The following is a 288,358-nucleotide window of genomic DNA, read 5'->3' as shown; positions in this document are numbered from 1 at the left end:
GGAGGCTGCATTCCTCACAGTACCCTGCCCTCAGGGTCAGATGAGGAGACACAGGATATGGGGAGGGCCAGACAGAGTGGGGCACACAGGTCTGCTGAGGGGGGGTCACATAGCCTGGGGTTCAGAAGGGCTAGTGGGAGGGAAGATTGGACAGGGGCTGAATGGGAGTGGGGGTCCAGGGCTATATGGGGACAGCGGGTGCGTGGGGGTGGGAGCTTTACTGAGTGGGCATGCAAGAACACATTAGGATGGGGGTGCACGTGGGCGGGGGGCTGGCTGAATGTGGGCGCAGGGACACCTGGGGAGGAGGGGTAGCTGAATGGGGTTCAGGGACACATGGGGACGGCATAGCTGCACCTGACAATGGGAAAGGCTAGGGCTCAGCCAGGGTTTGCAAGGGGAAGGCTCCCCAACTCCCTAACAATCCCCCCAAAAATAACCTGTCCCATACTTCTCCCATCCACAACCCTAAGTTCACACCCAGGCTCCTTCCCAGCAATTACTTCCTTCTTCCTTAGCTCCTCCATTACCCCTGACTCCCACAAGCCTTTGCACTTCTTCTAAGGGGTACAGGAAATACTTTTCTGTATTGTAGTTTAAATGAATCATTACTCAAAGTTCTGTATTAATATGCCTAGTAAGGAATCTATTTGTCAAAAAAAATTTCCTGAATGTTTTTGTTGTCTGTATTGTTACAGACATACTTGTTGACAGGTATTTTGAAATAAATTACCAAAATAATTGAAACTGGCATGATTATAGTGTGTTATTTTGACAAACAATATATGCAGAATTTTAAAATATTGTACCCAGAATTTTTAATATTTTGGCACAGAATTTCCCCAGGAGTATCCATCAAAGCCTGTAACTCACACACATCTTTGCGGACATAATAGCTACCAGGAAAGTAGTTTTCCGACACAAGAGGGGCAATGGACAAGATGCTAAGGGCTCGAATAGGAGGACCCATTAGAGTCACCAGAAGTGTGTTTAGGTCCCACACAGGAACCAGAGTATGTACCCAGAGAAGCCCTTTTGGGAATCTCATCACCATTGCATTATAGAAGATGATTTTACCTGACCAGGGGGCTGAAATGTCAAAATTGCTGCCAGATGCTCTCTCAATGAACTAAGCACAAGCCTAAACATCTGAAGGTGTAGCAGGTGCTCCAAGATATCTGTGTCACTTGGATCCCACGGGCCAATGACCACACTGAAAACCTCTTCCATTTCACCATATAGGCCATTCTGGTAGAGGATTTTCTACTGCTGAGCAGGACTTATTGGACACCCACCAAACACTGCTCTTCCTTTTTATTCACCCATGCAGCAGCCACACGATGAGATGCAAGATGCAACCATGATTCTGAGGGAGCAGGCTGGAATTGAGAGGAAGCAATATGGGAGGCTAATTTGACAGCATGAGAAGGTTGGAGAACCAGCAATGTCTTGGTGATATCAGGGCAATCTGGACAAATGAGAATGAGCTTGCCACAATCCACGTTGAGCTTGAGGATGACCTGTGGGATGATTGGGACAGGAAGAAAGGCATAGAGGAGAGTGCGACATTCCCCTCTAGTGTTATTTGGACTGGTGATCTGCTAGGTTACTCCAATCCTTAACTCTGGAGCCAGTCTTACCCTGCTCTGCTGTGAGAACCCCCACTCCTGAGCTGTTCACGCACAGCCTCTGGCATGTAAGCTGCTCCCAGCTACTTGCAAGTTAATCATTCTAGCCAATATCTCCGGTCCCTGACACAACCCTAGGAACCACCATCTTGCAGTGACCAGTTATGCCCACTGGACGCTGTAAGATTATATGAGTTCATCAATTTAACAAAGAAATTGGTATGGACCAGACTTGTTACCCCAAGGTGTCTCTGACATGCTTTAAACCAAACATACTGTTTCAGGTAGAACAAACAAACAAATGTATTAACTACGAAGATAGATTTTAAGTGATTATAAGTCAAGGCATAACAAGTCAGATTTGGTCAAACGAAATAAAAGAAAAACGCATTCTAAGCTGATCTCAACACTTACAATGCCCTTACAAACTTAGATGCTTCTCATCACAGGCTGGCTGGCTGCTCTTCAGCCAGGCGCTCCCCTTTTATCAGCACTTCAGTAGCTTGGTGTGGTGTCTGTAGATGTAGGTGGAAGAGAGAGGAAGAGCCTGGCAAATGTCTCTTCCCTTTTATCATGTCCTTTCTTCCCTCTTGGTTTTGCCCCCCATCCTTCAGAGTCAGGTGAGCATTACCTCATTACATGACCAAAGGAAGCAGGGGGTGACTCACTCGAAAGTCTAACAGATCCTTTTGTTGTTGCCTCGCCAGCGTCCTTTGTTCCTGTGAGGCTCGGCTGGGTTTGTCCCATACATGCCCTGATGAGGTATGAACTTCCTCTCTGTTCTTAGAGAGTTTTTGCCTGGGCTTGCTTTAAGCCATGAGGATACATTTTCAGCCTCATAACTATATACATAAAATTATAACCTATAACGTTACTGTAACAATTACTATAACATCATTATAACAACCATGCTAAGTGCATCATGAACCTTCCAACATGACAAACTTTGCATTGGATACCACACAATCATTTTATAAAGACAGAGGTGGGTGTGTAGGGTGTTCCCCCAAGGTACAGAGCATCACAGAGAGTCAACTGTCAACTGTGATGAAACACATTGGAGAGGGAGCCAGACTGAGGCCACCTTGAGAGCAGAACAGGCAACATTTCCTGTTCTCCCTTGTAACAAACAGGTCGATCATGAGAATGTCCAATGCTGTGAAGATGATCCGGAGGACACTTGTCTTCAGGAACCACTCATGACTTAGGAAAAAATACCTGCTGAGATGATCCACGAGATGATTCTGAACTCTGGGCAAGTGAACAGCTATTGAAGTAATGTTCTCATTGATGCAGAGCTGCCACAGTCTGATCGCCTGTAGGCAGAGCAACCTGGAGCGTGCTCCCCCTTGTTTGTACACATAGTACCTTGTTGTGGTATTTATTAGTAAGTATGTGAACCACTGAGTCTCTGATATGGACCTTTAAGGTGCAACATGCGTTATAGATGGCCCAAAGCTCCAGCACATTGATATGGATTGAAGCCTCCTGCTCCAACCACAGTCCTTGTATCTTCAGCGACCTCAGGTGTACCCCCACCCCAACCCATCAGGGAGGTATTGGTAACAATTGACTTGGTTGGTGAATGCCATGCACTCTGGAAAACATTCTGTAGACACATCCACCATTGCAAGAAGTCAAACTGTACTAGTAACTCACTGCAAGAATTCAAACTGTACCATAGAATCTCTATGGATATAAATCCCATGCTTGAATATTTAGAATATAGTATCGATCACCTGATCAGGATGGTGACAGTGATTGTGCAATGTTCAGGGAGATTTAGGAGACTATAAAGGCAGTAAATGCAACAATAATGGGGGATTTAAACTATCCTCTTATTTATTGGGTAAATGTCACCTCAGGAAGGGATGTAGAGATGAAAATTTCTAGACACACAGGTAGCTGGACCATGAAATCTCAGCTCTCAGAAGGGAGTACTAGACAGAGGCTCTGTGCCCCAATGACTGCCTAGAGTCCCCAAGCCAGAGGCAGTGGCTAGACTCTATTCAGACTCTGGATGCTTACAATACATGAGGATTCAGCAGATAGATCTCCTCACAGAAGTCTGGTGAGTGTCTGACAGGGAGTGCTCAAGTAGAGCTGTCATAGCTTTCACCAGTACTTCACCTGTTCAAATTCAGCCCACATCAGTAGTAGCTAAACAGCTGTTTAGTTACCACTGTAAAAATGATTTTGGTGGTCTGGGTTTTGTTCCCAATGACTAAGCAGTTTCCGTAAACTCTTGAAGTCAGTTTTCACAGTGATCAAAGGTCTGAATAGGTCTAAAGACCGAGCTATCCTCTCACCCCTGGGAGAGGATCCCTCCTAGTAAGAGTTGAAGCATACTGAGCTGCATTGGCAAGACCGTGTGGGGAAGCTAACGCTGTTTGTGGCTGTTGGGTTGACAGAGGACTTTATTCTCCAATTCCATCAAGCTGGTACCTTTAAAGTCTTTAAACCACGATTTGAGTTCTTCCATAGCTCAGACATAGATGAGAGGTTTTTCGCAGAAGGGAGTGGGTAAGATTTTGTGGCCTGCTTTGTGCAGGAGGTTGGGCTAGATGATCATAATGGTCTCTTCTGACCTTAGTATCTATGAATCAAAAAAACAAAAAATAGGATTTCTGTTTGGAAAACTGAAATGCAGCTTGTCTCATTATTTATATCTTTGCACAGCGAATGCAAAGTAGGTGTAAAATACTATGAGTCTGATTCTTATTTACCCTAAGGCCACTGTACACCACTCTGGTCAAGTAAAGGGACCTTAAAGCAGATTAAATATAATATTATCCCACTTTACGGGCTCTTTAAATGGGCAGAGTGGTGTAATGAAGACAGTGAAAATAAGAATCAGGCCCTACCATTCTGATTTGTTACCATTTTTATACACACTTTGCTCTTACTTTGCAAAGGGGTAAATGAAGTGCAAGACAGTGAGGAAAGAGGACGAAAGTTCTAGATATGGTGAGGGATTATGCAGAGGCTAAAATTTATTCATATTTTCTGACATTTAGTGAACTTTTACTTAGGAAACTATAGAGAAGGGAAATTATTAGCAACTTTTGCTAGCATGATTGAATCAGTGAGGGTTCTTATAATGTACTTTGAGCCTAATGTTGAGTAACAAATAAGCCACCCATGTAGTTTCCATTTTCAACTGCTAGTTTTCTGGGATGTGTGAAATAAACTACAGCTGATGGTGAAGGGTACAGGCTGTGATGGCTACTTTCCAGTGAGTATTTTCCTGGACACTGGCTGCTCTAAATCGTGACAATCTGCAAGTAAGAAGAAACAGTTGTGCAGTATAACTGAAGCTACATTTGAAGGAATGTACATAATGGATTCATTACCAAAATGGCAACAACTCAATCTAGAATTTATTTTTTCCACTCTCCTGCTACAACAGTGAGACAGGCACACATGGGGTCAGTCTTGCAACTATTGCAAACTCAATAAAACTCCCAATGCCACAGCTGTTGCAGGATCAGGTCTTTGAATGGGAAACATAATGGAAATGACCTATACCTTCCATGGACTGGTATCCATGAGCTTTATTAATGGATTTGTTTCTATTTTTATGAAACAGAGAAAATACTAAATTTAAAAAAGTGAAATTTGGCTGAAGCAAATATCCACATGGCCACTACTGTTCACATTTTAGATATGGGCCTGATTCTCTGCTCCTTTATGTCATTTTATGCCTGATTCTAATGGAGTTACACCAGAATAAAACTGGTGCGATAGAATGGAGAACAAGAATGTAATCCTTAATGCCCATGTCAAACAAGACTTTTCTAGAAACCTCAGAGGGCCTTTTGAAGGGGACTTGCAATCAGACAGGACTAGATTCTGAATGCAAGTGTCAATGAAGCAATGTAGGCATGTAGGAAGATATGCCTAGCCACTGAGATCTCTGAACATGAGAAAAGAGCTATATAAAAGCCTATTTGAAGACTTGATCCTTAAAGATGCTGAGCACTCACATTTCACAGTGTACCTTATGGGAGCTTCAGGTGCTGAGCACCTCTCAGAGCTGAATAATTTTGAACTGGCCAGTAGTGATAAATGGCTCATGAATCACTATGTTTAGCAAACTCTTAAAATATGGACCAAATTCTGTTCTAATCTACCTGCCCTCTCCACTCCACTGACTGCCCTGAGATTGAATGGAGTGTCAATCAGGGCATAATTTGGGTCAGTATATGCAGTGGGTGAATTCCACGCCCCTTTGTGGAATGAGACATATTGTGTTATGAATGAATAAGGAACACGATAAGCCTTTACAAAATGTGATTGGTATTTGCATTGCTTATGGCTATCTTGCACTCTTTTGGCATTCTTGTAAAAACAGAATGGACCAAAAAGTCACCCCCAGTGTAAATGAACTGACTTTCATGTCTTTATTAGCATGAGAAAAACAAGCAGAATTTGGGCCAGAGTGTGCAAATGTCAGAACTATATTGGTATTATTTATACAGTACAAATCTGAACTCTTCTACCAACAATTGAAAGCATCTGCTGAAGTCAATGGGAGAATAAGATGAACAGGATTTGGCCCTAAGTGGTCAATAATTTAAAATTATAATATAGAGAGATATGCAAATAAAAAGTTAGTTACACCAACTGAGCAAGATGCATTTGAACAAAGATGTGTCTTTAAGTTTAATTCCTAATTAAACTTCCATTCCAATTTCCTGCCCATCCCAATTTACCACACCTCTACCTTCTTGACATTCAAATTCCCTTTAAAGCCCTACATCATTAAGAAGTTATTTGTATAAAGAAAAGAAAGGAGGGAAAACAACGAGTTCTCCTCAGCCCTGTCTTTACCAGTAAGATCCGCCTTCCCTGTGTTTTTATTTTAAATTGTAAGCTTTTGGGGATAGTACTTATTTTTATGCACTGCACAGTGCAGATCACATTGACATTAAATAGTAACCATGACCACTCTGTCAAGATGTAGTCAGACCCAGTGCTCAGTTTATTTTGATAGCTAGGTTTCTAAGGGATTGAACCAGTGAGCCATCTCCTAATATGAATTTAACTTTGAGTGGTTAATATGATTCTTTTTAAATTCTTTCTACTCACATCTATTCACCATGGTTTTTGTCTCCAAGCACAAGAAACAAACAGAGGGTTTAGATGTGCTTTGCATACAACAAATATTGCTCTGTGTTATGATTTGCAAAACAGAATTGTGAAAGACTTTCCTCTCCTGCCCACCCTCTGCCTCCAACATTTTGCCTCTATACATTTTTAATATAGTTGTAATTTAAATACAAACTGAGGTTACCTAATCTAATGAGATCTGATGTGACACTGCACCCCATATTCTTCACAGTGATATCATGATGATATGATTATGGCATAATTATGACGCATTTTATACAAGACAGGTCATATGAGTGTCAATGGAAAAGTTATGATTTGCTGAATATGATTATCCTTTTTGTACGCATGTAACATTTTTGTATCTAAAAGTTAGGAATATTGACTGAGTATCTGTATTTAAATCATGCTTACTCTGGGTGACACCCACAACTAGCCTTTCTGGTACAAAAATGAAGAAGCCAGAAAATGCTGATGGCCCATCAGCAAAGACAATGGACCTTGGAAGAACTTAACCTTCCAGTGAATGTTACAAATGGTCTAAGTAATGGCTGCTATGACTCAGCAAGGTATGCAAGGGCATGAAATCAGGCCACATGACTCTAGACTCCAATTTAGGATGTCAGTGTTTTTCCACAAACTGAGTTTGCGACAAAGGGTTCCCACCCTATGCTAAAGCTATATAAAGCAGGGAGTGACATCATTGGTGGTTCTTCACTCCCCACACAAGAGGGCTCCTGAAAACATCTGAGGAACAAAGACTGAATTGGGGAAAGTGCTGGATCCAGGCTAAAGAGATTTCTAGCCTGTGTATGAAAAACCTGGGGATTCCAAGCTGCAAAGCAAGTATAGCCTGTGCCTTAAGAATCTGTAGCCTGCTTGTATCATCAGGCAGGGTGAGAATTTGCCAAATTCATATCCTATCTTCCTAGTATTTTAGGCTTAGTTTGCATTTTTGTTTATTTACTAGGTAATCTGATTTGATCTGTTTGCTATCACTTATAAATCACTTAAAATCCATCTTTTGTAGTTAGTAAACTTGTTTTTGCTTTATCTAAACCAGTGGGTTTGAGTGGAATGCATGGGAAATCGTAGCTCAGGGGGCAAAGTCTGTTGCATATTCCTCTCCACATTATGGGGGGGGGCAAACTCTATGAGTTTACACTGTACAAATCTCTGTGCAGTGCAACATGGTATAACTCTGGGTTTATACTCCAGCAGTGGGGAATCCTAGGCTGGGAAACTGGTGGTTATTTTGGATGTAGCCTCTCTGTTGTTGTTTCATGCAATGGCTGGTCATAGAGCTTGCATGTAACTGCAGCTGAATGAATGGTGGAGGAAGTGTAGGACTAGGAGCAGGTCTGTAGCTTGGCACAACAGCACAGTGTGAAAGGGAGCCCAGGCTGGTGAGTCAGCATGCTCAGTGGTACCCCAGTTCCAGGTGGCATTCTGGGGGGAACCCATCACACTGACTACATATGAACAATATTTGAGATGGTGCCCTGTGGTAGGACATTCACCACTTCCCTATGTATATAATGTTCCACCTACATTTATGTTTACACTGACTGAATTGCAATGCATGTCCCAGAATTTCATTATCATGAGATGAAGTTGTTTTTTCTGATGTTAATACCGCTAGTATAGCTATGTGATGGAGAATTTTAAATATATATTTTCCTCATTCCACTTTAGGGACTTGCACTATGTTAAGAAGCAGAGAAAGAAGACGAGAAAAGATTTTAGAACATGTATTAGGTGCTTTGTTCCCTGTAAGTGTCTGTGCATGATCTTTTATTAGATAAGAGGACAAGCTTAGATAATACATACAATGTTAGTTTAGAAAATTATTCAATAGCTAGAGAAAAACAGACATTTTTCCACTCTACCTCACTGTCTGGAGTGTTCTGCCTCATGGCAGAAGCTATCTTCTAGTTCAGAAGGACTTGATGAGACAGATTTATTTCTGTCATTCATAGGTGCTGGAACTAGGGGTGCTGCTGCATCCTCTGGCTTGATGTAGTTTCAATCATATCCAGGGTTTACAGTTTGGTTCAATGTCTCTCAGCCTCCCCACTATACAAATTGTTCCAGCACCCTGTTTCAAGGCCCATAAACACTCCCTAAACAAGTCAGAAGGGAGACACTGGTTCTTGCTACCTCTAGGAACAAGTAAACAGCTTGTTTATTCTTCCTAGTCTCAGCAGACCCAGGAAACCAGAAAGCAAGGCTGTGAGTTAAACAGCAAATTAAATTCTTCATTTATTTTCCCATTAAACTAACAATATTACCTCAGCATACATTTAATACTATGAGAGCCTGTTATCACTGTACCTACAATGTGAGATATGCCTGTACAAAGGCTACTGGCTAAAGCCCTATGTATAAAGCCCTGGTACATCAGAGCACTTAAGCAGATACTTAAGTTCCAATTGACTTAAATGGGATTTAAACACATGATAAAGGTCCTAATATAGTAAAGTACTTAAGTATGTGCTTAATTTTAACCATTTGTCAAAATTATCTCTATTTATCATAGTACTTAATCATGAACATGGACAGGATTATTCATGTGCTTAAAAGTTCAGTGTGTGCCTAAGTGCTTTGGTGAATTGTGGCTCTAGTGGTTAGTTCTGGGTAAATAAAAGGTTACTTCAGTTGTTTCAGCTGAAGAGGCAGTTGAGAGTTGAGGATAAATGGTTTAGCACATGTGGTTACAGTTGAATTTGCTTCAGGGAAAGATGTGTATTTTCTAGGCTCTATTTCTGCAGAAAGAAAACTTGATATATTGTTTAGGATTGCTGGGGCTATTATTAGCAATTGAAGAGTGCCTACAAGTAGAATTATGGTAGACTACTACCAGAGACTGTGGTTTTTAATGTTGATAGTAAGGAAAAAGACACACAAATTAATACTAAAACCCTCTGGAAATAATTACAACTGAGCAAATAATTCAGAATATCATTTATTGGAGGATTTTTGCCTCTTTCTGTTCAAATACTGTCTAGATAGATCAGTTTTTGCTGATGTTTTCATTAGTTGGCCATTTTGCTCCAAGTTTCATTCAGTCTGTGGTCTGATATCTGAAATTCAAAAACTGAAATTTTGTTCTGTTGCTTAGCTGTGATTGGATATATTAGTCCCATGGTATTATTTTTGTCCCTGATTTCATGAGTAACTCATCAGGTTTCTAATATAAATACTTACAGAAAAAAAATGTATAAAACTTGCTATCCTTCACTGATTTTAAAATTTGTTTTGTGAACATTAACCTAGGTTAAACTCACTTGCATAAATGTTTGCAGAAAGCAAACACTGCTAAAGTCAACTGGCTTAAAGTTGCAAATGAAATATTTACAGAAAATTTTTTACATTTCTTGCTAGTTCCAGAACAAAATATTTCTTGATATAGTTAATAAGTTGGAAGATGTTATCTAAAAAGATGGTAAAAAATAAACATCTGATGAGAAGAGATATAAATCTGAAGACTAAATTCCAACTGTTAAATATTTACATTTGGTAGGTGTTAAATTACAGCTGTGAAACACAGACATTTCAATCCATAAAGAAACTCTAGTTATGGTGTTATCTGATATTTTCAGAATTCTATATATCATGCACCCATTAAAAAGTTTTGGAGATAATTGGAACTCAGCAAGTGCTAGTCAGAGATCTTATGAAAAGAAATATTTGATTTTCAGGGCACATTTAAGGGAATCAGCAAGTTCACAGGCACTGGAAGAGAAAGTTGATGGCAGAAGAACACAAGGCAGAAAAAGATGATGATCTTGAATGGACGAAGTGATATTCTGGGAGGATCAAAAGAACTATTTATCCACCAAAAGATTAGCAGAGGATTGTATAGAATGGGCTATTATGGTTGCGAATCTCCAGTGCTGGAGATGCCACATATGAAGAAGGAGTAAAAAAATATGTAGATATTCACAGTTGAATTATACTAGCATTTGAATTATGTTATAAAATAGGTCTGATAAGCTTCCTCCTAACAGTTATGATCTATAGACTAAGCCTACGTAATTTATTATGTCTCACCAAATTAGTTGTGTTAAATTTTGTTTGATAGTTCATAATGTTAAACAATGCCAGAGGAGACTACTTGTGCCAAGAGACTCTCTGAGTCCAGAGTGGCCCAAGGACTGGGCACAAAGGTGACTTAAAGACAGTGGCTTTGCACAGTCACCTTTCCTCAGAAGCCCTTAGTATTAGTCTGCCGTACTCCGGAATCTGGTCATTTGGGTTCATGCCTACACAGACACTGAGTAAGCATAGGTTCCTATTTTGAAAAAATTGGTCATATAAAATATGCTTACTGGTACATTTTCAAATGGATCTCATTCTGACCTTCATTTGTGCATGAGAAGTTTATGGTGTTATGTCTAACTGTTCCATTGTTTACAGAGTACAATTTACCCATATGTATATGCAGGGAGTTTAAAAACAGAGCCACACTATGAAATCCCCAATCAGGTTTTGCCTGAATAAAGATTGCTTGAAAACAGAGGGAAAAAAATCAAGTAAGGATCTCAAGGCTTGGTACATAAGAACTGCATGTGCAAAACTGCAGGCACAAATTTGGAGACCAGAGTGAAATTCTTTTAAACCACAAAGTAGTTTAATTTAGGAAAGGTTAGGTAACACAGCTGCAACCCATCCAAAATACTTTTTATTTACCATTACTAGCTACTTATTATTATAGGATGGTTCATGGGAAATAAATGAAGACATAGTTCCTGGCCCAAGGAATTTACAGTAGGTCAGATTCGGTGACCATTACTTGCATTACTAGTACTCATGAGTTAGGCTGGCAGAATCTGTCCCACTATAAATAATCTCAGGTTACTTCTGTTTTGTTAAAGAGGATATTTTTGAATGAAAAATAAGGATTAATTATCCATGATCATTTTGCAAACCCATAGTAAATAATTTCCACCCCAACCTGAATTTCCAAGTATATGGAAGGATGGGAAATAGGGACTGTCAGAAACCGAGGGCAAACTCAGACAATAGAAGATGAATAAAGCAATGCAAGAAGAAAGAAAGAATTTCTAGTGATCAATCAATATAATCTAATTAGAGCCATAATCTTATATCTAGTTCCCCTACCTAAGAACCATTAGCCATAACAACATATAAAGATCAGTGAGATGGTGGGAAAGTAAAGATCAATGGAAAGTTCCATATTGTGTTCCTGTAGCACTGATTTTCCTGGGATGCTCAAAAATGAATGGCTCACATGTATTTTTACCACAGATATGTCCCTGAAGAGAACTGTATTTAAATCAAGGATGTCTATGCTAAATGACTTGACAGTAAAATTGTTTGGAAATTATAGTCCATGTTAAATAAAAAAACTACTAAAGTACTTTTGGACACCCCCTGATTAACATAGCCAATTTTTGAGTTGTCTGCCTAATGTATAATCCCTATAGTTCCTGATGCCAGTGAACCTATTATTCTGAAGTTAAATCTTTATTGGGTCTGTTTTTCATTTAAAAAAAGGAGGAAACTATTTTTCTGGAACTGGTTTCTTGGAGGGAAAAAAAGAGAGTTCATTACATTGCTAAAAGTGAAGTGTCTAGATCATTTTAGGTATTGTATCTCCAAATTGTCCTGCCCAATATCACCACACTTGTCTGACCTTGTTACTTGGCAATGAACATGCTTTATTTAATGGCAAATGAGAAAGTATACTAGTAAAGTGGTACATAGCTATTAAGCCTCCAATACACATGATACTGCTGGTACTTAATTCACATATAACTGATCCTTTTAAAATCTTTCTAGTTGCTGTAATTATTTTTTATTAAGTTCCTATTGAATATCAAACTTTTTTTTGAGATTTAACAGACACAGTACTGAGAAGGTACTGATAAACAGGACTTGATTCTGATATACATACCTTTATACCACTCTGCCAGTTTAAATGGGCCTTAAAGTCAGTGTAAATGTCTGAGAATGAAGGTCTTCAATGTTCAGTGGCTATCACCCTGATCCAGCAAACTCTTACACATGATTTTTTTTGACTAATGCATAAAGTTAAAAATAATTTTTTTAATTATCACTATACAAAACTGAGAGGTTACTTACCTATGCAGTAGCTGGAATTCTTCAAGATGTTTTGTCCCTCTGGGGGCTCCACTTTAGCTGTGTGAGCCCATACACCTTTGATTGGAGACTTTGTCAGAAGTGTCAGTAGGCGCCTGCACATCACTCCACCTTGTGCTCTGGACTGAGGATATATGGGGAGAGGGTAGACCCATTGCCACTTCAGTTCCATCTCAACCATGATGTTGAAAGACAAGGGCTCTGAAACAGAGAGGAAAGAAAGGCAGGCAGTAGAGTACCCATAGGGACAAAACAGCTCAAAGAGCTCCAATTACTGTACAGAAAAGTAACCTCTCCAACTTAGAATGCATATGGGTGCTCCACTTTAGGGGACTCTTGAGTAGTATGGAGGAGGGTGCTGAGGAGGAGAGAGGTTCAGAACAGTTTGAAGAATAGCCTTGCCAAAGCATGAAGAATAGCACAGTGCCTGGAAAAGGGGTGCATAGATGATCAGGTTGCAGCTTTGCAAATGTCTGCAATTGGTATGTTCTTAAGTAAGACTATAGAGGTGGATTGAGCCCTGGTGGATGGGCCACTACCCTAGGTGGAGGGTGCACCTCAGAAGCTTCACAACATGCTAAGATGTCTCCTGAAACCCATTTAGATAACCTTGTAGTGGAAAGAGGAGCTCTCTTCCTTCTCTCTGCAATAGAGACAGAGTATAGGGGAGGTTCTGAAAGGTTTAATCCTGTTGAGATAAAGGCAAGGATTCTTCACACACCTAGACAGATGGTGACCCCGAATAGTAGTACATGCAAAGAGTAGCTCTTGTGGCCAAGAAGGTCCAACCACTTAAATTCTTTATCATGTGGAGTAGATCGCAGTGTTGGCTGTTTCTTTCATTAACTGTGTTGACCACCAGGAAGTTAGGGGTCAGATGATAAAGGTATTCTAAACCCTTGGCCTGCAACTAATACTTTGTCGGCCCTATTGCACATAGGTGAGACGGTAGTACATGTCTGCCATATGGTAAAAGCAGATGTCAAGAAGGCATCATTAATAGGCAAGGCTAGCTTTCCTGGAGACATAGCATGCAGAATATCAACCAAAGAGCACTGTGGTTCCTGTATCTCTTCTAGGGGAATTTGTAAAGTCTTAACCATCCTTCCATTTCTTGGAAAACCTTGAAATAATCCACGCAAGATGACAGAGGGGGCGTAACTTCCTCATCTGGGAAGGGAGAGGATTTATTGGAAGGAGATTCTGCCTCCTCAGGTCTTAGGCCTTGATCCTTCACAAGATCTTCCTGGGGAAGAGGCTCCTTCTGTAATGGGTGGCTGCTCCTTTTGATGGGTTCTTTTTCATGAGGGCTCAAGGGTTCAAGAAATCCCAGTGTGGTGGAGTGTACAGAAAAGAAGATGGATTCCCCAAGGCATCCTACCAGGGTTGGTGGGTTATGTGTTAACTAGTTCCTGGGGTCTCATCCTCAGGATACACTACTGGGGAAGGAAACTCTAATGAGAAGGTGGTTGAATCTCAGATGGAGACATCTGATTCCAAGCATATATCATCTCATGAGTTGAAAGCTAGGGTGTCAGTACCAGTAGCTGAGTTGCTACCAGCAGTTAAGTAAACACCGACATCCAGATCAGAACAGGCAACCAGGTTTTTGTGGGAGGGTGCAGCAGCAATGGTTGGTAAGTTGGTTCAGGTGGGTACCAGCAGGAACACTCTCTGTAGGTCTCAATACAGGGGATTCAGGCACTATCACTCGGAGAGCCTCGAGAGAGGAATGTGGTCTGTTCTGGTGATCCAGAGCAGTACTCATGTTGAGGTGAATCACGCAGTACCAGGAGACAGTACAGATGTGTGGTCTTGTTTTACAATTGGGCCTACAGATTTACCCAAATTGTGAGCTCAACTGTAAAAAGTATGTAAACGTTCATAAGACTTTACAACAACCTATAACAAATGTTGATGGGTAAAAAACAAAAAGAACTGACCGACAGAATAGACAGAGGCTAGTGGAGCAAGCTTTACTGTCATGGCTGCCACACACTCCCTCCTCCCAACCATTTCCTGGGATCCTGATCCTTAATCATCCAGATCCTGACTAGAGCGGGCTAGAGAAAGGGATTCAGATGACATTGCCACCCCCACCATCTCCAGCTGAATCCCAGATGCCACCTGGGATGACAGTTATTACCATCTTTGATACAATCTAAGAGACTGTCAAACAGCAGTGGGATTTTCCTTCTAAAAATTGTCTACAGCTAGAGAGAAAAGGAACAAGGGATGTGATTAAAATGACAGCCTTATTTAATGCTTTACATTTCAAATGCTTTAACTGTTTTTCCTTCTTTTCTGCATCTTTAATAAAAGGGTAAAAGATGTTTAATGACTTCTTTGCCATAATGCTAAGCAAGCTGAGCTCTCTGTATACCAAGCCCCAGACTTTAACACTGTTGAATATTCAACAGTCACTGAGCTACGTTAATACCTTTAGCCCATTTGTTTCATCTAAATAAATACAACAGTCCACGTGCTCCTCATATCTGTGGCCCTCTGGGGGTGCCAGAGTTGGGACCGATGGCGGTTTCTTTGAGAAGTCCCTATGCCTAGAGGGCTGAGAAGATACTTAGTTGGTCCCAAATAGGGTTGCTTGGAAGTCTTTTTGGTGGTACTGAGCCCTTGGTACTGGAGGAGCCTCAGCTGTGGGATGTGATGTCTCCTTAGTCCCTGGGCTTTAGAACAACTTTTCCTTATGTTTAGACTCTTGGCCAGGGGATTAAGGTTTTCACCTTTAATGGATAGAGGCCTCAATACATTCAGTGTTTACTCAATGGAACTGAAGCTGAATTAGTTGGAGAGTTTTGAGAGGCTGAGGCTGATGAAGAGAGGGGGAAGAGAGTCTGATCCTGCAGGTCTCAGGGAACTCTCCAGAAGGTGCAGCTTCAGCTTGTCCTCCCTCAGCTTCCTGGATCTGTTCTTAAAGCCAGATCAGACCCTGCACTTCGACAGAAGGTGGGACTCTTTGAAGCAGCTGGAATGACCTTACTGAGGGGGAAGACTTGGCAGGGTTTGAAACCCAGGGTTTGAGGCATAAACTTCAGGAGGGAGCTCACAAGTGAGGAAAGACCAAGGGTAGAGGAGACCCAAATCCCAGCAAACAAAAAAAAGCAGGTGGCCCCTCTCCAAAGGCACCAATTTGTACAGAGGAAAAAACCAATAAGGGCTTGACCCTTTAAAGCTCTTACTCAGAAGTGATCTCATTCTTTGGACCAAAGCTCTGGCCTGCTATGGTCACTCCTCAGTCACGCATCTCATTTAAAAAACAAACAAAAAAACAAACAAACAAACCCCACAAGTTCTTTCAGTCTCACAGCTGATAACACTTTCTCTGCCTTCTTCTTACAGCAGACAGTAAGGCAAATGTTCTTAAATGAAATTTATTCAATAGATCCTGCCTCTTCCAAAACTATAAAATATTTCCCATCTCCAGCTAAACAGGTCATCAAGAAAATTCATAGTGAACATTTTATTACTAGTCTTTTGGGTCTTAAATCGAAAGTCTACCCAGGCATATATCCTTAGTAGTTTCTCAGAATTATCTGCCTGGGTGAAATCCTGGCCCCTTTGAAGTAAATGACAAAACTACCACCGACTTCAATGGGGCCAGGATTTCACTGCTCGATTTTATACCATGGATTATATTTTCAAAGCATACATTTCAACAGTATACTATGTCCTGGAAGCCCCATGCCAGCATTACCAGCACAGCATGCAGCAGGTCATTTTTGCACTGGCTCGAACAACCATGTTACCTCCCTTCCTGTGTGGTTTTTCTTTTTCCAAATATGTATTTATATTGTAACTTCTGGCAGAGGTATATAAACAAAATTCCTATCTGTAAAGCACAGACAACATTGCTGATACAATACAAACACATTAAGAAAAAAACACTAATATTATGCCTGTCCTGTGTTCTTTACAGTACCTCTCTATAAAATTCTGGACTGATTTTAAGTTTTCCTTGTTGGTTTTTAAAGCCCTCTATCTAGTGTGAGTCATCATTATATTTGATGCCTCCTGCGGGTTATTTCTGCTCTGGTACTGGTTGTCTGTCTGAAGAGCTTACCATTGTTTCTCAGCTGTCGGTATGACCATACTTTTGCTGTGGAGAGCACTAGCATATGAAACCTGTTTTCCCAGTTCTGTCAATGGTTTTTTTGTACCGGCCCCCTTATTTGTGTTAATCTAAATTAATTTTAAAAGGAGCTCACTTGTGCTTTTATTGTATTTGAATTAATGTAAGCTGCTATGCAGTAAAATCAAACGGATGGGATATTGAAAGGAGCAAGTTTAAAAAAATACAATTTTAATATTATAACTACAAATAATTATCCAGCCATTAAAAAAATATGCTACTGTATTTAAGTCTATAATTTCCATGAGTGGGCAACTCAGATCTTTTCCTAAATGTAATGTTTTTGTGCATAGTTTTACTGCATGATTTCTGATTACAGAACAGCAGAGAAATATAAACCATACTTGTTTTCACTGACTGTCCTATACCATATCTCCTTAACCAAACAGCATTTAAACACTCACACAATAGTGTTTCATTAGAACATAGATTGAATATCACCGCACACACATATAGTAAATATCTTCTTCCTCTACATATTCAGAAACATATCTGCTGATTTTATTGACAAAAATAAGTTTTTACTGCATCTTACTTCTGTTAGATGCAATAGAATCAAGTGCTTGTGAGCTGGATTCTATTCCTTCTTGTGCACAATCGATAGAATTGTTTACTAAGCTTTACTCAGCTAAACTTTGCAAACCCATTGAAGAAAATACAGAGTTGCACAGGCACACTAAAGGCCTAACTTGCATTGTAGTTTCTTTATAACTGTGATAAAATATAAGGAAAGAACCCAGTTTCATTGTTCATTCTCAGAGAGAGTTTTGCTGGGCTGGCACTCAGGACACATTTTTTCCCTCTTATAAATTGTGTTTTTTATTCTGGAATTGCTGAGACACAGCAAATGTGAAACCTCATTTTACCATTTTTAGTCATTTTTCAGATGAGCTACACTCTAAACGTTCTTGAAAAGGGTAAATCCTTCCAAACTCCATTGTTTATAAAGCACAAGCACTCACAGCCTCTTTTACACCTGACCTACTATTGTTTCCTGCCCTACCGTCACAGCTCAAAGAGAAGAACAGAAGATAAGCACCGATACAGTAGAGTGGCTAGGGGCTATTAAAAGCTACATTAAATAAATGACCTATTGTTAGCTATCAGTTGAATCGAGGCCAACCAGCTAAATTAATCACTTTGAAAACCTAAACAAAAAGGGGTTTAATTTGACATGGCTATTTGACTTTCCACTTTTTTGTACTTTGGCTGATATGGTATGCCTGATTTACATACCATACCAGCCAAAGTACAAGCACAACACATCTGTTTTTTTGCCAGCCCCTCGCTAATGTATCAAACCTTTCCATTTTTCACTTATATTATTTGCTATTAGAAATGTGAAGCATGGTTCTATAAATCTATAAAAAAGCCCCTTGATAACTCATAAATAAAACTTCTCCATCCTCTTAAAACATTTGGCTGTTTTTCTTTGCTCTTTGTGCAGTAAAAAAGCCCAGAGGGATATTGAACAAAGATTGCTAAATGAACTGAAATAATTTATCTGTTTGTGTGTTCCCTACAATCTCCTGGAAAAAAGTGAAGGGCCAGGGAAGTAGGGTTGTGGTAGTAAAATAGTGAATTTGGCTTAACTATATAAGATGTTAATGCAGGAGTAAATCATTAGTCAGGCAAGTAAAGCTGGTAGGAGGGCAGCTGCCTGACCATTTACAATTTTGCATTTCTCCACTTCAGCAGGTTTTCCCTTTTTAAACTGATACTTATAATAAACACTCTAGGCCAAATTTTCCACTCAGTTACAGCATGCAACCACATTGGTATCAGTGACTGACCTGGTGTAACTGAAAGTAGAATTTGGCCCTTTACATTTATACCACATCTTTCATGTAAGGATCTCAAAGAACTAAAGACTGATTCAAACCAAATACCCAGATCTAAACGCTCCCAAATTTTGAGAAGGTTCAGATCCAGCTTTGCAGCCCAGCCCCGTCCCAGATACACATCAGACACATCTTCCAAGAATCAAGAGGTGCAGATTTTTGCAAGTATATTTTCCCAGTCTGATTATGTATATAGAAGGGGAACAAAAAGGAGAAGATTCAAAAATACTGCAAATTGTCTTGGGTTTGCTTCAAAATCAAAGTCTGATTTACAATAGTCATATAATTGTGGCTTTAGAGTGTAAGAACCCAAACAGTTCTGAATATTCATTTAGTTTTCTACTCTATGAAAACCCAGTTGCATCATTAGTTTTTCCTGGGAAAAAAGGTTCTCAGGAACTTAATATCTCAGTTAAAACTGCAGTTCTAGCAAGATTAAAATAAAATATTACTGTGATACCTGTTATTTAACCAGTTTACTACTTTACTACTATTCTAATTACTACTAAACAATAGAATATCTTTTGTTTTTTAAATTGATACATCATTCAATTTATATCAAGAGACATATTTCTTGCAATATTTGAGAGAAACTAAAATTGTCCATAAATAAGGCAATGGGGACTAATTAAAAGTTTAGAAAAAAACTTAGGAATGGTTATTTTCATGTAGAAAGATATAGAAAGACAAAGTGACTTACATCATAGCAGTTTCCTCACAGAAGATTCCCCATCCCCTCAAAGTCAGAGTAAAGATGCCATAGTGGAAGACAGAATTTACTTTCTAACAGCATCGGTGTAACACAGATGCTCTGAAACTACTGTTCCAGATTGACTCTTGGGCTGAAACAGCAGCGATAGCTGCTCCCGACAAAGGAATTAGATTTGTGTCAGTGAAGTTTAGTAAGACTTCGTTGGTGAGTGGGCATTTACCTAAAACCACAATTTTCTGTTACCATTAATAGTAGGGCTGCTGATTAATCACAGTTTTAATCACATTTAATAAAAATATCTTGCGACACCGGCTACAACAGTACCATGAGAACACCCGTTCTCACTTTCAGATGACATTGTAAACAAGAAGCGGGCAGCATTATCTCCTGCAAATGTAAACAAACTTGTTTGTCTGAGTGATTGGCTGAACAAGAAATAGGACTGTGTGGACTTGAAGGCTCTAAAGTTTTACATTGTTTTGTTTTTGAATGCAGTTATTTTTCGTATATAATTCTAAGTTTGTAAGTTCAATTTTCATGATAAAGAGATTGAACTACAGTACGGGTATTAGGTGAATTGAAAAATATTTCTTTTGTTTTTTACAGTGCAAATATTTGTAATAAAAAATATAAAGTGAGCACTGTACACTTTGTTTTCTAGGTTATAATTGAAATCAATGTATTTGAAAATGTAGAAAATATCCAAAAATATTTAAATAAATGGTATTCTATTATTGTTTAACAGTGCAATTAATTTCAATTAAATTTTTTAATCGGTTGACACCCTAATTAATAGCATTGACTAGAAAAACAGGAAGCTTCTCAAACTGTGGGTCGGGACTCCAAAGTGGGTCACAATCCTGTTTTAATGGGGTCGCCAGGGCTGGCTTAGATTTGCTGGAGCCAGGGGCTGAAGCTGAAGCCTGAGTCCCACCATCTGGGGCTGAAGCCTTCAGGTTTCGGCCCTGGGCAGCAGGGCTCAGGTTACAGGCCCCCTGCCTGGGGCTGAAGCCCTGAGACTTCAGCTTTGCTCCCTACCCCCAACCCTCTACCCAGGGCACTGGGATTCAGGCTTTGGCTTTAGCCCCCCACCCAGAGCGGCAGGACTTTTGTGGGCTCAGGCTTCGGTGCCCCTTCCTGGGGTTGTGTAGCAATTTTTGTTTTCAGAAGGGGGTCACGGTGCAATGAAGTTTGAGAACCCCTGTTATAGGGTCTGGAATGGTTGAGGAGAAGCAAGTCCTGAACTGATTCACTGCCTTTAGTTTTCCTTTCTGACATTCCAGAATGATTAGGGGGAAGGAAAAAAAGTGCAATTATAGGGTTAAGAAGTTGAAATTCTCCCTTTTTACCACAGAGTGTCATACTCATCCCACACAGCACTGAGCTGCAATGCACTTCTACAAGGTAGGAAAACAACACTTCTAAAGGAATCAGTCTCTAAGGGCTTGTCTATATGGAGACTTAGTGCACAGCAAGCCATGGTGTAAATCTACAGTGCACTAGCTTGATGCACACTAACTGGCCACATTGACCCTACTACTGCATACTAAAAGTTCCTTAGCATGACTCTTTCTTTTCAGTTAACTTAGTGCCCACATATATACGCCAAAAACAAGTCAGGGATTTGGATATACTGATTTTAGATTATAATAGGCAATTAGGTTGCAGAAACCTAAAGTAATACATATTAAAATTGATTTCTTCTAGTTTTGGCTTACAAGGATTATAAGGACAACACTTAAAAACACACCTCTAAAACTAACCTTATTTAGTTTTGTATGGGCTCTCCAAAAAACTAACTTTGGAGAAGGCAGAAGAGCATGGGTGGTGCGTGAATAGTCCGCTAGCCCCCGGCCCCACCTCTCGCCCACCCTTGTATAAACGGAAACCAAATCTTTTGCCCAATATGAAACTCAGCTCTATCGGACTAGCAGTAAATAATGAAGGAAACGAGTGATAATATAGCATTTTAATAAATGTACATTATAATGGGTTGCTGTCTTGTTAAAAATGGTGAGAAGCTATATTGCAGTTGCAAATGCATCCTAGAAGGAACAATTTATCCAACTTCATAAACTGAGTTTGGATTATGCATTTAAGGAAACTAAACATAATGCATTGAAAGTACGTTCTTTTGTTCGTCCTTTTTCCATGAACAGCCTTGTTCAGAGGCTCGTTCACCTGCGCATCTACCAATGTGATATATGCCATCATGTGCCAGCAATGCCCCTCTGCCATGTACATTGGCCAAACTGGACAGTCTCTACGTAAAAGAATGAATGGACACAAATCAGACGTCAAGAATTATAACATTCAAAAACCAGTTGGAGAACACTTCAATCTCTCTGGTCACTCGATCACAGACCTAAGAGTGGCTATCCTTCAACAAAAAAGCTTCAAAAACAGACTCCAACGAGAGACTGCTGAATTGGAATTAATTTGCAAACTGGATACAATTAACTTAGGCTTGAATAGAGACTGGGAATGGATGAGTCATTACACAAAGTAAAACTATTTCCCCATGGTATTTCTCCCTCCCACCCCACCCCCCACTGTTCCTCTGATATTCTTGTTAACTGCTGGAATTAGCCTACCTTGCTTGTCACCATGAAAGGTTTTCCTCCTTTCCCCCCCCCCCCCCGCTGCTGGTGATGGCTTATCTTAAGTGATCACTCTCCTTACAGTGTGTATGATAAACCCATTGTTTCATGTTCTCTGTGTGTGTGTGTATATAAATCTCTCCTCTGTTTTTTCCACCAAATGCATCCGATGAAGTGAGCTGTAGCTCACGAAAGCTTATGCTCTAATAAATTTGTTAGTCTCTAAGGTGCCACAAGTACTCCTTTTCTTTCATTTTTAGAGGTGCTTATCACCCCCCCTACCCCCAAAAAATCAGGCCAGTAATCACCACACCTCACTTTGTGCATAGCCCTGCCTTTGGGGTGAGATGGATTTGCACTGCCCCAGAAGGAACTCAGATTAGGATTGTATCTCAAGAGGCACAATTCCTCCCCAAGCTTCCTAGTGGAAGCTTCCTGTTCCTAGAACAGTTGAAAGCCATCTTTTAGCAGCCTGCTCCCTCTTGATGCACTCAGCACTCTTCACAAACCAGTGTGATTTTGGGGGCAGCTATACTCCTACCTCCTCTCTGCCTTCTTTGTGAAGAGGTGTGCTCCCAGGAGTGCACAGAAGGAACGGTCCCATAATTGCCCCAGATGCAAAGAGTGTGATTGTGGCATGCCTGTTTATGTGGTGCACAATGAGGGAGGGAAGAGTTCTTTGCATACTCCCACACAGTACTCTAAATTCTTATGTACACAAGCAGTGCTTACCCAAGGGCACAGTCCCTTCCCACTGACAACTCAGGCTTGGGGTAGAGATAATTGTATTTCATCTATTATGCAGAATTTCCTATGGCATAGGGTGACCAGACAGCAAATGTGAAAAATTGGGATGGGGGTGGGGGGGTAATAGGAGCCTATATAAGAAAAAGACCCAAAAATCAGGACCATCCCTATAAAATCAGGACATCTGGTTGCCCTACTATGGCACCAATAATGTTCTGCCAGCATATCTAGAGCTGTATAAAGTCCTTATGTAGAACCATGCTTTAGATCAGTGGTCCCCAAACTTTTGAAGGTCACGCCCCCCTTACCCCTGTTCGTACCCTGCCCAGAACCAGGGCTCAGAGCAGGGATGCGGCCGGGGGGGGAGAGGGAGGAACACAGATGCGGTAAGGGGGCCATAGCTGGGGGTGCATATGGGGCCAGGAGCTGCAGCAGGGGCAGAGCTGCAGCTGGGCTGTGATGGGGGCCAGCGGCCAGGTGCTGCTCCACTCCCAGCCTCATCCCTGCCCCCAGCCTCAGCCTTGGCCTTAGACAGGGAACAGAGTTATGGGTAAGGACCAGCAGAGAGTGGAGCTGCAGTCGGGCCATGGTGGGCTGGCAGCCAAACCGCTGGCCAAGTTTGGAGCCACGCCAAGGCTGCAGACTGGGCCAGGTGCAGGGCCGAGAGCTGGGGCCATGGCTGGGGATGGAGCAGGAACAGAGCTGTGGGCAGGTTGGAGCTGGGTGGTGCTCCCTCTCCCTGGGGGCTGGCTCAGGCCTGCTGCACCCTCCCCCCAATTGTTCCCCCATACCTCCCCTAGTGGGGCACGCTCCACAGTTTGGGGACCTCTGCTTTAGAGCTATGAAATACTGCCGATTTGGTGTATTGCTCTATCCCAGTGAACATCTGTCTATATCACAAAAACCAGCAAGTTCTGGAGTATTTCAGCAAAATTGATAATCTTTGCTCAGTAGCAATCCAGAAAGCAAACAGCAGGCTTGTTGCACGTTAGGAGTGAGATGCATTGACAGAGATATGTTGGAATGAGAGCATAATGGCTCCCCACACTTCTTGCTCATTCCATCAGATCATTAATGAGATGAAGTCCAAAAATTTAAGAAAGACAAATATTTAAGGATGAAAAAATCTCATGAATCTCTGGGATAAAAAAAATGTTTATTTACGTTGTGTGTGGAGTTAGGAGACCTTTTATAAAACCTCTTGTTTGGCCCTCAATGATTCTGAGGTATTTTTGTTGGGCACAAAACTCTATAAACCAGCCACTACTAACAGTTTCCTTCTGTGAGGGGCTCGGTTTCAGACTGTAGCACAGTTCCTTGTGCAAGTCCAAAATAAATAGTCCCAATAAAAGAAAATTGAAAAATAGCTCCCCTGTAACCACATAATTAGTGGTACAACTTGTTAACCACTTCTGGGAAAGCAATTTAATAATGTTCACCATTCACATTGTCTAACACATCATTGAGCCAACTGCCTGAAAACTAAGTATTGGTTAAATTAAATCTGATCTGTACTCTAGTTACTGACATTAGGGAAATCCTGCCTTCTCTCTGCAGACATAGGAGCCTCCAGAGGTACCATAGGGAATATACATCTTCAGCAGGCTGGCTCAATTTGCCATAAGAATGTTTGGAGGATGGGGCAGTGGTATGGCATAGATCCAAGGCCCTCTGGGTACAAAGTTAACCAACCAGCCCACCCATGAACTGATCTGCACTGATTGGGGGGAAAACTACCCCACTGGGAGGAAGTAAGGGCCATTGAGATGGGTCTGGGAGAGGAAGTGTCCTTCCATAACTCCTAAACACAGCTCATTTACTCAAGATGCATGCAGGATTCAAGATCTACCCCATAATTAGCTGATCAGACAAGTGGAATTCTGTAAGAGTGTAAAGCAGTGGAAAGATACTGAATACATTGTGCTGCCATAATTTGCATTCAGTCAGGATGAAATTCACAGCAGCAAGGCTAGATGTCCAGGACACAGTCTGTTCCAGAGTTCTACCATAGAACCACCACTGTGTGACCCTGAGCAAGTCACAGATGAGTCTCTCTGTGCCACAGTTTCCCCATCTGTAAAATGGGGATAGTAATACATATCTACCCAACAAAGGTGTTGCATTCATTAATGTAGGCACGGTGCTCAAATATAATTGTCTTAGTATAGAAATATTTCTAAATAAATACAAAATTATAAAACTGGATTCTGTTTGCAAACCAAAGTCATTAAGGACATCTGTTTAGTTAGCTAATCTCCCCCATAACAAAAAAAAACCCCACACTGTCTTTGGAATTACAAGTCTAATTAAATGAAATCTATCAAACAGGAAGACTTCCACTCACTCTACAATTGCCAGCCTTATTTAACTGTGGAAAGAAGAGTCTTCTGGGGTGCTGATTGCCACCTGCATGTAATCTTTTCTCCCATGAATCATGGAAATATAACCAGAAGGGACCATTCATCCCCCTGTAATGAGATACCAACATCCCACTTTGTCATAATTTAAAAACATAATGAAAAATAGATTAAAAATGCAGAAAATCTAAAGCATTTAGTGAAAAAATGTTCATGTTTAGTAGAATCAATAATTTATACAGGACAACTTGTGCTACAGTAGAATTATTCAGTTCACAAAGGCCTTCACACTGGAAAGGATCTTTAGGTTTACTAAGGTCTGGGGCTCTATCTTGAATTATTAGGCACCTATTATTAGGCACCTTCAGCACTGGTCTGCACAACAGCTGCACAATCTGAAGTATTTATATCCACATCAAAAGGACCAGCATCAAAACGAATAGCCTTTGCAGGAAAAGAGCTTTCCACCGTTTCCCCTGCGTCACTGTTACTGTAAGACTGTGTTTCCAAATGTGTGGGACATCCCCTGTGGGGCAGGGAGGCATGAAGGATGGACCTCTCAATACAAACTTTTTTTTTTAAAATAATGAAAGCTAAGAAAGTCCTAGATTTTATGGCTCTGAAGAAAGCCTTCAGAGCATGAAATGGGCATAAGGGCTTGTCTACACTACAGAGCTGTTGCTGGTATTGTGATGTCTGCAAAGTCCCCCAGCAGTGTAAACCAACAGGAGTTATTTTGCTGGCATAGCTTTACCAGCTACTGAACATTAGGTCATTCAACAGAAACACTCTGCTGTTGCCATAGTTGTGTCTACACTGGAGCTTTTGCTGGCATACCTACGTTTGCTAGAGGGGTTGATTTTTTACACTCCTAGCCAACATGGCTGGCAAAACTTTGTACTGTAGACTAAGCCCAGCTGAGGGAGAGATGTCTGAGTTTGCAAAAAGCCAGAAACTATAGCTCTAAGGTGCGAGCTTAACTACTTCACTGCTCAAAACATGTAAGAAAGGAGTAGTAAGATTTATACCAGCATTTCATAAAGTGGAGGGTGAGGGGGAAGTGTGATGGACTAGCTGGAGGAAGGTGGAGAAGATGTACTGTATAAACATAAAATATAAACACATACCAGGGCTGAAAGGTGGAAAAAAGGGGTGGTATTTATTGGTTTCATTTTCCTGAAGGGGACTCAGATTTCAGAAGTTTGGAAAATGCTATAGTAGGAAGATGTAATGATCAGTGGCCACAGAGACTTCAGTCACTAGCTACTACCCACAAAATAGCTGCCTGGTAGTAAAGCAGGTATGATACACATGTCCATCAGGTCTATAAACCCAGTCCTTTGCCGATTGGAGTAAAAGAAGAATCTTTATTAGTAATTGGAGCTCAAATAGTATGTTGTACTTATGTCATGCCTTCTATCCAAGTAATGCAACATGAACTAATTAACCTTAAATAGCTGGACCTTAACCAAGGGGCTCACTCCTGCAAGAGATAAGAATAATCACAGCATCACCACTTTCAGAACTAAATCCAAAACTCATTTCCTTTGACCTAGCTTTCCCTCTTATGCTCTTTTCGCAGACACGTAACACCACACACACACACACACACACACACACACTAAATAAAGCTACTTCTTCTACATTCTGGGAAGAAAGAAAGAGAAAGATATATTGTTATTGCTATTTCTGGGAAGATACTTGGGAAGCTCTCAGATATTTTAGTGATGGGGCCATATAAATTCCTAGATAGATTGTACAAGTAACTGTGCAAAAAAATCATATTCAGAGAAATGGCTACAGGGATTGAGATCTACATGAAATAGCATTCTGGCTCACACAGCCCTTATGATAGGTTTGGAGACAGTGAAATCAATTTCAAGCAAATGGCAAGCCAAACATATTAAATAATAAATACATCTCACTGAGGCCAGTCATTCAGTCTCCATTAGTTTAAGTGTTCTTCCATCTTGAAATGGCTTTAATCTACCTTGGAACCCAAATCAAATTGAACAATATAATCTGGCTTCAGTGATTAACATGAAAATAAATACAGCATCTAAAAGAGCTAATGGAAATACATGATGTAGGGTGAGTATTACCATATGTTGTTTGTGGAGGAAGGTAACAGGAATGGAATGGACAACGCATATACCCTCCCCAGAAATACATCATTCAACAAAATAGTTTTGAAGCAATAGGAGTCAAGGGAGGTCAGAGTTTAGACTAAAATTCTTCCTCTAGAGGAGTTACTTTCAAAACTCTCTGCCTATTAATTAAGAATAGCTCTACTTCTACAACTGCCTACTACTAAGAATAATCACTGTATAGGACCTGATTGTCAGCTGATGGCTCTCCCTATAGATTTTCCAATAGGAACATCAGTATTAGAGTCACTAAAAGTGCTGCTGAGCACAGACCTGAAGCAGAATCAAAGGCAAAACCAATGAATGAGCTCGTTGGTCACATTTCCAGGTGACGTTTCTCCCACACTATTGCTCCCTCCCTGGCTTGTACATACCTGTGCTTGTAATTGACTTTCCTGCCAGTATAGTTGTTTTTAACTTGTAGCTTCTTTTAGAAAAGTGAAATCGGAACCTATTAAATGCTCCTATTTTACTATTTGTAAGTGAAACTAAAAGTTAAATAAATCCTTCTATGAGAGTGGCTTAGCAGAGAAGAGAAGAAATCCCTGGGTGCAGGGGAGGCCAATAGGTTTCCTCTCATTTGTTACTACATGTAAACTCCAGTTATCACATTCAAGTAATCTGAATTTTAAGCTGTACCCCAAATTGAAATATGTACAGAAACAAATTTCATTTATCCAAAACTCTATCACAAGGTTTCAGATGACTCTGTGGCATTTGAATAATTGGGGCTTACTTGTATATACGAGGTAAAATATTATTTTAAGTAGTGAAAAGATGGACACGATGTGTTTTTCACTCTCTCTTTATAAGACAAATCTCATGGCATAAATTAGATGATCTGGGGACTTCATACCCTTACTTCTTTGGAGTTGTAAACAAATACATGACAACAATAAAACCCATCTAGAGCCTGGTTTGGGATAGCAAGGGTAAAAATTTTCAAAAATTAGAGGATGTGCTTCACAAAAGCGAATTTTGCATGTAAGTGAGAACATGTATGCACAAGCTCCTATTAACCAATTTGTCTATAGAAACCAGGAGAATGTGTGGAACAATGGGCAAGCATGCACCTACCTACTTCTGAGCTTCCAACTCGTGGAAATTTGGCCCTTAATGTTCAAATCATGCTAGAATGGAGGATTCAAAACATGCAGGAAGAGAGAAAGCAACAAGATTTGCTCTTCCGTTAGAAATCTGTCCTCTGAGAAAATAAAAGCACAAACTTAGCCAAAAGCATGAAGCATGAGGTTCTATGATTTAATACTTGAGGCCTCCCATCCATTTACCAGCTAATAGACACAAGTGTCTATGGAAAAGGAGAGCACTAGTCCATCTAGTACAAAAATGGTAGGGCCATTGCACCTTGGAAAATGATCAGTAAAGATTTACACTTATATTTTTGTTCGTTATTTTATCTGATTTGGCAACGTACTCGCATTTTCTTTGAATCATCAGTGGATTTAGGAAAGGCTTTCCAAGGTGCTTAATACATCACAATTTCAAAACTTTTTCAAAATGTGAATTTTTTTTAAAACCCAAGAACCTTTCCTGTGAAGTACTGGTTTCTACAAATCAGCATTTTCCAGTAAAATACGTAATTCAAAAAATTCCACATCAGCTCTATTCACAGCACCTGGAGGGATTCATTGCAATTACTTTCAAATTGATATTGGATAAATGTTCTCCTTTGTTTGAGTATAACTTGTAATGTAGTGCTAAAAAGTCATAGGATGTTGAAATGTGAAAAAAAAAAAGGTTATTTAAAATGAGATTGAAAATAAGCTGTAGAATTCTAGTATTTCCCGATATCTAGTTTTTATAGGAATATAATTATATATGATTATATTAATATCACACATGTATCATATAGATATCAGTCTTCAGAGTTTAATTTTAGGGAGATTTTAAATGCATCTGACCTCTGGTTTTTGACAATCCTTTAATTTATAAAAGTTCACCAAGAGAATTAAAAAGGCATATAAGGAAATGAAACATGTTCAGTTTGAGGTTTGCAGAGAACACTTCAAGCATTTTATATTTTACAAATATTGTAAAATCCCATCTGGTGTTTGAGAAGTATTTTACTATCTCCTGCTGGGCCAGGCAGACATTGGTTTGCCTGTCTGCATGTTCCCAAACTATTAGAAAAAAAAAATCTGATGGATGTGGACCAAGCATAGCAAAATGATATAAATACCACAGTTCCATTATTCTGTGTTCAGAAATGAAGACAAATGTCCCCAGCTTCAGAAAAGTTTTACTTAATGGGACTTTGTGTGGAAAATGTGAGGAGTAATATTTCTCCAAGTAGTACAATATTCAACATCTTGAGCAAGATAGATGGTTATGAGCAATAAATAATTTCTGATTCAGTTATACATTTTGTTTTCTAGAAAATTCATTCAGAAAATGTAAAATAAAAGATATTCCATTTTGATGTACACACTTTTTCTTCTTTGTGCAGCTCACTTTGCCTATTAATCACATGTAAGCCCCTGCCTCCCAATATTCTTCTAGACTTTGGAGCCTGCTTTATGTGCATTATATCCAATTTCCTCTGAAGTAAATAAGAAGAAACCCACTTCTGATCTCATTTTCACTGGGTATACACTCCATTCAAATAATTAGAGTTTATTACACTAACGGAAGTAAGAGGAGAATCAGGCCCAAATGTGTGATGGTTACATTTGATAGATATCTGAATTAGCTGCTGTGTATCACTGTTTAATAAAGAGAGCCAGCTGTTCAAACCTATGTGACAGTAATACTGCAGCTAATAACTTAAGAAATGATTTGATAACATTCAACATTTTTAAGCCAAAAAATTCTAGTGTTTTGGCTCAGAATAATTTTTTTTAATTACTGCCCTCATTTTTTATAAAATTGAAAGGGTCAAAAATCAAAACTAAATGTTCCAAAGTTACTGAAACAAAATATTTTGATTGACCCAATTTTTTTTCCGAGATTGTTGGTTCACAAAATTGAGATTTTCACTTTTCATTCTGATTTGGAATGAGGAAAATTTCTGAAATCTCAAAATTTTTTCTGGAATGGAAAAACTGTTTCCAGTCCAGCTCTAGCTATGAATTCAATTTAAACAAATTGTCTCTCTGGAAGGGAGCCTTGTCTACATAAAAAGACAGTGTCCTTATAACAAACTCATTGTATTTGATTTATCTAGATATTTTAAAATATTCAGTATGTTTGGACTAGTCATCTTATTTCTTTTACCAAACATTTCTGCTTTAAGGCAGCAATTCATTTCTGAATGCTTTATGAAAGATTCATTAAATTATATGCAATTGATGTTAGTCTACTTTTGTCAGCGAAAAAAAAAATTATTCTGTGTGGAAAAATAAAGACTCAGGATCAATTCTGCAGCTAATATTAATTGGCATAAATATAGTAGGTGAAATCCAGAGCTCACTGGAGTGGGGAGCTTTCCCACTGAGTTCAGAGGAGCTAGGACTTTACCCATTGACTTCAATGAAGCTACACTTATTTATACCAGCCAAGAATCTGGCTCAAGCAATGTTTATGTGAGCAAAATAAAACAGAATTCATACATAAAGGTTTAATTCAGTTTACAGAAGTGGTATGATCATTAGACTTGCCATCTGAAGATGTTCAGTGGAGAGCCAAAGTCTACATATTTATGTTATAGGTTGACCAGAGTGTCTATTGGGATTCATTTTCAAGATGGATGCAAAGAATTATGAGCACTGCAATCCACTTTTTAATCATGACTTTTGTATAACTGTATGCTCAAAAGTGCAGAATGCAGTAAAGTCACAAATGAATTGCATAGTCATCTTTCAATCACAAAGATAAAAAATGCCTTTCATTGCTCCTCTCTTTCTCTGCATTGTTCGCCATATTTACAAAAGGTGAACGCTGATATCCACACATATTTTACAAGTCTAACTTGTACACCAGCAGGTACACCATCAAATTAGGTGTTTCTTAAAACACATACAACACAGAAGATGGGTATTTATATGATGATGGGCTTACAAAAGTGGGTGTCAATGAGAGCCTCTCTCTTGGCTTCAATGGACTTTATACATTTCTATTTACATAAAAAAAAATGAGCAATTTCTGTATGCAGTTGCAGAAAACAAACTAGCAACAGTACAAAGACAAGGGTATCTGGATCTTTGACCTCATTTTATGAAAATCTGGTCCCATATTTAGGCTATAATAAGGAGGCTGTAAAGTGGCTTGTTTTATTAATTTAGCTGTTATTATAGCTGTTGAAATAATATGATTTAATTGTTTTATTCCCCACTTCTGTGATGTACAAGTAAAGTTCATGATGTTTTCGTGTGATCTGCAGATTGTGCTTTTTGCTTAAATATTTTTAGGACAGTATTACCATCAGGATAAAGATAAGCCAAAATAAATTCTGCTTGTGAAACTTTACTTTGGTTAAGTAAAGTATATGCATCACCTACCCATTTGACTGCATCCATTTACAGACAAAATCTGCCTTCCTAGAAATTTATGTGCAAAAACAAGGGACTAAGTTTAAGAGCTGGATAACTTTAGTAGAGATTTTTTAATGAGCGTCTTATCATTTGAGTTCATCAGTTCCACATGTGGCACTCCTTTGACCTTAATGGGAGATTTAAGTGCAGCTTGACCGAAGAATCAGTCCTGAAATGTTCCCTAATGAGAAAGAGGCTTAGCAAGATACAAGCAGATGGTGTCCTGAGGGAACACATGGAGTAGGATGTACCTTGTAGGGCAGTTATATTCAAAAGACAACTCCATAAAATTGTGAGAGAAAAGGTGGACCGACTTCTGTTGGTGGAAGAAACAAGCTTTCAAGCTTCACAGATCTCTTCAAGTCTAGAAAAAAGAATTAGTGTCACAGCTAAATTCAGGGTGGGGCAGATTATTAAAATAAGGGGTTGACATATATTGCAGGAAACCACTTAAAATGAAACAGGCAATTAACACCTCTGTAGCCATAGGACAAAGGAGGGTTACCAATTGTTATGAGCCTTAAAACCAGTATCTCTGCTGAGTGATTTTTTTAGCATCTAATAGAATTATGAATTTAATTTCCCAGATTTCTCTTTTGAAGGTGTAGTGCAGGGTTTTTTTGAGGATGAGAACTAAGAGGTCAAATATAGAGTGATCGGCTTGGGAAAAAAAAAGTTTGCTTATGCGTGATAGGGTTTTGTCTCGTCACACCACCTACTATAAAGAACTCAAAAAAAAAAAAAACCACCCTACACCACAAATTCACACAGGAATTTAAGGATATCATCAAATTCTTCCCCAAACAAGTCCAAGAGAAACTAACTGCATTCCCGATGAACCCACCCCAGGGACCTTCTACATGCTTCCCAAGATACACAAACAAGGGAACCCAGGCAGACCACGCCATGGAACTCTTACTGAAGTAATATCAAAAAGAAAAGGAGTACTTGTGGCACCTTAGAGACTAACAAATTTATTAGAGCATAAGCTTTCGTGAGCTACAGCTCACGAAAGCTTATGCTCTAATAAATTTGTTAGTCTCTAAGGTGCCACAAGTACTCCTTTTCTTTTTGCGAATACAGACTAACACGGCTGCTACTCTGAAACCTGAAGTAATATCAGGACTCATCAAAACCATCCTCAAACTACTCACTGTACAAAGGGACAATTTCTTTCAGGACACAGCTAACTTCCTCCAGAAACTCCACAACATTAACAACCTCCATCAGAACACCATTTCTGCCACTACAGATGTCATCTCCCTGTACACCAACATGCCTTGCCTCACCATTCATGACAGCATTACTGTCTGCCTCAAATATCTAAACAATGGACACACGTCAGATATCCATTTCAAACATATCAAACTCATCCATTTCATCATCACACATCACTTTACATTTAACAGCCATAGGTATTAGGATGGCTCCCCGATCTACTAACCTCTTCAGGGGCCACCTCAATGAAAAGTTTCTGGAAAAATTCACCATGAAACCAACAATATACATTGATGATATTTTCATACTCCAGACAGCTGATTTCAACCACAACCTCAGTAACCACCACCCTTCCATCAAACTCTCTCTAGAACACTCCCATACCAGCATCAATAATGGACACTCCAATCAGCTTCACCAATGAAACTCTACAGACACGTATATACAAGAAACCCCTGGATCAGCACATTGATCTCCACAAATCCAATAACCACCCCATATACCCCAAGAAACCGGTTATCCACAGCCAGGCACTCAAAAAAATCACAGAATATGCTTTGATACACACCTTAACACACTTAAAATCATCTTCACCAAACAAAGACACTCCACTAGGGAAGTAGTTTGCATCATGGAATGGACCAAGAACCTGCTTCAGTATGAAAAAGAAAAAACAAAGCACTCACCAACTGACTGAACCTGCTTGCACCTATATGGGGTATCAAACAATTACAAACCATACTTGATGGGGACCATGTCCTGAAACAAATCTTTCCTGAACCCCCTTTTCTGGCCTTCAAACAACTCCCAACCTCACAAAGTTCATCATCAGAAGCAAGCTCCTCACAGACCAGAGCCCGCAATTCAAAGTTGCTCCAGATCTGCAAAATCTGTAGACATATCTCCACAGCTACAATGATAAGTACCCCCCACAACAGACCTTTCAAGATCGATCTGTCACACATGCCTATTGGAACATGTGGTGTACCTCATCCAGTACATCAAGAGACCTCACTGCAGGGCAGTTGTAGATTGAAAGTGAAGTTATTTTGGGAATTTCATCCTTATCTCTAATTGGGACTACATGGCCTGAATCTGCTCCAACTGAAGTCAATGGGAGCTTGCTATTTACTTTAATGGGACCAAGATTATGTCCATATTTTATGAAGTGCATAAAATAACTGCCCTATTTGGCATAGTTGGGTTTTTTTTCCAGGAAAGATCCTTTTTTAATCATACTGTCCAAGTCCAAATGCTATTACTTTCAGTTAGCACTTTTGTCAATCATCCTACTCATGCTTCATGTGTTGGCACTATAACCATCTGTTATAGACTCTGACTCCAACCCCATCTGCACTGTCCCAATCTTTCTTTCTCCTCATCAGAGTGAAAACTAAGAGCCTCAATAAGTCTTAAATTATCTCCTCATTAATGGCCCTAAATGCTTGCTGCCATTTGCATTTCATAACTTACATATGGAAAGAATGATACAGTCACTTTACCAATAAGTAACTTTATCCACACTGCTACAGTGTAAGATTTTCTTTTTCTTCCTATTTAAATAATTTGACCAAGAGGTCTCAGATATTGGTTGCCTGCCCTTGGTCTCAGCTAACATAAAATGTACCCTTTCAAGCTCCAAAACCAATCCTTCAGTCTTTTTTTTTTTCCTTCAAAAGATCTCTTAGAAGTTACCCAAGAAAGCCAGAGATGCTAGTCCACCTGCTGGATTCCAGATTGACAAATTGGAATATCTTCATCAGAATACTCAGACCTTACTGGTTCAGGAGCCAAATTAGCAATCAACATTACTCAAAAGAGCCACAGTAATGTGAATTCATTGTTTCATTTACTATATAATTATTCTCACAGCAAAATGACTAACCAAGTATTATTATATCAACTACAATTGGTTAACAACATAGTTAAAGTATCCTGATTGGTTAATAACTTAGAATGGTTAATAATTAAATCAAACCATGTTGTAAAATCATGTGCTGCAAAGAGCTGCAGGAGACATGTTAAAGAGCCACTTGCGGCTCTCAAGCCTCAGTCTGAGTATCACTGATCTACACGATGAGTGTAAGGGCACAAGTCACAAGACTTCAGGTGCAATATCTTTACACAGACATTCTCCCACAATATTTAATATGACAAACCTGTTTCCAAAAATATTAGAATTTGTATAAAACAGAGCGACACTGAAAAGAAAAATTACAAATTTTAACTTTCAGAAAATACACATAGATGTTTAATAAATATATGACTCCCACCAGATTTTCTCAGGAAGTACATAGAAGATTAAAAAGGAAAACACTTTAATGTTATTTACAGCATGAGAGGATCGAATGGGCAAATACTCAGACAGCATTGGAAATCCTCTGCATATTTTTATACGCACTTTTTAAAAATTCAGACACTCAGATTAGCAGAATAATCTGCTCTGCAACAGATTGTAGCTGTGCAAAGAAATAAAACATGTACAGATGTAGAACCCAGTCTTCTGTTCCTTACTCAGGTCCTAATCCAGCAAACCATCCATATTCAGCAAAGCATTTAAGCACATGCTTAAGTGCTTTGCCAGATTGGGGCTTCAATCCTTAGTCAGTCAAAACTCCCAATGATTTCAAATGTTGAATGAATAAGGTCAGAATAAGAACTAGAAGATCAAGCATTATAGTAATGGTGTTAAGTCTTTCTGTCATACATAATAAAAAGTGCCTCATCCTACAGTGAGTTCCACCCAGGCAGATCCTGTGCCCTCATGGAAATCCATCTGAACTCAATTCAAGTTAGTGGAGTTTTAGAGCAGCAGAGAAACTGGCTCCCTGTTTCTAGCCCTGCAGGGTCATGAGACATTACACCTTAAATTTGAGTATTATCCATCCTGCCCCTCAAAGCTGTATAAAGGGCTGAGGGAGAAGAAAATTCCAAATTTGAGCATGGGATACAAACATTTATCTGGTGAGCTGTTTGCTCCGTTTGCACTTTAGATTTGAAGCTGCTCAGAGTTAAAAGCCATTCAGCTGGCAATGCCTTTAGAGCAGTAGTCGTCAAACTGTGGGGCATGGAGGAACGTTCCAGCGGGGGGGAAGGGACAGCGCACAGTGGGACCTGGGCCGATCCCCACTGGGGGTGGACAGGGAGTACTATCCAGCCCTGCTCCACCTTCAGTCCAAGCTCCTCTGCTGAGGAAACTTAGGCTGTGCAGTAATGGAGGGGGACATGGACAGAATCCATTATGTAAGAAGGTGTGCGACGGGAAAAGTTTGGGCACTATTGTTTCAGAGGGAAGAGTACAGGTGAGTTGAGCAAAGGTATGTGATAATTCACTTTATAACAGAGGTTGTGTCTTTTGCTTTTTATACAAAATGTGTAATATGAAGGAACCCCCTGGACACAATAGTGGCCAAATAACAATGTTTATTAACATGTATCACACGAAACATCTAGCTATGTATGAACACGGCTGCTCTGGCAGGGTTCTAGTGGCTTTTGAAATACAGAAGACAGTATGGGGCACTAGTCTCTTACTAAGACTTTTTCTCCCTTGAAAACTGTGCAGTAAAGAACGACTGACTATTTGTGGTCATTTGATTGCACTGTTTCTTAAGAAAATCTGTCAAATATATAGGGAAGGGTAACAACCTTCCTGTATACAGTACTATAAAATCCCTCCTGGCAAGAGGTACAATATCCTTTTACCTATAAAGGGTTAAGAAGCTCAGGTAACCTGGATGGCACCTGACCAAAAGGACCAATAAGGGGACAAGATACTTTCAAATCTGGGGCGACGGAGGATGGAGGCTTTTGTCTGTCTGATCTGTGTGCTTGCTGGAGAAAGATCAAAAAAGCAAGCAATCCAACTCCATTAGAATTAGCAAGGAAGTGCATTAGATTATCTTTATTTTGGCTTGTGTTTTTCTCCGTGGGGAGAGGGAAGGTGTATTCCTGGTTTACTTTTTTGTAACTTTAAAGTTTCACCCAGAGGGAAATCTTCTGTGTTCTTGAATCTGAGTACCCTGTAAAGTATTTTCCATCCTGATTTTACAGAGATGATTTTTACCTTTTTTTTTAAAAAAAAATCCTTCTTTTAAGAACCTGACTGATTTTTCCATTGTTCCAAGACCCAGGGGTTTGGGTCTTTGATCATTTTGTAACCAACTGGTTGGATAGTATTCTCAAGCCTCCCCAGGAAAGGGCATGGATGGACTTGGGGGGATTTTGGTGGGGAAGAGGAACTCCAAGTGGTCCTTTTCCCTGATTCTTTGTCTAAAATCACTTGGTGGTGGCAGCATACTGTTCAAGGACAAGGTGGAATTTGTGCCTTGGGAAATTTTTACCAGCTTAGGTTAAAAACTAAGCTTGGGGGTCTTGCATGTGGGTCCCCACATCTGTACCCCAGAGTTCAGAGTGGGGAGGAAAGCCCATTGAAGTCCCTCTGTAGATCGAGCTTTAACACAGCCAGATTTGATGTTAAATTACATCCCATAAACAACATCACTTATGTCTGATTTGTAGTAACATGTACAGCCAAAAGAAAAATTGCTACCTTCTGCTGTGAGCTACTATAGCTCAAATCACTTGCTTGAATGTCTGGATAAGCCTTTCCATTAATCCATTTGTGGCAAGATGATGAATGTTATGGACCAGGATGCAGGCAGTCTGGTCTAGCAGTCAGAGCAGGAGTCAGGTCTAGTGGGTGGAGCAGGCATCCAGCTTAGGGAACAAATCCAAGGGTCAGCACCAGAGTCAACTGCCAGCTACCAGAGCCATGAGTCAAGCCAGAGCCAGGAATTGAAGCTGAGATTCAGAGCCGAGGTCAGAGTCAGATACCAAACGCCAGAGCCAAGGCTCAAGCCAGAGTCAGAAGTTGGGGTCAGAGCCAGGACTGGTAACTGAGGATCAGAGGCAAGGCATAAGGGCAGGGACTGGAGGAAAAGCAAGGAGTAAGCCTGGAGGAAGAGCACAGTGGGAACAGGAGCAAAGGCCAGATGAAGCAGGAGCAGAACCAGAATCAGGAACAGCGTTGCATCCAGGCATGAGCACAATTCAATTTAGCCACAACAGGAAATCACCTTGTTCAGACAAACTTCCTGTGCCGCCTTCTGGCTTAAATAGCATAGCTGGACTAATCAGTGGAGCCAGGTGAACCTTCAATCAGGGCTCCTGTGGGTTGTGGCTTGGCTGAGGCTATAGTCCTAGTAGCTTCTCAGCCCCCCAGGTTTCGGTAGATGTTGGATGGAGGCCATGATACAGCAACTCTCTGGGGACTCCCAGGCCTGGGTTCAAGACCCAGAACATCACAGTGAGGAGCTGATGTGATATGTTTTATACCATTTCTTTTCACTAATCACTGAAGCTCTTCAGATGTGAATTGAGTTTCAGTGTCACCCAGAATCTGTTCAGGAACAGAGAGTCACACTTCATTCCTAGTTCCCCCTTCTCGGGGTGGGGGGTTTAGGGAGGAGATGAGGGTGAGGAAAAAAGCCATATCAACCTTTAGCCTGGTACAGCTTACTTCCCCTTTCATACCTACTTAGCTGTGCTAGAAAATGTCTTTGGGGGCCTGGGGATGGAATCACGCCTCCACTCATGCCCTGCCTCTGCCCAACATTCCCCTCTCACCTGCATGGGAGGGAAAGTAGTGGCCTCTGGTAACCATGACGTGCAATGTGGGAACAAGTATGGTGCTTTACACATACACACACTTTTCTTCATTCTGTAGGCATGTAAGGCATTGCCAGATGATTCCCGAGTGCTGAGGGGGACATAGCACTCTTTACTCTTGCTTTTGAAATGAGTGTGTGGGGTTTCCTCAAGCATCTGCTGCTAGACATTAGCAGGTGCAATAGACTAGGCCTTTGGCTGTTTCCCCTGGGGCCATGAAGCTAGTTAGCCCACAGCCTCACATTTTAGTCTGTCCTATGCTTTTCTCCATGCAAAGGTTTGCTGGGTGTGAAGAAGGAAGAAAAGGATCGATGCATCCACCATTTTACCCTTGGACATCAACAGTATAAATGGGACTAGATGCTGAATTAAAGTGAATTCTTATTTGTATGCACAAGTTGAAACTAACCACCACATTGGGGTCTTGAAGGAAAATTTTTCCTAGAGCATTTTCCCCAGAGATCTTGGAGGTGGCCAGAATGGGGGATTCACTTTTCTTTTGAGATTTAAGCAAGAATCGTAGACTTGGAAGGGACCTCGAGAGGTCATCTAGTCCAGTTCCCTGCACTCATGGCAGGACTAAATATTATCTAGACCATTCCTGACAGGTGTTTGTCTAACCTGCTCTTAAAAATCTCCAATGATGGAGGTTCCACAACCTCCCTAGGCAATTTATTCTAGTGCTTAACCACCCTGATAGTTAGGAAGTTTTTCCTAATGTCCAATCTAAACCTCACTTACTGCAATTTAAGACCATTGCTTCTTGTCCCATCCTCAGAGGTTAAGAAAAACATTTTTTCTTCCTCCTCCTTGTAACAACCTTTTACATATTTGAAAACTGTTGTCATGTCCCTCCTCAGTCTTCTCTTTTCCAGACTAAGCAAACCTAATTTTTTCAATCATCCTTCAGAGGTCATGTTTTTATCTCTCTTTTCTGGACTCTCTCCAATTTGTCCACATCCTTCCTGAAATGTAGCACCCAGAACTGGACACATTACTCCAGTTGAGGCCTAGTCAGTGCGGAGTAGAGTGGAAGAATTACTTCTCATGTACAGTATTACTTACAACACTCCTGCCAATACATCCCAGAAGGATGTTCACTTTCTTTGCAACAGCGTTGCACTGTTGACTCATATTTAGCTTGTGATCCACTATGACCCCCAGATCCCTTTATGCAGTACTCCTTCCTAGGCAATCATTTCCCATTTTGTATGTGTTCAACTGATTGTTCCTTCCTAAATGGAGTACTTTGCATTTGTCCTTATTGAATTTCATCCTATTTACTTCAGACCATTTCTCCAGTTTGTCCAGATCATTTTGAATTTTAATCCTATCCTCATGCATCATGTATTAGGATCAAGTGATGGTATCACTTTCCTTAAATTGCAGAGGGTGATGAACATTGATGGAAACTTGGTCCTGCCTAGCATCTTCCTTCCGTGTATGATTATTCTGCTGCAACACTCATGTAAGATGGTACTACATCATCATCTCCACTATTTCAAGAGCAAATCGATACATAGCAAGAATATTTTAAAAAGTAAGATTAAACCTATTTTCAACACCCACATTACATTGTCCCATGATATTACTCTTAAAAGCAGGCTGCAGCCCTGTCTTTTCAATCTTAATATTGTTTGGAGTCCCTGCTAATTCAGACAGAGGGACTCAAAGCAACACTAGCAGCCAGCAGAGGGAGCCCATGCTTTTAGCTTTACCTCCTTTTCTTCCTTATTCAGATCAGTAAGATGAAGATGGAAAAGGTAAGGTAAAAAATTAGTGCTAAAAAAACCCTCAATCAGCTTCTGTATTTACATATGCAAGTACAAATTCCCAACATATATTTAACACTTTACATCTCTCTCAGGAGCTTTTGGCAATACAATAAGCAAAATGCATACCCACCACTGATAACCAGTGAAAGTGATTTGGGAATTAGTCTAACTTCTCTGATGGAGACCACCTTCTAAATACAACCAGAACGCTTTAAACAACAAGGGAAAATCCCCACTTCATCACAAATATAAAGAGAAATATATAGATTGTACCATTCATTGGAAAAGCAGGAGGTGATCAATTTCAGAAGTATTGACTGTATAATTTGTATATTTTTAATATCTATTGCAAATGATATTTAATGGTTCTGAAATAATTAAAACCAGTAACTATTCATTGGACACAAATATGAAATGTACTAAGTGCTTGATATTTTAAAAAGTGTTTTTGATACGGTATTTACAAAATTTTCTCTGGATGTTTACAATTCCAAACTTGCTAGTTACTAGTCCTGCCAGACACCAGAAACAAATATTCATTAATGGTCTAATATATCAAATGTAATGAAACCAAGACAACAGTCCCTACTCCTTGAGTAACAAATCTTCTGCTATAAGTTGTCAGATAGCAATATTAGAGCTGGAAGAACTTGGAAAAGACCATCAGATTGAGTAGCTCTTTAAGATAAAAATCACCCCAACTTCTGGATCTAAAAAGAATGTAGTGAAAACTGAACACACTTGATTCTACCTACCAGATGCATACTCAAGAAATAACCATAGAGAATTCTTATTTCAATAGGAGCCTTTCTGAAGAAACTCATTGGAAAAAAAGTGAATCTCTGCTCTCTGCAACATACTGCTAGGCAGCTGTAAAACTGAAGTGAAACCTAAGCATTAAAGATTAGATTAGGTATATCTTACTCCTTTTTATGAAACATCCAATCACCATGATAATACAGTATTATGGCCAAAGTTTTCAAACATGGTTACTTATTTTGGGTGTGCATCTTGAAATATCTTAAACATGTCTCAAATTGGGATCTCAAAAACTAGGGTGTCTAGGATCAATGGCTATTTTGAAAATTTGGCTGCAAATTAGTGCAAATATCTAGTTTTGAGGCTTTCTGGGTAAAATTAACTTTAATACAGAGGAAACTTTGCTTTAATATACTGAATTAAACTCAGCCCTGAGTGGGATTTTCATTAAGTGAAAGGAAAAGGAGTACTTGTGGCACCTTAGAGACTAACAAATTTATTAGAGCATAAGCTTTCGTGAGCTACAGCTCACTTCATCGGATGCATTTGGTTGCCTCTGTTTTTTCCACCAAATGCATCCGATGAAGTGAGCTGTAGCTCACGAAAGCTTATGCTCTAATAAATTTGTTAGTCTCTAAGGTGCCACAAGTACTCCTTTTCTTTTTGCGAATACAGACTAACACGGCTGCTACTCTGAATTAAGTGAAAGGGTGAGTATAGTTCACCACCTTAACATCCAGTATAAATGTCTAAGACAACATTACCCAGAGAGGGGCAGATTACACTCTGAGTCACAAAAGTGAATTGAAGTGCAGCTCAATGAGGAGCCAAAACATGAAGCCCCTTGAACATCTGAATTCCATATTGCAAGCCACATGTTCAGTGACAACAGCCAAAAAAAATACTCTTCTATAGCTAAAATCAATCTTAGCTGTGCTGAATTACCTATCCAAATGAGAGACACTTTTATGATTAATATTCCAATATTCTCCTGATCTGAGAAACCCAAAACTTCTAATCTCTTTCCACAATAACATGAATTATGAAAATGTATAGGATTATTATTTATTATAGTACCTTAAGTACACATGGCACTTTACTATACAGATAGAGATGAATTCCTTGCAAAGAAGAGTTTACAATCTATAGTAAGCTGAAAATAAACAGGAAGAGCCTGCTGTTCACTCAGGGGCAAGTTCTCTGCTTAGTGCCCCACCCAAGTATCTGAAACTACCATGACTTTAGCTATTTTCCTAATAAACAAAAACATCACTTTCTTTTGCCACCTTTCTCTTTCCAACATATTCTAACACTCAGCTGTTATTAGCCTAAATCACAAATATTTCATAGAAAAATTCAGCCTAACCAAGTGATTATTCCAATATTATGATTGCTTCTTCTGACAGATTCCAAGTGGCACTAAACCAGTGATGATTTCCTGGTGATTTCCTCTTTTTCATCTTGCTCAAGAACTCATATAAAACTCATCTTTAAGCAAGATGAGCCACATGCAGACCCCATATGTAAACAGAGAAATAAACCTATGGTTTTCAGATTAGTCCTTGTTTGCCTTGTAGCTTTCAAAGAGTAGCTCTAATCAAACAGTAGTGCAAAGTATTATACTTGATATCCGATAGTTATTTTATGTGGTGAGCTAATTCATGTAGCTATAGTAGATACATATTATTTATTAAAGAAATGTAGCAACTTCTCAGAGGACCAAATTCTTAAGTGGTATAAATTAGTGTAGCTCCATTGGCTTCCATGGAGCTATTCTGATGTACACCAATTGAGAATCAGGCCTTCTGATCTGTTAAATGTAAATATATATTAATCTACTCTGGATTTACAGCTGTTTAACTAAGATTAGAATCTGGCCTATAAACTAAAAACCTTCATATCGCTTTGATTTTGTTTTTAAAAACAGGTTCTATCAGCTACATCTTTGGAAATACATTAGTGCTAATGAATGGTCTTCTCTCAAGCAAGCAAACATTATGAGTTATAAAAATATTATTATATGTTCAAAGCACTCTACTGTGGTTTATCATTACAAAACTTTGTAATGAATTGCTGGCATTTGAGGCAGATACTCCCTAGAATAGTTCTGCCAGCTCTCCAACACTGGAGGGGAATGAAATATGTGATGCCACTGAAATGTTTCATGGAGTTAGCATAACCTAATTAATCTAGGCACTATTTTAAGAGCCTGCTTCATATATCAGAGCTGAAGGTGTGTGCTATTTTGTATCTTTCAAAAGCATTTCATACAAATGTTGATTCTTACATATCAGTTTATTTCATATCAATATCAAGCCCAAAGGGTGCAGTATTTGTGCATGGTAGAGCATGTACAATATCAGATGGCAGTTTTAAAGCCATGGGGTGAAACCCAGTGAAGTCAATTGGAAACTTCTCATTGATTTCAATAGTGCCAGGATTTCACCCAGGTTGTACTTGATTGTTAAGTACAAATTCAGTTATCTTACATAACAAGTTGTCTGAGAAGAATACTGTTAATACTGCACAGTGCAGTACATTGCTGGATTTTGAAAATATGCTTGTAGGTGAACTGAAAGGGGAGAAAGTTAAAGCCAAAGGGCTGCATTATCCCCAGTTGCACAAAAAAGTGCACAATAGTAAACACCACATGAAAAGGATATAGAAGAGGGGGAGGAGGGTGCCATACCCTTTGAAAGCATGCAAATCCAGTACAGCTCAATGGCATCATTAAAGCATAGTCCCACACAAGGGGTAATGTGTATCTCCACTGTTCCAAGGAAGCATCAGAAGAGAATTTCCTCCTGGATTTCTCCAGCATGCAAGAGAAATATATGTGCTTCTGCATCCATTCAGAGGTTTCTGTGCATTCCTACTGTGCCCCAGGTCAGCTCCAATGACCAGTATGCATGTGTGTGTGTGTGTTAAAATCCATGGCCATGCCTTTTCCTCCCCATCCACTTGGGATGTCTTGCAGAAGTAGATGTGGATTTGATTCTACAGGCATTCAGATGAACAGCAGCAACAGTAAAGGGTGTTTACTGAAAGCACAGTGCAACAGCACACCCTGAGGACAACGTATGGGTTACCAGTCCTAGTAGATGAGCCACAGGGACAGAAGACACTGCACCAGATTCTGAGAGACAATAGTTAGGTAGCTAACTATAAGCTAAATTGATCACACTTACCCAGTATGGCTATCCCAAAACCCCCAAATAAACTTCCAAAGTCCGTCACCATACACACTAGGTTCAGTGTAAAACCTACTCTGTCACCATGAGGCATTCTCTTCTTTGATTGTTCTAACATCCTGGTCAAGAAGAGCAAAAGCACTCATAATAGAAGAATAATATCCCTACTATGTTAGAGATGTTAGCAAGTTTTTAGGGCCCAATTCAACCAAGAAATGCTCTTGACTTCCATACTTTTAAGACAACAGAATTTTTTTTTTTTTGGTGCTAGAACAACAGAAATTTTGTTATATATAACAGGGTTTAAAGGAAAACTGATGTTACATTATTTAAACTATGATGCCTGTCAATTATTTTCTTTTCTTCTGATAGCTTATGATACACCTCTTCCTCTCATACACTAACTGATTCCAAAATTGCTAAAACAAAATTTTCTCCCATTACATCTGCACTACAAAGATAGTCACTACTAAGCCCCCTCAGAACCGCCTCAGTACTACAGCACATGCTTCAAGCAATTATAAAAGGCCATGCAAACACACCACAAAGTGCAGTTAGCCCAATGTGTTTGTCACAGGGAAAAAGGATGAGAAGGAAGGAAGGAAGTAATAAGATAGAATTCCTAAAAGGCTGCTAAAAGTAATAGTGTTTTTATTCATACCCTATCCTATGTCCCAATTCCTCTCCCCATCTCAGAAACGGTGAAATTCATCATAACACAGAGGGCACACACGAGACCCCTCTATTCTTCTCAAGACCTTAATTATGAAGGCTTAAAAGGGGATATGCAATATATAAGCCTTGTGAGGGCTCTGGAGCAATTTCAATCACAGAAGTGGACGGCTCTGCTAGCACTCCTGCAGCATGAGGTGAACGATGTTTTGAGAGCCTCTATGGGGTCATGCCCCCTATACACCACAGAACTCAGCATCATGGAGGTTCCAACATGCAGTTTTAAGAACAAGGCTCATTCATCTGCAACTACACAGAACTATTGCCCATTAATACCTGTAAGGAAGAACAATACACAGACTGTATAGGTGTAAAGAGCTGGGGAGTAGAATACAAGTCTGCTGAGCCTTAGACTGCTGGTATTCCCACAGTGCCACTGGGAGGCCACACAGGGACATAGCCAGAGTGCACTGTGAAGAGAAGGTGCCAGAGGACCTATCGACCGAGAAACCCAGAGTGATGGTACCCTGAAGCCCTCTGGTTGGTCAAGCACCCTATATAACCCTAAGATTTGCCAGAGGAAGGTGTCTGGGCAATCACAACAGACTTTGGCCTGCTGCAATGCCAGACTTTACTTGATCTTTGACTCCAGGCTGACTCTGACCTTGACTCTTGCTTACAGAACCTGGCTTTGCAATTCCTCCAACTCCTGCCCAGCAACTACTGTCCCTGGTGGGCAACCTCAGCCTCGCTGTGATTGCTAGGCCAGACTACCTGTGCCCCAGTTCCATACGGCAAGTCCTGAAATGGCCCAAGTGCTTCACTTCTGTACAGACCGCCAAAATTCAGACCCTTCTTAGATCCAGTCACCTCTAAGCAGAATTTGAACCAAGTAACAATTGAGTTCAAGAAAACTATCAAACCAAAGATTTGGGGGTCATGATGGATAATTGTCTGCACATGAGCTCCCAGTCAATGCTATGGCCAAAAGAGCTAATGAAGGCCTGAATTACAGGTCACTCTAGATGAGCATGATGATTCTTTCTGGCCTTGAAATCTATGAATCCAGGATGTTTATGTATATTTCCAAACTAGCAAAATTAACTCACCCAGCCCTAATTTTGTCACTGTCATTCTGCGTTTCATAGATTCATAGATATTAAGGTCATAAGGCACCATTATGATCATCTAGTCTGACCTCCTGCACAATGCAGGCCACAGAATCTCACCCATCCACTCCTGCAATAAACCTCTCACCTATGTCTGAGCTATTGAAGTCCTCAAATTATGGTTTAAAGACTTCAAGGTGCAGAGAATCCTCCAGCAAGTGACCCGGGCCCCATGCTACAGAGGAAGGCAAAAAACCTCCAGGGCCTCTTCCAATCTGCCCTGGGGGAAAATTCCTTCCCGACCCCAAATATGGCGATCAGCTGAACCCTGAGCATGTGGGCAAGATTCACCAGCCAGATACCCAGGAAAGAATTGTCTGTAGTAACTCAGATCCCACCCCATCTAACATCCCATCACAGGCCATTGGGCCTATTTATCATAAATAGTCAAAGATCAATTAATTGCCAAAATCATGTTATCCCATCATACCATCTCCTCCATAAACTTATCGAGTTTAATCTTGAAGCCAGATAGGTCTTTTGCCCCCACTGCTTCCCTTGGAAGGCTGTTCCAGAACTTCACTCCTCTGATGGTTAGAAACCTTCATCTAATTTCAAGTCTAAACTTCCCAATGGCCAGTTTATATCCATTTGTTCTTGTGTCCACATTGCTACTGAGCTTAAATAATTCCTTTCCCTCCCCGGTATTTATCCCTCTGATATATTTATAGAGAGCAATCATATCTCCTCTCAGCCTTCTTTTGGTTAGGCTAAACAAGCCAAGCTCTTCGAGTCTCCTTTCATAAGACAGGTTTTCCATTCCTCGGATCATCCTAGTAGCCCTTCTCTGTACCTTTTCCAGTTTGAATTCATCCTTCTTAAACATGGGAGACCAGAACTGCACATAGTAGTCCAGATGAGGTCTCACCAGTGCCTTGTATAACGGTAGTAACACCTCCTTATCTCTACTGGAAATACCTCACCTGATGCATCCCAAGACCACATTAGCTTTTTTCACAGCCATATCACATTGGCAGCTCATAGTCATCCTGTGGTCAACCAATACTCCAAGGTTCTTCTCCTCCTCTGTTACTTCTAATTGATGAGTCCCCGGCTTATAACTAAAATTCTTGTTATTAATCCCTAAATGCATGACCTTGCACTTCTCACTATTAAATTTCATCCTATTACTATTACTCCAATTTACAAGGTCATCCAGATCCTCCTGTAGGATATCCCGGTCCTTCTCTAAATTGGCAATACCTCCCAGCTTTGTATCATCTGCAAACTTTATTAGTACACTCCCACTTTTTGCACCAAGGTCAGTAATAAAAAGATTAAATAAGATTGGTCCCAAAACCGATCCCTGAGGAACTCCACTGGTAATCTCCCTCCAGCCTGACAGTTCACTTTTCAGTATGACCCATTGTAGTCTCCTCTTTAACCAATTCCTTATCCACCTTTCAATTTTCATATTGATCCCCATCTTTTCCAATTTAACTAATAATTCCCCATGTGGCAACATATCAAACACCTTACTGAAATCTAGGTAAATTAGATCCACTGTGTTTCCTTTGTCTAAAATAATCTGTTACTTTCTCCAAGAAGATCAGTTTGGTTTGGCACGGCACGATCTACCTTTTGTAAAACCATGTTGTATTTTATCCCATTTACCATTGACCTCAATGCCCTTAACTACTTTCTCTTTCAAAATTTTTTCCAAGACCTTGCATACTACAGATGTTAAAGTAAAGGCCTGTAGTTGCGTGGATCACTTTTTTTTTTCCCCTTTCTTAAAAATAGGAACTATGTTAGCAATTCTCCAGGCATATGGTACAACTCCTGAGTTTACAGATTCATTAAGAATTCTTGCTAATGGGCTTGCAATTTCATGTACCAATTCCTTTAATATTCTTGGATGAAGATTATCTTGGTCCCCCGATTTAGTCCCATTAAGCTGTTCGAGTTTCACTTCTACCTCAGATGTGGTAATATCTACCTCCATATCCTCATTCCCATTTGTCATGCTACCATTATCCCTAAAATGCAATGAAAAACAACATAAATTCCTAGACAAAAACATTCAGATAGTGTGAAAGGAAAGCATTTTGATCTACCTCAGTGTACCTCATTGTACACCTTTGCCACTGCTTCCCTATCCACATTCTTGTTCTTGCCCCTGGTCCTTTGTGCATTAGAGCACATGATGATGGGTGTATAGATCTAAGATGAATCAGAGAATAGTAAGAGCTAAAAGATAGAAAAAAGACTAATTAAAATGCATAGTTAATCTCTATGCTAGTCCAAGGCATATTGTACATTTACTAGAGCTTTGTCTAGTCTTGTTTTAAATATCCTAAATGATGTCACTTTCACTGCAATTTACTACAGTAAAAGCTGTGTTATCTGGAACTTTATCAGCTGTAAAGCTCTATTAACCAGCATTTCTGATTTCTCCCAATACAAATCTTCAATCTAGTAACTGGGACTAATATACTGCCTAGGAAGTTATGCAATTGCACATTCTGCACTCTACTTTTATGCAAAAGAGGCAGAAGACAAGTAATCAAGCTGATATCAGGGATTTATTCAGAAAAGCAGCTTCCAGGGTGTGTCATAGGGTCATTACAGATTCAGCCCAATCTCCTACACCTTCTACGTCTACAATGATAATTGATTTTAATAACGATGACCCTGAGGCAATGCAAGATCCCAAAGTGCCTTCAGAATGATCCAACATGCTGGATAACATGCCAGACAATAAAGCTTTTACTGTATTAGGAAGTTCTTCTGAAAAGCTTGTTTCTACATCTTCATGCTTAAATAGACTGTATTCATTCTAATACAGTGTCTCTATTAGAAACAGACCAACTGTTGTGGAGATTAGCTTCTCCACATACATTCTCTCACAGGACCTACCTTCTCTCACAAATAAATAATATGCAGTAAAACCGTATTTTATATATTTTGAATTTTCCTGGCTCCCCCTCCCTTCCTCCTGCTCTCCCCTCACTAACAATTAGAACAGACATGTGTACACCTGATTTTTTTCCACCAAATCTCTCATCCACTTCTACTATGTGCTTTTTATGTTGGAGTCAACATCAGTGTAAGGACATAATTTTTTGCAGGAGAAATGATGACGAAAAATCAATAGTTTTTTTGAAATTGATTTAAAACAAGGACACTTGTCCTTCATTTGGTCTTGCTTACATATATAAACCACTTGCTGGCTGCTGATCATTCCAGGTAAATACAGGAAAACTCACTTCTCAAATGCTCCAGCTGTGTCCTATCACACTGATTATAAGAGAAGGGTCAGGGAAGACAGCAGCTAAGTGGTGATGTGACACCATGCTGATCTCAAGCATGTTTCTTGTGGCCCTGCAGGTGCATTGCCCTCAGCACCCACTCAGACTCTGTCAGAGAAATACTCCCTTCATAAGGTCTGCTTTATTAACTCTTTTTACCAATTACAAACTATTTCCATTCTCTCTATTTCACACCCACTCTGAGTCCATATAAGAATCCAGCTAGATTTCCTTTTCCCTACATTTAGGAGTCCCCAGACCGCTTCCTAGTGTTGGGTTATACTTCAGAGAGTTGCTTTCTCTCTCCTTAAGGAAGGAGCCCCACAGCTCTCCTTGTGGAGTTGAGATGTATTTTCCATCATTAATGCTCTCTTTAAGAAAGGAGTCCCAAGTCCTCCTCCTAGAGCTGGTTGTAATTCAGGCCAGCTGCAGAGCCTCAGCCAGCTTGTCCTCGATCTAGGCCTTCCCCCCTCATTTCCATCAGCCTTTAGCTTGGAAGGCTCAGCAAGTAAACCCCCTGCTATGAGGGAGGAGACAGTATTTATGCTGGTCCATTTCCCAAACCAACTGGCTGAGAGAGAAGGGAACCTTGCCCTGCCCACTCTGCCATGCTCCTAGTCCCATGCCCTTAAATAAATAGTAACAGTTTCCCCTCCACACACACACACACACTTATTCCCTGGGACGGCTTCCTCTCTTCCAATATCTTCTATTTCCTAGATTCTTGCACACACCAGACCTCCCAGAATCTTAAAGGGCCATGCCAGATGCATGGGCTGATCCCTAGACCTGACTATCCTTAAAGGGACAGAATACCCTATCACAGACGGTGAACCAGGACTAAAGGAATTAATATAAAAAAAATAATATATGAGAAAAGTGGATAGCTACTTAAACAGCATACAGTTTCAATGGGAGTTAGGTGCCTAAATAACTTTGAAGATTTGGACCTGGATCACATAATGTGTGTGTAACGCTTCTGCCAGGCGCTGATGGCAGCAAAACAGCCAGGCTCAATTTTCTAAGGGTTTCCTTAAAGATATAAATAACACCAGCCCAAACCCCACCCAGAAACCTGGGACCCTGGGCACTCCTTCTGGGCAATTCTTCCCCACTCACAAACACTGAGTCCAGGAGTTACAACAAAGAAAACTTTACTAGGGGGAAGAGGGGAAGAAGACAACAGCATGAATTTGGGAAGACCAGAAATTAACAAAGTCTATGATGTCTGACTCTCTTCCCCCACAATGTCCCAACCTTAGTCCTACTTTGGCTGTTGTGAGTGGCTAATGTATTCTGGCCACTTCCCTCCTCCCCAGTTCCCCACTCATGGATAGCTGTCCTGGGCTGGAAAGTTCCAAGGATTCTAGCAGGTTGGTGCCACCTATGCTGCTTTGGGGACTCTCCTACCTAACCTAGCTAGAGTGATTTCAGCTTTAATTGCTTTAATTGCTGGGTAAGCAGGCCTGTACCAGAATGCCTTGGTTAGGCTGCCACTGTCTCCATGGCTTCAGCTCAAGCTGCCTTGATCTGCTACCATTCTGTGCTGTCCATCATCTTCAAAGTGCCACCACCACTGTGCCATCCGTAATTAGGGTGACCAGACAACAAATGTGAAAAATTGGGACAGGGAGTGGGAGGGCGGGGGGTTAATAGGAGCCTATATAAGAAAAAGACCCCAAAATCAGGACTGTCCCTATAAAATCAGGTCATCTGGTCACCCTATCCATAATTGTAGAGAAGCTGCAGCTGTTATAGCCCCCACTCTGTGCCATCCATCACCTTGAAGCTGCTGCTTTTCTGTACCATCTGCCACCACTCTGTACTGCTCCCGTTCAGCAATCTCAGCTCAGTTTTGGAAAGAGATCAGTAGTATCTAGCACCCTTGATATTCCTCACCCCCTCCCAGAAAAATACATTGTCTGCAATAAACAGAAGAATTCTCCCCCCCCCCATCTTTTTCCCTTTTCTAGCTTGATCCAAGCTCCTTTACCCAACTGATGGCAGTCTCAGTCAAGGGGACCCCAAGCACATTCAATGTTGATGTCTTGTCCTTGTATCCCTCAGCAAGGTCAATTGCACTTAATGGACCCCAAACTTGTATTTTAACCCAAATGCCCCAAGCCATCATGTAACTAAAATGTAAATATGTCCAACCCATTCAGTTAACTCTCCTTGCTCCCCAACAAATGCCAGCAGAGAGCTCCCTCGCCACTGGAACTCCACTCATGTGCAGCTCTGGGCTGCTCCTCTCTCATTTCACCAACAGGAGACAGCCCTGAGCTCTCTTCTCTCTCAGACTTCAGGCAACAGGGTTTACATGTAATCTGTTACTTACTTATGTAATCCATTATGTCATAGGTGAGTTGTGTAGCTAAATAAATTGATGTTTGTACAATGGTTTGAGATCCTGGGATGAAAATACTATATAGAGCCAGTGAGTGGAGAGCAAGAGATTTGTGTAATACATATTTGACTTTTTCAGGTATAGACAAAACTCCTAAATCAAGATAAAAATAAAAGGCAAATACTGTTGCTGAGGTCACCTCAGAGAGCTCTGGCAGGTTAAAGATGTTCTGCAGGGATCAGAAGGAAAGAAATCTTCCTCCTCGGGTCACAGGATTGTAGCAATACTGCTCTGTATTACTCTGCTCAAGTATTAATGGAACTGCACAGTCTCATTGACTCCTCTCTCTGATTAAACCATGTGATGACTTGGAAGAATCATGCAGAGCTCAGCTCCACAGTGGGCAAAGGATTCAGGACCCCTGCAGTTTAACCACACAGTTTTGTTGTATTCAGGGTGCTCAATATGTCTGGATGAGGAGGGAAGAAGTGAAGTTCTCTTAATATAGTTAAACTGCACACTAGGCTTGCCAGTTCTGATTGGATGAATTCCTGGAGGTTTCATCACATGACATTCTTTAATTAAAGGTTAATCTTTAATTCCTGGAGACTCCAGGACAATCCTGGAGGGTTGGCAAACCTACTGCACACCCAGCATCTGAAATTCCACCTCCTCCCTTGCTATCATATTTTTTTAGTTTATCACTGAATTGAAAAAAATCTTTAATATTTAAACAGTGGCTGCTATACTCTGTTGACACTTCTGTTTTAAACCCTATTTTGGCTGTGGCAGCTGTTGTGAGATGGTGGTGTTAGAATTTTATACGGCTGAAATTTATATTCTCATTCTGGAAGATGTTTTTAGCCATAATTTTTAAAAAATTGTTTCAATCATTCTAAGCTGTAGAAGAGAAATATTAGAAGTTTGGTGCTCCCCAACGTTCTTTTATACTCCTGTATTTTAAAAAGCAGATTCTATGTAAACCTCTAATTTTGCAGGCTGTTAATCCATGATATGTCTGAAATATCCAGATTTAATAAATTACTTAAATGTATACATTAAGAATTTTTATATTTGTGTGTGTGCACTGATAACATGTATATAATATTGCATTTAATACTGTAAATACACAAAATTCCATCAACATGGTGTACTGTACCAATAAACCATAAATACAGGTACATTATTTTATGTATCATTTTTAAATGAACTGAAAGTCTTTTATACTTGCAGATCACATTAAAGACTCCCCAGTGTAGTAAAATACCTTACAGATAATGCAGCTTAAACAATTATCAGCTGTGTTTATCAGCTATGGAACAAGGGTCCATTTCTGGCTCCACTGGAGTCAATAGGAACTTTGCCATTGATATCAATGGGGCCAGGATTATAGTGACAGTAGAATATGCTTAGATGTTAGAAACATATTTGATCTGAAGGATCATTCCCAAAGAAATTGTAATCTCCTCTGAGGAACTGTGAGCGTACCACTTATATCCTTTTGGACCAATAACAGCAACTCATGCATAGGGCCCTACCAAATTAATTTTGGTCAATTTCATGGTCATGGGGTTTTAAAAATCATAAATTTCATGATTTCAGGTACTTAAATCTGAAATTTCACAGTGTTGTAATTGTAGGAGTCCTGACACAAAATGAAGCTGGGGAGGAGGGGGTCCCATAGTAGCAACGCTACCTTCAGAGTTGGGCAGATGGAGAGCAGCAGCTGCTAGCTGAGAGCCCAGCTCTGAAGGCAGAGCTGCTGCCTGCAGAGCTGGGCCCTCAGTCAGCAGCTGCTAGTTTCCAGCTACCCAGCACTGAATGCAGCAGCACAGATGTAAGGGTGGTATGGTATGGTATTACCACCCTTATATCGGTGCCGCTTTTGGCAGGGCATTGCCTTCAGAGCTTGGCACCCAGCCATCAGCCACCACTATCCAGCGGCCCAGTTCTAAAGGCAGTGCAGAAGTAACCTTGCAACTCTTTTGGATCAAGACCCCTAATTTAAGAAACGCTAGTCTCCTCTGTGAAATCTGAATAGTATGGGCAGGAAAGCATAAAAAAAGACGAGATTTCAAGGTCTGTGATGCGTTTTTCATGGCCATGAATTTGGTAGAGCCCTACTCATGCATTATCTCAAATGACAAATTTTGTTTTTCTTTCTTCCTTATGGGGAAACAAGGGACTTTACATATAAGAAATACTAAAACAAAATAACTCTGTATGACTGAATTTAAGTCAGACCATTAGTGCCCCCGTACCACCACATCCTGCTTTGAATGAGTTTTTTTAAAACAGTCCTCTTTTAAAAGTTAATGTTTATATTAGGTAAAATTAAATAAAGGTACGTTTTATTTTTTAATATTTCAAAGTCATGTATTAGCTGAACAAAAGTATTCATGCAAAATAAATAATACCTAAATTAAATATATTGTTAAACCTTTCTCTGCCCATCCTAGTTAATTAAACTATGTTTATCTGAAGGAAGTAGATATCCAGCATACTACTGATTATATCCTCAACATGAAATGAGCAGGGTAAACAATGGACTCTACCTTTTAGAACAAATAATATATGTCTATAATATCCCACCAAGTTGTGTAAATATGATTTCACTGTACTTATGAAGAAATATTTACTTATTAACTAAAGTTATTCTGGCATCTTTTGGCAAAGTATATTAAACATTCTAGTGGCATGCAATGCACGTTTTTGAAATTGCCATTTTGACATAGATGAATAAAGTATTCGGATATCTGTCTTTTAACAAGCCCACAAGCATGAACCTATTCAATGGTATTCAGTGAGGAATTACTCTGAAATCAGATAATTCAGAAACAAAGGTATTTATCCTGCACAGTAGTAAGCAACACTCAAAGCGGTCAAATAGGGAAACTGCTCTCTGAGGCAGGTGCCAAGGTGTCTCAGTGGTTGCACAGAGTAAACACTGTATCCTGCACAGTTTTTCTCCCCATTCATTCATGCCTTACATGTCCCTTGTACTTCCAGACATTGTTATCATGAGCACATGAAAGGGTGTTTGGAAAGGAGAGTCAGTGCTCTGGTGGATATGGATTTACATGACAGGAAAATAGAAGCTATTTTTATTTATTTTAAATAAAGCATTTCTGCTCCAGCGTAAGGCCACCAATGCAGCTCATATTACATCAAACGATGGTACAGTGAGGAACAAGAATTACAAACTAGATATATTCATTTATATGCTATCTTCCTGGACTCCTCATTAGGCCATTATTTTGGACTATCCTCTGGATTCATCAGGGCCATAACCCTTTCATGAATGTTCTCCAATACCCAGGTAGTCTGATCTACCAGTTAGTCACAAATAGCACAATCCTATTCCCATTGTAGTGAATGCAGTTTTGCTACTGACTTCAGTGGGGACAGGAGTGGGGCTTGGATTAGTAAACTGGTAACCAGACACAAATCTGGGGCTCGTGACTGGTGCAAAATACATTTTGATACATGAGGGATCTGATGGATCATCTGTCTTACAAGGTTGCCTATATGCTTCCCACAGCCAAAATCCATCTTTTGTTCCATCTAAGGTGCAGAAAACGGCTGGGGATTGCTACCATGGGCAAGGTTCTCCTTGTTCATGACAGGAATCCCTGACCATCAATCAAAATTTAGGATTGGCCCCATAAAACTGAAAATGTAACTTTGACTAACTTTATGCCAATAGATATGGCCTAATGTACCATAAAGACACATTTACTACCTAAACTCATGTCTAACTGGGTTGGAGAAATAAAAGTCTCCCCCCTACAGAGCTATTAAGATGAACACAAATTTAGGAACAGATTCACAGCTGGTATAAATTGGCACCATCTTACTGAAGTCAATGGAACTACACCAATTTACACCCGCTGCAAATCCAACCCTTATTAACTTAAGGAGAGATTTCTAAAGGTGCACATGGGAGTTACGCACCCAGCTCTCATAGAAAAAGACAATAGAAGTTTGCCCCAATTTAGCTTTCAGCTTTTGAAATGTATTTTAAAAGGATGATCATTTTTATATTGCTCTAACCCTAAATAAATAAAATAAATACTGTATAGCTGAGCGATCAATACAAAATCACTATGCATATCATGTTAGAGCTTGTTTTTCAAAATGCGAAAGCAGCAAATGTTACAGGAATTTTCTACTCTTGCAAAGAATGAGCTTTGGTTTTGCATTTTACTAGAGTAAAGGTGATGCTAGTTTACAGACTGGTGCAACAAGCTTTCCTGTCCTATGACAAATGGTAAATGGACACCCCTCAAAGCCTGTAGCCACTCAAATTAATCAGATACTAAAGTGCCCTAGACAACTGCCTGTTCTGTCTGTAAGTATAGTGTTACTTCAGCTGGTCTGATCAGGCCACTAAACTGTCCCCCAGAATGAGGAATGTCTTTCATTTCAAGCCCAATATGTGCCACACTTCTACACAGCCGGGACCCTATATCATTTTTATGTTTGAAAATTACTTATCTCTGCAGTGCTAACCCATGAAGCAGAGGTATCAGTCAATAATAATAACACCACCACATACAGGCCGCTCTTCCCCAGTTTTGCGGGATTGTCTGACTTCTGGGGAGGAGGGTCCCATGTGCTGTCAGAAGCTGGAGCCACGTAGTGGCATTTGACTTGAAATCATTTCAAAGGCCAGTCACACTGTCCTCAAAATGTGCTTTTTACTGCAAGGCCAACTACATGTGAAATTTAACTCCCCAGGAAGCCTCCCTTGTGCGATCTCATCTAAATACGGGATAAGACCTAAGGGTAAAGACTTCGAAGGAGCCAAAAAAGGCTTAGTCACTTCGGGAACGTGGTCTCCCAATACTACCCCTTTGCTCTCAGTCAGTGCCTCCCAGCTGAGGCTGGGGGAGCTCGCCGCACAGGCGGCACGCGGCACCCAGGAGGAACCTGGCGGCACTGCCTGCTTTGCCAGCAGCTCCCTGCCCTCCTCCTTTTTCTCGCCTTTGGGCTGAGCCGGCAGGGGCTGCCCCGCACCCCTTGGCGCTCCAAGCCCCAGCCCGCCACCGCCGCTCCCCAGGGCCGGCCCTGCTCTGTGCCCCGCCTGCCGCGCGCCACAGGCAGCCCGCGCGGCAGGTAGAGGCCAAGAACCCTCCCCCGCCCCCTCCTGGAACTCCCCCAGGCGCTGGCAGGACCCAGGAGCGCGGCCGCGGGCAAAGCTTGGGCGGCGTCAGTGGGCGCGCGGGGCAGGCTGCGGCTCTTTAAAACAGCCTGTAAGCTGAGATGCTGCTCCAGAGCGCGGCGCGCCGGCGGCAGCTCGGGCTCCAGCAGCTCGCGCTCCAGGCCAGGCTCCGGCTGCAAGAGGAGCAGCAGCGGCTCCCCGCGCCCGGGCAGGCGGCTTGCGGGTGGCAGCAGCAGCAGCCGGGGCTGCGGTAGCTTCTTTCCCAGGCTCCGGCTGAGCCGCGGGGGGGGGTGAAAACAGCGCCCTACAGGACAGCGGCGCAGAGCCCAGCGGCGACCAGCGCCCGCTGGCACCATGGACACCTCCTGCCCGCCCAGCGCGCTGCTCCTGCTCTGCTTGCTCGGGCTGCCTGGGGCTAGCAGCGGGGGGTTGGCGAGCCCCGCCGGGAGGCGGCAGAGGCGCTGCCCGGCCCTGTGCCAGTGTGAGCCGGACGGGATGCTCCTCAGGGCGGACTGCTCCGACCGGGGGCTCACAGCGGTGCCCGCCAACCTCAGCCTCTTCACCTCCTACCTGTAAGTGGCCGCCCCCGCTATGGGGCCGCGGGCGGGGGCGGGGGGGGGGGAGGAACCGGCAGCTGGTGCTAGGCCCCTGGCTGCGAGGGTCGGGAGCGAGGCACCCCCGGCGAGTTGCCTGCGAGGTGGGCGCTCAGCCTCGCGGCGGCCGATCGTGCACCTGGAGAGGCTCCGCTCCAGCTGCTCCCGCCGGAGAGCGCTGAGAAAGCCCGGCTGCGCCGGCTCCCCCTGCGCCAACCCGAGCCTGGCGGCAGCCGCCGCCTCCACAGGAAATGCTGCCGATCGCTATCTTGCTCAAGGGCTGAATAGTCGGAATCCATTTCCACAGCCACCGCTTCAGTTCGTTCCTAATCGCCTTTCAATCAAGAAATGGCTTATAAAGCGTTTCGAGACGGCGGTCTGCCCTCGCGTTACCCAAAGCAGACGGGCTGATTTCCTTACGGGATTGCTATATGATGTGCCATTTATTGGGCAATTAAAAGGGAGGCAGCAGCAAAACCTGGATTAGAGCTCCATGGACGTTATCTTTACCTTTGCCTTCCCGGGACAAAGTGCTGCTGATTTAATCCTTAACGGATCTGTCGAGGGTTTTGAAAGGTAATGAAATAAAGCAGCGAGAGCGGGTAAAATGCAGCGCGAACATTCAAATACAGCGCTGCTGTTTTCTGTCATTCAGAACAAGTAAATCCGTCACCCAGAACCTGCGGAGGAAACAGTAGTTTCAACATGTTCCTGATCATACGAGCCCTGTGCTGAAACAGGTGGTTGGCAGTACAAGAGCTGTTCAGATGTCAGATAATTATTACTTTATGTCAGACCCTCTACCCCTGGTCTTTATGACAAGAGATAGTCGCGTGATTTGAACAGTTCAACTGAGTCTCTATTTAACTGCTTGCAGATAAATCGCAGACTGTACACTTGCTGTTGTATGTGTTGAGTTGTGTTGGGCTTGAGGATAGGAGTTGGTACAACGAAAAAATCGTGATTTTTTTTATTTTTATTTATTTATGTTTGGTCACTGATTTGCTTGTCTTGATTTTTGTGTTTTGAAACGATTAGTACAAGGCACTAATTTTACTGACTATAAATTGTCTTCATTTCTGAGTATGTACTTTTACAGAGGAGTCCAAGTTCTCTGCATCTGGATACAGTATATCTGATGCTGAATGTGTTTATCCATACTTTTTTTTTTCCTGTTGACATATTTGTTACCATAAAGATGCTTTGATGGTATTACCAATCCAAATTTCAAGTGTGTGGGGGCGGGGGGGAGAGAAGGAACCTTTCTGAATTAATTTTCCCCTTCACCTATGGGCGTGAAACTTGGTAACGCAAACAAGGTAAGAGATGCTGTGTGGATAATAAACAAACATATATTGAGAGGGAGCTAAATTGAATGAAAATAGCTTTGGTAAAAGAAACAAAATGGTTTGTTTGAAAAGAGGAATATGCATATTAAATGTATGTTGTGCAGAGCTCTGGCTATAGTTTAAATTTGGTGATATAGTCTCAAGTAATGGTAAAACAGATTTTGTTCAATTATTGTGATTCCGAAATTTAACTTGACAGGAATACACAATTTTTAAAATTGCTCTGACATTGAAATAATTTAAAAATGTGAAGACTACTATTTTCTACCAGCTGAAGCTTGTTAGCCTGCTAGAGTGTTGTTCACTACATCAGTTAAGTTGCCACATATTAAGATTCTTATTTATTAAGATCATTACTTATTATGACCATTTCATTTTAGTTTATTATACTACTTAGAGTAAATTTAGACTTTTCAGAGTGAATTACCATATTTTAAGAAGCAAGGATAGTTGTTAATGAATGACAGTTTATACTCTATAATAAAACAGAACTTTTCATATACACAATAAAATATTGAATAAGGGTATAGTCTTGAAGCCAAATGGAATTTTGCCATTGACTTCAAAAGGAGCAGGCTGGGGCTCAAAGTACAAGAGAGAAACAGCTTTTGATGCTTACTGTGTGCTTTGAAGAGTCGTAATTGGAGTAACTATTCTGAATGTAGTAAAGACAGAAATAAAATATTTAGCTTGATGGGATAAATGCTAAAACTGGGAAGTGTCCCATTTCTTGAGGGCCTATTTCTTAACTAATTTGTGAAAAAGGAAAGCATAGCTGAGCATGATGATAATGCTGGTACCGTGGACTGCTGTGTTGTTTTTTTTTTAAATAATCCTTTTACTGATCTGTTTCTTGAAGAATGGTGCTACCCCTCTAAAATTCCTCATATCTTGCAGGAAGGGTCTCTTAGGGTTTTTTCATTAATTCACTCTAATTTAATGGAATACGTCCTGAAGGGTAGAAAATACAGTGCAGGAAAGGAGGAATTTTTAAAGGATCAAGACAATCTATATGCATTATTCCAGTAGTCCTATAGAAAGTCATTAATGAGACTGTTTAAAAAAGTATGACACTATTCCTTACCACTTGTTCAGGACTATCATCATTTGATTGATAAAACATTGCCTAATTATGCAGTGAAGTACCTCCGGCCCTGTGTAAACAAAGAACTGTCATGTCTCATTTTCTTTAGGTGGATAAGCAATGACAAACATTAAAACATGCATATTTGCTACAAAAGTGTTTTTTTTCATTTGGTAGTTGCCAACCAGATTTTATGTTTCATAGTTCTTTTGATGAAAAACAGAGATGTTTACTCTCACTAATTACAATAATTCTTCCCCCAAAACAGGCTGATTGCTTGAGTCCAAACCCTTACACTAACTCTCCTCCTATGAAACCTGTGTTATTATTAGACCCTTTCCTGTACATATTTGACCTGGTAATAGACATAATCAGGAGTACTATCTATTGGAAGTTTTTATTTTGTCATATTTCCACCCTCTTATCTTATCTGAATAGTTTGCCTGGGGAAGGAAAAGAGATAGTGACTTCCGGATGAGACTCAGAAATTGGAAAATGGAAATTTAAAAATGGACAGAAAGAGGTTGTTCAGGTATCCTGAACTTTGTATTTTGAGATACAGGAGTTGAGTTTGTTGTAGTGACTGAAATCCGTGCACACTGTGCTATTGCTGTATAGCTAATGAAGTCAACAGAAGGACCCACCTACAGAATTCAGCATTTCCCACTTGCATAGCAATTCTCCCCTCCCTTATAAAAAGAATCTTTTTGATGTTGTTCAAAGTTGTATATTTGTTATCACATGCTATTTGATTTTTTTTAAGTTCAACTTATATTTTTCATACTTAAACCCACATAATCTGCTAAATGCATGTACACAATTCCTATTGATGTTAATGTGAATTCCATGTGTTGATAAGAGGGCAGCATAGGGACTTCATTTGCAAGTTAAGAATGTCACTTTATCAATGTACTACAGTGAACACTAAAGCAAACACACTACAGCGAACACTGTAGTATACTGTATTCCAGCGAACACTAAGAGCCAGGATCTGTAAGTCCTTCACACGTGGAACTCCCATTAAGCCTCAGACCAATACTGTGAACTAGTGAAGTATTATCCCAAATTTTTACAATGAAAAGAAAAACCCAGGCAGAAAGTGGTTTGCCCAGTGTCACAATGAAAGTTTGTGAAAGAACCAAGAACTGAAGCCAGAACTCCAGATTCCCAATTCTATGTTTTAATCATACAAGCACACCATCTCCAAAATAACTGATAATCTAAAAAATCTGGCCAACTTCAAAGTTTAAGAATTGGTTTATTAACACACTAACTGAAGAGCTGCTTTTTAAACTTGTGATACAATTTTAAATTATAACTATAAGAAGTTAGATTACCAAGAACATGTATCTCCACAGCGGGAAAGGTAAAATTATTACAAATGGCAATTCTACCCAAGGAGCACAAATCCTGCATTTCTTGCACACCTAAACTGTCAGTTAATTCAGTGGAGAAGTGTGAGTGCAAGAGAAATGCAGGCACAGGCCTCTTACTGTTTTCATAATCTTGTATTTTAGATATAGATAGTATGATGATTTGTTTTTGTTCCTTTATGAATTGCTTCATAAATTCATTTAAGTTTTATTTGCATCAAATTAAGATTTAACTGAGTAAATTATAAATTTGTCTAGGCATATGTCAATTAGAAGTTTGATTTGCATAGTGTTTCACAGAAGTGCCGTCTGATAAGGCAAACTAGTTTGGAAATTAAGAAGATAAAATGTATTTGTGCTGGTAAAATATATGAAAAAAATCAAAAAATCTTTTCAGTGATTACAATATTCTCATTTAAACAAATTCTGATATCCTTCTTTCATTTCCCACAACCATATATTCAATATGTGCTGTTAAGCACATGGAAAATTTCCAAGGACTGAATTTGGAATATTTTGAAGTTAAAAATATTGAAATCTTTTAAAAGTAGTAGAACCATATTCCCAGAAACAAACTGAACTGCTGAGACATTTACAAGAAAAGGGCTATGGTAATATTTATTACAAGAACACACAAAACCTAAAACCCCTTCTTCCCACTACGATCCTTGAATAAGCTTACACATTTTTCCGTTTATCTTTTTTCCCCACCCTATGATACAAACTCAGTCCTGTATGCCTCATGGTCTGAGATAAACTGAAATCACTTCCAGGATATCAAGGAGATCAAATAGCAGAGTAGCGTCTCAGGCAAGAGCAAGCCTTTATAAGTCTTCTTGCAACCTCCAGATCAATTGACAATGTGCAGGTGTGGTGTGGCTAGTAAAATACCTGCCTTATCTTTAGGAAATACTTGTTTACAGATTTCAAACATGCTAAACAATTCTTGCTGCCTCGAGCTAAAATAAAATAAATGGCTACTATGTGATTTAAACTGACAATTGGAAAGTTGGCCCAGAAAGGTGGCTAATTTCACTATTTCAATAGACTGAGGACCAGATTTTAGAGTTACTCTGGATTTACAGCAGTGAAATCAGGATTAGAATCTAGCCTTAAATACCTACTCTGAAAAGAAAATTGTTCAAATTCTTTTCCCCTATGTAAATTTTGCTCATGACATGTATAACTAGAAGTGTGTACAAACTGGAATTTTTCACAGTGTATTTTTAAATCAAATGTTTTATATTTCTTAATAGGAATTTTTTTAGTATTAAAATTATAAACAGGTAGATCATAATTGCATTCATGTTTACAGAAGGATGAGCATGAAAATCAATGAAATACAAATTAAAGCTTCTTTTAAAAAGTGACTCACTCTTACTGGCTGGGAACACAGTACTAAAGAATGAGTCTTTACACTGCTTTCTAAAGAGCCTTGTGCTACTCTGAGAGGAGAAGAAGAAAAAAAAGGCACTCACACACACAACCTCCCTTCTTTGTAGCATAAGGAAATTATACACAAGTTGACAGGAAAAAGGAAACTCTCTTTAAACTGCTAGAATATAAGGAGCTGGCAGGGTGAAGGCACCTTCAGTTTGGTTTGGTATCTGAAGTGCAGAGGACAATTGGGCTGGCAGAGGGAGCCCGACTCCAGCTGAGAACGCGTGTACTGAGCTGACCTTCCTAGTCAGCATGCCAGCTAAGATTAGACTTTCTTCAAGTGTTCCCTTGTTAACCCAGTCTTTTCTCTGTCATTTGTCTTTCAAATGCTTAAAACCGCTACCCAATTTTGCAGCCAAAATACTTTCTTTTTTACTTGTCTATTTGCCAAAGACTTCTTCATTCACATGCACTGCTTTCTGAATTCTTTACAGATCATTTACATACAATTTAAGGTTGTTTGTTTCTTTCCAGTGGGTCAGATTCTTCTCAGTTACATTACTGCAAATATGGAGTTGCTCCTTTGGCTCTGACTAATGTAACTGAGAGCAGAATTTGGTGCAATGTTTTTGGCATATTAAATTGATTAATCAGTCTTCAACTATAGAAGAAATACTCTAGCTCCTTCAAAATGAAGGGACATCTTCAAAACATTCTTATCCCCTCTTAGAGGATTATCATTAAAATGTTCTGTACAGTTTACATACAAGGCAGGAATAACCTCTGTGCAATTCCACTAGGCAGGCGGTAGGAGGATAAGGCCCATAGGGTTTAGAACAGAAATAAATGCACCCTTTGTCAAAGGGGCCTAACATTATTTATTTATGAATTGGGATGATCACCACAGACAAGACACCTATCCTAATCTCTTTTTCCTTGACAATTATTTTTAAACTCAACCAAAGAAAGACAAAACCAGCAGCAACTTCCACATATGTGACAGTAGCTAATTAGATCTCCCAGCAAAGGAAAAAAAATAAGGAAAAATACCCAACCTTCCTTAAATACCACTCTCAAGCAACATCTCCCTTCCCAAAAGCCCAATAAAAAGAAGGGCAACAAACCTGGACTATTTTGGACCAGAGAGCAGGGAACAATTTCCAAAGCAATGGGCCTCTCATGGAAAATGCCCTGCCACAATCCCCTTTCCTTTTATATTAAGAAAGCTTCAGCTTGAGCACATCCACTGATTGCAGCAGTGACCGTCTGCACAGAGAGAGGGGCAATCTCTCAAGCAGTCAGGTCCTAGGCCAGCTAGAGCTTTGTAGATCAAAACTAACACCTGGAACTCCACGCAGAGATGAACAGGCAGCCAATACAGATCACAGAGTATTGGTATAATATGCACACAGTTAGATTTGGCACCTTCTGCATCAGCTTTCAAATGAATTTAAGAAGAAGCCCCAGATATAGTATGTTATGGTAATCTAATTGTGAGATGACAAAGGCAAATATCACAGCACTGTGTTCCATATTGTAAAGAACATTTTCAATCTCCTGGCTACACACCACTTGAAAATAAAAGGGTCTCACCGCTCTTAAATTGCAACTCTGAGTAACAAATGGCTGGCAAACACTCTGTATCAGAAGGTGGGTATAATTGCCTCCAAATCTCCCAATTGCTTTCCCTCACCACCTTGCACGCTCGCTCGCTCTCTCTCTCACCCTCCTGCCATGTTTGCCTAGGAGGACCACTCTTAGTTCTGCTGTCAACCAAGAGATCCTTTCTTGGCCTGCATGACCCCTCTGAAATCCCCCTTGGCTGATTGTCAGAGAGGAACACTGGCACTGGACTGGAGGAGAAAGCAATAAGGGCACACTGAGCATTTGTAACATTTCTCTGAATGTCACCCCTAGGGCCTGACTTCCACTTACATCCATTATAAAGCCACCTCAGAAGGGGACCTTCTGCATCAGGATTTGTATAACTTCTGCAAGCAAGTGGGCCAGGAAACTCCTGATGGTTCTGCATTATGGAGGAATCAGGATCTAAACTTTGGCCCCTTAATTTAATCCCTTAATGAGTATTGGAGCAGTCTGAGGCACCACCTGTCTCTGCTCCCTTTGTGCTGTTCAGGCACTGCAAAAGAGTTTGAAACCACCCTCAAGTAGGCAGTGGATTTAGAATCTGCATAGCTAGCTCTTACACCTCCCTCCCTGCAGTCCCTGGCACAGGGAGCATTTCGGAAGTCGGAGGGGTGTGGAGATAGGTCCTGCTGGGTGGTACTTCTGGCCTGAGTGGCAGAATCTGATAACCTGATTGGCCAATACCAGTACTTAAACCAGGAAGCCATGAAGGAGAGCTGTCTGAGCAATAACCTGGCCTGCCTTCCTCTGCTTCAGATCCTACTTGTGAGAGATCCTAGACTCTGGCTTCCGACCCTGGTTTATCCTTGACTTTGCTATTCAATTGCTTTCTGTAACCTGGTGCACAACTCTCATTTCCTGGTAACCTGATTGACACCTGACTCTTGGTTCACCCTCTGACCTACCTGAGACTCAGCCTGACTCCCAACTCCTGCTCTGACCACTAGGTCTGACCACCTTCGTCCTGGTTGTGACACCACACCCCTCGTGCATCATGGAGGCACCTATTGCACTGGCTCTGAAACAGTTGCAGCAGAAGGAGGATATGGGAGCAGAAGAATGGAGGGGTGCAGAGCCAGTGGCTGGGAATGCCTTTGTAGGGGGTACTGAGGGATGTGGCCTCAGTTCCAGCATTAAGACCAAGAAACTTGTGAATTCTGACCCCCTGGAGAATACCCCACATACCGCCCAATTACTCTGAATTTCACCTAGAATAAGCATTTGTGGTTACACAAAGGTCAACAGAGAAATCAAAAGTGTGGTTATGGGGAGAGAAAAGATGTGTCTTGGAAGCAGGACTATATGGTGCTGCACTGGAGTAAATTGGCTTGCAGGGGGGTAGCTTACCCTGGCTTCAGACTCTTAGGGTAAGCAGAGGTGCAAATCATAGTTTACATTAGTTCTGTGTGTCTACAGTGGGTGGTGTTGGCATACAGTTACGTTGATGTAGCCTCAACAGTAACATCAGTATAGCTCCCTCGCTGGCTGGTAGGCCCCAGTGTAGACAAGGCCTGCATTTTGTGGAAGAGGGAAGAGTGGACATTTGCAGTATTGCTGTTGGTGGTTTATAAATGAGGCAGGAAGGATTATGAAAAGGGAAATTTTGATCAATACACTGGGCTCAAATTGTGTCATTTTAGGCCCAGCCCTGAATAGAGGCTAATGCAAAACTACATCACCCCAAGAGTAGTATGTGAAGGGATTGTGAGCACCTCAGGGTGCATGGCCTTACCTCATCTGAGCCCTTTTTGGAATAATATGCATCCCTGAATGCAAGGATTTCTGTTGTCTCTGGCCAGTGCATGGGATATACTTGCACCCTCCATCCTGGGCACAAGCCAAGGGAAAAACTGGACCCTAACTGAATAAATTCTTGAAGAAACATAAAACAGTTCTGGTAAAGAAGAACAGGGGCAGGCATAGTAATTTTTAGGACAAAATTAAAACTTGTTTGAATTCAAAAGTTGAGTAAAGAATTTTTAATTGGCTAGAGAATACTAATATGAGGACTAAGTTTGTGTTTAAAATTTTGTAACTGGAAAAATTTAATAGTTTATGTCAGAGTTCCTTCCCCACTCTGAACTCTAGGGTACAGATGTGGGGACCCGCATGAAAGACCCCCTAAGCTTATTCTTACCAGCTTAGGTTAAAAACTTCCCCAAGGTACAAACTTTGCCTTGTCCTTGAACAGTATGCTGCCACCACCAAGCATTTTAAACAAAGAACAGGAAAAGAGACCACTTGGAGACGTCTTTCCCCTAAATATCCCCCCAAGCCCTACATCCCTTTTCCTGGGGAAGGCTTGATAATAATCCTCATCAATTTGTACAGGCAAACACAGACCCAAACCCTTGGCTCTTAAGAACAATGAAAAATCAATCGGGTTCTTAAAAGAAGAATTTTAATTAAAGAAATGGTAAAAGAATCACCTCTGTAAAATCAGGATGGAAAATACTTTACAGGGTATTCAGATTCAAAACACAGAGGATCCCCCTCTGGGCAAAACCTTAAAGTTACAGAACAGGAATAAACCTCCCTCTTAATACAGGGGAAATTCACATAAAGCAAAAGATAAACTAAGCCGCCTTGCCTGGCTTACCTGTACCGGTTGCAATATTGGAGACTTGGATTAGGATGAGCTGGAGAAGATAGATTTCTGTCTGGACTCTCTCAGTCCCAAGAGAGATCAAACACGTAAACAAGAGCACAAACAAAAGCCTTTTCCCACCCCCGCAAGATTTGAAAGTATCTTGTTGCCTTACTGGTCCTTTAGGTCAGGTGCCAGCCAGGTTAGCTGAGCTTCTTAACCCTTTACAGGTAACAGGATGTTGTCTCTGGCCAGGAGGGATTTTATAGCACTTTATACAGAAAGGTGGTTACCCTTCCCTTTATATTTATGACAGTTTATTTGGATGAAATATTTAAAGTAAATCTTTAGAGGGAGTGGACAAAAAAGACATCATATCTTAGAAATGTAAAGCTGAAAGGGACCTCGAGAAGTCATCAAGTCCAGCCCTCTTCACTGTGGCAGGACAAAATAAACCTAGATGATCCCAGATAGGTGTTTGTCTAGCCTGTTCTTAAAAACCTCCAGTGATGGGGATACCACAACCTCCCTTGGAAGCCAATTCCAGAGCTTAACTACCCTTATAGTTAGAAAGTTTTACCTAATATCTAACCTAAATCTCCTCTGCTGCAGATTAAGCCCATTACTTCTTGTTCTACCTTCAGTGGACATGGAGAACAATTGATCACAATCCTCTCTTTAACAGCCACTTAACATATCTGAAGACATATCTGGTCCCCTCTCAATCTTATTTTCTCAAGACTAAACATGCCCAGAGTTTTTAACCTTTCCTTATAAGTCATATTTTCTAAACCTTTTATAATTTTTTTGCTTTCCTCGGGATAGTATCCCGTTTGTCCACATCTTTCCTAAAATGTGGTGCCCAGAATTGGATACAGAACTCCATCTGAGGCTTCACCAGTGCCGAGTAGAATGGGACAATTACCCCCACCCCATGTCTTACATACAACACTCTTGTCACTACACCCCTGAATGAGGTTAGCCTTTTGACAAATCCATGCTGACTCTTCCTTACAACCCCATTATCCACTGCATGCTTACATATTATTATGTTCCTTATCTTTCCAGGAATCAAAGTTAAGCTGACTGGTCTATAATTCCCTACGTCTTATTTGTTCCCCTTTTTAAAGATAAATGGCACGTTTGCCCTTCTCCTGTCATCTGGAACCTCACCCATCCTCCAAGAGTTCTCAAAGGTAATTGGTTTCAGAGTAGCAGCCGTGTTAGTCTGTATTCGCAAAAAGAAAAGGAGTACTTGTGGCGTCTTAGAGACTAACAAATTTATTTGAGCATAAGCTTTCATGAGCTACAGCTCACTTCATTGGAAGATAATTGCTAACAGTTCCAAGATTGCTTCAGCTTGTTCCTTAAGTACCCTAGGATGAATTTCATCAGGCCCTGCCAACTTGAATACATGTAACTTGTCTAAATATTGTTTAACTTGTACTTTCCCTATTTTGGTTTGCATTCCTTCGCCCTTCTTGTTAATATTGACTGTGCTGCATATCTGGCTGGCATTAACCTTTTTAGTAAAAAGTGAAGTAAAATAGGCATTAAACACCTCAGCTTTCTTGATATTTAGTTATTAGCTTTTGTCCCCTGCTAAGTAGAGGACCTACACTTTTCTTCATCTTTCTTTTGTTCCTAATGCATTTAAAGAACCTCTTCTTATCGCCTTTTATTTTCCTCGCTAGGTGTAACTGATTTTGCGCCTTAGTCTGTCTGATTTTGTTCCTAATGCTTATGCTATTCTTTTGTGCTCCATACTTCCATTTTTTGTAGGATTCCTTTTTGATTTTCAGGTTATTAAAGAGCTCTCAGTGGAGCCATATTTGCCTCTTACTATTATTCCTACCTTTCCTAGAGCCAGATTCATTCCTGTGCGTAATTCCATGGAATTCAGTGGAGTTACATCAGGTCAGACTTTTTTTCTTTGTTCTATGCTTCTACTAAAGGAACTAACTTTGTGTGCAAAATTGGTATTGCTAAAAAATACAGACAAAAAGGCTCACAACAATAAGTACAGTCTATGTACAGCCCTGGAATATTGAATGACAGAAAAGCTTTAAAACAAGATAAAAAAATGAAGTTAGTACTTCTGCTACTTGTGCTATTAAAGAGGGAATAAGTTACTTATATGTTGTTCCTGTGCAGAGTGTATGGTTTTCTGAGGCAAGCCAAAAGTCTGATTTATTCTTGAGAAGATCTTAAACATACAGCCAAGTATCAGTCTTCTGTCCTTAGACTATTTGTGTCAGGATGCAGACTTCTGCCTTAAAACAGTTGTGTTGTATCACCACAAATGTTTGTGGCCATCTATGCAGATAATCGCGTAACAGTAGGCACATGGGACTTGGTTTTGTATTTGATGGTGACATTTTCTTGGTGGCGTTAACAAAAAATTCAGCAGGTTTTTATGGATGACACTTAAATGCCCTTGTGATAGTATCATAAACTGATGTATTGAGCCCAATAGAATTATCAGAGTCACATTTCTTCACACATTAGTGGCTCACCTGTCTTGCCTTCCATGGCAGTCTACAGAAAATCTGCGTCAAATCATGTAAACTTGGAGTTAGATGTAGTCTGTTTTCTCCATTTATTGTTGATTGATAATATAGCATCTTATGGTCATGGTTTTTCTATGTCTCTGCATGTCTGGCCATAGGATACTGCTATAGGAGCATCAAATGTCACAAGGATTTTGTAATATTGAGATTCACTGGTTGGTATTATGCACAATGTTGTATCTCTATATGAGAAACAAAACAGATAGTTTTCAGAGTAGCAGCCGTGTTAGTCTGTATCCGATGAAGTGAGGCTGTAGCTCACGAAAGCTTATGCTCTAATAAATTTGTTAGTCTCTAAGGTGCCACAAGTACTCCTTTTCTTAAAACAGATAGTACAACACTTCATGCTCTCAACATGCTGTTACTTTTATCAGAACAGATTAAACTATGATAACTGATTAAGAGCCAATTTAGCTTCCAGTGAAATGAAGAGCAAAACTCCATTGACTTTATTCATGGAGGGTCAGACTCTTGATACATCACAATTAGTTTTATTGCAAAGCTTGTTGTTGAGCCATTGTGTGCCTATTCTAGGGGAAATGATTCATTCTTTATCCAAACAACACCATCTGCTGAGTACACAAACAGATTTGGTGACTGAGTAATTGCTTAAGTACATGATGACAGTAATTATAAATAATATTCATTAGCAGTTTTGATTATTTCAGAATACACAGCTCCCCATTAAAGATGTTCAGAGTTTTAAACGATGGCATTAAGAGGGGTGTGTGTGGGTGTGTGCAAAACATAAGTTACTTTAATTGGTTTAATCTATATTAAACATTCTGTGTATTGTCATGTGACAATAGGATTTTGAAAAATGAGGTATGTTATATGTGGAAAACACAAGAGAATAATAACAAGGGCTCATAGAGGGAAAAAACCTCTTTCCCAGCAAAGCATCATGTCTCTCATTCCTTCATCTTATAAGAGCACTCTTTACATCAGTTACATGGAATATGTCTTTTAGCTATAACAGAGTGAAACCAAGTTACAATTATGTATAGAATATTCCTCATCCATCTACCCCTCCTTTGAGGGTAGCATAATGTGGTATTGTGTGGGATTCCAGTAGCTGCATTGTCAAATTAACATTTTGTTTCCAGGCCAAACTGCTGACCTTTGTGCTCCTCTATGTCGGCAAGACTATCACAGGGAATGATAACAATAGATGCCTACATGCCTTCAACCAATGCTGTTTAGTATGAATCCTTAGAACAGAATGGTCTGACAAAGTAACTCCCTATACTTGTATACTGTCTAACTCAGTGAGCAGCTGCCAGTCTATTAGTCAAACTAAGTTCTTCAAACAGTATGACAGCCAAACTCCTGAATCCATCCACTCATATGTAGTTAGAACAGACACATTGCTACTGTCCACGGGCTGGAAATTACCTGGAGTGCACCCCAGGAATACATGGCTCAAGATCATGTAAGCTGACCTGAAAGAAACAGCTCAAGGCAGCACCAGGTGTGGAGGATGACGTGGAACAAAGGGTCCAGGAAATTCTCCTTTATGCTCCATGGCATCGTATTTGATGAAGATGAATGTGAGGTGGAGTTTCTCAAGAGAGTTACAGAGAGAGACTTTGGCATTTCACACTGCTAAAATGGTTTTGCAGTGTTGATCAGACCATGATATTCTTGAATAAATGTTTTAACTGTGTAATATAATAAATATGTGCTTTTCTCTTTTAGTTTAAAAAAACCTGAAATTTACAACATTTTATAGCATAGCCATTCATATACTAAGGAAGGCACCAATTTTTTGATTATATTCCAAGATAGATCTCAGCATGGAGATGTGAACATTGGAGAAAAAAATACAACATTCACTAAGTACTTTTTCCAGTCTTGCCTTGGTGTTCAACATAAAATGCATACGATTAGTTAATGCAACAACACAAATAAAATCAGGATTTTTATTTCTGATAACTAATAAACTATATAGGTTGCAGTCTGCACCTGTTTCAGACTGCACTAAATCTAATAATGGTGCATAGCTTTGTTCTTGCAAGATCTGAAAACCGTAGCATCTAATTATCAAACCAGGTAAATGGAATATGGATCTGATAGTACTGAATTACGTTGTCCAAAACTGTAAGGACCAAGGATGCATCAAGCTGCAGTGATGTAATATTTTAGTTTTGAAACTGAAAAATCATAGAATTAAATTCAGGATAGACAAAAAAAGCATCAGTGAGAGTACAGCATAATACCTGAAAAGGCTGAGTGACACGGACCTGCAATTTTCACAAGAGATGATAAAACAAAATTCATCTACTGTATGCACAAATTTTGAGATGATCATCTGCGAGGTCTTAGATGAAACTGCTTGATGTTCTGAAATTGGTATGAGATTGTGAAATATCCAAAGAACGCTTTTGGAGGAAAAGAAATTGGTATGAAAAAAACCATATGTGCAACTAAGTTAAAAGATACACAATCAGAAACAACTATTCCCGAAGGAACGTGGGGCCAGATTCTGTGCAGTGCCTAACATGCAAGCTAGGGCATTAGGAGGGCAAAGGTGGCTTTTAGCCATTTGAGACTCCCAGATTCTGGGCTGCTTCACAAGCCAGAACAGCTCCTGAGAAAGTCAAAGCAGCCACTGGGCCTCCCCATGGTTGTCTGTCTATGGGCTGTTCCACTGCTCAGAACCATCGAACAGAGCACACCCTAGCCATTCAGGAGGGAGGGAATGTCATTCCAACCTCTTTATGACCCCTTGAAACCACAGGAATGGCATATAGGACCCAGAATCTGGGCCACAGTGTCAGCTCTGCCCTTGTGTAGGCTGAGCAGCCCTGGGGAGGAGAGGGTACACTGTTCCAAGGGTGGTGGAGAACCACTCATTCACTGGAGGCTTTTGCAAGACATAATGCCACAAGAAACTCCAAGAAAGCTTGTTAAGATGGGGTCTTCATACACTGTTGTTTATCTTTGGGTTACTGTCACACCCAACCCCATAATATCTAAATACTTTATCTGTTAACCAGGTGCAGCCAGTACACCTCCTACTACTACAGACCTGGCAGTGTACATTTTATCTTTTGAACAGAACCATCCAGTTAATATGTTTATCCCACAATCCCAAAATGTGTCCAAAGTCTTTCCAACTGATGAAAGTCCCAAATGTTTTCTGCCCAGCTGCCAAAATTCCAGTTTACCCTGTTAACTTTCCTGATGCAATCTTATATTGTCAGTCCAAAAATGTGATATATAGGATAAAATAGGATAAATTTTATCCATAGGATTTTAATGCATGAACCTCTACTTCCTGAGCAAAAAGACCTAGCTCTTCCAAGGCTGTAGCAGGCTCATCAACCTCTATCTGGCCTAGTCACCACCAGATGGAGACAGAGTGTCACACCATGCTGGCCTGAGTAGTACAAAAATTCAGGGGCAGAGTAAAATTAATTTAATATGACAATATTTATTTTCATATTCAGTAAAAACCTCAGTTCTTGAATATACCTGAAGCTGCTGCAGAATTTCTAGTCTGTTGCAGCACCAAAGCGGCCTTGACCAAAGATGGCATGATACATTGTGTTTTATCAGATGCAACATGGCAGGGCTTCTCCCCAGCCTGCAGAAGCCCCTCTGTCATGCCCATAAATTCTTGTAGGCACTCTTATTTTTCAGCAGAGGTAAAACAAACAACAGTTCTTCAGCTCATCCTAAACTATAATCCCCAGGGAATTTTATACCTTCATTTCTCAGGCTCTCACTGATTCCCCTTTGAGGGGACTCTGGGTTTCTCCTTCTCTAGGCCCAGGTACCGTCTTTTAAAGCTCATTAGGGACAGCTGATGTGACACAAATGCACTGGCCCTGCTCCTTCTTAAATGGCAATTTCAAAGTAGGATTTAAACAAAGGGACCATCAATTTGAATTAGATGAAGCTTCCAGATGCATGGAGAGATCTCCTCCACATGACAGTTGAAGACATAAAAGACTCTTGAAATCTCAACAGCTGAGGTCTTTCAATGTAAGAACAGATAAGAGCCAATTATTTCAACTGTAGTGATGGTCATATATATTATTTATATTGTAATTTTAATTAAAATTATGAAATTTGAAAAGAGCAAAAGTAATGAAGGATTTTTTTATTTTTTTTTAGGTTTCAGAGTAGCAGCCGTGTTAGTCTGTATTCGCAAAAAGAAAAGGAGTACTTGTGGCACCTTAGAGACTAACAAATTTATTAGAGCATAAGCTTTCGTGAGCTACAGCTCACTTCATCGGATGCATTTGGTGGAAACCATCGGTGCATTTGACTGTAGCTCACGAAAGTTTATGCTCTAATAAATTTGTTAGTCTCTAAGGTGCCACAAGTACTCCTTTTTATTTTATTTTATTTTTTTTTAGTGTCTGAATTTTTCAATATGACTTTATAAAAGTAAATCTTATAAGTAAGCTTATGGATATATATACAGATATATATTTTTTTCTTCGGAAGCTGTTCGACCCAGATTTTTAAATCGATTTAGATGCCTGCATTCAAAGGGAGTTAGACATCTAGGTGCCTAGTGGGATTCTCAAAAGCGCCTATCTGCATCTTTGGGCACCTAAATACCTTTAAAAATTTGGCTTGTCATATTTATTCTGTCCCAAGCAATTAAAGTAGCAAGTAGAAAAGTTATGTTGGGAAACTGAAAAGTTTTCTAGGCATGGCAAGTTATCATTCCAGACTTTAAAAAGGAGTTTTCAAGTTTAAGTAAACCTTTACAGGCATTGACAAGACAAGGTGCTAAATGTATTTGGATATGTGTCTTTCAGAAGACTTTTTCAAGACCTCAAATCTGAATTAGAAGACTCTTCCACTATCTCATATTATGCTCTAATGCCCTACTCCAAAATCATTATGTAGTCTGGTTAGCTTCGGTACCATTTTAAGAGATGAGATGAAGAATGGAGATCAGAAGATCATTTCCTATGCAAGTCACAATCTGTGAGATACAGAAAATATAACTGCAAGATGGGGAAAAGATCCTGAAGTTGCCTGACCCTGTGAAGAATTTTTCTTTTCTTTTCTTTTCTTGGTTTTTAAGCACCTCAAATAAAATTGTGATTGACAGTCACTTTTGAAATCAGAAAACACTACTGCAAAGATTGAAAGACTGGGGTTAAGACTGCAAGTATCCAGTCCCTAGATGGTGCAAAGACCTGGTAATATCTGGTTATACCAGCTGACTGACTACATTTCTTAATATCTACTTCAAAACACTGACTGAGTGGTTCTACAATAGTGTTCCTAATTCAACACTATATTTCAAAAACTCTTAGAACTTGGTATAGTCAAAGAAGACTGCAGTGGAGATTGGGCTGTCCAGTGTACTGCAATTCACTATCTGAGCTCTGGTCAACTGTGATCAATCTTTTAAAAGCTCCAGAGGGATATTAAAAAAGGAGTGATTTTTTTTTGAAGAAATCAAAATTAAGTTGTCAGGTGCAGTCTGATGTGCCTGGGAACATAGGAGTTGCCACACTGGATCAGACCAATGATTCATTTAATCCAATATACTATTCCAATATTTGCCAGTACCAAATGCTTCAAGGGAAGTTTATTCCTAAACTTGGGTATTTAATTGTAGGCTTATGCACTAAAGCAGAAATTTGTATTATGCTATATTTAATGCAGCTGTGGAAGTTGTTGTTACTCATACATGTCCAAACCTTTTTTTAAAAATCCTGCTAAGGTACTGGCCTCAAATAATATCTTGTGACTTTGAGTTCCACAGCTTAATTATGCATAGTGTAAATTATCATTTTTAAATTGCTGATTTTAATTTCAAGGGGTGTCTCCTTGTTCCAGTACTCTGAGAGGCGGTAAACATGCCCAACTGAGATTCTCTGTGCCATTGTTTTATATGCCTATGGCACACCACCTTCTATTCATCATCTCTCTAAATTTAACAGTCCTGATCTTTTTAGTCTCTTCTTACATGGTAGCCTTTCTATTCCATTTTTGTAGCCGGTCTATGACCCCTTTTTATTTCTACTGTATCTTTTTAGAGATGAGTTGCCCAGAGAAGCTATCAGGTTAATACACAATAGCCATTTGGAACCAATGATGTTAAAGCATCCATGTAACTGGAAACTAAATTTCCTGAAACAACATTACAGAGCCAAATTCTGTTCTCTTTTACAGAGGTATAAATTCAGAGCAATAGATTTACTACCAGGGTAACTGAGAGCAGAATTTAATGGATACAGGTAGTCCTGAAAATGGTTGTGCTACTGTTGCTATTCTTAAATTATCAGACCTTCTAAGTGTCATCAGATCTAAAGAGCGTAGCAGTTATTAGCGATCCTCCCAAAAGTCTCAGTGAATAGTTGTACATTTGTATTGAACTAATTACCTGTAATATATTTGAGATGGGTTTCATGTATATAGTGAAAATGAGAAATATCTTACCTGCTTTGTTTCCAATAATAATTTCATTGTAATAAGATCATTGTTCAAGAGACTATATAGATTTTAAATATGCTCACTTGTTTTAGGTGAAATGTTCATCTTTAACATTTTGTTGAAAAGAACAATATATTTTGGAACTATACATGCATACTTTACCATTAAAATGATAGCCACATTAGTCTTCTGTAAATAAGTGCATGGGTAAGATGTTGATTGCTCTTTGAGAAGGAAGAGAGACAGATAGCAAACACCTTATAGTGTAGCTTCATATGGAAACTAGTTCTGCAAAAGAAGTTTGATAAGTTAGGGGTTTTTTTGTTCATTGTAGAATCTGTCTCCTCACTGCTGTAAATATATCTGGTTCTCTTGCTAAGAATGGAGATGCAACATATAAACTCTTGGCTTGTAAAGACTTGTGTACAATACTTCCTATAACTCTGCAGCAATAATAGTCATCTGAAAGGATTCTGTAAAGAATGAAAGTAGATATAATTATTGCTTAACAGCTCAAAAATAGTGTGATGTGCTGTATGTGCCATGCTGACACAGTGTCATATTTTAGTCCCAAACCTGTTGCCTGTGTGCATTCATTTATATATGCTGATGACAGTGACAAAAAAATTTGTTGTTGGTTACTGGTTTTTTTTTTTTCCCCCCTTCTGTTACCTTCACAGACAATACAGGGGAAACTTGAATGAGAGACAGATACTGTTCCATAAATGGAATTGTTTCTTAAAGTACAATTGCACTTGAGCACATCCTTCAAGTCAATGGAGTTGCATGGGCATCACTGAGAGCATAAGCTTAACGCAGTGGGGTGGCACAGGTGTTACTGATAGCCTAATTTGATCTGCAGAAACTTTATAATGATGCATGTGATTGAAAGAGCAGCAGAATGAGGGTGGCTGGCTCATATTGGGCTCTGGTTTTCTGGGTGTTTGTGGATTATATGTGGAGGATAAGACACAAAATATTGTGACCTGTTAACCTAGTGAGAAAATTAGTCAAGGGAGAGACAAGTCTGATCTGTATATTTATGTTCTGACTTGTAAAATTGTGCCCATCATTATTGTCTCTGAAGCACATACATTTAAAAAAAACTCTACAAAATTGTTTACTCAACATTTAAATAAAAATAAATACAATCCCCAAAATTGGAGACAGCTTTTGCACTAACACTATTCTATCTGTACAGGTTCTTGCATTGTCCCCATCAACATAGCATCTGACTTTGTGTATTCAGACAAAAACCTGCAAAACCAAATGGCATTTAAACCCTGTACTGAAAGTAAACAGATATGGAACCTGCTAGACCAAAGGGGAGAAAGAATTTGGAAGCAAAGGTTCTCCATTGAAAGTGCCATGATAGAATCCACCATATGTTTTGGCTCAAGCGCATCCACTAATTTCAACTGCCATGGCACAACACAGGGAGAGTGATAGTGTTTCACGTAGCTAAATTCTGTGAGCAGGAGCTATTTGGGTTCTCTTTGCCAGCAGAGCTTCTAATTCTGCTGAACTGGAACTACCTGGCTCTCAGAACGTTTAGATTCACTCGGGTGTTTAGGTGGAACTTTGGGATATGTCCACACCGCAATTAAACTCCTGCGACTGGCCTGTGTCAGCTCACTTGGACTCACAATGCATAAAATTGCGGAGTAGAGGTCATGCTTACTTGTGGGGTCCCACAGCTTGTGTTCTAGGCCAAGCCCAAATATCAACACTACAGTTTAACAGCCTTGTAGCCCAAGCCCCATGAGCCCAAGTCAGATTACATGGGCCAGCCATGTGTGTTTGATTTCAGCATAGACATAATTTTGGAGACCCCTAAGTTTAGGAGGTGGGGTTTTCAAAAGCATTCTACTTCGGCTTAACTCAGCTTCTATTGAAGGTAATGGTAAAACTCCCATTGATTCTTTAGGAGCAGAGTTAGGTCACCATGAACCATTTTTAAAAATCCCATCATAGGTGCTTACATACAAATTTCCCAGCCTATGACTGTGGAGTTTAGAAATTCTACCAACTCTTGGGGGTTCAAGTTTTCATAACCAGTAAATGCAAGATTTCCACCCATGGCTATAAAAATAATCATAAGAATGGCTATAGTGGGCAGAACAAAAGGTCCATCAAGCCCAGTATCCTGTCCTCTGATAGTGGCCAATGGCAGGTGTCCCAAAGGGAATGAACAGACAGGTTATCATCAACTGATCCATGCCCTGTCACCCAATCCCAGCTTCTGGCAAACAGAGGCTAGGGACACCATTCCTGCCCATCCTGGCTAATAGGTCCCTCAGTGGCTATCTTCCATGAATCTATCTAGCTCCCACTAATTAGTTCTTCTTAGACTTGTGAATCAAAGAAACATTGACTTTATACATCAAGCCTTTTTTGAACTATGGTTAAAAAGTATTTTCCAAAAAAAGGAAAAACACCTCTCCCTCCCCTTAATGCATCACATGTAAAAAACACTTTTGTCCATTTAACACCAAACTTCCACAAAATTTAATTTATCCTCTGCCTATCCACAAGAGCATTTTTAAGAGAGCCCCATCAAATTCGTGCTTATAACGGAAAAGATCATTCAGCTAATTATGGAATTACTAACATAACTGCATATATATACTCCTAAATAAAAGGACAACAAATTTTCATCTCCAAGACTTGAATTAAATTTACTTTATGAATGTGTTAATACAGTAATGTATTCTTTATACATTTTGCCTTCTTCATAGGTATATTTTCATTTATTTTTGACATTGCAACACCAAAATAATGTTATAACAATAAAAGTTATGGCAAGTAACTACAGCAGTCAATTTAAAGTGTATTTGCTGTTTTAACCTTATTCCATGTATAAAAAGGCTTAATCTACAGAGATAACAACCCTGTAAAATTCTCATTTTTTTTTAATCAAGCCAAATTCTGATCTTTGATATGCATGCCCAGCTCACATTGAAGTCACAGAGAACCATACAAATGTATTAATAGGCAGAGTTTTTTGTCCTAAGATTTCTTATAGGAGATAACCAAAAAAAGGGAAACCAGCCAAAATATACTTTAGTAGCTTTATTATAATAAAACATTTAAACTTCACTAAAAATAACAAGTATCCATAAACAGGACTTAAATTCAGCCAGAGCTGTTTGGAGCACAGTTCTGGTGAATATTTTCAAACCTGCGGGGCAGAAGTCCTGCCCTTCCCCTCTCCCCACCTCCCCCAGGGCTCCAGAAAATACTTTGAGAATTTAACGCCGTGCATAAATGTTTGATGTGATTTTTAAGTTTAAGCATTTCTCTATCATTTTTAGTAGTGTACGAATTTATGCTAATAATAGACATAAGGCTTTGAGGGGGAAAATTCATGGTGGTGTTAGAAGTATAAATAGAACCCTTTCCTGTGAACTGTTTTGTTGTGCTTATATATGCTATAAAAGCCAATGACAGATTTCACTGTTCATGAGACAGAGTGCTGTGTGTAATGTCAATGCTGATTAAAATCTAGTCTTATCACAAAGATCTGTGTTTTAACAGTCTCTTGAATATCAAGTCTACTGCACCTGGGCTCCCGAATAACTGAACCCCACTATAAGTACCATTATTTTCATAATTTTTTATAATATATAATTAGGTTTTATTTATAAAGTATTATAAGGTAAGTGGAGTGGTTACCAGTATATCTCATAACTTCATAGTTCATATACTCTTTTAAAGATGAATAGAGTTATTTATGTTTCTGTACTGTTACTTAAAATGACTTTATTTGTTTTACAGTTTAGAAAACTCGGCAGGTAGCCTTAGAAGGCCATTCAATTCATTAACATTAAATAAACAACCAGAGCTTCTTTCTGCCTTTCTGTGGTAGGATTAATGGATTTTGGCATGATTTGTGCATCTAGCAATAAAAGCTCTTGCTGGGAAAGCTAGCAAGCTTGACTAATTCCCAGCAGTGCTAACTTCATAAACTTATTTTAAGCTTTTAACTTTGACTGAAGATTAAAGGTAATGACTTCATGCTGTTACCCTTGAATATATGGCACTCTAATACGGTCATGCTTAATAAATATATATAAAAATAGCAAATATACATTGGATAGTATACATGTAACTATGAACATGTAATTAATATTGTACAACATAAAGTAAACTCCTACATCATTCTGGATTATTATTTTTACATTCATGCAAAATATTATTCCATACAATAATGAGCAGCTTTGTAGTTTAAATAATACTTTATACTGAAATACCTGCAAATGTTTTAAGTATTTGGAATATTAAATCATATAGTAAAGACACATGCAAAGAATTTCAAAGTATCATTTGTTTTAATGGAAAATGTAGACTATTGATATGATTTTTAACAAAACTGGGTTGCTCAGGAAGGCTATTTTTCACCTGTAAAGTATTTCACTTACTATTGGGTTTTTTACCTCTTTAGACAGCCTTAGAATCAGTATTCAGAAAGGAGAAAAGGGAGGAAAAATATTTTCAGCCTGTCTGACAAGACTACATAAAAGCTCATGATCAAAGGGTCTTAAGTACATGTTACTGGTGTGACAAACAACATTTTTGTCCCTTTATTAGATTTTTTTTTTTCTGAAAACTGCAGTGGCCAGTGTATAGTTTGTGAAAGAAAGCTGGCAGGGTTGTATTCTTTGATTCCCAATTAACACCTTCAGTCTCAAAAGAGAACTAACAGAAATGCCATAAAATGTTGCAGCTGCATTGTTATCCCGCTTGGTTGGTTTGTTAAAAGCTGGCTGGGCATTGGCAGCTGCAATAAAGGAAAAGCTCAATGGATGTTTTGTATTGTGCCCACTGAAGTGAAAGAAGGCAACCATTTTATTTTCAAATGGGCAGCTGCATACTGATGTTTAAATGGAGCTAAATGTAAGATTTACTGTTAATTTATAGTAATTGATTATAAATAAAGTAGTAGGACGGCCTAGCTTTAATCTGTTTATAGCCATAGGACACAAATTTTAGGGGAAATGAATTATGAGGGACAAGGAACTAATTTTGCAGCACTTTGGTAATAGAAAATGTTGATCATAGAACTTAATGACAAGGAGCAGTTTTCAGCATTAAAATTAGCTAAGCAAGTCATTCTTTAGAAAACAATGTTTATGCTTTGAGAAGTGAAGGTATATATTCCCACCTTTCACTACTCTAACCTCTCCACTCCCCCACATTATTGAAAACCAAAATTGTAATGCTGAGATCAGGCTGAATAAAATTCTGCATGCATTTTTTTTTTCTTCCCCCCCAGAGCGTGGACTTGTATTTTGCCTTGGATAGTAGAATAAAGGAGGCATTTAACTCTGGTCAGATAAATCTCACTCACGTTCAAAAAATGCAATTAGGAAAATATGTAAATCTAGATGTTTCATCAAATGCTAGCTAAAGGGTTACCAGTTCTTTTCTTGCACAATGACTGAACTAAAGAACTTTAGTGTCTGTGTAGGAACCATTGTCCCAGCCCCAGTGCCTGTTGGAAACAGAGTCCAGACTGGCCGTGGGAAATACCTACATATTTGACACAGGCTCTATTTCTGAGAGAAAAGGGGGTGGAATAGAAAGTATGGAGATTTTACTGTTGCATTCTCATCAGCCATGATCTGCCTAATTTGCTTTGATCAGGAAGATAAACTAATTTTCCTATGGGCTGGATAAAAGTAATTAGCAATCCAATGCTTTCATGTTTTTGAAAAGGGTAAAGAAAAGGAGAGCAGGAATTGTAGTGGTGGGAGCAAAGTACATGTTTTTGGCTCATCTGCGTGCATTGTTAGTTGAAAATAGGATGGTGACATAAAAGAGAGGCGCTGACTAAAGGTAGTTCCATGGTTGGGCTGCTATTGTAAAGCTTGATCTATAATACTATGCAAATAAAACAAAGTTTCTGAAGAGTAATTTATCATCTGTTTTAGTGTATTCAGGTTCTGTTCTTGTTTATGGAGATACCATACTTTAGCTTTATATAACATGGAGAGGTATTTTTTATGTTTAATTTTCCTAATGGTTTTTTAATGTTGTTCATCATAGTTTCTTTTGGATAATTAGTTTGTTAATTGGAATCTGCCAGTAAGTCATACATACATAGGTTGTAAGTGTACATGGCCATCATTGTTGGACGCTATTAACTTGTTGCTCTGTAGTGTAAAAGGTGTATAATGAACTATCTGAGTAGACATCTGACTTTAAACACTCTAATGTTTGCACTATAGGATGAAGCCTCAAGTATGCCCTTTGGGAGCAGTTATTTCTTTTCTCCTTGACCCCTCCAATCCCCTATTTAGCCATGAGCTTAGAGGGTTTGGGTGAGAGGTTTTAAAGTACAAGATTTTATTTCACTATACACTCATTAAATTGTAGATATATGATAAACTGTTAGGACATAATCCTGCAACCCGTAAGTATGCAAATAATTCCCACATAAATCTCATAACTAGCATGAGTAAAGGATGCAGGATTAGGCCCTAATTTTTTTTAAATCTTACATTTATGTTTTAAATGAATTTGCAGTTATTTATTTGCCATCTTAAACAGTTTAAAATTAAATAGCTTTTACATTTTGCCTTTAATAGATATTTAGTCATGTCATTTTTGATGTTTGGTCACAATTCACTAGTACTCTGTCAATGATATGTTAAACATTTGCTTTGTCACCGATTGTACAGCTGTTATCAAAGGCAAGCAGTCTCTGAATTGTACTTTTAGTGGAAATTCCTGTATTGGTTGGTATAGTTTTTAACCATCATTTCCTTCAACATGATTTATGAAGGCCCATAGTAGAGAGGATATCTCAAAGGTGAGGTACTGTCCTCTAGTTGATGGTGCACTATATTGGAACTCGGGAGACCTTGGTTAGAATCTCAGCCATGCCATTGATTTGCTAAGTGTCTTCCCTTCTCTTTGTGTGTCTACTTAGCTAGTAAGCTCTTTGGAGCAGGGTCTGTCTTTTACTGTTTTGTACAGTAATTAGTACTGATAATACAGTATAGTAATCCAGTACTGATATCAGTGGGGACTTTTAGGTATTAATGTGATACTACTACTAATATGCAATCAGGACTTGAAATTGAATGGTAAATGTTTAACAAGGGTAACTTCCGTACTCCACAAACCTTTATTCTCACTATACTTAGTAAATTAATGTATACATTTGAATCAGGGATCGATGTCCAGTTTAAACTATGCTTTAGATAGTACCTTTCATCCAGAAGAATCCCAAAGCGCTTTAAAAACTGATTTACTAATAATAAATAAAATGAATAAAATCTCAGGGACGCTACACCAACAGTTCCTCCAATAGCACTTTACTGCCCCAGGGAAGATTTTCTGTCACCATTTCCTACCTGAGGTTCTTTTGGAATTCACCTGGGATTCAGAGGGGATGTAACTTTTGTTCAAAGTTCTCATGACCTTTATGGAAAGAATAGGGATGTTAAGCCTATATCCTGCAGAACATTTCAATTTGGCTAATTATATTCTACCTACTAAAAATGCTCTGTGGCTGGATATGGTATTTTTCTTGACTTCCTGAATTGTCCTAAAAAGCAGATGGACATTAGGCAAGTTTTTTGTAATGAGAAGATCATATTTTAAAAAAACAGATAACTAAGGGCTGTATTCATTATTTGTATTGTGGTTATATTGTAGTGGGGGGCTCTAATCAGGATTGGGGTTACCTTGTGCTAAGAACTGTTTAAAATCCAGAGAGAGACTAGACAGAGAAGCCCCCTTGGGGAAAAAAAGCAGTCATTATAGATAGGTGGAAAAATATTTTATGGTGTGGATGCATAGAAAGGGGCATATGCTCTATATCACAGACATTGCTATTCAAAAATAAAAACTTCCAAGCACTGACAGAGTTTACAGAATACATTTCCCCTGCTAACAAGACATATTGGATAGTATTTTCAGTGGAGAAATATGTTCCAGTACGATATCCTCCTTAAACTGGAGGACTTCAGTAACTCAGCCAGAGGATGGTTGGGGTCTTTTACAGGAATGGTTGAGTGAGGTTCTGTGGTCTGTAATGTGCAGGAGGTCAGACTAGATGATCATGATGGTCTGACTTTTTGAAGTCTCTGAGACTATGAGAACAGATTCTCCAACCTTGTTTCTACCTCCTAAAATATGGAAATTTGAGATTTTAATATTTGTTTGTTTATACACACGCGTGCGCGCACACACACACACAGGCTGTCAAGCAATTAAAAATCGCGATTAATTGCGCTGTTAAACAAGAATAGAATAAAATGTATTTAATTATTTTGGATGTTTTCTACATTTTCAAATATGTTGATTTCAAATACAACACAGAACACAAAGTGTACAGTGTGCAGTATATCTTTATTTTTATTACAATCGCTCAGACAAACAAGTTTGTTTACATTTGCAGGAGATAATGCTGTCCGCTTCTTGTTTACAATGTCACCTGAAAGTGAGAATAGGCATTCCTGTTGTAGCAGTGTCACAAGATAATTACATGCCAAATGCCCTAAAGATTCTTATGTCCCTTCATGCTTCAACCACCATTCCAGAGGACATGCGTCCATGCTGATGACAGGTTCTGCTCAATAACGGTCCAAAGCAGTGTGGACCGACACATGTTCATTTTCATCATCTGCGATAGATGCCACCAGCAAAAGGTTGATTTTCTTTTATGGTGGTTCGAGTTTTGTAGTTTCCGCAAAATGGAGTGTTGCTCTTTTAGGACTTCTGAAAGCATGCTGCACGCCTCGTCCCTCTCAGATTTTGGAAGGCACTTCAGATTCTTAAACCTTGGGTCGAGTGCCATAGCTATCTTTAGAAATCTCACATTGGTACCTTTTTTGAGTTTTATCAAATCTGTGGTGAAAGTGTTCTTAAAACAAACATGTGCTGGTCATCATCCGAGACTGCTATAACATGAAATACATGGCAGAATATGGGTAAAACAGAGAAGGAGACGTACAGTTCTCCCCCAAAGAGTTCAGTCACTAATCTAATTAATGCATTATTTTTTTTAATGAGCATTGGATGGAAGCATGAGCTCTGGAATGATGGCCGAAGCATGAAGGGGCATACGAAAGTTTAGCATATCTGGCCCATTAATGCCAGCTACAAAAGTGCCATGTGAAAGCCTGTTCTCACTTTCAGGTTACATTGTAAATAATAAGCAGGCAGCATTATGTCCCATAAATGTAAACAAACGTGTTTGTCTTCACGATTGGCTGAACAAGAAGTAGAACTGAGTGGACTTGTAGGTTCTAAAGTTTTACATTGTTTTTTGTTTTTGAGTGCAGTTATGTAGCAAAAAAAATCACATTTTTAATTGCACTTTTCACGATAAAGAGATTGAACTACAGTACTTGTATGAATTGAAAAATACTATTTCTTTTGTTTACTAATATTTGCACTCTAAAAATGATAATCAAAAATTGTAATAATAAAGTGAGCACTGTATACTTTGTATTCTATGTTGTCATTGAAATCAATATATTTGAAAATGTAGAAAAATATCCAAAAATATCTAATACATTTCACTTGGTATTCTATCACTTAGCAGTGCGATTAAAACTGCGATTAATTTTTTAATCAAGATTAATTTTTTGAGTTAATTGCATGAGTTAATTGCAATTAATTGACAGCCCTAATATATACACGCACTATGTCAGCTGCCAAAACTACATTGGCTTCGATATGAGAGAATGGTCACAGGTGGTGAAAGCTGACTGAAAAGCTATAAAGGAAAGGTAAAGTCTCCACTAGGATGCCACAGTGCTGTGTTTTAAACCTGGGTTTATTTATCATTTGCATTAATCATAAATAAGTGTAACCTAGTGGGTAGCACACTGGACTGGGACTCAGGAGACCTGGATTGTGTTCCCAGCTCTTCCACTGCTCTGCTAGGTGTCCTTGGGCAAGTCACTTTGCCTCTGTTTTTCCATCTATATAATACTTGCCTCCCTTTGAAAAGTGTTTTGAGATCTATGGACGAAAAGCACTATATAAGGGCAAAATATGATTTTGATTATTATTAAAGAAGAGTTGATTTGAGCATAATTACTTTGTGCCAGATCAAAAGCTCCAGCTATGGGAAGGGAGGAAGGTTCCACAAGTTTCCCCTAACAGTTTTCCCCCCGAATTGTCCCATTGTGAGTGTGCAGGATTGTCCCCCGATATTCCTTGGGGAAGATGCAGCTGCTCTATGCTGCAGCTTTGAGCTAAATTAACTTTTCACCTTGTTCGCGATAGCACTGGAAGATAGGACAAGGATCTGGCCTGGCTCTCCACAACTGTGGATACTCAAATCCAAGAGGGAAGGGAGAGCGCTTCAGTTGTCTCTCCTTCAGCGTGGTATGGACCCCTTTTAAACCAGCTTTCTATACCCAGGATTTTTCTTCTAGAAAACAGAGAAATTACAGGATTTGTAACTATCCCAACAACAAAACACTCTCCCTAATTATGAGAGTTCCTATTTACTCTTGCCCTCCTTCCATCAGCCCCAAATTTTAACCAAGCAGCTCTCAAGTTTCTCAGCAAAACTGGCTCAGCTGCTGCTATCACCTACCCAAAAAGAAAAATCCCAAAATGTTAAGTCCATGGATATATAAAAGAAAGGAAAACACTCTCATGTCAATCCAGAAGTCCATGTCCTGTAATGGCTGTGCAATAATGCAGCCTTAGTAATGGTACTTTGTACTTCTATAGTGCTATTCCATTGTGGATCTCGGAGTGTTTGACACACACATCTGAGTAATTAAGTCTCCCAACACCACTGAGAAATACATATTACTAGACCAGTGTTATTGATTTGATGGGTAAAGAACGACACCATGGGTACATCTACATGGCAGCTAGAGCTCCGGTTCAAAGCCCAAGCTCCAGTCCAAGCCCAAACATTTACGCAGCTATTTTTATCACCCTACCATGAGCCCCATGTTCCTGAGTCTGTGGGTCCATGCTTTTGATACACTTGGCTGCAGGTTTCTGCTTGCCGAGTATGCGAACCCAGGATGTATATGTGTCTGAGTTGGGAATAGAATCTAAGACTCAGGACTTCCACTAACCATTCAGTCATTTTTCTGACAACAAAATGGGATTAATGACAATGACAGTTGCATGTTAGAAAATAATCTGCAGCAAAGGAGACTCTTATATTTTTTCCAGTGTACAGAGGGCAAATTTTTCTAAAAGTGTCTAAATGATTTAGATGCATACGTCCCATTAATTTTCAATGAGATTTTAAGAACCTTTGAAAATGTTGCCCTTACTGCCTATTCCGTGTCTCTAAGATAACTTACATCAAATAAACCTTAACACAAACCACAAATAAAGTGAACTGACATGTTGACATGAAGAGACCTTCCCACTGTCCCACAGATATGAAGATAACTTCCCTCACCCAAGGAAAGACCGGAATAAATAACTAGGCTTTGCAATGGGCTCTAAATGCCATTACTCAGACTAGGGTGATGAGGGGGAGGAAGGAAGAAGTTTCTTCTTCCATTGGTCTCCATTGAAACCATCTGCCTCCTTTCCCACCCCCAGCCTTACTAATATAGAGCCCAGTCTAGCAAACGTGCCATGTAATGCCATTAGCAGTGCAGTCAGCTGCAGCCCCCTCCCCCCCCCCGAGGATCAATTGTCAAAAGTATGAGGAGGAGGGAGGTCTCTGAATGAATCTGGATCCAAATCATGGAGAGTTTTCTAGTATGAAACCAACACTTTTTAAAGCATAATAAGGCCTTGCAGTAACAGCAGAGCGCAAATTGGGTACATATTGACAATAACATAGAGGCAAAAAGAGCAGATGCAATTATGACCTATCTGGGTGTGATCCTCTACCGTTGAAGTCAATAGGGTTTTTTTTTTTCTGTTGAGTAGGGAGCAGGAAAGGATTGTGGACTAGAATTTACATGATTCCAGGTGTAAATATAAATCCACTACAAGACTTGTCTCTTTTTGGCTGTATTATGGGGAAGGAGAGATTCTGTATAGCATGAAAGAAGGATGCCCTGAAAATCTCGCCAGTATTTTCCTCTGGTGTTTTTATGTCAATGTTCATGAACTGAGGAGCGTGGAGAAAATAGTCTATTAGGGGAGACTCAATGAACAATAAGACCTGAAGATATTTGGATTTTGGTTTGGATGGTTTTTTTTATTATTTTTTAGTTTTTACAGGTAGTGCAATTGCTCTTAATATACAAAATACTTTAGTACTGTTCTCCACGGAAAGCCATTGTAAATTTTGTATAAAGTTTTCTCTATCAGATTTTCTTTTCCTTCTTTTCTCATCCTCTTTTCTCTCATTTATTCATATGAGAAAATTTCTAATACAATATTGTATCTAATAATTAATAATAAGAACTTAATAAAATGTTAGGTTCCCAGTGGGATAGCTCAGATCTCTACTTTTTTCATATGATTGCCTCCTGCCTGAAAATCCAGTGTCCTCTGTGGGCAAGGGGAGTGGACTTGTGCACCCTCCCTTGCAGTGAAGGCAGAGTGTTGTGATCAAGGCTGTCTGTAGATGAGAACGGGTTCACAGATAGGAGAGTAATGGAGTTCCCCAGAATAAACTGAAGGATTATCTTTTGGACTTTGGCTGGACAATATTTTGGTACAAATCAGATATGGTGAAGGAGAATCCAAGCCTGAATACCTAGAAGGGAGAGAACATAAACATTAAAGGGATGTAAGAACAACCCTAATAGATGCAAATGTGTGTGTGTGTGTGTGGAGTGGGAGGAGGGGTTGCTTGTCTGTTTGTTTGGATTGGGGGAATTTAAGAAAAATATATTTCTCTGATGTGTAAAAATTGGAAAATATAAAAATGATGCAACCTGTTATAAAATATTAAGTCTGGTAAATGTCTAAACTATACTATGGACTTTTACCTTTTAATAAGAAGCCAAGAAGAGAAAATGTGGATAAATGATGATTATTGTAAAGGTTTTTTAATTACATTCAATATAAAACTAACAGAACAGTCCACTGGCATCTGATTAAGGGGAATGTAAAATAGTCTTTCATTATGTAAAGCAATCAAGTTGTACTTTAATCAGCATCATTGTTGAAGTAAAAAACGCACCTTTCTCTTTTCTAATAACATAATTGTAAAGTTGTCAATCTAGGGTTCCTATTTGAACTGATTGCACTTGATAAAAATAACAAGCCATGACAAATAGAGGAGCTAGGTTTCAGTAATTCACTAAAGAATGTCTCTACCAAGCCTTTGTGGCAAAATGTCTTGTTTGCAGGACAAATGCAGAGTTGAAATAACAACCCATGAATACTACTGGTGAAATGGCTATGTACACAAGGTGAATGCTAAAGCTTTCCCTTCTGAATGGACCTTTTAATCCAGGCATTATCTAAACTCTGAAAAAGTCTTCAGTGGCCTTACGTACAGATTAATGGGAAAAGCTGAGACTCAGAGTTGGGCTATTTGCAGAAACAGTTTTAAAGATTTACTGCTGGTTGACAAATGCTATTTAAGCTTTCAAAGCCATCAGTATGCTATTGAAAAGGATTTAAAGGGAAATCCTCCCACTATAGAAGAACACCACTTTGAAGGATCTCCATGGTAGCCTCTGTTGTGGTGGTGGTGATGTTTTGTTTTGTTTTTTTACCCCCCTCAAATCTTTCACTGGCTCTCTTCAGCCCATAGGACCCTGAAACGCGTGGCTATGGAAAAGGGTAGGGTAAGGCCCCTTTGGCACATTCAGTTATATACAAAATGTCTTTTAATCTGCTTTTGTTCAGCCATGAGAACTGAACAGAACTGTTTCCAGAAAAAGACTTTTTGCTCATGGTCTGCCTTTCAGTAGCCTTTTCTGCTAATAGATTTTTAATATGGGAGCTGGAAATGGCAAAATAAGTTTGTTGAAGATTTTACTGAATTTGGAAAATTGACAAGAAAATATTCCTTAACTTGTTTACCATTTGCTTGTACTGCAGGCATCCATCTTCTTTTATTTTGGCTTCTGTGAAAAGGTTGCTTATCTAATATGTTATGTTGTGTGAAAAAGAAACACCTGAAAATTGACTTTTTTTTTTATTAAAAATAATTGTCTCCCTCTTTCCACGCCCCTTTTTAAAACACTTTTTTTTTATGCCCTGGCTCTTTCTCTGATTTATTGAATTGCACCATCAAACCCCAGAACCTTCTTTCAAAAATGGCTGTGTTATCAAATTAAATTAGAAAAAGTTTCAGACAAAGATTTTCTGGACTAAATATCACTTTGTCTTTTGGTTAAAGAAGTTTAACTTGGGTAATTTTGAGGTCAGCAGCATTTGTGTCAGGTGTTAGTGCACACATTTGTGCTACCTGCCCTGCCGCAGGATAGGTAAGCCTTTTATTAGTTACCAGTATGGCACAAATCATGCCAGAATTTAGCCTTCAGTTTCAAATAGTTTCTGTTTTCAGCTCCACCTGACTTCCATTCCCCAGCTGACCAAAATGAAACTGAATTCCTTCTTTAACTCAGTGATTTAAAACAGCAACAAGGGCTGCCATTATGTGCCAAAAAATGGCTCCACAAACTTCTAAGTAGGTCACACAGTGTTATTTGCAAATGCACTCAAGTATGAGGACAGGTTTCAGAGTAGCAGCCGTGTTAGTCTGTATCTGCAAAAAGAGTCTTACTATAGTAGTAGTAGTCTTACTATATGTTCCATTCTATGCATCCGATGAAGTGGGCTGTAGCCCACGAAAGCTTATGCTCTAATACATTTGTTAGTCTCTAAGGTGCCACAAGTACTCCTGTTCTTTTTAAGTATGAGGACACAAATTCTCAGATTATAAACTGCTATTTTAGCATGAGGAAATATAGACCAGCAGATAGAGCATGGCATGGAGAGTCAAGACTCCTGAGATGAAATCTTGGCCCGAATGCAGTCAATGGGAGTTCTACCACTGACTTCAAAGGAGCCAGGATTTCACCCTCCATTCTATTCCTAGCTCTGACAGTGACTACTTGTTTGACAAGTACCAAGTTTCTGTGCATTAGTTTCCTCATCAAAAGAATGGGCTATTGATATTGACCTGCATTTTTAAAGCACTTTCAACAGCTAAAGTGAAGAAGAGGAGCCTTGGAAATTTCACTTTTTACTATTTGTTCAAGAAAATGGAACAGGCAGGTGCAGTAGGGAAGAGAAGCTTATGCATAGAGGTGATGTAGTAAATGTATAAAGACAATTTGGCAGTGACAGCTTTAATTTGCAAAATATTTTTGTTTATCTTCAATACCAAACTATTGGTGTTTTGTAATATTACAGTACATTATCTCCAGCAAGACACAACACTGATATTTAAGACCTGAAGCGAAGACATAGTCTTGGATTTAACTGAACAGCTGCATTTAATTACCTGTCTGGAAAGATTTTCCTTTTGATCGTTTTAAGAACCACAGAAAAAGTGGTGGCTTGCCATCCACAGGAATGAGGTTGATAAAAAGTGGGTTAAATAAACTTTGTGCATAAGAGAAGACAAACACAAACTATTGACATAGGGGATATGTCTACACAGCAAAGAAAAAACCAGCAGCTCAAAAGTTTTATCATTTCAACTATACCTGTATAGCTTATTGCCATATGAGGAGGGGAATAAGCTATGTTGATATCAAGGTTTCTATACTGGAATGACTACATCCATAGTAGTATCTGGTGCCACTATATTGGTTTAAAAAAAAATTCACCTCCCTAACTGATATAGTTATACTAGTACAAAAACTGTACAGAAAACGCCTAAAATGTTTTCAGTGTAAGATTAAGAATCTGGTTCTGGTGTATATTAAGACCTGTATATAAAGTGCTTGAATAGGCTCTTCTAGTCTCATGCTGGCCAAAATATACTACCCATATTTTGAGCAGAACAAGCATCCGCTGACATCAGTGAAAATTGTTCAGGCAGCGTGATGGCAAGATTGGGCCTCCATAAGTCTGAAGGCAAGTTTCAAATTTTCAGTTGACCACAAAATAAAGAGAAGAATGTGTAAAGAATTAGTCCAGCAAAGCCACTATGCAAAGATGGCCAACTGAATAACCCTGACTATAAGGATAATGTTTGCAATATAAAGCATCCTACCCCCTGCCGAAACTCACAGGATACTGTACAATATAATAAAATATGATAAAATACAATAAAATCATAGTAAGAAACTACTCTTAAAAATTAAATAAAAATCCATCAAGAAGTTTCAATATAAGAGAAAAAGGAAAGTATGGTGAATGGAAGGATATAAATGAGACTAGCCAAGATCATATTGAAAGCACCTTTTGAAATAGAAAAATAGGAATTATTTATGTAAGACAGGGGCGGGCAAACTTTTTTTGGCCTGAGGGCCACATCAGGTTTCTGAAATTGTATGGAGGGCTGGTTAGGGGAGGCTGTGCCTCCCCAAACAGCCAGATGTGCCCCCCCACTTCTTTCCCCCTCACAGCCCCCCTGGAATCCCTGCTCCATCCATCCCTCCCTGACCACCCCCCATTCAACCCGCCTGTTCCCCACCCTCTGACCACCCCAACCCCTATCCAACCCTCCCTGCCCCTTTACCGCATTTTCTGGAGCACCAGTGGCTGGCGGCGCAGCTGCACCAGGACAGGCAGCCGCGCTGCCTGGCTGGAGCCAGCCACGCAGCACAAAGCACGGGTCAGGCTGCGGCTCTGCAGCCGCGCTGCCTGGCAAGAGCTCACCACCCAGAGCATGGCGCCAGCGGCGTAGTGAGCTGAGACTGCTGGGGAGGGGCCAGGGACTAGCCTCCCAGGCCAGGAGCTAAGGGGTCAGGCAGATGTGGACCATAGTTTGCCCACCTCTGACATAAGGTGTGAAATCTGAGAGTTTTTCCATTGCCTTCAAAAGAACCTGGATTTCACCCAACTTAGAATTCCTGATCTAAAGCGGGGAAAGGATGTTAACCTGATAATGACACTTTTTTGAGTTTGTCTATAGTGAATACCATCCAAATTATTTCCCTTTTTAGCTTTCCAAATTGTGCTGCAATAGCAACATGACAGCCAGATAGGTAGAATTAGGTGCACAGCTTTAATTTAATTTTGAATTTAGACAAATTCCACTCTGTTACACCCATGCAACCACAATGAAGTCATTGGGGATGTATGGGTGTAACTGAAGCCAAAATCTGGCTCATACTATGCAGTTGTGTTGTGCAGAATTAGCAGTTGGTATTTGGCCCAGTCATCAGTGTAACTGAAGACAGAATTAATTTGGACTATAATATGCAATTTAGGAAACAAGCCATTTACAACTTTTAGATCTTTGTTTTGATCCTTCCAGTATTTGCAGACAAATCTTGGATTCTCTTTTGGGTAGTTCATAGTGTTTGTATTCTCTGAGATATTCTGTCCTTACTGGATTCTCTCCTCATTTAAAGCAACAGAAACTAGGAGTAGCTCCAATTAATTCACTGGACTCAACCTGCTATAAACTTGATGTGAGACAAGAGTTGGGCCCAAAAATTCTAAAGTGGACAAAGATGTTGGTTCTTTCACTATAATTTTTCCCCTAAATCTTTGCCAGGAGCTTGAGTGAAATGGATGTTAACAAAAACAAACAAAACATGAAGAGTTTTAAACTTTCTGAAACCTGAGAAATTGTGAGGGGAAGGAATTTTAGCCGACTCAAGTAGGAGTAGGGAGGGAATATTATCTCTGTGTTTGGCACTGGTGCAACTGCTTCAGAAAGAGTGTGTCCAGTTCTGGTGCTCACAATTTAAGAAGATATTGACAACTAGGAAAGGATTCTGAGAAGAGCTATGAGAATGGTGAAAGGAATGGAAAACATGTCTTAGAGTGAGAGACTGTTTATTTAGCTTAATAAAGAGAAAGTTAAGAGGTCACTTGGTGACCGTTTATAAGTGCATACATGATGAACAAATATTTGATAATGGGCTCTTCAGTCTAGCAGACAAAGGTATAAGACAATACAATGGCTGGAAGTTTAAGCTGGACAAATTCAGAATGGAAGTAATTCATACTTTTTTTTTAATAGTGAGGGTAATTTAACATTCAAACAATTTACAGAGGCTGGATTCTCCATCGCTGGCAATTTGTAAATCAAGATTTGATGTTTCTCTAAAACCTATGCTTCAGTTCAAACAGGAATTATTTTGTGAAAATTCTATGTCCTGTATCATGCAGGAGGTAAGACTAGATCATCACAGTAATCCTTCTTGCTTTAGAATCTATAAATTTTTTTACTCTGTCTCATCACTTATGAATGCGTACTATTTCTCCAGACCTCTGTAAAAAAAACACAGTATACAAGACCTGATATTTTAATGTCAAAAACAGCCACAAAACACAAACAAACAAAAAAATTCAAGCCTTCTGTATACATCATAATAAAGGGTACTTGTTTTCCTGCTTGTTAATAGTGACCATAGCATAATTAAATTTAACCTTCCGGTGGCGGGGAGGACACTACACCAGACCAACACTAGCATTTAATTTCAGAAAGGATAACTACACAAAAATTAGGAGGTTAGCTAAATAGAAATTAAAAGGTATAGCACCAAAAGTAAAAACCCTGCAAGCCACATGAAAACTTTTTAAAGACACCATAATAGAGGCTCAACTTAAATGTATACACCAAATTAAAAAATATAGTAAGAGAACCAAAAAAAGCCACCCTGGCTAAACAATAAAGTAAAAGAAGCAGTGAGAGGCAAAAAGGCATCCTTTAAAAAGTGGAGGTTAAATTCTAATGAGAAAAATAGAAAGGAGCATAAACTCTGGCAAATAAAGTGTAAAAATATAATTAGGAAGGCCAAAAAAGAATTTGAAGAACAACTAGCCAAAAACTAATAGCAAAATTTTTTTTACATTCATCAGAAGCAGTAAGCCTGCTAAACAGCCAGTGGGGCCACTGGACAATCAAGATGCTAAAGGAGCACTTAAGGACGATAAGTCTATTGAGGAGAAACTAAGTGAATTCTTTGCATCAGTCTTCACAGTTGAGGATGTGAGGAAGAGTCCCAAACCTGAGCCATTTTTTTTAGGTGACAAATCTGAGGAAATGTCCCAGATTGAGGTGTCATTAGAGGAGGTTTTGGAACAAATTGATAAACCAAACAGTAATAAGTCAACAGGACCAGATGGTATTCACCCAAGAGTTCTGAAGGAACTCAAAAGTGAAATTGCAGAACTACTAACTGTCGTCTGTAACCTATCATTTACATCAGCTTCTGTATCAAATGGCTGGAGGATAGCTAATATGACACCAATTTTTAAAAAGGACTCCATAGGTGACCCCAACAATTATAGGCCTGTAAGCCTGACTTCAGTACTGGGCAAACTGGTTGAAACTATAATAAAGAACAAAATTGTCAGACACATAGATGAATATAATTTATTGGGGGAAGAGTCAACGTGGCTTTAGTAAAGGGAAATCATGCCTCACCAATCTACTAGAATTCTTTGAGGGGTCAACAAGCATGGGGACAAGGGGGATCCAGTGGATATAGTGTACTTAGATTTCAGAAAGCCTTTGACAAGATCCCTCACCAAAGGCTCTCAAGCAAAGTAAGCTGCCATGGGATAAGAGGGAAGGTTCCCTCATGGATTAGTAACTGGTTAAAAGATAGGAAACCAAGCATAGGAATAAATGGTCAGTTTTCAGAATGGAGAGACGTAAATAGTGTGTCCCCCAGGGGTATGTACCAGGCCTAGTCACCATATTCATAAATGATCTGAAAAAAGGGGTAAACAGTGAGGTGGCAAAATTTGCAGATGATACAAAACTACTCAAGATAGTTAAGACCAAGCAGAATGCGAAGAGCTACAAAAGGATCTCTCAAAACTGGGTGACTGGGCAATAAAATGGCAGATAAAACTCTATCTTGATAAATGCAAAGTAATGCCCATTGGAAAACATAATCCCAACTATATATATAAAATGATGGGGTCTAAATTAGCGGTTACCACTCAAGAAAGAGATCTTGGAGTCATTGTGGATAGTTCTCTGAAAACATCCACTCTATGTACAGCAGCAGTCAAAAAAGCAAACAGAATATTGGGAATCATTAAGAAAGGTATAGATAATAAGACAGAAAATATCATACTGCCTCTATAAAAATCCACGGTATGCCCACATCTTGAATACTGCATGCAGATGTGGTTGCCCCATCTCAAAATTTATTAAGAGTATGGAACAGCTTCCATATGAGGAGAGATTAATAAGACTCAGGTTTCAGAGTAGCAGCCGTGTTAGTCTGTATTCTCAAAAAGAAAAGGAGTACTTGTGGCACCTTAGAGACTAACAAATTTATTAGAGCATAAGCTTTCGTGAGCTACAGCTCACTTCATCGGATGCATGAAGTGAGCTGTAGCTCACGAAAGCTTATGCTCTAATAAATTTGTTAGTCTCTAAGGTGCCACAAGTACTCCTTTTCTTATTAATAAGACTGAGACTTTTCAGCTTGGAAAAGAGACTGCTAAGGGGGAATATGTTAGAGATCTATAAAATCATGACTGGTGTGGAGAAAGTAAATAAGGTAGTGTTTACTCCTTCACATAACACAAGAACTAGAGTCCACCAAATGAAATTAATAGGCAGCAGGTTTAAAACCAACAAAAGGAAGTATTTTTTCACACAGTGCACAGTCAGCCTGTGGAACTCCTTGCCAGAGGATGTTGTGAAGGTCAAGTCTATAACAGGGTTCAAAGAGAACTAGATAAATTGATGGAGTATAGGTCCATCAATGGCTATTAGCGAGGATGGGCAGGGATGGTGTCCCTAACCTCAGTTTGCCAGAAGTTGGGAATGGGCGACAGGAATGGATCACTTGAAGATTACCTATTCTGTTCATTCCCTCTGGGGCACCTGGCATTGGCCACTGTCGGAAGACAGGACACTGGGCTAGATGGATCTTTGGTCTGATCCAGTATGGCTGCTCTTATGCCCTTAAAGGTCACTCTATACATTTGAACAGGAGAAATAGGGATTTTGTGCTGCTTGAGAAGTACATTTTAATTAGAAAGGCAGAAATACAAATTGTATAAATATTATTTTAAAAAATAATACTAACTACTACTTGAGGAACAAATCTCATTCTTTTCTCACTTCATCAGTTCTGCCTGCTACTGTGTGTTACAATATTCCACTATTTGTTTAAGTCTTGTAATATATTAGCTAAGTATAATAAATGATTGACACCCCAGGGTATTTTTGTAACATACCCTGATAATTATTGCTGACCATGTTGAGTTATCAACTTCAAGTGAACAGCCATGTAGCAAATCTGAAAGGAAATGGATGATTTTATGACAGTAAGCATCATGCATTTGATACTTAGAAAAAGCAGAGTGCTAAAATCTTGGCACCTAAAATAAAATGTCAGGTACCTGTCAGATTAATTCAGAACTCAGTGTGTTTTATCTGATCTTTGATCTTTACTTTCTTTTTTAATCTAATTATTTGTTCTACTCTGCTCCCTCTGCTGGAGTCTTGGCTAAACTGAATGGCAAAATTGTTTCCTGAAAAGATTAATCATGCTTGAAGTGTTTGCTTTACAAATTTTCCACAGTCCAGATTTAAGTAAACCTTTGATACCCATTTATATCAGAAAAATGCCTACAATGTACAAGAATATGTGCTGTTTAAAATGACTGTATTGCAAAGCTTCTGCAATAAGAGTTTGCTCTTAGAGTTGCTCAGGTGCATCCATTGACATGTGTAATGAAAAACAGAATTTGAATCAAAGTGTTTTATAATATCTCTGTTTTTAGAGTGGTAGCTGTGTTAGTCTGTATCAGCAAAAACAACAAGGAGTCCTTGTGGCACCTTAGAGACTAACAAATGTATTTGGGCATAAGCTTTCCTGGTCTAAAACCCACTTCATCAGATGCATGGCATGAAAAATACAGTCAGCAGTATATATATTACAGCACATGAAAAGATGGGAGTTGCCGTACCAAGTGTGGGGTCAGTGCTAACGAGGCCAATTCAATTCAATAGGCCACTTCCACCTTGATTGAATTGGCCTCGTTAGCACTGACCCCTCACTTAGTAAGGCAACTCCCATCTTTTCATGTGCTGTAATATATATACTGCTGATTGTATTTTTCACGCCATGCATCTGATGAAGTGGGTTTTAGACCAGGAAAGCTTATGCCCAAATACATTTGTTAGTCTCTAAGGTGCCACAAGGACTCCTTGTTGTTACCTCTGTTTTTGTTTGTTTGGTTTTTTTGGGGTTTTTTTTTTTTTTGAATTTTGTTAAATTCAGTCCTGATTTGATAGGAATGGTTTATCTGGTTCAGTTATGTGGTATTCACATGATGGGTTCAACTGTGCCTAGCCCTATGTGAGGGCACAAAGCAAGGGAAAGAGTGTAAAGAGCATTTCTCATGTAGCTTCCCCTCTCTCCAGGAATCTCCACAATGGGCCAGATCCTCCTCATTGGCTTCAGTGGAGCTACAATGATTTATACCACCTGAGGATGTGGCCCATGGCCTACTCCAGGCAAGTGCTAGTTCCAGCAACATCATCTCTGGAGGGAAAAGGGACAGGTAGGGGGGAAATACATGCTGTTTTCCAAAGATGGTATTAAACAGCAGCTACTAAATCAGCAAGTCCAAATAACTGCATCCAAGAGTTTTAAAAGAGCTGGCTGAGGAGCTTGCAGGATCATTAATGCTGATTTTCAATAAGTTTTGGAACACTATAAATGGAATAATCCAGGTAATTACAGGCTTGTCAGTCTGACACTGATCCCAGGAATAATAATGGAATGACTGATACAGGCTTCTATTAATGAAGGTAATATGCAAATCAATGGGGTTATGGAAAATAGATCCTGTCAAACTAACTTGATCTCTTGTCCTGATAAGATTAAAAAAAATGTTGATAAAGGTAATAATGTTGATGTAATATATTTAGACTTCTGTAGGGCATTTCATTTGATACCACACAACATTTTGCTTAAAAAATTAGAACAATATAAAATTAACCTGACACTCATTAAATGGATTAAAAACTGGCAAACCGATAGGTCTCAAATAGAATTGTAAATGGAGAATCATCATTGAGCAGGTATGTTCCCAATGGGGTCCCTCAGGGTTCAGTTCTTGGCCCTATGGTATTTAACATATTTCTAATGGTCTGGAAGCAAACGTAAAATGACCACTAATTAAGTTTGCAGATGACACAAAAATTAGGGGAGTGGTACATAATGAAGAGGACAAGGCTCTGATACTTAGTGATCTGGATCACCTAGTAAGTGGGGAACAAGCAAACACTGTTCATTTTAATATGGATAAATGTATGTGTATACATCTAGGAACAAAGATCATGGGCTGTACTGACAGAATGGGAAGCAGCAATTCTGAAAAATATTTAGGGGTCATGGCAGATAATCCGCTAAACATGAGCTCCCCATGTGCAACAGTGTGGCCAGAAGAGCTAGTGTGATCCTTGGATGCATAAACAGACTGATCTCGAGTAGAAGCAGAGAAGTTATTTTACCTCTGTATTTGGCACTGGTGCAACTGCTGTTGGAATACTGTGTCCAGTTCTGGTGTCCACAGTTCAAGAAGGATGTTGATTAATTGGAGAGCATCCAGAGAAAAGCCATGATAACAATTAAAGGATTGGAAAACGAGGAGTGACTTGATCACAGTTTATAAGTATCTGCCTGGGAAACAAAAAATTGATAATAGGCTCTTCAATCTAGCAGAGAAAAGTATAAAATGATCCAAAAGCTGGAAGTTGAAGCTAGGAAAATTCAGACTAGAAATAAGGCATCATTTTTTAACAGTGGGGTATTAACCATTGGAACAATTTACCAAGAGTTGTAGTCAGTGGCAATTTTTAAATCAACATTCGGTGTTTTTCTAAAAGAGAGGCTCTAGGAATTATTTTGGGGACATTCTATGGCCTGTGTTATACAAGAGGTCAGAATGTATGATCACAGTAGTCACCTTCTGGCCTTGGAATCTATAAATCTATGAAAGGCTGAGATTCCCCCCTCGCCTGTTAATCAGGAGCACACACATATCCTTCATTACGAGATCTCTCCTAATGCAACAACTGAGTCTCATTTACCTTTTTAGCATACATTTTAATGCAAACTCTTTGTGCAAACGCTACATTTTAAATACTTGAATAATAGCCTTCTGTGTAAAATCAACTTTTTATGCTACGTATCCCTCCTGCTGTTGATTAAAAAAACTTACATAATGGGCTCAGTTATTGATCTTTGGTTATTCTAAAATGTTACTGCAAGTGTGGCTGAATTTTTAAATATTTAGCTTTTTGTTTAGATTGTTTCTGTTACCAGTGTACAGAAAGGCAGAAGTAGTCATGCTATTTCCATTTGTTAGTTATTCTAAAAATCTCTGTAGACAGTGTATTCAAGATGTGTACTGAATCCCTATCTTAAATATTTCTCCCTGCACAACTTCTAAATTCTAGAACAAGATTTTCCCTAATACTAAGGTTGAATCCTTTGGTGGAAAAACACATTTTTACCATAGATTTTCAATGGAACCCCAATAAAAATTGCAGATGTAGTGTGAAGTCAGCTCTGAGAATACTATAATTTAATTGTCAGGAAATTCTTACAGCACTTATTTATATGATCATACTTGCTTCTGTGGGGTTATGTACTTAAATATTTGGTAATGTAATATCACTGCTTATTTGCATATTTGTTTTGGAAGACACTGTAAAGAGGTAATTAAAATAAAAGTTATGCTAGCTTTATCTCGATAGACTCTAATGAATTATCTATCATCATCTATGATGGGAGGTTGTATTCTAGATGCCTGTTGGCAATAGTATTATAGAGTAGGCAATGTGCTCCAGTGAATTCAGTGACAAAGACTTGTATTTTGTTCCTACCCTGCCTTTAACCTGCCAAATGATCTTGGGCAAATCATGTTGCCACTGTGCCTCAGTTTCCCTGTGCTGTGTAAGAGCTAAGTATTATTGCCATAGTGTTGGCAAACCAAATATAAATACTTTGGACAACAATTATGTTTAATCATACTTTTAATATCTGTGATGATGGATTTGCATTAAATACTGGCATGTTTTGAGAAGTTAAAGTACTCCATCATAGTATTAAGTAGCTGTTAAAGTAGTCTGCCCATAGTAAAAGTACAGCAATACTGTGTTCAAAAGGTGGGAATATCTTGGAAACATCATTACCATGTATAAGGCAATATCCTATTTAATTGAGAGTGGATTGCTTGGGTAGCTGTTCCTAGTCACTGAGAATGGGTTGTATCATCTTGTCAGTGTTTTGACCTGAAGCTGTTTTATTTTTCAAAGACTTCCATAAAAATAATCATTAGTACATTATATTAGGCTAATGAAAGCCCAAGGAAAAAATTAACAGCAATAACAGTATTTCCTCTTGACTATTTATATAAATTATGCTTTGGCTTAACTTGTTAAAAGTTTGTCAGGATATAAATGTAAAAAATTAGTAAGTTGCAAAATGCATTTTCTCTGTAATACTGAGTTTCGCTAGACTAGTCTGGTGATGGATAAAAAGAGTTTTTGTAATGTTCTGTATTTAAAAATATATTCTAATGCCAGATAAACAGTTTTCCAAAAGTCATTGGAAACCATGCATGTATCCCAGGATAGATTTTTGCCCTCGTTTAATAGACGGAAATGCATTTTAGAAAATCGGTCTTCAGAGATTAATTGTCTCCAGTAATATCAGCTAATAATAGACGAGTAGCTTGGCCTCCAACTAAAGACTTTTCTCTAGCATATGTTGAAAGCTAGTTAAACTCCCAGACTCCAGCAAAACAAGTTAAATTATCTTGTACAACTTGTTTTAAGTATGGTAATTGGTAACTGAAGATTCTTCATTATGCCTAAAGGGAGACAATAAATAAAGAAATCTGGAAAAATATTTTTTATTTTTATCCATGCTCCTGGACCATACCTCTTCTTACAATGTTTGCAGGTTTGGCACCATTTGGTGAACACTCAAGATCTGCTGGAATCTTTAAACAGACAAGTTGACTGTTTCTATGGTGCAGTTTGAAATACCTATCGTTTCTCAAAAACAACTTTCCACAAAAATGTCTCCTGCTTTCCACAAAGGGAATTCTTCTCCCTGCAGCCCTAATTACTAGCCAGAAATGCAGAATGGATAATATTCAGTCAGGGGTGCTGGAACAATTTGAATAGTGTGGGTGCTGAGAGCCATTGAACCAAAATGTAAACCCTGTATATAATGGAAACCACTTCAAGCCAGGAGGTGCTGCAGCACTCCCCACACTGCTAGTTCCAGCACCTATATATTCAGTGCTGGAGCAGTGACCAGCCAGACATATGACAACTCTGGGCCTTGCACTGCTAGAAATGGAAACTTTATAGCAATAGAATATGGAGGTTCTTAACTTCCTAGTGAGATACATGGCACTTGCTTCTGTCTTTGAAGGTGGCAATAAATTGGGGACATTTTTATATCTAGAAAAATGATGGTTAGAGATGTTTTAAATGTATAGTAGATTTTCCTCAGCTTCTGAACCATTCAGCTGAACTCAAGGAATGTCTCTGTGTTTCTACAGTGCCTAGCACAATGGGACTCTGTTTTTGACTGGGCCCTCTTGACCCTACTGTAATTACAAATACCTAGTAATAATGGCTAAGACACTTGGATTTAGAAAGACACAAGAAATAGTCCTTGAATAACTTCCCTGTAAAGTATGTGACCTATGTACAATAATGTAATGGTGTGGTAGACTAGAACATTCTAACCACATTCATTTTGAGTGACTTTCATAACTCACTTATGGCTTCACTACTTGTGAGTACTGTGCCCATCGCAAACTTATGCTAATGAAACCTTTTTACCACATTATGTATTGTATAGTCTATATCAGTGGTTCCCAAACTTGTTCCACCGCTTGTGCAGGAAAAGCCCCTGGCGGGCCGCACCAGTTTGCTTACCTGCCATGTCGGTATGTTCGGCCAATCGCGGCTCCCAGTGGCCACGCTGCGGTTCGCTGCTGCTGTGCCAATGGGAGCTGCTGGAAACGGCAGCCAGTATGTCCCTCAGCCCACACCACTTCCAGCAGCTCCCATTGGCCTGGAGCAGCGAACCGCAGCCACTGGGAGCCACGATCAGCTGAACCTGCAGACGCGGCAGGTAAACAAACCGGTTTGTCCGCCAGGGGCTTTCCCCACACAAGCGGCGGAACAAGTTTGGGAACCACTGATCTATATTACGTGTGTGTGGATGCACACTCACTCACAGAGGGTATGCCTATACTGCGAGCTGGAAGGTGTAATTTCCAGCTTGAGTAGATGTACTCATTCCAGCTCTCATCAAGCTGGCGTGCTAAAAAAGGCTGTCGCTCTGGTAGCACGCGTGGTGAGATGAGCTAGCTGCCCCGAGTACATGCCTAGAGTCTTGGACAGGCATGCACTTGGGGCAGCTAGTCCCTCCCATCATTTGCATTGCTGTAGCTATGCTCTAGTTCACTAGCTCAATGAGAGCTAGCACAAGTATATCTCCACAAGTATATCACACCCCCAGCTCAAAAGTATAGATATACCCTGACCATTAGAAGGAAGGACCTGGATTTCCCTTTCTCTCAAACACTTGGATGGCTAGATAGAGAATGCTGAAAAGATTTCAAAAGTGAAGGAAAATTCATAAATTTGGAAAGAAGTGACTGTGAAAGTTTTCCATTGAATGTGATCACAACTTGTGACTAAACTTTTAAAAGGTTTATTTGTGCAGTTGAATTACAAAATGCATGCAAAATAATCCTGACTGAGCATGCAGTTACCTAGTTTGATAGTGTTCAGTGACAGGAATTGCATGTGAAAATTTGGTGCTCATTCTGAATGTTAAGGAGTAGAATCATAGAATCATAGAATATCAGGGTTGGAAGGGACCCCAGAAGGTCATCTAGTCCAACCCCCTGCTCAAAGCAGGACCAAGTCCCAGTTAAATCATCCCAGCCAGGGCTTTGTCAAGCCTGACCTTAAAAACCTCTAAGGAAGGAGATTCTACCACCTCCCTAGGTAACGCATTCCAGTGTTTCACCACTCTCTTAGTGAAAAAGTTTTTCCTAATATCCAATCTAAACCTCCCCCATTGCAACTTGAGACCATTACTCCTCGTTCTGTCATCTGCTACCATTGAGAACAGTCTAGAGCCATCCTCTTTGAAACCCCCTTTCAGGTAGTTGAAAGCAGCTATCAAATCCCCCCTCATTCTTCTCTTCTGCAGACTAAGTACTTGTGGCACCTTAGAGACTGACAAATTTATTTGAGCATAAGCTTTCGTGAGCTACAGCTCACTTCATCGGATGCATTTGGTGGAAAATACAGAGGGGAGATTGATATATACACACACAGAGAACATGAAACAATGGCTTTTATCATACACACTGTAAGGAGAGTGATCACTTAAGATAAGCCATCACCAGCAGTGGGGGGGGGGAGGAGGAAAACCTTTCATGGTGACAAGCAAGGTAGGCTATTTCCAGCAGTTAACAAGAACATCTGAGGAACAGTGGGGGGTGGGGTGGGGTGGGGGGGAGAAATAACATGGGGAAATAGTTTTACTTTGTGTAATGACTCATCCATTCCCAGTCTCTATTCAAGCCTAAATTAATTGTATCCAGTTTGCAAATTAATTCCAATTCAGCAGTCTCTCATTGGAGTCTGTTTTTGAAGCTTTTTTGTTGAAGAATAGTCACTCTTAGGTCTGTAATCGAGTGACCAAAGAGATTGAAGTGTTCTCTGACTGGTTTTTGAATATTATAATTCTTGACATCTGATTTGTGTCCATTTATTCTTTTACGTAGAGACTGTCCAGTTTGACCAATGTACATGGCAGAGGGGCATTGCTGGCACATGATGGCATATATCACATTGGTAGATGCACAGGTGAACGAGCCTCTGATAGTGTGGCTGATGTGATTAGGCCCTATGATAGTGTCCCCTGAATAGATATGTGGACAGAGTTGGCAACGGGCTTTGTTGCAAGGATAGGTTCCTGGGTTAGTGATTCTGTTGTGTGGTGTGTGGTTGCTGGTGAGTATTTGCTTCAGATTGGGGGGCTGTCTGTAAGCAAGGACTGGCCTGTCTCCCAAGATCTGTGAGAGTGATGGGTCGTCCTTCAGGATAGGTTGTAGATCCTTGATGATGCGTTGGAGAGGTTTTAGTTGGGGACTGAAGGTAATGGCTAGTGGCGTTCTGTTACTTTCTTTGTTGGGCCTGTCCTGTAGTAGGTGAGTTCTGGGTACTCTTCTGGCTCTGTCAATCTGTTTCTTCACTTCAGCAGGTGGGCATTGTAGTTGTAGGAATGCATGATAGAGATCTTGTAGGTGTTTGTCTCTGTCTGAGGGGTTGGAGCAAATGCGGTTATATCGTAGAGCTTGGCTATAGACAATGGATCGTGTGGTATGATCTGGATGAAAGCTAGAGGCATGTAGGTAGGAATAGCGGTCAGTAGGTTTCCGATATAGGGTGGTGTTTTTGTGACCATCGCTTATTAGCACCGTAGTGTCCAGGAAGTGGATCTCTTGTGTGGACTGGTCCAGGCTGAGGTTGATGGTGGGATGGAAATTGTTGAAATCCTGGTGGAATTCCTCAAGAGCTTCTTTTCCATGGGTCCAGATGATGAAGATGTCATCAATGTAGCGCAAGTAGAGTAGGGGCATTAGGAGATGAGAGCTGAGGAAGCGTTGTTCTAAGTCAGCCATAAAAATGTTGGCATACTGTGGGGCCATGCGGGTACCCATCGCAGTGCCGCTGATTTGAAGGTATACATTGTCACCAAATGTGAAATAGTTATGGGTGAGGACAAAGTCACAAAGTTCAGCCAACAGGTTAGCCGTGACATTATCGGGGATACTGTTCCTGACGGCTTGTAGTCCATCTTTGTGTGGAATGTTGGTATAGAGGGCTTCTACATCCATAGTGGCCAGGATGGTGTTTTTAGGAAGATCGCCAATGGATTGTAGTTTCCTCAGGAAGTCAGTGGTGTCTCGAAGATAGCTGGGAGTGCTGGTAACGTAGGGCCTGAGGAGGGAGTCTATATAGCCAGACAATCCTGCTGTCAGGGTGCCAATGCCTGAGATGATGGGGCATCCAGGATTTCCAGGTTTATGGATCTTGGGTAGCAGATAGAATACCCCAGGTCGGGGTTCTAGGGTTGTGTCTCTGTGCGGATTTGTTCTTGTGCTTTTTCAGGGAGTTTCTTGAGCAAATGCTATAGTTTCTTTTGGTAACTCTCAGTGGGATCAGAGGGTAATGCTTGTAGAAAGTGGTGTTGGAGAGCTGCCTAGTAGCCTCTTGTTCATACTCCGACCTAGTCATGATGACGACAGCACCTCCTTTGTCAGCCTTTTGATTATGATGTCAGAGTTGTTTTGAGGCTGTGGATGGCATTGTGTTCTGCATGGCTGAGGTTATGGGGCAAGTGATGCTGCTTTTCCACAATTTCAGCTCGTGCACGTCGGCGGAAGCACTCTATGTAGACGTCCAGTCTGCTGTTTCGAGCTTCAGGAGGAGTCCACCCAGAATACTTCTTTTTGTAGTGTTGGTAGGAAGGTCTCTGTGGGTTAATATGTTGGTCAGAGATGTGTTGGAAATATTCCTTGAGTCGGAGACGTCAAAAATAGGATTCTAGGTCACCACAGAACTGTATCATGTTCGTGGGGGTGGAGGGGCAAAAGGAGAGGCCCCCCCTTGATGTTATAAATCAGCAAAGAGGAAAATCTATTCATACCTTAGGTGCACCTGCTGGGAAAGAAACCTTGAATTTAGATTAATTAGATTGAGATGTGACTACCATTCCTGGGGATCCTCAGTAGTCTATTTTGAGCTGAGCTAAGGCTCAGTCTCCTTCTTTGTAGGTGCAAAATGAGTTCATATCTGAGCACATGTGCCTCTCAGCTACCAGGTTGTGTGTGTAAATCAGGTAGTTATAGGCTCAAATACCAAAACTTGCACCCCAATTTTGGTTTCTAATGCTATCCTTTTGAAAATTTAGCCCTTGATATTCAGAAGGATTTCCTACAGAAAATGTTACTCAATGTGTATAGGGACTCCTAGAAATTCAGATGTGTTTGGAAGTAATTTAGTTACTACACTGGTGGCAGACTGGCACAGGGTATAATTAAGAAAGATATCACTGCAACGAGTACTGTTGCCTCTGCAATTATTCATGCAAATCTTAGTATTTTCTGCAATAACATTGTTTGTTCCCTGACATGTCACTATTCCTAGACAACTCCTGGATAACTTTTTTGAGAATTCAGACTAATGGGCTGCTGCTGTTTTTGTTCCTCACGCTCTCTCAAATTACCTCTTGCCATTTGAGGTACTCTAGCCTAATTTAGTGGTGCATTAATTTAAAAATGTTTCTGTCCAATGTTGTTCACATTATGGGCCAAATACTGCCTTCAGCATTTATTCTCATGGCAGAATTCCCACTGATGTCAGAGGGAGTTGCACATGTATTTTAATGGTAATATAGGGCATTATGTTTCCCTATTGTAAAAATATGTTAAAAGGATTGTGGGATTCTAATAATTGTAAGTTGAACTATGTTTTATATGTTGTAGCAAGCAAGAGCCTGTCAAATTTGAACATAAATGCTGTGGCTTTAGTTATTTTGTTTCAAGTGTATGAATTTGAAAATGTATAGATTTTGGGCCAGATCCATAGCTTTGTTGAAGTCAATTGAGGATTTGGTCCTTTAATTTGAAATTCTGTTTCATCATGACATTGAAAATCCTATTTTACAAGCACCCACCATTCTCTCTTCTCTTCAAGCGAGAGCCAGACCTGCCCTGGTGCTGATAAGCTAGCATAGAGATCGGGGGGACGGACCCAAGGGACCCAGAAAATGCACACTTTGAAAAAAGAACTCTGCTGGTATAGACCAGAGTTCCATAAGACAATCCAAAGCACTCTTTACTACTTTTCTCAATAGGAGCAATGCATAGGACCACTGTTCACCAGCTAGCTCTTAGTGCTGATAAGGGCATTCATGCTCCCTATCTCAACTGATAGACATGTTCCTTGTCCTGAAATCTATGCCCTCTGGGAACATGATCCAAACCCTGGCAGGTTAACTGGGAGCCTCCTTTATTGGTCCCTTTGGGCACTATCAAGAATTTGTGTTTGGCTGCCCAAACTCTACAAGTTTACTGCATTGCTGGTATGACCTTCTGTGGCTGCCTACGTTAACTCGACAGGCCCAATTGTGGAACTGATACTCACATAAGTAGTCCCTTCGACTTCACTGGGATTTCTCTCATGCATAAGTGCTCACCAGTAAGAGTAAGGGTTGTGCAGTCTTGCTGAATCACTACACACAGTGGCAGGAATTAGCCCAAATGGCAGACAGGCTAATTGGACTTTATAGAGGACATTTTTAGTGTGTAGAGGCTCTGGTGCATGCACAAAATGTGTTCACCACAGCGTCTATGTATGGAGGTCCTTGTCTGGCTAGCTGGAGGAAAAGGGTTGTTTTTCCTTTAAGGACCACCCCTTACAACAGGGGGATGAGGGGGAAGTGTAAAGGGATGGATAGGACGGGCAGGAAGCAGCTGGGCCCAAATTTAGGGGAGGATCACTGCCCTTCCTGCTGACTAGAAGAGTGAGCGAGCATTTATACCCCATGCAACCCGAGAGAAGCCCTCTTTTTACCAGGATCGGGTTGGCAACACCCACCCACCCATAAATTTGCAAAAGGACTAGATTACCTCATGACCAACTGTGGGCATTATGGTAGTTGTCCTTTTTCTTGGAGACTGGGAAGGAATTTTTCCCTAATAGCTGGGTTGGGCAGCATGGATTTTTTTCACAGTAGGTCTGGGACCCAGTGGGGTGGGCAGGGGGGGTTAGATTATAATGTCTCAACTTAGTATGTGAAACTTGTGGTGGATGTCCAATGTGGGTACTCGGTATGGAAGGGAAATGGTTATCCGATAAAATGAATTAGAAAAGGGTTTGAAGAAAAGCATCCTGTAAGGAAGTTGAGTAAGAGGAGGGTTTTTTTATTTTTATTTTATTTTTTAATTTTTTTAAGCCTTTTAAAAGGAGCTAGGAAAGGAGGTCTTGGGACTCCTACATCTGGAGCAGTGAGGAGCGGAGCCCCTTTTTGCCTCATACAAGGGCAGGACAATAGGGATTGCAGGAATGTGATGGCAGGGACCAGACTGGAGATTATGTGGAAATGATTAAGAAAATGATGATGACCTGCATGGTACAATTTTGTTACCAGATGCTCCCAGATATTTTAAGTGAATAAAGTTGTGGCCTAATTAAACCATATCCATTGCCTCCTGTCTGACTTCCAGCATGGCTGGACAAGTGATATAAGTGGCCCAAAGGAGTAACCCGCTGCTAAATACAACTGCCTGTGCAAGTGGGTAATTGCATATGGCAGTAGAGGCCCAGACTTGGATGTGCACCAGGGCTTCCATTCTATTGAAAAATTGGTCATGTAAGGCTTTATTGGGCAAGTATGTAAGTAATGTGCTTCCCTGAGGTATGCATTTCTGTTTTTCTGTTAACTATGGGTAAACTTATTTCATTGATGATATTTTGTGGTCCTGTTGCAGATAAGTATCTTTTTGTTTTGTGTTCTGTTGTAAAAACAAAGAAGCCAAGAAAAGGCAGAAGGGGCAGTGCGGTGTGTATGCACACGCACACACAGAGAAAATGTTTATTTAACTAGTAGTTTTAAAGAAATTTCTAAAAGTTTGTGTATATTGGGAGTGACTTGTACTGTTCTGATGCATGTCCACAGCAGGAGCAAGGAATGAAAGCTGTTTGCCCATATTCTGACCATCTCTAAGATGTTGCAGACAAGCCAGTCTGTAGGGTGCTTGTGACAGGTATTACCATTTGCGCCCTAGGAGTTAAGATAGGTGAGGTCCTTGGGGTTATACGTGTATCGTCCATCCCTGCTGTGCAGATTAATCCTACTATTAAGAGGAATCAGTTAGTCAAGAGAGCTAGGCTTGGTCTGTGTTGGCCAGAGCTCACATTAAAGCTGTTTTTGTAGTATACCCAATATACGCACCAGTTTCAGGATGCATTACTCCTGTTTTCAGGTGTCCTTAGCATTTGGCCTTTAAAATATGAGCAAGTATATTGTGACAGACCCAGACCAGTGGTGTACAGGAATCTGGTAGAAGGCAAATATTCTGGCCACTGGATGAATAGTTTTCTGTTCCCTGAGTGACCAGAGCAGGGGCTGTGCTAAAGCAATCAGGAACCTGCTAGAACCAATTAAGACAGACAAGCTAATTAAGACACCTGAGACAATTAAGAACATACTAGAATCAATTATGGCAGGCAGACTAATCAGGACACCTGGTTTAAAAAGGACTTCCCATCAGTTAGTGGAGGACGTGCAAGGAGCAGGGAGTGAGAAGGTGTGCTGCTGGAGGACTGAGGAGTACAAGCGTGATCAGGCCTCAGGAGGAAGATCCTGCAGTGAGGATAAAGAAGATGCTTGTGGGGGAGGCCATGGGGAAGTAGCTCAGGGAGTTGCAGCTGTCACGCAGCTGATACAGGAGATGTAGATAGCTGCTATCTACACCGGGTTCCAGCCCAGGGCCCTGTGGAGGACAGGCCCGGGTTGCCCCCCCCCGCCCCCCCCCATTCCCTCAATTCCTGATCAGACACAGGAGGAGTTGACCTGGTCTGTGAGCAACACCAGAAGGGAAGGTCTAATTTGGAAAGGGATCTGGCATGTCCCCGACCCACTTGGTGGGACAACAGAGACTATGGAGATTGTTCTCCATTTTCCCCCATGCTGGCCAGTGATGAGGTTAGCTGAGTGAACGGCAGGTTTGAGCTTCTAGCAGAAGCGGCCAAACTGAGGGCTGCCGTGAACCTCTGAGTGAGCAAATCCTCCAAAAAAGCGCAGGACCCACCAAGACAGAGGAGGAACTTTGTTACAATATTTATTTACAAAATCCTATTAAGAGCTATGTAGAAAATGCATGCAGCAACTGATTTTGCTTAACATAATGCTTTGTACCTTCTTATTTGTTAATCTATAATTCACTTGACTGATGAGATTTCAGCATCTATATTTTTGTTCCTTTGCCAAAATAAATCTTTTATTCCTTTGCCAAAATGAAAGGGTAGTCTCCTACCAATGGCATGAAAGAATTAGGTGATGAAATATTACAGTAAAAATGTGAATTAATAACTACACTGCTCCCTGATTGATCACTTTGATTTTAAAGTGAATGTACAGAGGCCTACTTCTATGAGTGATTTGATAATGGTTGTGAAATATTAACACAGTTCCCTGTTGTTTTAGATTCTGTACTCCAACTATATTTTTCAATTGTACATTTTCAGGGAAACATCAATACAGTAGAAGATCAAATATACTGAATTTAAAAGATTGATGGCTGAAAACATTTATTCTATAATGTGAAACAGGGTGTGATTAATATGAATTTTAAATGTCCACATACATAAATTCAGATCATTTGCTTATCTCAGATGATAAGTCAGTCATTGAAAAATCATATAAAGTAACTAGATACTATTAGGGGCACTTTTAGATAACTAATTAAAAATGGGAGGTTAATAGGCAGCATAAATAGTTACATCTAATGTACAGGTCTGAAATATGTTTTGATTTTAACCATACTGTTCCTATTTTAGGATGTCATCATATCTTGTCTACATTATTTTATTATGCAATCTCTTCTTCTACATTTGTGGTAAGCCAACTCTGGTGATACTGTAGAAGTATGGGAAAGACTGATAGAAACTATATAAAGAAAAACAGAATAAAATTTAATTACATGGAACTTAGCCTAAAATAGAAATTGATTGAGTTCTGACCAGAGCTTAGAAGGCTAGTGGTTTCCTGTGCCAGGAACTACTGTGGAACCCCACCAGGAAGTGTGCTACATAGCAGGATCACATTACACCCTTGTTTTATGGTTCATTTCACTTATTTAATGCAATCTGAGAACCTGTAAAAGGAGCATGTTAAAAAGAGGAATGAATTTTTATTCCATTTCTTTTAATCAAAATATTTATTTTTACAAGATATCTAAAGTAACTTAGGACAAAATCAATAGCACTGTACATCAGGTTATACTACAAAAGCAATATATTCCATATTTATGAAATATCAATAAAAATACAAATTTCTTATTTTTGTACAGCTTAGTTTTTCTACTTTTAGTAACCCAAGAATATGCTACAGTCTTAAAACAACAAACGTATTTCCTTTCCTTTTATTACTCCAAATAAATGATGTTATGGTATAGTGGTTTATTAAAATAACTTCAACTAAAAAGATTGTTTAGCACACCAGCATATTTATAGAGCATGATAAAACACTCCTGAATCTTTGGAAAGTGGATGTGCTACAGCATATATTTTGTTTGACAAAGCTGTCGTCTTAAAGAAAAATGTTTAAAATGCTAACTAGATAATGATTCATCAGTCATGGCAGAGGAACTAATTTTTGTTAATATACTACTTAAAAATGTGTGGAATGAGCAGCTGGATACCACATTTGTGGCATGCCACACTAAGGCTCTGTCTGTTTTCCCCTACAGTGATCTCAGTATGAACAACATCACTAAGCTGCCCTCGAACCCCCTGCACAGTCTCCGCTTTCTGGAAGAGCTGTAAGTATCATTGTATCCTTGATGGGCATAGTCAGCACCAGACACATTCCTGTGTTTGTGTCTCATACATACTGTGGGAACCAGATAAAACAGTGCAGGAAAGCTGTCAGCTCTGACACTTTGGGCACATGCGGAAACACTTAGTTGAAAAAACCAATTGCTTGTGATTCTGGAAATGAACTTGTAAAAGAGTTACCATGAGGCTACAACTTCTCTAAGCAGAGACAGAGCCAAACAAATTAAAAATTTTAAACAAGAGCTGTGTAAAAGAGCTGGATAGCTTTTTGGAAATAGTTAAGCAGCAGGATATTAAAAGTTTGAATACTGGCTCATGTTTGTTAAAATAGCAAGTAAAGCTATAATCAAAACCTGCTGCCTGGTTCTGCCTATGTCAAGGACAATTGAGTCCACATTTCATAGCATCAAGGCTTCTTGTCCTAATCACTTTTAATTACTGTTTCCTTACTCTTAAATTTAGCATCCCTCAAGGCCGACTGTAAAACACCAAATCCTACAAAGATCTTAGAGCTATGCCATCCAGTACTGTAAAAGAAAAAACAATGTACAATGCAAAAACTAGCTAATCAAACACAGCTTCAGAAGAGGACTGGGATTGGAAGTGATGGTGACTAACCATAAGTGAAAGGCACTCTGTGTGCAGGAGACCTGGATGTGGCAGTGTCCTTAGTTATTATGATTTAGGCTTAAAAGTCATCATCAAGTTCTCACTCCATAGTGTGATGGAGAATCAATGGCTAATGCACCATATACCTTGTGGGAAGAGTCTGACACTTGCAGTTACGGGAACTCTCTAAAAAGTTGATTAAAAGAACTATCTAGGCATCAGCCCCTGATGAATCATAGAAATGTAGGAGTTGAAGGGACTTTGATAGGCCATCTAGTCCAATCCCCTGCACTGAGGCACGACTAAGCATATTACGTCTTAAAAACCTCCAATGATGGAGATTCCACAACTTGTCTAGGTAATTTGTTCCAGTGCTTAACTACCCTGACATCTTCCTTTGTTAGCCCCTAAAGCTAGGGCCCCATCTTTTTCACTGATTTTTAACTGCTAGTACACCACAAAATCCACATGGGAAGTTATGATGGTACCTCCACACAAAAAATTCATTTTAAAGGAAAAGGAAATGTACAGTAGTAACTCTGTTTTCAGACTCCATTAAGCTAGAATATTACTTCAGAACTTTAGTGCCCTCACTAATGGCCAGTTATATGTTGCCACCTCATCCTTCAGACTGGCATTTCAAAAAGCAAAACAATGTGCGCGTTAATAGTCAATGGAATTGCCCTCTGAAAGCTCAGAAGAGCAGCTGACGCCTCGTAAATCACTTTAAAAACTATTCCATTTACAAACAGTTTTCTCTTTTTCCTCCTCTATCTTTCTTGTTTTATTACTATGAACATTTGCATGGAAACAAAGTATATCTTTTTTAAGCTTCATCTTCTCCTACTTATTTCCCATTTTAAGTAATCAACTGTGATACTATAATGTGGCCACTACAAAGTACATATAAATTGGGTTGTGCCACCAAAGCTCTGTTTCTAGATTGTGTTTTAGTTACTGTTCGTCCAACTTCCTGTAAACTGTCATAACCATCCTAACCGTTTCATAAAATCATAGAATATCGGGGTTGGAAGGGACCTCAGAAGGTCGTCTAGTCCAATCCCTTGCTCAAAGCAGGACCAATCCCCAATTTTTACCCCAAATGGCCCCCTCAAGGATTGAACTCGTAACCTTGGGTTTAGCAGGCCAATGCTCAAACCACTGAGCTATCCCTCCCCCTTTCCCAGCCCCAAACTCTTTTTTCTTTTTTCCAGACACCTCAGAAATAAATGTTTTAGTTTTCCCTGTAAACACAGAAGCTGATTCTCTCAATGTAGCAGGTTAGGGTGTTCACTGGCTTATACCATCACAGACCAAGGAATATGGCTCCAGTGGAAAGGTGCATAGACGTAGCCTGAGGCCCACTTATTGATCTCAGTGGGGTTGCACAGGATGTAAACTGAGGTAAAATTTGTTCCAGAATGTCTTAGTATTAATGTATCAATACATTACCTTAAGATGTAAGAAAGGTATGAACATTATATCTGTTGGTAGGCTAAAAAATGAAATTTTTAGGTGCATCATCACCTAGGCTGGTGTCTTAAAAGGATAAGATGGACAACTGTATGTAAATATGGACATCGTGAGCAAAACTTCAAAATACTGCCTGAAACTGTTTTATTTACTGAATGAATGTCTCTATAAAGACTAAGGAAGAAAGCCTGTAGTGATGCCAGACCTAGGTAGAACACTGTTGAATGAGACATATCTAGTTTCCTTTCATATACTGAAAAAATTGTTCTTCCTAAACAAAGTAGGCTGCAGACAGGCAAAGGTCCACGTGATTTTTAGTACACTGCTATTATTCAACAACTTAAGGCAGGTGCTTTTAGCAAAACAACAGGCTGAGAGGTGGGGGAAACAAACCCCAATGGTTTTTATATTCCTTTTTTTTTTTTTTTTTTTTTTTTTTTTTTTCCCAAAATGATTTTGGATTAAGACAGTTTCAAATAACATCCATTTGCAAAATTACAATACAAAGGCACCTTAAATTTAATTCTAACCTGCATGCAGGTGCAAAGTAATTTATTGAAGCCTGTATTACTTTAAAAAAAAAAAAAAAACTTGAAGAGGCTTACCATCATCCCTGAAGTTTTTCAGGCTGCTCACTGTATGACAGTTATTATTGAAGAATTTAGTGTGTGACTTGTGTGTGTTTTTGAGACACTTTGTCTTCATGATAGTCAAAATGTACAATGAAAAGCATAAGATTTCAGGCACAAATCCTTTAAAAATATTTTATTATTGTAATGAAATACAAAATTACACAAATTCAAAACAAAATCAGGAATGTACGTGGACCCTGATTCTCATTTACTTTAAGGCCCCTTCACACTGCCGGAGTAGTACAAAGGGACCTTGGTGTTAACGAAAATTACACCCTAAGTTATCAGGACATGACCAATCACCACTTGTTCATCTTGTTTATTGTTCCCCTTTCCTCTCTCTTTTCATTCTATTTGTTTTGTCTTTTTGAGGGAGAGATCTTCAAAGGTGTAAATAGGAGTTAGATTCCCAATTCCCATTGACATTGAGTAGGAGTTGGGCACCTAACTGACCCTTATACCTTTGAAAATCTGGATTAGAAACTCTTTGGGGCAGGGACAGACATGCTTAATTTTTCATAAAGTCATAGATTCCATGACCAGAAGAGACTACTGTGATCATCTAGTCTGACCTCCTGCATAGCACAGGCCATAGAATTTCCCCAAGATAATTCCAAGAGCAGATCTTCTAGAAAAATATCCAATCTTGACTTTAAAATTGTCAGTGATGGAGAACCCACCATGACCCTTAGTAAATTGTTCCAATGGTTAATTACTCACCATTAAAAATGTACGCCTTATTTCCAGTCTGAATTTGTATAGCTTCAACTTTCAGCCATTGGATTGTGTTATAACTTTCTCTGCTAGATTGAAAAGCCCATTATTAAATATTTGTTCTCCATGTAGGTACTTATAGACTGCAATCAAGTCACCCCTTAACCTTCTCTTTTTGTTAAACTAAATAGTCTGAGTTCCTTGAATCTATCATTCTGAGGCAAGTTTCCTAACTCTTTAATCATTTTTATGGCTCTCCAGAGAACTCTCTCCAATTTATTAACATCCTTCTTGGAAGAAGAAAAAAAAACTTACTGGCAGATCCAGGAACAGAACCCAGGTCTCCTAACTACCAGCATAGGGCCTACTGTACAACACCATGCTGCTTCCCTCCCTTGCTACTAGAGCACCAAGCCCATTGTGGGCACTACTGAGAATTACTTGTATTTAAGCAACTGGAAAGCACGATTGTCCAGCTATACTGAAAGAAGGACAGGAGACGCTTGATATGGATTTAATCAGGCCACAACTTTATTATTAGATGTCTGGGAGTACCCGGCAGATAAAAGTGTACAGTACAGGTAACCCCATGTTTATTCTGTAATTACCCAGGGGGCTTTTATCAGCTCACCCCCTTTTTCCATCCAGCAGCAAATCCATTCCTGCAGCAAATCCATTGCCAGGACCTTAGCATCCACTGTCCGTTGTAGGAGGGGTAAAGTGGGCTATAAGAAAGGGGGGTTGGCTCCCTGCTGTTCCAACCATAGGAGCCCCAAACCCCACACTATTCCATTCCTTTAATCAGCACCTCCTTTTTTAAGTCCTTGACCAGACCATTTATCACTAGATGCCTTCCCTATGGAGGCATCTGCCCCACACTTTCCAAATAAGTTGTGACATATATAACCTACCACACCTTTTGTGCTCACTGTAATAGGTGTTCCCTAACACCCACTGTGGGGAAGGCAGGGGGAAAAAACACTCCACTGAAGCCAATATGGTGGTGAGGGAAATAATTCATTCCTAGCCCCCCTAAAACGGAGTGACTAGCACAATGCCCACAGCAGGTTCAAACCCCACCTGCTAATCACACCTCAAGGGGAGAGAGAGTGGATGCCACCTTGCCTGCTGCGTGGAGAATGGGGTTTCCAATGCCAGAGCTTTCACCTTTAAGCCTTCTGCCCTTAATTCCAAGGGGCTGAGTCAGTGCTGCAAAGCTGACCAACACCACCTTTTTGCAGCAGTTTCTGACCTTGTCCCCATCCCCGCGGCATAAAGCACTACTGCCTTCCTCCGGCAAGCCTGGACAACAGCTCCCCTGCTTTCAGTGCAGGGCAGTCATTGTCCAGCTATACCAAAAGAAGGACTTTATTATTAGATGTCTGGGACTATCCGGCAGATAAAAGTACAGTGCAGGTAACCCCTGTTTATTTTTCATTTACTTCATTGAGCTTTGGACAAGCCCCTAAATGCCAAAGGCCTTTCCCACAATATGAATCTGTGAAGACTTAGAAACAGTTAAGGCATATGTGTTTTTAAAAAAATGAACAAAACAAACCTGCAATCAACATGCCAAGCAAAAAGAGGAAAAATGAACAAATATAATCTACAGGTCTCTAACCATATAGTTCTGGTTCTGTCTACCATATGAGTCAGTTTTACAGCTTTTACAACACTGATTTCAATGGACTTACTCCTGCTTTACAATAGCATAAGTAATTTCTATCAGCCTATATGTTTCTCAGTAATTTTCATTGCAAATAACTTATTGTCTCATATATGCAGTTGTAACACTGCATGTATGATCACATGCTCTACTCCTTGTAGTCTGGGAATTTGATTTCACTTTTAATAACCCTACATAGAAAGATGTGAACAGTTTAGAATATACCGTTGTTTAATCTGTAATATTTATTGATGAGACATATCTGCCACCAGGCAGGCAAACAGCCAATGATACATCGTAAACTCCATAAGACAACTTTGTTGACAACACAGGGCAATGTCTCCACAACCTTGTTTTAATACAGACAAAGAGGCACTAAAAGTCCTTGCCCAGGAGAGCACAACAGTCATTTTTAAATTAACTATACTTCAATAAAAGTAGTAGAGAGGTATTGGCTCAAATAATAATGTGGACTGTTGGGCAGAAATTGAGGTAGATTTTCTTTTTTTTTTTTAGTTTTTTTTTTTTTTTTTTAGGCATACATTGAATCTGACTCACTAGAAAGGAATGTGCTAGTCATTATTCATAATGAACTATAAGATGAAGATTCACATCAAGCAATCGAAGTATAATTATGAAAGTTACAAAAGCAAATATTAGGCCAGCTTCATAGATGATTTGAATTGGAGTTAATGATTCTAGAACTAACCTACTATTGTAATTTTCCACTGTCATGGACATTTCATGAGCTTGATGCCACTTTAAACTGGGAGATGGTAAAATTAGCTGATGTAAGATAGATATGCAGTTACATGCCGCAATCCGTATCCTCTCCTGCGTCCAACTCCTCTCCCATGGCTTCCAGTTCTGAGCAATATTGCTCCTCCTCATATCAGACAAGAGGTTGCCACTGACAAATTACTGGAGAAAGTGTATGCCAACCCAAGCCTGCCACTGCACAATGACCTTTTTAAATCACCAGCTGCACTTTTGCCATCACAAAAAGAAAAGGAGTACTTGTGGCACCTTAGAGACTAACAAATTTATTAGAGCATAAGCTCTAATTTTTTTCCACCAAATGCATCCGATGAAGTGAGCTGTAGCTCACGAAAGCTTATGCTCTAATAAATTTGTTAGTCTCTAAGGTGCCACAAGTACTCCTTTTCTTTTTGCGAATACAGACTAACACGGCTGCTACTCTGAAACCTGTGATTTTGCCATCACATCGCCCATTATGGTCTCATCTGCCACGCCAGGATGTTAGGGCCGAAACACTCTGATGAGAGGAATGGATATCTGCTATGATCCCCAACCAGTCCCTCGTTGTCAACCCCACAATCTGCCTTTCTGGTTTTGACCTGCCCTGTCACCAATGGTCCCTGTTGAACAGGTTCCGGACCGGGCAAAGTCTCTGCACAGCAAACCAGTATCGCTGGGGCCTTCATGACTCCCTTTATGCAGCTGTGGCGCAACACAGACAATGACACATATTGTCGAGGAATGCCCGCTGACTAGGTTCAATGGTGGCTTAGAAGAACTGCATCATGCCATTGAAGATGCACGCACTAAATAAATATTGTGTCACTGTGACACCACAAAAATTTAACAATAAAAAAGAAATTCTTCCATATAGACATGCCAGATTGGCACCCTCCAGAACTGCATTCGCTCCTTCCTTTCCCCCTGTCATTTGCTGCTTTTACCCTCTCCCCCCCACACCCCTCTGCCCGAGTCGGGAGAGACTCCTCTGAAGATGCAGGTAGGAGGCGACCCCAGCTGAGTAGGGACTGGCGGGGGTCATAGATTCATAGATACCAAGGTCAGAAGGGACCATTATGATCATCTAGTCTGATCTCCTGCACAATGCAAGCCACAGAATCTCACCCACCCACTCCTGCAAAAAACTCTCACCTATGTCCGAGCTATTGAAGTCCTCAAATTGTGGTTTAAAGACTTCAAGGAGCAGAGAATCCTCCAGCACGTGACCCGTGCCCCATGCTACAGAGGAAGGTGAAAAACCTCCAGGGCCTCTTCCAATCTGCCCTGGAGGAAAATTCCTTCCCGACCCCAAATATGGCGATCAGCTGAACCCTGAGCATATGGGCAAGATTCACCAGCCAGATACCCAGGAAAGAATTGTCTGTAGTAACTCAGATCCCACCCCATCTAACATCCCATCACAGGCCATTGGGCCTATTTACCATAAATATTTAAAGATCAATTAATTACCAAAATCATGTTATCCCATCATACCATCTCCTCCATAAATTTATCGAGTTTTATCTTAAAGCCAGATAGGTCTTTTGCCCCCACTGCTTCCCTTGGAAGGCTGTTCCAGAACTTCACTCCCCTGATGGTTAGAAACCTTCATCTAATTTCAAGTCTAAACTTCCCAATGGCCAGTTTATATCCATTTGTTCTTGTGTCCACATTGCTACTGAGCTTAAATAATTCCTCTCCCTCCCCGGTATTTATCCCTCTGATATATTTATAGAGAGCAATCATATCTCCGCTCAGCCTTCTTTTGGTTAGGCTAAACAAGCCAAGCTCCTTGAGTCTCCTTTCATAAGACAGGTTTTCCATTCCTCGGATCATTCTAGTAGCCCTCCTCTGTACCTGTTCCAGTTTTAATTCATCCTTCTTAAACATGGAAGACCAGAACTGCACACAGTATTCCAGGTGAGGTCTCACCAGTGCTTTGTATTACAGTACTAAAACCTCCTTTCTCTGCTGGAAATACGTCGCCTGATGCATCCCAAGACCACATTAGCTTTTTTCGCAGCCAGGAGATCAAGTTGATTTGGCACAATCTACCTTTTGTAAAACCATGTTGTATTTTGTCCCATTTACCATTGACCTCAATGTCGTTAACTAATTTCTCCTTCAAAATTTTTTCCAAGAGCTTGCATGCTACAGATGTCAAACTAACAGGCCTGTAGTTGCGTGGATCACTTTTTTTTCCTTTCTTAAACATAGGAACTATGTTAGCAATTCTCCAATTATACAATACAACCCCTGAGTTTACAGCTTCATTAAAAATTCTTGCTAATGGGCTTGCAACTTCATGTGCCAATTCCTTTAATATTCTTGGATGAAGATAATCTGGGCCCCCCAATTTGGTCCCATTAAGCTGTTCGAGTTTCGCTTCTACCTCAGATATGGTAATATCTACCTCCAATCCTCATTCCCATTTGTCATGCTACCATTATCTCTAAGATCCTCTTTAGCCTTATTAAAGACTGAGGCAAAGTATTTGTTTAGATATTGGGCCATGCCTAGATTATTATCCTTGACCTCCACTCCATCGTCAGTGTTTAGCGGTCCCACTTCTTCTTTCATTTTCTTCTTATTTATATGGCTATAGAAGCTTTTACTATTGATCAGACTTTGGGTATCCGGTTAGTACTAATATCTAGAACATTTGATTTCTCTAACAGCATCAGTTACCTAGAAATTGTTTCAAAGAAGTGGATTGCAATAGCAACTAAGAGATAGAGGCTATAACTAGCCACAAGGAAAGCTTTTTAGATGTTGCAACCAACAGAGATCATGACCTCACTGTACTTTAAGAGAGGAGATACACTGTCTGTCTGGCTTTTAGGAAAAGGGGTGTGGCCCCTTTAAGGCCTAGACACCCAGAGAGAAACACTGACCCATCGCTGTTCTCTGCTCCCCTCTTCCCCCCCGCAACCAGTGACCGGAAGAGAAGGGATACTATTTAGGCCCATGCAGGTGCAGGAAAAGCTTTGTGCTACCTGGTCCAGGTAAAAGAACACCCACCCTGCCCCCCATGGACATAGTTAAATACCAAGTTATGACATGCTCTGCTGTTGGTATTATGCTAATTTCTCCTTTCTCAGGGGGCTAGAAAGCAATTTTTTCCCCCACCACCAGAATGGCCAAAAAGGGGGGGTGGGGGTTGCCTTCCCCACAGCAGGCTGTGGCTTAGTTAACACAAATATGAAAGAGGAGTTAGGCTATGAGGTTGCACCTCATTATGTGATCATTAGTTAGGTGTCCAGTGCAGGTACCCTGTAAGGAAGGGATACGGAGATCAGATGAAATGGATTGTATTGCAACCATCTCAATAGAGCATGAGCTGGCCCAGACAATGGACCTTCAGGAAACAGTTCAAACCTTTGCAATCAAGAAGGCACGGAAAGCACCATTTTGATTATTCAAACAGATAAAAATGCCAGTGTTTACTATATAGACAAGAAAAGTTACATGTGCTGTTCAGACATTTGAAAGTTAAGTGTTACTTAAAATTTTTGAACAAGGCATTTTAAGTTATTAGTTCTCCATTATTGGGGTAGGTAGCAGAGCAGTACCATGAGAGGAGTAGAACAGGAAGAAGGCAGAATTGAGACCTTTCAAAGTTTTGGCCCAAGCGAGAGGAATGGGGGCGTCATTTGAGCTCCCCACCTCAGGTGCCAAAATGTTGTGGGCCAGCCCTGGACCCAGTACTGCAGTGTGTTCACAGATCTAACTTTCTTCTATGTCAGTGGGAGTTTAGATAGTATGTGGACTGCAGGGATTGTTGTCTGATTAGGATGCACAGTGGCAGGTGAATATTTTTTATACTTAAATAGTGCAATTTCCCATGTTCTTGTACTTGTAAACAATTATCTGTTAATTCAACTAAAATCATGTTTACATCTCTCACATTCACAAGTTTGGAAATTTGGCAAAAGGCATCCAAAAAGAGTCATTTCACAAGCTTGGGGTTTTTTTGAACTTCAGAACACAAGTGCATACACACCATTTACGCTGGAGGCAGTGCCAGTGGTAACATCTCTTATATGCCCTCACTGTGGCTTCATTTTGCCACTCATCAGTGTGCAATATTAACTACAAAGCACCAGAATCTTGGCCCTACACAGTCTCCATGTTTAGCGCATAGCACAGAAATGACAAAAACAATTGCCACGCTTTTCTATCCAATTATCTTCATAACAGTACACCCCATTTCAATGTACTTATACTACTGTTAACATTATACATTATTCCCTTATTGGTGATACTGCCACCAGGGATGAAAACCATAGGTGCTCAGAAATCTGAATTACACTTTGTAGGGCTAGCCCAACAAATTGGAACCAAAACTCAGGATTTGGATCAATCTGATTTAGCATTTATTATTCTAGTTACATGTAAATGTTAAACTTAGAATAAGAAGTTCCAGCAATTCTGAGATTATTGGCTGGCCTGGGGGTTTAGTGATAATACTGTCCAAATATAAAAGTAAACTTGAATCTCTTGTTTCGTAGGTCTGTGCGAGATGAGTAGGAGATGAGTTTAGAGCCTGGGGTAGAAAGAATTATGATGTTTACTTGAGAGTACTCAGGTACTCCTCACAATTGGTCTTGCTGTCTGCTTTGGAGGAAGCTACATGGCTTCTGTTCTAGTAGAGTTCCAGAGTTAGAACCATCTGAAAAGAGCAGGGCTCTATAGTGTTAAAAGCAAAACAGAGTTTGTCCTCAGTACTGGCCTTGGTCAGCTTAGCATGACCATTATCATGACCATGAGACCATTATCTTCAGTGGTCTTATCAATGCAGGTGCAGAGAAATTCCCTCCCCTCTGTAGAAGGAGGGACTAATAGTACATTTTGAGCCAGTTCCTTAACCGACAGACATCAATGATCAAGGCCAGATCAAGATCAAAGATGGTGTGGTGCTCTGATCACATATTTTTCCCATCCCTACTGCTTGAAGTCAATGGACCTTCTCCAATTACACCAGCTTTGAATTTGGCATGTGTATTTTAAAAGCCATTTTGGGGCCTTAAGCCACAGTGAAACATGCTGTATTTGAATTTTCAACTCAAATGTAAGTGGGGTAAAGAACAAAGTAGCTATAAATATGTGTGCAACACAACTAACTCTTCCCCCCCCCCTTTTGCAAGGAAGGAGCATGTTTTAAACATTAGGTTCCAGGAGCTCAATGTAAATCAGCTTCTTGATGACATAGAATTTCAGGCCAAGTTACTCTCCTTTCTTATGTTATCTATCACTTCATAATAATTAGGTGATTAATTCATAATGAGACAAAATGAAATAAAAAGATGATGATAATCATCAACAGTTCATAACTTTTTGTCTAGAAAGATAAGTCTTCAAAAACATCTTGAAGGAAAGAAAATTTTAGAGAAAATATCAGCCATATGGTTTTAATCTCACACATTAAATATTGTTACTGAGATTGGCCTAGAAATAATCATTAAATAGATATTAAATTACAGGCAGCTGTCTCAATCTAATAGTCTGTCGGATCAATATCAGACCGGTTATCCATATTGACAAAGCTATCTTTCTTACTTTGAGAAGCAAGAAAAGGTTTTGCATCATCAATAGTTAAAGAGAGAAGTATAATGCCTTTGGTGATTAATTACCCTAAGGTTGGCAGGAAACAAGACAGAAGCAGAAAAAACACGATCAGCAAATTCTGCCTGAAGCATGAACAATTTTTTTTTTTTACATCTAGAATCAGTCATTTTAGAAAACAAATTAGAAATCTCAAGTTTGCTGTAATACCTAATATTAACACTTTTTTTCCCCCAGACCCACTGTAACATCTGTTTTGTACTACAAGAGAATATAAATGTTTCGGTGTTGGTATCAATAGAAGAGAGAATTAATTGATTGATTTAAATAAGGAAAATAAAATCCTGCCCTATTGAAGTCAATTGGAGGTTTTTTCACTGAATTCAGTGGGGCCAGAATTTCACTCGGAACCTTTATTAAGTAGTCTAAACAATTTTGATAGATGGACAGGGGGATCAGAAGCTTGCAAATAATGTTAAAACAACAAAACTGAATTACCTAGACACCCTCCATTACCTCTGGTCCCAAACACCAGAGACGCAGACCAATATGCTGATTATCAATGCTTTAGTAAAGTTTTGTAGATTTTATATTTGTGTACAGCAAGTAGTTACCATTAATTAGAATAACAGTTAATGTTTTAGGCCCTATTCAGCAAGATATTTAGGCATGCCAGTACCTGATATCCATGAAACAGTTCCAGTGCTTAAAGTTAGGTTCATGTTTTAAATACCTTGCCAAATCAGGACCCTTAATACTTTTTTTGTTTACAGAACCAAAAATCTTTTTGCTGTAGCCTTAAGGTTCTTCTTTACTATTTCCTCTCAGTTACCAATCTGGGAGATTGCATTAGTTAATGTAATTTAGCATTAATGGAGTCAAACCACCCTTCTCAAGAGAAAATGGATAGCTTTCAAAACTGATTCAGCTGAGACATTAATTCTAGTAACCTGTTCATCTTCTTCATTTTTTTAAAGAAAAATATGGCCTATTCCATGATCGCACTAGCCTTGGCACATGTTCTTCCCTACTCTCTTATCCCCTGGATGATGTCAGTAAATCAGTTAGCAGATGGAATTTAAAATTCAGGGACGGAAAGAGCTAAAAGCAGTGCTAGTAGTTCAAGGAACACAATTTATAGCCATCCCCTACTATATTTGGACAGCCAAAGAAGGATTGCAAGTTGCAATCATGCTTGCATACTGAAGTATGTTGCAATATGATGTATGCAAATACAATCTGGAGTGAATAAATACAGTACAAGCAAGCTATTGGAAATCTTTCATGAAAATAGCTGTAGCCTGGTCTGTACAAAAGAACATGCACTGGTATTTCTCTGAACAGACACATCCAGTCTGTCTGTTGCTCTTATATTTTAACAGCCAAATTATAACATAACAGGCTTATAATGACCTCCACTTCCACTGAGGCAAGTTGAAAGTCCAGAATTACTTCCGTGCATTTCAGTGGACTTTCACTCCTTTAATAGTGACAATTTATACAATGCTTGATCCTGCAGTGTGTTGAGCTCCTCCAACAAAATGTAGTTGTAGCTCACGCAAGCTTATGCTCAAATAAATTTGTTAGTCTCTAAGGTGCCACAAGTACTCCTTTTCTTTTTGCGAAAACAGACTAACAGGGCTGCTACTCTGAAATCCAACAAAATGCTATGTGCCCTTAACTCCTAGTGATTTCAGCACCTTCAGAACCTCTTTGTTCATTCCAATACAAGAAGATTCCACTATGCTAATCCTATCAACATGCACAGTTATCATCTAACAGATTAGTGTTGGGTAAATGCTCCTTTATGAAGCCTTCCCTTCTACTTCTGCTCCAAAGGCTTGATCCTGCATGGTGCTGAGCTCTTCCAAGAGGTGATGAGCAGCCTCAACTTCCATTGTCTCTAAAGGGAGTTGAGGATCCTCAGCACTTCTCAAAAGGGCTCAAAATTTTGCAGGACTGGGCCTTATCTGAGAAGAGAAGAAAATCTGCCACAATCCCCATAAAGGGATGGCTTTCGGTCTTTTGACCCTCGCTTCTACTACTCCCAGCAGGAAGTTACGAGGAGCTGGGATGGTCCTGCTGCAGCGCTCGCAGTGGAGAATGAAGAGGAGCTGTTTTTACTAGAAGCTGCAATCTGCTAGGAGTGGACATAAGATTGCTCAGAATGCTGCAAGTTTTTGTGCTGGGAGACCAAAATTCTTCAACTATAAAAGAGCCCCACCTTATGCCAAAATATTGGAAATAGCAGCGTAAAACTGAATTTTGTTTGCTCTTAATAAAGTGGTAGCGTCAATCAGCTGTGATAGACAGGAATAAAACTGCAGAAGTTTCTGTTTGTTTACTGAAGTTTCCAAAGATGTTTTACCAATTAAACAAAAGCAAAAGACCCACTTTTCAGAACCTGGAATGTTCTCACTCCAGCATCAGTAACCACCATCTCCCATGGCTGTGTCCCTGCAGAAAGAGCAAAGTGTACAAAACGATAAATGTACAGGGAATAGTCCAAGGAGATACCAAACAAATCTTTTTATGTAGCTCTGACAATAGACCTTAAACCTCACCTGCTGTTATATCACCTATTGCACTGTAACTCCTTTCCTGAGCGGAGATTGCTAGTTTTGCAGAACTGTATTGAAAGAGTACAAAATTGCAGGAATGTACATTTCTATCAGGTTAGTGTCTTCTACGGAATTTTTACTTTTTTTAAAAAAGCAGCATTTTAGGATATATATACACTGCAATCTGAGGTGTGACTGCAGCTTGGATAGACATACCTGCACTAGCATGACTAAAAATAGCAGTGCACAGTCAACACACAAGTTCCAGCAATACGAGTAGATCCCCAGAGTGCTTGTACAACCTGCAATGAAGCCTCTGCCACCACATCTACACTGCTATATTTTGCCATGCTACTGTGGACTTTTCTACCTGGGATTGCACTGTAGACATATACGGAGTGTACAAGCTCAACCCATGCTTCTACAAAAATTTAAGCATGTGCAGAAGGTTACTTATGTGAGTAGCCCCATTGAGATGTATGAGACTACTCATGTGAGTAAAATTATGCCACAGAGGTATAAGTTATTGTAGTACTGGTTCTTTATTTGTAAGATTCTGAAATGGGATTCTAAACCAATAGCCTCCAAAAATAAATAAATGCAGTAACTTGTTTCCTTTTAATTGCCTTTTTATTATGGAGAAGTCATATATTTCAGTCTTTTTTGTTTAGTGTACTATTTCTGAAAAAAACAAATCATGGAACTGTGGGAACTAAAACAAAATTCAACTTTTCTGAAATTTAAATTTAAAACATACAAACAACAGAGGCCAGATATTTGGTTATGTAAGGACTATAAACTAACTCATTCATTCCCCCTTTCAGAAATCATTAACTAAATGCACCATCATGGAGGCAGACAATCCTTCCATCCTCAACTCTGTAGGGGAGGGAGGTATTTAAAGTCTTTAAACCACGATTTGAGGACTTCAATAGCTCAGACATAGGTTAGGGATTTGTTACAGGAGTGTGGGTTAGATTCTGTGGTCTGCGTTGTACAGGAGGTCGGACTAGACAATCATAATGGTCCCTTCTGACCTTAAAGTCTATGATTCTACGATTTACCCATTCAGTTTCAGATCATTAATCAAAGTCCATCCAAAGTCCAACTGAAATAAAGCTTCCCTTGAATGACTTAATGTAATGGGAAACAAAACCCCAGAAACAATATACTCACTGGCTTCAGTGCTGAAACATACAAAAATTCTAACTACACATGGCAATTCATTGTGGACTGTCTGAGAAAACATACCATAAGTGTGCAAATGCAATCATATGTTATTTAAAATTGTAAAATATGCATGCATCTTTCAAAAACCATACAACCGTACAAATTTAAACATAGACCACATGAACGACATCTCAGAGAAGAATAAACCCAATATCCTATAGATTAGCTACCGGTGATATCAACAAAAGAACTGATTTCCCTTTAGTGCCCAGATTGGGGTAGGATGGAAATAGCAAGTGGAAAAGCACATGACAGCATTAAAAAAACTGTCAAGAATAGAGCAACCAAATTGGAAGCATGCCCTACAGAACTGACCAGATAATTTTCACCCAAGAGTGTTAAAAGAATTGGCCAAGGATCTCGCTAAACCAGTATTGCTGATTTTAAACAAATCTTGGAACACTGGGAAAGTTCCAGAGGACTGGAAAAAAACTAATGTTTTGCCGGTACTTAAAAAGGATAAATGGGATGACCTGGGAAACTGTAGGTCAGTTAGTTAGACATCAATCCCTGGCAAAATCATGGAAAAGCTGGTATAGACACAATCAGTAAAATATTAGAAGATGGTAATATAATTAATTCTAATCAACATCTTTTTATGAAAAATAAGTATGTCCAACAGCCTTGATATTGTATTTCTGCTGTGATCACAGGTTTGCTTGATAAAAGTAACCGTGTTGACATAATATACTTAACACTTCTGTTGGTCCCACGTGACATTCTGATTAAAAATTAGCACTATACATAATCAATGTATCCCATATCAAATGGATTAAAATTGGTTAACTGATAGATCTCAAAAAGTGATTCTAAATGGGGAATCCTCATGCAATGGGGATCTTTCTAGTGGGATCCTGGAGGGATCTGTTCTTAGCCCAATGCTTTTCTATGTCTGTAACAATAATCTGGAAGAAAATATAAAATAATTGCTGGTAAAGTTTGCAAAAGACAAAAAAATTAGTGGAATGGTAAATAATGACAGAGACAATTATGCAAACTGACCTGGATTGCTTGGAAAGGTATACTCATTTGAACAAACGTATTTTAACACTGCCAAATGCAAGGATATACATTTAGGAACATAGAATGTAGACCACAATTATAAGAGGAAGGACTGTACCTCCTCTGGAAAGCAGTGACTTTGAAAAATATTTAGGGGTCATGATAGATAACCAGTTTAATATGAGCTCCCTGTCTGATGTGGTAGCGAAAAGGATGAATGTGATCCTTGGCTGCAGAAGCAGGGATGGAATAGGGAAGTGGTATTATATCTGTATACAGCATTAGTGAGATCATTAATACAATCCTGAGTCCACTTCTAGTGTCCACACTTCAGAAAGGAAATTGACAAACTGGAAATGGTTCAGAAGAGGGCTACAAAAATTATTTGAGATTTGGAAAACCTGCTGTACAGTGAGAGCCTAAAGAAGCCCAATCAATTTAATTTATTAAGAGAAGGTTCAGAGGTGACTTGATCAGGGTTTACAAGGACCTTTATGAGGAAGATATTTCTGATCGTGAGGGCTCTTTAATCTAGAACAGTGGTGGGCAACCTGTGCCCCACGGGCTGCACCCAGCTTGTCAGGGTAATCCGCTGGCGGGCCATGAGACAGTTTGTTTACATTGACTGTCCGCAGGCACGGCTGCCCGCAGCTCCCAGTGGCCGTGGTTCACTGTTCCCAGCCAATGGGAACTGCGGGAAGTGGTGCATGGGTGGCGAATAGCGAATCGCGGCCACTGGGAGCTGCGGGCAGCTGTGCCTGTGGACAGTCAATGTAAACAAACTGTCTCACGGCCCGCCAGTAGATTACCCTTACGTGCTGTGTGCAGGCTGCAGGTTGCCTACCGCTGATCTAGAAGAACAAAAGTATAATGTGATGTAGTGGTTGGAAGCTGAAGTTGGACAAATTCAGACTAGAAACAGGTACACATTTTTAACAGTGTGGATAATTAATCATTGAAAAAAATTACCTAGGGATATGGTAGATTCTTTCTCCTTGCTGTTTTTAAGTCAGGGCTAGATGTTTTTCTAAAAGTCATGGTCCTGATTCAGAAATTACTAGGTGAAGTTCTTTGGCCTAAGAAGTCAGATTAGACTAAAATATTCATCCTGCTGGCCATGAAATCTTTGTATGAAAAATGACAAATTACTCTGGTACATTTTCTCCTAGAGAGAATTCTGCAAAAAAGAACTTTGACCGAGAAAATCTTGGGCCAATTATAATCAACTCAAATATGTTCCAAAAAGCAACTAAACTTACCCTTAATTTCCTCCAAATAGGCACAGAATGTATATTAATAGAGTTATCATCCTAAACTTTTTTGTTTGTTTCAAAAAATGGTTTTAAGCTCCTGCACTTCAAAATAGTACAAGACATTAAATGTACAATTCGGCACAAAAAGGTCTAATGAGGGTCTGAAATTGGAAAAATAAATACTACCTACTGAAACGCAATTGTAAAGGTGCATAGTGTTCCAATGAAATAGGTATGGTCCATCTTTCACAGTCCCCTCCCTCCTCTGAACAGCTGGAATCTTTATTCAGGAGCTGTTAAACAGGTGTGGTTTTCTACTTAAAGCTTTACCACGGGGAATATTTCACTTCACGCAGAAAGTATGAACCTCAGGAGAGCCTATTTGGATGGGAGTCTTTGGCACTGAGTTATATTGCAACATTGGTTAAGTCCTTGTTACAGTGTTCTCTTTTACCTGCACTGTTGAGAGGAAGGGTGGTCCAGCAGGTTAGGGCTCTAGCTTGAGTCTTTGAAGAGCTGTGTTCAAATGCCTGCACCCCCACAAACTCAGTGTGTGATATTGGACAAGATACTTAGCCTATCTTAAGGCTCAGTTGCCCATCTGTACTTTTTACCTCTCAGGGATGTTATGGGGATAAATACTTCAAAAATTATGAGATACTCAGATACCATATTGCAGGGGGCCATATATGAATGATAGATCCATTATTTCACATCAAATATGGGATATCTTTATTCTTCACACTTTCTGAAGAATGTATTTCCTTTTGAAAAAATAGAAGACCTCACAAATGCATTTGTGATGTATGTTTATTTAAGTTTGTAAGACATCAGCCCCCCCCCAATCCCCCTGAAAAGGGAAGGTGCTATAGAAATGATTTTTATAAAAGTGTGCCTGGGGAAAAGATGCATGCCCAGTTACTTCATGTGCAGTCATGGTAAATGAGCCATGATCATTAATCTGTGCATGTACTGTGATTGTGTGCAGAATTGCATTAAAATGAGCACACATTATGCATGCACAGTTCTAAAAATGTGAGCCAGAATGTTCCATAATACCACTGGTAGTCAGTCTATTATATTTTAGTATTAGACATTGTTTACTCTTTAAAAAGAACAGTATGAACAATTAGATGTGCATTGTAAACCATAAACTTGATTTATAGTGAAAGTGCATTTGTCTCTGCAGCACAGCTGCCAGTAAGTTGACTACACAGTTACAGAATTTTTTTTAACAGTATATTAATGATGACAAAACAAGGCTCCTAAACAACTGCCTTTGGCATCAGGGGTTCAAACATACTCATGTTGCTTTTTAACAAGCAAATTAATTCCACATGAAGAGAAATGTATTTACCCTTTTTTTTTTTTAAACCCTGCAGACGTCTTGCAGGAAATGGCTTGACATACATTCCCAGGGGAGCATTTGCTGGCCTTTTCAGTCTTAAAGTGCTGTAAGTAAACTGTGTGTTGTTTGATATATTTCTGATTTCCTAAATGCTCCGGGGAACTAATTAACATAAAGATTTGATCAAGTAAATTGCATATTTTGATCAGTTCATTGTGAGCGATTCAGATGGAATGAAGATACATATTAACATTTGTCTATCTTTGCTTTATCATATGGAAAATGTCCTAAACACAAATGGTTCTAAAACAGCTTGCTCATCAACTAAATAACTCTGTGCAATATAAAAGACAAAAATTGTTCCAGTTAATAATTTCTTTAACTGTCCACAAAAGTTCTGAATTCAAGTCTAAAAGCTTCAGAGGCGTTTTTAATGGTTGGATAAAACTGAGGATAATTTTTCTTTTAGCTTTTTGAGGGGCAAACTGGATAGATTAATTACTGTAAACTAGGTGTAATTTAAATACAGCTCTACGTTCATATCTAAATCTTGTATCCTCGTGGGTGTAATCAGTTCAGGATAAGCTCAGGTTATAAAAAAAACAGTTAAAGGATATTCTCTGCCTTTTTTGTGTTTATTTTTTATTAAAAACTTGTGCAATTGAGAAGTATAATACTGCACATAATAAAAGTTGTAAAAAATAGGATTATGAGCCAAATCCCACTCTGTCAAAATTTTCCCCTTTTTCAATAAAATGCCAACCACCTATTCAGTATCAGCCCAATCCAGAGACCCTATTCACTTCAAGATTATGCCGAGCCACTGGAAGACGTGTAAGTGGGGAGAAGGTAACAAGGACTCTCTCACCCCTGTCCACTCAGGAGATGACACAATGGCAGTCTTTGGCTCAGAGAGCTCTGGGGCTACCAAGGGATAGTGCCACTGTCAGAAATACCTCCTCTAATGGGGACTGAGAAGGAGCAGGGCCAAATATTACCCAATGACCAGCTCATCTTCTGGCTGGACATAGAGGAGAGCTGGTCACACTCCCCTCAGTACTTTCCCTTATTGGTTGGCTGGGCCTGAACAGCACAATAGAGTCCTCCATTTTTACTCAGGCAAATGTGGGGGTTTTGCACAGTGGGGGTTTACCCAGGTTTGGCCCTCTGGCTTTGGTACTTCTTGGGTTTTTCTGGAAGTCATCTGTTCCTGCCTTAGCCCCAAATGTTTCATCAAATTCAAAAGAAATGAAAAGTGCATTTCAGCTCCTGAAAAGAAGGCAGCACAAGAGCGTGACAGATATAGAACGGATTGTTTTTCAGGCCTTTTTTTGTGCAACAAGGAGCAACTTCCTCTGTAGACTTGAAAAAAAACTAATCTCACCAAACCAAATCCTATAATCTTTACTCAGGCAAAACTCTACATGGTTCAAATTTTAAAGTCTTTATTGAGACAAATTCCAATTAGCTGTAATTTTGCATTTTCTTGAGTAAGAATCTCAGGAGGTGGTCCATTGACTTTGAAACTGTGCCTGAGTAAGAAACGAGAAGGGAGTTTCTGAGGGGGAGCCAGGTTCATAAGCACCTGAAGAGAGTTAGGAGCACAAGTCGTATTGAAAGCCAGTGGGACTTTGTTCTCTGAACTGCCTCAGATGCTTTTGAAAATCCATCCCTTAGCTAGCATGCTACTATTAATACAGTTAGTTCATGCTGCAGGTATTTGCTTACCTTGAGAAGACAAATCCACTAATGAAAGAATGCAAAATGTAAGTTTTAAAGGTGGTTTAGTAATTTTTAGATATCTCTGTAAATTTTATATCTTAATTTGATAAAGTCAAAATCTGCTCCCTATAATACCCATACAGTCCCATTCCTGGAGTTTCATGGATGTAAGAGAGCAAAATTTGGCCTAAAGTCTGTAAAGTAAAAACATTTCCTTTTCTTACATTGTTTCTGGATTTTCATGTAGAATGCTGCAGAATAATCAGTTAAAGCAGGTTCCCACTGAAGCACTCCAGAACTTGCGCAGTCTTCAGTCTCTGTAAGTATACTTGTTATACTACACTATATTATGTTGTTAATGTAACTAATTTATAAGATAATGTTGTTATCAAATAGTATATTTGGTCCTTTTTCTTCCCAACTCCCTTTGAATTCATTTTCAACTACAATATTAAATTCTTCAGTTAAAAATCAGAAGTGACTTCATGTGACAATTGCTTTACAGTACTTTAAGTTGGTTCAAAGTCTGAGCAAAGATTCACTGCACTGTGATACTTACTGTTCGGTCAAGGAAAATTGGAAATAGAAATTGCTTTTTTGAACATTGCTGATATTTCTCATCATTAAGTTTTCCTGAAGAACACCTTTAATATATTTTTTAAATCTCTAAGTGACATTGTAATTAATTTTTCTTTTACAACACTGAAAACACTAATAATTCATCTTTAATTCCCTTTTGTGTAATATGCTTGAATCACACAAGGCAAACAGGTCCCCACATTTATATGACTTGGCTCTACCATATTAGCCTTGTCTCTGAGCCTCCATTTTATCAGAACTAATGCCCAGGTCCGAAGACCAAAAGTTACCATTAGCTGGCCGTTTAGTGGCTTGTGTGAAGTGCTATGGGTCGTCTTACGGTATTTCCCAGTAGACAAGTAAAAAAGGATAGTCTTGGGGATAACACAGGAGTGGGGGTCAGATAAAGATTCTATTTCCAGATTCGTCACAAACATCCATTGTGACCTGGACAAGAAACTGAAGTCTAAAGTTTCAAAAGCATTGACTAATTTTAGGTGCTGAACTTAAGACATCAAGATAGCCAGAGCTGGGCACTCAACATCTTAGGCGCCTTACGTCTGGGGACATGTGAAAATTCAGACTGCAACTTCTCGGTGCTTCAGTTTTTCCCATCTGAAAAATTGGTGTAAAGTCCATCCTCTTCACAATGGTGTTGGAAGCATAATTAATCTTTGTACATTTTTGAGGTCCTTTGTGCGGAAGGCACTAGAAAAATTCAAATATTTAGTATCACAAAAACCATTACCACAGTTTGCACTAATTAGCAACCTCATTGGGAGTCCACAGAGAGGACGAGGACTCAGAGGACATATAAACTATGCTGTAGACTGGCTTAGGTCAGAGTTGAGATATATTGAGAGGGGGTATTGTAGAAAAACTTCAACTGTCTCAGGTTATGCTATAGCTCTGTTCTGTGTATAAAGAGAAGCCTCCAGTGTAGTTAACTCAATATCTTTTGCATACACTAAATTCAGACAAAAAATTTAAAAAACTGATTTTTTTAATGATTTCCAACATAAAATGACATCTCTCTGACTTTCAATTATATATACATAATGCTGGGGAATATTATTGCCCATGCATTCTTATGTCTGTCTTAGACAACATTTGGCTTCTGTATTTTCAAAAAGTTTTACAGATGCTAGTGTAAAGCAATCTTAAGAATTGGTTATCTAATAATGGTTACCTCCTTCAGTGACCTTTTTCTTGTTGACCAGAGACAGCATAAAATATCTCAAACATATGCTTTTAAGGTTATTCTTCTTTCCTTTGATTTTTTTAAAATCATGAGAAAACTCTGGTCTAATGACTACATTAAATTTTTCCTCCTTCTAAACATAAAGAATATCTTGCTAAATCTCATTATTCCATAGGTATTCTGGGCTAAAACGTGACAAGGCAGGCAAACAAGGGGTTTTTTGTTGCTTTAAGAGAAACTGAAATTTTCAGCACGGTTTCTAAATAAAACGACAGTATCTCTCATTCTTTGTTGAGAATCTTTTTCCCTGAGGTGGGGCAGAAGAAGCTGAAGAAGAAAACCATAGGGTTATGTGGTCTGTGTAAAAGACCGGAATCTGGTGACAGAATTAAAATAATAAAAGAATGACAGAGGCCAGTAGGAACTTTAAACAGCTGTGTAGCAGTCAGAAGATGGAGTGATAAGGGCTTGTACAGAAAAGCTACTATCAGCTGAAAGAAGATCATTGGCAAAACTGAACTCTTTGAGGAAAAGAAAACCATGATTCTTTTGTTTGTTCCAACTGAGTTGTGCCTGTTAGATAAAGGTGTGCAGAGATTCAGTTTCTTGTTTCATACAGTGTGGTAATTTTCTGTTCAGAAGGTGACTCTTACTTTGGTTTCTGATTTACAATAGGAATTACTTTCTGAAACCCCTGAAATAACAAAAGAGTAATTAAAAGGTTAAAAGCTCTTAGAAACCTTTTACCAAAGCAAAGTTTTCTTTAGGATAGCCAGGTTTTGTATTTATTTATGTTTAACTTTATAGTCTGGCATGATTTGTGTGAGCCTCATTAACCCAGTCCTTAGGGTAGAGTAGTTGTGAACTGCTGAATGTTGGTGCCAATTCTCTCATCCTTTTTTTTTTTTTAACCCTAAAAATATTATCGTGTTTAGGAGTGGGTAGCCAAGCTAATTCTATTGCTGCCTTAAAGGATGCATAGCTGATCATGTGACAATGCTAAATTCATTTTATTAATACAAAAAAAGCTACAACTTTTCCCTGCTCACTCATAGCACTAGTTTAATAGCAATTGTTTTATTTATGCATAAAAATATACATTATAGGACAGGCTTTTCCTCCATCCTCTGGTGTATAGATATGTTTTAATCCCCAAAATTGAATGACTATATTGGAGAATCAAGCAACAATTTCTTCCACGCTTTCATCCAACTTCTGATGGTACTGGCAGTTTGTTGCTGTTTAAACTCCGAATTGCCTCGGTTGCCTTCTGCAGATCTTCTTTCCTGCTGGTGGTGGCACTTTATCTTTCAGTTACCATAGACTTTTATTTAGTGAGGTGATTAAAAATGTTCAGTGCACATTACTTGCATACTGTATGAATTTATTCTTTACCTGATTATGACTTACTTTGCTGGAAAAAGTACTGCTCCGTGAGGCAGAGTCCTGTGCTCATGTGCTGCCTCTCTAGAATCAGCGAGGTTCCATTGAAGCACAGAAGGCTGTCCCTGCAGAGCAGCTTGCAAGATCAGGGCCTCAACTGTGAATATCTCAAACCAGTACTAAGGTTTCCTGTAATTTCACTGAGGTTTCAATTCAGTTCTGAGTCATAGCTTTGCTCTCTTACTTGGCCTCATTCTTACTGGAAGAAGCCTTAGTTCTTTTGAAATTTGAGTTACAAATATTCACATACTTTGTTAAAGTTCACCTTTTCCAAATGCTATGCTATACTTAAAAAAAAAACATCTGTTGCAGGCATCACCAAGATATTTACAAAATACAAAATCCTAGAAAATAAGGTTTTGACATAGCAGCGCACAAAAGCGTTTGTACATACTGGAAAAGTAGGGTATGCATTATTTTACCTTAATCTGGGGAGAAAAATGTGAGACTGTTAACCTGTCATCTGAAGCAAATGGAGAATGCATACCTTATTTTTTTAATTAAAGCTAAAAATGAAACAATCCTTAAAACTCAGGATATTAAAATCCTTTTCAATTTTACAAGGGTCTCTAGCTCCCTTGTCACCTATGAGGATGTACTAGTTCAACAGTTCTTAAAGGCATTGACTACCTAGGTAAAAGCCAAATGATTACGTGAAACTCAGTATTTCTGTATCACATGAGGGTTTGAAGGAACTAATCAGAGTGTTTTCATTTTGGAAGTGCCTAAATCATAATGGATTCACATCTGCGTTCTACAGAATCATGCCTTATAGCATACTGTAATTTTCCCCTGAAGTATGAAGTGAAGGGAAATAATGTGAAATACTAATCCCAACAATAAGATTGCCATTAATTTCTGTTACACCCAAGAAAGGAAAATCTGTTTTTAAGTATCATGGCTAAATGTAACTACCATTATCACTGATTTGCCAGGACTAAGATATTTGTCCATAGTGTTTGCTAGTGTCACTTATCTTATTCACCCTGAAGTTTCTTTAGAACAGAGCATCAGCTGGTGCTCTTAGTTGTTTGCATACTGCTCAGAACTCTGGCATCCCCATTCTTGCCATCTGCCTTGATGTCAAGAAGGTTTTCAGCAGGGTTGAATGAGCATATATGTTCTAATGCCCCAGAGGTTTTTAGATGTGGAAAATTTTAATAGAAAAAATTTGCTTCTGCAAATGTTAATGCAAGAAATAATATACAAGTTTACCATACAACTAAAGAATTTGCAGACCTCCTTATATGAATGTTATTAATTAAAAGGAAAGAAAATCTTACATTCATAATGAAGAAACTTTTTGCCATTCTTAAATTTTGATTATTTTAGCATTGTATATAAAGTTCTGAAACTGTGATGAAACTTTACGCTGTTTATTCTCATGTTTATATACCATTGTTAATGAGTAACTTTACGGTTGCTCAGCCAACATGGAAATAGCCAAAAATCAATGACATACTAGGCAATGCTTTCTTGCCCATAGCTCACTATTCATAAAGTACATTAACAAGCAAAGAAATGCATTCCCAGTAATATGGATCATTTTCTCCTGCTCCCCTAAAATTCAACAGGAGTTTTTCTATTGTCTTCAGTGGGAGGAGGATCAAGATAAAAAGATAGTTCCTATGCTAAACAGGACAAACTTCTCTCCTGAATTTATTGTTGTAAGTCATCCTGATTTTACAGGAGGCAGAATATGAAAATAGTACCAGTAAGGTTTCAATAAGATGTTTTTAAGTTGCCCAAAGCATTTCTTAAATAGTTTTTATTTGTCTTTTATTTATTTGGTATATACAGTGTACATGATTATCAGGTTTGATGTCACATAAAGGTTTAAGTGGAAATTATCTGGATTTTCTCTATAATTCATTTGTGGCTAGACTTGGATGGGAAATGGAATTTTCATCCCCCAAGAAATTTTAACGTTTCAGAATTAGTTTCCATTCTGAACTGGAACAAAAATATGAAATATTTTAAAGAAGGAAAAAATCCAAAGAGGTATGAATTGGCATTTTAAAATGGGAAAAAATGAAATTTTGTTTAGAAATGTCAACTCAATTTTTTTATTCCTTCAAATGGAAAAATGAAAAATTTTAGACAAAAATCAACATTTTCTTGTGAAAATGTATGAAGCCACATTTTCCTACAAGAAAAATTTTCATGCAAAAAGCTCTACCCATGTTGTTGCCACTCAGGAGGGATCCCAATCTAATGATGATTAAAACTTTATTCCTCATCATACCATGACACATTATCATTACATAATAATCAGCAAAACCTGTAAAGTGATCATCCTTCCTAGGAAACATGCGTCTTAAAAGTTGTCTACATTCACATTGAGTCTGATCCTGGGGTGCAGCTGAATTGAACAGAGTGCAGATGAAGGTTATCTGTGTACATGCAAAGCTGCCTTAAAGATCACTTTTGCATTCCCCTCATTCTGTCACATATCTGTGCTGGGTAGATCCCCGTGCAATGTTAGAGCAGCCTAAGGATTACTTTGTCTTACACTGGGCTGTAGACAGTCACAAGAGGTTGGAATCAAACAAGGATCCGCTTAGCACAGGGCCATCCCACCAGCCGTCCTTTCTTTGATACACTAGCGGAAGGGAGGGAGACTAATGTGAGCACCCTTAGGCTGGCTCATGCCACAGGAAGATCACTGCTACTCTGGAAGATGCTCCCTGGGCAGGTTCAGCCAGCTGTAGGACCAGATTAGGCTAGCAATGCGGTGCAAACAGTCTGCATTGCATTGCATCAGAGATCCAGGCACACTGAATGTAGTTTTGCTTCACCTTTGTGGAAAACCACCTCCATTAAGCAACTGATTTTGTTGGTCCCTTTAGTGGGTACATGTAGGGTGGAGTTTGTGGTACAGCCAGTAAGAAAAATCACAGACAGGGTTTTTGTTTCACAGTAATGACAGTTTTATGTTTAAGAGAAAGATCCTCTGACCCTGGTCCAATAGCTGTACCCCTGAGAATAGCCTGTCATGTTTCTATGCCATACAGTACACATTTTCTGGTCAGCCATGAGCCTTCCAATTTCCCAATTTATGTTCTTCCAAAACTTATTAATCATTTTCATATTGTCACTATAGCAATTCTTTGGACACTCAGCCAAAGAGGAGAAAACTATCACAGCTCCTAGACACACATGTTTGACGTGGTCCAGATCTGTTTTCATACATTGTATAAGCCGCATACTAGGCTAAGGCCCAGATCAGTTCCGTCCAAGTGAATCTCCATAATGACTGGCAGATCACAGCCTCTTAAGTCCCTGGTTAGATGTAGCAGAGTGGACAAACCCAGATGCCAACACAGGCCACCTATCTCCACCAAAATCAGTCTGTAGTCAGCAATCCCCATGTCATGGTTTGCCCCTTGTTCTCCCACAAACTTCTGCAACCTCGTGATCCAAGAATCACCCACAGTCCACACATTGGCAATCCTGGCATCACAAATATTTCTTTTCCCGCCATAGTCAAGGCATGTGTACTGTCAATTCCAAACCTCCATGCTGTATGTCTTTGGAAATACCACAGTAATCTTCCCTGAGATCCAGAAGTAGCCACTTACTTCCCCCACAGGCTAGTAAAATACAGATCTCTCTCACACACACACACACACACACACACACTCTCTCTCTCTCTCTCTCTCTCTGACTGCAGAGAAACCCCCTTAGGTGGACGGTGATCCTTCCAGACCCTACATCTATGCAAGTGAAGAAGTGAATGTGTTCTTAGATACCATTCTCAATGAGTTAATCAGTGGGGCCTGTGAACCCCCCAGGGGTCCGCGGACCCAAGTTTCAGAAACACTGCTCTAGCCATTTGTCTGTATTGGCACATGTGCATTGTAAAAACTGTATATTTTCTTAAATACTGTTCTCAGTTTCAGTCCCCCAAATATTTATGGGTTCCATGCATTATCTTGGGTAAAATTTGACAGAATTAGACCATTTTGATCCACATCACATCAATAGTGTGAGCTCTAGCTCTGTTCAAAAACAAAACAAAATAAAAACCACCCAGAAACTTTTTGAAAAATGACTATTTTGTGGGGGGCTTGTATCTCCACAACCCCTTGTACAAATGACCCCAAATTTGAGTCATTGCCCCTCAGTTGCATTCTTCTGAAGCATACCAAATTTCAAAGGAATCCAACTAAGCATGTTTATTTTAGAGGACTTCGAAAGGTGAACCTTTAAACAGAAGTTGTGACACAACCTTAACTATAGTGGTGGTCTAGCACCACTATAAACTTGTCCCATATCCTTGGGCATAGTTTGGGGGGACCAGGGAGGCATTGCCTCCTCCCCAACAGCAATCCTTGGGCAGGTACGGAATTCCCCCCCCCCCTCCATGCATGACCCCATTGGCCTGACTGGAGCTTCCCCTCCAAAATACAGCAGTCAAACTATGCCTAAGCCCAGATCCTGTATACGCTGACTATAGTCCAGAATACCAGTAGCAGTTATGGAAGGAATTAGTGTTTTATTCTTAAATATGAGAGTCAGCCCTTTTACTTTATGCACTTTTAGAATTCTGCATGAATAATACCTTTACATGAGCTATAAAACATATGATCAGAGCATACATGGTACAAACAATTGCAGTGGACTACATTCTGCATAATTTAAGCATTCACTTTGGACATTTTAAGTGAGCTCATGATAAATATCATGCTGGATGTCATTTTATAGGCTGCCTATCAGAGGAGATCAAATATTTTTGATTCCCTAAATTGGCTTTCTTTGGAATATAATAGAACTTTTAAACTGCCCACATGTTAACTATATATTTTAAATTATAAGTACGGTCATGTTTGTGAGTTAATGGGTTTAGTTTTGAAAGTGCCAAAAGTTTGATCAACATGAGTAAAAAAAAAATTGGCTGAAAACTATGATTTTGCTCAATGTTTTTATACATCAGTATAGATTATTTGTATTATGCCAGGAAACATAACCACTAATGAAATGTTTTATTATCTGCAAGTAGCAAAATGGTACTCAGGAATTTTTTTTGAAAAAAGATTAGATAACAAAGAAACATTTGTTGGTCATACATTTTAAGAGCACTTGTAAGTCCTGCAACTACATTCCATACTCTATAGTATAAGCCATACTAGCTTCTTGCTTTGCCATAAAGTTATATTGAAACAATAATTCACCTAGCTTTGAATCACTATTAAATAAGACTGCATACACACACATCAAGGGACAATACCATTTAAATTTGGGAATTTACACTTTCAGCTAATTCAATTTCTAAATTTTCTGTTAGATATATGGAGGATGAAATTGCCATTAACTTCAATGCCAGGATTTCATCCATAGTTTCTGTATCGTCAAAAACAACTGACTATACCTAACAACTTCTGTATCTAAAACAACTTGCCCTATTCTGCAACCCTTCTGTGTGTAGCCTCTTTGGACTAGGGGCATGAATAGGGGCTACAGACTGAGACCCTACATGAGACAAGATGTTAATTGTAATACAGTAACACATTTAAAATGAATAAAGCCTCCATTCTTTAATCAGTGTAACTGTCAAACTAGTGCAACTATAACTCCTTAGTTTACATACAGACATCACACAGACAAGAAATTTACTTCTAACCAAACACAAAGAAACGCCATCTATTCACTCAAATTATACCTTATTTGAAAACACAGGCAAAGTGTGTTGTTGCCTGGGGAGTGGGGGAGGTACAGCATGGGTATTTCTAAACATTTCCAGCCTCACCCATTGTTGACAGACCCTTGAGTTATTTTGGAAGCTCAGTCTCTGCTGCTTGCCATGTCAGTTATTGTAGTGAAAATTTAATTGTACAAGGGCTTTGACACTGAACTTTATAAATTTGTTCCAACTGACCTTGTCTCAGTTATTTGCCAGTCTGGCACGGAGCCTTAGAATTCATTATTGTTTCTCATGCAGTAGGTAGAAGTAGTGTGGACTAGGAGACAGAATGGACTCAATATTTTACATGACTGTAAATGAGGAAGCAGCTTAAAATAAAGAGATTAGTATGCCTGCCACATAGAGTATTCATTCCCCCTCTCTCAAATGGACCCAGTTCGGGTTGTGAAGGATTACCTCCTTATGCTCCGGGTACATCTGTTTGTTCTGTAACGTTTTCAAACATGCTTTTGAAAATTCACTACTGCTTCCTTTTAATAACATCCTGTAAACTGGCAGCCTGAACAAAAGTGCTAATTACTTACTTTTGTAGTGCAAACAAGTGTGCAAAGTCATTAAAGCAGATTAGAAGTAAGTAGAAGCATAGAAGAGTTATGATAAGCATATAGGTCATATATATGTTCCCTGACATTTCAGAAAATTGATGTGTTCTTTCAATTGTACTCTACCAGGAACACAAAATAAAAATAATTTTAAACCATTGATTATATAGAGCCCAATTCTGATCTTATTCAAGCCCTTGAAACTGCATTGATTATTTCTGATTTACACCAGTGTGAGATCACAACGTGGCCCGTAGAATCTAGAGAAAAACAAAGTCTGTTGTGCAGTTGTTCTCACTGTGTTGGTTCTGCAGCAACCAAAATGCATCCGATGAAGTGAGCTGTAGCTCACGAAAGCTTATGCTCTAATAAATTTGTTAGTCTCTAAGGTGCCACAAGTACTCCTTTTCTTTTTGCGAATACAGACTAATACAGCTGCTACTCTGAAACCTGTCAAACTGCTTTAGTTTTTCCTACAGATGAAACCAGCTCATTGGTAATGCTGATGCAAGATAAAAGGAACTCATCGCTGCCCCGCAAATGATACATTAACTTCACCCTTCATTAGAAACACAGGAACAACCAACATTTCACAAAATGTAATAGATACAATTAATCAGAAATAAATTTTCTTTTCAGGCATCTAAGATGGTGCTGAAAACTATGGAGAGCCAAACGCTTCTTTCAGTTGCACAGAAGCAATCCCATGACCCAGAGACATAAAAATAATGAGAGAGTCTCTGAGTGAATTTCTTACCAAGTTTTTAATCCCTTAAGGTGACTGAGAGCTCAGAAGGGGAAATAAACTTATTGCTCAGCCCATGGAGGAGTGCCCTGAGCCATTCAAAAGTTACCCCCTCAGTCCATAAAAGAGTCACACTGATGGCTCCAAAGTGAGTCTGGTTTAGATATTGACTAGAAGAATGTTGACCATGGTGTGGGGCCTCAAGGATCAGAATGTAAAGTAGAAGAAAATGTGGGCATCTCCAGAGCACCAACAGGGTGCTTGATGACCCTTCCCCCAGCCCTCCCCTTTGGAGCACACTGTACTTAACAATATCGTTTTAGGTCTGTTGTGTTGATTCATTACATTTTTCTCAAAGTCAATATTCTAAATTTCTGGTTTTTTAGACGCCTGGATGCCAACCACATCAACTATGTGCCCCCCAACTGCTTCAGTGGCTTGGTCTCTCTTAGACACTTGTGGCTGGATGACAACTCTTTGACAGAAATTCCTGTGCATGCTTTTAGGAGTTTACCAGCACTTCAGGCAATGACACTGGCATTGAACAAAATACATCACATACCAGATTATGCTTTTGGAAACCTCTCCAGTTTGGTAGTTCTGTAAGTTTTATTGATTTTTTTAAAAACAATTTTTGCGAGACCTTGGCCTCTTTGTAATAAATTAATTCAAGATGCAATGTCTAAATTAAGCTTTGTAAGAGAGAGTTTAAAACTAGACTGCCCAAAAATGTGAAATGATCTGTAAACCTTGAGGTTGGTTAATATGGGCTACTGTTTTATGTTATAATTTTAGCATTAAATTGATATTTTTGGACTATAAACCAAGTTTGCCCTTTATTCTTGCACTGTGTTTAAAGCTGTAAGTTTTGCAACCTTATTTAATAACCTTTCTACTCCACATAATGTAAAGATTTGACTTGCAGATATGTTTATTTATAATGATGCTGCAAATTAACAACAAATAAACTTCTCTTCAGAATGTCAGTGAAGAGAAGTTGAAAAAAATGGACTTTGTATCTGATATTATTTATAAAATCATAGTACTGGAAGGCTGTTTAAATACGTACACATTTTTACTTAAGACTATAGGGCAATATTGACAACATGAGGCTAGGGTGGGAAAAGAAAATTAACTAAAATCTCATAAAGAATTAGAAGGATAGAATGCTAATATAAGCTGAGAAAGTTCCCTTCACAGACAGTGTGTGTAGATATCTACATAACAGTAGATATGTTCACCTATCAGTATTACTAAACAAAACAGATGCAAAATTCACAGAAAATCCTAGAAGGAATTCCAGTTTCTGAGGAATCATCTTCAGAACTTCTGGAACTATCCCAAACTGAAAAAACTTCTGCTCTATTATTAGAAAAATTATTCAGGAATTATATCAGGATATACTGAAACATGGTCATTATTAAAGACATTCATGGTTTGTAGGCAGCACAAAACTATTGCATGTAAGATGTTAAATATATTTTAACATACTCTAACATGCTGATCTGATAGCCATGATGCAAGCCTTTAGGACAGTATGACTGGATTATTTCAGTGCACTTTATTATAAGCTACTATTGTGATGGGTTTCTTCTCAACCTCCCTGCCCCCCGCAGGGTGCAACCTGGAACTGGTGTATCACTGAGCCCTCTGTCTCACCAGTCTGGGTTCCCTCTCACCCCATGATGCTGTCATAAGCTACAGTCCTCTCCAGGACTTGTACTCACCACTGACACACCCAGCTGCAGTTACATGAAGAAAAGGAGGACTTGTGGCACCTTAGAGACTAACAAATTTATTTGAGCATAAGCTTTCGTGAGCTACAGCTGACTTCATCGGATGCATCCGATGAAGTGAGCTGTAACTCACGAAAGCTTAAGCTCAAATAAATTTGTTAGTCTCTAAGGTGCCACAAGTCCTCCTTTTCTTTTTGCAGTTTCATGAAGGTTTCTCCTCAGCCACTCATAAAATGACAATGGAACAACTCCAGTGAACTCCCCCACCCTCCTGCTCCACAGATTAGGACCCCAGAGCTGTACCATCTTGCCCTGGTCAAAAGTCTGACCAGTATAAATTTATTATCCAGTCCGCCCCTCCCTCAATGTGGAGAAGACAATGTTCCAGCCTCTGTTCCTGAGTGGATTCCCCACACACTTCAAGGAAACCACACTGTTTTAGGTAAAAATATAAAACAGATTTATTAAATACAGAAAGGTAGATTTTAAGTGATTATAAGTATTCAGCACAAGATCAAAGCAGATTACCTAAGAAATTAAACAAAAATGCAACCTAAGTGTTGTACACTAGTTAGGATTTGAATCAAGCAATGTCTCACCCTTTTAGATAGTACAAACAGTTCACCAAGCTTCCATACAAAGACAGGATTCCTTCTTTCCCGCCTGGGAACAGCACTTCCCCCTGTTCAGTCTCTGTTTCCAGGTGTTCTGTTGTGTGAGGAGTGAAGCCCCTTCGTGATGTCATTTTCCCCTTTTATAGCTTATTCCATATGGTGGGAACCCCTTTGTTCCAAGCCAAGTTCCCAGCCCAGTTTGTGGAAAAATACAGATACCAAAATGCGGTTCAGTATCTTGTGATCTAGTCACAAGCCCTTGCATGCGCCAATGAGTCATGGCAGCCATTATCCATAGGCTGACAGAAGCATCCCCAGGTGAGGATAAGCCTTTTCTATGTCCCATTGTCTTTTTGATGAGCTATTCAACTTGAATAGGCCATTCATAAAGTGCTTGCTAGATTGTATGTAAAGTTTTGTGGGTGTTACCCAGGTGCAAGCACATTTGAAATACAGATACAGTCAATATTCATAACTCCAAATACAAAAATGATACATTCATACAAATAGGATAATCATATTCAGTAAACCATAATTTTCCATTGACACTTCACATGACACATTTTGTACAAGGTGCATCATTATTATGTCATAATCATTTATCATCTTACCACTATGATAAATATGGAGTGCAGAGTGTCACAATCATAAAAGCTGATCCATCCTTCTAGCAAGTGCAGAATGTGAGCAATACAGTTGTACAAGGTACAAGCCATACAGGTTAAGCAGAAGGAATTCCATCTACCAGCTTATGGACAGTCTTTGCTCTCTGCCTGTGTAGGTACAGATTGAGTTTCAGTATGAGATTTTAACCCTTAACCTTTAAAAGAATGGGTATGTGTCATTTGGCTGAGCTTCCAGATCCTTCAATTATTTTTCATCAAGTTGTCACCCACTTGTTAAGGTAGAGATCCTTTCATGCCCCAGCTCTCCTCCCAGTCTCATCTCCTCACCTTCCCTGCTGAAACTTCAGTAACATTAGGACAATTAAGAAGACAAGATGAAAATAAGCTTCACTTGATGCAATAGATGCTGCTGCTTGGCTAGGTCCCCTCATTTTGCATCTGCTGTTTATCTCCTGTTTCTGGGTATAAGACTTTAGAGTTATTCATATTTTAATCACCCCTAACTATCTGCAGCACTCATTGTTCCAGTCTCTCCAAATCACTTAATGTGGTTCTGTCCACATGTTTTGCTACCCTCTCTCCAGTTCTGCAAATCTTAAGTCAGTGGGGAAACTCACATTAACTTCAATGGGAGCAGGATTGGACCTGTGGTCATTAAAGATGCAAAACTAATTTGAGTTTTGGGGCAAATACTTCATACTGCTATAGCCTAAAAGGTCCATATAGTATTTGGGATCAAAATGATTGAGGTTTCTTCCTAGAGAGGGGGGAAAAAACATTTTTTGGTACAACATCAGAATCTCTGTCTTTTAGAGTCAGTTAATAAATAGCTGAATACAGTTTTTGTAGGTTCTGAAAAATTTATCGAGACCTTCTGATAACTAAAATACTTTTGTGTAGAGCAAAGACATGGATGAGAATAGTGTCTGACTCTCACATTCACAGACCTTCTCTTCTTTTATATGCAGCTCCCACAGTTTCTCTCATACCATGAGGGAGGAGTGAGAAAGGTAAAATACAAAAGAGAAGTCAGCTGGAAAAGCATTCTCTTAAAAAAAAATGCATTGAAATTACACCAAGTTAACATCCATGTTAATAAGCTACACAGAGCAATTTCTCTATTAAGATCTAAAAATTTAGAAATAGGCATAAGCAGCAAAATTCTAAGCCAAATTTTGAATGTCCCAAACTTTCAGATCTGCCGGTTTGTTTCCAGCCAATCACTACCAAAAATGTCAATCTGAAAATCCTACACATTACATAACATACCATTGGAAATTAATTGTTGATTATTCTAGTTTAACAGGGAGAAAGTCAAGTTATAGCATCAGTGAGATCAATTATATTTAATAACTCACACTGAAATTCTGATTTTTGATCCAGTGAATTTATCTGTTTCTTACTACACTTCCTCAGGCCTCATGTACATTTTGTCACTTCCCTGCTTCCTATCCTGCCCACTCCCCATAAACAACAAAAAAACAAACAAACCAACAACACTTTTTAAGACCTTGTATCTAATTTAAATATATATTTTTAAATCACCAGTGACCCTATTTTTAAAGTTTCAGAACACTTAATAGGAAATCCCCACGTGTCTAAAATTAGAATGTCAGGCTAGACACTTTAAAAATAAATATGAAGAAAGAAAACAATACATTAAATGAAAGAATCACAATCTCTGCAATTTAAAAAGAAAACCTTTCTGTGGAACCAAATCAAAGCCTGGGTGGGAGGTAGAGGTGGGGGAAATGCCCTCCTATACATGCTCCTGCAAAAAGCATGACTTGCATATAATCAGTACATGCCTGAAAATAAGTTTCTTTTGGTTTAACCATCAACATGTTTTGCTTAACTCCAATGTGTGCAATGTGTTTTCCTGACTGTGCACTTAATGTTTCCCTGCAGACATCTCCATAACAATAGAATCTACTCCCTGGGAAAGAAATGCTTTGATGGGCTCCACAGCCTAGAGACTTTGTGAGTTGACCTCTTATTTGTCTCCCCCTCCTTTTTTTTTTTTCAGTGTTTTCATTAATATTCTGAAAGAATAAAAATACCAAACATGCTTTTTTGGCTTGCTTAATTGCTTTTTGAACTATAAAACTACACTGCTTTTTTGTAGGCAGCATATATTAATAAATTATTTAATGACATTTTAAAACTGTACCCAGCACAAAATGAAAAATGACTATTCAGGGATAGTTATTCTTGCTTTGATTGTGCTATTTGTTTGTTTGTTTATCTTTAGTCAGCAAAGCTAATTGACGTAGAGGTTAAGGAAAAATTCATTGTAACCAAATAGCTTTTAAGTTCGCAGATTGCATCTTACCATATCGTGTGGTTGCAGAATCAGTCAGATACTTTGACCTCTTGAACAAAGGAAAAGCTCCAGGTAGCATCAATTACAAACATGTTCTTCTTTTTAAAAAATTGCTCCAATTGTTAATCTGTAAAGGATTTGCTTGAAAAGTTTCTGTGGCAGAGGGATAAAGTCACCTTAGCACCTACAATAGTTCAGTCAAGTGCAGGAGGTGAACATAGTAAAAGTAAGGCTTCCCTGAATAGCATAAAAAAAAGAATTCTGAGAAAAGAAGACTAAACAGGAAAACAACTCCAAAGTTTAAAGGAAAGTAATTTGCTCCAGACATACACAAAGAAAGATATCACCACCTCCGTTTGATATTGGAGCCCTGACCCCCTAGTGCCTGAGGGACAATAATCCTTGCATATCTATTCCCCTCCCTGTCCTATACCACAACCAAGTGAATCCTCTCCACAGATCATAACCAACTTTACCCAACCAGGGCACTTCAAGAGGCCCAACGGCTTTGGTGCTGATGGACAAGTCATAGAGTTTCAGGTCAGAAGGGACCAATAGATCATCTAATCTGACCTGGTGTATATCACAAGCCACCACCAGCACATAGCACCAGCACACTAAACCCAACAACTGAAATTGGACCAAAGCATTCCAGCCCATAGGAGATTAAACTTTTATGTGCCACAGGCAGAGAGTGAATAAACCAAATGTCATACAAACATCATCAGAACCTAGTGGTTGGTTTGCTTTCTAATCCACAAAACTATGCAGTGCTCACTTTCCAGTTGCCCTAGGATCCGGGGTTTTAATTTTGAATACGTAAACTAATCCTCTCTACTAGAACTGGAGTCTTCTTTTGTCAAGAGCACCCTGCAATGTTACAGCTTTGACTTTTACCCTATGTGTAGAGAGAAAGTCCCTCAATAAAAAAAGAGATCAGAAGAGGGAAAATGTGATTGTTCTTTAATGAGACATACACAACAGTAGGCAACTGTCCTGAAATGGGGGGAAAAGCAGTGATTTTAGTTATCCTCCCAGCCCTGGATAGCTGGTGTGAAAGAGAAGAAGATATAGATGACAACCTTGACTCTGGAAAGGAGGGAGGAGAACTTGGAGAATATGGTACCTGCCAAGTCATGTTTATTATTGCACTGATTGGCATTATCATCAGTGGGGAGGCTGTTTTGCAATCTAGCATCAAGATAGACAATCACCTGGCTGCATTGGGTGTCACAGGTAGGGTGACCAGATGTCCCGATTTTATAGGGACAATCCTGATATTTTTGGGGGGGAGGTTATATGGGCTCCTATTACCCCCCACCCCCATCCCAATTTTTCACACCTGCTATCTGGTCACTCTAGTCACAGGGTTATCCTGCTCTTCCCAGTCTGGGCAGGTCCAGCTCAGTTAGAGGACCAAACCAAATTACAAATGCTCATTATCTGTGTAATCAAAGCACAGGGCCTGAAGGGATTTACAAATAGGAAAAAAAGCCCTGTTGACTACTGACAGCAGTTTCCTGCCTGTGTTATGAAGGATGATGATATTTTGTTGAAGTCCAATGTGAATCATTGTTTCTATTTAATGTAGTCAAATTATCTCATATTTAAATTGTGAAAAATATATTCTCTACAAAGCCGAAGCTACTAAGGTACTCCATGAAGCTGCATAGTTTGACAAAACAGACCTTTCTTCTATTTAGTTTCAATTGCACACTTAGGCCAAATTCTTCTCTCAGATTATGTGTATGGGTTTCTCAGGCCAGGAATAAGCACGTGGCTAGTGAACATGCTGGAATGAGGAAATATCTCACTAACTAGCCATTCTTAAAATGGAATACCAGGTCGCTAACCTAAATAAAATATTATTTTTACGACTTGTGTGTGGTGAGGAGTTGTTCTTTCTCCTTTACTCCGTATTGATATTGTCAACCTTAGTGCAATCTTAAAACCTCAGAATAGGTGAAATCCTCGCCCCATTGAAATCAATAGAAGTTTTTCCATTGACTTCATTGGGGCCAGGATTTCGCCCAATAGCTATTTTTCCATTGATATTTCTCCTTTGCTATTCCTGAATATTTATCTTTCTTGTTCTCACATACTGTGCCAAGAAACAGGACAGAAAAGAAAATTAAAGTGTGATAAACATGGGAGTTTATAGAAAAGAGGCAAACTGAACCTCAGTAATGTGACATATGAACTATGTAAGATTCAATTCACTGTACAAAGCACAGGCATTCATTTAAAAAATCAGTTTTAAGATGAAAAATTCCCAAAATATTTCTATGTAAAAGTTGCAAAATTGTCCATAGGTAAGGATAGATTTTCCTTTCATGCTTACAAATGAATGGTGGGGAGGGGAGATCACAAAATAGCAGGTGGCTTATTAACATTTGTAAATGTCCATATTTTCTCATTTCCAAATTGGTAATACTGAATTAAAAATAGCACTGTGATCAAAAATAAAATTGATGATTTGCATTGGATGGTGTTTATTAGAAAACATCACGTTTTGAGGATTCCCTAGCCTTTGGACCTATTTCTTTATTTAATGCGCAAAAGATGATACTTCCTTACAAATCCCAACAAATTCTATATTATCCCTTAAACAGTGTATAACCTAAATTATGTGATCTATTTTTATGCAGAGATTTAAATTACAACAGTCTGGATGAGTTCCCCACTGCTATCAGGACACTCACAAACTTAAAAGAACTGTAAGTATTGAACTCTACCATATAGAGAGGATGCTTTGGACAACGTGTTTATTTATTTAGGAAAAGGTGATGATTTCTATCAGTGCTCTTTAAAACTTTCTATATCTTGGAAAAGTTAGCAAACACGCCAACATATATAAAAGGAAATTTTCAGCATTTCATTTAGAACATTTAATTTTGATAACTTTTACTTGTTACAAATGCTCTTTTGTACTGAAAAGAATTTTTGAGAGAGTATTCTTTTCTGGAACTTTATCCTTGAAATGCAGTATATCATAATAATAAAAGGACATTATCAGTTTTGTTTCAGCTTCAAATGTGAAACTTGTTTGAAAAGGCGCAATGCCTGGGCTAGGAAAAAGAAGCAAGAATTCCTGTTCACTCATAGGCATTTTGGGGAAATAGGGGGGTAATTTTTAACCTTATTTTAAACAGGGTTTTTTCAGTGTAAATATTCATGTGCAGTGTTGTAAACCAGAAAACTTCTGGAAGCGTAGACATGGTTTGTAAAGCAGACTAAAATCAAAGGTGAAACTGACCAGCTTAGATTAATTGTGCAAGCTAGCTGAATTGCAAAATAAGCAAACAGCTAGAAAGTTACCAGTCAATTAGATTTCTTAAATTCTTTCTGTTTGAATAATCTATGGTGTTAAAGATAGCACCAGCAGGCATTTTTTAAAACATAGATGATCAAAATCCACTGGACCATTAAGGGTATGTCTACACTGCAATTAAAAACCCTCAGCTTGCCTGTGCCAGCTGACTGAGGCTCACAAGGGCATGGGCTAAGGGGCTGTTTAACTGTGGTGTAGACATTCAGGCTCCAGCTGGAGCCTGTATTCTAGGACCCTCCCACCTCGCAGGGTCCTAGAGCCCAGACTCCAGCCTGAGCCCTAACATGTACACCACAATGGAACAGCCCCTGTGCCCAAGCCCCTTAGCCCAAGTCAGCTGGAACAGGCCAGCCAAAGGTGTCTAACTGCTGTGTAGACATACCGTTAGAGTGCTTCGTGCTGCTATTGCCATACAAAGCAGATATAAAGCCAATTTAACAAGATGATTGGAAAATTTAACAAAAAGCTAGTGGAAGAATCTCAGAGAATACAAAGACTTTATTGGAGAGAGGAGGAAATTGAAAAGAAATGGCAGCGACAGGCTTGAATACTCCCTTCTCTGCAAGCTCATACGAATGACGTTGAAGGAAGACTTTGAGAAATTTCAAACCGAAAAGCTCCTAAAGGCTGCTGAAGATCATAAAAGTCTCAAAAAATGCAAACAGGAACTGGCGTTGTACAGGTCATCATTATCAGCTTTGAAGAACAGGGACGGAGAATCAATAACTGATTCAGATCAATAACTGAACAGAGAGGGAGACAATCTGCAGGGATTTCTATACCCAGCTGTTTGCATCCCGTATAGACATCCCAATGCCATTACTTCAACAAACCGATGAACACATACGCTCAGTTCTCATCAGCAAAGTTCATCACGCAGTCCATCAAATGAAAGACAGGAAGGCTCTAGGCAAGGACATTCTGACAGCAGAAGTGCTTCAGGCGGGAGGTCAGGAACTTTGGAAAGCTCTTGCCCAAAGGTTCAGCTCCTACATGGAAATCCAGAAGATACTGTCCAGTTGGAAAGAGTCCAATACGATGTTGCTGCATAAGAAAGGCGATCAAGAAAATCTAAAGAACTATCACCCGATCTGCCTGCTTTCGCATAACTATAAATTATTCACTAAAATAATAACAAATCGACTGTCACAAAACCTGAACAAACAGCAATCTAGAGAGCAGGCCAGCTTTCGAAGGAATTACAGCACGATAGACCACATCTTCACTCTAAACCAACTACTAGAGCGTTCAAGGGAATACAAGTTCCCTTTGTGCATTGCCTTCGTGGTCTATGAGAAGGTGTTCGACAGTGTAGAGACTAACACTGTTCTTGAAGCTCTTTCAGAACAAGGCATCAGCGCAAAATATATCACATTACTAAAGGAAGCGAGCTCTGGCTGCAGCACAGACATATCGCTGTTTGATACTCCCCTCCAAATCCCCATTGAGAAAGGTGTGAAATATATTTCCCTTTAATATATTATTTTCTGGGCATAAAAACATACATCGAAAAGTTGAAATTGTAAATTTCTTAGAAAGTATTGAAACAAACTTCAGTAAAATCTGCCTTAATGATCATCTCTGAGTCCACCTGTCACAAGCGACTACTTACAGAGGCCACGGAACCACCGCCACTATCTGGTGTGCAAACCTTTAAAGAGAGACCACCTCTGCTAAGAGACCACTTTTGCTAACTCCCAAGAGTGGTTGCTCTTGGCAGGTTCTACTGTATGTGTGTTGTGTAGCATCTTTTTTGCTTCAGATTTTTGGCCTCTTTAGGATCAGATCTCCTAATATCAGACTGTGTGGCTTCAGCCAATGTGTCCCCCTTTTAGTCCCCTAAATTCACTCTCTGCCTGTTTGGAGCATGAAATTGTACAGCACCAAGGCTCTGATTCACTTTAAGCATGTGTTTGAGTGCTTTGCTGGATTGGGACCCAAGAGCTCAGCAATGTATAGGATAGGGCGTGTCTGAGGGGTTACTGAGTACCCTCAACTCCCATTGATTTAAATGGGAGCTGAGGGTACTCAGTACCTCATAGAAGGTGCTCAGCACCTAACAGGATCAAACACTGAGGCCTCAATCCTGCAAACACTTATGCACATGCTTAACTTTAAGCACATGAGTAGCCCCATTCACATCAAAGGGACCACTCACAGAAGAAAAGTGGGACTAGGGCTTCAAAAGTTGCCTTGTAGTTTTCTCTGCGAATTAAGGTAATGACACATGTATACCTGTATATTGATGAAGGACTAGTATTTTCCCTGGGAGCTAGTAATGCTATTTCCTCAGCTACTTCTGCCATGCAGAGAGCAAAGGATTGATCTGGGGAATCCTGCTTGGTAGAGTCTAGGCCACTCAGCCAATCAGTATATTGGTTTTGAATTAAATAGTCGTTTATTTTGGTCTTTTGTTGTTGTTTAGAGCCCAATTGTGTATAGGCACATATTTTTGATTGCACATGGTATATAGAAAGGAGTATAAACACAGAGCCTTGATTTTCTAGCCCAATTACACAGGCAAGACCATTAGTTCAGTGAAACTGATCATCTGGTATTGGTACAAGTAATGATTGACGGTGCTTGCATCCCTGAACAATTCAAGGCTTTCTAAATGTTTTAATTTAATCTGAGAAGCCTTTTTCATAGTTCATGATTGAACTAACAAAAGTTTCTTACACAAATCATCATTGTTCATTTTGAAACCTTAGTTTCCTTTGCTTTTAACAATGGCAGAAGTACTTGTATGAGAACAATGTAGTAATTAATTATGAGACAAAGAATTTGTCTCCTTCCTAGAAGGCAGTAAGTACATTGTACAGTTTGTTCTTCTAATACCTAAAATACTTAAATAAAGAAAGGAGTGTGGGAGGTTCAATGCATGGTATGTCATGACACAACCTGTAAATTCATATACACTATATGTTCACATAAATCTAAATATCCCAGAAACAGGGATGGTATGGGACAAGTATTGGAAAAAAAATGCTTTCCATTTTCAGTCTTAATCCAAGTAATTGTGATGTTCACATTGACTAGAAAGCTGAAGACACCGTTGCTTGCTGGTACAGAGGTTTTTGATTAATTGTAATAGTTCTACGTTACTGTGGAAAACAGCCCAAAAATAATAAGTATTTTTGAATGTATCACAGGTCTTACATTCACACTTTTTTTTATTGTATAAAATATTGTTTTTTCCAGGGGATTTCATAGTAATAACATCAAATCAATACCTGAGCATGCATTTGTGGGCAATCCGTCACTTATAACAATGTAAGTGGCATCAGTTTACTTTGGTATTTTTATATCAAATGTGGAATTAAATACAATATTTCTGTGTGGTTTTCTAACTCTTCTATCATTCTTATTTTACACGTATAATGTATAGGAGCATAATATGAGTGGACTGGTCTCCTACCTTTCAGGTCATTCAGTTCTCTTAATACTCACACATTACTTGGAGAGAGAGATCATAACTTTCCATAGTTCTTGACCTTTTACTCAGGCTGCTATTTCTTATAACAGAAACTGGGATCAGGTCTCCTGTTCCAGTCCAGGAGTTTCCAGCTGGCCAATTAGGGGGGTGGGGCATCATCATCACTATAAGAGGCCTGGTTAGAAAGAGACCTTGTGTGTCAATCAGTCGGGAATGGCAGGAGATGAGAACTGCCAGAGATAGAAGATGTTTCCTGGGAGAAAGCTGAAGGTAGGACAGCAGCAAGAGGGATTTGTTGGCTAGCATTGCTGAGGGGCTGGAGGACTGAAGGCAGGAGGGGCAGAAGAGGAGGATGTCTGCTGGCTCTAAGCTGGAGCCAAGGGCCAGGGGCCGCTGAAGGAAATGGGAGCAGTAGAGGGGCTTACCCGCTGATGTCTCATCGCTGGAGCACTCAACCTGAAGGAAAGAGAGGGGCGGGAATGAGAGAGCCCAGGGGAGTGAGGGGTAGTTCCCTGGCCAGGATATTCACAGCAGAGAGGCCATGCGAATTTTGATGGGATGAGCAGGGCTGCTGCCCTGAAAGAAGGGCTGGGATGGCTGTTCCTGGCAGAGGGATGGAAGAAGTCAGATAAGGCGCTTAGCTGTGATGGAAGACACAGGAGTATGGTGAAAACAAGAACTATGTGCACTGGGGTTGATATGGACTATGCGTGGGGACTTTGGTTAGGGATTATTTGCACTATATTTTGTTAATGAACTGTGACGGACTAGAGGACAAGCTTCTGTGGAGTTATTGGAGACCCAAGATAAATAAATAAAAACAGATTTTATTTGCAACTGTAGAAAGAGTGAGAAGAAATTGTGAAATAAAAAGTAAAATAGCTACTCACCTTGATGGATACTAAGGAAAGCTCTGCTATCAGAACCAGAAGAATACTGATATAGCATTGCAGAAAGAGTCCTCTCAGTCTGACAGCTCAGAGTACCAGAAAAGTGTCACAAAGCCCTGTAGTCTGTCTTTTTAAGTCCCAGATCTCTGTACTTGTTTACAAAAATACTTCCACATTTATAGGAAATCTCACCCTGGGCTTGTCCATACACCATTTCCAAAACGAAGCTAGAAAAAAAACGTATCTGCATTTGCCCCGAACCTCATTTAAGTCGCTGTTACTAGAAACACTTTCTTCTTCCTCATTGTTAAGAGATGCCTTTTGTTTGTAAGTTATTGGACAGAGCTTTTGAGATCATTTGTACATTTTTAAAAAATGAAATATATCTGGAATAGTTTAAGGTCATATTAGCTGTGTCCAGATGTATAAGCTATGAGCCATCCGTCACAGATCAAACACAAGAAGAGGGTGAATGTTATTCTTTCAGTTCATAACTTCTGAAATTGAAAGATATGGAAACCTATTCATTGCCCTACCAGAGCAGACCATTGGTCTATCACATCTCTACTTGCAGAGTACAGCTTCCTTAGCATCAGGAGTCCAACGGCACAGATCACAAAAGAAAGTAAAACTATCATCTGTATATTTGTAAAGCCTCTAATGTCATAGAATCATAGAAATCTAGGGCTGGAAGGGACCTTGAAGTCATCAACTCCAGTCCCTTCCCCTGAGGCAGGACCACAGAGCAAGCCTGACAAGTGTTTGTACAACTTGTTCTGAAAAACCTCCAATGAAAGGGATTCCACAGCTTTCCTTGGAAGCCTTTTCAAGAGCTTAGCTATCCATATAGTTACCAATTCTCCAATTTATAAAATGTGTGGATGACACCAAGCTGAGGGGGAGTGCAAGCAACCTGGGAGGACAGGATCAGAATTCAAAAAGACCTTGATAAACTGGAGAATTGGTCTAAAATAAACAAGATGAAATTCAGCAAAGGCAAGTGCAAAGTAGTACAGTTAGGAAGGAAAAATCAAGTGCACAACTACAAAATGGGGAATAAAATGGGGAACTGGCTAGGAGGTAGTACTGCTGAATAGGATCTGGAGGTTATAGTGGATCACATATTGAATATAAGCCCCAGTGTGATGCAGCTGCAAAAAAGGCTGCTATCATTCTGAGGTGTAGTACCGGGAGTTTTGTACGTAAGACAGTGGGTAATTGTTCTGCTCTAGTCAGTATTGGTGAGGCCTCAGCTGGAGTACTGTATCCAGTTTTGGGCTTAGCACCTTAAGAAAGATGTAGACAAATTGGAGAGAGTCCAGATGGGAGTAACAAACATAATAAAAAGTTTGGAAACCCTGACCTATGAGGACAGGTTAAAAAAACTGGGAATGTTTAGTCTTGAGAAAAGAAGAGTGAGGGGGAGCCTGACAACAGTTTTCAAATGTGTTAAGGGTTGTTTTACAGAGGACAATGATCAATTGTTCTCCATGTCCACTGAAGGTAGGACAAGAAGTAATGGGCTTAATATGCAGCAAAGGAGATTTAGGTTAAATATTAGGAAAAACTTTCTAACTGTAAGAATACTTAAGTCCTGTAACAGGTTACCGAGGGAGATTGCTGAGTCCCCGTTAGGAGTGCTGGAACAATTTGTACAGTGGGATGCTGAGAGTCATTGAACCAAACTGTAATCTTTGTATATAATGGAAATGACTTCAAACCAGGGGGTGCAGCAGCAGCCCTAGTTCCAGCACCTATAGACCTTATCATTGCATGTTTTTAAGAACAGGTTAGACAAATGCCTGTCAGGGATGATGTAGATCAGGGTGGGCAAACTACGGCCCGGGGGCTGCATCCGGCCCCCAGCTGTTTTAATCTGGCCCTTGAGCTCCTGCCGGGGATAAGGGTCGGGAGCTTGCCCCACTCCGCACAACTCCTGGAAGCAGCGGTCTGTCCCCGCTCCGGCTCCTATGCGTAGGGGCAGCCAGGGGTTTCCGCACACTGCCTACACCTCAAGTGATGGGGCTGCGCGCATTGCCTGGCCGCGCCTCTATGTAGGAACCAAAGGGGGGACATGCGGCTGGTTCTGGGATCTGCTTGAGATAAGCGCCGCCCGGAGCCTGAACCCCTGCATCCCAGCCCCCTGCCCCAGCCCTGATCCCCCTCCTGCTCTCCTAACCCCTCGGTCCCAGCCCGGAACGCCCTCCTGCATCCCCAACCCCTCATCCCCAGCCCCACCTGAGAGTTCACACTCCCAGCCAGAGCTCTCAACCCCTGCCACACCCCAACCCCCAATTTTGTGAGCATTCATGGCCCGCCATATAATTTCCGTACCCAGATGTGGCCCTTGGGCCAAAAAGTTTGCCCATCCCTGGTCTAGATATAGTTGGTCCTACCTCAGCATGGGGAGAAGGATTAAATGGCATCTTGAGGTCCCTTCCAGCCCTGCATTTCTATGATTCTATGAAATTCCCTTTTCTAGGAATCTATCAATGGTCCATAACTGAATAGTGCTCATCTTGACCTCATGCTAGTGTAAATTTGTGAGGCAAATGCTACATTTGGGATAAAGAAGGACACACTTCTGTTTTAAAACCAAGACAATGGTGGCTGCTAGAAGGTATTTGGAACATAGTCTTGATGAAAATGGATTAGTGGGCAGAATGAATATGAGATGTTCAAAGCTAAAGGAAATATACAATTTATCACATGGATCTCATCACCACATCTGTAGTGTGCTTTGCCTATTTATAATTATTCAGAGTATTATCTTGCATATTAAAATGCCTGTTTTTCCTCTTTTTGCAGTCATTTCTATGACAACCCTATCCAGCTTGTGGGACAGTCAGCTTTTCAACACTTACCAGAACTCAGAACCCTGTATGCTTTTACTTCTTTAAAACCTCTTTGTCTTTGAATAGCCATTGCACTTCTAAGATTGTCCTGTACTTTCCTTTCAATAATGATACTGTGTCTTTAACTTTAGGACTTTAAATGGTGCTTCACAAATAACTGAATTTCCTGATTTGACTGGAACTACAAGTCTGGAAAGTTTGTAAGTGTTAGACAAATACCCACTCAACCCAATAATATTTTTTAGATCTTGACTTGTTTTAAGGATCTATCCTTATACTAAGCATTTATTTTGTAAGATTTAAATAAAATAAAATTAAAATAAAATAATCTTTGTATTGTTTAATTTTACAGGACACTTACAGGAGCACAGGTCACCTCTCTTCCCAAAGTAGCTTGTGATCAGCTACCTAATCTTCAAGTGCTGTATGTTTCAGTAACGGTGATAACACCATGTTAATGCAGGAGTGTAAGGGCTGAACTACGTGATTTGTGATATTGGAACAATCCACTTACGATTAACTAGCAGTTGTATAGTACCACTGGTAGCATTGTGCTAGCTAATCTACAGACATGTAAAAAGATGAGTCTCTTCCCCAGAGAACCTGCAATCTACATGTCAATCAGGATTTCCCTTACATGAAGGAAGGAGACAAACATTTTTTATATCATACATTTTTAGGAAAGCATAAAACAACTCATGATACTCCTTAAAAAATCAAAAGAAGGGACATCCAGGACAGATTTGAGACTTGATTTGCATTTATTATCTCTTCTATGATAGTTTCCTTTAGAATGGCCCAATCTTGGATTCATTACTCAAGCAGATATCCCACTGAAGTGAAAGGGAGATATACATGAGTAAGGACTGCAGATATGCGTCTTTATTATGTACATCTCTTTGGTTTAGTTCTCTACCAGGCATATGTATTTGACAGAAATTTGAAGCAGTCTGTTGCTGGGCTATGTGGGGGAATAATTTTTATACTAATAAACCAATGTTATTTTATCATGCAAGTATACCACAGAGTAAGCTTAATCTCTAGCAAAAGTAATCAATCTGTCTACTTCTTTGTGAATCAGAAAACAGCACTTTAAGTATTACATCACTATGAATGTATTTGGTATTAGTTCTTTTGGCCAACAGTGAAATAGCACTAATTATAACACATTATTTGAGCACCAATGTGGATGTCATGAACATTTCCAGAAAAATTACATTCAGCTAATGGACTATAAAATTCATTTCCAGAACATTAAGGCCCAAATACAGAGCTTGCACTGATGACAATGAGAATTTTGCATATAGATTGCGGTCGATGTATGGCTCATACTAACCTATAAATAAGCTTGGAAGGATTCAATTTTTATCAATAAGTGTCAGGAAAAATCAATGTCACCATGCAACTGAAAAAAAATATTTCCATTGATAATCAAAATTTACAGAAAGGCAAAGTAAGAAAAATGCTGCTTGCGAACTTATTAGAGGCTGTCATTAAATAATTATTGTCTAAGATTCCCATAATCTCCTGAAACTATGAAAATTTAAATAGATAAAAATTTAAAAAAAAAACTTAAAACCCAAAATTTCATGCAACTGTGATATTTAAATTGATAAACATTGAAAAAATGCTTAAAAATTTCTGTCTGAAAATCGTATGGCTTTTATAGTTAGAAGTATTACCTTAGATCAGTGGTTCTCAAGCTAGAGGCGCCGCTTGTTCAGGGAAAGCCCCTGAAGGGGTGGGCCGGTTTGTTTACCTGCCATGTCTGCAGGTTCGGCCGATCGCGGCTCCCACCGGCTGCGGTTCGCCGCTCCAGGCCAATGGGGGCTGCAGAAGGGCGGCCAGCACATCCCTCGGTTTGCACCACTTCCCACAGCCCCCATTGGCGTGGAGCAGCAAACCACAGCCAGTGGGAGCCGCGATCAGCTGAACCTGCAGACGCAGCAGGTAAACAAACAGGCCCAGCCCGCCAGGGCTTTCCCTGAACAAGCGGCGGCCCTAGTTTGAGAACCACTGCCTTAGATTACTATAACTTAAAGGTGTTGGGGGGACAAGGGGGAACTCTCTTTTCCTTTGTTTACTTTGCATTCAACAGCAATTTGTGTGCATTCAATTTCATTGTTTTTGCTGTATAATCAGGCCCTGATCCTGCAAAGACATATGCATGTCTTTAAATTACCACACTGAGAGGATTGGCCTCAACAGGACTAATCACAGTGCAGAAAATTAAACATATACCTAAGCCTGTACAGGATCATGACCTTAATCAGTTTCTCCCTTGCTGAAAAGGCCCTTATAAATATCAGCAAAGGAACAGAAAAACCCTTATAAATATTTTAAAATACTTTTAAGAAACAATTTATTGATGCTCCATCCAAAACTAGAATGTTTTCAATTTTAAAAAAAAAATTCAAGTTGACGAGTGTCCTTTTAAGAGGAGAAAACTGAAGTTAATATATGGTAGCATAGGCATAATGTTTACATATATAAGCATGGAATATTCTTCCATACCAACATTTGTTCTTCACATTAGTTTAGAAGCCTTCAACCTACCTATGCCTATCCTCTGGCATATGTGACTAGCACAATAAAGGATCTGTTAACAGGACATGTTCAAGCTGTCTTCCCTGCAAGAACAGAATGCATACACTTATGGTAGCCTCTGTATAAAGTAAAAGAGTAAGATACTAAACCAAAAGTATGTTGTCATATACTTAACTTGTTTTTACAAAGCAAGCATAGAATGAATAGTTGAAATGCCATCTTCAAAACAAATGCAAACAGAATTAAAATGTCTTAAGAGAGCAAAACAGATTTGCAATTGCAAAGAGATGGGCAATTTTTTAAATATTAGACTCAGACATGAAAATGTATTACTCCATTAATTGTTAGGGTTAGAAAACAGAGACATTGTATCTACCTATAGATCCAGTCCCATTCTCTTTACACAGGCAGAACGGCTACTGAGGTTGATGTGTTTTTCCCCTGAGCAAAGGAATACAGGATGGGGCTCTATTACTCTGTTTCTTTCTTCTTTTTACAATTTCTGCAAATTACCCTGGCTTGTTTTTGATTAGTTATACTATACTATAAATCAGTCCAGATGTTTCAGTTATTCTGTAATTTGTTGAGTTTTGGCTCAAGTTTTTTCAGCTTTTTTTTCCTTTGTAGTGATTGATTTCAAAGTTAGTTCTTTTATTTTTTTTTAAACCACTTCCCTCAGCTAAAGATATAGCAGCTCTAAGGGTCACAGGCAAGATTATTTAATTTAAAATGTAGTCTGGAAAGCTGATTAAATTTCAGTATGATTATAACTAAAAAGTTTAGGGTCTTCTCTGTCAAAATCTAAATAGTCTCATTTAGTAGATTATTTTAAGTAATTAAAATAAGTATAACAGTTAAATTTTGGTGAACATTTAAGTCTGTGATCTAAATCCAGTAACACAGATAAAAGTACTTCAATATCTCTACTCTGACAAAAAGAAAAGGAGTACTTGTGGCACCTTAGAGACTAACCAATTTATTTGAGCATAAGCTTTCGTGAGCTACAGCTCACTTCATCGGATGCATTTGGTGGAATGCACCAAAATGCATCCGATGAAGTGAGCTGTAGCTCACGAAAGCTTATGCTCAAATAAATTGGTTAGTCTCTAAGGTGCCACAAGTACTCCTTTTCTTTTTGCGAATACAGACTAACACGTCTGCTACTCTGAAACCTGTCTACTCTGACAGACTCAGAAGTCTATGTTTGGGCCAGGGAATCCTCAAATATAGCAAACAGGAAACAAAAATGCTAATTTTTTATCACAGCACCATAGAGCTTTACCTCTTTAATACCCTCTCTATTGCAGGGATCTGTCTTACAATCTGCTAGAAGATTTACCCTGTTTTACTGCTTGCAAAAAACTTCAGAAAATGTAAGTATGTGAACAACCATAAAGTACCTATAAAGGTAAATCTAAATACACAAAGTAGCTTGGAGGTCATTAATTCAGTTACTGCTGACACATTTGGTGATGTCTGACGTAGCCTCAACATGTGTGTCTTCTGATTTAAAATCTGGATCCATAACACACATAAACACTGTCTAAAATTCTCCAAATGTTATGCTCTTTGAAGCCAATGAGAGTCTTATTTCCATTGTAGTGACTTACATCATAATGAAATCTATGAAATCAAGGCCGACACATTTCAGCAGCTGGTTGCCTTGCGTTCTCTGTGAGTACAGCCATAATAGCTATTTACCTGGGTTCTCAGAAACATGGGAGCTTGCACTTTCACAGTACCTGCCCCTAAACATTTGTTTCCATTGTTCCACTTTGATCATTCAGCTCACTAAGTAATATTTGCCAAAGCAAAATAAACATTTTGAAGTTGAGCATTTCCAGCAATGAATTCACAGCTGTAAATGTATAGCTGTAATAGCTGCTGCTCTTAAACATGAAGTTTAACAAAACTCTGAAGATGTGGGAAAGTACTGAGTCAGCCCTAGTACCTATTTGCATGTATACACAATAGTCAACTGTAGAAAGCTGTGTGGTTTTTTCCTTTGGAAGACAGTATTAAAAAATGGAGCCCAATCCTGCAAATTCTCACTCACATAAGTAGTCCTTCCTCACTTGGGCACTCCCACTGAAGTCAGTAGGGGCTTGTCTACATTACCCGCTGGATCAACGGGCAGCGATCGATACAGCGGGGGTCAATTTATCACGTCTAGTCACGACACGATAAATTGACCGCCGAGCGCTCTCCCATCAACTTCAGTACTCCACTGAAGCGAGAGGCACAGGCTGACTCGCTTCCCCCCCCCATTGTAGACCAGATCTAGGAATGGTGTTCTGAGCACAGATCACTCATGTAAATGTTTGCAGGACCAAGCCCATAGATTGTTTTATAACATAGATTGCAAGGAGCCCCTTTTGAAACTGGTGTCATTTTCATAATTAATTGACTCTAACACATTTAAAACAGGATGAAAGACATTTCATTATAAGATATAAGTGATTCCAATAAATATAGCTTATTGAAAGTATTTGGATGCAACACATACCTTTTGGATATTTAGGCATCCGAATCAAGCGCCCAAAATCTTCCAGATACATTCAGAGGGTATGTAATTCTCTACTCACTTTTCTTGTAGGGATTTAGCTTGGAACAAAATTGCAGTTATTCACCCCAATGCATTCTCCTCTTTACCATCCCTGATCAAACTGTGAGTATTTACTTATTTAAATATTTTTTTTCATACTTTTTGTTGCTAAGGCATGCACTATTTATCATTTGGGGGCCTGGTCAGCAGAAATTCTGGTTCTACAGACTGTGACTCTATGTCTAATCCTTCTGGGTTATTGAACACTCTCTAGATTTTTGCTTTTTCACATCTCCCCCATTCACATAAATCTTACAGGAAATAATTTCCATTCAAGACTGTATATGAAAACTATGTAACCCTAATGATGCTGGGTGTTTGGAGCATGTCGGCGTGCCCCACTTTTCTTTTTTTCAGTGTGCTAGTGGTTTTATCCCTTGTAGCTGAGACCAGCAGTTTTTCCAGTTATTTTTAGAATATTTGCAGCATCCGGAATAAGGAATTTGAATCACAGTTAAACAGGGCACTGTCTTATTAATTGTTCTAACTTTGTTTCAGCGATATTAATGTGATGCAAAAGTATGCTTTATTAGTAACTGTCACCACTAATAGCGTAGTGGTGTAAGCATCAGATGCCCAGTTTTGCAGTCCTCGCTCACAATTAGTTCCAAGTCTTCATTAACTTTCACCTGCCTCCCACTGCACCTGGAATACCCATTTAAGGAGAATCCCTAGGGCAACGGGTCACTGGGGAAATGCTAGTAGTATGGCCACATTGGAGCCACACTGCCCAGGAGCCGAGATAATGAGGGGCACTGGGGACAAAGTGCTTGCACCTCCGTAAGGCTGCCTCACGTATTTTTCCCAGGATCCACTGCTTTTACAGGCAATCCCCACCATCTTTTTCTGTGGGTGGGCAAAGTTTCCTTTCCCAATGGAATGACTGAGAGGAAAATCTCTGGAAGAAGAATCCCACATATATCTCTTTCACCAGCAATTAAGGGTTTCCCATGCAGGAGAGAGTGAGCGAGGCCTGAGAAATGGATCAGGAATCCCACTGAGTAATTTTAGCTAGTACATTGCCAAACAATCAAAGAGGCTTACAGAAAAATGTCCTTTAATTCAGTCAGATGGAGGTCCAATAGTAGCAGAAGACTTGGAGTGAATGCCTGACCCTACTGAAGTCAATGAAAGTTTTGCCATTCACTTGACTAAGACCAGGATTTCACCCCGGTATTTAATTATGCTGCTGCTGGCATCTCCCATATTGCTAAACATGTACCTAGTACTTCCATATGAGCCACTCATTTCCACTAACATTCCAGTAAGCAGCCACCTGGACAGTACCAATTCTGTGTATCCTTGAAAGCGGCAGCAGTTACATGAGCTTCTGACTCACCACTCTCCTTCCTGCCTGTTGATCAAATAAAAAACCAGGGACATTTGTGGGGGAACAAATGAGGATGGTGGAGAAATGGGAAGAAAAAGGAAGATCTGTGACACAGTACCATAAAGGGCAGTCAGAGCCTCTTTTCTGACTCCAGTTCAGTTCCTATCCCTCCCTACTTTCTTACCCAGGCCACTCACCCTCATTCACTCACACCCCCATTACTTCACTCACCCACAGTCAACTCTGCCAACCCCAATCATCCCCCTTCAGTTCAGACCCCCTCTCTTCAAGGCCCCACAGTTTCTTCCTCTAACCCTGCCCCCTCACCCCGGAAGCCCCCTTCCACCATCCTCTCACCTAACCCCACTCGGCTGAGAATCCTCCACATTCTCATACTGTTCTCCCCAACTTTCCCACAACTCAGACCTCCAGCAGGTCTCATCCCCCTCCCCCTCGTGTACCACTCTCTCAGAACTCCCCACTGTAACTCTAAACCCGTCCCCCACCTACCTGACTTGCCTCAGACTCAACAGACATATACACCCCAGCTCCACAGAGACCACTCTCCATCTCACTTGTCTCAGAACCTAACCCATCCCACTCAGTGTTGCTCAAAACCTATCCCTATCTATTGCTAGATCTGGAGAAGCAGGGGCAGAGGCAGAAGGGACAGACTGTGGCTGGTATAGGTACTGAAAGCCACAGAACTTGCCTCTGTGGGGATAACCTGAATTAGCTGTTGAAATCCCTACACTGATGGGCTCCTTTCTGCAACCTGAAGCCTTACTGACAGCCATCTCCCCAGGCCAGCAGGTGTACTACAACCACTGAGTCCTACAGCCACACCAAGAGCTCCCCCGTGGCACCAGCCGGTACTGCACCTTGCGTAGCACTATCACATGGCTGTACTACACTGTGTCTATAGCATCGCTGCCAGACAGCTTCTTTCAAGTGACAATGGTAAATAATCACAGGTCCACTTTCTAACACAGAACAAGGTACTTTATTAGAAGAAAGAAAATAGTGTTCTTGCTAAAGCTCATACTCACTCTCTGCTTCATGTGGAGCTTCTGCCTAGAATCTCCTATGGCTTGGCTTGGTTTTAAAGAAAAAGTACATGTGTTCTCATAATCTCTAGTAACCAGCCAGTCCTTCTCAAAGGGGTTAAAAAAAGTTCCCTTTAGTTCTAGTTGGGAACTAGCTCTCACTTGGCAATGTAGTTTCAGAGAACAGTCAATTCATTTTTAATTGATTACCTGTTCTCTAAAACTGGTGCCATGAGTGCACAGAGTCAGGTCTTGATAATAATTAACCCACAGCAGGTACTACTGAGCAAAATGCTACCATGGTCTAGCCACATATTCTGCTGGGAAAATGGGTGTATATTTGTGAAGAATGCAGCAGCTCTTCTCTGCTGACTGGGGGCCCTATTTAGTTTAATAATGTTTGGTGAGGTTAAATTAATTTATTTAAAAAACATTTCTAGTGCTGGAAAAAAGCCATGTAAGCTGATTTTTATTTGCTATTATGCAGGGATCTGTCATCCAACCTTTTGTCCTCTTTTCCTGTGACTGGGCTACATGGTTTAACTCATTTAAAATTAACAGGAAATCATGACCTACAAAGTTTGATATCATCTGAAAATTTTCCAGAACTCAAGTGAGTATGTCATTAAGACTAATAAACCACATTTGTGTTCATGTGCAATATAAGGTGTGTCACTGTGTAATGTACATTGCTTCATTCTGGAAGGCTTTGATCTGCAGTATTAAAACTAAAACAAATATGATAAAAATATGATAGACTACTTTTATTATACTCATTTTTAACTGAAGAAACTACAATGGGCTTTGAAATATTAACCCCAGTAGCTGCTTAGTGTGATCCACATCTGCTTCCTGGCGATGCATTTCAAAAGCTGTTAAAATTATATTGCTAGCAGTTTAATGCTCGTCTTCCACTGACTGCAGTTACATAACTCCCATTAAATTTAATGGGAACTAAGTAGATACTAAGGAGAAAATATGCTCTTTAATGTACCAAAATACTTGACAATACTCATTTAAAGCAGCAATAAACAGTTTTCTCTCAGATTATTTGGTTAAATCTTAAAGTTCAAATAAGTAGTTTGTTGTCGTTATTATTCAGCCCCTTAATTCTGATAGAATGTTTTTGACTGGACATTGTGTGATATAGGAAGGAAGTGGGTTTTTAGTGATTATTCACAGCTCTGGATGACCTTGGGTAAGTCGCATACAACCTTTGAAGTTATTGGGAGTTTTGCCACGGACTTCATTTTGATTAGGATTGGCCCTAACTCACTCTGTGCCTCAGTTTACCCATCTGTAATAATTATTATATACACAGGGATGTTGTAAGCCAATGGCCCAATCCTGTGAAAACTTACACACATGTTTAACTTTACTACCATGGGTACTCATATTTAGGGCTATTCAATGAACTTAATAAACTTAACTTAATAAATGTAATCGTGTGTAAGTATTGGCAGGATTGAGGCCTAATTGCTTCATGTTCAAGTTTTTTGATATCCTCAGATAAAAGGTGCTAAGTATAAATTATTATTATTATTTTATACACCTGTAAATATTTGCAATACAGAGTCCCATTTCTTCTTTTATGAATGATTGAATAGCATGTATGTTGTTAGGTCATCACTATATTCATCCTTCAAAATATTCATCCTACAGGAGGGGGACTATATCCTGAAAAGCAAGGACTCTGGAAAGGATTTAGGGGTCATAGTGGATGAGCAAATCAAAATGGGCTTCCAGCATGATGCTGTAGCAAAAAGAGCTAATGTGATCCTTAGAAATTTATAAACAAGAGATTAGGAGTAAGGAGGTGATTTTACCTCTGTACACAGCATTGGTGAGACTGATACTGGAATTCTGTGTACAGTTCTGGTGTCCTTATTTTAAAATTTGTTTAAAAATTGAAGAGGAAGCAGAAGAGAAACACAAAAATGATCCAAGGGCTGAGAAAATGCCGTACAGAGGAAGACTTAAAGAACTAAATCTCTTCATTTTATCAAAAAGAAAATGGAAATGTGACTTGATTACAATATGTAAGTGAAGAAAATATGGAGTACTAAAAGGCTTTTTAATCTAAGGGAGAAAGGCATAACAAGAACCAATGGCTGGGGGCTGAAACCAGAGAAATTCAAATTTCAAATTAGGCTCAATTTTATCAGTGAGGCCTGTTTAACTATTGGAATAAACTATCAAGGCAAATGATGGATTCCCCATCTCCTGAAGTCTTCAAATCAAGACCGGATGTCTTTGTGGAAGAGATGATTTAGTCAAAGACAAGTTATTAGGCTTAATTCAGGGATAACTGGGTGAAATTCTATGCCGTGGTCAGACTAGATGATCTAATCGTCCCTTGTGGCTGTAAAATCTGTGGAGGTCTAAAAAGATGCTGAGTGTTCTCAACACCCACTAGAGGGGGATCTGCATCTTGCAGGACTATTCTCAACTCAATAGAGGTGGTCAGCATCTTGCAGGGGCAGGCCCACAGTCTGGCTCCTGTGGGTGCTGTGTATGCACGTCTCTCCTTGTGTTTATTCTCTCTCTGTCTTTCTCCATGTAGGGACAGGTAAGCCCTCTAAAATGATCCGACCAATTTCTGAAAAATATTTTAAATATAATAAAAGTATTAATTCAAAATTACCCTTTGATTATTATGAAAATGTAGCATATGCCATGACATGCGGCATAAGAAAGAGGACATGGAATGTTCCTAGTGTAGCTGATTGCTGGACTGATAGAATTAAGTACAGTTATGATTCATTTTAAATATGGTTGTGTATTAGAAACGATGCACTCCTCCTAAATGAAAATCAAGTACTTTGTTGAAAATACACTAAATTATCTATGAAAATTAAATAAACTCATGAAGAAGTACCAAGTAATCCCTTACATTTTTTGCAAAACCAGTTCCAAAAGGGTCTATTCTTCCTTCAAGGAACATATCTAACTCTGATTGACATTAACAAGAGTTAGGTGCATGCAGCCAGTAAAGAACAGAGGTGAAATGCTGGCCCCATTCAAATCCATTGGAGTTTTACCATAGACTTCAGTGGGGCCAGGATTTCACCGGAGAACTTTAAAGTGACTCTTCAAAGTACTGAACATGAACAGAGAACTAGCACAAAGTTTCCTGAATGGCTGTGCTAGACATCATTTGCAAAGCTAAGGACCAAATCCGCAGAAAGAGCTCCCAGCTCAGCTAAATGGCCCATTTGCTCATGAATACAGAGAAACATCTTGGGGCTGAGAGGTGGAATCCTTAGCTCCGCTTCCAGTAATGGCACAACAATTATCACCTAGCCAAGTTCACTATAGCATAGAGAAAGAACAAATGTTGCCTACTTCTCCTTCCCTCTGTTGCTGTGGGATTTGGTTCAGTGGTTTGGCATTACTCACAACTCACTGGCCATCTCCCCTGGACTACTCACAAATTACCATTCCCATTCACTGACCATGACCATCTCCCACCTTATAGTGTGAAAAGCTCGAATTCTCCCTGCAAGGGCTCTCTGCTCCGTAAATCATTCACATAGAAGAAAGGAGGCTTACCATGGGCATGAACCCAGTAAGCAGAAGAGGCCTGGTATATAAATTCTACCTAAAATTGTGAATTTTTAAGAGTCAAATATTTTATTTTGACAGTTAAAATCTACTCTTCACCCAGCTTTTTATCTGTTTAAAGTTAAACTGCCAGCAGCAGCTAAACCCCAAAGATGTAAAAGAGATTTATGTTCTCCAGCAAGTAGCAGTCAGTCATTCTGCCTTTAAAGTAAAAGGAATGGGTCCAGGTGTTTGTTTTGAAGCATAAAGTTGAATCTCTGGTGTGGTGTGATGTGGGTCAGTTCCAATTTTTATGTTAGTTTTGCATTTTTTAGTTATCTTTGAATTTTTTTAGACAGTTTTTGCAAGGTTCATTAGAAGGTGATGAGAAAGAGGATCCTTTATGACCAGAAGAAGCTGATGTCTATCAGCTCAGGAGAAATTGATCCTGGCTGTGTCACAAACTATTTTTGGATCTACTAATTGACCATCTGGCCATATACTTTCTAAATTGCTTAATGGATAGGATTTTCCAGACTAACATTTATTGGAAGAGGAAGATCTTCATTGTTATGAGATTATTTAATCTAAACCCATTGTAACTCTGGAAAATAGGGCCTTGTTTAGGTTTGTCAAAGGGATTCTGGGAGGACCTACAAAGGGAATGAGAAACAGAAGTCATGCCCTTTAAAGAGTGGTAACTGAGAAGGCTTGGGCACCTGACCACATTATCTAGAAGCCATGAACCATTGCAATGCTTGAGGCCTACATGTCTTCCCCCCATGACTGGCAATCAGAAGGGCAGGAATCCAGCAACATCTGAAGACTTGTCACCACCAAGCATATAAAGGAAGTGTCCTAGTCAGCTAATGAGTCCATTACGATTAATCAGCAGAGCTGAGAAACCCACCTGCTGATCCTTTCGGTAGCAGGCTCAACCTCTTTCAAAGCTGCACAAAGCCACAAGAATCCCAACAGCCATCTTGCAAAAGGATGGACTTTTTATTTTACGTATTTATTTTTTGACAGCAGAGGGACACTTCTGGGCTGACTCAATAGTCTTGCATTGTTTTTTTAACCCCAGCAGGTGACTGCTTGTGAGTGAAATAGCGTGTGTGCATGCATGCACCCTGGCATGAGCCCATGCAGAAGTATCTCTGGTTAAAACCCACAGAGTTTAGTTGAGGACAGCACATAAGGAAGTCATTTCTCAAACATTTAATGACAGCCTTAACTGGATAATCTCACTTTTTTAAAAGATCACATACTTGGAAATTTCATGGGGTTGGGATTTTATGTTTAAGTCGTAGGAAATCATTTCTTCACCTAAAGTTCTCAATTAAAACTTTATTATCCTGAACTTTATTGGAATGTTTTAAAATATCTTATGCAAATGTTTATATTGGTGACAGGCTTAAAGATTGCTATTGCTTCCAGCTCACCATGGAAATCTGAACAAGTAGCTCATTAGTTTAAATTGTAATTTAAACATTAGCTTTAGCTTGGGGTTTGGTTTGTCCCCCCCGTTTGCCAAGCCTTTGGCTAGAGTGCAAGTTTAGCTCTGATTGGCATTAGGCCCTATGATTTGGGCTGATCGCTTTGTAAATGGCCACCTCCCCAGATTGCTATTTAGAGCTTGTATAGGAATTGTTTGCTCTGTTGAGTTTGCTTAATCTGATAAGAAGATTTACCTGATAATTTGTACAAGTTTTGCATCCGATGAAGTGAGCTGTAGCTCACGAAAGTTTATGCTCAAATAAATTTGTTAACCTATTTTCACATGTTCTTAATTTTCCAAATCATTAACCATTCAGTTTAGAATTCTCCATTCCTGGTTTCTGCCCAGAGATGAACCTCCTTCAGCTATTTTACAGTGGAGATGGGAGAAGTTTGAATCTGGATCCAAAATTCAGTCTCTTAACTTCCCGCAAATTTGTGGGGGTTGTGCACTGAGATATGGGTTTTGCCTGTTATGCAGGTAGGATTCAGCTAGGATGTTTGGATCTCTTTCTAAAAGAAAAAACTAAGAAAAATTACATGGAGAAAACTCAGTGAGTTAAAACAGTTAAAATCACTAAAAGTCAGAAAATTAAAATATGGTTCTGACAGCAACATTCACTCAACTGCATTGCACATCTATTCCTGCTTTATTAAATCTACAGCTTAATATATTAATAAATATGTTGTAAAATCTCCTTAACAAAATATATAGGATGTGTGCAATGTGTCTAAATTAAATTTGGTCTTGGAATCATTTGCATTTTCTAATTTTTTGTAAATTTAACTATGCATCCCAAATTCTGCATTAACAAGATTTTTTTCAAAAATGTGTGGCTATTTTCACTTTCAGTTACAGTTATTTGAGTTCATTTTTCTCTATATTAACATTAGTGATGAGGTATAATACATTAAGTACTGTAACAAGTGTAACTGCACATTTTGTTTATTAATCTGCAGGGTCATAGAAATGCCTTATGCTTACCAGTGCTGTGCATTTGGAACTTGTGAAAGCCACTACAAAATCTCCAGCCAATGGAACAAAGATGAGAACAGCAGTGCTGATGATTTTCAGAAGAAAGATTCTGGAATGTTACACATTCAAGGTAAGTAGCTTAATGTCACTCTTTGGCTTTGGAACCTACTTTAGGGCCCAGGACACCTTCCTTAATTCGATGGGAATTTTGTCACTCCCACCCCCCTTTTTTCCAAGCCTTTGGCTAGAGTGCAAGCTTAGCTCTGATTGGCATTAGGCCCTATGATTTGGGCTGATCGCTTTGTAAATGACCACCTCCCCAGATTGCTATTTAGAGTTTGTATAGGAATTGTTTCCTCTATTGAGTTTTATGGTAGTGAGATGTAGCTCTCAAAGTCTAAACAAGAGTTTATTTATAATATCCTTTTAAAGGGACATTGTCAAGATGGATCCTCACACTGGAGGCAAAAATCATCCTCTTAATTCAGAGGGGGTGACATGATGCTGGTCTGTTATAGATAATAGATAACCTGCATTTGCAAAGCAAGATGGTTCAGAGCTGGACTGTCACAAGTTGCTGCTGACCTTAACAGTAGCAACATGTGTTCTGGGCTAGCAAGCGCTGCTCATAGCAGCAGTACAAGCTTGGGAGTGGGATAGGGTTGCCATTGCCAACTTTCTAATTGCACAAAACCAAATTCCTTTGCCCTGCCTCATGCCCCACCCCACCTCTGCCCTGCCCCTTCTGAGGCCCTGCCCCCATTCACTCGATTCTGCCTCCCTCTGTCACTCACTCTCCCCCACCCTCACTCCATCATTTTCACTGGGCTGGGGCAAGGGTTTGGGGTGTGGGAGGAGCTGAGGGCTCCGCCTGGGGGTGCGGGCTCCTGGGTGGGGCCAGAAATGAAGGGTTCAAGAGTGTGGGAGGGGGCACTTGGGGCAGGGGCAGCACGCAGAGCCCCCCTGGGTGTCTCTGCACCTAAGAGCTGGCAGTGGGGGACATGCCGGCCGCTTCTGGGAGCCGTGCAGAGCCAGGTACAGAGTCTGCTGGACTTTTAACCGCCCGGTCAGCGGTGCTGAACAGAGCCACCAGGGCTTCTTTGCGACCGGGCATTCTGGTCGAAAACTGGACACCTGGCAACCCTAGAGTGGGATAGAAGACACATCGCCCATTGGGATTGTAAAATGTGGTGAGCTACATGGCATGAAAGCCTGTGGCTTCTCCTAGCAATCCATATGTGCCAGGGAGAGATTCTGACCTCCAGTGGCTAGAGTGGTTAGAGACTCACTATACCCTCTTCCACTGCACCACTGGGTTTGTTACTGCAGACACACGTGCACATTACACCCTCCTTCTGATGTCCATCCCATCTCCATTCTTGTGAGCCAGCAAAAGGCTCAAGTCCGACAAGATCTTTTTTCATCTAAGCTCCAGGGATTAGGGCCAGCAGGAGCTGAAACTGACAAGAATGGAGCCAGAAGCTGGCACAATGTGGACACATGTTGGGGTGATCACAACATCCAGGGTTATTTGTCGGTGAATTGGCACAACTCTGGAGCCGATATTTAACACTCGTCCAGGCAATCCTCATAGTGCAAATTAGGTAATTAAGGGGATGCCTTTTTAACTGTAATTATTTTCAAAGAAGTGGTGATTTGATCTATCCACCCAGGTAATACAAAATCAAATGGGACCTGTGTCTACTATTGCTTGGAAATTTGCAGGCAAAGAGAGAGCAAGACCAGGCCTTAAAGTAACTTATCACAGACATTTTCCTATATTCACACTAAGGAACTTAGTCTCAGTCTAAAGTGTCAGGGATTTTCTCCTGCAGATGAACGTGACTTTGAGGATTTTCTGCTTGACTTTGAAGAAGATTTGAAAGTCCATCATTTGGTGCAATGCTCACCCTCTCCAGGTATGGAACTGCCAGGCAAATAAGAGACTTGACAAAGTTTCCCTTGATGTCTGAAACAAAGAACTGCTAAGCTGTCTCTAGAATTAACTTCTGATCCATTTCAATTATATTGCACCATATTTTGCAGTAATTTTGGTGGGACCAAATTGTATTAGCCCACAATATAAGATTGAAGCCCATGAAACTGTTTAACTACAATAACAGTTTTCAGAGTAGCAGCCGTGTTAGTCTGTATTCGCAAAAAGAAAAGGAGTACTTTTGGCACCTTAGAGACTAGCAAATTTATTAGAGCATAAGCTTTCATGAGCTACAGCTCACTTCATCGGATGCATTTGGTGGAAAATGTTTTTTTCCACCAAATGCATCCGATGAAGTGAGCTGTAGCTCATGAAAGCTTATGCTCTAATAAATTTGTTAGTCTCTAAGGTGCCACAAGTACTCCTTTTCTTTTTACAATAACAGTGTATCTCTATTATACATTGGCTTCTGTGACTGCTAAACCAAGAGTTTCTCTCTGTATCCTTAGATAGGTCTTATCCTTCCCTTTGGCATAACAGATCTGTGATCTCAAGTCATTGGTTTCTCTGTCCATCAAGAAAAAGATGATGATAGACCAGATTCTGTGCTTAGGCACTCTAGTGTAAATCTGGAATAATTCCATTGAAGCCAATTGAGTTACTCCGGTTTTACACTACTGTAATAGTGCAGTTTGGTCTAATGTCTGGGTCAGAAGCAAATATCACTTATATTGCCCTGAACAGACATTCTCTACCAAATGATTCCTCAATATTAGCATTGCCTCTCTAGAACAGTGTTTCCCAACCTGAGGTGTTATAGATGGGAGAAGTGGAATCAGAAAAAAATTATATGATGCCACTTCCACTAAATGCTTCCTTTGCTACAAGGAAAGCAGCAGGTATCTCCTGGAAAGTCTCTCCCTGCTCCAGTGCCAGCTGCCCAACATATCTGGCCATGGACACAGCTTCCCTGTACATGAGAGGTCCATGTAGCACCCCAGGCTTATCTTCTCTCAGAGCCTAGCTACTCTCAGAACACACAGCTCAGGGAAGAGAGAGAGAGAGAATGGACATTAAAAAGGGACGGAGAGGTACCTGTTCTGGGTCATGATGGACAGAGGAGACAGGAAATGCCCATCCTCCAATCTTTTTGGGAAGCACCAACAAAAGAAGGTTGGAAGCCACTGCGCAGCAGTGGGTGCTGGAGAAGGTGAATATTTCTTCTCCCTGTGGTTAGAAGAGACATGAAAATTAGGCAGGGTTTCAAATGTTACAAATTAATCCTTCACTCTCACATATTTCCTCTTCCTATTTCTCTTTCTTGTCCTTGCAGGCCCCTTCAAACCATGTGACCATCTGTTTGGTAGTTGGCTAATCAGAATTGGAGTGTGGACCATAGTGGGTTTGGCATTTATTTGCAATGCACTGTTAACTGCAACAGTCTTCAGATCTCCATTGTATATTTCCTCTATAAAACTTTTAATTGGACTGATAGCCATTGTAAACATGCTAATGGGTCTGTCCAGTGGTGTATTGGCCAGCATGGATGCATTAACCTTTGGCAGCTTTGCTCAATATGGTGCTTGGTGGGAAAGCGGAGTTGGTTGCCATGTCACTGGCCTTCTGTCCATTTTTGCTTCAGAGACTTCCATTTTCCTCCTTACGCTGGCAGCACTCGAACGTGGGTTCTCCGTAAAGTATGCTACAAAGTTTGAAACAAAATCCTCTCTTGCTAGTGTGAAAATAGCCATTTTCTTTTGCTTTATGTTGGCATTGATAATTGCAGTGGTACCACTTCTCAATGAGAGCCAATATGGGGTGTCTCCGCTCTGTTTACCTTTGCCATTTGGGGAACCCAGCTCTATGGGCTTCATGGTAGCACTGGTCTTATTAAACTCTCTGTGCTTTCTGGTGATGACTGTTGCCTATACAAAACTGTACTGTAGTTTGGAGAAGGGAGAACTAGACAATATGTGGGACTGTTCTATGATCAAGCACATAGCATTATTACTTTTTACTAATTGCATTCTTTATTGCCCTGTGGCCTTCTTATCTTTTTCCTCCTTACTAAACCTCACTTTTATTAGCCCAGAAGTGATTAAATCAATACTTCTAGTGATTGTCCCACTGCCTGCATGTCTAAACCCACTTCTTTATATCCTTTTCAATCCACATTTTAAGGACGATCTGGGAAGTCTCAGAAAGCAAACTTTGTTATGGAGCAGATCAAAACATACAAGTCTGATCTCTGTTAATTCAGAAGATGTAGAGAAACAGTCCTGTGACTCAACACAAGCCCTGGTAACCTTTGCAAGTGCCAACATATCATATGACGTGCCTACCAGCAACTCACTAATGCCATCATCTTATCAAACAACAGAAAGCTGTAATCTTTCATCAGTAGCATTTGTTCCATGTCGCTAGTTTCAGGGGCAAAAACAAAAGTATGTGTGTTTACACATTTTTCAAGCCCAAATGTGAGAGTGGGTGTGGGTACATGTGCTGAAGAGTGGGGTCAAAGGTGCTCTTGATTACGGTTGCATGCAACTAAACAAACCAGTTAATAACAAAGAAAACAAGCAGCAGGCTGAAATCCTAACACATGAATCTTGTCAGCCTGCTTAGGAAATCTCAAAACCAATCTCATTTGGGATGAAGAGGAAGCCTGAAAGCTGCTAGCATGTATACAGTTGGTTCTGTTTTTCTCTTAGAGAGATGCCAGTCAGAAAAGGCATCTGACAGTCAAGAACAAGAATAATATATTGAAGAGGTGAATTTTCTTGGAGGCATTGCCATTGTTTTAATTAACTGATCTTGTTGAGGTACAGAATTTAAAATGTTAGGAACAGATTGCTTCCCAGATGGGATAGGTCAAGTTCCCTCAGTGCTTTTTTAATGCTATGATTGTTTTTTAAAAATACCTGTCTATGGCTTTGATTCAGCAAGGTATTTAAGCATGTGCCTGACTTAAAGCACATGAGCAATCCCATTGAAATCCAACAAAGTTTATGGAAAACAGATCTTGTCAAAGTAACTTGATATCATTTTTGATGAGTTTGCAAGTTTGCTTGATAAAGATAATAGTGTTGATGTAATATACTTACTCTTGTAAGGCATTTGACTTGGTACTACACAACATTTTGATTATGAAACTAGAACCTTAAAAAATATCTATGGCCAAAAGGGCTAATGCAATCCTTGGATATATAAATTAGGGAGTATCAAGTGGGAGTAGAGAGGTTATCTTACCTCTGTATTTGGCACTGATGTGACCAATACTGGAATACTGTTTCCAGTTCAAAAAGGGTGTTGAAAATTTACCAAGGGTTGTGGTGGATTCTCCATCAATGGAAGTCATTACATTAAGATTGGATGATTTTCTACAAGAGATGGTTGAGTTCAATTACAATTATTGGACTTGAAGGAGGAATTAATTCAGGAGGTTTTGTGGCCTGTGCTACAGAGGAGGTCAGATTAGATGATCACAATAGACCCTTCTGATCTTAAATTCTGTGAATCTATGAATCCCTTGCTGAATCAGGGCCTATGAAGTTATGTATCTCAGAACCATCACAATTAGAGAGGAAAGCCCCCTGGTACTTTGCCCTTTCTATTTTGAAGAGTTCCAGGCAATGGGCTCCCATTGCTTCCTTCTGAGACTACTACTTACCTTGACTAAACTATATTTGGGAGTTCTTTCAGTCTCATTTTCTCATAGATGTCACCTTTCCTTTCATGAGCAGATCAAATAGCAATGTCCTATGCATGGATCCAGATTTTGTTTTATTTTTTAAAAAATGTTCCCTGAGCAACAATGTTTAATGGTCCTGCTTTTTAGTTTAAAGGCCACTCCGCTCTCCAGGTGGATAAAACTGCATTTGGACAACATTACCTAGCTTAGCTGAGCCCAAATAATTAAGATGATTAATTACAGATGGTCTCTGATTTTCATGTGTTACATCTGTAACTTCTTGGCACCCAAAGGATGGATTTTCATGATGAAAATCTGTTGCAAGCTGTGGACACACCTAGAAATGCCAGTTTGAATGGAGAAAAAAATATTGTTTAGTTTTGAAGCTACAGATGGCATCAGCTGACTTTGGCGGACGTGCATCCTGGGAAAAAATGAACAAATGCAGAAATTATGTCTGGTAAAGCTGGCTGCATGGTTATCTTAACCCTCTATCTCTTGGGGCTTTTGAAGCAGCACAGTGTACAGCTGGAGAATGATTCCCGAAACCACTTTGGATTAAAAGGAGTATCAGTCAACCACTGCACAATACTTATTATCATGTTTATTTAGCTTTATTTTAACTGGGGTCCATCTGTGCTGCACTGTTTAATGTTGATGAAATTTCTCCTTGGTTTGCAATATTTAAAAAGTTGATAAAATGATTTGAGAAGCAAAATAATGTTATTCTAAATAACATAATTCTAAAGAATAGTTAAAGAAAGTTACTTTTATCAGAACTTTCATAGCTTGCAGAAAGTCCAAAACAAAAGGCTACTATGGGTCTTTTATTTTTATAAGCGATTTTTGAAATATTTTGATCAGATATTTTAACTTGAAATTGTTAAAATTAGTTTGGTTTTTTTAAATTGTAAATATAGAACTGTATTTATTGCTACAATAAAATACAAACACACTAAAGGTCATGAGAATAAGCCATGTACAGTTTCATACTGATATTTGCTATATTTTCTATTGTCTGCTCATATATTTTACTGAATTCACCATCTGTATATATTATATGTAAATGTGTAGCGATTGTAAATAGATTATGTACTTTCTTTTCTATGGGTTGTTCCAATATATGTAATTTGTAATAAAATTTGTGACTAAACAGAAAAGGGCATTTCATCAGGGTCTGCACTAGTTCACCAGAATAAGATCTCTGAGATATGTCTACACTGCAATAAAACTCCCATAGCTGGCCTATGTCAACTGTCTCAGGCTTGTGGGGCTCGGGCTATAAAACTGCAGTTTAGACATACCCTGAGATTCTAACCAGGGCTTACATTATAGGTGATTTCTATCCTGTTAGGGGTCCAGGAGAGTACCACAAATCTAGAATAGTATCTTATTTCAACACAGACCAAGCCTCTTTACCTAATATTCTCCCTTATCTATCAGTCTGAAGCCAGGAACCTTTTATCCTGACTACCTTGTATCTACATTCTCTTCTCTATTCTGCATGGGACAGCTCAAAGCTATTCTGTACCACACACACACACACACCCCACCCCACATTTCAATAACAAAACATAGGTTTGAGCAGCTCAGGTTACACTGCTGGTTAAAGCCCGGACAACTGAATAAGAGGGACACAGTGTCAGGGAATCATAGCCCAGTATAGAGAGCAAGTCTGAATTCATTGTCAGGCTGATTGAGGAGGACCCCAGAAGACGTGCCAGCACTGGGACACACACCAGTGATTAGGAACAGTGCTGCGTGATTATTAATTATTATTATTGGCAAATAATTTAGCTGCCCAAAACTTCAGTTTTAGTCAACCCAAAACTTCAAGTTTTGATGAACTGAAAAATGAAAACGTTTCAGCAATGTCCAAAGGAAAAATTTTGTTTTGACCCAAAGTTTTATTCTTATTTCAGGCATTTGTCAAAAGCCAAGGAGGATTCACAAAATGGCTGGGGAGAAAAGGAAGTAGCAGAAACTTCTTTTACAACCTTTAGCCCAGTGGGTTAGGCACTCACCCAGGATGTGGGAGACCCAGGTTCAATTGCCCCCTCTGCCTGATCTGACATAAAGGATCTCCTACCTTTCAGGAGAGAGCCCTAACCACTGAGGAATGGGATAGTCTGATATGAAGGGCGGGGGCTCCCACAGTCTCTCCTGTTCCACTTTGTATAAATAAGCAGTGAGACAGGGAGTTGAACTTGTGTCACCCATATCCTGGGTGAGTGCCCTAACTACCAGACTGTAGAATCTTCCTTTTTCTCTCCCATGCCTCAATGACTGTTCATTTTCATGACAGTGGCAATTCAATCAGTTTAAATTTATCTTGACAACATTTTTTCAATTTTTCGGTTCACCAAAAATTTGGAAAAAGCTTTTTCAGTTCAACTTCAAACTATATTTTTTCAGACCTGCAGGCAGATGTAAAAAAGTACATTTATTCACCAAGCTCTAATTAAGAACCACTGCACAAAATAGTTGTGTGCACTTGGCTTCTGAGGTGTATTGATGTTGGGCTGAAAAAAAGTGGAATACAGGCAGCAAGAAGAGACATATAAGGAGAAGGACAGAAGAGCGAAAAGAGGACAGACAAGAAGGAACAGAAGAAGGCAACTTATCAGAAGAGATAACACTGAGTAAGAGAATTAGGGAGCTTGAGAATATTCTGGCAGGCACTTGGCCCATGTGCGAGGCAGTTACAAAGACCAGATTTTAGAATTGCAGGTGCTAGGCATAAATGATAGAAAAATGAAAAGCAACTCTAGTGTTGATAATATCAATGAGTTCGGCCAGGAAAGCTAACAAAGAAATGAAGCTTGAGGAGGGATTTGAAGGCAGAGAATCAGGTTTTGTGGGGGACAGGATCAGGATGGAGGGGGCACAAGAAAAAGGTAGAATTGTTTGTGGGAGATGAAAACCCGAGGCATGACAAAGTGGATTGAGGTGGCAGAACTCAGGGCATAAATCAAGGAGGAGAGGACTCCGAGGGACAAGAAGCAGATGGAAGCAGAGTTGTGCAGCGTATGAAGGTGAGGCTAGGGTGACCAGATAGCAAGTGTAAAAAATGGAGACAGGATGGGGGAGTAATAGGCACCCATATAAGACAAAGCCCTGAATATCAGGACCATCCTTATACAATCGGGTCATCTGGTCACCCTAGGTGAGGCTGAGGTGGTTGAATTTGATGTAGGAGATTGGAAAGCAATGTAGTGATTTAGGGAGGGGATGAAAATGGTCAGTTCAGCAAGTAAGGAAGAAAGTTTTAGCTGCCTCACGTTGGGGGGGGGTCAATGTGAGAATCATGGAAGCTAAAAAAGGGGGAGGTTGCAATAGTTGAGGTTGGATGTACGAATGTATGGGTCACAATTTAGCTGTTGGGATGGAAAAGAAGGGATGGATTTTGGAGATATTACAGAGGGAAAACAGGAGAGGATTGGATGAAAGTGTGGGAGAAGAGGAAAAGAAAAAAGGAGCCAAAAATGACTCCCAGGTTTTGTGCCAGGTTAACTGAGAGGATGAGGGTGGTATTATTTCTGCTTTTGTTGCACTGTCATTTGGGGTCCCCGTCAGGATCGGAGCTTCATTGTGCTAGGCACTGTGCACACATATAACAAAGAGATGGCCTGTGCCCTGAAGAGTTTACAATCCAAGTATGCTGAAATTATCAGTGATAGCAAAGAAAGGGTATTATAGGGAGGAATTGCAGTTTTATCACATTATTATTAATCATTTATACAGTGATAGCCCCTACAGGCCTCCCCCAGTTCTAGCCCCAATCTGATAGACACTGTATTAAGTTTGAGTTGGTGGGTGGACACCCAGGCAGAGTTGAGAGAAAGCTGCAGATGTGTGATTGAACAAGAAGAGTGGGCGGTCAGCACAGAGATGGAAAGGAAAGCCAGCAGAGAGGATGTAGTCAGCCATGGGAAAGGAGGAGAGGGACAAGGACTGAGTCTAAAGGACATTGATAGAGAGAAAAAAATGTGGAGGAGAAGCCCCAAGAAAGAAGTTGCATGAAAAGTACCACAGGATTCAATATTGAAACCCTAACACAGGACTCACAAGGCAGTCATAGGTCTTGCCTAGGCTGAGTCTGGATATCAAGTTGTATTGCAACCTGTTCTGATCTGGAGCTCTGGTTACATTTTTGTTCCTGCTGCCCTGCTAGTACCTTTCCATCTTGAATTCTGCAACCAAGTAGCCTGTGTGTAGTATCCTGTTAAACAGCCATTAACCACATACAAGTGCTAAATATTATAACCACCCACAATCCCCCTTTTGTTTTTGGACATTCGGCTTTACAATATTTGATGTCAGAGAGTAATTCAGATATCAGAGAGTAGTAGATATTCTCTATGTGTTGTCTGGAGTATTGGGACAACTGTTAGGGGGCTTATTCCTTCACCCACTTACTTCCCTGGTCCTTCTCGCATGAACAGAGAGCAACAATACCCGAAGTCCAAAGGTGCAAACAATTCGATGTTTGTTGGGGTGAACTTCCAGCAAGCATGATTCCAGTTTCCTTCCTTAGTGTCCCCCTTCCCACCTCTGACACCACAGAGCCTTACCTGTGGCCCTGTTCCCATTCCTGCCTTTAGCTAAACATGATTCCAATTCCTTCCCCCCGCCCCCCCCCCCCCCGACTAACTGCAGACTATATAGTAAAACTTGAGTTCTGCTTAGCTAGACCTTAACCAATCATTTTCCTGAAATTTAACTAACCAATCCTAACATATTGTAACATGATTATGTAACCAATTATATCCCACCACCTTAATTAGTTTACACCCAGCAAAATTAATTATACTGCAGACAGGAACAATCACAGAACCAGATGGAGATTATGCAGACAAACAATAGGGAAATGGGGACTATAGTGACAGAACAAACACAGAAATGAGGATTTCACATCCCAGCTATTGCTAAGTGAATTCTTGCCAGACAGGATGCTATCAAACTAAGTTTCCTATTACCATCTTCTAGGCACTTCCCTTTCTCTGGAAGCAATAGGCACTATCAGGACAGGATTGTATTCCTAACAGCCCAATAGCACCTTATTTCAGTGTGACTAGTTTGGAAGGTGAGGAGGTGACCGGTCGCTTCCCAGCTTATGGCTGCCTCTGCTGCTTAGCCAAAGGCCTTAGCCTAAGAACAGGGCCTCAGACGGTCACAGTGAGAGAAGGACCTTACACCGGCAGACAGTGATTTTGATTCTTTCTTTTATACCTCTAACTAGCCAAGTGATAGGAATACACCTAAATACTTAGAGTATAGGCCTTTACAGACAGGCCTGAATATCTATATCCTAACAACAACAATATCTTACAAAGGCTGTATTGCATGTACGCTGATGTTTCTCAGTCATCAGTTTAAGTTTTTATATTGAAGTGTAAGTGTTGCCGGAAATATATCAATAATTGACAGTTATAAGAGATTATTTAGTCTTCAGATCAGGAAAGTGGAAAAGACACATGAAAAGTCAGAACAAAAAATCAAACCAAAATAGGCCTATAACAAACAAGTTTCTATTTCCTGACTCATTCAGGTTGAATGATGGCCCAGATCCTCAGCTTATGTAAATGGGCATAGCTCCATTAAATTCAATAAAGATGCACTCATTTACTCCCGCTGAGGATCCGAGCCATCTCTCCTAACAACCACCACCACCCTGAGTTCTTTCTGCAATACACGCATATCATCTACACAAAGGTTCAAGAAACAAATCCTCCATTCTCGAAGTACATCTCAAAAAAACAAATAACTAATTCAGCTCTAGTTCTATATTATCTAAACTAAGCTCAGGAATTTGATCCAAATCTGTAATAGTAATGATTGATGCAGTCTCAAGCTGCGTTAGATTAGCTCTCCTTTTAAAGGAGAAGGCCAATTTATCCATGCTAAAAAAATAAATAAAATCGAAGCATTCATGTACCCAACAGATGGAAGCATACATGGGAGAAAACATAGTATCAACATCAAGAACATCTTGTTCACATAACGAGAATCACAGTCTTCTGGTTCAGTGGCTCCAGAGATCGAGGAAACATGAGCACTTCTCCCCCATAAAACAATTTGTTGTGGCACTGTCAAAATAATCTAAGGATCCAATCTCGGTCACAGGAAAAAACAAACATTAAGAGTATTCCTCTTGAGAGCTGGCCTGAAGCCAGAATTTCTAAAAACCTCAGTCACAGACTAAGAGTCCACTTAACAACCCCATATAATCATTTCACAGGTGGCAACACTTTCCACTTGTCAAGCAAAAAATATGCCTTCACTAACAAGGGATAAAATGTCCATCTGTGAATATTAAGACTTCCACTAAGTAATTTGGATACATGTTCTGAAGAGCTTCTCCAACCAGTTTAGGAATTCTCAAATCTCTTAGATAATTGGTATTTCAAGGCAATTTCAAACTTCTCAGTTTTCCTCTGGAGTCAGAATTTATCTGTAATCATTGTTTTGACAGCTGCCTATACAGTTTTTAATTGGGTCCCTTGCATATCAGCAGCCTTCTCAAGACTGGCTATAGTTTTCCTGACAACAATCTGCAGTTTCTATTTAATTAAATGACCTTTTTCTCTGGAATTTCTCCCATCTACCTAACAGAATTAAACAAAGTGACTGGGGAGGTTTCACTAATAAAGCAGAAGTTTTACTTACTTAAGCTGTAGCTTTGGTTAGTAAAGCAGTGTTCCCAGTTTTGATATGGGCTGTCTCCTTCCTTCCACCATCTTTGTAAAAGAAATGCAGAACGTTTCATATGGGTAAGCAATCCTAGGGTAAGAATCAATCAGCTCAATGTAGAGGTCTGCAACCAAAGGGGGCGTTCACAACTTTTCTGTCAGTCTGTAGGCAAACACATAAAGGGGTAGAGCTCATGTCCTCTGCTGGAACGGTGAGAACATATCTGAGGGTATGTCTACACTGCAGCCAGGTGTAGTTTCGAGTTTGGGTAGCTATACACACGCTAGCTTTGATCAACATAGTGGACTAAAATATCAGGACTGGTGACACAGGCTAGCTACCTGAATACAATCCCATCTAAGACTCTAGGTATGTACTCAGACAGCTAGCCTGTGCTACTTCAAATGCCATGCGCCTACACTGCTTTTCTTAGGACACTAGCTCAATCAAAGCTAGTACCTGTATATCTACCTAAACTAGAAATTATCCCTCCCACTGCAGTGTAGATGTACCCCAAAACCACAGCAACTCAACCCAAACAAAGGTGCTGGGGTGGATGTATACTTATTAAGTTATCTTACACTGCAAGATCACCGTCAGCTGACTTCAACATTTTTATATATTTGCCTGTACCCAGCCCAGAGGCACTGCTGAAGGCTTCGAGGTCCTACCACACCCTGCCCAGGAAAGAGCAATAAAGGTGAATCCAAGCTGCCTAGAGAGGCTACAGGGAAGCAGCCAATCAGTGACAAGCAGGCTCATATAAAAAGAGGCTGCTGGACAGAGCAGTTCAATTGTTAGCTGGAGCTGGAGGAGTAAGGATGGTGCTCTTGGCTGGCTGCAGGGCAGGGCAGGGCAGGGCAGGGCAGGGCAGATTAGTACCGGCTGGAGTCAGGTTGGAGAAGGTACTGGGGAAGTAGCCCACGGAAGCATGGTAGCAAATAGTTAAAGAGAAGCAGCAAGGGGGTGCTACTTATAGGGCTCCTGGGTTGGGACCTGAAGCTGGGGGGACTTAGGCCCACCCACTATCAGAACAGTTGGAGTAGCTAAAATCTTGAGCAAGGGAGTAGTCTCGAGAGGGGCTGACAACCTGGAAGATGGTCAGTAATTGTTGAATGTTGTTTCCCCTGGAAGGGGACAGACCTATAAATAGTGTCCTAGCTGGGGTACCAGGCGAAGAGCCTCTGGGGAGGAAATCCTGAGAGCACTACTGCATATCAGAGCAGGGAACAAGACTTGAGGGAACCCAGAAGGGGCTAAGAGACGCTTTGAAAGCTAGCCCAGGAAGGGCAATAACCAGGGCACTCTTATAGGCCCTTTTGGACTATTTACTCCAGAAGGTGGTCTGTTTTGTCTTTGTTTCACATAAGAAGGACTGTGTGTGACTCAGCTAGAGGGCTGAGTCACTGAAAAACCTGCCTTAGAAGGCTAACTGCATGCAGCAATGCAGAGGGAGTGCAGGTGCAGAGACACACCCAGCTATCGGGGATGCCCATGTGAGGTGATTGGGCCCTGTCACGCTGACAGGGAACTGTCCCATGCCTTAAATCTACAAAGGGTTACACCTGTGGAAGGAACGGTTTACTCACGTGTGGGGAGGGAGGCCACTAGGACTCTGCATGGGAGTAACCATATTAATGGGTGCATAACCCTTTGTAGGTTTGGGTCTCCAAACAGCAACATTTTGGGACTGACTGGATTTCAGGAGACTCCCAGGTACTAATCAAACTACCTATTCTGGCCCCAGACTCTTTATAGGGACAGATTGCTCTCAATTAAATATTCTACAAAAAAACTGCCCACTGCAAACCACAAGGGTAGCAACAGAGTTGTGGGGACAGCTGATCTGCTGTGACATCTTATGTCTGAACTTTAATAAACCCGCTATGTAACGTCATCATGGGGAAAGATGTGTGCAGAGTCAAAAAGGAAGGCAAGCCAAATCATTTCCCAAATCTGAAGATTATGTGCTTTACGTCATATTTCAGCTACAGCTGGCTGGGAAACTGAAGAGTTCAACGTTTCAGTGAAAAGTGGTGTAAAAAAAAGTCTATACAATTTTTCATGTTTTCCTCCCATTTTGCAACCCGTTTTAATTTCAACTTAAGACTGTCTCTAAATTGTTGAAGGTGGAGAGGGTCAAAGTGTGCAAATGATTATTGTTTTTATTATTTCTATTATCACAGCACCTAGGAGCCTGAGTCAGAGACCAAGGCCCCACTGAGCTTGGTGCTGGACAAACACAGAACAAAAAGATGGTCCCTGCCCCTGAAGAACTTACACACTAATAACAACAGATGAATACAGACAGGCTGATGGAGGAGCATAAGGAAACAATAATATTTATACTGTGATGGTACCTGGAGTCCTGAGGCTGGGCATTGTCCCATTCTGCTAGGCACTATATAAACAGTGACAGTCCCTGCACCAAAATACAGATGAAGCCAACAGTTCAAATAAGGGTAATTTTAAAAATCCCAGACTCAAACTGTCATACTTTTTTTTTTCTTCAAACTTTGCAGGAACATTTCCTATAGCCTTGAGAGTAAATCTAGCAAATTTGAGGCCAAACCTATTTTCCAGCTTAAAACTATAAGGAGGCAAAAATATCGCTATGTTAATGGAAGTCAGTTTAATATGCAACTTTAATATGGAGATGCCACTGCCACTGCTTTATACGTATGTTCATAGATTCAAAGGCCAGACAAGAACATTTTGATCATCTAGTCCAACCTCCTGTATAACACAAGCCATAGAACATCCCCAAAATAGTTTACACACTGTAATAACTTTCTTGTTGACCAAAACTTGGTTTAAAAGATGCTGTTACCCCTTCTGACCTCAGCAGTTAGCCAATATTCAGGTCTTGCAGGTTGTTTCCATTAGGATGAGAAATTGATAACTGAGTCAGAAAGTTCTTTGTTCTAGTCCTACTAATGTACAAAGTCCTATTTTCCTGAACACAAAAGGAATCAAACACGAGACAGTTTCTTTGCTCATAGATTCAAGCCTCTTTTCAGCCAGCACTCTGCCCAAAAGCTCTCCCCTCCTTCCCCACTCTGGGTCACATTACAAGTGCTTCTCTGGCTGCCTCTGTTTCTTCCTTGCTGCTGCCTTTGTGTGATTCTGTGGTGTTTTTGCCATTTCTCTCTCACATACATAGCTCCATCCAATAACACCCAGTCCTCTCCATTTGAACTCAGATCCCAATGAAATCGCTCTTCCCACATCACTCAAATTCCTGACTAGACTTGCATGTGCCCTGTTTTTGGGCAGTGGCTTCTATTGTTTCAGCTATCTATTTCATAAAGGGGCTTAATTGTTTTTTTTTCCATTTATTCTGAATGAAGAGCAGCTGTTACGTCCACCAGCGTCAACAGGGTTTCACCAAACTCCCAGCATAATAGCTCAGTGGTTTGAGCATCAGCCTGCTAAACCCAGGGTTGTGAGTTCAATCCCTGAGGGGGCCATTTAGGGATCTGGGGCAAAAATTGTGGATTGGTCCTGTTTTGAGCAGGGGGTTGGACTAGATGATCCTGAGGTCCCTTTCAATGCTGATATTCTAAGATTACAAATATTGCCAGAAAATAACACACTGAGATCGTTTTAAGGAAAACGCAAACAAATTATCTGGGGGGAAAGTAATGCAAAGCACAGACACACTGTTGAATGGAGAAACCTGGAAACAGTAACTCTGAAAGAGGTAAAACTAATAGTGAAGACAGCAAGTTAGATATACATTCATAATGCAATAAAATATTGGCAAAAAAAAAAGGCCTTTGAAATGTTGAGACAGCAGGAAGAGCATTACATCGTGGATCTGAATTTTCTATAATGTTGGGTACCATATAGGAACTTACGTGATAATTGTCCATTGCGGGATTGTGATATGGCTCTTTTGTGACTGCCTCTGCAACATTGCATTCATTTTGGGACCTCATTATGTGAAAGAGAGCGCCAAATTAGTGGAAGTTCAGAGAACGGCAACAACAAGGATCAGGAGTTTAGAGGGACTAAGTGTGAAGAAAGTGTGAAGAAACATTAAATATACGAAATATGTATCAGCAATGGATTAAGAGGGAACATAACAACCTTCTGCAAATGCTTTAAAGGTATAAACAGCAAGGAGAGACCATAAGTGACAGGAGCAGTAGGTTTCAGAGTAGCAGCCGTGTTAGTCTGTATTTACAAAAAGAAAAGGAGTACTTGTGGCACCTTAGAGACTAACAAATTTATTTGAGCATAAGCTTTCGTGAGCTACAGCTCACTTCATCGGATGCAGTAGGATGAAATTAACCCATGGCCAAATCGGTCTAAATAACAGAATCTCTTTCTGATAATGAGATCTGTTAGGCTGTGAAACAGTTTTCCCAGGGAAGTATCACAGCTAGGCTATATTTAAAACTAGGCTGACCATGCATTGTCTAATGCTGTAATGGACTGACAGCAGGGAACAGTCCTGCATTGACAAGTGGCAAGGTTGGATGATTTAGTCTGGCTTTTCTGTAATTTTACACACTGATGTCCAAAAGAACAAATAAAATAAGTAACATGTTTGAACTAGAACTGAGAGAACTCACACTGAAAAATGTATTCTTTTTCCTGTTTGAGTTGTATGTGAAAACAGTTTGATTTTTACAAATGTATTCATCATTCATAACGGTTCAACTACTTTATGCAACCATATTATGGTCTCTGGGTTTTTCAGGAAGTATTTGCTTTGACTATATCTTTGATTATTCTCTATTCCTGGTGTGTGATTAGTCGCTAAATCACATGTTGTTTCTGCTCCCTGCCCGGATGACCAAAGCTTTGTGAATAGAGGGCATGCACTTCCAGCACAAAGAAAATTCACATTTCAATATTCTTGTTAGCATGTGAACACATGAAGAATTATACAAAGACAATCCCCTTCACACAAATATTAGTAAGAAGGGATGGATGAGCTGAAAAACAAATCAGAATTCAGAAATAAATTCCATGTGCTATTCTCTCAGCTTCAGTCTACACCAACATAGTAGCTAAAATATAAAATCTGGGGCACACAGAAATAGATTTCCCTAATTTCCACCTTTCCACCTATATGAATTGGCTAACATTAGGTTCAGAAACAAGCTTAAACCCCATGTCCTACTGAAACAGTATTATTTAGCACCACTGCTGTGTATGCCACTTTACAAACCACTAGTTCCAGGCCCTGAAGATCTTATGACAGTAGCAAGTTCCTCTTTGTCTGCCATGGGCTTGGCATCTATTCTTTATATCAGAAGAATGACAATACTGAGTCAGAAGAATGGTCCATCTAGCCCAGTATCCTGTCTTCTAGCAGTGGCTGGGACAGATGCTTCATCTGTAGCCTGTCACCAGTTCCATCTTCTGGTAATCAGAAGGTTAGAGATACCTAGAGTCTGGTGTTGCACCCCTGACCATCTTGGCTAACAGCAGTTGATGGACCAATCCACCATAAACTCATACTTTTACACCCAGTTATACTTTTAGCCTTCAAAACATACCTTGGAAATGAATTCCACGGTTGACCATGCTTTGTGGGAAGCAGTCCTTTCTCATGGTTGTTTTAAACCTGCTATCTCTTAATTTGGGCTCCCTCTGGTTCTTGTGTTATATGAAGAGGTAAATAACACTTCCCTGGTCACTTTTTCCTCTGTCATATTGCCCCTGGGTCGTCTCTTTTCCAAGCTGAACAGTCCCAGTCTGTTTAATCTCTCCTCGTTTGGAAGTGTTCCCACGCCCCTCATCATTTTTGTTGCCCTTCTCTGTACTTTTACCAATTCTAAGACATCTTTTTTGGAGAGGGGAGCAGCCAGAACTGCTCGCAGTATTCAAGGTACCATGGATTTATACAGTGGTATTATGATATTTTCTGTTGTCTTATCTATTCCTTTCCTAATGGTTCCTAACACTCTGTTTTCAGCAAATTATCCACAATGACTCCATGATCGCTCTATTGAGTGGTAACAACTAATACATTATTTTGTATGTGTAGCTGAGATTGTGTCCCACTCTGCATTACTGTTCACTTATCAAGAAGGCCACCATTTTGTCATGATTATTTTTAATAAAAGCCATAGATGGATCACAGGCAATTAACAAAAATTTTCGGAAGCTGTGACCTGTCCCTGACTTTTACTGAAAATGTCCATGAGAAAATGGGGAAGGAGGAGGGTCGAGCACCCTGCCCTGCTGTGGCTGGGAGGGACCCCTGCCTGTGATGGCTAGGGAGCTGCGGGGGATCCCCCACTTCCCAGGGACTGCGGAGCTGCAGAGGTTTCCCTGCCACTTGCAGCAGCTAGTGAGCTGCAGGGGTCCCCCACATTCATGGGGACTGGGAAGCTGTGGGGGTCCCCCACATCCATGGGGCTGGGGAGCGGCGGGGGATTCTCCCCCTGCCCGCAGCGGCTGGGGGGCTGCCAGATATCCCCCAGAGCCCACAGGGACTGGGGAGCTCCAGAGGATTTCCCCCACCTCCTGCCACAGAGGTGAGGGAGCTGTGTGGGATTCCTCCATCACCAGTGGGGGCATCTGAGGAACTGCCAGGGGTTCCGTCCCACACACGCAGGGCCCGGGGAACTCCAGGCAATTCCACCCTGCACATGCAGTGGCTGGGGACCTGCGGAGGACCCCTACCACTCCAGTCAGCAGGGACCCCTGCAGCTCCTGTCCACCCTGGGCTGTGGGGGTACCCTGCAGCTCCCAGCCGCTGTGGGCTGAATTCATGGAGGTCTTTGAAAGTCACGGATTCTGTGACTTCTGCAACCTCTGTGACCAAACTGTAGTCTTAATTATCAACATTGAATTTCATCTGCCATTCTGTTGCCCAGTCACCCAGTTTTGTGATATCCCTTTGTAACTCTTTGCAGTCAACTTTGGACTCAACTATCTTGAGTAATTTTGTATGGTCTGTACACTTTGCCATACCACTGTTTATTTCCTTTTCCAGAGCATTTATGAGTATATTGAACAGCACTCGTCCCAGGAGAGGTCCTTGGGGAACCCGTTATTTACCCCCTCTTCATTGTGAAAACTGACTATTCCTATCCTTTGTTTCCTATCTTTTAACCAGTTATTGATCCATGAGAGGACCTTCCCTCTTATCCCATAACTGCTTAATTGGCTTCAGAGCTTTTGGTGCGGGACCTTATCAATGGCTTTCTGAAAGTCCAAGTACACTATGTCCACTGGATCACCCTTGTCCACGTTTGTTGACCCCCTCAAAGAATTATAATTGTTGTGGCATGATTTCCCTTTACAAAAGCCGTGTTGACTCTTCCCCAACATATTGTGTTCAACTATGTATCTGATAATCTTGTTCTTTACAATAGTTTCAACCAATTTGCTTAGTACTTAAGTTAGGTTTACTGTATTGTAATTGCTGCGATTACCCATCAAAAAATCAATGTTACATTAGCTATCCTCCAGTCATCTAGTAGAGAGGCTGATTTAAGCAATAGCTTACATGCCAAAGTTAGTAATTCTGCAATTTCATATTTGAATACTATCTGGTCCTGGTGACTCATTACTATTTAATTTATTAGTTTGTTCCTAACCTTATTTATTGGCACTTCAATCTGGGACAGTTCCTCAGAGTTGTCACCTAAAAAGAATGGCTCATGTGAGAATCAAAGACCAACGCAAAGAATTAATTTAGCTTCTCTGCTATGGCCTTGTCTTCCTTGAGTGCTCCTTTAGCACCCTGATCATCCAGTGGTCCCACTGATTGGCAGGCTTTCTGTTTTTGATGTAATTTTTTTTTTAAATTGCTGTTTAGTTTTTGTCTTTTGCTAGTTGCTCTTCAAATTCTTCTTTGGCCTGCCTAATTATATTTTTATACTTGACTTGCCAGAGTTTATGCTCTTTTCTGTTTTCCTCAGTAGGATTTGACTTCCAATTTTTAAAGGATGTCACTTTTCCAGGACACTGTTGTGCTAGTTGCTGTACAAACACAGGACAAAAAGACAGTTCTTGCCCCCAGAGAGCTTACAATCTAAGTATAAAAAAGAGACAACAGATCCTAATTAAAAGACAAGAAGAAAATACACAGAATTCATACAGGGTGAAATTCATGCCACTGCAAAGGACACGTGCAAGGCCCTATATCCCACATCACATAAGGGATAAAGTGGTACAGAGGGCTTTTCCCCCAATCAAATCTCTGGTATTTCTAGAAAAAAAATGAACTATAAAGTTTACAAAGATGTTAATTTGTGGTAGAATGAAGCATGTCTTGTCAAATCCAGAACCTCATAAAATACACTAGAGAGGATTTTTTTAAAAAAAAGGTAAATAAGTAACAACAGCTACGTTGTCCACAAACGCTTTTACACCAAGAAGCTTTCATAAACAGAACAGAATCATAAAAGTGCTTTGACGTACGGAAGATCAAATATAATTGTTTTCTATTAACATCACTTTCTTTCCCTATGGAATACTGAAAGTGCCTGATAATGCAGCTTTATTAGGCTAATTAGAAAAAGATTGTTCAGCTCTAGTTCACCCTGTGAGCTCCCTGGCAAACTTCTGCTTTCATGTCATTCAGGTTTTCTCTCCTGAATACCTTTGCCATAAGGAAGAAATTTAAAAGTTTCACATTTATGACTCAAGCGTTTAGCCCAGCCCATGGTGATCCTAGCCAGCGATCAGTGGAATCTGGAAGACGGACCCTTTGTAAAAATTAAACCATCACAACTTAAATAATTAATAAAGGACTTTTCATGTTAAATGAGATTTTTACAAAAGTAGTTTACTGACCTTATAAGTAAAAGGGAACATGTTTTTTTTTTGTTTTCGTTTGGTTGCTTTTTAAGGGGGTTGGGGAAAATTTAAAGGAAAATTTGCCCATGTGGGACTTTTGGCATGTAATATGACCAGAAACAGAATTTGCATGACAGATGACAGACATAAGAGGGCACTTGTGAGGGAGTATTACCAGACATCTGACTAGAAACGTGGAATTCTTACTTTGTCTTGATATTGCAATGGTCGTGCTTTTGAAATCCACAGAGGTAATTCTAAGGTCATGGCCAATTAGGCGGGCTGGAAGAAGTCATTATTTGACCAGTCATGAACCGCCACCTGGCTCTCTATACTTTAATGCTATTATGAACCATTTTTGGCTTTCCTTTTTGGGCCCCAACTCAACAAACCATCCCTTTTCAACAAAGCACTTAAGCACATGCTTATAGTCCATTCGAGTAAATAGGACTTAAGCCTATCCTGAAAGTTAAGCACCTGCTCAAGTGCTCTGTTGATCCTTGGTGAGGCTCTGCTGTTTCCATCCGTTTCTCTTAGCCACATGATAAAATAGATAGCTCACTAGGTAAATACCTTCTACCTCACTCCACAAAGCTGCTCATGCATTTTTTCTTTGATCAATACAGTTCTGAAATGGCTGATGTTTATAGAATCATAGAATATCAGGGTTGGAAGGGACCTCAGGAGGTCATCTAGTCCAACCTCCTGCTCAAAGCAGGACCAATTCCCAATTAAATCATCCCAGCCAGGGCTTTGTCAAGCCTGACCTTAAAAACCTCAAAGGAAGGAGATTCCACCACCTCCTTAGGTAACACATTCCAGTGCTTCACCACCCTCCTAGTGAAAATTTTTTTCCTAATATCCAGCCTAAACTTCCCCCACTGCAACTTGAGACCATTACTCCTTGTTCTGTCATCTGCTACCACTGAGAACAGTCTAGATCCATCCTCTTTGGAACCCACTTTCAGGTAGTTGAAAGCAGCTATCAAATCCCCCCTCATTCTTCTCTTCCACAGACTAAACAGTCCCAGTTTCCTCAGCCTCTCCTCATAACTCATGTGTTCCAGTCCCCTAATCATTTTTGTTGCCCTCCGCTGGACTCTTTCCAATTTTTTCACATCCTCCTTGTAGTGTGAGGCCCAAAACTGGACACAGTACTCCAGATGAGGCCTCACCAATGTCAAATAAAGGGGAACAATCACGTTCCTTGATCTGCTGGCAATGCCCCTACTTATACAGCCCAAAATGCCATTGGCCTTCTTGGCAACAAGGGCACACTGTTGACTCATATCCAGCTTCTCATCCACTGTAACCCCTAGGTCCTTTTCTGCAGAACTGATGCCAAGTCATTCGGTCCCTAGTCTATAGCGGTGCATGGGATTCTTCCATCCTAAGTGCAGGACTCTGCACTTGTCCTTGTCCCAATCCTCTAATTTGTCTAGGTCCTTCTGTATCCTATCCCTATTCTCCAGCATATCTACAACTCCTCCCAGTTTAGTGTCATCTGCAAACTTGCTGAGGGTACAATCCACACCATCCTCCAGATCATTAATGAAGATATTGAACAAAACCGGCCCCAGGACCGACTCCGCTTGATACCGGCTGCCAACTAGATGTGGAACCATTGATCACTCTCTGTTGAGCCCAACGATCTAACCAGATTTCTATCCACCTTATAGTCCATTAATTTGATATCTGACATTGTTTCAGAGTCCCTGGAGTAAAAGAGGTGACAGTTCCTTTGAATAGGAGGTAAGAGTGTCTGGTCTCAGAAAGGCTAAAATACAATAACAACACTTAGCACTTTTCATCCATAGACTTTGAAGCATTTTACTATGGTGAGTATATATTCTCATATATATATATATATATATATATATATATATATATATATATCCAAGGCTTTGGATTCTTTGACCATGGGATGGCGTTCCATGAAGGAGGAGTGCTGGGCAGAGACGGGCTCCATCTTACGAAGAGAGGGAAGAACATCTTTGCCAGCAGGCTGGCTAACCTAGTGAGGAGGGCTTTAAACTAGGTTCACCGGGGGAAGGAGACCAAAGCCCTGAGGTAAGTGGGAAAGCGGGATACCGGGAGGAAGCACAGGCAGGAATGTCTGTGAGGGGAGGGCTCCTGCCTCATACTGGGAATGAGGGGCGATCAACAGGTTATCTCAAGTGCTTATATACAAATGCACAAGCCTTGGAAACAAGCAGGGAGAACTGGAGGTCCTGGTGATGTCAAGGAATTATGACGTGATTGGAATAACAGAGACTTGGTGGGATAACTCACATGACTGGAGTACAGTCATGGATGGTTATAAACTGTTCAGGAAGGACAGGCAGGGCAGAAAAGGTGGGGGAGTAGCACTGTATGTAAGGGAGCAGTATGACTGCTCAGAGCTCCGGTACGAAACTGTGGAAAAACCTGAGTGTCTCTGGATTAAGTTTAGAAGTGTGTGCAACAAGAGTGATGTCATGGTGGGAGTCTGCTATAGACCACCGGACCAGGGGGATGAGGTGGATGAGGCTTTCTTCCGGCAACTCACGGAAGCTACTAGATCGCATGCCCTGATTCTCATGGGTGACTTTAATTTTCCTGATATCTGCTGGGAGAGCAATATAGCAGTGCATAGACAATCCAGGAAGTTTTTGGAAAGCGTAGGGGACAATTTCCTGGTGCAAGTGCTAGGGGAGCCAACTAGGGGGAGCGCTTTTCTTGACCTGCTGCTCACAAACCGGGTAGAATTAGTGGGGGAAGCAAAAGTGGATGGGAATCTGGGAGGCAGTGACCATGAGTTGGTTGAGTTCAGGATCCTGACGCAGGGAAGAAAGGTAAGCAGCAGGATACGGACCCTGGACTTCAGGAAAGCAGACTTTGACTCCCTCAGGGAACAGATGGCCAGGATCCCCTGGGGGACTAACATGAAAGGGAAGGGAGTCCAGGAGAGCTGGCTGTATTTCAAGGAATCCCTGTTGAGGTTACAGGGACAAACCATCCCGATGAGTCGAAAGAATAGTAAATATGGCAGGCGACCAGCTTGGCTTAATGGTGAAATCCTAGCGGATCTTAAACATAAAAAAGAAGCTTACAAGAAGTGGAAGGTTGGACATATGACCAGGGAAGAGTATAAAAATATTGCTCGGGCATGTAGGAAAGATATCAGGAGGGCCAAATCGCACCTGGAGCTGCAGCTAGCAAGAGATGTCAAGAGTAACAAGAAGGGTTTCTTCAGGTATGTTGGCAACAAGAAGAAAGCCAAGGAAAGTGTGGGCCCCTTACTGAATGAGGGAGGCAAGCTAGTGACAGAGGATGTGGAAAAAGCTAATGTACTCAATGCTTTTTTTGCCTCTGTTTTCACTAACAAGGTCAGCTCCCAGACTGCTGTGCTGGGCATCACAAAATGGGGAAGAGATGGCCAGCCCTCTGTAGAGATAGAGGTGGTTAGGGACTATTTAGAAAAGCTGGACGTGCACAAGTCCATGGGGCCGGACGAATTGCATCCGAGAGTGCTGAGGGAATTGGCGGCTGTGATTGCAGAGCCCTTGGCCATTATCTTTGAAAACTCGTGGCGAACGGGGGAAGTCCCGGATGACTGGAAAAAGGCTAATGTAGTGCTCATCTTTAAAAAAGGGAAGAAGGAGGATCCTGGGAACTACAGGCCGGTCAGCCTCACCTCAGTCCCTGGAAAAATCATGGAGCAGGTCCTCAAAGAATCAATCCTGAAGCACTTAGAGGAGAGGAAAGTGATCAGGAACAGTCAGCATGGATTCACCAAGGGAAGGTCATGCCTGACTAATCTAATCGCCTTTTATGATGAGATTACTGGTTCTGTGGATGAAGGGAAAGCAGTGGGTGTATTGTTTCTTGACTTTAGCAAAGCTTTTGACACGGTCTCCCACAGCATTCTTGTCAGCAAGTTAAGGAAGTATGGGCTGGATGAATGCACTATAAGGTGGGTAGAAAGCTGGCTAGATTGTCGGGCTCAACGGGTAGTGATCAATGGCTCCATGTCTAGTTGGCAGCCGGTGTCAAGTGGAGTGCCCCAGGGGTCGGTCCTGGGGCCCGTTTTGTTCAATATCTTCATAAATGATCTGGAGGATGGTGTGGATTGCACTCTCAGCAAATTTGCGGATGATACTAAACTGGGAGGAGTGGTAGATACGCTGGAGGGGAGGGATAGGATACAGAAGGACCTAGACAAATTGGAAGATTGGGCCAAAAGAAATCTAATGAGGTTCAATAAGGATAAGTGCAGGGTCCTGCACTTAGGATGGAAGAATCCAATGCACCGCTACTAGACTAGGGACCGAATGGCTCGGCAGCAGTTCTGCGGAAAAGGACCTAGGGGTGACAGTGGACGAGAAGCTGGATATGAGTCAGCAGTGTGCCCTTGTTGCCAAGAAGGCCAATGGCATTTTGGGATGTATAAGTAGGGGCATAGCGAGCAGATCGAGGGACGTGATCGTTCCCCTCTATTCGACACTGGTGAGGCCTCATCTGGAGTACTGTGTCCAGTTTTGGGCCCCACACTACAAGAAGGATGTGGATAAATTGGAAAGAGTACAGCGAAGGGCAACAAAAATGATTAGGGGTCTAGAGCACATGACTTATGAGGAGAGGCTGAGGGAGCTGGGATTGTTTAGTCTGCAGAAGAGAAGAATGAGGGGGGATTTGATAGCTGCTTTCAACTACCTGAAAGGGGGTTTCAAAGAGGATGGCTCTAGACTGTTCTCAATGGTAGCAGATGACAGAACGAGGAGTAATGGTCTCAAGTTGCAATGGGGGAGGTTTAGATTGGATATTAGGAAAAACTTTTTCACTAAGAGGGTGGTGAAACACTGGAATGCGTTACCTAGGGAGGTGGTAGAATCTCCTTCCTTAGAGGTTTTTAAGGTCAGGCTTGACAAAGCCCTGGCTAGGATGATTTAACAGGGACTTGGTCCTGCTTTGAGCAGGGGGTTGGACTAGATGACCTTCTGGGGTCCCTTCCAACCCTGATATTCTATGATTCTATGATTCATTCGTATGTTTCCGATGGGTTAACACAGAGAGGCTAATTTCACTTGTACAAGGTCACATAGCAAGTCAGCAGCAGTGGTGGGAATTTAGGTTTGCTGACCCCAAATCCCATGCTCAATCCGCTAATCAAATACATGTGCACAAATTATGATCTCATTTACATTATTGTAAACAAGAAAGTTTACTGCATATTCACTGAATTCAGTGGAATTATTTTGGATTTACACCTGTGTAATTTAGATCAGAATCAGGCCCCCCCCCCGTACACGCCACCCCTCTTTCCAATTGGTCAGAGTAGACTGAAATAAATGTTTTTCTCTACTGTAGTTCACAAAGTAAAGCCTGTGGAAGATTTAATCTGATTGGATGAAAAAACCAGAAAGATGTACAAATACAATAATCTAACCTAAACTTTGATCTCAGTTGATCTGATAAGACCTGGCACCAGGCCTTCAAAAACTACTGAACATAGTGCTCTTAGAGGAGTCTTCTGAATAAAGGATGTAAATATGCATTTTACGTGTTTGTTTGAATTTTATAGTCATTGCCTCACTCATGTGATAACTGCAAACAAATATGTTGGCTGTTTACATTTTGGATTAATTCCAGTGGTCATTTTCCCGCTCCTGTAAGGTAATTACAAATCCAAAGCTATGCTATTTATAATGCAGTTCTCCCATTTCCCCCTTCACCACGATGAGAGTTTGACAGCTTTTTGATCAGACCAGGTCTTTCTAGTTTTACTGCCAAGGCAACTCTACTGATAGGGCTGGTGTGAAAATGCTGCATAAGTACTGTGTCTTGTACCTCCCCCCTATTGCAACGGCCTGATACCCTTTGCCTTCCACCAAATGGGAAAAATAGCCAGACCCTAGAACAGCATTTCTGCTGGCCAGTGCAAAAATGGGAAATGGACACCCTTTACAGGACTGAGTAAACATTTGCATATCCATAGTCAGTGTTTGGCTTTGCATCACTTCCAAAGTTTGTCACAAAAGTCTCTGGCATTTCAGCAGACATCATTTTGACATCATTTTGCTGGAGCTGAATGCCATCTGTTTTGTTGAAATATGCTTTCATGAACGTGACTAGGCCTTTCTATCCAGCAGAAAGAGAAAGGGCTAGAAGAAATATCTATACCTCTCCTTTAGAGAGAATTTATTTCAGTGGGGTCTATGCTGGATTTCATATACTGCCTCCCTTACGAGCTAGAAAGGCCTTCACAAGAGTCTTGCCATCCCATGACCTGCTTGGGAGTGTCCTGAAGGAACCACATAATTCAAGGAAAGAACTTCACTACCATTATACACCCATACTGTAGGGATCTCAATAACACAATCTTAAAACTTTTGGTTTGTTTTCCCCTGTGTATCTAAATCAATTACTTAAAAGCCTCACTGAAGTGGCCTTTAACCAAAGATGGAGAAAAGTTATACCCAGAACCTTACAGATAATTAAGGAGTAAAAGGGGAGGGCACCTTCAGTATGGGAAGATGATCGTTAATGCAATTTTTGTTTTAATGTCTTTACATCACAGCATGGGTGGATTGATGGGAACTGAATGCATTGGTGTACAAGAACTCCATGCAAGACCCTCCATGGCAGGCTACCAAGTGGGCGGGGGGGAAAATACGTTGGGGAAAACCACACTAGCTGACCAACCCCGATGCTCTGCTACACTAAAGCAGTTATGAAAAGCTGTTCCAAACCTAATGTATGCAGCCTAAGGCCCTAAGCCACATAATGGGTGCTTAGTCCTAGCTTTTCCCTGTTCTGGGAGCTCTTTTGACACAGAATGTGCTGGCAATATCTCCTTATGGGTTGAGTAGCTCTTTCCGTCTACAGCCTCCACCTCCTGGGTTCAGCTATGTGGTCTAGCCCACTGACCCTACCCCAGCCAGGCCCAAGTGCTATGGCTTTATTCCTACAGAAGCACAAATTGTTGTTGCTGTGCTGTTAAAAGCATAAAATAGCTCTCTAGAAGGGGAATTCAGCAGCTGCTGAAGACTTCTCATCTCCTTTTCCCAGCTGCCCTGACAGGAGCCACCAAGACAAGGAGCCTTTGTCCTACAGAGCTGCCCCTACAGACATGTGAACAATATGGGTACTGGTGGTGGCCCTTTGCCTATGATGTTCCTGCTGTAGCCAAGTCACTCAGGATGATGACAGCTGCACTAACATTTTTGTCTTTTTAACTAGAGGAGGAAGTTCGCTGAGAGCTTGAGCAGGGTGCCAGAGGAGCCTCAGGAGTGGGAGTGGTGAGAGCTCACAGGAAGGGTAGATATGCTGCAGGAGGCTTCTGGTGGCTGGAGATGAGGAAGGGATTGAAGAAAGTATGTCCCCCTACATAATTAACTCACTTCCTCTAAAATACCAACCCTGCACAGCTCCTGGTCTATTCCAAGGGAAGAAACTGGCTATTCCCTTGGGATTCTCTCTTGGAAGTTCCCCAAGTGTTCACCCCACAAGCTTTCTCATTAGCTAAATTATGTCAACCAGCCTGCAAGAAGGCTAGAGGAAAGAATATGAGGGAATGACAAACACATTATATGTGTCAGAGGAAGAGGATACTGTCTAAAACTCAACAGAGAACTCCATGCCAAAGCATAGAGATTGCCCTTCTCATAGATAGAGCCCTGCAAATCTGCAGATATCCACGGACCATGTTTGCAGATCAGATATGGATACAAATTTTGTATCCATGCAGGGCTCTACTCCTAGATGCAGTGACCTTCACATAGTTTATCCTTTGCAAGACAGGGGAGCAGGTGCGGAATGATGCAAAATTCACTAAACTGCCTGATCTTTCTACCTTGAAGTTGAGTAATTCATGCAAGAGTTTTGTCATCTGTTGCACTAGGCACCCATCCTTACTGACAGGTTTCAGAGTAGCAGCCGTGTTAGTCTGTATTCGCAAAAAGAAAAGGGTACTTGTGGCACTTTAGAGACTAACAAATTTATTTGAGCATAAGCTTTCTTGAGCTACACTTGCATGCATCCGATGAAGTGAGCTGTAGCTCACGAAAGCTTATGCTCAAATAAATTTGTTAGTCTCTAAGGTGCCACAAGTACTCCTCATCCTTACTGACTTTACCATAAATTCACATTTAGCTGGTACTAAGCCAATTCTTTGCCAGGGCCACAATGAAGTTACTTCTTCCAGGCCTCCAGGTGCAGCACTGACAACTTCATGATTAGGTTTTATGCTCCCTTTAACTGAAAGCAAACAGTCTCACAGATAATTCATTGCCAGCAACTTAACAAGGCTCATTTTCAGTTACAAGGCACATACCACTTTATTACCAGGTACTCAGGTAAGACAGTTAAAATGACTTACAGCAGCAACAAATTTCATTATATGAATTTATTATATAATGTAATGGAAAAGTAGCAGTTAAAGTCTACAACCCTGTTAGGACCAAATTTTGATCTTGTGTTCCTTGGAATCATTACTTTAGATAAGTTACCTTATAGGTAGATAGAGAAATGCCAACTGGCCTATCTAGGCATTGGGGACAACAGAAATCCTCTGGCACAGAAAATCTGAGGAGTTAGAATTTTTCTGCAATGTTTGTTGTCTAGAATTTAAGTATTATTTAAAGGAAGAGACACGTCTAGTACTCCTCACTAACAAAAAAAACCACGACCAATGCATTGTTGTGACACACAGAAAAACTACCAAGACAAGTGTGCTTACATTCAGTTCAATTGAATCGTGGCTTGGAAACCTAACTGACCCTACTGCATCTAAAAGTGACATGAAGATTTCTGTAAATCAGTGGCATTTCATTTACATAGTCCTGTGAGTCAGCCATTGCGTCCAGCAAAGCTGATCAGACTTTACCATCTTGTCAAGTCTCCCCCAGTACTCAGAACTAAACAACAAAAAGGCCTTTTTGTCCACTTCATTCTTTTCCAGACCAGCCAATCTGCTCCCTTCAACCAGGCCAGCCCCTTGGCTCAACTCTTGTGACCTTTCCAACTCACTCCTTCTGACCAATTTGATCTTCTAGTCCAGCTTTGCTGGGGCCAGTCAGCTGATTGGCTTCTCTGCTCCCTAAGAATCCTGCTTTTTTCCCCTGCAAATTCCTTCAATCCTAGCTCCACCAACCTCCCAGTTCCTAGCCCTAGTCACCGCCAACTCTTGCCACACCACAGAGCAGGGAAAGTTGTCCTATCTAAAATAGTTGCTCGGCAAGCCATGATTTTCTAGCACCAACACAGAGAAATCTGTTATGAAGTCTTCAATAGCAATGTCACTGCTATATGTCATGCCAGGAACATTCATTTCACGCAGTGACCGAGTATGGCTGGGCAAGCTGGTCATGTTTGGATGCTCAATAATAAGACGACAGGGGTTGGCGCCCTCAAATAGTTAAATACAGACTATCGGTGTTTAGAAACCAAATGCAGGAATTTGATACTTAAATATCAGTCTTGCTAATCTTAGACAATAGGGAGTATACTTTAGTCAGTTAACAAAAGTTATTTCTTACCAATTTAGGCAACAAAGTATAAGCCAGCTACTAGGGAGGCTTGTCAATAGAGATGGCCGGAAAACAAGAAGTCCATTTCATGAAAAATGTCAAGGTTTTGACAATTGTTTTTGTTCTACATCAGAACGAAGCTAAGACCTTCTGACATTTTTTCAGAAAACCAGAGAGAAACCACCCTCCCCAAAATAGCAAACAGCCCAGAGGCTGGGGTTCAAATTCCTGTGCTACCTGATCGTGTCCTCCTAGTCGGTTATATAGTTCATCACAGGCCATACTTTTAGCTTAGGGAGCTTTTTATTGGTATTTACTACAAGCCTGTATGTTTGAAGCAAATCCTGTGTCTGCATTGTGGTACTGTGCGCTCGTTGTCGTTTTCTGGTTTTTGAGGTTTGTTTTTTTTTTTTGGTTGGGGACTCTAATCAAAACATTGTAAAGATTCTTGAAGTTGATCGAAAGGCCAAAGAGCAGGAGTTTTGTACTGGCAGCAGATCATGCCATATGCAAATATCAGTAGATGATGACATGGATGTATGGGAATGTGTAAATAAGAACCACTACTTCACTGAGATACGGAAATCCCCTTGGAATAGGGAGGCTACCACGGAGTCCAGGGTCTCCATCTGTAATCGTTTTCTTCATCCATTTGTTGAGCCATTTGAAGTCCAGGATGGCTCTGACAAGACACACACACCCTCCCGTATGCTTAGGGATGATGAAGAATATGGAGTTTAGCCCTTTCTTATGGGGGAATCATTCTATTCCTTCTCTATCCCAGAGGTGTGAGATCTCATTGAGCACCTGCTTGTGGTTAATAGGGTTGCTTGAGGTGGGTGATTGACTGAAGATGAAATGGGAGGGGAGCCCTAAGTTCAAGGGAGAAACTGAAATTCACTACTTTGGTAAAAGTTATTGTGAAATGATAAATGTCATGATTTGAAGGAAAGGAAGGAGTGAGGGCAAATAAGGACAATGGACTTTAAAAAAGCAGTCTTTAAGAAACTCAGAGAACTGCTAGGTAAAGTCCCATAGAAAGAAAATCTAAGGGAAAAAGGAGTTCAGGGGAGCCAGCAGTTTCTCCAACAGACAATTGTAAAGGAACAGCAGCAAACTATCCTGCTGCAAAGGAAAAATAGGAAGAAGCAAGGAATCAATATGGCTCCATCAGAAACTCTTCAGTAACTTGAAAATCAAAAGGGAATCCTACCAAACATAATCACATTGAAAAAGATGAGTACAAAAGAATATGCAAGGGACAAAATATGTAGGGACAAAATCAGAAAGGCTAAAGGATGGTGGATCAGGTCCAGAGGCTCCCTGCTTCCTTCACCCCACCCCAGAAAGAGCAGAGAAGTCCTCCAAGCAGCCTAGAGGGGCTGCTGGAATAGCCAACCAGAGGCCAGGAGGGCTATATAGAAAGAAGCAGCAGCAGGAGAGCAGTAAGTTGCTGCCTGAAGCTGGAAGAGAGAGGACCGGGTTCCTGGCTGGCTGGAAGAGTAAGTAGCAGGACCATGGACAGCTCAGTGTGGGCAGGGCTGAGGCCAGGGCGGGCTGTGGAAAATCAGGGGAGTTAAGAAGGAGCTCCAGGCTAGTTGAGGGGACTGAGCAAGAACTGAGCCCAGAACCTAGCCAGATCAAGTGAGGGTCCTGTGATGGGCCCTGTTGGTCTGGTTAAAGATTGAGCCCTGGGGGCATGCAGAGGTGGGGGGATACTGAAAAGGACACACCAATGGAGGGTACTGCAATGGGTCCTGTTGGACTGGCATAGCAGGCAGTGTCTCCAAGGAGGAAGTTTTGGTGGAAGGTAAAGACTCTATCTCCTGAGAGGGGTTTGTTTGTTCTGTTTCACATACAGACAGTGTGTGTGATTCAGCTGGAGGGAAGAGGCCAGCAGGGGCGGGGACTTGAGGCAGAGCTGGGGATAGGGCCACAATGGGTGCTTCGGCCCACAAAAGATTAATCTGGCCCTGTGGATGCTGACAACCCCCTATTTTTTTTTCCAGTGACTGCCTGAGCTCCGGAGTATCCACAGAGTAGGTGCCTGTGTTTATGCCTGTTGTTGGCCTACTAGTCCCTTCTTGAGGCACTGTTTGGAGACAGGAAGGATTGCTTTGGTTTGGGTGCACTACTATCTGCCACTATCTTATCACAGTCTCCAAACAGGAGAGAGCCTCTGAATATTGATCAGCACAAGGTTTGGAGTCAGCAACCAAGCTATGCCCCAAGGGCATAAGTAGATGCACTGCCTGGCTGTTGAGCTGCATGTTATTGCACTGGCCAAGAACCTCATCATGTCCGCTGAGGCATCTGTAACGAAGGCTGTCTAAAGGATCGACTGGAGGCCTGGATGGTCCTTGTCATGCTGGGTCTTATGGTCATCCAACATTACACTGTGACTCATGGAAAGGAGCTAGGGACACAGAGTGGCAGAGGAAGCTTCAAAATCTTTGAGGGTGGCTTCCACCTTTCTATCTGCTATCTCTTTAAGATAAGATTATCATGCCTTTTGCTAATTACACCCCACTATTGCATCCCCCTTTCGAATTTCTGTAATGGCATTTTTTGCCCCTTGCATTTTAGCTGTGTGCTTATACGCTTTCCTTTGTTAGGATATTCCCATTCCTCTCCAATCACTTCCTCAAAGGAAGGGTGGGAGTTGGCCATCTGGATGGAGCTGCATGGTAGATGCGAGTTTCCTCCAGAATATCAAATGTGGCAGGAGGGGGAAAAAAACATTTGCAGCTTTTTGTCTCTGTTCTGCTCCAAGTCTGAATCAGAAAGCTCACCATCCTCAAAGGATGTAGTCTAAGGAGAATTTTTTTTTCTTTCCCTTTTGTGTTTCCTGTGCTTTTTTTTGGCTTTTTGCCCATTTTGCAGGATCCATGCATGACTGTGGCCAAGGTGAGGGAGGCTCTCTTGCAGCCATTTTTATTGGCAGCCTTTTCCCCTTTTAGATGTCACTTCTGAGCTTAATGCCTTGCCAGGGCAAGGGTCATGTGGCTGTGAACAGGCAGGGCATAATTTTCCTCCTGTACAGCCTGTAAATTACAGAATATTGCTTTGATTTAGCCCACTCCTTGCATGACAGCTCTGTCATTGGGGAAGAGGGCAGGTAGAGGAGTCCTAGACAAGAGGTACTGCAGGAGCAGATATGGATGGTTAAGGCTAGCATGCTGCCAATTACCCAGTCCAGAGTGGGAAGAGAAGGGAAGAATATAATTTACTGGGGCTACTACCCAAAATACAAATGAAAATAAATCGCTAGCAGGGGAGGGGCCCACTGTCCCGGCCGGGAGCTCAAGGGCCAGGCAGGACAGGCCCGTGGGCCATAGTTTGCCCACTTCTGTCCTAGATAATAACCTTTGAGATAGGGAACATGTCTCACGGTATTTTGTAAAATGCTGCATAAATTGTGCTTTACAAAAGTTTGGAAAGCACTCACGATATCATAGAGCCCATCCAGTGTAAAAGGGAAACCTGCCCTGCTTCAGGAAGGGGACTTAAGAGGCTGCCCACTGTGGCTGCTAGGTTCCTGAGAGTGTTCCAGCATAGCATTCTGGCTAATCTCCCTCTGTTTAGGAAACAGTTTCAAAAAGGTGTGATATTATCTAATGGAACAGAGACTGGGTCAGGAGCAGCTGTGTAAATATTGGCTGAAGCTCTATTTAGGAGGTAGCCTTGGACTCTTCTTCCCCTCCAAAGGCCATTGAGCAATCTACCTTAAGAGAGTTAGTCTGATCTAAAGAACCCTCCACTCCCCACCCTCTGTTTCTTTGATGTGTTACAAGCTTTACCTTCCTCACGTGGTGAAGGAAGAACCTAGCTATAGCAGAACCTGGCTCAGAGCCTTCAGTATAGCCCAGAGAAGATTACCTACTATAAGGAGGCAATTAAACATTATGCCAACCCCACACCTGGAATATTTTCTCTCTCTTCTCTTAAGTCTTCAATAAAAATATTGGTAAGACAGACTGAAGCAAAAGGAGCCTGCCTTTTGGAAAGGAAGGAGACTGAGCTGAAGGTCCTCTTCAGCCATTAGTGCATCTGTTTGTTTGTTTTTTTTATAGAAGAGCAGCTCTCCCAGTGGTGGCAGACTGAACAGTATTCTTTCATAGGAAATGCTGTTTTATAACACTTTCAGCCTAGGTGTAATGGAATCACTTATTTCAGTTCAACCAGCATCAGCCTTCAGTCACTTTTACACATGGACCATGCAGCTAGCAGGCAAGGGCAGATATCTTAAGCAATACATGCTCTTATTAAAGTAAAATTAAGTTTCTCTAATTCATTTGACCATTCCCTGTAGTTATTAGATCTCACTCAGCTAAGGTAGGATGTATTTTAAGAGCTTAATTAGCTCTCATTTACACCAGAAATAAAACAATGTTTGCTAGAATCATGTTTAATAGTTCTTGCTACAGAAATCACAGTAGAGACCAGGCTTGCCCACATTGTAAAGGGGTCACTAGCACTATAACATTTTTAAACCCTCTGTAATACTGAAATCACAGCATACACTGCTTCACTAACAGTGTTCGTACTTCTCCAGTACAAGCTATTTTAACACAGCTTGAACTATAGTACAGGCACTATAAGACATACTGTGTTGTGAGAAGCAGGACACATTCAATTTAAATTGCTTCTATAAATAAAATGTGTATTTTGAGTAGTTTGGTTTTCTCTCATGATCCAGCCATATAAATCCATGATTTGAAATAAGTGATTGTTTTAAAATGGTCTCCTATGGTAGAATAAGTGCAACATCTCCTCCGTCTGAGAAAAGAGAATGTCCTTTTATGAAGTTAACCATTTCATATTTCCCTTACAAACATGAAATAGTGCATCAAAGAGGAAAATGAAGTACTAATATCAGTTAGTACTAGATCTTAAATACAATTGTTTACATGGTACTTTTTATTTAGTACCCTAATGTATATAGCAGGACAAGACATTAGAATTTCAATTTCTAATGAAAACACTGAAGCCTTCAAGGGTGAGAGAAATTCTCCAACACTACCCAATGCATTTTTCTTTGAGCCTGGCCAGAGAACAGTCACATGAGCTTGTGCTACTCTAAAAGATATCCATCTTCCTTGTCATTGCTTCTCCAAGTAATTTTCATTAAAACTGAAGTTACAATTGTGTTCAGCCAAATAGAAGTGGGCCAAGATGCAATTTAGCACTATAAATTAAAGCAATACAGATTACAGATGACCAGAAGGGAGAGTCAGTCAGTCAACTTTAAGCAGCAGATCTCCAATTATATGAAGAAACCTTTAAGGCAGAGTATATCATTTCCTGAGGAAGATTTAAAACATAAAAGTTTCTTTTGAATCAGAGTGAGCCAAATGGCTTTCTGCTACGCAGGCACAGAACAGTAAGATCAAAAAGGTAACAAAACACTGACAATAAGTATCTGTCATGCCTAAGAACATGAGCACTCAGACAGTCCAAAATCTGGAACTTTCATAGTAATGAACAATACTTTTAATAAGATTAGAGAGTAGTGGCATTGTGCTAAATCGTGTATTGATACAAATGGTCATGTCCCCCACAGATTTCTTTGCTTCCCCGCAGAAAAATGACTTCTGAGGGGGGGAGTAAAGGGAAGCCCCAAGAGCAATCACATGCCCCTCCCCAGCAGCACAGGCAGGTTGGCTCAGGAACCCAGAGCAGCAAATAAGATATGTAAATCACCACCATGGGAGGAAGGGAGGGTGTGTGGGTGTGAGTGAGAGAGAGAGATACACAGAAACTCGGTCCCTCTCGCTATTGTGGCACACTCGACCTGGAGAGGCAGGGCTTCAGGGTGCATCTGAGAAGATAGGCATGGTGCAGGCAGACCAAAATGTAGCAGCCTGCCTGCTTTGTGAATTGTTCCCCTTGTCTTTGTGAATTCCCCCAGGAGTATAAAACAGGTGTAAAACTCATAAGTCTCCTTTACATGGCCAGAGTGATGTAAAGGACAGTATGGCCTTATAAATGCTTATGGTGCTTTAGTGATTAGAACTGGCCTAAATTTTTGGACTGAAAAATGTATCAAAATGTGCTCCGTGAACTGTTTGCTACTGACCTTTCCGGAGATGGTCAATAGCCAATATAAATTGTGAGTTTGACTCCCCAGCCCTCACTTGCTCTTCAGTTGCCTATGATGTAACACTGAGCATATGGCTGCATATATATTTGTTGACTAATAACTAGAAATAAAGGGTCAGGGCTAGCTACATTACTATTAGGCAAGGGGATTTCCTCCAATGCTCCCCACTCCCATTCTCCATCCACTGTATTGTAGTTTAAATAAATTACCTAAATAATTGAAACCAGCGTGATTATATTGTGTTATTTTGACAAATAAAATATGCAGAATTTTAAAATACTGTGCACAGAATTTAATTTTTTCCCTCAGTAGTAGTGTTTCCCTGAAATAGGGCATACATAAAAATGCCATGGATGCTATCAGACAGTAATGAAGTTTTAAATGCATTTTGAAAAAATACTTATGTAGCACATGCTAAAAACTTTCATACCGAGGCTTTTAATATTTTGAACAGAACAAAACATTGATTATATTTTAAATTTCCTACTGTGTGGTCTACATCAGATTCATTCAAAACTAAATAGTTTTGAGCACTTCTGACTTCATCTAACTAAAACAGAGCTTGCATTTATTGTTAGATTTTTTTCGGATGCTGCCTTACCAAAACAACAAAAAGACTGGTTGTTACATTTAAACGGGCAATTATTTGAAGTTTTACTTGTTTCTACAAATCAGGTGTAAAAGTATGTGTAAGAAAAGAATCTTTCCCTGTTGCCCTGGTTTAGGACTGGTATTTTTTCCACTTAAGGCAAGATTACCTTGGCGCATCCAAGAATCACAAACTTCAAGAAAAAATAATTGTTAATGAACTGATGTCATGAACCACCTCCCCTCATTTCCAAATTTGAGGATTACCTACCCTCCGATTTGTGATCAAATCATCTTTGTGGTACCTGTATAAATTATTTATATGGAAGTACTAGTACAGGAATGGCCAATCTTACTGACCCTCCGAGCCACATAATCTTCAGAAATTTGTCTGTGTCTTGCAACTCTGAACCTGCCCTGCGGGGTGGCACCTGCCAGGGCACGGGGCTTCTGCCACAATGCACCCCCCATGAGGCTAAAACCCTTAGACCCCTGCTTCCTACAGGGCAGAAGCCCCAAGTCCCACCACCCCTGCTGCAGGTCAGAAGCCCTGAGCTCTTTCCCCTGCCCCCACCTGCCCAGTCTTGTAGGGGGAGAATGGGGAGGTGCATGCAGGGCTCCACAAGCCGCACTTTAACTCTGAAAGAGCCACATGCAGCTCACGAGCCACAGTTTGGACACATCTATAATAGTATTTAGCTGTGTAATTTGATTTGGCACATGAATACAAGGGAGGGAGCTAGCACCACGTGACCAACCAGTTCCAGCAAATGCTTGTCAGTTCACTGGTGTGGCAGAAATATCTCATTTTGTAGTGTTTCTCAAAGTCCTATATCATTAAAGGATAGAATTATGGAATTAAAAAAATGTCAGTTTCTATGACACAGTATCTTGTACTTTCTAGGGCTGGAATAAGTGCTGTCAGTGGTGACTGTCAAACCATGATAAAGTGTTTGTATCTGTGGCAGAAGGAGGAAAGATCTTCTGTGGATATGAAAAATATTTCCCAGTCACAATAACTGTGACTATCTCAATCCCATTTTCATGTGATTAATGAGAACAAATAATAAAGACAACAGCTTTCTTAAAAGTTAACTTATATTCAAAATATCTTTGTATAAACAACTAATACTACAGAGTAGTATCTTAATACAAAACAGTTCAATATTAACTGTTCTTTAAACTGTTAAACTTTATTATAAATTAAAATTTCTTTACAAAAAAATTGCACATAATAATTGACCACTCTTTTTTCTGATGCACTGGCATTTGCAATAGTTTCTTTAATCTTCAAGTTTAATAGTCTCTGCCATGAGTCCAGAATGCAGAAAGGGCAGTAAACAACCCTCTTAGAGCCTTCAAGTGCAAGAAGCATACTTGTGGCCCTGGCAGTTACGCTTTCCTTAAGAGCGGCTGCTTTTGTTTTAAATCCTGTAATGAAAAAAATCTCAAAAAGGTTTAAAAAAGGAAAAAACCAAAGTGGACTGCTTGCTTTTTACTGTAAACACAGTCCAGTACTTAACCCCAAACACAGATCTCTCAGGCATCAGCGAGAGTGTCAAGTGAATCAGGAACAGCACAAGATAAAGAAAAAGGAAAATAAAAGGAAAACATTAAAAAAAAGTCTGTCATTTTGATTAACTATACTTACGTACATGATGTTATGAGATTCTGGCAGGGCCCAGAAGCAGGCCAAACAGGGAGTTCAATTATCCAGAGAGAGGAGGGTCATGTTAATTGTTTCCAGGTTCAAGGAAAGCAGATTGGAGACTTGATATGCTCAGCAATGCTCATCTGCCTGACACAGAGCTTAGGCATGGATCAGCCTGAAGAATCATTCAAATGATTTTGGCATTTAATAGGACTTAGGACTGACTGCACGCCAGCGTTCAGTGATTCTTGCTTTCTGTTCTGTAAGTGTTTAAATTTAAAAGCTCATCTAGGCTGACTCCAACCTCTTGGCACTTGGAAACTAGTTTTCTCAGGTTATCAGTTTTACCTCCTCCTGATGCTTCAAACAAGAGTTGCTGTAAGAGATGGGGAAGCAGATATAAGATTTAGCCAGAGCTTGAGCATCACCACATCTATGGATATGGGATATGCAGAAAATTTATATGAAACCTCAAAGTGAAACATAAGGAGAAAACATTACATCTTTCCACAGTGTTGCACATAGAGGTAACTTCTGAAAGGCTCTCTGATATAAATGATGGACCTGTAAAATAAAAACAAATACCAAGATAATGCTGCTCAATGTATTCAGAAAAACACAAACATTTAAAGCACACACAACTGTCTCAATAAGATTTCTGCGTACAAAAAAATAATCTTTAAGAAAATGTAGGTTGCAAACTCAAGCAATCAGAAGTTAGGAAATGCCAGATTTAAGCCTGCCTGTGCTTTAATTCTGACTCTTGGGTGCACATTAGTATGATTAATTACATGATTAAATACTATTTTTTCCATAAAACCTGTCATTGCACAGGAGGTATGATGCTCAGGGAATGAAGCAGATGTTCAATATCTTTTCTCCTCATTATTCAATGTGTGGCTCCATGTCTTGCTTACTACATACCATCCAAATCCAGCACTGCATACAGAATTAACTGCCTCATGGGCTTTTGCGTATGGCATTGTATTATCTCGGTCTCAAACATTAATACATTTATTTTCACAACTCCCCTGTGACACAGAATATTATTATTCCCATTTTATAGATAGGAACAGGGAGATTAAGGCAAAGTTTATGAAAGTCCCCACCAATCTGGGGTGTCTGAGTGACCAAGCCTCAAACTAAAACACCTAATCCATTTCTTGCACTTTTAGAACAGACTATGTTCAAATCACTGTACAGACATTAATCCTCAGAACACCTCTGGGAGGCAGATGGATAAGTATTATTCCCGTTTCACGGATAGGGATTCTTTGTCCATCTAAGTGCCATGTCAGAGGGAATCAGTGGCAGAACCAGAATCAGAATTCAGAACCGCTGTAGTTAGATGCTGGGGAGGGTGCATGAGCAGTGCTACTGGACTATTAAAAAGTATTTTTGGACAACCATATAGTGAGCCCACACAAGTTGATGGCATTTCTCACTCAGTATGTTTGGATGTAATGGGATAGCTTTTTGATCAGATGTGGCATTTACTTACAAAATTTCAGGGAATACTGAAAAAAATCAAAAAAAGGGGAAGTGCGGGGGGACCACAGACCTCCTGGCCTTTGGTTAGCAGATCCAGAAACTTCAGCCAGGTCTACATGGGTATGTCTACACTGCAATTAGATACCTGTAGCTGGCCCATGCCAGCTGACTCTGGCTCGCAGGTCTCAGGCTAAGGGGCTGTTTTATTGCAGTGTTGACATTCGGGCTCACTCTGGAATTCCCCCCTCTTCCAAGGTCCTAGAGCCCAGGCTCCATCCCAAACCTGAATGTCTACATTACAATTAAACAGCCCTTTTAGCCCAAGCCCCAGTCAGCTGGCACTGGCCAGCAGTGGGTTTTTAATTATAGTGTAGATATACCTTAACTGTCTATAAACCAAAGAACCAGTTGATGGCATAACAATATACAATCATCTCAGGTCTGGCTATCCTCCCAAGAGTATATGTTGACATTCTGAATGACTCTTCCAGCCAGAAAGAAAAGAAACTGGGGGGTACACAGAAACCCTGGCAGGAGGATAAGGGCAGGGTGGGGAGAAGCACACAGAGTTTCTGGAATGTCGAGGAGGTGGTCTAGGGAGGGTGTTGCAGGGACTCCCTAATGTCTGCATGAGCTTGGCCTACAGAAGCTATAAAGTATGTGACCCTCTAATTACTGTTCTTCTCAAAACAAAGTGTGCTGTGTGAAATACAGCTAGCCAATGACTAACTTGGACAGCTTCACTGCCTAATCTGAACTGAGTTTCAAGAGGCTAGAAACAACACCTCCCTGATACCAGAACCATACCTCTGCCAATTTGAAGTCCTGCTGCAAATGATGGAGATGATAGAGATCTTCAAAAATTTTCATTTTATTTATAATGAAAAAAATGTTAAGCAACGTACAAATTGGTCTCACTCCTAATAATACAGTTTTTCTTTCAAACATTGTTAGAAGTATTGTTACTCCCACAATTCAATTCTGCAAAATGAGCTGCCAAAAAGATTCCTTGTATTTGAAGTATGTGTTTCTGGTTTATGCCCAGAACATTTCAACTACCCCAAAATAGACTTAATTTTATAAAATGGCCTATGCTCTGTGTGCAGCCAGGTACACTGACAGTTTCACAGAATTTTCTTTTTTAAAATGATCAATTGCAATGTTGACTTACCTCTCTCTGTCCCTTTAGAAAGCACTCGGCAGCAATGGCTCTGAGAAAAAGAAACACACAAAAATAATTTATCCATGCACGGAACTAAATGCCATTATTGGCAGAATATTGATTATGGGATGGGATTACAAACGCCCTGAAAGTAACAGATTAACTTCCAATGATGATAATCTATAGTGAAAAGAAAGAAGAAAAAAAAAAAGTAGCCATTTTTTAAAACAACCTTACATGAGCAAGACATTTCAGTGGTTCCCCATTATGAACAAACACTGAAGAAAATGATCAGTTGAGCATCACTGGATAATGGAGATTATTGCTATTGTGATATATAAAAGGGAGGGTAGAGAGGAGGAGGAGACAGAAGTCAATAATTTAATAATTAAAATACATTTTCTATATTTATCCAAACAATTGCCTATATATTTTTTCTAAATGGAAACTAAATGACTCATTTTACATTAAAACTGTCAGTACCTCTGCTTGTCTCAACCAACTGTTGAAAGTCTAAAAATAATGAAAAAAAGGCCCTCCAGTATAAATCCAATTTGAAGGACATTTCAGATTTACCTTTGCGATGCAAACCTTATAAACAAAAGTAATATCTATGAAAACAGGTTTATGATTGTTGCATTACATTTTCCAGGTGGCCAGGCATGTTGGGATATTATATGTAAACATCTTGGCTTGCAGTTTCAGTATCTGAATATTGTTTTCTTCCCAAAGTTGTTGAAGCAGCCTGTAAAGAACATTCAAGGGAAGTAAGTACAGCTCTTATCATAAGGAATAAAAAAATACATTAAAGATACAACCATGTTGATCTAAGGTATGATGCACTTATATGCATAGTGACACCACCAATTATTAGGTCAGCTGAAAAAAGTTATTGAGGCAAACGTTTAGGGAATCACAACAAAGTGTGTGGTCAGAGATACATAAAGCATGGTCTTGGTGCACTAGGAGGTCAGAGGTCAAAATTCTAGTCTTCAGCATGTGTGAGGTGGGTATACAACTCCAAGAAGAGTGGTATGCTAAAGAGCTTCAAGTGGCATCTACATGTTCACATGTCTGGAAACTAAGAGCATGAAATCAGATCTCTTTATATCCAGTCTGTAAATACAGACACTCCTAGCAAAGGATACAAGTTCTACTTAAGTAGCAAACATTTCTAGAAAGAACATCCCAGCAGTACCATTATAAACAGGTTTTGGTGAGGAATTTATTTCTTGGCTGGGAAAAAAAAAAAATCCAGCCATTTAATCTTGTGTGTCATTTAAAAAATATTAAAAGATTTCAGGCCATTGATCCATAACAAGGAAAAGGGAGAGCTCTGGGATTTCTCAGTTTAGAAAAAAAAGAAGCTGACCATTTGAGCTATAGATGTACATGACAAATAATAATGCCTTTTTTAGAGCTATGCCCAGTCTGAGTGAATATGCATTTTGAAACAGTTCATAAATATGAATCATTCCCATCTGTTGCATCAACTGAAAATTCTTATAAACGGGAAAGAAGAAATTAAAGACAAATTAAGAATTTGTCTTTATTAAAAAAAACTGAACAAATGTTAAGTTAAGGTTCAAACTAGCCCTATCACACTCCAACGTATCTACATATTCTTTGTCCTCTGTTGAAGCAACATTTTGAATAGACAGTGGTTGTATGTCTTAAAAAAAAAATTAACTTTTCCTTAGTGTTTCTCTACTCACTCCAAATCAAAAGAGAGTCTGGAGCTTCTAGCCTTCTGACCACACACCCCAGACAGCACTATGAAAGTTACCAATAATTCTTTTAAAGTCTCTTTTTAGCCCTTCTGTAGATGGAACAGAATTCTGTCAGGCATTGGGAAACGACTGGTAAGATGCCAAAATGCCAGGGTGTTCTTCGGCAGGATGCAGAAAAGGAGTAATTGCAGTTTATTAACTTGTCCCCTTTTCAAACACCTACATTTACTGGTCACCACAACACTTGTCTTTATTCTCTCTCTCCTATTATATTAAAAGATGTTTATACCAAGCATTTATTTTAAAAGGAATTTTACTTGTATTCTGGCCGATACATGGATATACAGAACCCGAACCTCTCCTTTGCTAGACTCTTGTATAAAGAACTTTATTCAAGTTTTGGGGTGTTTGGTTGTTTTTTTTTTTTTTTAAATACACTGACTTCCCAACTGCAACAGCGCGAACTAGTCTTAAGAGATATAGAACTGGTTAGCAATATACACTGTTAAGTTTATTTTCCTACCTCAGTGCAAGTCCAGGATTGGTAGGCAAAGAAGAGCAAAACCGTTCCAAGGTTTTGGAATGTTGAGACTTTGGAACACAGCTCAAATAAAAGAAAATTACCTGTAAAATTCAAAGATAAAAAGTGAATCCAATTTAAAAGGGTATGAATTCTAGTTGCTGGTAATTTTGATGAGAAATATAATTATTGGACATGAATCTTAAGCATGAACCTTAATCTTAACAGTAACTGTTTATTTGGGAGAAACAATTACTATATTTTGCCTAGAAGTTTAAAAATTAAACTGAATAAAATCTCAAGTCTATTACAGTGAAACTTCCTCCAGCCTCCAGAAAGAAATGTGGTCCTCAGATTAGCAAAGTCACAATTATTATTGTAAAAAAATTAATGAAACTCAAACAGCTGATGTTCAAGATGAGGATTTTTTCAGCTTAAACTTCCTGAGTAAAATTTTCAAAAGCAGCTACGTTACTCTGGTACTTTTGAAAATTTTACCATGTGTGTATAACACTATATTCTTTCCCAATTAAAAAGACACATACACACCCATCCAGCAGGATTTCCATTCAAATTTAGCATCTTCTGTCATAATTGTATATATACAAGCTTTGAACAATTTGCTTAATGTCCTTCACGGCAGCAGCACAGGGTGCTCTACATCTAAACAACAAGGCCATATACTTAGCTTGTGGAATTAGTCATAGTTCTGTTGAAGTCAGTGAACTATACCAATTTACACTAGCCAAGTAAACACATGAAATCTCTTACTGAACAGGGAAGGAGATGGCATGGAATTGTTTAATTACTAGATAGTAAGTAATACGTTAGTATGTAGTGTTATTCAGCCAAAAAATCCTTATACTTTCACTGCATGGGCACGTGTGCCCTAATGCAGTACACCATCAAATCACTTGTTCTGTCCTGAAACAGTTCTGAAGGAAGCATTTCAGATAGTTATTTTGGTAGAACTGCCCTCTGAGTGCTCCAGGTTCTTCTATCTTGCTGATCATTCCTTAAGCATATTCCAGGGACTTGCTATCCCTTGATATTTTGCGCTAGCTCCTCTTTTACACTTGGACCTTATCCATTCCCATAAATTTTAACTACCACCTCTATCTAGATAATTCCCAAAACTACCTCTTCACACTCTTCCCTCTTCACATTCATTTCTCTCCAACCATCTCTCAGATATCCCATCTTGGATGTCTTGTTGCCATTCCACACTCCCTCCAAAATGATCTTACCTCCTAATTTTGCTGAACTACCCCCTTAAAAAAAAAAAAAAATGAAGTCACAACTCCAGTACCCTTCCAGTCTCCCACTATTATAGCCACCCTCTTTGTAGACTTTTTCCACTGCATATCATGAAGTCTCTCCTTCCTCATGACCAAAACAGAAACAAAAAACACCCTATCTTTTCCTCTCTAAAAAACCACACACATCCATCCCAAATCAAATCTTGCCTTAACTACTATAACTTTCTCTTTAGTCTTATCCTCTTCTCATCGCCCCAATTTATTTAAAAATTTCATTGCTGATGTGATATTGCTGTCTTGCTGGTATAGAGCAACTTCCTCCTTAAATATCTTCACTTTCTGTCTCACTGCATTTAATTCCAGCTCAACCTCACCTTTAAGAACGCATATAATCTTGTTAACAACAATATTTCTGTTCCAATTTCTTCTTTCACCTACCACTCTGCCAAACAATTTTTTCCATTTATCTTTATGCCCTCCATGCTCAGAAAAGTCTCCCTTGTTCACTACTTATTCACTCTCCTCCCTAAATTCACATTTTTTAAGAAACTGGAAAATGCTAAGAGAAAATATAAGCTTGGAGTGCTCTAAAGCAATAAGTTAGTTAAGGACATTTGCTAAAAGGTCATTAGCAATACACATTTTTACATACAATTGGTTACTGAAAATTCTTACCCTATTATGAAACTCATAATTGGTCCAGTAATCAGCAGTGCTAAAAGGAATAGGGTATCGGGTGGGGACTGTAATAAGACATCTGTTCACTAGATCAGTAAAAAGCTTGAATTCTTGAACTTTATTGTTGGATCCAACAACTTTGCTATTGAGAAAAACAAGGTAACTGCAAAAAAAAAAAAACAAAAAAACAAAAGAAAACCACATTGACACTTCCAAAGGCCTTAGTTTTACAACTGTGAAATTACGTAGCTTTCCCCCCTTCGTTTAAACTTACTCCATCCAAATGTTCTGCACCGTTTCCTGTTGCATCACTGCTCCTAGAGCTGCTTCATAAGCATCCAATGCTTCACCAACACTTGCATGAAGAGACTGGCATAAACTGTTTATTTTAAAAGTTAAAAAAACATTATGCCTTAGTGGGTTTGCTCTTATCTTGTACATTAAATAAAAGAGAGAAGAACAATGCAGAGTTTAACATTTCACAAAGGCAGAAGTGAAATTATTAATATTGCTAAAATAAGCCCAATTTCAATTTTATCAGTCATTTATAAAATGACTAACCTTTCAGCAGTTAACGAGCAATAGTTTGTAAATTAAATACGTATTTATAATGCATTTAAATAAAGATTAAAAGTTTCTCTTACCTGTACATTTCTATTCTTGAAAAGTACCTTTCTTTCTGCCAATCCTTACCTAAGAGTGTTCTCTGACTGCTGCAGACTGGAGACAGGTGACCAGAGCTTCCCTCTGGAAAGCTCCAGAATAAAATTCCAAAAAAATATAATTAAATGTACACTTGAAACGATCAGATTGCGATTGCTAGTTAAACACTAAGGGTTCAGAAACAACACTGGAGGGGAAACAGTAAACAGCAAATATATGGACACCCTCCCCTAAGAAGAGCAAGAAAAAAGTCAAACAATGGTCAGTACACATTTAATATTGTTTTTCTGCTCCCAGAAGAAGGGGAGGATTAGACTGATGGACATAACTTTTCCAAGACGAGAGATTAACAGATGAGAAATTTCTGACAGACACTCATCCACCAATCTGTACTTAGGGGTTTAGCTAGGAGTTTGCAAAGGAGAAGTCTTTGGCTAAGTGGTTTATAAGAAAAAAATGCATTCACAAACTGGGGGGGGGGGGGAAATAGTATAGCAATGAAATACAGCTAGATAGCTAAATGAGCCCTCTGCCACAGCATGATGAATGATGGCAAAGGCAGCACAGTGGATAACCAAAGGCCCTGTGTATAGTACTTGGAGAAGATGTGAACAAAGGACCAAGTCACTAGTCACAAAAGTCACATGCTCTTTCCAAGTGAATGTTGCTGCTCCTTGATCCTTTCAGGTTTTCGTATTTCCACTTTGTGTGATTGTATAATACAGCAATGCACCTGACAAGATGAACTTTGAAATCATTTGTCCTTTGCACCTGAAAAGGAAAGAGAGGCACCTGCTGACTTCCTGAGTCCTTCCATTGTTTAAGATTTGTCTTCACAGCTCAGCAGAGCATAGCTAAAGATGCTGTACTGCTCAACTTTATCAAGAAGGCTGATAAAGCTCAATTATTCTCCTTGATGAAATTATTATTCTCAGAAACATCAATCGTGGATAGGAAATAAGATACAGACTCATATGAGGAGATGGTCTGTGACTACATGATGTACAAGGCTTCTAAAATGGGTGTTTCCTAATCTTGGCAGGCATGGATTGTTTTTATGATTCAAGAAGCTAAAAATGTACATGTGAAATGCAAGACTGAGCTCACTGTCCAGACAGCAAGTTGTCCATAGGTGCTTGATGAATCTTCAGTATACTTATTCCCAGTGCCAAAGGGGGATGTATTGTCCTGAATAAAATTCAGGATATATTGAATCCTGGTGCATATTAGTTGCATCATAGAATCATAGAATATCAGAGTTGGAAGGGACCTCAGGAGATCATCTAGTCCAACCCCCAGCTCAAAGCAGGACCAATCCACAATTTTTTTTGCGCCAGATCCCTAAACGGCCCCCTCAAGGATTGAACTCTCAACCCTGGGTTTAGCAGGCCAATGCTCAAACCACTGAGCTATCCTCCCTGCTGACACACTGTTCTTTTTTGCATGTTATTTATTATTTGTATCGTGGAGGCCTCATTGCACTAGGTACTGAGAGATGCACAGTTCCTTCTCCAAACAACTTATATAAACTGAAACAATGCAACAAATGCAGCTAGGTAAAATAGCGGATGTACGTTTCGAGGGGAGGGTTTTAATCTTTGCCAGCTTCAAAGAAACCTTCCACCAGTAAGTAAGCATTCATTTGGAGAGTTATCCTGGCTCAGCCTCTCTATTCAAAAAGCCATGCAGTCAATCATGGAGATGGCATAAAGCCAGACCATGAAGTAAGCTTCTTACATGACAGCACAAGAGAATATCCCAATGACATTGCCAACACTAAAAGAAGGGTCCTCTTTGGCTGTCTGGGTGTTACCATGAGAGCTAGTATCTTCTCCTGGCAAATCTTGAATATCCTTGCTTTCAGAGAGAACAACAGGAAAAACAAAGTAGATCATAAGTGCATGACTGGGATCTGTCACCTTTACACATCTCTTTCTTCTTGAGGAAAACCATGTCCGTGGCATTTTCCTTTGTTGAGAAGAGATCTGTCTCTGGAAAGTCCCAACTTTTAGAAGATGCATGTCCTTACTGTAGGAAGACTGGGCCAACGAGGCTGGGGAAGAAGAATGCTGAAGAACCAAGCAAAGGCAAAATAGAGAAATAGGAAAAACCTAGACTGAGAAGTGGAGATAGCTGAAACAGAGAAAGGAAGAAAAAGTTTAAAAAAAAAAAAAAAAAAAAAAAAAAAAAAGAGTGCCTCACTGGCACTTTTGGTGGAGATAAGCCACAGCCACGTTCTGGCACAGCAAGGACAGAACCTCTGGAACTTTTCCCAAGTGTGAGCCTTTGAGGACATTTACAACTCCATAAATCCATCCCGGTTCTGCAGCAGCCAGGGAAGCATCTAGAAGGACTGGTGGATTAGTCATTCAGAAAGAACCCAATATAATACACACTTAAGTATGTAAAATGCACTCTTAAACAAATTATAAAATCCACTGTTTACTGTTCATTTCTCAGAGGCTCTAAAAATTCTTACCAGTAGATTTGCCACAAAAATGGTACTTGCTGGTTTAAAATATCATCTGTAAGATATCCTTTATACAGAGGTGATGTAAATTCAATCGGCATTGGAAAATTCAAGAGATACCTAAAACAAAAATATGCACATACTTGAACATGAACTGCTTCTCTATATATAGAAATAATCCTGGCCAGACAAATATTTACTGATACAATTCACATCTCACATTCAAAATAGAGAAGGTGTACCTAGCATCAGCTTTCTAAAAATATTACTTAGGCTTATCAAATCTAAACAGCTATTTTAAAAATGTCCTCCTTTTTTCTTTTTATTCTGCATCAAGAAAGATAGTAGGCTATATAAAAACTGCGAACACTGAGCTTCTTTACGTCTGTTCTTGATGCAGACATATGTTTCCTTTTTCATATTATATGTACGTCAACCCTTTACAAGTGAAAATTATCTACCTTTGATCAGCTTGTGGAAAAAATAAAAATTCCATTACCATCATTAAGCTGACAGTATATAAAAAACGTGAAATTCAGGTTTATTTGATTTGAATGGAGCTACTCTTGTGCTTAAAGTTACGCACATAACTGGATTGAGGCTTTATGCAGGTATCTAAACATAGATTAGGGGTGTAATTTTAGGCACACCACTTTAAAATTTTTGGCCTAAATATTCAACATATTTCTATTCCTCATCCCAAAAATCAAGGAAATTAAACCACCAGCAGATGTTAAAATAAACTAAGACCAACTTAACTGTAAACTGCTTTGCACTGCTCAGATTAAATGCTCAGAAATGACATGGTTAAATAAGGAAAGTGCAAACCTTAGAACAGTGCACAATCTAATGGACTGTAAATGTACACACACCATAAATTAAAAATGGAGTTTTAACAATTCTAGATTGCCTTGCTTTTGTGGGAAGGAGTTCTGCTGATAGTTTTGCAATTTTAATAAAATCTGATACTTTACAATTTATTGTATTATGACATCATAATTATATCAGTATGAACTAAATAATGCCTTCTCCAATCCTACCGTAATAGATCCATGGGACCGTGTTCCTGACATACATTCTCAAAGAAAGCTGCGACAAATTCTTGCAACAATGGAGAAATACTGTCTGCCCTTTTCTGTTTTAAAAGTAAATTAGACATTACGTAAGACTTCTCTCAACCTACAGCACACAAGTTAAAAAAATACATTAAACTATTTCTTAAAGGAGTACTTTCCCTTGAATCTTTCAAGGAGCAATATAATTAAATTATATCAAAGGACAGGTAACAGGAAGAGAGGAGATAATACACTCATGTGTTTACACTGTGACATCTACTTTTCTTGCACAAGGATGTGGTCTGGATATAGGACTGGGAGTCAGTTACTCAAGTTCTGAACCCAATTCTCACATCAATTTTTCCTATTTGCTTGCACAAGTTACTCAATTTCCCCGCTCCTATTTCCCCAACTATAAAATGAGGATGACACATTACAGGTATTTTGCAAGTGTTAGTTACATTTTGTTAAGTGCTTTGAAGACTGAAAGTGCTACAAGAGTGCTAAGTATTAGTACTAACTACACATTGCAAGGTACAAATATACTCATTTTACAGAATACATAAGCCACAAAACCAATGAGGGTGTTTTTTTACCTGGGAGATGAGGAATTTGCACATATGATAAAAAACTTGCGCATTTTGAGGATTTTTCTCAAATGCTGTAAGCCACACAGCATAGGCTTTGTCATGCTGTTCCATCCGCAAGTATAAAGTAACCAGCGCTTCCAGCAACTGACAGTTGACAGGGCATAACTCCAGCAATGAGATACACAGTTCTATGGCAGCCTCCCACCTTAAATAAAACAGTTAAAAGTTTAAAAAAAAAAAAAAAAAAGTGCTGAATTGAATATCCTTATACAAGTGTTCTGTCTGGTAACCTGTTCTTACCTTTCCAGTAGCTGCTGCAGAGCAATCATGTTTCTGTAAAGTGGAAGGCAGATAGCTATTCTTTCGTCAGCTCCAAGATTTTCATCAGTACATGTTTGTACTGCATCTAAAAAAGAGACAAAAAAAGTTTAAAATCAAGCCTGTAAATATAAGCTTAAACACAGATTTAAATAAGTTCAGTTTTAAATAAATCTATACAACACGTTTAAGTTGATTTTTACCTATGAATTAGGGAAAGGAAACATGTGACCTTCGGAAGAGTTGTTTTCAGATAGTTAACATGTAATTCGAGAATGAAGACTTTCTTACCTAATAATTTTCTGGTAATGCCTCTCACCTGTGAAATTCAGATGGGCTGCCATGTTCTTAGCAGAAGCTCCAGGATTAAGTCCCTCCCTTCATTTCAGGATACCAGAAATTCAGCAGCAGCACAAGCAAGTGGTTCAATTTCTCCCAACCACTTTGTTTTAAATAGTTTTTCTTTAGTTAGTTTTTGTGCAACAGGGACTTCATTTCAACTTTCAGCTTTCCTCCCCACTCTCCTGAGCTGAGGAATCACTAGAGCATAGAGGCTCGAATCCCTTGGTGCAGCACCTTTCTAGTGGACTCGCTCTACCCCTACCACAACTGCCGAGAACACCTTCAAGCACCAAGTCAAGTCCAAGACATGGTACAGGTAGCCTGGGTAGAATTTGACTTTTATTAAAAAAAAATAATTCTGACTGAAAAAAAAAATCAATGTTAATTTAAATAAAAAAATCCTTAAAAATATTCACAGTTGTGGGAAGGTATGTGGGGGAGATCAGAATTATTTAATGACAGTAGATGTTGAGATTCAAAAAGCTAAAGCTTTATAACTGTTAAACACAACTTGTCATCATGTCATCAAAATATTTTAAAAAAGAATTTAAAAAAAAATTTTTAAATTCAACTTCAGTAAGTTCTCAAGCAGCATTTTCTTACTTTGCCTATCTGTAAATTTTGCTCTTCATCAATGGAAACATTTTTGTGGCTCTGTGTGTTCCATGAAATCAAGTTTACAGATAATTTACCAATAAAAACTAATCCTTCCAAACCTAGCTATCAGCAGCTTTTCCAGAACCTTGAAGGGTGAACTATGCACCCTGTTGCAAGCCACGAACACTGGATCTATTAGTCCATGGGGCTTTGAGTTGGACTCAAGCTGGGGCTTCACTTCCCACTGCCCTGCCTGAAGCCATGACTTCATCACAGAAGGCTTAACTGGGAGCATGAGGACATGAGGATTCCCAAAGAGAGGAGAATTTCTTACAGGTTGCTAGGAGTAAGTCTTGCCAACTCCAGAGGATGTCTCCCCGAAAAAGATAAAAGCTAGGGTGTCTCCTTCATACATCAATAATTTGTACCACTAACAAGCAAGCGGTTTAATCAGAGTTTAAACCTTTTCCTTCCCATCCTGAGTTCTACAGGTTAGAGGCATTGCCCATTTGAATGTGTAGAGCAGCAGTGCAGCAGCAAAGTTATTTACTAAATAACCTACCTTCAAACACAGCTAACAACATATCAGGATTGGTCTTCACATCTTGAACTGTTTGCCATGGTATTAAAAACGGCTCTTTGTTCATTATCCTTGAAGGGTTGGCATTAGCAGGATCATAAAATTTAACAGGGAGAACACTGAATTCAATTAGATGTATATAAGCTAGCCAAGCCAAGCAGCGGTCACTTATGGTGAGGCGTTCTGCTATTATCTTTTCATTAGCTGATTTTAAAGCATTCTGTAAAGGTAAAAGACAAACAGGATTATATTTTTGACTGATATACATAGGAGAGCAGTATATTTTGAGATCTGAAAATGAGAGAAACAATGAGGAAATGTAAAGTTTCTATGTTCTCAAAAGCTCTCATGATGACGGAAAGGCAACCCAAAGACAGACCTGGAGCCAATACCTAGTCTCCTAACTCATGGAAGCAGCCCAAGTACACATAAGGCAAACATGTAATATGTCCCTTGAACAGCATAATACTACGGGCTTAGACGATGACAATGACAAGGACCTGTCTTACTCAGAGAAGTGACCATGCAAAAATGGACTTTGTACTCAGCATCTCTTCTCCCTGCACGTATTCTATCTTATCTATTTACCTGAAGACAGATTTGCACAGATGTCACCGAGGTCAGTAGTATGCCTTCAGACTCTGCTATTAGTGCTATATGCAAGTCTGAAAATAGTCTAATATGACTGGCACATCAGTAATAAAGTATGTGATGACTGGCAGTTAGACAAAAATCTTTGTGTTTTAACAAAGTACACGTGCTCTGGAATCAATGACACACAAAAAATACAGCTGTACAATATCACGTTTAGAATAATTTTTAGGGCAGACTAGCCCCAAGACATAAAAGACTTACCTGGTAGGTTAGGAAAAAGCATTACAAAACAAATTTTAAAAACCCATGTGACTAAGAAAATTCCCTTGTTGGTAGGCATGAAACACTGAAGTATGCATCTATTATAGCTCCCTTTTACTAGGAGCAGACATCAAAGTTTTGTTTCCCACTTCCAACTGCTAACAGGTCATACCTAGTAACGATCAGAACTAGTCTTTCAAGACATCTTTCTACATTTCACAGATAACTAGAAAAGCCCTGTCATTTCTGTGTTTTTTGCAGCCATGGAAAAGGACCACTAACTCCTCTATTGATTATAAAAAGTGAAAAGAAAACAAAAATCACACACATGCATAATGTTTTCAAAGGATGATGTAAAGGACAAGGAACGAAGGACAAATAAATAATTCCGCCACCCCAAGAAGTTAAAGTACCACCCAAAATTTTACAATGGTTCAAATATTAAACACAGTATTTAAAATAATTTTTGTAAAAATGGTTAAGAAATCACTAACACTAGATTGGCGTGAAAGGGCCTTGGACTATTAAATTAGCATAATGAATAAAGATACCTCACAAGCTGTAACAATCAATGTTGCTGCTATGCAATACATGTTCCAAGTTGTAAAATAAAAATTCAATAAACTTTGTCTTTTTTTTTTTTTTAAAAAGCCTTTTAGCAACAACTCATGCAATCAAGAGAATTCTCAATACCTTTCTGAAAGGTTTAAAAATTTATCGAAATCTGCCTTATTAACACATGCACAAAAGCATCCCTCCAATTGTATCAACTTTCTACCGATAAATGGGATAACTTGTCTGGTACTGGAACTACTAGAATTCTAGGCACCACAAAGAAGTAAAGGAAAAAAGGCAATTCTTTGGGCACTTAAATGAAAAACAAAACAAAAAAAACCAACACATAATTAGTATTTAAGCATGCAGTATAATAGGGGTTAAAATGTGTGTAACTTGATAGTCACCTGAAGTAGAGCAAGAGCATTTTGATGTCTTCCTGTAAACATGCTTAAGTGAACTCTGTACAGCAGGGTCTCCAGCAGCTGAAAGGACAGGAGATCAGAGTTTTCTTCACCCTCTGTACTTTCCATTAGGAACTGCAGCATTCTCCCACATACATAGTCCTTTCCATCAAAAGAGTTTTCCAGGTTCAAAAACTAGACAGAAATATTTCACAAAAATAATTATTACGGGGAAAACTTCAGTACAGTTACTAAGGCTAAAAGCTATATAAATCACTATATTTTATTCACATGAACAACTACTAGCAAACTGTTAAGAGTTCAAATATGATGCTCTTTTTTATTTACTGTGTTTTTAAGATATTACCTCAATGAAACACCACTCCATTCAAATGTTATTGAAAATCAATATTCACAAAAGGCAAAGAAATTTCAAGTTAAATTGAGGTTTAACTTAAAAAACAAACACACACACATACATACCCCTTTGTATCTAGGAAATACAACACCTTACTTTAGATAAATTTGATCATCAAATCAAGTGCAATAGGAATTGGACCCTGCTAAGGACAGCACTTTAAACTTAACTGTGAATTTCCTTGCTTTTTATCATTATATTAGATCTTTTTAAAAGCTAAGGTATTAGCTTGGTAAGCACAGGGGAAAAAGAGAAGGAAAAAAAGAAAAAAAAAAAAGATACCCTCTCCTTGTTGCACACTAAAATTCACTGCTTACCTATAGTATTGGTATATTTTTGCACTCTATTATATACAGGTGCTTGAAGTACATAGTGTTATTTTGTTTCTTACCGTCCACCAGATTTGGTAAGTAGGCGCATACTCTACCGCTGTCTCGCACATCTCCTGCACTTCCTCCTTGGTTCCTCTTTTTGAGAACAGCTTGAGGTAATGACACCAGATTTCAGGGTTCTCTTTGTTGTTTTCTAGTGCTCGAGCCAGAACATTTAAAGCAGAATCCAAGCACTCAGAGGATGAACTGTGAAGGAAAAAATTGGGCCAGTATATTACATCTCAATGTTTTCTTAAAGTGAAGAGTGGACTTAGTAACTTTTAGAGTTCATTTGAGATGGAACATGGAATTGGATCATTTCAGAGGGAGGCATATCAAATGAACAGAAATTAGAATTTTTTAAAGAAGCGTTTTAAATGCTTCTTGCCATTATAAAATGGAGGACTGTAGAAAGACCACACTTTTTCATATTTATATGAACTGCATACTATTATCACATACTCTACAAAAAGGACAGGAGTATCAGCTCCTTGGAAGAAGGTGCCAGTTAACAGGATGTGGTTAACGTGAACAGGGGTTATCCATGGCCTGAGGTCTCCCACTCTCTGACCCAGAAAGAAACTAAAAAAAGTAGAAACATTTCAAAAGTTAAATGAAGCAAGAAGTTGTATGTCACTCTTTGGCAAGATTTTATCTGTTATATACAGCACATGTGGGATGTTACTCTTTACTGCAGACTAGAATGCATGTCACGTTATTTCGCTCTTTTACTCTTGCCAAGTTTTAAGCCGCAACTTTTCCCCCCTTTTGGGGGTAATTAACTACTCACCACATTTAAGTAACACAAGTATAGTTCTTGGCAGAACTGCCAATCAAGTGATGGACTGCATATGTGGTTCGCAGTTTATAAACATCAAGTAACTTCCATAAAACTATAGAGAGCTTCTCAGGCTAGTCTTATTTATTCTATTTGAGGGATGGATGTTTATTTATTTAGGAATTATTTTACACAGACCTAAATGATTGTGTTTATGCACGAGATTCAAAATAAGATTAAAACACCTCGTGTGTGCTTTTGGTCATGTATACAAACCTCTGAAATTACTTATATGCAAAACAGACTTTCCACTGTGTATCTCAACAAATCAAAAGCATTGCAAATCAGCTATTCGACTTGTATTTACAAATCTTAATGGGCCTGTTCATCTCTTAACAGCCAGATCATCGGGAGAGTTGTTTCAGAAAAGGAAGTTCCATCCTGCCCACTGTTACTCCTTCCCCTGCAACCCTCAGAACAACTTGTGTCCATGTTTTTAAGGAATGCAGCGTATATTTAGAGTGCTCTTACAATGTAACTAAACAATTTCTGATTAAAATTCCATGTATATGATAGTTTGGTACAGCTTTCTAGCCCTAGCAAGTTAATGCATCCTTGGTAGTATAGAGCTGTGGTCCCCAAACTTATTACTGCAGTTCTCTTAGATATTTAAGAACTTGGGGGGGTTCCCCGCAAGCAGATACCCTCCTTTAAAAAAAAAAAAAAAAAAAACCACTCACACACACACCCCCCCCCCCCAACTCAGGACACCAGATTCAAGAGGGACACTAGAATTTGGACAGTTGTGCAACTTTACTCAATTTCATAAAGTTTAATTATCTAATCCAATCTGCGTTTTTAGAACTATAATTTGAACATATGGATTTTTTGCATGTTAGGACACAGCCTAAGATTTAAGTGAGAAGAATGGGCCTGTTTCAAACTGCATAAGGGCTGTACAATGTTTGCAGTTAGACACAAGTAGTTTTCCAAATTTAAACGATTTCTATGTTTAGTTTTCACAGAAATCATTCCTGAAAACCTAGAATCACAGAAATAACTAGAAGTGAACAGAAGCAGCACTGCCAGGGATTTTATTAAAAAGCTTGACTACAAATCTTGCAATGTCCTAATTGCTATTTCTGCCACTTCCTTTACTCATGCTGAAACCCCACTGTTCTTTCTAATCATAACTGCAGTCTTGTCAATAAACAACCCCCCCCCCACTCCAGTTAAGACCTTCATCTGCTACGAAGGTATCCAACACTTTAGTATTTCCTCACTGATTGTTCAGATTGGGATTTCTTTGCAAAATAAAAGTTCTTCAACCTATTGTACCTATTTTGGCAAATCTCACGTAACACAGAAGCTGAGACAAATTGGCTCTGTCTGGATTCTTCAAGCTGCAGTGCAAAATACTGCCTCTTCCTAATTGTTCTATCAAGTGGTCGTAGGCATTTTCACATGGTCATCAGTGTGTGAACGGTTGGCATCGTTTGACACAGGAATGGTTTTCAGTGCCATGGCTGCTTGTTCCCTAATCATAATTTTATACACATCTGTTTCATTTGGAAATAGAAGGGTCTTGCTAATGGTGTGTGCTTGTTTGCATTTTGGAATTCAAATGGTCACAACAAGAGTTTCTGAGGAACTGCTTCTTTAGCAGTGACTATTTTTGCCACTTAAATTCTTCCTCTTTCTTAACAGGAAAAAAAATTGCTACTCGTGTTTGGTTTCCCTGGCCTCATACTTTCATTTATTAACACTTAAGCAAATGACACATATTGTTGTCGTGCACTTTTCACAGTCACATCAAAACATGAAATCCAAACAATGTAACTATCACAACATCTACTTTTCTTCCTTTTCCATTTAACTTGATTTAAATCATCACCTTCTTCAGCTGAATGTTTGCTACATGTAGGCTTAAGCCCTTGGTAAAAGTCACTTCATTATAAAAAGATGCACCTATCTCTCCTTCATTTCCCATCCCTTATCTGTGAATGCTATTGCTTTTGGCACAGGAAGTCTCTCTGCCCTCCACACCGGCAGGTCTTTCAGTTGAGAGTCTTCCTACTCAATGCTTCCCCCAGCAGAGTCTCTGTGCTAAAGGCCACCTGCAGGACCAGAGGGAACAGAGAAGCTCCCAGTCCAGGAAACAGGAGCAACTTTAGGAGCAGACCAGTGGTTTTCAAACCTTTTTCATTTGCAGACCCCTAAAAATTTTCACATGGAGCTACAGACCTCTTTGGAAATCTTAGACATAGTCTGTGGACCCCTAGTGGTCCATGGATCACAGGTTGAAAACCAGTAGTGTACACCAATAGATATGATGAAGGTGATTTTTTAAGCCTCATCTAATAGTCAGTTAATTGGGGGGGGGGGGGAATAATGATTAAAAAATTTTCCCCAAATGCTCATGACTCCCCCATGAATCTCTGTTTTCCAAGCACTGATACAGAGGTTGTGAATCATTGTACTTCCTCACGTAAACCAGCTGTGTACCCACTGTTCATATTGCAATTATGGTCAATACAGAAGCTTGTTAAAATATTCCATTTTAGCATTAACAAGTTAACAAAATTCAAAGTTATGATTCCAACAATAGTAACTCCACTGCTGGGATGTGCCTGGTGAGTTTTTATTGAACTCAGTAAGTGGTTAGGTTAGGCCAAAGTATACATAACACAAACCCACACAATGCGGTAGGTGGGGCTGAACTGCAGTTGCTGTGGTTACCTAAATGTTAAATTTTGAAGACTAAATTTCTTGATTTGTTTAAATTAACTTTTTTTGCACTGAATTTTAAGTTTATTTTTCAAGGAAATTTGCAAAAACCCGAATGTTCATACATCAGAACATGCATACTATTTGAAATATACAGCCATACATGTGCAGGCTTGCACATATCTGGATAATTAAAAACTACATACTTAATTTGGTAAATTACATATTTCACATGATGCTATTTTCATTTCATTATAAGCAAGTACTGGCTCCCAAATTGATAAGGCATAAATTCCTCATTGAAGATTTCAAAATTGGTATGTGTGTAATTGTAGAGCTCAAAAATCAAGATTTTTCTTTAAGCGTGGAGGAAGAGGTATATTCATGTGCTAAGGAATGAAGTGCTAAATTTTGGTCCATGATTTCCAAAATAATTCACATTTAGACAGAAAATTTAATCCTGAAGAATGTATATTTCTGAAAAAACTTCAGAAAAGGGAAGCTTATTAAATATTTATAATACAGTAGTATCCAGAGGCCTGAATCAGGATTTTGCTATGGCTTACACAAACACACATGAAGAGATAATCTCATTCCAGAACAGTTTATGATTTAAGAAACTTGGAATGAAACAGCCTACTCAATCTAAGTGACCAAGTTGCTATTGGGATGCTTTGACCATAAAATAAATAAATAAAAATATATATATATTGATTCTCTAATTCTTATCAGTTAAGGAAAATGAAAAAAACATAGTTACTAAGAATTCCAGAGGCAAGAAAATTACAACATGGAAAACACACTGGACTTAGGTTACCATTTTCCCCACATACTCCACATGGATTAAAAACTGCAAAACACCTGGCAGTTCTTACTCTAGTGGGTCATCTTAAAGCACCTTGACTACATGTTGTCTTAGAATGCCATCCCAAGCATTCCAAAGGCAGATTTAAAATCAGTGTTTCCCCCAAACCTACTTACCTTGATGTAAAAGTTCATAAAACTGGACACATTTATTCCATTGTAATCTTATAAACTGTGTATTTTTTAAAGTGATTACTCCTTTACTAATTCCCATTTCAACTACTTCCACAAGGGAGTTAAATATATAATTTATCACTCATGCACTGGACTGTGTACAGCAAGAGATCTAATCTGAAGTTTTTTCTAACTGCTTTTAAGCAGGTTTCAGAGTAGCAGCCGTGTTAGTCAGTATTCGCAAAAAGAAAAGGAGTACTTGTGGCACCTTAGAGACTAACAAATTTATTAGAGCATAAGCTTTCGTGAGCTACAGCTCACAGCTCACGAAAGCTTATGCTCTAATAAATTTGTTAGTCTCTAAGGTGCCACAAGTACTCCTTTTCTTTTTGCTTTTAAGCAGTAAGATATTTAAGGCTTTGTCAAAGAAACAAAGGGTCCTTTGACACCAGGAAGGAAACCTGATTACAGTAGCACAGGTGAAAAGCATCAAACAAAAAATATAAAAGGGCAACAGATTTGTTGGCATATAGATAAGAACCTACCCTTCATTTTGACTCAAGTACTTGTATGCAAGTTTAATCCAAAGCTGTACATCACAGGGGTTTTCGAGTACACTTGCCTCCAGATTAGAAATATCATCAGTCTCATTTGTGAAATATCTGACATCATCTGGAGTCACAACAGCATCCAAAGCTCGAACATTTGTTTTGTGTTCCACAGAATGGGCTGGAAGAATAAAGTGTCTCTGTTCAGCATGCAGATTACTTTTCACAGTCGAACTTGAACTAACTAATCGTATATTTAAGATGCGAGAAAACACCATCAAACAGACTTCCCAAGTGAATGTCAGGATACCTTTCAAATACAGTAGCCACCCGCCACATTTAGAGAAAGGTAAAGGTACTCTCTCCTTAAAGCAGGAAAGAAGCAGTAAGTACGGCACAGAAAACTGGCAGTAGTTCAAATGTGAAAACTGGAAAAAGGAAGTGGGAGAGGGCTGCTTTTGCAGGATCATATCGATTAGGGATAACTTATAGGGCAGCACAGAGTGAGGTAGAGCTCATAGGACAAAGTTCATCACAAAACAAGTCTGATCCTCTGAAGATCCTTCTGCAGGATTCACTCGGGGGGGGGGGGGAGAGGAGGGTTGTGCCATTTGCACAAATCATGTGGGAAATCTCTCTAACGACTAAGATTTTTGATGTCTTAAGGCACAGGTAAACTAGTTCTAGAGCTATGCCCTGCTAAGCATGCGTCAATCTTAGATGCTCCAGAAGATTCTAGCAGATTCCTTGCAAGAGAAGGGAATAACAGCTCCCACTAAGACTTTAAATTATTTATTTTTTAAATGGATATACATAGATTTAATCATCCTAGAATAAAGAACAGGCAAATGAGGAGAAGGTAGTCAAGAAGCTTATGCATGGAGTATAAAAATGGATCATATACTGAAGCAAATTCATGATTTATCTAAGTAAGTGCTTGCAACTCCCCGCCCCCTTCCCCCAATATTAGTTATTTCTAATGCACAACACAATTTTGCCTTACCATATTTAACAGGTCCCAGAGATTGTTCCTCCTCACTGCTGCTACTACTACTACTACTATCTAAAACAGGTTTTCTCCAGTACTTAGGTCTCCATTTCCTTTTGTCTTTCCAAGTTGTAAATGGAGGTGCTGTAACCAAACAGAAGAATAGAAATTGTTTGTTTTGCAGCCACAAACCAATGTATTTTTGTTCAAAGTCAGTCATTTTAGGTAAAATTGTCAGAAGCATTTAAGTGACTTAGAAGTATAGATTCCATTGACTTTCAATGAGACTTAGGTTCCTGAGTGCACAAGTCACTTTTGAAATTTTTACCCTATGTTTCAGTGCAATAAACTTAAATAGAGTAAACAAATCTTCTCTTTACAATACTATCGTAAGAATTTATCAAGCTCATATGCAATGTTAACACTATAATGCAACAGACTGTTTTATTAAAAATATCAAACAAGTTACTTACTGTGACCTTTACTCTCATTGATATTGCTAACAAGAAGAACAGCCATTTGATCCACTGACATTCGATCTCTGTTTACACCAAAAAGTTTTTCGACATATTTTTCTAAAATGAGACCAAGATTACAATTTAACTAGATGCAGCTATAAATTTATGAAATATTACAACATAAGAGATAATCTCAGCAGAAAGAATAATGAAAATATAAATGTCACCATTATTTCAGTGCTGATCATTTCAAGTTATCAAGTGTGGCTGGATATAGAAGTCAGAAATTGGAAAAGATATATTAGGCCATTTTATCCACCCCCGAGATTATTCCTGCAGTACATTTTCTAGTGCTTTGGTCTAGTCTACTTGTAAATATCCTTAAAAAAGGGAGTTTCCACAGGTACTTTCTAAGCCACTGCTAAAGATTACATCTCACAAACAGAAATTTCTATCTGACTTTCCTGTGTTACTTTTATCCCATTACTCCTCAAAGATGCAGAAGAGGCATCCGGGAGAGGGGAAAGGAACATAGAACTTCATCACTTTTCCCAGGTCCTTAGACCCGGATTTAAGATCTTCCCTTTGCATTTGGTTAAGAGAACTGGAAAAATGAAACTGAACAGTACACATCCAGTATCCAAAATGACAATCCAACATGGTGGTAGTAAAAAACAGATACTTTTTTAGAATCATAATGATGTTTAAGAAATCAGTTTCTCTACTGAACCCTAGACCATCCCTCAAATTTGCATAATTTCAGATAGTCTCCAAAACTGTATCTGGATTTTAAAAAACGGCATCTGGCTCAATAGTTTTAGTATGTATGATCTACATCATTCTGCTTTTTAAAACCAACTGTTTATCTCAGGCTTTTTGGCATGGCAAAACAGAAGCATCAACAGAGAGTGTATTACAGGATTTAACAAGAAATCTTGCTTCATTTTTCAATTTAAAAGATGTGTATACCAATACTCTATTATTAAGTTTAAAAACATTAATATTTAGAATATTTTACCCATCCAACTTTAACCCGTTTAAGTGGCAAAATTACATAATCGTCAGTCTTATCTCTAGAGAACTGGGCTTAAAAATGACTGATCTCTAGAGAAGAGTTTGTCTCATCCTACATCCCAGGATGATATGTACACTTTGGCACAAAGTAATCATCATTAAATCTAGCCCTGAGAATAGATTAGAATACGATTATGTGTCTGGATTGTGGAGGAAGCTTTCCTGGTGCCTATTCACACTATACGTAGTTCCCTTAATAAGTACAACATCCCATTAAGTTACATATATAAGCAATAAAAAAAAGAAGATAAGGAAGGTTTCCACTCCCCACCCATGAGATCTTGTCTCCTTCATTTCTTGTTTGAATGAAATGCCCAGTGAAATTAGGGAGAGTTTTCTCCTGAATAAAGAAGGAATTTTTCCTGAATACAGGAGTTACTGTCTATTACTGAGAAATTTACTATGGACTGACTGACTCAAAAATGGCTTTCCACTTTTCCATACAGAAACATTTTACAATGTATACAATGACCACTAGAAAGACTGTAAAGATTCTTTAATTCTAGAACTTCTAATGAAAATAAAAGCTATCCTTTGGAATAAAAAAAAAAATCCCAGTTTTACATTTAGTAGGAAACAAACTTAAAAACCTGTTGCAATGCTGATCTCCTCATCAGTGCTTTTCTCTGAACAGCCAATCAAAGCTAAATTGTAAGAAAGAATGTCCTGAAACAGTTGCTTTCGGTTAACAGTGCAATCTTTCATGTGCTGCCTAAAAAGAGAGGAAAAAAAAAAAAGTTAGACTAAAAAAGGATTCTCAGACAACAAAATATCACCAAAGAAAAGATTTAACATCAGGGCCACAATCAGCAGGCGTTACTTAAGCCCCACTAAAGCAGGGAAACCAACAAAAAATTGAAGTAAAAAGATGTCTATGAAGCACAATGTTTAAGGTGCTCTGAAATGTCTACTAATGAACACATACGCTTTTAGGCCTTGTCTAAACACAAACTTGCAATAAAATAACTAACAGTTTTAATTCACCCCTTTTGTTATTTCAGTACAAGTCTATGTGTGGACCGCACTTCAAAATACACACTTGCACTGAAGTAACAAAAGGTGCCAATTAAAACTGATTTTGTTAGTTCACTGCATGTTTGTGTAGATCAGTTTAGGTATCCTGAGTATAGTCTCCCCACCCTGTACAAGGAATAGATGTGCACTACTTCTAGTAAAGGAGAACAATCTTAACATAAAATAGCTAGGTTTGTTCATATGATGTTCCTCCAAAAGATAACAGGAGTTGGGCGTCTCATGCACTTGTGTATTGGTAGAATTCCTCTCAGAAATAATCCAGTTGCTCTTGATTACAGATTATATATACCCAGAGTCAGTGAATCAATATGCTACTTCCTCCCCCCCCCCTTTTTTTTTTTTTTTAAAGTTAGATCAATCTCATCATTTGAGAGGTTCTAATGGCTCACGAGGCATGGTAGGCAAGCAACAGCTAGCTAACAGGCCATTGTTAATATAACCGTTAACACAATTTAGTGATGTGGCTTCAAAGTATACAGATTTTAATGCAGTTCTTCCAAAGCACTTTTAAACTGATCTCTTGCATTACAATAGGATCTTTTATTAAATAATTCCATAATACACCATGCTATAGATGTTACTAATTTATTTATAGTGTTCTAAATATAAATAGTATGTTTCCTCATCCACTGTTACATCAGGTAATAAAAGACCCTGCTGTAATTATGACACAAGAGAGTTCCCATCTGGATACAAAAAGAACCTAAAGAACACCCCGCAGGATCTGACATAATGGTGAACAAAATCCTCAAAAAACTCAAGCAATCTTTCTTTTTCCAAGTTTAGACACAAGAGCTCTCCCTCCAGGACTAGAACTGGCACACTGATTTTCTTCCTGCCAAGTGAACTTACACAGGCAAGTTTTTAATGGAAGACTATAGCACATCATGCACATAGACCTTGTTAAGAATCAGACATGTCTATTTTCATCTCTTGGCAGCAGTAACCTCGGCAACAGAGATTTGGTACAAATGAATAAGACTGAAAGGGACTCACCACTGACAATCATCATCATTACATGTGCCTGTTAAATCAAAACGGCAGAAACACTGTTTTGGCTCAATCATATTGCTGTAGGACACTGAACTGAGGTAAAGCTTTTCCTTGGTTCGAAAATAGGGGCTAAACCTAAAGAAAAAAAATATGATGTGAATTCCTGGTAGACAAATAGAAAAGCAGTTCTAAATATAAATAAATAAAAAGGAATTGTATTTTGCTTCCAGAAGTATCTTGCATTTCTGAAAGGCTGACTGGAGTAGAAATACAGCAGACCTACTAAAAGCAACACAGCACAGTTCTCTCAGTCTGCATAGACTTCTACTCCAATATCCTGCTCTCTCTTCATTCACCAAACCTCATTACATGCACATGGGGAATTAATGCACACACTGTAGGGAGATTTACATATTAGAGTTAAGATCTAATGCAAACCTGGGAGACCTGTGCTCTTGCACTTACTTAATTGGCATCAAGCAGAGCTGTAAAGCAGATTGCTGGGGATTAAATAACCTCAGAAGCCATAGTACTAAAAGCTCAATGTCAGAGAGCCTCCAGAACAGGTGCACAGAAACTCAGTATGAGCTGAGTCTTATTAGCCAGATGTTTTTTTTTTTCCCATGGTTTTTCCTTTAATATAAAATTTGATGCTAAACTATTACAGCATTTTAAGTTTGTCAATTTCTAGTATGGTAAGGGAATCACCACAGTCTGTACTATATTAAAAGCAAAGCAAAGCTGCTCCTGTAAGAATGTTATCCATCAGCTTCTGTCTTCCCACTGTATTACAATGCTGTAATACCAAAATCTAGAGCACACTGTAAATTTAGGGGCAGTGTAATATAAGAGCTAATATAAAACAAATACAAGGAGTACTGCACTGCTGGTGTTAATTTTTTAATTTTAATTCAATGTAATCTTCCAGATTTTAGAATCTGCTTAAATCTAGCACAGAATTCAATTTATGGAACTGAAGTGCCATAGACTTTAGGTCCATCTTGCTGCTCCAAAATGGGACCCTATAGGTAATGAAAGAAGACATAATTAAGTCTCTAGAGATAAGTTTCCTGTTTCTTTGAAGCAGAAAAATAAATTTTAAGACTACTTTTGGTTTAAGAAAGTTAGGTTTTACGTGTCATGCTTAAAAGTTTATCATACCACACAGAAATTTAAAGTGTCAAATCTTCCAAAGAATGGAATCCCAAGCTAAGGTTACAAAAGCTGTTCTTAAGCCAAACTTACCTTTGGCGTTATACAACTTGTAAGAAGAAATAAAGAGACAGCACTGAAAGCAATTAAAATATTCCATACACAAAGAGTTAGTATAATCTTCATACCTGTAGGATTTAAAAACTAGAAGGGGACTATGATATGGCCCAAATGGAAATGGTTTCACTTCGGTTTGTTTACTTTGTGCTGTAACAATATCCATATCTACCAAAATTTCCTAGGAAACAAATATACATTTAAAGAATTATAATACAGCAAAAACCTAGTCTTCATAAAAAAAAAAACAACAAATCATCATAATGTAATTACAAATTTAAAAAAAAAAATAAAGAGAGTTGAGGCACAAGTTTACCTGACCACATAAAAACTCTTTCTTAGAAGTCATAACGGCAGTACTTTTTATAAGCAGCTCTTTCAAGCTGTCAGCTTTAGCATAAAGTTTTTTCAGTTCATCAATATTCAACCCAAGAAAAAGTTCAGGTTCCTCCACTGCTTTTTTAGAAAGTTTGTTTATTTCTTGTTTGGGGGTGTCCATGTGCTTAAGATTAGGTTTAGTAAAAGAACTGGATTCTCTGAAAGATCTCCTTCGTTCTCTGTTTGAGTTAGACAAAATTTCATCATCGAAATAGTTTTCTTCACTGTCTAGGGTCAGTTTATCTTGTGTAAGGTCATGAAGTGATGGCTGAGGTAATACAAATTCAGATTCCTCTTCTGTATTTGGAGTAATATTTGGTTGTTCCCTGGTTTGAAGTGCCCGGGCCTCTTTAAGTTTCTGAATCTTTAGAGCATACTCATACTCCAGTTGCTGTAGTCGTTTCTTCTCCAATGCAATCAATTCTGCTGAATGTTTTTTTGGACTTGATGCCGGGGAATAATCCAATTTCAACATTTTGCTTGGCTACAAAGAAAAAAAAAATCCCTTAATATCTCTTTACATTTACTGAAATATTGACAAGAGGACAATGGAACAGGGTAAAACATTTGACTCAGGTTAGAAGTACATATTTTAAAACTCTTGCCTGAAAATTTAAACAAAACAGCAGGAAAACCACAACATAATTTGCCACAATTCCACTGGAATGTTTGCTGTTTTTTCTATTAAAATTAGTCTACACCACTTTATAAATTTTTAACACACAAATTTGAGTTACCAAAGTGTAAACATAAAATGCAAAGCAAATACATATAAAAAAGGGAAAAAAGAAACAAAAATATAAAACTTACAAAAAACTGTCTCAAATTGTCTCAGAACCTTGTTTTTCTTCCAAATCGCCTTCTTCAGCTTGTTTTTCAGATTAGTAATATCAGATCCTCACTTACTTGTCTCAGCTGGACAGCTTGGGCAAAATCTTTGAGGAAGCTGAATAGTGATGTCACCAACATGCAAGAATCCTTCCCCACATAGCTCAGGCCAGAGTCTTATTACAGTACTATTCTTTTTCTCCAGCAAAGAGATGGAAGTAAAACTAACTACTAATTATTTACTAATAAGTAAAAACCAAATTTTTTCTGATGTAAAAATCCAACAGAAAAGACTTTTGGAACAAATTTTCAGAGAGCTTCTATATTACAACACAGGAGACTTATATGGAAAAAACTTGTTTCTTCACAGTTCACCTTTTAAAATACTTTTCCACTTAAACTTCTATTTGAAGATTCTGGACTGAAGTTAGCTAAGCAAAGTTATTATTGCTTTTTGACTAAAGAATGGTGCAAGTTTATGTGACTGACTTACTCCAAGGTGATCTTGTTCCAGTTTTCGTTTTCCAATTTCTTTACTTGCCACTGCTTTTGCTCGAGCAAGCTCTTCTCCATATTTTAACGCCAGAGCTTTCTTCACCGTAACTCGTTGTTGAACTTTGTGAATCTGAAAAGAGAAAAAAAATATTTTAGCACATCAAGAAAACATGCACTTTCTACCAATAAAAAGTTTGATTTGACAAAATTTAGACACAGCTAAATGAATTAATATGTTGCACAGTACAAATAAAGCCACATACTTCTAAGAACTGAATTTACACAACTCCAAAAATATGAAAGTTCACATAGCGATAGAAAATAAATTGAACAATGTTTTTTTCCTGACAGAAGTTCAAACCTACTTGTTCCTGAAGCTTCTTCAAAAACACCCTATTAACATCCAAAATCTTTTCAGTTGCTTGCAGTTGCTCAGCAAGTTTGGCAATCTTATTTTCAGCAATTCGAACAGATTCTCTCTTCTTTGCTTCTTGCTGCAGGAGATGTTTCAAAACAGATTCATCCTTCATTAACAGAAGTCTAAAAATTAAAAAGTTGGTTTAAACAACACATTTTACCAAGGACCAAAATGGCACAGAATTACAGACTACCACTTTGAATCCCAAACTTCTTAACTTGTAGCAACAGCCAACCAACCACTTTCATAGCAACTTTCATTAAATTAACTCAAACTATTCTGCAAACATTAAGTATATAACATCCCATGAGACAGGCAAGCATGGGCAATACAGCAGGGTAATCTACGACAGATATACTAGATTGGCAGATTTAGTCAATGACATCACTTTAAATATGGTAATCGGATGAGAAAATGGCAAATCTTACAAATATTTTGTTGATAGCTTTAGATATTTAAGGGCACCAAAAATTCTGCTCCCATTTCTGCAGCTGAGCCCTCTTCTCAGGTAGGTTTATACTTTAGCGGAGGGCAAGAAGATGCAGAACAGAGGTTGCCTAAAGACAAGAAGCTGCTGCTTCAAAAAGAACAGCACTTAGACCTGGCAGGAAGGGCAGGGGAAGAGAAAAATAGTACTTGTGCTACAACTTGACACTAAATCCAGAGCAATTCAGTTGGGGGCCTAGAACCAAATTTTCAAACCACAAAGATAGGAGAGCAGGAAAGAGGGCTGTGGAGTACTGTGATGGTGGCATTACATCACACTCATTTTGTAAAGCAGCAAGTGACAACATAAGGTGCAAAACAATGGATAATCCAGCCCTATTGTATTGAAGTTACATATTCATGAATATTTTCATCTTTCATCCCCCCCTAAACAAGCTCAGTGTGGTTTACATCACACTGAAGAACTTACTTGTGCTTCTTAAGTTTTGCTTCTGCTTCTGTAACTTGTTTTGTAACTATTGCTATTCTACCAACCCCATCGACTTCACCATCAGAGTTTGCAGGAGATGAACTGTTCTTCAATGAATCAGATTTAATCAAGCGCTGCTTCTCTCGACTAAAAACAGACATATTAAAAAACAAAGTACATGGAATACCCAGCAATTGCGACTGCATATACTCCCAGAACACAAAAAAGTAGCAGCGCTTTACAGAAAGTAATATGGCTATATTTCAAGTAAGAGGTAGATTTTTGTTTCCAAGCAGTTCATATACCGAATAATCTTTCTAAAAAGAATCTAAAAAAAAAAAGCCAATTTATTTTTACAATCTAAGGAAGCACTTCAGATTAATTCTACTGATCTTTAATTCAAGATCTTTTTGTCAAAATTAAAAGGACTGGTTACTGGTATGGTTTAAAAACAAAATATAGGTTCTTCAAAGCTGTGCTATTACACTGAAACTCCAACGCACCTGGCAATCTCTTCTTTTAAGAGTCGATATTCAATCTTCTTATCTTCTGGTAAGGCATCTGGGGTTCTCATAGGATCATTTTCTTTTTCCGATTTTGGAGGTGCTTTGGGTTTTGAGGCCTGTTATAAGAAGAGAGCTTAATCAAAACATGCCAATATTACACCTCCCACACACCAAATTAAATGCAAATGTTTGCTGAAGCCATACTATATTTAAGGGGCAATTACATTTTTCTTTAAGTTTAAAGCTTTAAGATGTAGTCATTAACAGATTACACGGTGAGTAAAAGGTTTTTAAAGCCAAATCTAGTCAATTAGCAGACTTTTCTTACCTGGAGTTCTGTGTTTGGGTTTTATTTTTCAATGAATCATTTTACTACACCTTCGTTTTATCCTGAGGTTATTTTTAACTAAAACAAAAGCAAGTTTACATCATTCTTGCAACACAATGGACAGTTGCTAACTCAGGCAGGTTTCAGAGTAGCAGCCGTGTTAGTCTGTATTCGCAAAAAGAAAAGGAGTACTTGTGGCACCTTAGAGACTAACAAATTTATTAGAGCATAAGCTTTCGTGAGCTACAGGTGAGCTGTAGCTCACGAAAGCTTATGCTCTAATAAATTTGTTAGTCTCTAAGGTGCCACAAGTACTCCTTTTCTTTTAGCTCAGGCACAGTACCATAGAAACGCACTCAATATTCTTCTGTTTCTGACACACACCTGTATCTCTAGACTCTTGCTGGAAGGTTTTCTGTGAATTCTGAGGTTAAAAAGCGCTAAAATTAAGCTTTATAAATAGATATACCATTTACCTCTGCAGTTCTTCTTGCTTCTTTGATCATGGATTCTAGTCCTCCAAATACACTATTAGTAGAGTTAGATGGCTCTCCATCAGATTCACTATCATCTGAATCGTTGAGTGTCACCACTACTGACTTATGCTTGGGAAGCTGCAGAGACAAAGTATTTATTTTTATACCTATTGGCAAAAGAAGCAAAACCAGATGCATTATAACGTAGGCTTTATGTGAACACTTAACCCTGCTCCAATTATATTCTGGATCAGTTCTAGTATTTTATGTACATATATATGCGGCTCCCATTACCAGAACTTCCATATGCCTCATTTAAAGGATTTATTCTCACAAGAGTCATGTGAAGTAGGAAAGTATCTTACTTTTACAAATTGAGAATGGAAGCAGAGAAAACAGCAAGCCACAAAGGAAGTCTGTGCTAATACTATGCACTTATCTTTCTAGTCCCAGTCCCACATACTCAGACTAGATACTCAAGACTGAGTAGATCAAATGATAGATTTTCGCATGTACAGTTATAGGCAACTTCACCCTCCAGTCTCCAGCTGACTCTCTCCCTTCCTCCTAACACAGGCATGATTAAATTTCATTCGAGACTAGACAGCTACAGAGTAATGTTTACCCTCTACCTCAGGGCAGCGTCCCTTCAATATGTTACAAATCCCAAATAAGAAGCCTGTATTACTACACTTTCCTACATATACCACTTCTGCAATAACACGAATTTGAGCAGCTAAGCAAGAGACATTAATTTTGTCACTTTTACTCTTCTACTCTTCTCAATGCAAGTGGAAACATGCATAGGGAGGAGTGTGATCTTATGTAGTCTTCCAGGGCTGCAGTAGGGTGGAACAAATTAGCGGTTTGTCTTCTCCCTTCACCACCACTCTCAGTAGTAATATTAGGATTATATACACATTGTTCCAGAATATGGTGCAGCACTGTCAACCACAATCATTCAAAAACCATTAGTCAGGCATACACAAAAAATCATGATTTAGGATTATTATTTTTAAATCATATGTTTAGTTCCTTGTAACAGTCTTCTGTGTTTTGAGCCTTCAGGGTACAGACTGTACACATTTTCAAACTTTTCTCTGCAGCCATGAGGGCTAGAAGCTTACTTTTTAAAAAGAAAACAGTCTCATGATTTCAGGAACTCAAAGAATAATTTTAAGAACCCTGAATACCACAAGACAAACAATTAAAAAAAAAAAAAGGCCCTAAGAGTAATGAGAATTGACAGTTATTGTGGGCAGAAGGGAGAGAAGAAGCTTTGCAAATGATCTGCTGTAGGTATCTACAGCTGTGTCTACACTACAGAGTACCTATCCCATATACACTACATCTACACTACTAGGAGATGCCATGCAGGCATAGCCTCCTATTGTAGCCATAGCGTATGCCAACAGAAGGAGTTTTCTGCTGATGTAGAACCACCACCTCCCTGAATTACATTAGCTATTCTTCGCCAGCATAGTTCCAGCTACACTGGGGGTTTTGTCAGCATAGATATGTTGCTAGGGTATGTATTTTTTTTCCCCACACTCTGACTGACATAGCTATGCCAGTGTAAATTTTAAGAGTAGATGAGGCCTTAATCTGGCCACACCTCCTTTAATATACACAGGAAAATATTCCGGTTCTAGACCTTAATCACATTCACAATAAGCAATGGCTTTTAACAAGCCTGAAAATGGCTATCACTATGTTGATTCAAAACTCAAAACACTTGATTAGAATGGCTATGCAAAATGAGAAGTTGTTAAAAATGAGCAAGGCTGAATCATATACAAACATATCATCCATCATTTTTTAATTAATTAGTGTAAAAAATAACTAAGCTAATAATCATTAACTAGAGTATACAGAAAAACTTATCAGGACTTGCTCAACTCTTTAAAAAACTGCCCATCGTCACAGCTGATAAAAGCTATCTTGCAATTAAAAAGGCTAAATACTGGCATTCATCTCCCATTAACTAGTATAATTTTTCTTTGTGTTTCTGTACCATAACAGTTGAATTAAATCTGACCCAGGAGAATTTCAAGACAATAGGAGAAAGAACTCTTTCAAAATCCTCTAATAGTTGACAAAGTGATTCAGATGAGATTTACATAAAAAATTACCAAAAGAACAGTTTACAGAACACATGCAACTGCCAACTGATTATCACATGTATAAGGTGCCACAAAGGCCAGAGGCCTATCTCAAATTACTCTTGTATTGTTTGAAATTAGGTTAGAAGTAGGCAGCGGACACAGAGTGTTAAGGAGATGGAAAGAATGCATGCCAGAAGAGGGGGGAAATATGACCTTGTCCCTGCTGAAGTTATCTGAAAGAATGAGATATCATAAGATTTTTTAAAGTAAATACAGCTAACAAAAAGAGTGATGCACACGACAGGTTATGATCAGAAGACTAAGAAGCTCCCATAAATTCTGACCAAAATGACATCAGTCAGCCCTCTTCTATCTTTCGTCCGTACTGTCCTCCCTTCTCCTTACAAAACAATATGGAGGCAGTGAAACACTTCAAAGGTGCTTCAGAGAGATCATGGACACCACAAATCAGATGCTGACTTGATCTGAACCCATGTCTCAGAGCCATTAAAATAGGATTAAAAAACCACTATTTATCTAGCGTGGACTCTGATGATCAAATACCAGATAAACCAACTGTCAGAACAGAACTACGTCGACCATTTAGTGCTAATCTTATGCCTCATTAATTCTCCTCCATCTTAAAAATGCTGGTTTCACTGTTCTGTTTTTTAAATTTTCTACATCCAAGCATCTTCTGCCAGTAACATCTCCCTTCATCTTCAACTTCGTGTAAGATAATACCAAACCAAATAACAGGACTGTATTTGAACAGTCTGTCTCACAGACTCAGTGAACTTTGACCATGCCTCAAATGCTCATACGGTGCTTTGAATCGATAAGATGCTGAACGCTAAAAGCGGGAAAGGGTAATAATCTTCAGTGTCTGAAATTCCTAGTGAAAGGTAACCTAAGGTAATTTAAACAATGTTAAGTGACAGCTATACTATTTTGCATTACACTGCTAAAAATATATGAAATTACATTTGCTGCTTGCTTCATGCATCTTATCTTCTCAGGATTCTCTTCCCCCCGCCCCAACCTAAAAGGGGAAAAACTTTAGCTCATCTTAAAAGGTTATTTAAGAAGGGCCACTGCATCTTCTCCCAGCTCAGAAAAGCCATAAATTCTTAGATGTATCAGAGAATTAAATATTTCATTGCAATGAAGGGAAAGCGAATGGCCCAACATGCCACAGGTTCCTAATCACTGCTCTAACACAAAATTATTTTCAAGGGAAATAACATGCCTTTATGCATAAGAAGATTCTTTAATTCTAACTTACCATACAAGTTAAGACTAGTTCATAAGATGGTCTTACTAAAAGAAAACTGAAGTTATTTCCTTACTGTGATTACTGCTCGTGGAGGTCGCGGTACTCTAACAAACTTTGTGTTCTGTACCCGAGGCTGGGATACAGTATTAATACTGACTGCTGATAGATTGCTTCTTGGCACAGGCTGGGAATTATTTGGAACTGGAGGTGAAGGCGGACCACTATTACTTGATGTTTCCTACATAAGGAAATAAAAAGTCCAATCAGAGGGGCAGGAGGGAAACAGTATACTGTATCAAAAGAGTTTCAAAAGGTGTACAGCTGTATATGAAAAACTGAAAAATATTAGCATGTTAGTGCCTATGCCATCTCTCTAAATTTTTATAACAGAGACACTATACCACCAGAACATATTTCAATTTTCTGATCGAAGGTATATAAGCTACCACCACTTGTGTAGTTACATAGTGATGCCAAAAAGTTTACTAGGCAAGACTGGTCCTGCTCTTGTTTACAGGTGATCTGCAAAGGAAATAGGTTTGTGGTCTCTTTTATGATGTCATATAGGCAGTTTAGTTTAATTTTCATTACAAAACACAGGGAGGTGTGAGGATAAGTTTTGTTTGTTTTTTACTTCAGAAATACTAGAAATGTCAAGTCCTGTCCATCTCTCATTTGCTGGAGGACTGAAGTGAAGCAAGAGCTCTTTCAGCCTTCAAATGACAGGGTAGGTAGTGTTTGAATCTTTAACAAAAAAGAACTTCCTTCTAATAGTTTGTTAAATAGGTATTAAGCAAATAAACAGTTTAACAGTGAATAAAATTCCTTCAACTGTACAAATTTTAGTCCCTTGAAATGTTATAATCCCACCAGTCCTTCAGCAAAAACAGGATGGACAAGACCTGTAATTTGTAATGTAAGCCAAGCAGATTTTGTTTAAAAAAAAAAAAAACACCTCATTCAGGATTGTTTTATACAGCCATAAAGGAGCCAAAAAAAAAACCACAAACATCCCACCCTTTACAGGTCACCTTTAAAGTTAGCTCAAGATTGCCATCTAGAGGCTATATTCACAAACTACTGGACTACCTCTGATTTGAAAGCTCGTTTGTTAGCCAGAGACTTGAGTAGCTCTTCTCGTAGCAACATTTCTTCTTCTTCTTCCTCATCTGCAAATGGAGGTTTGGGTGGCTGTTCAGGTTCCTCAGGTGGAAGAGGCGGGAGAGGTGGAGGAGGATCAAGAGAAACACAAGAAACGTCCTCTACATAAAGTTGGCTCAACGGCTGCATGGTCTGAAATGCATTACAAAAAGAAAAACAGAATCTGAAAACCAAATAGAATTAACTAAATCTTTCATTGCTAAATTATCCCAAAGACACAAAGGACATGAACTAAACTGATTAGGTCACAGTTTGATATTACAATTCAAATAGCAGTGACTTAGACAGTGACATCAAAAGGCTGGAGTTAAATTGCTCCTATTTACAAAAAAGGAGGTAGGTAACGAGAACAGCAAGTGCTAAAACAGTGGCCTTTTAAAGGTGTGTCTCTTCAGCTCTATTACAATGCCCTTTAAGGCTAGGAATTCAGAGATTTTAGTCCCAAGAAGGAGCACCAGCTAGGCACAAAGAAGGATATGAAAGCTCCAAATGTTCAGTGGGAAGGGGGAAGACAGAGAATAGCAGGCTTCTGGAAAATTCCTAGGTGAGAAGGCAACCAGAGTCTAATTGAAGCTGGTACTGGGTGGATAAGGGGTCTACAACACAGTCAAAATAGGTATTAGTCCCTGGATGGGGAATACTGAGGTTAGAGAAGACAGACATTTTGTATATAGGGCCAGGGAACCGGAGCCCAAGAGGGAAGTGGAGACTGGGTTGCCCTACCCTTCAGCTACACACCAAAGTAGTGATGCAAGAGGAGAAGGAAGGAACAGATTAGAACTCCAGCAGCAAAGAAGATGGAAAGACAGTTGAACCCAGAAAAGATTGAAAGAGTTATCTGGTTTTGTTGATCTCTGGAAAGGGGGATCTCCTGTACAGTCACCCCAACACCAGAGGGGGAACAACTGATCAGCAAAAAGATACAGAGGCACAATGGCACCACAAAAGGGCCTGGGAAGAACTACTGGATGCAGACTTGTTAGTAGTTATTAGGAAATTCTCACATATTTTAATGCAACATAAATGTGGGGTCCAAGACAGTGTTTCTTTAAGGCACAGAACTAAAATATATATTAAAACTGAAAAATTTAAAAAAGACTAATAAATTAATTGAAATTATTTACTGTAACCTGAGGTGGAAGAGGCAAGGAAACTGGCGGCGTTGGAGGAGGAAAATATCCCATCGGACAGTCAAAGAAAGGAGGCTGCACTGGAGACGAAGCTGCAACGAAGAGAGATACATTTAAATTCAAGAAAGAAGAATGGTAACTAGCAACAATAACTTAACCAAACACAACTCTAAGTCATGTAATGCTTTAATTAACCAACTAAAAATATAGGCAAGTTACCGAATTGTATTTCAAATCATGATCATAAAGCAAGGTGAGAAAACAGGCAAGATGCTAATTTACATCTCAACTTTGGTAGGCAAGACCAGATCAAAAGAGGAGTATATACACCTGAACACAAGACACACAGAACTACTCAATGCCGTTTCTACCTTTTTTTTTTTATTATTAACTTTATAATTTGTATTCAAATATTCAAAGACAACATCATTCTAATCAGCGGCACTGCAATGAGTACCCGCATGGCCCCACGTTATGCCAACATTTTTATGGCTGACTTAGAACAACGCTTCCTCAGCTCTCATCCCCTAATGCCCCTATTCTACTTGCGCTACACTGATGACATCTTCATCATCTGGACCCATGGAAAAGAAGCCCTGGAGGAATTCCACCATGATTTCAACAATTTCCATCCTACCATCAACCTCAGCCTGGACCAGTCCACACAAGAGATCCACTTCCTGGACACTACGGTGCTAATAAGCGATGATCACAAACACCACCCTATACTGGAAACCTACTGACCGCTATTCCTACCTACATGCCTCCAGCTTTCACCCAGATCACACCACACGATCTATTGTCTACAGCCAAGCTCTACGATATAACCGCATTTGCTCCAACCCCTCAGACAGAGACAAACACCTACAAGATCTCTATCAAGCATTCTTACACTTACAGTACCCACCTGCTGAAGTGAAGAAACAGATTGACAGAGCCAGAAGAGTACCCAGAAGTCACCTGCTACAGGACAGGCCCAATAAAGAAAATAACAGAAAGCCACTAGCCGTCATCTTCAGCCCCCAACTAAAACTTCTCCAACGCATCATCAAGGATCTACAACCTATACTGAAAAATGATCCCTCACTCTCACAGACCCTGGGGAACAGGCCAGTCCTCGCTTACAGGCAGCCCCCAACCTGAAGCAAATACGAGCAACTACATACCACACAACCAAAACACCAACCCAGGAACCTATCCTTGCAACAAAGCCCGTTGCCAACTCTGTCCACATATCTATTCAGGGGACACCATCATAGGGCCTAATCACATCAGCCACACTATCAGAGGCTCGTTCACCTGCGCATCTACCAATGTGATATATGCCATCATGTGCCAGCAATGCCCCTCTGCCATGTACATTGGTCAAACTGGATAGTCTCTACATAAAAGAATAAATGGACACAAATCAGACGTCAAGAATTATAACATTCAAAAACCAGTCGGAGAACACTTCAGTCTCTCTGGTCACTCGATTACAGACCTAAGAGTAGCTATTCTTCAACAAAAAAAACTTCAAAAACAGACTCCAACGAGAGACTGCTGAATTGGAATTGATTTGCAAACTGGATACAATTAACTTAGACTTGAATAGAGACTTGGATGGTCATTACACAAACTAAAACTATTTCCCCATGTTTATTCCCCCCCACTGTTCAGACGTTCTTGTCAACTGCTGGAAATGGCCCACCTTGATTATCACTACAAAAGGTTTTCTCCCCCCACCCCCCCCACTCTCCTGCTGGTAATAGCACATCTTAAGTGATCACTCTCCTTACAGTGTTTATGGTAACACCCATTGTTTCATGTTCGCTGTGTATACAAGTCTCTCCACTGTATTTTCCACTGAATGCATCCGATGAAGTAAGCTGTAGCTCACGAAAGCTTATGCTCAAATAAATTTGTTAGTCTCTAAGGTGCCACAAGTACTCCTTTTCTTTTTGCGAATACAGACTAACACGGCTGCTACTCTGAAACCTATCACTCTAAGTGAAACCCATCTTTGCTGTCCAGTTTGATTTAACTCACAAATGCATGCTTTCTGAAACTACATGCCCCAGTACAGAGATTCTAACTGATCTGGCAACCAGCCGTAAGGAGATGCAACATGCACAAAGGCTACTGCACCAGACAGGGAAGAAAAGCAAGGAGTATTAAATACTGGGATATGTAGATCCAGAGCCTCAGAGGCCCACCCTTCCATATGAAGGAGTCACAGTTTGCATGCCTGGAAACAGTATGTTCTGAAAAACAGGCAGTAGAAAGATTGAGAGAGGCAGCTAGTGAGAAAGACTGGGAACAGAGGCCAGAGGGTAAGGAAGTTGGCGGAGAAGGAAAAATAAAATAAAATATTATTATTTAATAATAATATGGAAAATAAGAAAAAATCAAAAGATGAAGAGCAATGGAATAAAAGGAGTAAACACAGTTAAAGAATTAAGGTTATTGAAATATTGGTAACGTTTCTAAATTTTATTGAATTTTCTGATGGAAAAGGAGAGCTGAAAGAGTTTCATTTAAGTTCGTGAGAAAATTAGATGCAGGACAGGGTTCTAGAAAGTAGCCAACAGTCTTTTTCGCATCGTGTTTTGGGGACCCGCATTTCTACATGATTCCATGTGAATTTATAGACAAGTTTGTTGTTTCTAATCATATTTGGTTAAGTGTAAGCCTGAAGATCTTTAGAGGATCCCTCGGGAACACAAAGTTATATAGAAAAGAATCAGATTTAAAACAGGACAGAATTAGTTCCTCTTAAACTGCATAGTTCTCAAACCCGCTGGGCATTATGATGAAGGCTGCATTTTGGTCACGGAATCCATGTCTTCCAAAGACCTCCATGGCTTCAGCCAGTGCCAGCTGGGAGCTGTGGGGTACACAGGCCATCTGTGGAAGCAGGGAGCTGCAGGGTAACCAGCCACCCCAGGTGGCAGGAGCCCCCCACAGCTTCCAACCCCCACGCCGACCCCCCCCACACCTCCTGATTGTCCCGGGTGCTGGGGACAATCCTGGCCGCTCTGGGCAGCACGGGGGGACCACCGCAGCTCTGAGCCACCAGCAGAGGGATACCCTGGAGCTCCCAGCCCCCATGGGTGGTGGAGGCCCCTGGAGCTCCCAGCCCCCATGGGTGGTGGAGGCCCCTGGAGCTCCCAGCCCACCAGCAGATGCCCAGACTCCCCATTTTGTTATGGATATTTTTAGTAAAAGTCAGGGACAGGTCATGGGTGTTCGTGAATTTTTCATTATTCACCTGTCTGTGACTTTTACTAAAAATATCCGTGACCAAAAAAAAAAAAAAAAATCATAGACTTAATTATTACCCATTCAACTTCAGTCCTCAAAACAAACATAGCCCTTCTGATAGGACGGAGATTGTCCATTTCATATTTCTTCTATCAGTAAAATACCGTATATACTCGTTCATTAGCCCATTTGTTAATAAGCCGACCCCCCAAGATGGATAGGTAAAAATAGTAAAAACTATATGATCCTTTCATAAGCCATCCCTATATTTCAGGGGTTGGCAAACTTTGGCTCCCAGCCCGTCAGGATAAGCCGCTGGCGGGTTGGGATGTTTTGTTTACCTGGGGCGTCTGCAGGCATGGAGCCCCTCAGTTCCCTGTGGCTGCGGTTCGCTGTTCCCAGCCAATGGGAGCTGCGGGAAGTGCCATTTCCTGCAGCTCTCATTGGCTGGGAATGGTGAACTGCGGCCACAGGGAACTGAGGGGCTCCATGCCTGCAGACACCTCAGGTAAACAAAACGACAATGAATTAGATATTCAATTCAATGATTTCATGGAGTTTAAAATCATCAAATTTTGGTGTAGACCCAGTTATAAGCCGAACCCCGCTCTTCAATGCGTCACCTTTTTATCAAAAATATTCGGCTTATGAACGAGTATATATGGTAATATTCCAACCATTTTTCATCATTACACTTTTCAACTATGTCAGAAATTGAAAGTAAATCTTACCTGGTGAGTTAGTTTCACTGTCCGTATCCATGGCAACTTCATCATAGTTGTCATATTGATAAATCCCTCCTCCACTATCAGTAGATTGCTTATCTAAAGACCATCTCAAGTCTGTATCTGAAGACTACATATACAAAAAAAAAAAAAAAAAAAAAGTGTTTTAATTTAGCATGTCTTACAGCATTTGCATTTTTTAAAAGTTGCTTTAACACTGCCACTACCTGTCTCCTCACTCATTTTTCAACCAAGTTCTACCCAGCAGAGACAGGAGGAGGCAAGAAGGGGGTCAACCGAGGCTTAAGAAGTCAAACTACAGTTTTCTTCTCCATGTAGAGAAGAGATTGAGAAGATCAGCTGCAGGTTTTGAATGCTGTTTTCTCTGAACATAACAGCAGTTTCTACCAGTTTATCAAGGAAGAGATTACACAAGCAATCATCCAATTATCAAACCCAAAATAAACTTATAACAGACAATCAAGCTCCTGAAAATTAGCCAGCGTTAAAAGTTTGGGCACTCTTGAATAAAGCATTTCTGAAAGAAATGGTGTTACAATTAACTTCTGCTTCAGAACTCTATTGCTCCTGCTAATACATCACAGTAATTACTAAAGTTCCTGCTGAAAAGCAAATCTCTTTTTCAAGAAACCCAAGTAATGACTGAATAGGAAAACTAAAAACAGTTATTATGGAACAGCACTCAGCAACTTTATTGTAAAGGTTGAACAAAGTTTTCAACCTTCACAGAGCTCTTAAAAAAAAAAAATCCACGTGCATACTGAATTTATCTCGAAAATTAGTACGCCTCAGAGCCAGTTAGTTGTGTAAATTCTGGGTCATTTGGCCAAAGGGTTCCAGAGACAGAACTCCCACAAAAAAGGAACCGTGACAGGCACATGAGAGAAAGTGATTTGCATACGCACCATGAGACTGATTTCACCTGATGCCTCATGCGACCAAATATGCAGAGTAGCTCAGCCTACATCAATCACTTACTTGCTTACAGGAACAGACTATCTTGAACCTGAGCACACTTCCCCTGTTCCTCCCCACAAAAATTGAGTTCAAGTGCCACTTTTGGTAGACTTCTGAGACAAATTTCAGACTACTTTCTGCTTGTGCCCATGGCCTTGTTTTTGGAAGTTCTGCTTCAGGTGTCAGCAGCATTAACGAGGAACAGCAGTGACTTCATAGGTCTGGTCAAAAAGAGCTGTGTGTTTAAAAGCCCACTTTTCAAAGTATTCTAAAATCCATGTACATAAAGGAAGTTGTCGTGAATAGTGATATACCACAACATGGTACTTTGTGGTGCTAATTTGGAATCATTTGCTTAAGGGGCTCCTCAGATACAGCCTTATGAGTGGCATGAAGGGGCCAGGAGAAAAGCAAAGCTAGTAGCTGAGCAGCAGTGAGATGTATTTAGGAAGTCCATCCATGGCACCCCATAGGTGCCTCTCAATCATGCCCCCTCTTTACCATCATTTCCTCAAACAAGGGAAATTCAATGCCAAAACCTGTATTAAAAGTTGGCTAGCACTGCCTTGTGCCTCACAGAACATGGAGGGAAGAGCTAAACTTGAGTTTCTGAAAACAAGGAAATGCAGAGTTAAGGTCATTTCCCATCCCCCTCCCACCACAATCTTACCTCTGCCCCCATGAGCAATACTCCAACCTGTCCTAGGTAAAGATCATATAACTGTACCCCTCCTGAGCACCTGGAGGACAGCAGGGGAGAAGTGAATAAGGACAGCATATGGGGAACTCCCAAGCCTTATCTTGACTAGGATAAAGGCTGAGGTTAGAATAGGCTTACCCAAACACTAACTATCTAAACCTGACCTACTGTTCTTGACCACTTTGTCTATTCCAGGCAAGCCCCTAAAGACTTGACAGATGTTGATACCTGTTCATCCTTGTCTTAAGGACTCCCCGTGGGACATCAACTTTGGTTACTTCAAAATGAGCAACTTAGTGTAGCCTGTTGGCACATCCCAGTGCTAGAACTCCAGAGCAACAGTACAGGACAGAAGGCAGAGGGGATGCATGATGTGTGAATGCCAATGCAGATATGGAGTGCTGGTGAGCACTAAGAATATGCAAGTGTTAGAATGGGGTGAAATGCTATCATCTCTCTATATTCTTGACATACTTTGTGGACCGTCAGCCTCCGGAATGGACAATGATAGCCATTCTCGTGGTCCTCAAACACTAGAGTCCTTTCTAGAGCTCTTTCAAATATTGTTACATTATAAAACCAGGAATGGCCATTATGACTATCTAATGGGACCTTCTGTATAAACAAGCCCAAAACACAGGGATCCCCGATTCCTCTAGCTGCAGCTGCACCTCTCCTGATAGAGTAAACTGGCAGCTTGCTGCAACTATTACTTGGGGCAGTGCAGCTACACCTAAATGAGAGGAATGAGGCTAAAGAATTGGTTTGGGGATACAGAAGCACAAAATTTTGTTAGTGACAGGGTCAAGTTTGATTTGGTGCCAGTGCCTATTGCCAGCTCCATGATGACAGAATTAAGGTTGGGTGCAAAATATAACTATTTCCTAAATTTTCAAATTTAAGTTTAGGGATACTCTACATTCTGGAAAAGCAGAACTAAGCAACCTTATCTCTAAATTAGATTAATGACACTTTTTCCCAGTGAATAGACTGTTTCTTGATAGGCAACAATATGAACATCAAAAGGTGGATAAGGAATTGGTTAAAGGGGAGACTGCAACGGGTCCTACTGAAAGGCGAACTGTCAGGTTGGAGGGAGGTTACCAGTGGAGTTCCTCAGGGATCGGTTTTGGGACCAATCTTATTTAATCTTTTTATTACTGACCTTGGCACAAAAAGTGGGAGTGTGCTAATAAAGTTTGCAGATGATACAAAGCTGGGAGGTATTGCCAATTCGGAGAAGGATCGGGATACTATACAGGAGGATCTGGATGACCTTGTAAACTGGAGTAATAGTAATAGGATGAAATTTAATAGTGAGAAGTGTAAGGTTATGCATTTAGGGATTAATAACAAGAATTTTAGTTATAAGTTGGGGACGCATCAATTAGAAGTAACGGAAGAGGAGAAGGACCTTGGAGTATTGGTTGATCATGGGATGACTATGAGCTGCCAATGTGATATGGCTGTGAAAAAAGCTAATGCGGTTTTGGGATGCATCAGGAGAGGCATTTCCAGTAGGGATAAGGAGGTTTTAGTACCGTTATACAAGGCACTGGTGAGACCTCACCTAGAATACTGTGTGCAGTTCTGGTCTTCCATGTTTAAAAAGGATGAATTCAAACTGGAGCAGGTACAGAGAAGGGCTACTAGGATGATCCGAGGAATGGAAAACTTGTCTTATGAAAGGAGACTTAAGGAGCTTGGCTTGTTTAGCCTAACTAAAAGAAGGTTGACGGGAGATATGATTGCTCTCTATAAACATATCAGAGGGATAAATTCAGGAGAGGGAGAGGAATTATTTCAGCTCAGCACCAATGTGGACACAAGAACAAATGGGTATAAACTGGCCACCAGGAAGTTTAGACTTGAAATCAGACGAAGGTTTTTACCCATCAGAGGAGTGAAGTTTTGGAATAGCCTTCCAAGGGAAGCAGTGGGGGCAAAAGATCTATCTGGCTTTAAGATTCTACTCGATAAGTTTATGGAGGAGATGGTATGATGGGATAATGGGATTTTGGTAAGTAATTGATCTTTAAATATTCAGGGTAAATAGGCCAAATCCCCTGAGATGGGATATTAGATGGATGGGATCTGAGTTACCCAGGAAAGAATTTTCTATAGTATCTGGCTGGTGAATCTTGCCCATATGCTCAGGGTTTAGCTGATTGCCATATTTGGGGTCGGGAAGGCATTTTCCTCCAGGGCAGATTAGAGAGGCCCTGGAGGTTTTTCGCCTTCCTCTGTAGCATGGGGCATGGTTGACTTGAGGGAGGCTTCTCTGCTCCTTGAAGTCTTTGAACCATGATTTAAGGACTTCAATAGCTCAGACATGGGTGAGGTTTTTCATAGGAGTGGGTGGGTGAGATTCTGTGGCCTGCGCTGTGCAGGAGGTCGGACTAGATGATCAGAATGGTCCCTTCTGACCTTAGTATCTATGACTCTATGATATATTCTTAGTTCACTTCTGCAGTATAACATGATTCGTCTTAAAATAAGCACTTTTGTGGAGTGCCACTGAATTTAATTTCCAGAATAACCTAGTAAAAAGCAGTATTCTGGCTTTACACTTCTTAGAACAGGACTGACTACTAATTGGTTATACTTATTTACAGAGGGGTTTAACATCTTTCAAGCATTTTATGCTCACAACACTCTTATGAGAATAACAATTACTGATCACTAATTTTCAGGTGGATTAATCTATGTAGAGAGATTGAGACATGACCAAAAACAGTCAGAAGAAAAGGAAACAGTCAGATCTGGGATTAAAACACAAACTTCTGGCTCCAAATTCTATGTTGTAACCACTAAACTATTCTGTTTCTTCGAGAGTTTGAAAAAGAAAGTATGCATCAATCAAGGATCTCAAACTTAACATTTGAAAACAAATCACTACCTTGCTTCGTGATCTCCTTTTTCCCCCAACAAGCTTCATGAACCGGTTGTACTGTTCTTCTTGATTTGAAAGGTCCCGAATTTTTCGGATTTCCTCTTCTCTTTTTCTTCTCTCCTCCTCCTCCTCCTGTTTCCTCTGCTCCTCTTCTTTTTGACGTCTTTCTTGTTCCTTTTGCTGCTGCATTTTTTTCCATGCCTTTGTTTGCTGTTTCCTCAAAGCTTGCTTAGCTTTAAATAAAAATATATACAGGTAATTGCACCTAATTTCTTTAAAAGCCTCCACACATATCCAACACAAGTCCCCAAAGGTTACGTTTTGCAGAAACCCTAAAAGTTTTGAAAATGAAAGCTATTAGTGAGTGCAATATGGTGGTGAAGATTTGGTATTAGTATCAGCCTTACATAACAGATTACATTTTAGATTTCAGATGGAAAACTACTGCTAACCATTTTAATAACGTTAAGCATATTACCTGCAGTGCTGGTTTTTTTGGTTGAATGTGGTTTTGTACTGGTTTTGACTTTTTGCTGAACAATTTTAGTCTTTGTTAGTTTTTCCTTGCTTTCCTTCATCACCTGCTGTTCTTTCTGCTGCCATTTCTTACTGGCAGACTGAAGTGCAAGAAGTCTAAGATGCAATTCAGACATCTCTTCCTCCTCATCCAGTAGCTTCTTTGAGGATGGGATGGAGAAAAAGTGGGGAGAGCATAATTGAAAAGTCATTAAATTTGTCATTAGTTAAATTCACAAAAGTAATTTTTCACACAAAAAGACTTGAGTGCAATTAGATTTATACAAAAGAGGCAAGCTTAAAATCCCACCCCACATTTCATCAGGGTCTTTGAGAATTAATGCTACCTATTCCTAAAGTGTGCTTGACTTTACAACATGGAAAAAAAAAGAACCAGAAGATCATGCCACAAAATAGAAGATCATTTCAGCCACAACACTCTTACCTTTTCAGATGTAGCATCTGAAGTGCTAAGCTTTCGTACTAATGTTTGTTCTTTGTCTTCTACTCCTTTAAAACAAAATAGCACTTTTATGAACATGACAAAGCTTCAGTTCACTTAATAGAACTACACTAAAACAATGTGCAGAACTGAACCCAAGATATTTTATTAATATTATTGAGGTGTTACTACATTAGAATAGTATATTAAAAATAAAATTGATGCAGATGTGTACTTTGAAAGCGTGCTATTATAACTGGCGTGACTGACCTTGCTTTGAGAAGTATCACCCTGACAGTACAGACTGGATCTTTGATCTTTTAATAGTTTTCCATCTAAGGTATTTTTCCCCCCGTTTTTCTTTTTCTGCTTCTATGGAAGTCTTTCCCCCGGTTTATCCCATAAAGAGGATGAAAGCAGCATTTTTCCAAAAGACAGGCTAGGTCTATACTACTGCGGTAAGTCAACCTATGCTACGCAACTCTAGCTATGTGAATAATATAGCTGGAGTTGACATTCCTTAGGTCGAGTTATCGCAGGGTCTACACCGCGGGTGGTTGACAGGAGATTTTCAGCACTTTCAGATCCCACTGGAATTTAAGCAGCTCAGCACATCCCAGTAGCTGCTCAGGACCTTGCAGGATTAAGTTGAAAACCCAAGGCTGGAGAAGAACACTAGTTCACCTCCTCCATCTCCAATGAAACCAGTTCTAGGGTTATCAGGGGCCTGGTATGTAGTAAAACTCACCAGCTGAGCTTTACCCTACAGATATGCTTGACTGCCCACCAGTCACATTGCCATCAAATGGGAGGGGGGAAAACAACAAACAGCAGATGAATCATTCTCCAAGATACTTTCTCTCCATATTAAAAACCCTCTTAGAGCGTGTCCCTGCCCACATGCCAAAAGGAAAAGACAAATTGACAACCTACTTTTCTCCCTGCTCCCAAGTCCCAGAAAAAGACTCTTCCTAAATATCAAGAAAAGTAGATACAAGGGCAAATGCAAACTCAAAACATAAAATAGACATTTTAAAAGATGCAAACAGTATATAGCTCACCCTGGAGATCCCCCTGCTTGCCGTGTGCTTTAAAAAAAAAAAAAAAAAAAGCATATGAGAACGAGGGGAAATGGGATGATGCCAGCAATGCTCTACCTTCAATTTTTTAAAAAAAATTTCAAAAGCTCATTACACAAGCCAGACCAACAGACCATAAAAGTATTAAATAAAAGCACATGGAAGACATTGTAAGAACATCTGAAAACACTTTAAAGATTTAAAAAATTAACTTATCAGACTTCTTTTGTCGTGGGGGGTGGGAGCACAAAAGGATTGCAGTACTGGTTCTTGGGTTAAAACTTTGCATACCAAGTTTCACTTAGTGTAAAGAAAGCTAACAGCACAGCTGATTTATAAACTTTTACATTAAAACGTTAATAAGCCCTGAAGCATAAAGGCAACAGTAGACACCACTAAAATATAGCTGATGAAGATTGAGAATATTATTGGATTTATTAATAGCACTTCCACCCTTTTCACTTCCAAACTATAGCCTAGTTAGCCACAGAACGTGTACAAGTATTTTTCCTAATACCACGTATCTCAACATTGAACTTTAGAGCTTCCCTTCATGCCCCTTCAATCCACAGATTCAAAGTGGGAAAAGGTGCAATTAGTGCTAATTGTGGTGATCGGAGTTTCTACAACGTGGAACACACGCTCCCTAAGACTAGGTCTACACTACCGCGGTAAGTTGACCTATGCTACGCAACTCCAGTTACGTGAATAATGTAGCTGGAGTCCCTGTACCTTAGGTCGAGTTACTGCGGGGTCTACATTGCGGGGGGTCAATGGGAGAAAATCTCCCGTCGACTTATCTTACTCTTCTCGTCGGGGTAGATTTCAGGGGTCAACTGGAAAGCGATCTACAGTTGATTTGGTGAGTCTTTTCCAGACCTGCTAAATCAACTGCCGGTGAATCAATCTCAGAGAGTTGATCCCCACTATAGCGTAGACCTGCTTTTCCCCAGAGATGGACCAAGACTAACTCATAATCACACAGCCAACAGTTAGACGGTAAAAATATATGGTGAACGGAATAGGGCTACAAACAGCAACTTAGGGTATTCCACAGAGAGGAAGTTATAGAGCCTCCTGAGTAAAAAAGGAGGACAGTTAAAATTATCATTAAAACTGTGTTTTAGAATTAAGGCCTGATCTACATAAGGAAATTAGGTCGGTACACCTACATTACTCGGAGTGTGGAAAATCCACAACACAGTTAAACTGAACCAACCCCCTCTTGTTGACGGAAAATTCTCTAGTCAACCTAGTTACAATCTCTTGGTGATACAGATTACCTACACTGACAGAAGCCCTCCCATCGGCATAGGTATTGTCTATACTGAAGGTTGCAGCTGTGCCCCGGTATTGTTTTAAGTGTAGACATGCCCTAAAATAGCTCTTCAGCTATATTGCACCCATTAGGGTCTCAGAATAGCATTTGATATAAACACCCTGCGATAGAGGATGGTTTTTTTATAATCCCTTATGTACTATTTGCAGCCCTGAATAGTATACACTCATTTATCTTAGAAATACCTACCTCACTTGATATTAATTTACAGTTGTTGAAATCACTTGGGATGTGCTTGCTATCAGATCCTGGGATAAAACTAAGATTAGCAACAGGGTTCTTAGCTGAATGCTCTGCTTTTACTATGCATTCCCTTGAGCGCCCATCAAAATCCAAGTTCTGATAAGTCTCAGGGCATGGTGCAAAGCCCATTTATTCTGTTTTGTTTCTGGTTAATTACTATGCATTGCAATTGTTAATTTGGGTTGTATATTGTCATTTGATCTTCTAAGGCATACTGGAGATACTCGTGGTACTGGTCATGCAAGTATAATTTGACTGTAGCTTATGTAATTTGTTTGCTTTTAATATTTTTTATGTAATGGGTTTAGCTGCTACCAGGCTAGGTACTATATATGAATTAAAAATAAATTGTGCATCCAAGGAATACAGCATTAATTTTACCACTAGCATATGGTCCAATAGCAAAAAAAAAAAAAAAAAAAAAGGCTGAGGGGATATGATTCCTCTCCATAAATACCCCAGAGGGGTAAACATGAGGGAGGAAGAGGAGCTATTTAAGCTCAAGGACAAGTTGGCACAAGAACATATGGATATAAACTGGCCATGAATAAATTTAGGCTGGAAATTAGAACACTTCTAACCATCAGAGGAGTGAGGTTCTGGAACAACCTTCCAATAGGAACAGTGGGGACAACCAACCTACTTAGTTTTAAGCTGGAGCCTGATAAGTTTATGAACAAATGATATATGGAGTTGTCTATGATCATAAAGGACTGGACTCAAAGCAAGAGATCCCTTTCAGTCCTATGTCCTGCAATACAGAGTTAATTCTTCGCATGTTTAAGTTCTTATTTTTATGGATTTGGGGATGGGGTTGTTTTTAAATAGCTATTTTTTATTCCCCAGACTCATAAGTGTGTCAGTTTTACCCATTTCTCTACATATTTACTCATCCTATATTATACTGGTTCTTGCTCTGTCACGAAGATATGACTGCTCCTCTAAACTTGGTATTAAAGCTACATCCACACCTTTATCATTTTACCTTGATTACTGTAATAATCTTTTGGGTCTCCCTACTTTTCACCTTCCCCTGTCCAGTTTATCTAAAATACCACAGGTAAAACCATTTTCCTTAACCACTATTCTCTCATTCCCTTCCTCTACTGGCTTCCTATCTCCTGCTGGATCATGCTCAAGCTAATCATCTTGACTCTCAATATTTTTGTCTTACATTTCTCATGCTCTGATGCTTTGCATCGTCTCAGATTCATGCTTTCTTCTGTGCTGTGTCTACAGTTTAGAACATCCTCCCACTTCTGTTCATCATGCTTCTATCTGGCTCTCTTTCAAACCCACTTCTTACACAAATCTTCCCTACATCTTTCCCCCAATGATTTCTCCACTTCTTTTCCTTACCTGAACTCTTACAGTGTGTTTTGTCTTATATTACAACTTAAGTTCTTCTGGGCAGGAATATTTATTACACTATAAGAAACGCCTGAGAGAAAAACTCTCACCCTAGAGTATACAATTGTCACTCAGTTTCAATCCTCCCCTTTCAGCTTTAATAGAGAAACTTTTGTCATTGCACATTCTAGTCTCACAAGAAGGAAGGGCAGTAAGGAAAAGAGAAGGAAAATATAAGAGATGATTAAACGAAAGCCCAAGATTCCAGTTATGAGCATGATGCCTCAGGCTGTCAATTTAGTTTTTAAAAAAAATCTCAAGAAAACGAACTACATTTCAAAAGCAGCAAGTCAGCTCTTAGCACTAGTTATTCCACCTACTCTTTTACACTGTTAACAGCAATGCTCCCAGTGAAACTTAAGGCTGCCACAGCACTCGTTTTCAAATTATTTTTTTTTTTAAATAAAGACAGCGCATGTTATAACAGTAATCAATTCTGGCTTATCAAAATTAAATTACCATTCTGCAGTTAAAAACACCAGCACTAAATAGCATAATATAATCACTCAGAGCCCTTTAAATAGGATACCACAGTCAGGAGCCACCAAGTATGACATCCATGTTTGGCCTTCAGATGATATTACCATAATAATAAAACTATGTATTTTTTTTTAAAAGTGTTTCTTTAGGTTACCAAAATTGAAATTGTTTAGATTTTAATAATTTATTTTAAATGTGTGCTGTACGTTTCCTTTTTATAGTTAATGTGGATAGGGGAAGAAGGCTGATTAGACGACTAGTGATTCATCAATTTCACTTTCTGATTCTCATGCACTAATATACAGTGTTGAAAACCTAAATACAACAGAAGAGAAATATTCTAATGTTATTCTCCTGCCCTACTCTCTCTACAAACAAGTTATTTACATTCAAGTTAGAAAATTCTGTGAAAATATTTATCATAATTTATTTTATATTTTGATCAATCTTTAATTAAATCTTTATGTGCTGAAGATATACTTCAGGACAAGTTCCAAATTTAAAATAAGTTATTTGATGTAAAATCACTTTCTTTTAACAATATCAAGTTTCAGAGAGGCACAACTTTCCCTAATATCTAGTAGAATCACTAAGATTCTTGCTGTAACAGGTTAATGCAGACAGGAACATGCGAAAGTTACCTTGACTGGATTCTGAGAGTTCAGATTTTTGTGACAGCTGTTTTGTTCCATCTTTAGTTTTTTTCAATCTGTTCCTCTCAGCCGCTGTAGACAGTTTTTGCCTGAGAGGTTTCAGTTCAAATGCCTGAAAGGCTATAACCTGATTTTTCTCCTCAGGAGACACTTCTTTTATAGCTTCTTTTGTAATACTGACATTTTCTACAGCTATTTGGTCCTCAGCGTTTGCTGTTTTAGCATCATCTTGGTGCACAGTTTCTTCTCTGCTATTCAGAGCCAGTTTTTCATCTTTATTAATATATTCAAGCTCAAGCTGAATCTGCTTGTATTTCAGAAGAAGATCCTCAAAGCTTTCTTCCACACAGTTTTCATTTTTAGATGAGTAGTTCTGTTTTCTAGATGGGGATCTTCCAAAAGTTTTGGCTGAATTATTTGTTAAGAAAACTAAATTTAATCAATTTCTGCCCCTAATATTGTAGAGATTAAGATACAATGAATGAAGATTAAGCAACAATATGTAACAAATTAAAATGTGTTCTCCCACTGGAGTAATTTAGTATTAGAACTTCATATTGAACTCTCCTCCCCATTTTCAGAAACAGAACTTAATTTGTCAAACACATAACAATATGCATATTTTATACATTAGTCTTAAGAACGGAATATAAAGTTAACATACTGATCACACTTACCCACTGTCAAGTAGCATCTTCCCGCTCAATTTCATTAATTCACATTTCTTTTATAGGACACTTTACAATTGTTCTCAAATGTAGAAAAATACCACCTTTTGTGTTTCATTTTTTAAGACTTCTGTTACTCTTATAGCTCAAGGAACTGCCCAGCAAGTTTTCTCTCTCTCCACTCACAACCTCCGACTCACTGGAACTGCAATGGTGGAGACTGACAGGGAGGCGCTCACCTGGTGGTTAGACTTGCTCAAAGCAAATTAGTGAGCGTCAGACTTCTCTGACAGAAGTATGACTCAGCCACTGACTCCCTTTATGTGGTCTTGAATAAGTTACTTAAACTTCATTCTGACACAATTTAATCATCCATAAAATGCTGAGACCAAGCCACAGCGCAGTTAAAATCTGTAGCAACCATGTCCCAACATCTGAGCTAAAGCCACAGATAGTTGCCACCACCAACTAAGAAAAAAGAAAAGGAGTACTTGTGGCACCTTAGAGACTAACAAATTTATTAGTAGTCTCTAAGGTGCCACAAGTACTCCTTTTCTTTTTGCGAATACAGACTAACATGGCTGCAACTAAGAAAAGTAAACCACAAGGAACCAAGGGCTCCAGGACTTATCAGAACAATCAGGAATATACTAGTTCGTTTTGGAGCCACGGCTCAGGACCAAACCTTTTGTTTTACAAGGGGTTGTGCATGCATTCCCAATAGACACCACTTTTCTATTGGGTTTTGGCTTGGCAACAGGGGCTTGACCCGCAACCCAGAGCAGATAATGGAAAGACTCCTGCTGACTTTCATATGGAGTTTCATGGATCAGGCCTTAAGTACACATACACAATTGCACAAGGAGAATGCAGAATTATCTTATTAAAGACTATTTCCTTCCATAGTGAAACATGGAAGATTGTTATTAATTATTACTATAAAATTAAGATTGTATATACTAGAAGTGCCTATTATGATTTGAAGAAGCCCTGTAAATATATTTATTAAGAAATCAAAGTACTTGCCTTCTTGAAAAGCTCTTTGAAATCTGATATAGAGAACCAGATTATATTATTATTGCTACTAATACTAATGATCTAAGTTTCAGAGTAGCAGCTGTGTTAGTCTGTATTCACAAAAAGAAAAGGAGTACTCCACCGAATGCATCCGATGAAGTGAGCTATAGCTCACGAAAGCTTATGCTCAAATAAATTTGTTAGTCTCTAAGGTGCCACGAGTACTCCTTTTCTTTTTACTATGATCTAAACAGCCTTGTAATACATTGTTACACCAATATGTATTACACGCTATTGGTGCGTTTACAAACTGCTGAAGGCACTCAAGGTATTTCTTGTGCTTTATTGTTTACATGAAACCAGGACCCAAAAATTACTTCTATTTGGACAGATTATAGCCAAACTAAGTGCCTTTCATAATTTCTTATCCAAATAAACACGAGTTCTTGTAAATTTAAACCAATCTATTTGGCACAGTTCAGTGTGAACCAAAAACTAACAGCAGAAGACCCTCTGGCATTTTGAGTTTACTAAAACATCTACATTAGAACTTCTTTTACCCTAGTCTAAACTTTAGAATGCTAACATAGCTATTTAATAACTCTTCTGTAGGTCTCTGCTTTAATTAATTAGACTAAACACCTTAATTCTCCAAAAGTTATATTTATACAGCAAAAAAATTGTTTTAACCTGATAATGAGTCAGCCTTGCTTCTTGTGCAACAGATGAACATTATGATAATTCAAAATACTTTTCCACTAGGGCTGATGTGTACTTACAATAGAGCTAAAATTAAAGCATAATGAAATTTCTGTAATCTGTGAATTTAAACATGCTGAGTACTCAGATACAGAACCATAATTATCTGCACAGCATTTCAAAGAGAAGCCACCCTCATGACCATGGGGGCATAAGTGACCTGGACATATCAATATGCTTATCTCAGAGAGGTTTGAATATCATTGAAAAACATCCTCCAAAACTGCTTAGGTTATTCTAGCAAAACATTTGCTATTGCCATAATATGTCGATCCTCAGCATAATGATCAACTAGGATAAACAATGTACAAAACAAAACTAAAAAACTAAGATAGTATATACAAAAGTGCCTATTATGATTTGAAGAAGCCCTGTAAATATATATTAATAAGAAATCAAACTACTTCGGAATTCTGTAATGGATAATCCCAAGCCACCATAAATGGGATATTTGCAAATTGATAAACATTGCAAAGTAAAAGTAAAAGTAAAAATGCTCCTTACGCGGGTATGGGGGGGGGATTGGCAGATAATCCTAAAGCTTGGGATTTTTTAAAAGTATCTTTATGTATTTTTATTTATTTATTATTTTTAAAGACTGCTTAATTTAAACTATTTAGAACTATTCTGTATCTATTTCTCTTCTCTCATGTGGGATGGCCTAAAGGTGAGGAACACTACGAGAATTAGAGAAGGGTGGGGTTTTTTGTTTGTTTTTTTAAAAGAGTTTGTAAAAAATGGCAGGGGAAATATCCTAATGTGTCTCTAGAGTGGAAGTGGTGAGGAATTCTTAAAAATACAATTTAAAACGTTTACACAAATATCATCTAGGACTAGGTTAAGGACGGGCAACACAGATACGAATACATGAAGATAAAAAAATAAAACAAACAGGCTACAGCTGTTATCCTTCAAAACTTTCTGCAAAACCTTCATTCTGAGCAGAAGAGCCAGGCAGGTTAAAGAAACCTTCAACTCAGCAACTAAAGACTGATGAAAAACAAACAACAGAAACAGTTTAGAACTTATCTCCCCAAATAAATCCACATTTTGGGGTTCCACATTGCAGACTCAAATCCATCTAATCTACAGATTTGAAATTTCAGCAAAAAAAACCTGAACAAAATATAAGAACCATCATACTGTGTAGGACCAAAGGTCCATCTAGCCCAATATCCTGTCTTCTGACAGTGGCCAGAACCAGATGCTTCAGAGGGAATGAACAGAACAGGGCAATCTTGACTGATACACTCCATCATCCAGTCCCAGCTTCTAGCAGTTGGAGATTTAGGGACACTGAGAGCATGGGATTCTGACCCTGACCATCTTGGCTAATACCCACTGATGGGCCTATCTTCCATAAATTGATCTGATTTTTGAATCCAGTTATACTTTTGGCCTTCACATCATCACATAGCACTGAGTTCCACAGGTTGACAGTGTTAAATTGAGTACTTTATTTTTAGACCTGCTGCCTATTAATTTCATTGGGTGACCCCAAGTCCATATGTTATGTGAAGGGGTAAACAACACTTCTCTATACCATTCATGATTTTTTAAGACATCTATCATATCCCCCCTTAAGTAGTCTCTTTTCTAAGATGAAAAGTCCCAGTCTTTTTAATCTCTTTTTTGGTAGTTGTTCCACACTCCTAAATCATTTTTGTTGCCCTTCTCTGCATCAGTTCCAATTTAACATGTCTTTGTTGAGATGAGGTGACATAACTGCGCAGAATATTCAAGATGTGGGTGTAGCATGGATTTATAAAGTGGCATTATTTTCTGTAAAAAGAAAAGGAGTACTTGTGGCACCTTAGAGACTAACAAATTTATTTGAGCATAAGCTTTCGTGAGCTACAGCTCACTTCATCAAATGCATCTGATGATATAGATATTCAGGCCTGTCTGTAAAGGCCTATACTGTAAGAATTTAGGTGTATTCCTATCACTTGGCTAGTTCTAGAGGTATAAAAGAAAGAATCAAAATCACTGTCTGCCGGTGTAAGGTCCTTCTCTCACTGTGACAGTCTGAGGCCCTGTTCTTAGGCTAAGATCTTTGGCTAAGCAGCAGAGGCAGCCATAAACTGGGAAGCGAACGGTCACATCCTCACATTCCAAACTAGTCACATTGAAATAAGGTGCTATTGGGCTGTTAGGAATACAATCCTGTCCAGAGAAAGGGAAGTGCCTAGAAGATGTAAAAGGAAACTTAGTTTGATAGCATCCTGTCTGGCAAGAACTCACTTAGCAATAGCTGGGATGTGAAATCCTCATTTCTGTGTTTGTTCTATCACTGTAGTCCCCATTTCCCCATTCTTTGTCTGTATAATCTCTGTCTGGTTCTGAGATTGTTTCTGTCTGCTGTATAATTAATTTTGCTGAGTGTAATCTAATTAAGGTGGTGGAATATAATTGGTTAAATAATCAGGTTACAATATGTTAGGATTGGTTAGTTAAATTTCAGGAAAATGACTGGTTAAGGTATAGCTAAGCAGAACTCAAGTTTTATTATATAGTCTGCAGTCAATCAGGAAGTGTGTGTGGGGTTGGTGGGGGAAATGGGAACAGGGAATGGGGGTGAGGAAATTGGAATCATGTTTAGCTAAAGGCAGGAATGGGAACAGGGCCACAGGTAAGGCTCTGTGGTGTCAGAGCTGGGAAGGGGGACACTAAGGAAGGAAACTGGAATCATGCTTGCTGGAAGTTCACCCCAACAAACATCGAATTGTTTGCACCTTTGGACTTTGGGTATTGTTGCTCTCTGTTCATGCGAGAAGGACCAGGGAAGTAAGTGGGCGAAGGAATAAACCCCCTAACAGTGGTAACAACTAATTTAGGCCTCATCATTTTGTATGTGCAGTTGGGATTATTTTTTTCCAACATGCTTAATTTGCACTTATCAACATTGAATCTTATCTGCCATTTTGTTGCCCAGTCACCCACCTTACTAAGATCCCTGCCTCTCTTCTTTGGACTTAAACACCTTGAGTAATTTTGTATTATATGCAAACTTTACCACCCCGTTGTTTATCTCCTTTTCCAGATCATTTATGAATATGTTCAAAAGCACTGGTCACAGCACAGATCTTTGGGGTACCCTGAAGGTTCACCTCTCTCTATAGTGAAAACTGGCCATTTATTCCTACCCTTTGTTTCTTTTCTTTTAACCAATTACTGATCCATGAGAGGACTTTTCCTCTTATCCCATGACTGCTTATTTTGCTTAAGAGCTTTTGGTGTGGAACCTTGCCAAAGGCTTTCTGAAAGTCCAAATACACTACATCCACATGCTTGCTGACATCCTCCAAGAATTCTAATAGATTTGGCATGATTTCTCTTTACAAAAGCCGCATTAATTCTTCCCCCAACATATTGTGTTTATTAATGCACCTGACAATTCTGTTCTTTACTATAGCTTCAACCATATTTGCCTGGTACTAAAGTTAGGCTTACGAGGCTGCAATTATCAAGAACACCTCCGAAGCCTTTTTTTAAAAATCAGCATTACTTTAGCTATTTTCCAGTCATCTGCATGTGTTCAGAGGCTGATTTACATGATAGTTTACATACCAGTTAGTACTTGTGCAATTTCAGATTTGAGTTTCTTCTGAGCTCTTGGGCGAATACCATTTGAGTCCCGGTGACTTATTATTCTTTTATCAGTTTGTTCGAAAACTTCCTCTACTGATGACTCAATCTGAGCAATTCCTCAGATTTGTCATCTAAAAAGAATGGCTCTGGTGTGGGGATCTCCCCACATTCTTTACAGTCAAGACTGATCCAAAGACTTAATTCAGCTTCTGCACAATGGCCTTGTCTTCGAATGCTCCTTTAGCACAGGATTGGCCAGCAGTCTCAGTGATGGTTTGGCAAGCTTCCTGCTTGAGGTACTTAAAAAAAATTTGCTGTTTAGCTAATAACACAAAAACTAGTTGCTCCTAGCATTCTTTCTTGGCCTAACCTTATTATACCTTTGCTTGACTTGACAGAGTTGATGCTCATTTCTAGTTTCCTCACTAGGATCTGACTCCCATCTTTTAAAAGGATACCTTTTTTACTCTAATCACCTCTTTTACTCTGCTGTTTAGCTATGGGGGCATTTTTTTTTTGGATTCTCTTACATTTAGTTTGAGCCTCTACTATAGTGTTTTTTAAAATAGTCTCCATGCAGTCTACAGGCATTTCACCCTTGAGACTATTCATTTTAAATTTCCATTTAGCTAGCCTCCTCATTTTTGTGTAGTTCCCCTTTTGAAGTTAAATGATAGTGTGGTGGGTTTCTTTGGCATTTTTACCCTCAAAAGGATGTTAAATTTAATCACATTATGGTCATGATTACTAAGCGGTTTGGCTATATTCACTCTTAAACCAGATCTGTGATCCCCTTAGGACTAAACCAAGACTTGGTTAAAGATATAAGGAATTAATAAAGAATATTGTGACTGAACATCAGTTACAAAGTTTACCCGCTGAACTAAAAGTTAAAGCCCAAGAAAAAAGGGTGCAGTACTGAAAACAAAATTGAAGTACTTATCTGTAACAGGAATTTAGACTCCCACATGTATTCCCTTCTAAAGATTAGCTGTAACTCAGATGGGGACTACTTCCACACCCAACAATTAATCTCCATACTCTACAAGAGAGTTCAGAATCCAGACTACTGATATCACTGAGGCTACTGAGACGTTAAGAAATATTTCCTCGTGCTGTTAAAAAAAAAAAAGGGGGGGGGGGAAATGTGCTGGAGCCACGTATGCACGAAGTCCTGGTTCCATAGGTGGGGAATACCACTTCTCCCTGTCAGAGATCGCACATATCAAAGACTTCTCAAAGGGCTACTTGCCACTGGAAATTCCAAAGGGGGCTCCAAAGCCCATATGGGTATATCTACCCTGAAGCTGGGAGCAAACCTCCCAGACCATGTAGACAGACTCATACTAGCATACTAAAAACAGCTTGTGGACATTGTGGCATGGGCAGAGGCTCAGGTCTGGGTCTGAGCTCAGGTGGCTGGCCCAAGCCTTCTCCAGGGCTGCAACATCCACACAGCATTTTTTGCATGCTGATAAGAGCCCCACTAACACATCTGTCCACTTGCAGTGTAGACTATCACATAATTCTCTTAGCAGGGAAGTGACGACTGCTGCTGAAGGCATGCATCCAGAAGTCCTCACTCCATTAATACCAACAGTAGTACAGGTAGCTGCACTATTTTAGTGTGTTGTAATATCAACTGTGGCATGTGACAAAAGTTGTGGTAAGCACAGAAAATGATTAAGCATTTCATTTTGAAATCCTATTTCTACTTTAGAGTATGAATGATATTTCAAAATCTCAGTTCATTAAGCAGCAATGACATTAGTGCCTCCTGTGTAATGTTTACCAATAAATTATGTCTAAAACCCAGTAAAGCAGGGTTAGGGTCTTCTCAATTGTTATCTCTTTTAAAAAATAAAATATCATTAGTTTCTGTATCATAAAGAGTGTAAAAGTAAGTTTTATGCTGGTGCTAATAAGTTTTGCAAGGCTCATCTAGAACAATCATTACAGTACTACTCACACAAAACAATAATTATAGGAAGAGTCATCATTTTCTAGTATACGGAGCAAGAATGAGAACGAAGAGACTTAGGCCATGTCTGCACTACCACTTATGTCAGCAAAACTTATGTCGCTCAGGGGTATGAAAAAACACACTCCCCTGAGAGACATAAGTTTCACTGGCATAAGTGGTAGTGTGCACAGCGCTATGACGACGGGAGAACTTCTCCTGCCAACATAGCTACTGCCGCTCATTGGAGGTAGTTTAATTATGCCGTCGGCACAAAGTGGCTACACAAGAGATCTTACAGTGGCGCAGCTGCATCAGGATAGCTATGCCGCTTGTAAGATCTCTAGTGTAGACATAGCCTAAGATTCTATCTCTAGATTTACCAGAGACTCACTACATGATCTTGGGCACAAGTCACATTTTCTCTATTTTCCCATTAAACAAATATTGATAAGATTCAAGTAATGTTCTGATGGTAATGTATGAAGTTAAACAGTTAACTAAGGCTGCTCTTATAACACTTACTCCCCTCACTCCAAATGTAATCTTATGTTAAGGCTAACAATCTTCAAATATTAACTGGACTTGAAATAACAGGGATTTCTCTTTCTGATCTTTTAAACAGGTCTCAAGCCCCCCAAGTCTTGGCTTCACTAAGAAAAATATCCATTGCTTATAACCAGTGTGAGTAACGCTGAGTGAGTGATGTACATAACTTAATTAAAAGCGTAGACAATGACAAACTGCTTTCAATATTACAGTGAGGGACAACAGGTTTTAACTAGTTTCTGAAAGCATACTTGATGCAGTTTATCACATCTACACTTAAGCTATGTTGCACACCAGTTCAGTGGACCCATTCCTGACTCTCCACCAATGCGTGGTTTTCCTGCTGTAGACCAAAACAAAGACCTACCCAACTTAAAGCGAGAGAAGTTTCCTCACTGATTTTGCCACTTCACCTGCCATAGGAAGAACCATTAAGGCATTGTCCAGACTGCCTGACCAACCAACTGTTCAAGAGCAAACAGGACTCTACTTCAAATGACCATATCAGACAACACTGGGCTTAATATATGCGCTATGCATACATCTCCCAGTGAAAGAAGAATTAAAGCAAAGCACAGCAACAACCAAGATTAGAAGTCACAAGTCCACGCTACAGTTGACAATGCTAAAAGCAGACTGGGAGATGTACTGAATTCATCACTGCCCAAGAGGCAAAATTAGTAACTTTAGAATTTTACTGCTCAGATAATTAGTCTAAGTATTTAGGTTAAGGCTCCCTTCCCTGGGGCTGACCTGCTTCGCAGGTCTCCTGTCGGGCTGGGGAGGACAAGGCCACATGGAACCTAGCCCACTGAGCTTTGCATCAGCCTTCAGGCTTTGCTCCTAACAGAGCCCATCCGCACCAGTGACCCAGCTTCACACAACTCCTCTTCATGCAGCCTGGGGAATGCGACCCTGAGGCACAGCCCCTAGATATGAACTGGAGCACGCTCCGGGTGTTGTGCTGTTCGAAGTGCTTATGAGAGGCCTTTAAGATTGGCTCGCCACTCTCCTTCCCCACAGCCGGGTCCCAGTCACCCAGCGCCGTCGGAAAACAAGGGACACTGCCAGGCCCGTCCCAAGCGGTGGGAAGTGGCCCCTTCTCCCCCCCCCCCCCCGTCTCCCCTTGTTGTCCCGCACAAGGATACACTTCCGAGGGGAGGACTCCCTCCAGCCCTGGCCGCAGCTGAATCCGGGTCCTCCCCCGCCCCCCGGCGGCCTTCCGGGGGGGTTGCTTCCCCGATCTCCCCCACCCCGGCTCCTGCCCCAGCGGCCCCCGCCGCGGTAAGGCCTGCCTCGGAAGCGGAACCGATCGAGCGCGTTGTGGCTGCGTTCCCAGAACGAGAGCCTGGGGCCAGAGTCGGAGTGGGAGTGGGAGCCCGGAGGCATCCGCGACGAAGGCAGTGGCGGCGGGTGAGAGCGGAACGACTCCTTGGGCCGGTAGCCGCCGTGGCTGTGCAGGTGGCCGAGCTCTGGGGGCGGCTGGTGCCGCGAGCGGGGGAAGCGGCGCGAGGAGGAGGAGAGGGAGGCGCCGCCGCGGAGGCTGGGAGGCGGCCTGCGCCTCGAGTAGGGCCTGGTGCTGATGAGGCCGCTGGCGAGCTCGGAGCCGTTATTGTCATCGTCGCTGATCTCGCCGTCCTCCAGCTCCCCCTCCTCCTTCGGGGACAGGCCGCTAGGCTCCAGCGGCGCCGCCTCGGCGGGGGCAGTGGCCGCTGCCATGGGCCCGGTCCAGGCACTCAGGAGAAGCAGGGAGCGGTTCGCAGCGGCACAAGCGCTTTCGATTCCGGAGTAGCCCAGCCCCAAAAGTTCCCCACCACGTCTGTCCTCAGGATCCCCCCCCTCCCCGCCAGCTCTATTCTCGCGAGAATTCCCCTCTCTCACCCCCCCGCAGGAGGAGAGGGAAGCCATGGTAGATGGCGTCATAGAGAGGGGCCGCGCGTTGTATCATGGGAGTTGTAGTTCTGACGAGCAGACGGGGAGCGTCCGTTATCGAGGAGAAAGCCGGGAGCGAGTCGAGCCCGGCCGTCCGGCAATGGGGCGGGGGTGGATAACGGTCTCCAAGGGCGGTGGCGTTTCCCGCCATGTTGGTGAAGGAACGGGACGGAGTAGGCGGGACGCCGCCATCTTAATAAAGGGAAAGAGCGAGCCTCCCCGGCGTGCCGCTTGTTAGGGGACATGCCGACCAGCTGCGCGGCGGCGGGCTGCGCCGCCGTCTACAACAAGAGCGTCAACGTCAGCTTCCACCGGTACCGCCCGGGTGGGGGTGGGGGGAGTGTTAGGCCGGGCTCTCCGAGCGCTTCCCGGCCCCCCCCCCCCCCCCCCCCCGTGGCTGGGGAAGCCGGGTTTGTGTTCTTGCCTCCGGCTTTCTAACCCGCGGTCCTCCCCGTGAGAGCCGGCTGTAGCGCGCCGCTGCCCCCCCGGTCTGTGTGCTGCGGTTAGGGGTCTCCCCATCCCAGTCGCCCGTGTAGACGCGGTCCAGCCCCTTCCGGGCCGTCGGTGCCGTGCTGGTGTAGTTTAGCCTGCGCTTTGGGGAGTTCTGAGCCAGTCAGACGATCCCTTCCAAGAAGTGAATTCCGGGTAACTATTGTTATAGTTCCATAGCCTGGAACCAAGATCTCAAAAGCTTGACCAGGATTTTTTTTTTTCTTCCCTGCTGCTTTTTTGCACTGAAATTCAGATCTGCCCCATAACAAGAAGGAAAGTTGAGCATTTTGCGAAAGGAAGAAAGTATAAGTCAGTCCTGTCCAAAGCTGCCATTTGTTTCTTTTGTCATCTTCTCAACTCTAAAGTCCAGTTAACGGCGGGGAGAAGGAATGCCTTGGTTAAAGAGCCAGCACCCTCACCTCTTCGGACAAGGGGTGAACTCTGAGCATACGCCTCTGAGACTCCCAAGCAGCCCTTTAGCCACACTAGGGAAGGTCAGATATTATTCCTGGTATTTTTGTGATAAAATACATATTTAAACATTTGACCATTAAACCTTTTAGAGTAGCAGCCGTGTTAGTCTGTATTCGCAAAAAGGAAAGGAGGACTTGTGGCACCTTGGAGACCAACACATTTATTTGAGCATAAGCTTTCGTGAGCTACAGCTGTAGCTCACGAAAGCTTATGCTCAAATAAATGTGTTGGTCTCCAAGGTGCCACAAGTCCTCCTTTTCTTTAAACCTTTTAGACTTTACTTATGCATAGAAGCAAAAAAAAAAAAAGGTGGCGGCACAAACCCCATTTTAAAAACTCCTTTATCAGTCATATTTAAATCTTAGTTCAGTCACTTGTGTTTTTTGGACTTAGTATGTGGAAGCTAACTTCTATGCACAGACCCGTCAAGTCACACTACGACTTGTGGGAAACATTGTCATTTTGTATTGCTTGTAAAGATGAATTGCAATGGGTTTCTTTAAGTTTGTGCTTTGTTCCCTTTATTATTTTATATTTATATTACAATAGCACTCCGAATTCCCAAAGTGAATTTGGATTGTGCTTTTTCCCCTGAAGTGTTTTTTTTTTTTTCCACCCTTTATTATTGTTTATCTGCAATCATAGTAAAAAAGACTTGATAAATGTCAAGGCCAGAAGGGACTGATGGTGAGGTAATGAGCCATCCCTGAACTAGAGCCTCATTAAGCCATATGCAGTGGTGAGTCAGTCCTATGCTCAGCTCAGCCGTTCCACAAGCCAGGAGCTGGTCTGGTGACTCTCAGGGCATATACCGGCCTCACAGGAGACATGGTAGCTTGGTCAGCCCAACATGACTTTATGGCTTGGAACACCGCTTTCAGGTAGTGGTGACAGACTTTACAGACTTCAGGCTGCTCAAGCCCTGCCCATGTTCCACCTTAGCTCCCAGCCCTACTCTTGGCTTGTCCCAACCCCTCTTGACGCAGGCTCTGGTTCATGGCCCAGTTGTCGCTGCACCAACTTACTTCCGCTGCATCAACTGGGCCGCACCCTCCTCGTCTTGTTTCTGACTTCTTGTATAACACAGCCCATAGAACTGCGCCAAAATAATACTTGTATAAATAATACGAGTGATATCTTATCTAATTATTTCTATTGTCTTTTCTCTTAGATTTCCCTTGGATCCCAAGAGAAGAAAGGAATGGATACGTCTTGTAAAACGCAATAATTTTGTGCCAGGCAAACACACTTTTCTTTGCTCAAAGCATTTTGAATCCTCCTGTTTTGACTTAACTGGACAAACTAGACGACTTAGAATGGATGCTGTTCCTACAATTTTTGATTTTCCTGCTCATCTAAAAGTCAGGGTAGGTTATTGGAATGTATGTCACTCTCTGAAGTCTTCTGGATTTTTTCAATTACCAAAAAAAAAAAAAAAAAAAACCACTCAAGTGACCATCCCGTACAAAATTTTACATAAATTTAAAGAAAATAAACTCAAACAAAAGGTTACTTCAACAGTTTGCCTTATTTTACAGTCATAACACTGTAGCATGTCATCCACACCAATCCAAATATTTTTAAATGGAAAAATGTGATTAAAAAAGTACTTTCAGATACTATTCATACTCCTGTTTCCCTACCAACACTAGTGATTTTATAATCTTTTATTTTTTTAATGGAGATCATGTCCCTTTATAAACACAGACAACTATAAATGCATTGCTGCCTAAAACCCATCCAACTCATCCCTGCTCCTTGTCCCCTGACCGCCCCCTCCCAGGACCCCTGCGCCTAACTCTCCCCCAGGACTCCACATCCTATCTAACCCCCCCCCTCCTCCCCGTCCCCTGACTGCCACCCTCAGAACCTCTGCCCTAGCCAACCTACCCCTATTCCCCATCCCATAACTGCCCCATCCCGGGGCCCCCTGCCCCTAACTGCGCCCCCCCCCCCCAGGACCCAATCTCCTATCCAACTGCTCCCTGACTGCCCCCCAGGATTCCCTACCCCTTATCCAACCCCCTTACCATGCCGCTTATAGTAGCATGTTTGGGAGCCATGCCGGAGCCAGACATGCTGCCGCAGTGCCCTTCATGACTGCACAGCCCTGCCGCCCAGAGCGCTGCCTGTGCAGCGGCGTGGCTGCGGGGGAGGGGCCAGGGGCTAGCAGGGGAGGGGCCAGGGACTAGCCTCCTAGGCCAGGAGCTCAGGGGCTGAGAAGGACAGTCCCATTGGCCGGATGTGGCCCGCGGGCCATAGTTTGCCCACCTTTGGCTTATGGAGTCAGCACCTATGCTCATAGTATTTATTTATAGATTGGAAAACAAGCTTTCCTGCTTTTTTCAACTCCCGGTCAGTATCTCAACTTTGAGTGCACAAGACATTGAACTTAACTAGTTAAACTGAATTGAAGAAAATATTCTCTCTGCACCTGTAAAAGAGGCTACTTCTGTAAGAAGTTGTTTTAACACTGCAACAGCCAGTGGTTAGCCAGTGGCTTCCACCATTTCAGTGGTGTGACTTTCTTTAAAATTTCAGCAGCAAACATGGATTGCTTAATATAACTTTTTTGTTAAGCTATTAAAATAATTTAAAAGTACATGTAAGGCTTTAAAATAGGTTGTCAATTTCAAATGAATTTTAAATAAATAAACCCTGTGTTTAATTTAAAACATTAATTAATTTGTTTTATCCACCTTGGCACTGACATTCTACAACTATTTGTTCTTGATGTTTGAAAGCCATGAACATCTGCTGTTTCTTAGTAGTTTAAAGATGGCACTATATGCTGTGGTCATGGCTGAGGGAATGTAGAAGTAGGGGCTGAAATGACGCATCAATTAGAAGTAACAGAAGAGGAGAAGGACTTTGGAGTATTGGTTGATCATAGGATGACTATGAGCTGCCAATGTGATATGGCTGTGAAAAAAGCTAATGCGGTTTTGGGATGCATCAGGAGAGGCATTTCCAGTAGGGATAAGGAGGTTTTAGTACCATTATACAAGGCAATGGTGAGACCTCACCTAGAATACTGTGTGCAGTTCTGGTCTCCCATGTTTAAAAAGGATGAATTCAAACTGGAGCAGGTACAGAGAAGGGCTACTAGGATGATCCTTGGAATGGAAAACTTGTCTTATGAAAGGAGACTTAAGGAGCTTGGCTTGTTTAGCCTAACTAAAAGAAGGTTGAGGGGAGATATGATTGCTCTCTATAAATATATCAGAGGGATAAATACAGGAGAGGGAGAGGAATTATTTCAGCTCAGCACCAATGTGGACACAAGAACAAATGGGTATAAACTGGCCACCAGGAAGTTTAGACTTGAAATCAGACGAAGGCTTTTAACCATCAGAGGAGTGAAGTTTTGGAATAGCCTTCCAAGGGAAGCAGTGGGGGCAAAAGATCTATCTGGTTTTAAGATTCTACTTGATAAGTTTATGGAGAAGATGGTATGATGGGATAATGGGATTTTGATAAGTAATTGATCTTTAAATATTCAGGGTAAATAGGCCTAATCCCCTGAGATGGGATATTAGATGGGTGGGATCTGAGTTACCCAGGAAAGAATTTTCTGTAGTATCTGGCTGGTGAATCTTGCCCATATGCTCAGGGTTTAGCTGATTGCCATATTTAGGGTCGGGAAGGAATTTTCCTCCAGGGCAGATTGGAGAGGCCCTGGAGGTTTTTCGCCTTCCTCTGTAGCATGGGGCATGGTTGACTTGAGGGAGGCTTCTCTGCTCCTTGAAGTCTTTAAACCATGATTTAAGGACTTCAATAGCTCAGACATAGGTGAGGTTTTTCATAGGAGTAGGTGGGTGAGATTCTGTGGCCTGCGCTGTGCAGGAGGTTGGACTAGATGATCAGAATGGTCCCTTCTGACCTTAGTATCTGTGAATTTATGAATAAGTGGTTGGGATTACAGTTGATGCTGCACTCAGTATCTGAGCTGTTTGGAGTAATGAAAACAGATGATGAGATGGTCTGTTCAAATTACTTATCGCTGTGTTATTCAGCAAAGAAGCAATTTATTCATCAGTAATTGGGGCTTTAGAATGAGCTGCTACTCTGAAAATTAAAAGAAAAGGAGTACTTGTGGCACCTTAGAGACTAACAAATTTATTTGAGCATAAGTTACACCACTGAAATGGTGGAAGCCACTGGCTAACCACTGGTTGTTGCAGTGTTAAAACAACTTCTTACAGAAGTAGCCTCTTTTACAGGTGCAGAGATGCATCCGATGAAGTGAACTGTAGCTCACGAAAGCTTATGCTCAAATAAATTTTAGTCTCTAAGGTGCCACAAGTACTCCTTTTCTTTTTGTGAATACAGACTAACACGGCTGCTACTCTGAAATCTGAAAATTTACTAACACTAGCATCAGTTTTGAAAACAATGTGATCTCATGCATTTTATAGAAAGGTGATGAAGTACGGGAGCAATTGAAAAGTTTTGTATTGTATTATATGGTATTTTATTTTGGTGATGGTATTTTTTTCCTTCTGAGAGAAATTGATTGAGAAATTCATACATAAAAAGGGGAAATTAACAGATGAACATCTCTAATCTCTGTTTCATAATAGTTATTATAGTTCAATTTTGTGACTTAAATTTGAAGCTGCAGAGTAAGAGCTTCTCTGAGCTAGCTGCATTTGGCTGTGTGCCTTTGAAAGAGAACTGGTTGCTGCTGAAGCATATAAAAGTAAAGGACGTTTCTCTGTCTTGCAAGATCCTTCTTGTTTTTGACACTGAGGAAATTCTCAATGAAGTGCAAATGGAATGGTTTAAACTACAAGAAAGCGCAGGTCTTAAGGTACTGAAGCCAGGAATTGTTCTGTGTTCTGCGCCCTGGATGTTGCCTGCATATTCAAATTCATGCAAAGAACACGATTTCAGCAGCACATGTTTGTGGAAATATTTTTCTTATTAAAGGATGACAACAAATCTGCATACATCTGCAGCCAACAGCTACTATGCAGAAAAGTCTCTTTAAACTGTCCCAAAAATCTGCTTTATTTTACTAATGAGCAAAGATCACAACATTGGTTTAAACCAATCAATGTTGATTAATAAAATTAACATATAATAGGAGGAATTCTAATGGAGGCCTGTCCACACTTTTAAAAATATGTAAACTGTGAAAAGTATTGCTTCTTTCATAGTCCTGGTTATATTTTTTTTTTCTATCAAGGTTTAGGCATTCCTGATCTTTAGGTTCATAAGCAAAATGCCTTAGCATGGATGAAATTGGACAGCTGACTCAAAATTAATAAGAAAACTGTGCGTTTTAAATGTACCTAGTTACTGCAGACTTAGTATGGTTCTGTTCTGAAAAATGAAATTGTAAGAAATGGCACCTGTTAATTACTGTGAATAAAAATAGGGACCATTGTGCAGTTACAATTGGCTCGTTTTGTTTTCATTTTTTAATAAATCCTAGTTATAGCTGCTTGACATCAGATAAAATCTAGCCAAATGAGGCTTAATTTATTTTTCAGAAATCAAAACTTTATTGTATGATTTATTTATGCATTACTAGTTGTTCTTGCTTACTGCTTTTTCACAGCCTAAATTTATTTAAAGGTTTAATTGCAATCAGTTTTTTGCTCACACAGAAAAAAAGCTACAATAAACTATTTTGGAACTGAGAAAATTGTACAACTTTTATATTTTTTCTTAATTTTTCCATTCTATCCATTTCCTAAAGAACAATTCTTCCTATTCTCATCTTGCACATTGTGGATCTATGTAAATGATCAGGATCTGTCTTTCTCTAATATCATGCTTTATTAGATTAGAGGGAGTAGGGAGTGAGATACCTTCTAACATTTATGGGGGGTTCATTATAAATGCAATAATACATATTTACACAAAATGTACAGGCTCCTTATATTTGAATGTCTAGAAATGTAGTAATTACAGGTTAGATTAATTTGAAGTTTGGCATTTTATAAACTTGCATAATGCCATGATTAAATTCAGGTTTTATTTTCTTTCCTGTCGTTTTATTTACAGACACCTATGTCAAGAAATATTCTGAAGAAGAAAGATGCTTATACCCCAGAAGGGGTATCTAACTTCAAAACAAACATTAGCTGTAGACAAGTACTACTTGAACACAGTTATGCTTTCAGAAGCCCCATGGAAGCCAAGAAAAGGATAATTAAGTTAGAAAAGGAGATAGCAAGCTTGAGAAGAAGAATGAAGAACTGCATTCAAAAAGAACGTAGAGCCACACAAAGATGGATAGAAATGACTTGCCTCATCAAAAACTTGGAAACAAATAATATTTTGCCAGGAGTTACATTGGACCACATTTTACCAAATGCCTTAAGAAACCTTCCCTTGGAAGATTTCAAAAATATTTTACAGGAACAGAAAGACCATCTATAACAGCTTTGCCAATTTTAAAGCTAGACTTCAAAATTTAAATTTACACTGAATATAATGCCAAAAAATTTATCCAGCCTAATTAATATGTTTTTCTAAGACATTCTTGTGGTGATGAGGGACAACGTTGGTTCTTATGCCTGCTTAATTGTTTGCAAATACCCATCTATTACTAATGAAAACTTCACAAGTCTTTTGATTGTGATAGTAAGTTTTCAATCAGTTAATAAGAGTGCCTTATGCAAAAACTGTGAATTAACCATCTTTTCATTTTTTTAAATAATTGAGGATTGTGGTTTTGGTTGATTGATTTGGTCTAATTTGTAGAACATCTGAGTAATTGAAATGGACCAGTTTTTGATGGAACACATGCTCTATTCAGGTAAGTTTTACTTTAAGAATAATAATCACCACTTTGTATTACTAACAATCAAACATAGAAATGTTTTACTAGTGAACACCGGCCCACAGTTCCTCAGACCTCTGAGATTCACAGTTAAGTACCTCCAGCACCATCACTCAAGACCACAGAGGTCTCTGTGTGTGTCCAGGATCCATAGTAAGTCATGGGGTAGAGGCTGGACATGCTGGGGAGAAGTGGCCTAGTAAGCCCAGAAAGGAGCAGCATTTACTTTGTTCTGGTTCATTGGAGGTTCCCAAAGAAAATGAGACTTTTCCACTGAGTTCTGTCTTGTCCCAGGAGCTGCCATAGCAGCTGCCCAGGGTGATGCCGGAGACCACAGCCATTGTAGTGTTACCCTAGCTAAGGTCCTGTATCACGTGGATACCTGTGGTCTGCCATTTTGGCATCAGGACACTATAGAGAGCAATTTCCATGAGGGGTTGTTACAGAAATTTGCTAAATATGTGCATATACATATATGTGCTGCATGTGTGCACATATACAAAAAGGTTAAGTTGTATGGAAACACAAGCTAACAACACAAACTGCAAGAGAGGCTACTTGTGAACTGACAGCAAATGTCAAAGTGATGTTGAAAGTATAGAAGTTACATTTTTGACAAAGTGCTGAAGCAAGCATTTTAGACATGCCAGACGAACGGTGTCTTGAAAGTCAGAATGGATGTCAGCACTGAACCATCATTAGCAGAAGAATCAGAAAGAGCAGTGAAAAAGTTGAAAAATGGGAAAGCTTCAACGATAGACAGTAGAACAGCTGAAACGCTAAAAATCAGTGCGACAAGTGCTATCAGTGCTATTAGGAAAATATACAAGAAGGTATGGGAGCAGGAGGAGCTACTGGATGACTGGGTAAAGGCAATAGTATGTACCAATCCTGAAGAAAGGTGATTCTGTCAATCTGAATAATTATAGAGGTTATTGTCAGTATCATGAAAAATGAACATAATTGTCAACAGATTAAGACTGGCTTTTGAGGAAGTGGGACTTCAGGGCAGGCTGAAGTTGCATCGATCAGATATTTATGCTCCAACAGTTTATTTGGGCATGGGAGAATGGAGGGATGAGAAGGGGGATTAAAGATAGTTGCTGTTTTCATCAATTTCACGAAGGCATTTCAGTTACTTTCCATAATGCTTTTCTTCAAAACGTTAAAATCATATGGCTTTTTGATAAGATAATTGCAATTATAAAAGTTATATACAAGGACTCCTGTAGCATGCCCTAAGAGTTGGTGGAAAGCTAAACTAAGCTGGTTGGGCAAATAGTAGCACATATTGGTCTGGTTATTAATCTGGATAAAACTAAGTCCCTGACCACAACCTCCAGCTCCAGATAGCTCAGTATTAATCTTTCTAGATGGGACATCAAGCAAGTGGCATCTGTCAAATATTTGGGCAGCCCCCTAGACTGTGCTGGAGGATGCTTGAAATATGTGGACGTTTGTGTATCAGCAGTTGCTGCCATGTCCTGGGCCTTTCCGCGGCCTCTGTGGGAAGGCTATGACATCAGGCTTGTGAGGAAGCTATGGATCTATAGAGCCACAGTTAAAGCAACTCTCTTATACAGAAATGAATTGTGGATGCTGAGGAAGCCTTAAGAACACCAGATTATGAGAATTGAAAAATGTCAGTCTTTGTCAGCTGCTCTATATGAAGTGGCAGGACAAGACCCAAAATGAGGATATTTGAAGCCAAACCCATCAGTCCCCTCCAGCAGCGCTGGTTTGGTTTCAGTGGCATTATTGATATGGAGGTATTATTAGAATGGAAGAGTAATGAATTTCAAAGTGCATGTACCAAGGAATTCTATTACATGGCCAGTGAGCACATGGGTATCAAAAACTTTGATGGTGCAACAAGATTTCAGTGATGGATATCAACGGAATATATAACTAGACCTCCTTAAGCATCTTGCCCAGAGATCAATCCAGTGGTGCTTGATTTGCAAGAAGGCCATGTCCCTTTGAAATTTGTCATGAAAACTAAATGTATAGCTTGTTATATTGGGATATTCACCATTTTCTCCTAAAGTGATTTTTTTTTTAATCATTCATAAGTTTATCTTTAGATGAGAGTACATGCAAATAAGTAATAAAGCTTCAAAAGAAATATTTCTTTTAAAAATGTACTTAATAATGAATTCTTGTACTTTTTTTCTTTTAGATATTGTCCATCTTAGAGATGTTTCATACAAGTATATACTACAGGCATTTTGCTGTATCTTTTATTAAGGTAAGTGCTTTTTAAGTAAAAGATATAAAAAGTAGTACTTCAGAAGTGGCTAAGCAGTATACCCTACCTGTACTCTTCCAGCTTTTTTCACATTTTAAGCTAGTTCAATATATAAATAAATGTATATCTTGCCTTTTATGAAGGAGGAACATGTTAGCTGGGGGAAGGGAGATGTGTTTGTTTTTCCCCCCACTTTCCTTTTTTCACCAATTAGAAGATGGCAGTTGTCACATGAAGAAAAGGGAACTTAGTTACACTCTTCAAAATATCCTATGCTAATGGTGCTTACCCTTTTTTTTCTTTTTTGGCACATAACTGCTTATACTGCTCAGAAGCAAAGTTTTGTTTTTAATCCTACTTGGTGAGTATATCTCGTTCTTTCCTTTGAGCACTGAGTCACAAAAATAGTTGATTTTAAAAAGCCTGCCTCAACCTACTTTTTGAGGTAGGTTGTTACTCTTTAAAGTAGTGGTACAAACTTACTCAAATCACAACTTCAAATGCTGATTATGTAAATCATGGCAAATTTAGTATTTTACAGATCTTAATAAGGAGACTCTCTATCAGTGGTGTGAACAGTGGAATAATGTCTCAATCTTGATAATGTTTGGGTGTCAAGTTCCAATAAAGACAAGACTTGTTTGTCAAATTGGATAATTTAATAGTAGTAGATCTTCCACACATCAGAAAAGGAGACAAATGTAAAGATAACTAATGTATATGGCAAATTACCATTAGATACATCTTAACTTGTGGTAATACCAAGGACCCCAGTCATGGGCCAGGATCATGTTGTGCTAGGTATTTGTATAAACACGCACACAGACTGTTCACACCCCAATTAGTCTAAATCTAACTATAAGACAAGAGGCCAAAGGTGAATACAGACAGATAAAGGAGCTCAAGGAAACAGCGACTTAATATTGGTCAGCATGATAGACTGTGGTCCTGGCATGCCAGCTGCTTAACTTCTTTTGCTGTATTCCCTGGAGGTCAATCTCTTTGCATGAGCTTTTGAAGAAGGGACACAATACAATACACTTTTGTTCATATTTCCTTTTTAATATTTAGCCCTTTACCTTTTATTATAGGTCTCTACCTTCTCCTTTTCCAGTCACTTCTACCAAAGAAGGTTTTGGTCTTCACCTCAATTTATTGATGGATTCTGGAGCAGGTTATGTCATAACAAAAGCAATACTTGTTAGTCTGTTTTCCAAAAATGTCATGTAGACTTATAAACCAAATGCTTATTTTGTATTAGTTTTTGAACAGAGTATAGGTTTTATTTGAAATCCATCTTACTGCATAATTAATCATTAAACACCATGCTATGTAACAGGTAACCTTAGGTCTTGTACGATCATTTTGACAAAGTGCTTATGTTTTTTATAATTATTGTGCTAGTTTCAAATAAAAATGTCACTTTTCAACTGGTGTATGAAATTTTCTTCTGAGAAATGTAGTTACTGCTTGTCTTACACATCCTCATGTTTGCTATATGAATATTTTTATGTGCTAAGCTGAATTATATAAAATTCCAGCATTGATTGTATCAACTGAAGGAAAATTGTTCATCTATGCAACTGGCTACATTTGAAGTATTTTAATTTTATTTTTAATCCTTTATGAACAAGGGGAACAAACATTCAAAAATTATAAAAATTAAAACCATGCTGAATTCATGAATTACATTAAAATCTTTACTTGTGAAAAGTGCCAGATTGATAGTCTTGGAGAACTAAATCCTGTGCACTGAACAGATACAGCATCAGCAGGAACGAGTGTGTGTGTGTGTGTGTGTGTGTGTGTGTGAGAGAGAGAGAGAGAGATTTTGTTTTTTAACATCACTTTACAAATGTGCTTCAATGCTGATCTAGAGGGACCAATTCTAGGGGTAAGGAAGTAGTTAAGACTGCAGACCCACAGCTTATTAATATATTTTTGGCATTTATAAATGCCGGATAATAATGTCTGATGGGCTGGATGAGGCCCAGGGGCCGTAGTTTGCTGACTCCTGAGCTAGAGGGAAAGAAATTGGCTGGCTGAATTTAGAGCACTTCACCCAGAATCTTAAACAGTGAAGCTGAAATTTATTTGTAGGAAAGGTTTGTCAGCTCATGGCTGGTAGTCCACATGGTGGACTAACAAGCCTTCATGGCAAAAGGACTTCTATAGCTGTTTGATTATCTTTTTCTCACAGATTGTTAGTAGCTTAAAAAACTAATCCATGGAGGCATGGGCCTTCCCTGGCATGAGGTAACTGTGGCCTTTAATGCAAGTATGACTAATGAGGGCAGCTGCCTCAAAGGTGTATGCATGCCCATAGGTGTTCTTGATGCTTGCATCTAAGTTTCAAGGAAGTTTTAGAACCTGTCTCATATTAATTAAGAATTTGTGGAGCAGGTACTAGCTTCTTTGCAGAGGGTAAAAAGGCCATGCTGCATTCTCTTGAGCCTTTCTCTCACTTGAAGGAGGGACCTATAGACTCTGTCTCCACTTGAAAACAGACTTTCTTGTCAATGATCATCTTCAAACAAGATCAGGAACCCACTGACAGAATATGTTTTAGCAGCACCAGAAGGCAAAGGATCCCTTCCTTTCAGCAAGCACCATAAAGCACCAATTACGTTGACCCAATTTTGGTATGAGTACCGTGTGTTGGACTCCACCCTGTTTATCTGAATTTCCCCAGTCTTGCTTTGCTGCATAACACAATGAGTCACAGTGGCATGGATCTACTCCATGTGACTGAAAGAATGTGAATAAAATTAATTTAGTATAGCAGAGAAACAGAAAATAATTAATGTTCAGTCTGGTCAGGATTTTTAGGTTGTTGACAGCAGAGGCAATGCAAAGAAGCACACTTCTCAGAACTTCAGCCCATCCTGCTTTTAGGCTATTTACTTTACCTGGACTTCCCACAAGTTCTTCCGAGCCTGTTTTGACTTTTCAGAAGTTTCAAGTGGAAGTAAGGAATCATCCTGTGTCTTGGACTTCTAAGTACACATTATATCCACTGCCTCCTTCATGCATGCCTTGACTTCCTTGCTGTCTAGAATCTGGTGAAGCTACAGTAGAAGTCTTGCAGACATTGCTCCCACACCTAAGGTAAGACCTGCCAGCTGCTACAGTGAAAAAGGTTTCCAGAGTTAACACTGCCCCAGGTTGGACTGCAGTTGACTATTACTAATTAGGTCTGCCTAAACCTTTTTTCATATATAAATAATCATCCCCTTTTTGGAAATTTTTAAATTTCTTAACAATACAAAAAATTTTCAACATTTAAGAAACAAAACTAATTTATAATTGTTGACCAAAGAGAATGCATTTTCATATGTCATAGGTATGCAAAATACACTTTCTGGTATTGAATATAATTAACCTCCCCAACAAACTAAAGTTATTGTTCTGATAGAATTTTATGCTGAAGAAATTTTAAATCATAAAAATCCAGTGTGGATGTGCACATTGCACAGCTTTATGCAGCTGCTCTGTTGTAGTTTTGTTCTCCCCTGCATACTAAGGGTATGTCCAAAGTGCAATTGGAGATGTGACTGCAGCACATGTAACTTTATAGTTGAGCTAGCTTTAATCTAGCTAGGCCAGGTACCAATAATAGCGAAGCCATGGCAGCATCAGTTAGCTGCCCAAATATGTACCAAGGCTCCCTGGTGAGCTTTGCTGCTTTGGGCCCTGAGCATAGGAGCGCGCACGGGGGTGGCCGGACTGCTGGAGATGGGGGGTGGGGAGTCCAGGGTAGGGTGGGCCCTGGCCTGGCCTCTCTTCTTCCCACCCGCCCCCCACTCCGCTCTCCCCTGTGGGGGCAGAAGCTTGGTGGTGCTGAGCACCCCAGGCTCTGTCCTGCTGCTCCACAGCAGCCAAGCTCCTGCCTTTTCTCCCAGCGTGCTGTGTACTCACCCCTCCTCCTCTCACTCTATCCCTGCCCCTGATCAGCTGTGTGCTGGGAAGAGAGAGCAGGATGTGGAGAAGAGATGGGGGCAGGTCCTTGTGGAAGGGGGTGGAATTGGGGTATATCCTTTCCACCCCCCCTGCTGTGAGCCTTTCAGGGCAGAGGGTTGGGAGCACCCCCATGACCCCAGCCCACCTCCCCAGCCCTGACCCCTGCAACCCCCACACCAGCCCTCTGCCCTGACTCCTCCACCCCCCTCACACACACCCAGCCCTTTGCCCTGAATCCGGCACCCCCCATACCATGACCCTAGCCCTAACTCCTGCACACACACACACCCCAAATTTCTCCAACACCCCTTCCCTCCCAGTTTTGTGAACTAGTTACATGCCAATTTAGTGACTGTTTGGAAATCTGAATTGAAATTTAAACATTAATAACACTTTAAAAGCATATACATGATAAAATGATGATAAAATACATGTATCTGAAAAAGTATTATAGATTGGAAAAGTATGAACATGAACTAGCT

The 288,358-nt window shown here is 39.8% G+C and overlaps 3 protein-coding genes across 13 annotated transcripts; 2 read left to right on the top strand and 1 right to left on the bottom strand.

Annotated features, from left to right (window-relative positions):
* The first annotated feature begins 57,164 nt into the window (after nt 1–57,164).
* On the top strand, nt 57,165–179,641 carry LGR5 (leucine rich repeat containing G protein-coupled receptor 5). Of its 2 annotated transcripts, none has more exons than XM_038379406.2 (18): nt 57,165–57,695; nt 112,676–112,747; nt 131,610–131,681; nt 133,545–133,616; nt 143,898–144,113; nt 148,396–148,467; nt 151,459–151,527; nt 155,343–155,414; nt 159,276–159,347; nt 159,454–159,522; nt 159,675–159,746; nt 163,177–163,242; nt 163,472–163,543; nt 164,466–164,537; nt 167,338–167,463; nt 172,851–172,996; nt 174,702–174,785; nt 176,136–179,641. In XM_038379406.2, the coding sequence occupies exons 1-18, from the start codon at nt 57,478–57,480 to the stop codon at nt 177,224–177,226; spliced, it is 2,733 nt and encodes a 910-aa protein (XP_038235334.1). In that variant the 5' UTR covers nt 57,165–57,477; the 3' UTR covers nt 177,227–179,641. The 2 variants fall into 2 exon arrangements, with proteins under 2 accessions (XP_038235334.1, XP_043349325.1); XM_043493390.1 differs by lacking the exon at nt 57,165–57,695 and adding an exon at nt 88,545–88,808.
* A 31,594-nt stretch (nt 179,642–211,235) lies between these two features.
* On the bottom strand, nt 211,236–273,897 carry ZFC3H1 (zinc finger C3H1-type containing). 8 transcript variants are annotated; one of them, XM_038390446.2, is made up of 36 exons: nt 273,123–273,897; nt 263,419–263,838; nt 259,288–259,314; nt 258,230–258,294; nt 257,747–257,945; nt 257,275–257,501; nt 252,704–252,827; nt 248,724–248,821; nt 247,528–247,731; nt 246,512–246,676; nt 243,058–243,195; nt 242,251–242,369; nt 241,748–241,894; nt 240,779–240,953; nt 240,412–240,543; nt 239,029–239,574; nt 238,784–238,893; nt 237,447–237,578; nt 236,006–236,127; nt 234,357–234,458; nt 233,899–234,027; nt 232,893–233,076; nt 227,885–228,071; nt 227,079–227,270; nt 225,244–225,481; nt 223,725–223,830; nt 223,431–223,629; nt 222,820–222,914; nt 221,789–221,899; nt 218,921–219,025; nt 218,644–218,809; nt 216,713–216,813; nt 215,103–215,204; nt 214,469–214,508; nt 212,308–212,370; nt 211,236–212,182 (listed from the first exon to the last, which is right to left on the bottom strand). In XM_038390446.2, the coding sequence occupies exons 1-36, from the start codon at nt 273,895–273,897 to the stop codon at nt 212,045–212,047; spliced, it is 6,183 nt and encodes a 2,060-aa protein (XP_038246374.2). In that variant the 3' UTR covers nt 211,236–212,044. The 8 variants fall into 8 exon arrangements, with proteins under 8 accessions (XP_038246374.2, XP_043349288.1, XP_043349284.1 ...); XM_043493353.1 differs by having other exon boundaries at nt 248,730–248,821; XM_043493349.1 differs by having other exon boundaries at nt 257,747–257,942.
* A 191-nt stretch (nt 273,898–274,088) lies between these two features.
* Nucleotides 274,089–285,346, top strand: THAP2 (THAP domain containing 2). Of its 3 annotated transcripts, none has more exons than XM_038390457.2 (5): nt 274,089–274,220; nt 276,044–276,239; nt 280,888–281,644; nt 283,848–283,916; nt 285,008–285,346. In XM_038390457.2, exons 1-3 carry the CDS (start codon nt 274,150–274,152, stop codon nt 281,263–281,265), a joined length of 645 nt encoding a protein of 214 aa, XP_038246385.1. In that variant the 5' UTR covers nt 274,089–274,149; the 3' UTR covers nt 281,266–281,644; nt 283,848–283,916; nt 285,008–285,346. The 3 variants fall into 3 exon arrangements, with proteins under 3 accessions (XP_038246385.1, XP_043349308.1, XP_043349317.1); XM_043493373.1 differs by having other exon boundaries at nt 274,150–274,316; XM_043493382.1 differs by lacking the exon at nt 280,888–281,644 and having other exon boundaries at nt 274,150–274,316.
* Nucleotides 285,347–288,358: the final 3,012 nt, after the last annotated feature.

Source organism: Dermochelys coriacea, chromosome 1 (assembly GCF_009764565.3).
Source record: "Dermochelys coriacea isolate rDerCor1 chromosome 1, rDerCor1.pri.v4, whole genome shotgun sequence".
Lineage (NCBI taxonomy): Eukaryota > Metazoa > Chordata > Testudines > Dermochelyidae > Dermochelys > Dermochelys coriacea.
Note: the sequence above shows the minus strand (reverse complement) of the source record. Positions and strands in the feature narration are given on the sequence as shown.

Excerpts from the sequence above, each read along its gene's own strand:
- ZFC3H1 (XM_038390446.2), bottom strand. The coding sequence starts at position 273,897 with ATGACGCCATCTACCATGGCTTCCCTCTCCTCCTGCGGGGGGGTGAGA. Across the intron at positions 248,822-252,703 it reads CAGTGAAACTAACTCACCAG|CTTCGTCTCCAGTGCAGCCT; the intron begins GTAAGATTTACT and ends TCTTCGTTGCAG. Across the intron at positions 218,810-218,920 it reads GTGCAGAACATTTGGATGGA|TTACCTTGTTTTTCTCAATA; the intron begins GTAAGTTTAAAC and ends TTTTTTTTGCAG.
- LGR5 (XM_038379406.2), top strand. The coding sequence starts at position 57,478 with ATGGACACCTCCTGCCCGCCCAGCGCGCTGCTCCTGCTCTGCTTGCTC. Across the intron at positions 151,528-155,342 it reads CTCACAAACTTAAAAGAACT|GGGATTTCATAGTAATAACA; the intron begins GTAAGTATTGAA and ends TGTTTTTTCCAG. Across the intron at positions 163,544-164,465 it reads CTGGTTGCCTTGCGTTCTCT|GGATTTAGCTTGGAACAAAA; the intron begins GTGAGTACAGCC and ends CTTTTCTTGTAG.
- THAP2 (XM_043493373.1), top strand. The coding sequence starts at position 274,150 with ATGCCGACCAGCTGCGCGGCGGCGGGCTGCGCCGCCGTCTACAACAAG. Across the intron at positions 274,317-276,043 it reads CCCGTGGCTGGGGAAGCCGG|ATTTCCCTTGGATCCCAAGA; the intron begins GTTTGTGTTCTT and ends CTTTTCTCTTAG. Across the intron at positions 276,240-280,887 it reads CTGCTCATCTAAAAGTCAGG|ACACCTATGTCAAGAAATAT; the intron begins GTAGGTTATTGG and ends TTTTATTTACAG.